The 288,358-nt window shown below is 48.5% G+C and overlaps 3 protein-coding genes across 8 annotated transcripts in view; 1 reads left to right on the top strand and 2 right to left on the bottom strand.

The window, feature by feature from the left end:
• Positions 1-53,234, bottom strand: part of r3hdm2 (R3H domain containing 2) — a 325,172-nt gene extending 271,938 nt beyond the window's left edge. For 3 of the 4 annotated variants that reach the window (XM_072494029.1, XM_072494034.1, XM_072494030.1), the window contains exon 1: positions 52,884-53,232. The gene's annotated coding sequence lies outside the window, so the exon portion shown is untranslated. Of the gene's footprint in view, positions 1-52,883 lie in introns of all 4 variants that reach the window. The other variant, XM_072494033.1, reaches the window with a different exon arrangement.
• Positions 53,235-69,467: 16,233 nt separating this feature from the next.
• On the top strand, positions 69,468-128,500 carry LOC140405506 (zinc finger protein GLI1-like). The gene is made up of 10 exons (XM_072494028.1): positions 69,468-69,957; positions 94,890-95,090; positions 99,426-99,612; positions 102,751-102,849; positions 105,522-105,662; positions 107,391-107,540; positions 107,643-107,807; positions 111,651-111,923; positions 123,709-124,024; positions 125,686-128,500. The coding sequence occupies exons 2-10, from the start codon at positions 94,915-94,917 to the stop codon at positions 127,917-127,919; spliced, it is 3,741 nt and encodes a 1,246-aa protein (XP_072350129.1). The 5' UTR covers positions 69,468-69,957; positions 94,890-94,914; the 3' UTR covers positions 127,920-128,500.
• An 18,699-nt stretch (positions 128,501-147,199) lies between these two features.
• Positions 147,200-269,676, bottom strand: tfcp2 (transcription factor CP2). 3 transcript variants are annotated; one of them, XM_072494024.1, is made up of 17 exons: positions 269,410-269,676; positions 237,910-238,061; positions 237,569-237,645; positions 235,778-235,883; positions 224,176-224,282; positions 218,477-218,629; positions 211,892-212,002; positions 211,361-211,449; positions 211,227-211,275; positions 195,018-195,050; positions 194,811-194,876; positions 194,203-194,296; positions 188,858-188,948; positions 181,339-181,448; positions 166,705-166,847; positions 150,641-150,692; positions 147,200-149,604 (listed from the first exon to the last, which is right to left on the bottom strand). In XM_072494024.1, the coding sequence occupies exons 1-17, from the start codon at positions 269,529-269,531 to the stop codon at positions 149,567-149,569; spliced, it is 1,593 nt and encodes a 530-aa protein (XP_072350125.1). In that variant the 5' UTR covers positions 269,532-269,676; the 3' UTR covers positions 147,200-149,566. The 3 variants fall into 3 exon arrangements, with proteins under 3 accessions (XP_072350125.1, XP_072350128.1, XP_072350127.1); XM_072494027.1 differs by having other exon boundaries at positions 269,496-269,669; XM_072494026.1 differs by lacking the exon at positions 195,018-195,050 and having other exon boundaries at positions 269,410-269,675.
• Positions 269,677-288,358: the final 18,682 nt, after the last annotated feature.

Genomic DNA, 288,358 nt, shown 5'->3' with positions numbered 1-288,358 from the left:
ATGACGGTGTCCAGGATGAGGTGCTTCTTTCGGGGGTGGAGGATATGTGTGGGCGGGGGGGGGGGCAGCAAACCCTGTACACATATCTTCGGAGTATCCGAGGTTCAGGGGGTTTTGGAAGGGATTTTCGGCTGTCATGTCAAAGATTCTGGGGGTAGAGATAGCTCCGAGTCCGGAGGTGGCGCTATTTGGAGTGCTGGAGGATCCGGGATAACAGGTGGGGGGGGGGGGGGGGAAGAGAGAGAGACGACGACTCAAGTGCGCCAGTCGAGAAGCAGATGAAGGGTTCACCTCGAGGTGGAAGCTGTTCATCGACTTCTTTAAGGGGTATTGAGTCCCCAGTTTGGGGGGGGGGGGGGGGGGGGGGGGGGGGGGGGTTCTGTTGTCTTATTTTTGTTTTGGGTGGGGGACGAAAAGTTGGAAAGGGAGGCGAGTGTCGGGGTGGCAGTGAGCTGAGTGGGGATGCTGGTTGGGGAGGTGCAGGGAGGGAGGGGTTGGTTACCTGTCGCGGCTGGCTTTTGTATTTTTGTGATTATGTATATATTTAAAATGTCTTCAATAAAATGTTTTCTAAAAAAAGTGAGACAGAATATTTTTATGCAACATCCTCCACAGAGAAACTGACTTTAAAACAATCAGGGTATAATTAAATACACTAGTAATGGACAGCGGGAGGAACATTTAAGTAAAAAAGATACAAAATTTGGACTGGGAGAGTTAAGGGCTCAGGAGCAACCATTAAGGTAAAGTTGCCACGGTCCCAGATGGCCATTGACTGCTTTCCCCTTTGAAGGGGAGAGCTGACTGCTGGTGATTTAACCCAAGGATCACCACACCTCAGGCGAGGGGCAAGGTTGAGAAGGTGGGACCTTCATGAAATACCTTACCAACAATACCTTCTTAAGGACTATCCACAAGATAGGGGGAAAGGGCGAGCTGAAAAATATCTGAAGCTCATGATTTATTGATGATACACTAAGCTATAGTTTCTGAACACGCTAATATGATTTTCTTAACCCCTATCAGTATCTTTTGCCTGAATTGTATGTACTTACATCTGCTAACCGTTTAGAATAAGCAGCACTCCTACAAAAATGGGACATCACTGAGTAAGTGAGGTGGTCTACAAGTTGGGAGTGCCTCATCTGCTCGCAATATTTAGGTTAGGAAGAGACTAAATACGAGAAGTCAATAATATATTCCTGTCAAATATATTCATTAGTTGCCGATTAGTATAATGCTTAATTCGGAAATGTATCAATTTGAATATTGCTCACAATTTAAAAGTGTGATTTGGTTCAGCTTTAATTAACTATAGGCGTTTAATATTCGGTGGCAAGGTAGAAGAAGCTAATATGTTTGATGAATATTATGAGGATGGCACTACTGCAGTGCTTGCAAATAATGCACAAAGATCTAACTTGCTGGAATACAGAATATAATTAATAGTCACTTGGGTAAAAATGGATTAATTAACAAAAGCCAGCAGATATTTAACAGCAAATGTTTAATTTGCTTGCTATTTTTGTTGAAGTAACAAGAGAACTGACAAGGGTAATGCAGTAAAAACAGAAAATGTTGGAAAAAACTCAGCAGTTCAGGCAACATCTGTGGAGATAGAAGCAGAGTTAATGTTTCAATTCTGTATGACTCTTCTTCAAAGCAGGAAATGTAGTTAATGTGGACATCCAAAAGGCATCTGATAAAGTGTCACATAATATACTGGAGTGTAAGTTCTTAGCTCATTGAATAAAGGGGGCAGTGGCAACACGGGGGGAAAAATGGATTAAGTGATAAGGAGAGCAATGGTGAAAGATTCTTTGGACTATGAAAGTAGAAAATTGTGTATTATATTTTATATTTGTTGCAGTAATGTTATTAAAAACCCTGGTTTAAGATATATACCAGCAGTATGTCTGCTAAAGCTGTGATTAAGGGGCTGTAAAAGTGAGATAATCATTGGTTTTAACCATTTACTTGTTTACAGATAGATGGTTAATGGAACATTGTTTTGATTTTGGAGGAGCCCTGAGATTTATGAGAGATGGTGCTTAGTCCGGGATAAACAGGTCATGGCGCATATGAATGGGAAGAGACCGAAGAATGCCTTATGATGTAACAAAGGGGTGGAGTCAGATCTGTCTGTAGTTTTGCGGTTTGGAAGTAACTGTGAGGAGGATATTGATAAGACTTCAAGAACATAAACAGGTTGGTGGAATGGGCAGGCACAAGGCCGATGAAATTTAATTCCGAGAGGTATGAAGTGATTTGTTTTGGTAGGAAGAACGAGTAGAGACAATATCAAATAAAAGATACAATTCTGAAGGGTGTGCAGATGCAGAAGGACCTGAGGCTCGATGTGCCGTAGCTTCTGAATGTGGCACGGCAGGCTGGCAGAACAGTTAATAAAGCGCAAGGGATCTTGGTCTTTAGAAATAGGGGCAGAGAGTACAAAAGCAAAGAAGTTCTGTGAAACCTCTATAAACACTGGTTTGACATTAGTCTCAGTCTGGACACCATACTCTAGAATGTGATGGGTTTAGAGAGTGCAGAAAAGATGCAGGAGAATGGTTCCAGAGATGAGGAACTTCAGTGTGAGGATAGGCTGGAAAAGCTGGGGCTGCTTTTCTTGAAGAGAAGGTTGAGAGGAGATTTGATAGAGGTATTGAAAATCATGTGAGGTCTGGACAGAATACATAGGGAGAGAACATTCCCATTGGTGGAAGGGTCAAGAACCGAAGGACACAGATTTGAAGTGATTGGAAAACAAGCAACAGTATCAGGAGGAAAAAATCTTTTTACACAGCAAGTGGTTAGGACCTGGAATGCACCACCCGAGAATGTGACGGAGGCAGGTTCAACTGCAACTTTCTTTATGTGCATTAAGCATTCTATGATTCTATGGTATTAAGTTTGGTCAGAACATTCCACCGCTGCCTGGATCATTTAGCAAAGCTTAAAGAGACATAAGATAATAAGAAATTGTGTTATGGACTGCTCAACCTTTTAAGATGGTTATGCTTTAAACTGTCGCTTTTAATTTAACGTAAAACAGAATGCCCTGGATTGCAGGATGGTGTAAAGTTGTACTGAACTCAAAGGCAGTGTGTTGCCTTCCTGGTGCCAGGGTGAAGGATGTCTTGGAGAGGCTGCAGGGAATTTTGAAGAGGGAGGGTGAACAGCCAGTGGTTGTGGTACATACCACTTTCAATGACATAGGTTTTCAAAAAAAAGGATGAGCTCCTACAAGGGTAGGCGGTGGTGTAGTGGTATTGTCACTGGACTAGTAAAACAGCCCAGAGTAATTATCTGGGTTCCCAGGTTCAAATCCTGCCACTGCAGATGGTGAAATTTGAATTCAATAAAAATCTGGAATGAAGTCCAATGAGGAGCATAAAACCATTGCCGATTGTCGTCAAAACCCATCTGGTTCACTAATGTCCTTTAGGGAAGGAAACCTGCTGTCTTTAGCTGGTCTGGCCTACATGAGACTCCAGATCCACAGCAATGTGGTTGACTCTTAACTGCCCCTCAAGGGCAATTAGGGATGGGCAATAAATGCTGGCACAGCCTGCGACGTCCACATCCCATGAACAAATAATTTTTTTAAATAGAGTTGGGATCCAAATTAAAAAGCAGGACCTCAAAAAGGTCATCTCAGGATTACTACCAGTGCCACATGCTAGCGAGAGTAAAAAGAACAGGATATACCAGATGAACATATAAATCAAGGATGGAAAACAAATGGGGCCAGCATGCAAAATAAAACGAAGATTACTAATAAGGTCAAAAAGTCTAAAAGCTTTGTCTTAATCCAGGGACAGTAAAGACAAATGTAGGTCAGAAGCCAGGGAAATTATAATGGGGAACAAAGAAATGTATCCCGGGATGTAGATTATCAGACCCTGAGGATGTATCAGCTTTCAGTCCCATTAATTCCTCCAGTGCTGTTTTTTTTAGTAATACTAACTCCTTTTATAATTTCTCCTTCTCACTCGACCCATGGTTCCCAAGACTTCCTGGAAAGTTATTTACGTCTTCCTCCATGAAGAGTTGTTTAATTGTTCTGCCATTTCCTTGTTCTCCAATATCAATTCTCCCATTTTGGACTGTAAGGAACCTAGTCCTTAGTCTTCACTAATCTTTTTCTTTTCATACAGTCTGTTTTTATGTTCCTTGCAAGCTTCCTCTCATATTTTTCCCCTCTTTTTGTACAGATCCCCTCAAGGCGAACTTGATTTTTTCCATACCCAGAAAACTTGACATGTCCGAAAGCCATAGTTCGGTCTTCGGGGGTTTTGAGTCCCTCTATGCCAGCAGTATTCGCCGCCGGGCTATCAGGGAAGCAAAGGCCAGAACATCTGCCTCTTTCTCCCCCTGGACTCCCGGGTCTTCCGAAACCCCAAACGTTGCCACCCCTGGACTCATCACCACCCTGGTTTTCAGCACCCAAGACATGAACCCTGCAAATCCCTCCCAGTACCCCCTAAGCTTAGGGCATGCCCAAAACATGTGAACATGGTTCGCTGGTCCTCCCGCGCATCTAGAGCACTTGTCCTCTACCCCCAAAGAATTTGCTCATCTGAGCTACCGTCATGTGGGCCCGGTGAACAACCTTAAACTGAATCAGGCCGAGCCTGGCACATGTTGCGGTTGAGTTTACCCTACTCAGGGCTTCCGCGCACAGTCCGTCCTCCATCTCCCCGCCAAGCTCCTCCTCCCATTTGAGTTTCAGTTCCCCGTCTGGGACTCTTCTCCCTTCATGAGCACCTGTAAATATCTGAGACTCTACCCTCTCCTCCTTCTCCTCTAGAGACTATTCTGTCCTGGATCCCTATTGGCAGGAGGCGTGGGAAGGATGGGACCTGTCTGCGTACAAAGTCCCGCACCTGTAAGTACCTAAAGTCATTTCCCCTTTCCAGCCCAGCTTTCTCCTCCAACTCCCCCAAACTCGCAAAGCTCCCCTCCAGGAACATATCGCCCACCCTCCTCACCCCCGCCCGCCGCCATGCTCGAAACCCTCCATCCATGTTCCCGGGGGCGAATCGAAGGTTATCACATATTGGAGCCCAGACAGACGCACCCCCCCCCCCCCCCCCTACATGCCTCCTCCACTGGCCCCATATCCGCAGGGCCGCCCCCACTACCGGGCTGGTGGAGTACCTGGCCGGCGCAAGCGTTAGGGGAGCCGTGACCAGGGCTGCCAAACTGGTGCCCCTGCACGAAGCCGCCTCCACCCGCTCCCAGATAGACCCCGTACCCACCATCCACTTCCTTATCATGGCTATGTTAGCCGCCCAGTAGTATATTTTTCCCCTCTTAATCAATCGCTTGGTCCTCCTTTGCTGAATTCTGAACTGCGCCCAATTGTCAGGCCTGCTACTTTTTCTAGCAACCCTTTGTGCACAGGGCATACCTGGGTGATTTCCCACATTGCAGGGTAGATGCCAGTGTTGTAGCTGGACTGGAACAGCTTGGCTAGGGGTGCGTCAAGTTCTGGAGCACACGTCTTCAGCGCAGGGCTGGTTTAACTCAGTGGGCTAGACAGCTGCGATGCAGCACAAGGCCAGCAGCATGGGTTCAATTCCCGTACCAGCTGAGAATTCTGAATTCTCCCTCTGTGTACCCAAACAGGCGCCGGAATGTGGCGACTAGGGGATTTTCACAGTAACTTCATTGCAGTGTTAGTGTAAGCCTACCTGTGACAATAAAGGTTATTTATTCTTTTTATTTTATTTACTATTGCCGGGATATTGTGAGGGCCCACAGCCTTTGCAGTATCCAGTGCCTTCAGCCGTTTCTTGACATCACTCTCTCCCAACTGTATACCACTGTGCTGCCAGCTATGATGGGTCTCTCCTGCCAATGGGACACAGAGCATACCCAGGGACAGTGGTGACTGGGATATTATCTCTAAGGTATGATTCCCCGAGTGTCACCATGTCAGGCTGTTGCTTGACTCGTCTGAGAAACAGCTCTCCTAATTTTGGCACCAGCCAAAATAGCTAGAACTGAAAATCAGTTGACATCGGAGGTCAGGGAGACGTGGATGATAATGTAAGAATTCACCTCTCCAGTTTCAAGGTCAGCAGTGATCACTTGCCAATTCTGTTGCAGGAGAATAATCACAGACTGAAGTAGTTCTAAGAGAGTGGCCGTTTCATCACAAATGTGAAATAATTTTAACAATTCACACTTGATATTTTTGACATCTTGCTATATGAACAGTGTTGTAGCCAAGAGCATAACATATTCAGATACAGAAGCGACCCAGAAAATTGTTTGCTTCTGAGGCACCATAGTAAGCACAACAGTAAATTCATTGCAGTGTTAATGTAAGCCTACTTGTGACAATAAAGATTATTTAAAAATAAGTGAATTCAGCTCAGTGCTGGAGATCAAAGGAAATCTGGACACGGACAGCAGTGTGCAGTACCAGTATAGTACTGAGGGAGTGCTGCACTGCAGAGGTGCTGTCCTTCGGATCAGGCAGGAAACCAAGACCCCATTTGTGTTCTCAAGCACAGGTACAAGATACCGGGGAACTACTTTGAGAAAGAGAACTGAACTGACCTCCAGTGCCCCGGCCAATATCACCCTCTCAATCCAGATGACAGAAATAGATTATCTGATTATCACATTGCTGTGCACAAACTGGTTACCATGTTTCCTACATTACATTACTACATTTCAAAAGACCTCACTGGATTTAAAGTAATTTGAGACAGTTTTTAGGCAAGGTGCTACATAAATGCAAGTCTTTCTTTTAGCCAGACAAAATAGTCTGATCAAAAGTTTAATTAGGTTCGCTGTGTCAAAAGAAACCTTGCAATATTCTCCAGGACCGGAGCACATGAAAGGTGAGACCCTGTCCAGTATTGGTCTCCTTACTCAAGGGAGGAAATACTTGCCTTCAAGGACTCCATAGGATACATGGCAAAGGAACAGGCCATTCAGGGCTTTCAGTCTATACTGGTATTAATTCTGCACAGAAGCCTCCTTCCATTGTCCTCAACTACGTTGGAACTATTACGGGCCACGGTTTAGAGAACCCCAAAGTGTATCATGGAGTTCACCTGACCCACAACTTTTAATAGATTGTGGTTATGGGGAGCACACGGGCCCACTCTACAGGTGTGATGCAACAGAGATCTACAGTACTTTCAAAACAAAACAATTTTTATTATATAAATCCAGTTAACATTTTATAAACACACAGTAAACATCTCAGCAACTATCAACTCAAATACTTCCCCAAAGAATACAGTACTCTATAAATAACCCTTAATCTTTCCCAGCAACATCCATAAGACAAATACCCTCTTCAACACACAGACATCAGATTTAAATTCTCGACTGAGAGCAGTTATCATTTTTAAATTAGCAAGTGATCTGAAGACATTCTTTTCATGCAGAGAGAGATCAAAATTACACCTTGATTGGCTGGATGCAGCTCCAACTCTGAAAACGAAACTAAAACGCACAGCTCAAAAACGAAAGTAAAAGCAGACAGACAACCCAGCTCCACCCACACAATCACTGCAGCTATTTGATAAACACCCATTTCTTAAAGGTACGTCCACTACAGCTATTTAATAAACACCCATTTCTTAAAAGGTACTCTCACATTACAGAACCCTCTATTCCAATCTCACTTATACTTATCTAGTTTCCTCTTAAATTCATCTACACTATTCACTTCCACCCCTCCGTGGGAGTGAGTTCCACATTCTCACCAGGTCCTTCCTGTTTATTCGCTTATTTCCCCTTTCTTTTCTTTTAGCTGTCACGTTTCTGATCCATGAATGATTATTGGATATGTCACTGTAAGGCAAGAAGCCCATCTCTTAAACTCGAGCAGGAAGGCTCTGCTGGTTTAAACCAGAGATTGCAGACTGGCTGGTATCAGTGACAGAGAGGTGGGTTGGGACTTGGTTTGATTGATCAGCAATCATAGAATTTACAGTGTAGAAGGAGGCCATTCGGGGGCAGATAGTATTGAAGAAGCAGGCGGGCTGCTGAAGAACTTGGACAGGCTAAGAGAGTGGCAGATGGAATACAATGTGGAAAAGTGTGAGGTTATGCATTTTAGAAGGAGAAATGGAGGCATAGACTATTTTCTAAATGGGGAAATGCTTAGGAAATCAGAAGCACAAAGGGACTTGGGAGTCCTTGTTCACGATTCTCTTAAGGTTAACATGCAGGAAGGGAAATGCAATGTCAGCATTCATGTCGAGAGGGTTAGAATACAAGACCAGGGATGTACTTCTGAGGCTGTATAAGGCTCTGGTCAGACCCCATTTGGAGTATTGTGAGCAGTTTTGGGCCCCGTATCTAAGGAAGGATGTGCCGGCCTTGGAAAGGGTCCAGAGGAGGTTCACAAGAATGATCCCTGGAATGACCTGGAATGAAGAGCTTGTCATATGGGGAACGGTTGAGGACTCTGGGTCTGTACTCGTTGGAGTTTAGAAGGATGAGGGGGGGGATCTTATTGAAACTTACAGGATACTGCGAGGCCTGGATAGAGTGGACGTGGAGAGGATGTTTCCACTTGTAGGAAAAACTAGAACCAGAGGACACCATCTCAGGCTAAAGGGACGATCCTTTAAAACAGAGATGAGGAGGAATTTCTTCAGCCAGAGGGTGGTGAATCTGTGGAATTCTTTGCCGCAGAAGGCTGTGGAGGCCAAATCACTGAGTGTCTTTAAGACAGAAATAGATAGGTTTCTGATCAACAAGGGGATCAGGTGTTATGGGGAGAAGGCAGGAGAATGGGGATGAGAAAATATCAGCCATGATTGAATGGTGGAGCAGACTCGATGGGCCGGGTGGCCTAATTCTGCTCCTATGTCTTATGGTCTTATGGCCCATCGAGTCTGCAACGACCCTTGGTTAGAGCACCCTACTTAAGCCCACGCCTCCACTCTATCCCAGCATCCCTTTTGGACACGAAGGGGCAATTTCGCATGGCCAATCCACCTAACCTGCACGTCTTTGGACTGTGGCAGGAAACCGGGGCACCCGGAGGAAGCCCACGCAGACACGGGGAGAACGCGCAAACTCCACACAGATAGTGACCGGAGGCTGGACCCTGGAGCTGTGAGGCAGCAGTGCTAACCACTGTGTCAGCCCTAATTGACTTGGCTGGTGGCCAATGAATTGGCCCAAAAGGCTGTGCTCTGCCCAGTAACAGGTGGTGATTGGATATCATTCCACTGGAATGTTTTTCAGAGTCCCGAGGTTCCAGCTTGGTTTCAGTTTTGATTCTGGCAGCCTGGAGAAGAGATCTACCTAACTCTCTCTGGGGCCGACTCTCTCCAGAAAGCCTCTGGGTGCTCCCTCCTGAGACTACAGATGCCTGAAGACAAACCACGAACTGAAAGCAAGGTTTGATGCGAAATAAGGAGCCACTCCAGGAAAAGCCGTGAGCAATATAACTCTCTCCAGAAAGCTGTTAAAAGTTGTGAGCACTGCATTCTTGAAACCACAGGTGCCTGATTGAATTTGCAGTAAAAGCCTTGAACTGAAGGCCGGGTTTGAAGCAAACCTGCTTAAAATAAAACACCATCTGAAGCAGGCTCTTATCTTTCAACTTCCATCCTTATTATTTTTTAACCTCTTCCCCCCCACCCCCGCTGTTTATCCGTCTTGTGTGTGGGTAGAAGTTAGGGGCCATATATGCCGGGTTTTTGTCATCGCCCCCTTTTCCTCAACTGATGTAGCCAAACCCATAACAATCTTAAAGAACACAGGGGCTACTCAAACTCTCTTACTGGAGAAGGATTTGATTTTCTCTCCAGAGAACTCAATGAAAGCTTGAGGTATTAGTGAAGAATGGAATCGGTGGAGGTTGTATCCCAATTCCATTATATAAAGTACAATTGGAGTGTGATTTAGTGTCAGGCCCAGTAGTTGTCGGAGTGGTTAAGGAATGCCCAGTGGAAGGAGTTGACTTACTTTTGGGGAATGATTTGGCACGATTAAAGACTATAGCTTCGTCCATTATTACAGAGAGTCCAAGGGAAGTACCGCAGATAGCAAATGAGATAGCAACGGTGGGGCATGTGGGATTTAGGAAAGGTCATTGGGCATTAAATGATTGAAAGAAAGAAATGTTTGAACACATTGATCACATATCAAGTGACAGCGAACCAGATTCTGAGAATTCTAAGACTGAAAGAGGAGTCCGAATTTAATAGTAATGACAGTGATGACGATTCAGACGAGAGTCCGGAATCCGATTTTGGTTCTGATTATGAAGTAATGATAAACAGCTGTTACTGAACTGACCTGTCACTAACAAACGGCCAGTAATTCTGCAAAAGCTAGGTACGAGGACAGCAAATCGGAAGAAGAAAGTGACTTGACTTTTCTAAAAGTAATTTGTTCTAGCCTCTTGCAGTAAACCCATTGCCATCCACTTCAGGTGCAAATATTTCCCAGAGCATGCCTGCTTTGATGGAAAGTATTCATGATGGCATGGCATCAGTTAGTCATAACAAGGACAGTAAGGACTGTGAAGTGATACCCACATCCGTTTAAAGGTCCACAGTGCCCCTTCAAGGAAATAGCAAAGGAGGTGAAGTAATCAGTAATCAAATCCTTTAAAACATTATGGGGAAGATGGATAGAGAACCACGCAGTGAATCTGCCACCGCATCGGTTCCTAACCAGAACGTTCAGAGGGTCAATAATGTGTTACCCTCTGATTCTGAAAGGAAAGAGGAAGAGTTGAAACGTGGAAAGCACAAATCGTTTCAGTCCATACTATTAAATGGAGATAAGAGCTGTGATCATGAAGCCTCTGATGAGGGGGTAAACATGTAAAAAAAGAATGGTGCATCTACAGCTAATCAACTCTGTGCAGATTGAACCCTCAGCTTTACTTGCCACTGAAGGTACCTATGTGAAGAAATCAATGTCCCCACCTAGCGACTCAGCTGTACATAAGAGATCAAACAGCTTTGTATCAAGAAGAGCAGCTTGTTCTCCGGATATCTCAACCAGATTCGGCAAATACACAAATATCCCAGGTCATTCCTTCAATTGTCGTCACCTTTCTTGACATAGCAAAAAGCAATGCATCTGTAGCAGAGTGCTTTAGGTTGGAGGATGCCATATAAAATATTATAAAGCACAGCCATGACTCCATTGGGGACACTCTTGCCTCAGAGCCATAAAGTTGTAGGTTCAAGTCCCACTCAGTGACCTAAGCACATAATCTGGCCTGGCATTTCAGTGCAGTACATAGGGCGTGCTGCACAGTTGGAAGCCCATTTTCCAGCTGAAATATTGAACCAAATTCCCATCTGCCCTCTCGGGTAGATCATTGCAGAAGGGCAGGGGAGTTCTTGCCCATATCCTAATTCAATATTTATCCTTGCACCAACATCACTTCAGATGATATGGTCACTGCTGTTCATGGGACATTACTATGCTCTGCTTCATATATTGCAATTACTACATCTCAAAACTATTTATTGAGCCGTCTTGAGGTCATGAAAGGCATATATGCAAATGAGAGTTCTCCTTCACTCAACTTCGAAGGTTGCCTGAAGATTCCTCCCAATGTGGTGACAATTCGCCCTTCATTCTCAAAACATCATGAAATGGTCGTTAAGGATATCATGTCAAAATAGGAGAATAGTACTCGAATAAAAAATGCTCTTTTACTACATGTTTACGGAATACAATCTTGTCAAACAGAAAATTATTCTCGAGTACCCAATGGTAGGAGCTGATTCCATATAAACATACTTTGCTCAATCAATTCACAGAATCGAAATGTACCAAATCACATCCTAAGCATTTTCAAGCCAAGCAGATAGTAATAGAAACACATTCTGTATCACAGGGGTGCAACTGATGATATTTCCATACTCTTTTCCCCTCCTCCCACCCCTCAAGATGTAGGCCCAAGAACAAACGTCTGGATTAAGGGAGTGCTTTCGGAAAAGTAAATGAAGACAATTCAGAACCACAGAATAATACAGTGTAGAAGAGGGCAGCACGGTGGCACAGTGGTTAGCATTGCTGCCTACGGCGCTGAGGTCCCGGGTTCGATCCCGGCTCTGGGTCACTGTCCGTGTGGAGTTTGCACGTTCTCCCCGTGTCTGCGTGGGTTTCACCTCCACAACCCAAAAATGTGCAGGGTAGGTGGATTGGCCACGCTAAATTACCCTTTAATTGGAAAAACTAATTGGGCACTCTAAATTTCTTTTTAAAAATACAGTGTAGAAGAGGCCCTTCTGCCCATCGAGTCTGCACTGACACATGAAAAACACCTGAGCTGCCTTCCTAACCCCATTTGCCAGCACTTGGTCCATAGCCTTGAATGTTAAGACGGGCCAAGTGCCCATCCAGGTACTTTGTAAAGGATGTGAGGCAACCCGCCCCTACCCCCCTCCCAGGCCGTGCGTTCCATTGGGTGAAAAAAAAAGTTTTTCCTCAAGTCCCCCCAAACCTCCTGCCCCTCACCTTGAACTTGTTTCCCCCTCGTAACGGACCTTTCAACTAAGGGGAACAGCTGCTCCCTACCCACCCTGTCCATGCCCCACATAATCTTGTCCACCTCGATCAGGCCGCCCCTCAGTCTTCTCTGCTCCAGAGAAAACAGCCCAAGCCTGTCCAACCTCGCTTCATAACTGAAATGTTCCACCCCAGGCAACATCCTGGTGAATCTCCTCTGCCCCCCCTCCAGTGCAATCACATCCTTCCTATAATGTGGCGACCAGAATTGCACACAGTACTCCAGCTGTGGCCTCACCAATGAAATGAAAATCGCTCGTCACAAGTAGGCTTCAAATGAAGTTACTGTGAAAAGCCCCTAGTCGCCATATTCCAGCGCCTGTTCAGGGAGGCTGGTACGGGAATTGAACCGTGCTGCTGGCCTGCCTTGGTCTGCTTTCAAAGCCAGCTCTTTAGCCCTGTGCTAAACCAGCCTATACAACTCCAACACAACCTCCCTGCTTTTGTAATCTATGCCTCGATTGATAAAGGCAAGTGTCCCATATGCCTTTTTCACCTCCCTATTAACCTGCCCTCCCGCCTTCAGAGATCTCTGGACAAACACACCAAGGTCCCTTTGTTCCTCGGAACTTCCCAGTGTCAGGCCGTTCATTGAGTACTTCCTTTCAAAGAGAACTACTGCCCTCCAGCACTTAATGTCTTCTTCTATAGTATTTCTTCAAAAGGAGCTTCATTTCATTTCAATTTATGTCAACCAACCATTGTACACATTTTGCAAAATATTTATTTTAAAAACTCAGATCCTGGACCCCTTAATCGTGCAGGATTGCTTGATGAAGGCACGTCAGCAAAGGTAGAACAATAAAAATTAGAAACGTGCAAGAGACCTGAATTGGAGATCTCAGAGTTGTAGGGCTTGAGGAGGTTACAGCGACAGGATGAGAACAGCAGAAGCACTATGCAGCATTGGAAAAGCTTGAAGAATTGTAAAAACTGTAGTTGTATTAGTCACAAACACAGATTTTCAGCAAAACCTCTAAAGCTATTGATATTAAGAGTAGGTGCTAATGAATGCAGTAGTCTTTTTTAATAACATTAGAGGTTTCATGTGCTTTGTAAATAAAACTACTGGTGTAATCTAGTAGTATCACATCAATAATACAAATTTCCCCTTCTTCACAATTTGTTCAGTTAAGTTTCAGAAATAGGAATGGCGAGGGAAATTGTAATTACATCTCAGCCAAGATGGGCTGGGGCCGTTACAAATCGGCCTTTGGTGTCCTTAGCTTGGTAAATAAGGAATCAAAAGGAGAGAAATCAGTCAGAGTTCCTGTTTCTGATGCTGTAACCTCCTCTGGGAAAAAGGCACAAGTGAACATTGGGTAGAGACTTATTGCCAAAGAGTCAGAAAACCAGTTTGAGAGTTAAAACAGGCACTGGAACAGCACTCACTACTGCGTTGCACGTCTTTAGTGGAATTCAGGAGGCGAGTTTCTGTCTCAAGAGACAGAAAGGGACCAACTTGCTTCAGCACGACAAGACCACTCACTGCCTTTGAACAGAAAATAGAAGGGAAGGCAGGCAGATCCACACACAGATGATGTCACGTTCTAAGCAGTCCCGAAGTGACCTCCCAAATGATCTCTTTAGGATTTATAACCTATAGTGTGTGTTCAGGTGAATGTATTGTGATTAATAACTGGCAGGTCAGCTGGATTTCATCTTGAAGAATGAATCATGAAGGAGTGCCTCCGGAGTACTGACAGTGGAGTACTGGTTAGTCATCCACCCTGCCAATTTGTTTGACATAGCCTGGAAATATCCCAGTGCCACCCTCAATTCAAGACCATTCTGCCCTGTGCCCCTTAAAAAAGGGTGGGTAGTCCACCCCAACGCCTGTTACCACTGTCAACTACCATAAGGGAGCCTACTGCAGGATACTGTGATTACCCACATATAGCCAGCTTCCTTACCTACAAGGAAGTTAGTAAACACATCAGCCTCCCCGAACAGGCGCCGGAATGTGGCGACGAGGGGCTTTTCACAGTAACTTCATTTGAAGCCTACTTGTGACAATAAGCGATTTTCATTTCATTTCACTCTCATTTTTACACCACGGTGCCAGCTTTTTATTTGCAGATGTTTGAAACCTGATTTGAAATTCAAATTCACAATTCGCAAAGTGCAACCTGCATGCTTCGCATTATTTTGGCAGACCAATAGTTTCCCAGCACGGTATCATAACTGCTACACAACCGTAATGCACAAGACCGGAAACAAGGTCATTTTCTATCGCCCATTTGAAAGCTGTTGTTTCCCAAAGGCTTTTCTAAGTTTGATTTCCAGCTTCAAAATGTGGGAGAAGACAAAAAGTGGACCCCACCAAACTCAGTTGAATTCAAAATCGTCTTTTGTTTGGAAACTCATTGAAATTCAAGGAAAAATGACAATGGACTGAAAAATGGCACAGTTAAGTCAAATGACAACAGATACTCTATGGTCCTTTTAACATTTCTGGAAGGTGTATCCTCACACTGAGACCAAGAGACATAGGTTACATGTACAGAGCATCATCACACCATACTTTAGTATAGGTAGTGCAAATCATCCATCTTATATACGTGGTTGATTCTCTACCAGGAGAACATAAAGCAGGGAAATTCAGGGTGAACACAATGGATTTGTGTATCCGACGGTTACAAAGGCAAGTCACTTTGAAAACATGTGGCTTTTGAGACCAATCATGGACTGACTGGACTTACTAGAAGCTAACCGGCTACACCCACAAACTGTGCACAGATTTGAACTATCCAGACGCTCTTCGCAAACTAAATGCAGGGTCTCCGCTTTGTGCACAGATATTTTATCGGAACAAAGCCAGTGGGCTCGTGGCGCAACGGCAGCGCGTCTGATTCCAGATCAAACGACACCTGCCCGTGACCCACCCACAGGTTGAGACCTTCAGTTTGAAAAACCCTGATGTAGAGCACTGCAAGAATGAGACCCAGCTTAATGGGTCTCATGGGCAGCACGGTGGCACAGTGGTTAGCACTGCTGCCTCTCCGTGCCAATCCCGGCTTGGGTGACTGTCTGTGTGGAGTTTGGACGTTCTCCTAGTGTCTGCGTGGGTTTCCTCCGGGTGCTCCGGTTTTCTCCCACAGTCCAAAGACGTGCAGGTTAGGTGGATTGGTCATGATAAATTGCCCTTAGTGTCCAGCGATGTGCAAGTTAGGTTATGGGGTTACGGGGATCAGGCGGGGAAGTGGATATGGGTGGAATGCTCTTTCGAAGGGCTGGGGTATACTCGATGGGCCAAATGGCCCCCTTCGGATTCTATCATTCTAAATGATTGCGTGTTCAAATCACATCCAAAGCTGTACAGGTTAGGTGGATTGGCCATGCTAAATGGGGCTGGTTTAGCACAGGGTTAAATCGCTGGCTTTGAAAGCAGACCAAGGCAGGCCAGCAGCACGGTTCAATTCCTGTACCAGCCTCCCCAAACAGGCGCCGGAATGTGGCGACTAGGGGCTTTTCACAGTAACTTCATTGAAGCCTACTTGTGACAATAAGCGATTTATTTCATTTCATTTCATTTCATTTCAATTGCCCCTTAGTGTCCAAAGATGTGCGGGTTAGGTGGATTGGCCATGTTAAATTGTCCCTTAGTGTCCAAAGATGTGCGGGTTAGGTGGATTGGCCATGTTAAATTGTCCCTTAGTGTCCAAAGATGTGCGGGTTAGGTGGATTGGCCATGATAAATTGTCCCTTAGTGTCCAAAGATGTGCAGGTTAGGTGGATTGGCCATGTTAAATTGTCCCTTAGTGTCCAAAGATGTACAGGTTAGGTGGATTGGCCATGATAAATTGTCCCTTAGTGTCCAAAGATGTGCAGGTTAGGTGGATTGGCCATGATAAATTGTCCCTTAGTGTCCAAAGATGTGCAGGTTAGGCGGATTGGCCATGATAAATTGTCCCTTAGTGTCCAAAGATGTGCAGGTTAGGTGGATTGGCCATGTTAAATTGTCCCTTAGTGTCCAAAGATGTACAGGTTAGGTGGATTGGCCATGATAAATTGTCCCTTAGTGTCCAAAGATGTGCAGGTTAGGTGGATTGGCCATGATAAATTGTCCCTTAGTGTCCAAAGATGTGCAGGTTAGGTGGATTGGCCATGTTAAATTGTCCCTTAGTGTCCAAAGATGTACAGGTTAGGTGGATTGGCCATGATAAATTGTCCCTTAGTGTCCAAAGATGTGCAGGTTAGGTGGATTGGCCATGTTAAATTGTCCCTTAGTGTCCAAAGATGTGCAGGTTAGGTGGATTGGCCATGTTAAATTGTCCCTTAGTGTCCAAAGATGTGCAGGTTAGGTGGATTGGCCATGTTAAATTGTCCCTTAGTGTCCAAAGATGTGCGGGTTAGGTGGATTGGCCATGATAAATTGTCCCTTAGTGTCCAAAGATGTGCGGGTTAGGTGGATTGACCATGATAAATTGTCCCTTAGTGTGCAAAAGGTTAGGTGGGTTACGGGGATAGGGTGGAGGTGTGGGCTTAAGTAGGGTGCTTTTTCCAAGGGCTGGTGCAGACTCGATGGGCCGAATGGCTTCCTTCTGCACTGTAAATTCTATGATCAGGCTCACAGAGTTTTCTCCCAGCTCTGGTCCCAGGATCTTAAATCTGGACAAAGTTCATTGTGTGGGGGGGGGGGGGGGTGTGAGCGAAATTACGATTTCAAAAGCACGATGCAAATAATTTGATCGGAACGTCGGCAGTACATGTGCAGCAAGCAATGCGTGATGGCACAGATGCACCATGCACACATTGTTGCACATAATTATAGGTAGAACAAAAGGGAAGAGATGCTCGGTAAACATGGGTGAAAAAAATCAATTTTCACTGAACCAACATGTGAACAAAGCAGAAGAATTTGTGACAAAACAAGACAAAATCAGTAAGAAAAAAAAAACATTTTACTGATTACGTAAAGCTCAGTTTCAAGACTGTCACATAGCATGGCAACAGAAGAATCGACACAGATTTCCAAGTTACATAAACAGGAAGAGGCATCGCAATGACAGGCACTTGACAAAACACTAGGTATCGAGGAAAGGCCAAGTAACTGATTGCTTTAAATTGAAGAACGCTGCTGTACAGCAAACGGAAGCTGCTATTTTTTAAGGTTGATATACTAACCACTTCCTTGGATAAACCACCTGAATAGCCTGAGGTCGTGTGAACATCCTGAACTTCTCATTTGAGGAATTGTCTCAGTACTCTCTGAAACCCAACACTGCTGGACCTACTCTTCAGAGGCATTCCTGAAATAGTCTTGAAGCTCCACAACACATTAGAAAAGCTTGCAGCAACCCTCACCTGTCCACCAGAAATAGATCAACCATCAAAGGGTTGTTGCAAAGCAAAATGGCATGCATCGGGCTAATGATGTACACCTACCTCCCCCTTGAGCCCAAGACATGAACTGCTGCCTGTATTTGATCTTTGAAGAGAGAGGTAATGGTAGACTGCAAAAGAGATTGTAGGCTGCTCTAGTAACTGTCTATCGAGCAGGCTCATTCCCATGCAATAATAATCAGCCCCTTCCTGGATAAATTGCCACTTAGTTTAGCATACCCATCCATGATAACCAAATCCAAGCTCTGCACATTGTTTTAACTGATACCCATTTCACAGAAACTGAAACTTGCCTCCTTTTATTCAAATCACAGAAAAACACATTTCTGCTCGAGTAAATTCGAAGTAACTGATTCACTGGTCTTCACAAATGTAACAAGGAAGATGCAACAGACTTGGGCTCAATCCTGCATCATAACGTATTTCTGCATTGTATCTTTCCATATGGACTTTGTTTCAGAGTAAGGAGTTTGATTTAAAATACATCTGCCGAACAATCATGAGTAAGGTTTCAAAGTTGCAGGAGTGTACCGGCAGGCAGGAAGGTGGTTTAAAGTGTGTCTTCTTCAATGCCAGGAGCATCCGGAATAAGGTGGGTGAACTTGCGGCATGGGTTGGTACCTGGGACTTCGATGTTGTGGCCATTTCGGAGACATGGATAGAGTTGAGACAGGAATGGTTGTTGCAGGTGCCGGGGTTTAGATATTTCAGTATGCTCAGGGAAGGTGGTAAAAGAGGGGGAGGGGTGGCATTGTTAGTCAAGGGCAGTATTACGGTGGCAGAAAGGACGTTTGATGAGGACTCGTCTACTGAGGTAAGTATGGGCTGAGGTTAGAAACAGGAAAGGAGAGGTCACCCTGTTAGGGGTTTTCTATAGGCCTCCGAAAAGTTCCAGAGATGTAGAGGAAAGGATTGCAAAGATGATTCTGGATAGGAGCGAAAGCAACAGGGTAGTTGTTATGGGAAACTTTAACTTTCCAAATATTGACTGGAAACGCTATAGTTCGAGTACTTTAGATGGGTCCGTTTTTGTCCAATGTGTGCAGGAGGGTTTCCTGATACGGTATGTAGATAGGCCGACGAGAGGCCATATTGGATTTGGTACTGGGTAATGAACCAAGACAGGTGTTAGATTTGGAGGTAGGTGAGCACTTTGGTGACAGTGACCACAATTCCATTACGTTTACTTTAGTGATGGAAAGGGATAGGTATATACCGCAGGGCAAGAGTTATATCTGGGGGAAAGGCAATTATGATGCGATGAGGCAAGACTTAGGATGCATCGGATGGAGAGGAAAACTGCAGGGGATGGGCACAATGGAAATGTGGAGCTTGTTCAAGGAACAGCTACTGCGTGTCCTTGATAAGTATGTACCTGTCAGGCAGGGAGGAAGTAGTCGAGCAAGGGAACCGTGGTTTACTAAAGCAGCCGAAACACTTGTCAAGAGGAAGAAGGAGGCGTATGTAAAGATGAGACATGAAGGTTCAGTTAGGGTGCTCGAGAGTTACAAGTTAGCTAGGAAGGACCTAAAGAGAGAGCTAAGAAGAGCCAGGAGGGGACATGAGACGTCTTTGGCAGGTAGGATCAAGGATAACCCAAAAGCTATGTCAGGAATAAACAAATGGCGAGGGTAAGAGTAGGGCCAGTCAAGGACAGTAGTGGGAAGTTGTGCGTGGAGTCCGAGGAGATAGGAGAGGTGCTAAATGAATATTTTTCATCAGTATTCACACAGGAAAAAGACAACGTTGTCGAGGAAAATACTGAGATTCAGGCTACTAGACTAGAAGGGCTTGAGGTTCATAAGGAGGAGGTGTTAGCAATTCTGGAAAGTGTGAAAATAGATAAGTCCCCTGGGCCGGATGGGATTTATCCTTGGATTCTCTGGGAAGCTAGGGAGGAGATTTCTGAGCCTGTGGCCTTGATCTTTAAGTCATCTTTGTCTACAGGAATAGTGCCAGAAGACTGGAGGATAGAAATGTGGTCCCCTTGTTCAAGAAGGGGAGTAGAGACAACCCCGGTAACTATAGACCAGTGAGCCTTACTTCTGTTGTGGGCAAAATCTTGGAAAGGTTTATAAGAGATAGGATGTATAATCATCTGGAAAGGAATAATTTGATTAGAGATAGTCAACACGGTATTGTGAAGGGTAGGTCGTGCCTCACAAATCTTATTGAGTTCTTTGAGAAGGTGACCAAACAGGTGGATGAGGGTAAAGCAGTTGATGTGGTGTATATGGATTTCAGCAAAGCGTTTGATAAGGTTCCCCACGGTAGGCTACTGCAGAAAATACGGAGGCATGGGATTCAGGGTGATTTAGCAGTTTGGATCAGAAATTGGCTGGCTGGAAGAAGACAAAGGGTGGTGGTTGATGGGAAATGTTCAGACTGGAGTCCAGTTACTAGTGGACTAGTTTTGGGGCCACTGCGGTTTGTCATTTTTATAAATGACCTGGAGGAGGGCGTAGAAGGAATGGGTGAGTAAATTTGCAGATGACACTAAAGTCGGTGGAGTTGTGGACAGTGCGGAAGGATGTTACAAGTTACAGAGGGACATAGATAAGCTGCAGCGCTGGGCTGAGAGGTGGCAAATGGAGTTTAATGCAGAAAAGTGTGAGGTGATTCATTTTGGAAGGAATAACAGGAAGACAGAGTACTGGGCTAATGGATTGGATTGGATTTGTTTATTGTCACGTGTACCGAGGTACAGTGAAAAGTATTTTTCTGCGAGCAGCCCAACAGATCATTAAGTACATGAGAAGAAAAGGGAATAAAAGAAAATACATAACAGGGCAACACAACATATACAATGTAACTACATAAGCACTGGCATCGGATGAAGCATACAGGGTGTCGTGTTAATGAAATCAGTCCATAAGAGGGTCATTTAGGAGTCTGGTGACAGTGGGGAAGAAGCTGCTTTTGAGTCTGTTCGTGCCTGTTCTCAGACTTCTGTATCTCCTGCCCGAAGGAAGAAGTTGCAAGAGTGAGTAAGCCGGGTGGGAGGGATCTTTGATTATACTGCCCGCTTTCCCCAGGCAGTGGGAGGTGTAGATGGAGTCAATGGATGGGAGGCAGGTTTGGGTGATGGACTGGGCGGTGTTCACGACTCTCTGAAGTTTCTTGCGGTCCTGGGCCGAGCAGTTGCCATACCAGGCTGTGATGCAGCCCGATAGGATGCTTTCTATGGTGCATCTGTAAAAGTTGGTAAGAGTCAATGTGGACATGCCGAATTTCCTTAGTTTCCTGAGGAAGTATAGGCGCTGTTGTGCTTTCTTGGTGGTAGCGTCGACGTGGGTGGACCAGGACAGATTTTTGGAGATGTGCACCCCTAGGAATTTGAAACTGCTAACCATCTCCACCTCGGCCCCATTGATGCTGACAGGGGTGTGTACAGTACTTTGCTTCCTGAAGTCAATTACCAGCTCTTTAGTTTTGCTGGCATTGAGGGAGAGATTGTTGTCGCTACACCACTCCACTAGGTTCTCTATCTCCTGCCTGTATTCGGACTCATCGTTATTCGAGATCCGGCCCACTATGGTCGTATCGTCAGCAAACTTGTAGATGGAGTTGGAACCAAGTTTTGCCACGCAGTCGTGTGTGTACAGGGAGTAGAGTAGGGGGTTAAGTACGCAGCCTTGCGGGGCCCCGGTGTTGAGTACGATTGTGGAGGAGGTGTTGTTGTTCATTCTTGCTGATTGTGGTCTGTTGGTCAGAAAATCGAGGATCCAGTTGCAGAGTGGGGAGCCAAGTCCTAGGTTTTGGAGCTTTGATATGAGCTTGGCTGGGATTATGGTGTTGAAGGCGGAGCTGTAGTCAATATATAGGAGTCTAATGTAGGAGTCCTTGTTTTCGAGATGCCCTAGGGATGAGTGTAGGGCCAGGGAAATGGTGTCTGATGTGGACCGGTTGCAGCGGTATGCGAATTGCAGTGGATCAAGGCGTTCTGGGAGTATGGAGGTGATGCGCTTCATGATCAACCTCTCGTAGCACTTCATTACAACTGAAGTCAGGGCCACTGGTCGGTAGTCATTGAGGCACGTTGCCTGGTTCTTCTTTGGTATGATGGTGGTCTTCTTGAAGCAGGTGGGGACCTCGGAGTGGAGTAGGGACAGGTTAAAGATGCCCGTGAATACCTCTGCCAGCTGGTCCGCGCAGGCTCTGAGTGCACGACCAGGGATCCCGGCTGGGCCCGTCGCCTTCCGAGGGTTCACTTTCAGGAAGGCCAATCTGACTTTGGAAGCTGTGATGGTGGGTATGGGTGAATTATGTGCTGCTGGGGCACTCGCCAGCGGATTGTTGGTTACCTGCTCGAACCGAGCATAGAATGCATAGAGTTCATCGGGGAGGGGTGCGCTGCTGGGATACTGTTCGGCTTCGCTTTGTAGCCCGTTCTGTTGTTTAGTCCTTGCCACAACCGCCGAGAGTCTGACTGTGACTCTAGCGTGGTTTGATATTCTCTCTTGGCATTCTGGATGGCTTTGCGGAGGTCGTACCTGGATTCCTTGTGTAGGTCAGAGTCGTCTGCCTTGAACGCCTCAGATCTGTCCTTCAGTAGGGAGTCAATCTCGCGATTGAGCCATGGTTTCCGGTTGGGGAACGCACGTACTGCTTTCTTTGGCACGCAGTCGTTCACACATTTGCTGATGAAGTCTGTGACGGTGGTGGCATACTCATTTAAGTTGGTCGCTGAGTTCTTAAATATGGACTAAAGATTCTTGGCAGTGTGGATGAGCAGAGAGATCTCGGTGTCCATGTACATAGATCCCTGAAAGTTGCCACCCAGGTTGAGAGGGTTGTTAAGAAGGCGTACGGTGTGTTAGCTTTCATTGGTAGAGGGATTGAGTTCCGGAGCCATGAGGTCATGTTGCAGCTGTACAAAACTCTGGTGCGGCCGCATTTGGAGTATTGCGTGCAATTCTGGTCGCCGCATTATAGGAAGGATGTGGAAGCATTGGAAAGGGTGCAGAGGAGATTTACCAGAATGTTGCCTGGTATGGAGGGAAGATCTTATGAGGAAAGGCTGAGGGACTTGAGGCTGTTTCGTTAGAGAGAAGGTTAAGAGGTGACTTAATTGAGGCATACAAGATGATCAGAGGATTGGATAGGGTGGACAGTGAGAGCCTTTTTCCTCGGATGGTGATGTCTAGCACGAGGGGACATAGCTTTAAATTGAGGGGAGATAGATATAGGACAGATGTCAGAGGTAGGTTCTTTACTCAGAGAGTAGTAAGGGCGTAGAATGCCCTGCCTGCAACAGTAGTGGACTCGCCAACACTAAGGGCATTCAAATGGTCATTGGATAGACATATGAACGATAAGGGAATAGTGTAGATGGGCTTTAGAGTGGTTTCACAGGTTGGCACAACGTCGAGGGCCGAAGGGCCTGTACTGCGCTGTAATGTTCTATGTTCTATGTTGTGTTGGTGTCCATGTGTAAAGAACACACACTGTCTGGAGCTATGATATGATATTTTAGAGGAGGTCAATCTGCCCGTTATCATCAACAGTAAATAGATCCTTTCCAACCCCAAATTGTTTGGCCAAATGCCCCAGACCCATGAATGTATATTATAGGCAGGCTTGCCTTTCAGACGAGACAAAATCACAATCTAATAGGGGATATCTCAGATTAACACGTGACACAACACCGGACAAGACTTGTTTTGGGATGGGGGCGGGCTTCTTACAAAGAAGCGGGCGGGCCTTTATTGACAGTGAGCGCTATATCTGAGCAGCAGATCTCAGCCGTTCAGTTTGCTCAGCTTAGCTATATTTTCCACATCAGGGTGGAGAGAATGAACTCTGGAGGAGGGGGGGCAGCAAGTGCGTTCTATACAATAATCAGAGAATGTCTGAACAAATGGCCTGAGAGTGTGGTGCTTTGCCACTTATTGCAGGGGTTAGCACAGACTGTGGACTGACTTCTGAGGCAAAAGCCAGCAGTGCAAGGGCAATTGTTATTCCCAAGGAACATCATTTCTGTTCAGTTCACACTTTAAGTCATGGAATTGTCTCTAACCTACAATTTGCCATGAAGATGGAGAGAATATTGAGCGAAGGAACATGTTGGAGCAGATGGTCAAGGAAGCCATTATGCACATTGGAAGTGAATTCGAATCAGATACAAATGACCACATTTGGTACATGAATTGTTTGACTGGCAAAGTTATTGACAGCATTTGTGCTGTTTGAGTATGTTCCAATAACCCGGTTGCATCTACCTGGTCTTACTGGATGAATTACTGACATATCTTTCTCTCGGTCAAATCTTTTTGCTCGTATCATTTCTTCAAAACTAGTAACACCCTCAATTCGATTTTTAGGAGACATTAATTCTTGGAGGGGACAACATCACGTACATCTTCAGAAGGTTCAGGCATCCAGAAACATTTGAAAAATCTCATGTTTAATAATCGAATCATAACATTCCATAAGTCGCTGAAGCTCTCATGCAGACGAGTCAAATTAGACTGACTGAACAGGCTGCAGACATCAGCAAATTCACCCATCTTTTGCCATAAATTAGAAAAGTTATTGCATGTGCCTTGTGTAAGCAGCAAACCAGTATCAGGATGGCTTAGTTAGGCCCCATTTAGAATACTGTGAGCAATTTTGGGCCCCACACCTCAGGAAGGACATACTGGCACTGGAGCGGGTCCAGCGGAGATTCACATGGATGATCCCAGGAATGGTAGGCCTAACATACGATGAACGTCTGAGGATCCTGGGATTAGATTCATTGGAGTTTAGGAGGTTGAGGGGAGATCTAATAGAAACTTACAAGATAATGAATGGCTTAGATAGGGTGGATGTAGGGAAGTTGTTTCCATTAGCGGGGAGACTAGGACCCAGGGGCATAGCCTTAGAATAAAAGGGAGTCACTTTAGAACAGAGATGAGGAGAAATTTCTTCAGCCAGAGAGTGGTGGGTCTGTGGAATTCATTGCTTTTTTGTGCTGGGAAAGGCGTTGATCCCGAAGGTGAGGGGAACGGAGTATACGGCTATAGCCATTTCGGATCACGCTCCACACTGGGTAGACTTGGAGATAGGGGAGGAAACAGGAGGGCGCCCACCCTGGAGAATGGACATGGGACTAATGGCAGATGAGGGGGTGTGTCTAAGGGTGAGGGGGTGCATTGAAAAGTACTTGGAACTCAATGATAATGGGGAGGTCCAGGTGGGAGTGGTCTGGGAGGCGTTGAAGGCGGTGGTTAGAGGGGAGCTGATATCAATAAGGGCACATAAAGGGAAGCAGGAGAGTAAGGAACGGGAGCGGTTGCTGCAAGAACTTTTGAGGGTGGACAGACAATATGCGGAAGCACCGGAGGAGGGACTGTACAGGGAAAGGCAAAGGCTACATGTAGAATTTGACTTGCTGACTACGGGCACTGCAGAGGCACAATGGAGGAAGGCACAGGGTGTACAGTACGAATATGGGGAGAAGGCGAGCAGGTTGCTGGCACACCAATTGAGGAAAAGGGGAGCAGCGAGGGAAATAGGGGGAGTGAGGGATGAGGAAGGAGAGATGGAGCGGAGAGAGTGAATGGAGTGTTCAAGACATTTTATAAAAAATTATATGAAGCTCAACCCCCGGATGGGAGGGAGAGAATGATGGGCTTCTTGGATCGGCTGGAATTTCCCAAGGTGGAAGAGCAGGAAAGGGTGGGACTGGGAGCACAGATCGAGGTAGAAGAAGTGGTGAAAGGAATTAGGAGCATGCAGGCGGGAAAGGCCCCGGGACCGGATGGATTCCCAGTCGAATTCTATAGAAAATATGTGGACTTGCTCACCCCGGTATTGACGAGGACCTTTAATGAGGCAAAGGAAAGGGGACAACTGCCCCCGACTATGTCTGAAGCAACGATATCGCTTCTCTTAAAGAAGGAAAAGGACCCGCTACAATGCGGGTCCTATAGACCTATTTCCCTCCTAAATGTAGATGCCAAGATCCTGGCCAAGGTAATGGCAATGAGAATAGAGGAATGTGTCCCGGGGGTGGTCCACGAGGACCAAACTGGGTTTGTGAAGGGGAGACAGCTGAACACGAATATACGGAGGCTGTTAGGGGTAATGATGATGGCCCCACCAGAGGGGGAAACTGAGATAGTAGTGGCGATGGATGCCGAGAAAGCATTTGATAGAGTGGAGTGGGATTATTTGTGGGAGGTGTTGAGGAGATTTGGTTTTGGAGAGGGGTATGTTAGATGGGTGCAGCTGTTGTATAGGGGCCCGATGGCGAGCGTGGTCACGAATGGATGGGGATCTGCATATTTTCGGCTCCATAGAGGGACAAGGCAGGGATGCCCTCTGTCCCCATTATTGTTTGCACTGGCGATTGAGCCCCTGGCGATAGCGTTGAGGGGTTCCAAGAAGTGGAGGGGAGTACTTAGAGGAGGAGAAGAACACCGGGTATCTTTGTATGCGGACGATTTGCTACTATACGTGGCAGACCCGGCGGAGGGGATGCCAGAAATAATGCGGATACTTGGGGAGTTTGGGGATTTTTCAGGGTATAAATTGAACATGGGGAAAAGTGAGTTGTTTGTGGTGCATCCAGGGGAGCAGAGTAGAGAAATAGAGGACCTACCGTTGAGGAAGGTAACAGGGGACTTTCGTTACCTGGGGATCCAGATAGCCAAGAATTGGGGCACATTGCACAGGTTAAATTTAACGCGGTTGGTGGAACAAATGGAGGAGGATTTTAAGAGATGGGATATGGTATCCCTGTCACTGGCAGGGAGGGTGCAGGCGGTTAAGATGGTGGTCCTCCCGAGATTCCTCTTTGTGTTTCAGTGCCTCCCGGTGGTGATCACGAAGGCTTTTTTTAAAAAAGGATTGAAAAGAGCATCATGGGTTTTGTGTGGGCCGGGAAGACCCCGAGAGCGAGGAAGGGATTCTTACAGCGTCGCAGGGATAGGGGGGGGACTGGCACTACCGAGCCTAAGTGAGTATTATTGGGCCGCTAATATTTCAATGGTGAGTAAGTGGATGGGAGAGGAGGAGGGAGCGGCGTGGAAGAGATTAGAGAGGGCGTCCTGTAGGGGGACTAGCCTACAGGCTATGGTGACAGCCCCACTGCCGTTCTCACCGAGGAACTACACCACAAGCCCGGTGGTGGTGGCTACGCTGAAGATTTGGGGACAGTGGAGACGGCATAGGGGAAAGACTGGAGCCTTGGGGAGGTCCCCGATAAGAAACAACCATCGGTTTGCCCCGGGGGGAATGGATGGGGGATATGGAATGTGGCAAAGAGCAGGAATAACGCAACTGAAAGATCTGTTTGTGGATGGGAAGTTCGCGAGTCTGGGAGCGCTGACCGAGAAATATGGGTTGCCCCAAGGGAATGCATTCAGGTATATGCAACTGAGGGCTTTTGCGAGGCAACAGGTGAGGGAATTCCCGCAGCTCCCGACACAAGAGGTGCAGGACAGAGTGATCTCAAAGACATAGGTGGGGGATGGTAAGGTGTCAGATATATATAGGGAAATGAGGGACGAAGGGGAGACTATGGTAGATGAACTAAAAGGGAAATGGGAAGAAGAGCTGGGGGAGGAGATCGAGGAGGGGCTGTGGGCAGATGCCCTAAGCAGGGTAAACTCGTCGTCCTCGTGTGCCAGGCTAAGCCTGATTCAGTTTAAGGTATTACACAGGGCGCATATGACTGGAGCACGGCTCAGTAAATTTTTTGGGGTGGAGGATAGCTGTGCGAGGTGCTCGAGAAGCCCAGCGAATCATACCCATATGTTTTGGTCATGCCCGGCACTACAGGGGTTTTGGATGGGGGTGACAAAGGTGCTTTCAAAAGTAGTGGGGGTCCGGGTCGAACCAAGCTGGGGGTTGGCTATATTTGGGGTTGCACAAGAGCCGGGAGTGCAGGAGGCGAGAGAGGCCGATGTTTTGGCCTTTGCGTCCCTAGTAGCCCGGCGCAGGATATTGTTAATGTGGAAAGAAGCCAGGCCCCCGGGGGTGGAGACCTGGATAAATGACATGGCAGGGTTTATAAAGCTAGAGCGGATTAAGTTCGTTCTAAGGGGGTCGGCTCAAGGGTTCACCAGGCGGTGGCGACCGTTCGTCGAATACCTCGCAGAAAGATAGAGGGAATGGAAAAAAGAAGGCAGCAGCAGCAGCCCAGGATCGGGGGGGGGGGGGGGGGGGGGGGAGGAACCAGAAGGACTCTCAGGGTTGTTAATATATACTGTATAATATGTATAGGTCGTTGCGACAGATAATTATATATTGGACTGTTAAATTATATTTTTGGAGAGTGTTACTTGTGATAAGGCAGTTGCCAATTAGGGCTAGTTTTCATTTTTGTTATTTATTATTTATTCATTTTTTGTTTATAAAATAGGTCATTGTTATTTGTGTTGTTATAATATTGTGTAAAGGATGCACAATGTACTGTGTTGGTTGACCAAAAATTTTCAATAAAATATTTATTAAAAAAAAAGAATACACCTTGGTTAGGTTCCTCAAGACAAGATGGCAGAGTGAGAATTCCTCACAGGCCCTTAATTTTGATGATTTGCACATGAACAACCCGTCCAATTGACAGTTCCTTCCAAATGAAATTTTCAGCACCACATCCAATCCAGACAATGAGGCAGCCTTGTTCAGAAAATGGGCAAAGATGACATTCAGCATGCCTTTTATGAACCAACGTCTCTTGAACGATGACACCAAAGCTATGGCCATGGTCTTGGGAAGTTTATTTTACAAATCGCCACTAAATTAGTTCACCTTGGTCAAACTGGTTATATCTGTAGAAGGCACTAACTTAATGTTTGCAATTTTTATGACATACAATTTGAAACATGACCATGGTGTAGCATTCCTGAGTGGAGCAGATAACTTTGGGCTGATGGTTCGAAAAGCATTCCAGCGCTGGTGGGGATGAGGGGGGATTACTCACGTCTGGGTCTGTTGGAAACGAATTGTAAAGGCTGATCACTGTGATTCCATTCTTGTGATCACCAGTACAGGAGAAGGTGAATTAGTTAAACCTTGGTCTTTCTCATCACCTCACATTACCCATGTCCTTATTTGTTAATGATACAGGAAAGGCATTTGACACAACAAAGTCGCAATTCCTTCAGGGAGGGTTTTGACAATATCTTCACTTTGCTAGCTGGAGCACAATGCAAAATCTTTCCAAACACAAATACCATGTCTCAAAATTTCTAATCTTGTAGCTCCCTTTCCACATATGATGGTTTGTGGTGGAATATATGAGCAACAATCTATATACGAGATTGAATGGATCACAGGGTTTTTACATTTGGAAATATCGGCAAAAGCAAAGGGCCAGAAGTGCAAGACATTAAGTTTGAAAAGAGAAGGAAAGACAAGATCAATCAGGAAGAGACATGGCTCACCCCTGCCTCACTGGACTGTGCCATACAACCCGACAGCTTCTCAATACACCGGCTGGACCGCACGGCGTCATCAGGCAAAGCAAAGGGTGGCGGGATTTGCCTCTCTCATCAATTCTCCCTGGTGCTCGGACGTGACGACCCTGGCGACCTACTGCTCCCCGGACCTGGAATACCTGACCGTGAAGTGCTGCCCATACTACCTTCCATGTAAGTTCACTTCTGCCACCATCACGGCAATCTACATCCCACCCCAGCGGAAATGATGAATGATAAATTATACACCACTATAAATAACCGTGAAACAGAACTCCCAGGGGCCTTTTTCATCGTGGCCGGGGACTTCAACTGGGCCAACCTCAAGAGTGTACTGCCAAAATTTCATCAACACATCTCCTGTCCCACCAGGAGCCCCAACATCCTTGACCACCGCCACACAAAAATTAACGGCGCCTCCCGATCCATCCCTGGACCGCATTTCGGAAAATCCGACTACAAGACGGTTCTCCTTCTCCCGGCATACAAGCAGAAACTTAAGCGGGAGAATCCAGTTAAGAGGGTCATGCAGTGCTAGTCCGAGGCAATAGGAGACCTCCTACGCGACTGCTTGGAGTCAGTGAACTGATCCATATTGAACAACTCAACGACCAACCTAAACAAGTATGCCACCACCGTCACAGACTTCATCAGTACATGTGTAGAATATTGCGTGCCAACGAATGTTGCAAGTATGTTCCCCAACCGGAAACTAGGGTTTAATTGGGAGACTCACTCCCCACTGAAGGCCAGGTCTGAGGTGTTCAAGACAGGTGACCCTGATCTACACAAGGTATCTAGGTATGACCTCCACAAAGCCATCAGGTATGCCAAGAGACAATACCAGACTAAACTAGAGTCACAAACAACACGGACTCTGTCGGTTGTGACAAAGCTTGAACAACGTAACGGGCTACAAAGCAAAGCCGAATAGAATCTCCGGCAGCAACGCACCCCTCCCCAATGAACTCAATTCAGTCTATGCTTGCTTCGAGCAGGAAACCAACAAACTGGTGTCAACTACCCCAGCAGCCTCGGACACACCCATATCTACCATCACAGTCAGATCGACCTTCTCGAAAGTGAACCCTCAGAAAGCAATGAGTCATAGAACATACAGTGCAGGAGGCCATTCGGCCCATCGAGTCTGCACTGACCCACTTAAGCCCTCACTTCCACCCTATCCCCGTAACCCAATAACCTCTCCTAACCGTTTTGGTCACTAAGGGCAATTTATCATGGCCAGTCCACCTAACCTGCACGTCTTTGGACTGTGGGAGGAAACCAGTGCACCCGGAGGAAAACCACGCAGACACGGGGAGAACGTGCAGACTCCACACAGACAGTGACCCAGCGGGGAATCGAACCTGGGACCCTGGCGCTGTGAAGCTACAGTGCTATCCACTTGTGCTACCGTGCTGTCCTGATGGGAGTCCCCGGTCGTGCACTCAGATCATGCACGGACCAACTGGCAAGTGTGTTCACAGACATCTTCAACCTCTCCCTACTCCGTTCCCAGCTGTGAACTTGTTATACCTGCATCATACCAGTGCCAAATAAGAACCGGGCAACATGCCTCAACGACTATCATCCAGTGGCCTTGACATCTATCATTATGAAGTGCTTCGAGAGGTTGGTCCTGAGACACATCAACTCCATACTCCCAGAATGCCTTGATCCACTGCAATTCGCATACCACAACCGGTCCACAGCAGACGTCATCTACACTCATCCCTGGAGCATCTCGACAGCAAGGACTCCTATGTCAGACTCCTATTTATTGACTACAGCTCCACCTTCAACACCATAATCCCAGCCAAGCTCAGATCAAAGCACCAAAATCTAGGACTTGGCTCCTCTCTCTGCAACGCGATCATCGACTTTCTGACCCACAGACCACAATCAGTAAGGATAAACAAAAACACCTCCTCCATGATAGTCCCCCATACCGGGCCCCTGCAAGGCTGCGTACTTAGTCCCCTACTACACTCCCTATACACACACACGACTGCGTGGCAAAATCTGGCTCCAACTCCATCTACAAGTTTGTTGACGACACGACCATAGTGGGTCGGTTCTCGAATAACGATGAGTCCAAATACAGGAGGGAGATAGAGAACCTAGTGGAGTGAAGTAACGACAACAACCTCTTCCTCAATGTCAGCAAAACTAAAGAGTTAGACATTGACTTCAGGAAGTAAAGTATTGTACACACCCCTGTCAGCATCAACGGGGCCGAGGTGGAGATGGTTGACAGCTTCAAATTCCTAGGTGTGCACATCACCAACAATCTGTCCTGGTCCACCCACGTCAACACTACCACCAAGAAAGCACAACAGCGCCTATACTTCCTCAGGAAACTAAGGAAATTCAGCATGTCCGCATTGACTCTTACCAACATTTACAGATGCACCATAGAAAGCATCCTACCTGGCTGCATCACAGCCTGGTATGGCAACTGCTTGGCCCAAGACCGTAAGAAACTACAGAGAATCATGAACACAGCCCAGTCCATCACTCAAACCCACCTCCCATCCATTGACTCCATCTACACCTCCCGCTGCCTTGGGAAAGCGGGCAGTATAATCAAAGACCCCTCCTGCCCAGGTTATTCACTCTTCCAACTTCTTCCTTCGGGCAGGAGATACAAAAGTCTGAGAACACGCACAAACAGACTCAAAAACAGCTTCTTCCCCACTGTCACCAGACTCCTAAACAACCCTCTTATGGACGAATCTGATCGCTCCACACATCTTCTCTACTGTGTAGTACTACACTCCTGTATGCTTCACCCGATGTCTGTGCCTATGTATTTACATTGTGTATTTATCGTATGTCCTATATATTTTCATATATGGAACGATCTGTCTGGACTGCACGCAGAATAATACCTCGGTATCGTGACAATAAATCAAATCCAAATGATTTGAAGCTTGTAGATTATAGAAGAAGCAAAAGACTGAAAGCAGCAAATTGGGAGCACAAGTGACATGCAAACTGCATCCCTCGTGTCCAGCCACAATGTGTGCGTACAAAAACTTTGTGCTTAAGTTAAGGACGTTCGTATGACACCCTGCTGACTGAATACTTCATTCAATTCACTCACTTGGGAATCTGTGAACTTGTACCTGTTCCAAAGGCTGCCTCATACTCCTCGAATCGTGTTCAGTCAGTTGACAATTTGACATGCTTCCTGCAAAAGGCTCAGTGCCGGCATCCAGTCTGTTAACATGCATGGTGGCATTTCCATACCAACTCACTCAGGTACACATGGCCTGTCACCTGATCTACATCCAATATCTACATTGACTATGTAGGGAGGGTGAACTCTGCATTTCATTGATTCTGGAGGCCTATGGTTTGGAATAAAATGCAACATGTGCTAATCATTCACAGCTCAGTGCAGACAGTAGGTATATTTTGACACCCAAATTCGATATTCCTCATTTAACCTGCTCCAAGAATCTTGGTAGTTTTGGCACAATCTTGTGTTTATTTCTTTCTCTCTCTCTCTCCCACCCCACCCCAGGCTTTTATTGGTATCGTCAATACTGGGTATTTGGCAATTGTTGCTGGTACACAATGTTTATTTGTCATGGACTGCAGAGTCGTAGCTTTCTGAACTCTATTTTTACTTACATTTATAGAGCACCTTTAACATCGCAAGACGTGAAAAAGCGATTCACAGCGATGTTACAAGACAAAATTTGACAACGAGCGACATGAGCTATTAGGAAAGGCCACCATTTAACATACATTTAAGAGGAAGAGAAGGTTGAGAAGCAGAGGTTTAAGGAGTAAATTTCAGAGTTTGGGATCTAGACAACTGAAGGTATAATCACGAATGGAGAAAAATCGGAATCATAGATTTTACAGTGCTGAAGGAGGCCATTCGGCCCATCGAGTACGCACAGGCCCCTGGAAAGAGCACCCCACCCAAGCCCACACCTCCACCCTACCCTGTAACCCAGCAATCCAACTTAAACGTTTTGGACACGAAGGGCAATTTAGCATGGCAATCCACCTCACCTTCACATCTTTGGACTGTAGGAATGAAAATCGCTTGTCACAAGTAGGCTTCAAATGAAGTTACTGTGAAAAGCCCCTAGTCGCCACATTCCGGCGCCTGTTCGGGGAGGCTGGTACGGGAAACCGGAGCACCCGGAGGAAACCCACGCAGACACGGGGAGGATGTGCAGACTCCGCACAGACAGTGACCCAAGCCGGGAATCGAACCTAGGACCCTGGAGCTGTGAAGCAACTGTGCTGACCACTATGCTGCCCAATGAATGAGACCTCCGTTAGAGGAAAGCAGAGTTCTCAAAGTGTGTGGGGCTGTGGAGGAGGTTATTTAGATAGGGAGGGGCAAGGCCATGGAGGGAAGTGCTAATTTTAAAATTAAGGTGTTATTAAGTGGGGGGGTAGTGGAAGATGGGAGGCCAGCTGTCAACTTCTCTTATAATTCATGGTACGGTAAATATTTAAAGACAATCTGAAACACAGTGGAGACAATTAAGTGATAAAAGCTGGTAACTGGTTAATGTGCAACTGCACTAGCTTCAATCTTGACTTTGATTCAGGAATGTGGAACATCTACATTTCATATGCATCTCATCACGGTACTAGAACCAAATCAAAAAACTCAGCTGACAGCAAACATTTTACTGAAATGTAAGATTCTATCACAGCACCGTTTCTCATCAGAGTAACAACCCCATTTTTACGAAGAAATTGACATACTCAAAGGAAGAGAGGAAATCCAATTTTCAACTATTTGGGAAGTTTATAATCGATTGCAGTACGGTAGTATTGTGGATAGCACAATTGCTTCACAGCTCCAGGGTCCCAGGTTCGATTCCGGCTTGGGTCACTGTCTGTGCGGAGTCTGCACGTCCTCCCCGTGTGTGCGTGGGTTTCCTCCGGGTGCCGGTTTCCTCCCACAGTCTAAAGATGTGCAGGCTAGGTGGATTGGCCATGATAAATTGTCCCTTAGTGTCCAAAGATGTGCAGGTTAGGTGGATTGGCCATGATAAATTGCCCTTAGTGTTGGGTGGAGTTACTGGGTTATGGGGATAGGGTGGAGGTGTTGACCTTGGGTAGGGTGCTCTTTCCAAGAGCCGGTGCAGACTCGATGGGCCGAATGGCCTCCTTCTGCACTGTAAATTCTATGATAATCTATGATTGGAAGATGGCACCACCCGAACAGAATTGGTATAGCAAGAGTATTTTAAAATTAAAATAAAAGCTGGCATCGAGACAGCGCTTTGAACTACTGCCAGACATCTCAAAGATTGTTACAGCCAATGAGGTGAAAACAGAAAATGCTGAAAATACTCAACAAGTCAAGCAGCATCTGTGGAGAGAAGCAAACCCACCGCTTCAGGTCACAGACCTTTTGTCAGAACTGACATTTGGCAAAGGTTTATCAGCCTCAAAGATTTAAACTCTGTTTCTCTCTCCACATGCTGCCTGACCTGCAGAGTATTTCCAGCATTTTCTGCAATCGACTGAGATTTCCAGCATCCACGGTATTTTACTTTTGTTACGACCAATTAAGTACTTTTTGAAGTGTAGCATTGTAGGAAATGTAATGTCGTTGTTATAACGCAGAAAACATAGCAACAGAAGTGATGCACAGTAATCTCCCACAAACGGGCAATGTGATAATGACTAAGTTTTTGAGATGTTGAATAAGTGATAAATATTGGCCTGAACACCAGGAATAAATCTACTCTTCATCAAAATCGTGCTGTGGGCTCTTTTACATCACCAGAGGAGGCAGGTAGGGCCTCAGTCCCATCCAAAAGACGGCACCGCCAACAATAAAGTGTTCCCTCAGTAATGCGCTGGAATGTCAGTCTTCACTTTTGTGCTCAGGCCCTGGAGTGGGACTTGAACCTGGAATCCTGTGATTAAAGGACCAGAGTGCCACCCACTAGAGCCAACAGTGATAGCAATACCCAAATGTAATAATGACATGTATGTGGCAGTGATCACATGATTGTAACTTGAGGACTTCTGAGTGGCACAGTGGTTAGCACTGCTGCCCCTAAAAGAGTTGGTGCTGCACTGGCCGAAAGGGAATGGGACACAGAAGAGGTGGTCGGGGCGGGGGTCTCCCGGCTGGGGGACTGGAGGGTGAGGGCGGCTCGGACACGGGACTGGCCCAGAAAAGGAGATGGATAGTCGGGGGGGGGGGGCACTTAAAGAGACCGAAGGCAGACGTGGTCATGCTCCAAGAGACACATCTGAAGGTGGCGGACCAGGTTAGGTTAAGAAGGGGATGGGTAGGACAGGTTTTCCATTCGGAGCTGGACGCGAAGAATAGAGGGGTGGCAAGATTGGTGGGGAAGCGGGTGTCATTTGAGGCCAAGAATATCGTAGTGGATAATGGAGGGCGATATGTGATGGTGAGTGGTAAGTTGCAGGGGACGTGGGTGGTGTTGGTAAATGTATACGCCCCGAACTGGGATGACGCTGTATTTATGAAGCGCATGTTGGGGCGCATTCCGGACCTGGAGGTAGGAGGCCTGATAATGGGTGGGGACTTCAATACGGTGTTGGACCCAGCACTGGACCGCTCCAGAGCGAGGACTGGAAAGAGGCCGGCGGCAGCCAGGGTGCTTAGGGGGTTCATGGATCAGATGGGGGGAGTGGACCCATGGAGGTTTGCCAGGCCGCAGGCCAGGGAATTTTCTTTTTTCTCCCACGTGCACAAAGCCTACTCCCGGATAGATTTTTTTGTCCTGGGCAGAGCGCTCATCCCGAAAGTGGAGGGAACGGAGTATTCGGCTATAGCCGTTTCGGATCACGCCCCGCACTGGGTGGAACTGGAGCTGGGAGAGGAGAGGGACCAACACCCGCTGTGGCGGCTGGATGTGGGACTGTTGGCAGATGAGGTGGTGTGTGGGAAGGTGAGGGGGTGCATCGAAAGGTACTTGGAGGCCAACTACAACAGGGAGGTGTGGGTGGGGGTGGTATGGGAGGCGCTGAAGGCGGTGATCAGGGGAGAGCTAATCTCCATCAGGGCTCATAGGGAGAAGACAGAGAGCATGGAAAGGGAGAGGTTAGTGGGGGAGATTTTAAGAGTGGACAGGAGATACGCAGAGGCCCCTGAGGAGGGATTACTTGGGGAAAGACGACGTCTCCAGACGGAGTTTGATCTGTTGACCACAGGGAAGGCAGAGGCACAGTGGAGGAAGGCACAGGGGGCGACCTACGAGTGTGGGGAAAAGGCGAGTCGGATGCTGGCACACCAGCTCCGTAAGAGGATGGCAGCGAGGGAAATAGGAGGAGTCAAGGATGGAAGGGGAGCCACGGTGTGGAGTGCGATGAAAATAAACGAGGTATTCAAGGCCTTCTATGAGGAGCTGTACAGATCCCAGCCCCCAGCGGGGGAAGAGGGGATGAGACGATTCCTAGACCAACTGAGATTCCCAAGGGTGGAGGAGCAAGAGGTGGCTGGTTTGGGGGCACCAATTGGGTTGGAGGAGCTGAGCAAGGGTTTGGGGAGCATGCAGGCGGGGAAGGCCCCGGGACCGGACGGGTTCCCGGTGGAGTTCTACAGGAAGTACGTAGACCTGTTGGCCCCGCTACTAGTGAGGACCTTTAATGAGGCAAGAGAGGAAGGGGCCCTGCCCCCGACAATGTCGGAGGCGACGATTTCTTTGATCCTAAAGCGGGACAAGGACCCACTGCAATGTGGATCGCACAGGCCGATCTCGCTCCTCAACGTGGATGCTAAGTTGCTGGCAAAAGTGCTGGCTACGAGGATCGAGGACTGTGTCCTGGGGGTGATCCACGAGGACCAGACGGGATTTGTAAAGGGCAGGCAACTAAACACCAATGTGCGGCGGCTCTTAAACATGATAATGATGCCATCGGAGGAGGGAGAGGCGGAGATAGTGGCAGCTATGGACGCGGAGAAGGCCTTTGACCGAGTAGAGTGGGAGTACCTCTGGGAAGTGCTGCGTAGGTTTGGGTTCGGGGGAGGGTTTATCAGTTGGGTTAAGCTCCTTTACAGAGCCCTGGTGGCGAGTGTGGTGACGAACCGACGGAGGTCGGAGTACTTTCGGATGTACCGAGGGACGAGGCAGGGGTGCCCCTTGTCCCCCCTGTTGTTTGCATTGGCGATCGAACCCTTGGCCATGTCATTGAGGGAGTCTAGGAAATGGAGGGGGGTGGTCCGAGGGGGAGAAGAGCACCGGGTGTCGCTTTATGCGGATGACCTGTTGCTGTATATGGCGGATCCAGTGGAGGGGATGGTGGAGGTCATGCAGACTCTAAGGGAGTTTGGGGATTTTTCGGGCTATAAGCTCAATGTAGGGAAGAGTGAGCTTTTTGTAGTACAGGCAGGGGACGAAGAAAGGGGGATAGGGGATCTACCGCTGAGGAGGGCGGAGGGGAGCTTTCGGTACCTGGGGATCCAGATAGCCAGGAGTTGGGGGGGCCCTACATGAACTGAATCTGATGAGGTTGGTGGAGCAGATGGAGGAGGACTTCAAAAGATGGGACATGTTACCGCTCTCGCTAGCGGGTAGAGTGCAGTCGGTCAAAATGGTGGTCCTTCCGAGGTTTCTTTTTGTGTTTCAGTGCCTTCCCATCGTGATCACCAAGGCCTTTTTTAAGAGAGTAGGTAGGAGTATTATGGGGTTTGTGTGGGCGAATAGGACCCCGAGGGTAAGGAGAGGGTTTCTGGAACGCAGTAGGGACAGAGGAGGGTTGGCGCTGCCGAACCTAGAGAGCTACTACTGGGCAGCAAACGTGGCGATGATCCGTAAGTGGGTGATGGAGGGAGAGGGGGCGGCATGGAAGAGGGTGGAGATGGCGTCCTGTAAAGGAACGAGCCTGGGGGCGCTGCTGACGGCACCGCTGCCGCTCTCATAAGAACATAAGAACTAGGAACAGGAGTAGGCCATCTGGCCCCTCGAGCCCGCTCCGTCATTCAATGAGATCATAGCTGATCTTTGTGGACTCAGCTCCACTCTCCGGCCCGTACACCATATCCCCGAATCCCTTTATTCTTTAGAAAGGTATCTATTTTTTTCTTAAAAACGTTTAAAGAAGGAGCCTCAACGGCTTCACTGGGCAAGGAATTCCAGAGATTCACAACCCTTTGGGTGAAGAATTTCCTCCTAAACTCGTTCCTAAATCTACTTCCCCTTATTTTGAGGCTATGCCCCCTAGTTCTGCTTTCCCCGACCAGTGGAAACAACCTGCCCGCATCTATCCTCTCTATTCCCTTCATAATTTTATATGGTTCAATAATATCCCCCCGCATCTTTCTAAACTCCAATGAGTACAGTCCCAGTCTACTCAACCTCTCGTTATAATCTAATCCCCTCAACTCTGGAATCAACCTAGTGAATCTCCTCTGCAATATGTCAATATGCCAATATGTCCTTTCTCAGGTAAGGAGACCAAAACTGAACACAATACTCCAGATGTGGCCTCACCAACACCTTATACAATTGCAGCATAACCTCCCTAGTTTTGAACTCCATCCCTCTAGCAACGAAAGACAAAACTCGATTAGCCTTCTTAATCACCTGTTGCACCTGCACACCAACTTTTTGCGACTCGTGCACCAGCACACCCAGGTCCCTCTGCACAGCAGCATGTTTTAACATCTTACCGTTTAAATAATAATCCATTCTGCTGTTATTCCTCCCAAAATGGATAGCCTCACACTTGGCAACATTGAATTCCATCTGCCAGACCCTACCCCATTCACCTAACCTATCCAAATCCTTCTGCAGACTTCCGGTATCCTCTGCACTTTTTGCTTTACCACTCATCTTAGTGTCGTCTGCAAACTTTGCCACATTGCACTTGGTCCCCAACTCCAAATCATCTATGTAAATTGTGAACAACTGCGGGCCCAACACTGATCCTTGAGGGACCCCACTAGTTACAGGTTGCCAACCAGAGAAACACCCATTTATCCCCACTCTCTGCTTTCTGTTAGTTAACCAATCGCCGTCAAAGTATACCACGAGCCCGGTGGTGGTGGCAACGCTAAGGATCTGGGGCCAGTGGAGACGGCACAGGGGTGCAATGGGAGCCTCGGTGTGGTCCCCGATCAGGGGTAACCACCGGTTTGTCCCGGGGAGGATGGACGGGGGGGGGGGGTTCAGAGCTGGCATCGGGCGGGGATTAGAAGAATGGGGGACCTGTTCATTGATGGGACGTTTGCGAGCCTAGGGGCACTGGAGGAGAAGTTTGAGATACCCCCGGGAAATGCTTTTAGATATATGCAGGTGAGGGCGTTTGTGAGGCAGCAGGTGAGGGAGTTCCCGTTGCTCCCGGCACAGGAAATTCAAGACAGGGTGATCTCGGGTGTATGGGTCGGGGAGGGTAAGGTGTCGGCAATATACCAGGAGATGAAAGAAGAGGGGGAAGCATTGGTAGAGGAGCTGAAGGGTAAATGGGAGGAGGAGCTGGGGGAGGAGATCGAGGAGGGGTTATGGGCTGATGCCCTAGGTAGGGTTAATTCCTCCTCATGTGCCAGGCTCAGCCTGATACAATTTAAGGTAGTTCACAGAGCGCACGTGATGGGGGCGAGGTTGAGTAGGTTCTTTGGGGTAGAGGACAGATGTGGAAGGTGCTCAGGGAGCCCGGCGAACCATGTCCATATGTTTTGGTCATGCCCGGCACTGGAGGGGTTCTGGAGAGGAGTGGCGGGAGCAATATCTCAGGTGGTGAAAGTCCGGGTCAAGCCAAGCTGGGGGCTAGCAATATTTGGAGTAGTGGACGAGCCGGGAGTGCAGGAGGCGAAAGAGGCCGGCATTCTGGCCTTTGCATCCCTAGTAGCCCGGCGAAGGATCTTGCTAATGTGGAAGGAGGCGAAGCCCCCCAGCGAGGAGGCCTGGACAAACGACATGGCTGGGTTCATTAAGCTGGAGAGGATAAAGTTCGCCTTGAGAGGGTCTGCGCAGGGGTTCTACAGGCGGTGGCAACCGTTCCTAGACTATCTCGCGGAGCGTTAGAGGAAGGTCGGTCAGCAGCAGCAGCAACCCGGGGGGGGGGGGGGGGGGGGGGGGGCGTCCTGTGAGAGAGGGGGGGGGAAAAGGGGGGCTTGCCGGGGGGGGTTGAGCAAGAGAAAACATGAAGGATTTGGGAAACTGGCACGTGCGGGAGAGAGCCAGTGTACAAAGCTATGTAACATATTGTTTGATCATGTATATATCTTGCTATGTGCGATTTCTTGCTATTTTGTTACGAGGGCGGGGGGGGGGGTGGGTTATTGTTTGTAAGGGTGAAAAATTGTGTTAAAAAACTTTAATAAATATATATTTTTTTAAAAAGCACTGCTGCCTCTCGGCACCAGGGACCCGGGTTCGATTTCAACCTTGGGTGACTGTCAGTGTCAGGCAGCACTGTAACACAGTGGTTAACACTGTGGCTTCACAGCTCCAGGGTCCTAGGTTCAATTCCGAGCTTGGGTCGCTGTCTGTGCGGAGTCTGCACGGTCTCCTGGCATGGGCTTCCTCCGAGTGCTCCAGTTTCCTCTCACAGTCCAAAGTTGTGCAGATTAGATGGACTGGCCATGATCAATATGCAAGGTTACAGGGATAGGGCAGGGGAGTGGGCCTGGGTAGGGTGCTCTTTCAGAGGGTCGGTGCAGACCTGATGGGCCGAATGACCTCCTGCTGCACTTTGGGATTCTATGGTCTATGAAACCACAGAATTCTCAGCATATCATTTGTTGGACAGCGTTCAGTTCCCATGCTATTGCAGGAGACTTAATCTAATACAAGATTCGCAATGAGCATTTCTTTATCATTAGCACAACAAATCAATAATAAAGTCCATCCTTTAACACCCAGGCTAACAAAGAACAGCAGGGGGCATCTGCTTTGATAGACTTCTCAAACAAAATTCAATTTGGGAGCCAGGACGCAGGACAGCCCATCTCTTCAGAGTCAGATTTTTCCCCAATATCGCACAGAACACCAACTTGATGTGTTTTTATTGACGACATTGAAGTACTGTGGCTCATAAAACATCCAAACTCCAGTTATTCCCCTCCAACCACTGAGTACATATAAAAAGATTGCAAGTCTGTATAATGCTTGCATTTTGGGGCTCAAAATAAAGGAGCTGGCAGGAAAAATAATCATCGTACATCCAACGTTACCAATAAAAACACACAAGAGCATAGACAGCTCTGCTGAGATAAAGACAGCACCTTCCAAACCTGCCACAGCATCATGACTCCTTCGGCAGCGTGCTCCAAACCTACGACCTCTACCATCTAGAAGGACAAGAGCAGCAGATACCTGGGAACCCCACCACCTGGAGGTTCCCCTCCCAAGTCACTCACCATCCTGACTGGGAAATATATCGGCCGTTCCTTCACTGTCGCTGGGGCAACATCCTGCAACTCCCTCCCTAACAGCACGGTGGGTGTACATCACGTGCACTGCAGCGGTTCAAGAAAGTAACTCAACACCACCTTCGCAAGGGGCAATTAGGGATAACAATAAATGCTGGTCTAACCAGCCATGCCTCCATCACATGAAAGAATTAAAAACTGTCCAATCAAATACTCCCAGGACAGTCCAGCATGGAGTTAGATACAGAGTAAAGCTCCCTCCAAATATTTTGGTTTATTAACACTTCAACAGTTACATATCAAAAACAGTCGCAAGATAGAATATCTTCAGTACACACACACACACATATAACCACCCCCGCCCCGAATGTCAGCCCCACACCGGCAGAAGAGGAGCTCCAGCGAGCAACGCAGACCACCGACAAGGGGCACGTCAACACAGGGCACAGTACGAGAGAGAGAGTAGAAAGTACCCCCCCTCTCCCACAAAGGGGCCACAATGCAGCTCAAAACAATGAACCATGAAATAGGCCACCGGCTAAAAGCCAGCCTCTAGCCAATTTAGTCCCTCACAGCACGTGGATAGTCTGTCAACATCAAAACAATGCATCAACATATAGAAACAGTATAGTCAGAGATAACAGAAACCAGTAGCATGTCAAAAACATCTACTAATACAGAAAACCACCTATATGTACACAATCACCCCCTGTTTCCCCCCCGCCCCCCGCGAAGGGGATCCCAGTTAAATCCAAAACAACAGTTCCAGGCCGCTAGCCAGAAAGCCGGCAAACGGCTACTTCGTTCATCATTCCTCCCCCACCCCGGCCCGGTTGCCGTAGCCTCACATCGGAGGAAAGGCTCCCTCCGCAAGGAGCACAGACCCTAGAAAGATACACACCAGGGCGTGGCAGAGGGCAGGGGGACCTTCCTTCACGGAACCATGGTAACCTGCCCAACCGGCAAGGGACCATTTGTAAGCAGAGCAGTTTAACAACATGGACAGAGACAATAGTAACAAAGCAAACACAAAAGTCCAAAAAGTCAGTCCTAGTGCAACAAAACAGTGTCCGACACAAAACGCGCTGACACCCGGTACAGCTTGACAAGTTCACCAATAATCCAGAAAATGGCCACCCGGTGGCATGGCAACATCTAGGGGAAAACCCCAGATAGTCTCTCCAAAACAGACAAAAATCAGTAGAAAGGTACCAAAATCCCAAAGTCTACTTCAACAGTCCAAGGGGCCAACTCCCGGAGCCTCCAGGAGCAGCTGCAGGCCACCATCAATTCACCTCGAGCTGCAGGCGGCGGGGCACGATCTTTAGCAAAACAGCGCCAAGTAAGCCTTCCATCCTTGGCCCGAATCCGACCCCGGTCTGCCATTCCCAGCAACATATCCGCTCCAGTTCTCCTCCTTCCTCTCTCTCCTCTTCCTCCATGCAGCTCAATGCTAGAAACAGGAGCAGCAACAGAGAGAGAGAGAGAGAGAGAGAGAGAGTGAAAACTCCCTCTGCACTGCCCCCATCAAACACTCCCAAGACAGATACAGCACGGGGTTAGATACAGAGTAAAGCTCCCTCTACACTGTCCCCATCAAACACTCCCAGGACAGGTACAGCACGGGGTTAGATACAGAGTAAAGCTCCCTCTACACTGCCCCCATCAAACACTCCCAGGACAGGTGCAGCACGGGATTAGATACAGAGTAAAGCTCCCTCTACACTGTCCCCATCAAACACTCCCTGGACAGGTACAGCAGGGGGTTAGATACAGAGTAAAGCTCTCTCTACACTGTCCCCATCAAACACTCCCAGGACAGGTACAGCACGGGGTTAGATACAGAGTAAAGCTCTCTCTACACTGTCCCCATCAAACACTCCCAGGACAGGTACAGCACGGGGTTAGATACAGAGTAAAGCTCCCTCGACACTGTCCCACATCAAACACTCCCAGGACAGGTACAGCACGGGGTTAGATACAGAGTAAAGCTCCCTCTACACTGTCCCCATCAAACACTCCGAGGACAGGTACAGCACGGGGTTAGATACAGAGTAAAGCTCCCTCTACACTGTCCCACGTCAAACACTCCCAAGACAGGTACAGCACGGGGTTAGATACAGAGTAAAGCTCGCTCTACACTGTCCCCATCAAACACTCCCAGGACAGGTAGAGCACGGGGTTAGATACAGAGTAAAGCTCCCTATTCACTGTCCCACATCAAACACTCCCAGGACAGGTACAGCACGGGGTTAGATACAGAGTAAAGCTCCCTCTACACTGTCCCCATCAAACACTCCCAAGACAGATACAGCACGGGGTTAGATACAGAGTAAAGCTCCCTCTACACTGTCCCACATCAAACACTCCCAGGACAGGTACAGCACGGAGTTAGATACAGAGTAAAGCTCCCTCTACACTGTCCCCATCAAACACTCCCAGGACAGGTACAGCACGGGGTGAGATACAGAGTAAAGCTCCCTCTACACTGTCCCCATCAAAGACACCCAGGACAGGTACAGCACGGGATTAGATACAGAGTAAAGCTCCCTCTACACTGTCCCCATCAAACACTCCCAGGACAGGTCGAGCACGGGGTTAGATACAGAGTAAAGCTCCCTCGACACTGTCCCCATCAAAGACACCCAGGACAGGTACAGCACGGGATTAGATACAGAGTAAAGCTCCCTCTACACTGCCCCCATCAAACACTCCCAGGACAGTCCAGCATGGAGTTAGATACAGAGTAAAGCTCCCTCTACACTGCTCCCTTCGAACACTCCCAGGGCAGGTACAGCAGGGGTTAGATAGAATAAAGCTCCGTCTACACTGTCCCCATCAAACACTCCCAGGACAGGTACACAACGAGGTTAGATACAGAGTAAAGCTCCCTCTACACTGTCCCCTTCAAACACTCCCAGGGCAGGTACAACACGGGCTGAGAGACAGAGTAAAGCTCCCTCTACACTGTCCCCATCAAACACTCCCAGGACAGGTACAGCACGGGGTTAGATACAGAGTAAAGCTCCCTCTACACTGTCCCATCAAACACTCCCAGGACAGGTTCAGCACGGAGTTAGATACGGAGTAAAGCTCCCTCTACACTGTCCCCATCAAACACTCCTAGGACAGGTACAGCACAGGGTTAGATACAGAGTAAAGCTCCCTCTACACTGTCCCCATCAAACACTCCCAGGACAGGTACAGCACAGGGTTAGATACAGAGTAAAGCTCCCTCGACACTGCCCCATCAAACACTCCCAGGACAGGTACAGCACGGGGTTAGATACAGAGTAAAGCTCCCTCTACACAGTCCCCATCAAACACTCCCAGGACAGGGACAGCACGGGGTTAGATACAGAGTAAAGCTCCCTCTACACTGCCCCCATCAAACACTCCCAGGACAGGTACAGCACGGGGTTAGATACAGAGTAAAGCTCCCTCTACACTGTCCCACATCAAACACTCCCAGGATAGGTACAGCACGGAGTTAGATACAGAGTAAAGCTCCCTCTACACTGTCCCCATCAAACACTCCCAAGACAGATACAGCACGGGGTTAGATACAGAGTAAAGCTCCCTCTACACTGTCCCACATCAAACACTCCCAGGACAGGTACAGCACGGGGTTAGATACAGAGTAAAGCTCCCTCTACACTGTCCCACATCAAACACTCCCAGGACAGGTACAGCACGGAGTTAGATACAGAGTAAAGCTCCCTCTACACTGTCCCCATCAAACACTCCCAGGACAGGTAGAGCACGGGGTTAGATACAGAGTAAAGCTCCCTCGACACTGTCCCCATCAAAGACACCCAGGACAGGTACAGCACGGGATTAGATACAGAGTAAAGCTCCCTCTACACTGCCCCCAATCAAACACTCCCAGGATAGTCCAGCATGGAGTTAGATACAGAGTAAAGCTCCCTCTACACTGCTCCCTTCAAACACTCCCAGGGCAGGTACAGCAGGGGTTAGATAGAATAAAGCTCCGTCCACACTGTCTCCATCAAACACTCCCAGTGCAGGTACAGCAGCGGTTAGATAAAGTAAAGCTCCGTTTACACTGTCCCCATCAAACACTCCCAGGACAGGTACACAACGAGGTTAGATACAGAGTAAAGCTCCCTCTACACTGCCCCATCAAACACTCCCAGGACAGGTACAGCACGGGGTTAGATACAGAGTAAAGCTCCCTCTACACAGTCCCCATCAAACACTCCCAGTGCAGGTACAGCAGCGGTTAGATAAAGTAAAGCTCCCTCTACACTGTCCCCTTCAAACACTCCCAGGGCAGGTACAACACGGGCTGAGAGACAGAGTAAAGCTCCCTCTACACTGTCCCCATCAAACACTCCCAGGACAGGTACAGCACGGGGTTAGATACAGAGTAAAGCTCCCTCTACACTGTCCCCATCAAACACTCCCAGGACAGGTACAGCATGGGGTTAGATACAGAGTAAAGCTCCCTCCATACTGTCCCCATCAAACACTCCCAGGACAGGTACAGCACAGGGTGAGATACAGAGTAAAGCTCCCTCTACACTGCCCCATCAAACACTCCCAGGACAGGTACAGCACGGGGTTAGATACAGAGTAAAGCTCCCTCTACACAGTCCCCATCAAACACTCCCAGGACAGGTACAGCACGGGGTTAGATACAGAGTAAAGCTCCCTCTACACTGCCCCATCAAACACTCCCAGGACAGGTACAGCACGGGGTTAGATACAGAGTAAAGCTCCCTCTACACAGTCCCCATCAAACACTCCCAGGACAGGTACAGCACGGCGTTAGATACAGAGTAAAGCTCCCTCTACACTGCCCCCATCAAACACTCCCAGGACAGGTACAGCACGGGGTTAGATACAGAATAAAGCTCCCTCTACACAGTCCCCATCAAACACTCCCAGGACAGGGACAGGACGGGGTTAGATACAGAGTAAAGCTCCCTCTACACTGTCCCCATCAAACACTCCCAGGACAGGTACAGCACGGGGTTAGATACAGAATAAAGCTCCCTCTACACAGTCCCCATCAAACACTCCCAGGACAGGGACAGGACGGGGTTAGATACAGAGTAAAGCTCCCTCTACACTGTCCCCATCAAACACTCCCAGGACAGGTACAGCACGGGTTAGATACAGAGTAAAGCTCCCTCTACACTGCCCCCATCAAACACTCCCAGGACAGGTACAGCACGGGGTTAGATACAGAATAAAGCTCCCTCTACACAGTCCCCATCAAACACTCCCAGGACAGGGACAGGACGGGGTTAGATACAGAGTAAAGCTCCCTCTACACTGTCCCCATCAAACACTCCCAGGACAGATACAGCACGGGTTAGATACAGAGTAAAGCTCCCTCTACACTGTCCCCATCAAACACTCCCAGGACAGGTACAGCACGGAGTTAGATACAGAGTAAAGCTCCCTCTACACTGCCCCCATCAAACACTCCCAGGACAGGGACAGGACTGGTCAGATTCAATAGAGCACTGCTACTGCAATAAGGCAAATTTCCCATTTTCTACACCAGTGATCCTGTGAATTGGAAATAAACTGCCAATTTACTAAATGATGACCAATTAAGTGTTTGTGCCCACTGTAAAGTGGGTGGAAACAACCTAAATTCGTTTCACACAAGATGCCTACTGCTGCCTCTTTGAATTTATTTGTGAGTCACTCACCCGCCTATAGTAAATCTGCACACGGCTTTGTCTAATTGTAAAAGAAAATGAAGCTCTGGTTTTGCATTGTAGTAGTCACCCAGACGAGTGAGCCTAAACAGCATTGGTGGAAAATGAGGTCAAAAGTCATCAAGTTCCGATGACATGAAGCATACTCAGAAGGAACAGGCTGGCAATGAGCAATACGTCAATCAAAATTGCAAAGAGAAACCTTTCCTTCTCAGATTCTGACTGACATACTGTACATTTCCAACATTTTCAGGTGTTCATAGAAAGGCTAGTTTCCTTTTGCTAATTTGGCAAAATACACAAGAAAATTAACTGGCAAATATCTTCCATCAAACCTTTACAATATTAACCAGTATAATTGTTGACCTTCAACATCTCCATTCAGCACCCCTTCCCCACCCCCTCCCCCTTCCCCGCCCAATAATTCTTCGCAAAATACGTGAAGTCTTTGGTCCTTGGCTGCCCAGTAATTACAGTCACCAGGTTTGTAAATGTAAGCACAATTACTGTTCATTTATAACAAGAACTGTCATGAAATATGCAGCAACTACAACTGGTTAACTATTAACTAATACCTAACTCCCACTTTAACACGCCCCCCACCCTCGACACCCTCTCCAGACACCTGTCAGCAGTGAAGGTTTCCCATTCATTGACTCCGATCTTGGTCAACTAGAAGTCTTGCTTCTTGTACCAGAGACATGGGTGGCCTGTTGATCTGTTCTGACAGCAAGCTTGTCATGGGGCATGTCTTTGTTGATGCTGCCATCATCCATTCAGTTCACATGACCAAGCAGACGGCGTTACCACTGATTGAAGAGGGAAACCATACTGGGGACCCCTGCACACTTGGTGTGCTTCCACATTCAACACTCTTTTGTGTCAGGCGATTCCCAATGTTCACCTGAGGAAGTGGAGGTGGAAATTATGCAGCCGCTTTTCTTGGCTTACATAAGTTGTCCAGGCCTCACGCCTGTAAAGGAGGGTGCTCAGGACACAAGCCAGATGCATACGGAGCTCTAACTTTCAGTTGGTCCACACTCGACCTCTCAACTTTGGCCTGACAGCTGCAGCCTTAACAATCCTGCTGCTGATTTTAGCAAGAAGGGACAAATTGCTGGTATCTGTTGATCCAAGGTATGTGAACTAATTTAATGGGAGAAAAATTGGGAAACTCTTCTGACTTCAGACGGCAATCTGACCCAAGAGATCACAGTAATCCAATGGCAGACCCCCTCATGGCCGAGCTACCTTTGACATAGTTACGTTGCTCACTCTCAGAAACTCAGCTAGCTCCTATGTGAATGCTTGTAGCAAACCTACACTCACTGCACTTGCTGGCAAGTGAGCACCCCCCACCCCGGATTAATTCTGGATCAACTGAGCATTGCAGGCCCAACAAAACTACTGACAAAATGGACTTAGCTCTTTTTCTTCATACCGCACATGCACAGCACAAGCATCTCACACCCTATTTACCCAAGCCCATTGATCAAAATGACTGAACCTGCCACAGCTAACCAACATGGTTCAAATCTTCCAGCAACAAGCATGTTATCGTGAAACCAAACTGACTCTTTCTCCAGTCTTCCTCCCCCCCACCTCCAAATTACAAGTGTCACCAGTTTGTCATTGGACAACACATGTAAGGCTGAATGGACAGCCAACAGGAATTATTTCCACACATGACAACTCATCAGGAAACAGGCAGCTTCAAGAAGACCCATCATTTTATCAGCACAACTAGAGATGGGCATGAAATGCAATCTTACCAATATTGCATAACTCCCACAAACCACATTTTAAAAAATCCTGACCATAGCATGGTCAAACACCATACTCCATCGTAAAGTATCTCCACAGGCAGGAAACGTCAGCAGCCACTACACGCTCTTCTGACCAATTTAAGGAGGCTCAAAGGCCTGGATAAATGAGCACATTCAGGCACAGCCTGCCTCAGTAGTTCTTATCCAAATGCTCTGATTTCTCATCAGTTTCTTGATGAACGATTGGCTTGTGCATGGTGGGCGGGCTGATGAAGACATGCCAGTTGTCATAATTTCGCTGATTCAATATAATGCACCAGGAACTTTAACAATTACTTCACCCTGTTTAAGAAAGATTTTGACAACAAGACCTACTCCCCCTCCAAAATACTCAGCCAGTATTGGCCGTAACAAACATCCTCGCAATCATTGCTCCTCTTGCACAAATCGCATTTCACAGTTTGATCTTGGAGCCAGTACATAGAGCTGGAGGAAGCCCTTTTGGTGTATAGCTGGACCATCAAACCATGCAACGGCCAAAGCTTTCAGCCACTAAAACTCAAGGGAATCAGTACCCTTGGGCGCAGCAAAGCCATTTGCATCTCGGGGCACTCGCATTTGAGGTGATTGAGAATGCTAATCCTCGCAATCTACATTTACTGAAATACCAAACCATTAAAAAAAGGTCCTCTGATTCTTTCAAGTGCCTGTTATGGACACTCCAAGGCAACCCCTTATGATGTCATTCAGCAAGTGTTTAAACCAACTTTGATAATTCAACCATCACTGAAAGAGTATAAACAGCATTTAACCATTATTCACCATGCGACTTGTGGGATCTTTGTGAGCAATGCTGCATTTTTCGAAATTACATCCATGACTGTACTTCAAAACTACTTCATTAGTTGTCATGAGTTTCTGTATCTCCAGAGGGTGTTCTACAAATGCAATCTTTTTTCCCAATGAGCACAGCCCGGCGCCCAAAACTCTGGAGAACAGTCACTTGAGCGAGGACACACATCCATTCATAGACACGTAGAGATAGAGGTGAAGATGAAAGGGAAGAGTACATATGACAAATGTCAGGTAGAAAATACACGAGAGAATCAGGAAGAATCTCTAAGGACCAGAGAGGAAGTGAAAAACAATTAATAGGAAAAGCAAGTAGGGAGCATGAAAAGAGACTGGCAACTAACATAAAAGGGAACCCCAAGGTCTTCGAGAAGCATTTAAGTAAAGGGGAGAAAAAGAGTGGGGTTAATTAGGGATAAAAAAGGGCACTTGCACATTGAGGCAGAAATATTACACAAGTACTTTGCATCTGTCTTTACAAATGAAGATTCTACCCAGGTTGAGGTGAGAGGGTGACTGGTACACTCAAACAACTTACAATTGGGATTTACAATTGTAAATTTATACTTGGTGTTCGGAAGGCTATCTTTATTTAAAATTGAGAAGTTACCAGGACCAGATGAGATGCATCCAAGGGTACTGAGAGGCGAGAGAGTGGAAATTGTAGAGGCACTGGTGATAATCTTCCACTCTTCCTTAAACATTGGAGTGAAGTCAGAGAACTGGAGAACTGAATGTTACACATTTGTTCAAAAATGAGGGCAAGGATAAAACCGGCAACTACAGACCCATCAGTTTGGTTGTAGTGCAGAAACCTCTGGAAACTATAATTCGGGACAAAAGTATTAGTTACTTCAATAGATGCAGGCTAATTCAGGAATGCCAGCATGGGATCATTCAGGGGAAAATCATGTTTTTGAGGAGGTAACAGAGAAGGTTGACAAGGGCAATGCTGTTGGTGTGGTGTATGTAGAATTTCAAAAGGTACTTGATACAGTGCCACACAACAGACTTGAGCAAAATTGTAGCTCATGGAATAAAAGGGAATTTAGGGACTTGGCTGAGTGACAGGAAACAGAGTAGTGATAAATAGTTGCTTTTCAGATTGGAGGAATGTTTGACGTGGAGCTCCCCAAGAGTTAGTGTTGGGAGCCTTGCTCTATATTAATGACCTAGACTGAGCACGATTTCAAAATTTGCAGATGATACAAAGATTGGAAACATCAACGGTGATGAGGATAGTCTTGAACTTCAAAAGGACATACACATATTGGTGGATTGGGCAGACAAGTGGCAGATGACGTTCAATGCAGAGAAGTGTGAGGGGATACATTTTGATGGGAATAATGTGGGGACCATGGTGCGTCTCATTCTGGGCAGCACACTTGAAGAAGGATGTGAAGACATGGAGAGAGGACGGAAGAGATTCATGAGAATTATTCCAAGGATAAAGAACTGTAGTCATGAGGATAGATTGGAGAGGTTGGGACTGTGTTCCTCGGAGAAAAGAAGGCTGAGAGGAGACTTGACAGAGATGTTAAAAATCATGACGGGGGCTGGACAGAGTAGACAGGGACAAACTGTTCCCCCTCGTAAAAGAATCAAGACCCAGTAAGCACAGATTGAAAATAATTGGCAAAAGGAGTAAAAGTGATGTGAGGAAAAGGTTTTTCACCGAAAGGGTGAGCACAGTAAGAAGTCTTACAATACCAGGTTAAGCAACAACACCCAAAGGGTGGCAGAGGCAGGTTTGATCGAGGTATTGAAAAGGGAATTGGATTTCTATCAGCATGGTGGCAAAGTGGTTAGCACTGCTGCCTCACAGCACCAGGGACCTGGGTTCAACTCCAACCTTGGGTGACTGTCTGTGTGGAGTTTGCACGTTCGGCCCGTGTGTACGTGGGTTTCCTCCGGGTGCTCCGGGGTTTCCTCCCACAGTCCAAAGATGTGTGGGTTACGTGAATTGGCCATGATAAATTGCCCCTTAGTGTCCAGGGATGTGCAGGTTAGATTACAGGAGTCAGACGTGGTGGGCGGGTGAGTGGACCTAGGTAGAGTATTTGGAGGGTCAGTGCAGACTCAATGGCCTCCTTCGGCACTATAGGAATGTTATGATAATCATTCTAGGGGCTTTTCACAGTAACTTAATTGAAGCCTACTCGTGACAATAAGCTATTATTATGATGGTACGATTCGGTGATCAAGGGACTAAAAATACCAAGGCGCCTGTAGCTCAGACACAACGATAACAGAGTTGTTAACCAATCAATTATCCTTCCAAGGAAAAACTTTGGCTTCAGACTCGCTGAAGGTGTGACTGGGCAGAAGCGAGGTCGCGTTTCAGACAGGCACGGAGGAAGGAGCAGCGCTCCGAAAGCTAGTGATTCCAAACAAGCCTGTTGGGACTTCAACCTGGTGTTGTAAGACTTCGGACTGGGTTTCAGACGGGCGTTCGGAACCTCCTGGGGATAGAGTGATCCACAGTAAGAGATGAGTACCAGGCGGTGCTGCTAGGTTGAGGACACCCCCCCCCCCCCCCCTGCCAAACCCCCTCTCAAACTCAACCTGGTGTTCAGACACATGGAGCCAATGTGTTCAAACACATTGATGTTCTGTGGGGGGGCCTGTCAAGTAGTCTGTCCATTCCTGTCTTGTAAGAAGTCTTACAACATCAGGTTAAAGTCCAACAGGTTTGTTTCAATCACTAGCTTTCGGAGCACTGCTCCTTCCTCAGGTGAACGAAGAGGTCTGTCATTCCTGTCTTGTAACATGAAACAAGCATGTGGAAGAGTGGTTTAACCTTCCGGAAAAAGTCAGCACCTCATGGAAGGACATGGTGCTCCAACTTGACTGCACTGTTTGCTGAGGAGCATGGCCCAAAGTGGTGTGAGCATCCCGCCCCCCCCGCCCAGCCTGCTGAAGGCCTCCCAGCCTCTATCCCCACACTCACCCTCACACTGGCGCTTCAGGCCGCCGCCGCCTCACAAACCTCGGCGCTCGCACCACAAACCGTCCGTTACCGAGTCCCCCCCCCCCTCAAAAAAAACACATTTAGAAAAAAAAACAACCAAAAAGGCTGGAGCTGTCCAGGAGAGAGGGATGGGGGGGGGGGGAGGAGGGGGAAAAGAGAGAGAGAGAGAGAGAGAAGGAGGGGAGAGGGAGGAGGAGGAAGAGAGGGGGAAAGGGAAGAGAACACAATTAAAGAGGGGGGGGAGAAAAATGAGAAAGAAAGCAAACGGCGGAGAAAATTAAAAAAAAAAGAGAAAAGAAAGAAAATAATCTGGCCGCCTTCGGCGCCTGCGTGTCACGTCACGCTTTCCTGCCCACTCTGTGACGTCAGCGAGGTGCTCCGCGCTTGTGACGTCACCGCTTTCTGCGTGGAGCCCCTGCCAAGCCGCGCTGCTGTGCGGGACACCCCGAGCCCGACTCTGCCCGAGTCTCCCCGAGCCCGAGCTTCACCAGCGACCGCGCCAGGACTGCCTCCTTCATCCACAGGGCTGTGCGGCACAGATCTCACAACACCCAGTGGTCAGAGTTCCACTTCAAGTCGATGTTCCCGGTGTTTATTCAGAACGTGCAGGTTAAATTCAACAATGCCTATGGCATGGAGAGATGGTCATTGGCACTTGTGTGGCACAAATAAGAGCAATCGAATCCCGACAATGCAGAACGAGGCCCATCATGTATGCACTGGCCCTCTGAAAGAGCACCCCACCCACTCACCTGGCCTATCCCAAATACCCTCTAACTTAACCTACACTAAGGGACAATTTATCCTGGCCAATCCACCTAACCTGCACATCTTTGGACACTAAGGGGCAATTTATCCTGGCCAATCCACCTAACCTGCACATCTTTGGACACTAAGGGGCAATTTAGCACGGCCAATCCACCTAACCTGCACATCTTTGGACACTAAGGGACAATTTAACATGGCCAATCCACCTAACCTGTACATCTTTGGACACTAAGGGACAATTTATCCTGGCCAATCCACCTAACCTGCACATCTTTGGACACTAAGGGACAATTTAACATGGCCAATCCACCTAACCTGCACATCTTTGGACACTAAGGGACAATTTAGCATGGCCAATCCACCTAACCTGCACATCTTTGGACACTAAGTGACAATTTAACATGGCCAATCCACCTAACCTGCACATCTTTGGACACTAAGGGACAATTTATCGTGGCCAATCCACCTAACCTGCACATCTTTGGACACTAAGTGACAATTTATCATGGCCAATCCACCTAACCTGCACAGCTTTGGACACTAAGGGACAATTTAACACGGCCAATCCATCTAACCTGTACATCTTTGGACACTAAGGGACAATTTAACATGGCCAATCCACCTAACCTGCACAGCTTTGGACACTAAGGGACAATTTAACATGGCCAATCCACCTAACCTGTACATCTTTGAACAATAAGGGACAATTTAGCATGGCCAATCCACCTAACCTGCACATCTTTGGACACTAAGGGACAATTTAACATGGCCAATCCACCTAACCTGCACAGCTTTGGACACTAAGGGACAATTTAACATGGCCAATCCGCCTAACCTGCACATCTTTGGACACTAAGGGACAATTTAACATGGCCAATCCACCTAACCTGTACATCTTTGGACACTAAGGGACAATTTAACATGGCCAATCCACCTAACCTGCACATCTTTGGACACTAAGGACAATTTAACATGGCCAATCCACCTAACCTGCACATCTTTGGACACTAAGGGACAATTTAACACGGCCAATCCACCTAACCTACACATCTTTGGACACTAAGGTACAATTTAGCACGGCCAATTCACCTAACCTGCACATCTTTGGACACTAAGGGACAATTTAACATGGCCAATCCACCTAACCTGCACATCTTTGGACACTAAGGGACAATTTAACACGGCCAATCCACCTAACCTGCACATCTTTGGACACTAAGGGACAATTTATCATGGCGAATCCACCTAACCTGCACATCTTTGGACACTAAGGGACAATTTAACACGGCCAATCCACCTAACCTGTACATCTTTGGACACTAAGGGACAATTTAACGTGGCCAATCCACCTAACCTGCACATCTTTGGACACTAAGGGAGAATTTATCACGGCCAATCCACCTAACCTGCACATCTTTGCACACTAAGGGGCAATTTAACCTGGCCAATCCACCTAACCTGCACATCTTTGGACACAAAGGGACAATTTATCATGGCCAATCCACCTGACATGCACATCTTTGGACACTAAGGGACAATTTAGCATGGCCAATCCACCTAACCTGCACATCTTTGGACACTAAGGGACAATTTAACACGGCCAATCCACCTAACCTGTACATCTTTGGACACTAAGGGACAATTTAACATGGCCAATCCACCTAACCTGTACATCTTTGGACACTAAGGGACAATTTAACATGGCCAATCCACCTAACCTGCACACCTTTGGACACTAAGGGACAATTTAACATGGCCAATCCACCTAACCTGCGCATCTGGAGCACCCGGAGGAAGCCGACGCAGACACCGGGAGAACGTGCAAACTCCACACAGGCAGCCAACCAAGGCCGGAATTGAACCCGGCTCCCGGCTGCGATGCAGCAGTGCTAACCACTGTGCCACCATGCTGCCCCAAGAAATGTTACTTGTCAGCTCAAGCCTGGATATTGTCCAGGTCTTGCTGCATTTGGACATAGGATCTGAGGAGTTGTGAATGATGCTGAACATTGTGCAGTCACCTGACCATAACTGTCCATGAGAAATAAGAACAGGAGTAGACCTTTCGGCCCCTCGAGCCTGCTCCACCATTCAATTGGATCATGGCTGATCTGACATTCCTCACGTCCACTTTCATCAGTGAACAGCCCCACTTCTGACCTTATGATGGAGGGAAGGTCATTGATGAAGCAGCTGAAGATGGTTGGGCCGAGGACACGACCCTGAGGAACTCCTGCAGTGATGTCCTGGAGCTGAGATGATTGACCTCCAACCACCACAATCCTCTTCCTTTGTGCCGGGTATGACTCCAACCAGCGGAGAGTTTTCCCCGATTCCCATTGACTCCAGTTTATTGTTGGTCCAGTGTGGGTGTGACAGGAACATGTCAGTGAATGGCCATTATATTATTGTCGGTCCTGTGTGTGTGTGAGACAGGAACATGTCAGTGAATGGCCATTATATTATTGTTGGTCCCGTGTGTGTGTGTGACAGGAACATGTCAGTGAATGGCCATTATATTATTGTTGGTCCTGTGTGTGTGTGACAGGAACATGTCAGTGAATGGCCATTATATTATTGTTGGTCCCGTGTGTGTGTGTGTGACAGGAACATGTCAGTGAATGGCCATTATATTATTGTTGGTCCTGTGTGTGTGTGTGTGACAGGAACATGTCAGTGAATGGCCATTATATTATTGTTGGTCCTGTGTGTGTGTGAGACAGGAACATGTCAGTGAATGGCCATTATATTATTGTTGGTCCCGTGTGTGTGTGTGACAGGAACATGTCAGTGAATGGCCATTATATTATTGTTGGTCCTGTGTGTGTGTGACAGGAACATGTCAGTGAATGGCCATTATATTATTGTTGGTCCCGTGTGTGTGTGTGTGACAGGAACATGTCAGTGAATGGCCATTATATTATTGTTGGTCCTGTGTGTGTGTGACAGGAACATGTCAGTGAATGGCCATTATATTATTGTTGGTCCCGTGTGTGTGTGTGTGACAGGAACATGTCAGTGAATGGCCATTATATTATTGTTGGTCCAGTGTGTGTGTGACAGGAACATGTCAGTGAATGGCCATTATATTATTGTCGGTCCAGTGTGTGTGTGTGACAGGAACATGTCAGTGAATGGCCATTATATTATTGTTGGTCCTGTGTGTGTGTGACAGGAACATGTCAGTGAATGGCCATTATATTATTGTTGGTCCCGTGTGTGTGTGTGACAGGAACATGTCAGTGAATGGCCATTATATTATTGTTGGTCCAGTGTGTGTGTGTGACAGGAACATGTCAGTGAATGGCCATTATATTATTGTTGGTCCTGTGTGTGTGTGACAGGAACATGTCAGTGAATGGCCATTATATTATTGTTGGTCCCGTGTGTGTGTGTGACAGGAACATGTCAGTGAATGGCCATTATATTATTGTTGGTCCCGTGTGTGTGTGTGACAGGAACATGTCAGTGAATGGCCATTATATTATTGTCGGTCCAGTGTGTGTGTGTGACAGGAACATGTCAGTGAATGGCCATTATATTATTGTTGGTCCCGTGTGTGTGTGTGACAGGAACATGTCAGTGAATGGCCATTATATTATTGTCGGTCCAGTGTGTGTGTGTGACAGGAACATGTCAGTGAATGGCCATTATGTTATTGTTGGTCCAGTGTGTGTGTGTGTGACAGGAACATGTCAGTGGATGGTCATTATATTATTGTTGGTCCAGTGTGTGTGTGACAGGAACATGTCAGTGAATGGCCATTATATTATTGTTGGTCCAGTGTGTGTGTGACAGGAACATGTCAGTGAATGGCCATTATGTTATTGTCGGTCCAGTGTGTGTGTGTGTGACAGGAACATGTCAGTGAATGGCCATTATATTATTGTCGGTCCAGTGTGTGTGTGTGTGACAGGAACATGTCAGTGAATGGCCATTATGTTATTGTCGGTCCAGTGTGTGTGTGACAGGAACATGTCAGTGAATGGCCATTATATTATTGTTGGTCCAGTGTGTGTGTGACAGGAACATGTCAATGAATGGCCAAATATTGACTGGAAACGCTATAGTTCGAGTACTTTAGATCGGTCTGTTTTTGTCAAATGTGTGCAGGAGGGTTTCCTGACAGTATGTAGATAGGCCAACGAGAGGCGAGGCCATATTGGATTTGGTACTGGGTAATGAACCAGGACAGGTGTTAGATTTGGAAGTAGGTGAGCATTTTGGTGATAGTGACCACAATTCGATCACGTTTACTTTAGTGATGGTAAGGGAAAAGGTATATACCGCAGGACAAGAGTTATATCTGGGGGAAAGGCAATTATGATGCGATGAGGCAAGACTTAGGATGCATCGGATGGAGAGGAAAACTGCAGGGGATGGGCACAATGGAAATGTGGAGCTTGTTCAAGGAACAGCTACTGCATGTCCTTGATAAGTATGTACCTGTCAGGCAGGGAGGAAGTGGTTGAGCGAGGGAACCGTGGTTTACTAAAGCAGTCGAAACATCTGTCAAGAGGAAGAAGGAGGCTTATGTAAAGATGAGACATGAAGAGAGTTACAAGTTAGCTAGGAAGGACCTAAAGAGAGAGTTAAGAAGAGCCAGGAGGGGACATGAGAAGTCTTTGGCAGGTAGGATCAAGGATAACCCTAAAGCTTTCTATAGATATGTCAGGAATAAAAGAATGACTAGGGTAAGAATAGGGCCAGTCAAGGACAGTAGTGGGAAGTTGTGCGTGGAGTCCGAGGAGATAGGAGAGGTGCTAAATGAATATTTTTCGTCAGTATTCACACAGGAAAAAGACAATGTTGTCGAGGAGAATACTGAGATTCAGGCTACTAGACTAGAAGGGCTTGATGTTCATAAGGAGGAGGTGTTAGCAATTGTGGAAAGGGTGAAAATAGATAAGTCTCCTGGGCCGTATGGGATTAACCTAGGATTCTCTGGGAAGCTAGGGAGGCGATTGCTGAGCCTTTGGCTTTGATCTTTAAGTCATCTTAGTCTACAGGAATAGTGCCAGAAGACTGGAGGATAGCAAATGTTGGCTCCTTGTTCAAGAAGGGGAGTAGAGACAACCCCGGTAACTATAGACCAGTGAGCCTTACTTCTGTTGTGGGCAAAGTCTTGGAAAGGTTTATAAGAGATAGGATGTATAATCATCTGGAAAGGAATAATTTGATTAGAGATAGTCAACACGGTATTGTGAAGGGTAGGTCGTGCCTCACAAACCTTATTGAGTTCTTTGAGAAAGTGACCAAACAGGTGGATGAGGGTAAAGCAGTTGATGTGGTGGATATGGATTTCAGTAAAGCGTTTGATAAGGTTCCCCACGGTAGGCTATTGCAGAAAATACGGAGGCTGGGGATTCAGGGTGATTTAGCAGTTTGGGTCAGAAATTAGCTAGCTGGAAGTCTTACAACACCAGGTTAAAGTCCAACAGGTTTGTTTCGATGTCACTAGCTTTCGGAGCGCTGCTCCTTCCTCAGGTGAATGAAGAGGTCTGTTCCAGAAACATATATATAGACAAATTCAAAGATGCCAAACAATGCTTGGAATGCGAGCATTAGCAGGTGATTAAATCTTTACAGATCCAGAGATGGGGTAACCCCAGGTTAAAGAGGTGTGAATTGTACCAAGCCAGGACAGTTGGTAGGATTTCGCAGGCCAGATGGTGGGGGATGAATGTAATGCAACATGAATCCCAGGTCCCGGTTGAGGCCGCACTCATGTGTGCGGAACCTGGCTATAAGTTTCTGCTCGGCGATTCTGCGTTGTCGCGGGTCCTGAAGGCCGCCTTGGAGAACGCTTACCCGGAGATCAGAGGCTGAATGCCCTTGACTGCTGAAGTGTTCCCTGACTGGAAGGGAACATTCCTGCCTGGTGATTGTTGCGCGATGTCCGTTCATTCGTTGTCGCAGCGTCTGCATGGTCTCGCCAATGTACCACGCTTCGGGACATCCTTTCCTGCAGCGTATGAGGTAGACAACGTTGGCCGAGTCGCACGAGTATGTACCGCGTACCTGGTGGGTGATGTTCTCACGTGTAATAGTGGTATCCATGTCGATGATCTGGCACGTCTTGCAGAGATTGCCATGACAGGGTTGTGTGGTGTCGTGGTCACTGTTCTGAAGACTGGGTAGTTTGCTGCAAACAATGGTTCGTTTGAGGTTGCGCGGTTGTTTGAAGGCAAGTAGTGGGGGTGTGGGGATGACCTTGGCAAGATGTTCATCGTCATCAATGACGTGTTGAAGGCTGTGAAGAAGATGACGTAGTTTCTCCGCTCCGGGGAAGTACTGGACGACGAAGGGTATTCTGTCGGTTGTGTCCCATGTTTGTCTTCTGAGGAGGTCGGTCCGGTTTTTCGCTGTGGCGCGTTGGAACTGTCGATCGATGAGTCGAGTGCCATATCCCGTTCGTACAAGGGCATCTTTCAACGTCTGTAGATGTCTGTTACGCTCCTCCTCGTCTGAGCAGATCCTGTGTATACGGAGCGCTTGTCCATAGGGGATGGCTTCTTTAATGTGTTTAGGGTGGAAGCTGGAGAAGTGGAGCATCATGAGGTTATCCGTGGGTTTGCGGTAAAGCGAAGTGCTGAGGTGACCGTCCTTGATGGAGACGAGTGTGTCCAAGAATGCAACTGATTTTGGAGAGTCGTCCATGGTGAGTCTGATGGTTGGATGGAACTTATTAATGTCATCGTGTAGTCGTTTCAGTGATTCTTCGCCGTGGGTCCAAAGGAAAAAAATGTCATCGATGTATCTGGTGTATAACATCGGTTGAAGGTCCTGTGCGGTGAGTAGGTCCTGTTCAAACTTGTGCATGAAGATGTTGGCGTATTGGGGTGCGAATTTGGTCCCCATGGCTGTTCCGTGCGTCTGGATGAAGAACTTGTTGTCGAAGGTGAAGACGTTGTGATCCAGAATGAAGCGGATGAGTTGCAGAATTGCGTCTGGAGATTGGCAGTTGTCGGTGTTGAGTACTGAGGCTGTTGCAGCAATGCCGTCGTCATGGGGGATGCTGGTGTAGAGTGCCGAGACGTCCATTGTGACGAGGAATGTTCCTGGTTCAACTGGTCCATGGGTGCTGAGTTTCTGTAGGAAGTCCGTCGTGTCGCGACAGAAGCTGGGCGTACCTTGTACGATGGGTTTCAAGATGCCGTGGGTCCAAAGGAAAAAAATGTCATCGATGTATCTGGTGTATAACGTCGGTTGAAGGTCCTGTGCGGTGAGTAGGTCCTGTTCAAACTTGTGCATGAAGATGTTGGCGTATTGGGGTGCGAATTTGGTCCCCATGACTGTTCCGTGTGTCTGGATGAAGAACTTGTTGTCGAAGGTGAAGACGTCTTGTTGTATGTTATTGTCGGTCCAGTGTGTGTGTGACAGGAACATGTCAGTGAATGGTCATTATATTATTGTTGGTCCAGTGTGGGTGTGACAGGAACATGTCAGTGAATGGCCATTATATTATTGTTGGTCCTGTGTGTGTGTGACAGGAACATGTCAGTGAATGGCCATTATATTATTGTTGGTCCAGTGTGGGTGTGACAGGAACATGTCAGTGAATGGCCATTATATTATTGTTGGTCCAGTGTGTGTGTGACAGGAACATGTCAGTGAATGGCCATTATATTATTGTCGGTCCAGTGTGTGTGTGACAGGAACATGTCAGTGAATGGCCATTATATTATTGTTGGTCCCGTGTGTGTGTGTGAGACAGGAACATGTCAGTGAATGGCCATTATATTATTGTTGGTCCAGTGTGTGTGTGTGACAGGAACATGTCAGTGAATGGCCATTATATTATTGTTGGTCCCGTGTGTGTATGTGACAGGAACATGTCAGTGAATGGCCATTATATTATTGTTGGTCCTGTGTGTGTGTGAGACAGGAACATGTCAGTGAATGGCCATTATATTATTGTTGGTCCAGTGTGTGTGTGTGACAGGAACATGTCAGTGAATGGCCATTATATTATTGTCGGTCCAGTGTGTGTGTGACAGGAACATGTCAGTGAATGGCCATTATATTATTGTTGGTCCCGTGTGTGTGTGTGAGACAGGAACATGTCAGTGAATGGCCATTATATTATTGTTGGTCCCGTGTGTGTGTGACAGGAACATGTCAGTGAATGGCCATTATATTATTGTTGGTCCAGTGTGTCTGTGACAGGAACATGTCAGTGAATGGCCATTATATTATTGTTGGTCCTGTGTGTGTGTGACAGGGACATGTCAGTGAATGGCCATTATATTATTGTTGGTCCAGTGTGTGTGTGTGACAGGAACATGTCAGTGAATGGCCATTATATTATTGTTGGTCCAGTGTGTGTGTGTGACAGGAACATGTCAGTGAATGGCCATTATATTATTGTTGGTCCAGTGTGTGTGTGTGTGACAGGAACATGTCAGTGAATGGCCATTATATTATTGTTGGTCCTGTGTGTGTGTGACAGGGACATGTCAGTGAATGGCCATTATATTATTGTTGGTCCCGTGTGTGTGTGTGACAGGAACATGTTGGTTTATTAATTTTTTTCTTCATTGTTTATTTATTTATTTAAATTTTGGGGGGGGGAAATTGAAATTGTTGAAGTTAACCAAAGGTTTAAGACATGGCAGGAGATCTCAGGCCCGTGTCATGCTCCTCGTGTGCGATGTGGGAGCTTAGGGACACGTCCACTGTCCCTGGCTCCTTCGCGTGCATGAAGTGTGTCCAGTTGCATCTCCTGTTAGACCGCTTGACGGCTCTGGAGCTGCGGATGGACTCACTTTGGAGCATCCGCGATGCTGAGGACATCGTGGATAGCACGTTTAGCGAGTTGGTCACACCGCAGGTGAAAGGTACTGAGGGAGATAGAAAACGGGTGACCAAAAGACAGAGCAAGAGTAGGAAGGCAGTGCAGGTGTCCTCTGCGGTCATCTCCCTGCAAAACAGATATACCGCTTTGGATACTGTTGAGGGAGATGGCTCACCAGGGGAAGGCAGCAGCAGCCAGGTTCATGGCACCGTGGCTGGCTCTGCTGCGCAGCTGGGCAGGAAGAAGAATGGCAGGGCTATAGTGATAGGGGACTCAATTGTAAGGGGAATAGACAGGCGGTTCTGCAGACGCAATCGAGACTCCAGGATGGTATGTTGCCTCCCTGGTGCAAGGGTCAAGGATGTCTCGGAGCGGCTGCAGGACATTCTGGGGGGGGGAGGGTGAACAGCCAGCTGTCGTGGTGCACATAGGCACCAACGATATAGGTAGAAAACGGGACGAGGTCCTACAAGCTGAATTTAGGGAGCTAGGAGTTAAACTAAAAAGTAGGACCTCAAAGGTAGTAATCTCAGGATTGCTACCAGTGCCACGAGCTAGTCAGAGTAGGAATGTCAGGATAGAGAGGATGAATACGTGGCTCGAGAGATGATGCAAGAGGGAGGGATTCAAATTCCTGGGACATTGGAACCGGTTCTGGGGGAGGTGGGACCAGTACAAACCGGACGGTCTGCACCTGGGCAGGACTGGAACTGATGTCCGAGGGGGGGTGTTTGCTAGAGCTGTTGGGGAGAGTTTAAACTAATGTGGCAGGGGGATGGGAACCGATGCAGGAAGTTGGAAGGTAGTAAAACAGGGACAGAAATAAAAGGCAGTAAGGGGGAAAGTGTAAGGCAGAGAAGCCATAGTCAAAAATCAAAAAGGGCGACAGTACAAGGTACAGTGACTGAGGGGAGCTCAGTGAATAGGACCAGGAATACTAAAAGAAATAAAACGGGAAGTGAAAACATTAATGGTAAGCGACGCGGCAGGTTGTTACAGGAAGATATGGGTTCGACGGCAAGGAAAATTAGGAGAAAGGTTAAGAGGAAATATAACTTGGGAGAGGTTACTGATCGAGGTGTTAAGATTAAGAACAGAGGTAAAAAAGCCAACATAAGTGTACTTTACCTGAATGCTCGTAGTATTCGGAATAAGGAAAATGAGTTGATGGCGCAAATCATCGTGAATGACTATGATTTAGTGGCCATTACTGAAACATGGTTAAAGGATGGTCACGACTGGGAGTTAAATATCCGAGGGTATCAAACTTTTCGGAAGGACAGAGTGGATGGTAAGGGAGGTGGTGTAGCTCTGTTATTTAAGGATGACATCCGGGCAACAGAAAGGGATGACATCGGTGCTATGGAGGATAAGGTTGAATCCATTTGGGTGGAAATCAGGAATAGTAAGGCGAAAAAGTCACTGATAGGAGTAATCTATAGGCCACCAAATAGTAACATTATGGTGGGGCAGGCAATAAACAAAGAAATAACAGATGCATGTAGAAATGGTACAGCAGTTATCATGGGGGATTTTAATCTACATGTTGATTGGTTTAACCAGGTCGGTCAAGGCAGCCTTGAGGAGGAGTTTATAGAATGTATCCGCGATAGTTTCCTCGAACAGTATGTAATGGAACCTACGAGGGAACAAGCGGTCCTAGATCTGGTCCTGTGTAATGAGACAGGATTGATTCAGGATCTCATAGTTAGGGATCCTCTCGGAAGGAGCGATCACAATATGGTGGAATTTAAAATACAGATGGAGGGTGAGAAGGTAAAATCAAGCACTAGTGTTTTGTGCTTAAACAAAGGAGATTACAATGGGATGAGAGAAGAACTAGCTAAGGTAGACTGGGAGCAAAGACTTTATGGTGAAACAGTTGCGGAACAGTGGAGAACCTTCCAAGTGATTTTTCACAGTGCCCAGCAAAGGTTTATACCAACAAAAAGGAAGGACGGTAAAAAGAGGGAAAATCGACCGTGGATATCTAAGGAAATAAGGGAGAGTATCAAATTGAAGGAAAAAACATACAAAGTAGCAAAGATCAGTGGGAGACTAGAGGACTGGGAAATCTTTAGGGGGCAACAAAAAGCTACTAAAAAAGCTATAAAGAAGAGTAAGATAGATTATGAGAGTAAACTTGCTCAGAATATAAAAACAGATAGTAAAAGTTTCTACAAATACATGAAACAAAAAAGAGTTGCTAAGGTAAATATTGGTCCTTTAGAGGATGAGAAGGGAGATTTAATAATGGGAGATGAGGAAATGGCTGAGGAACTGCACAGGTTTTTTGGGTGGTCTTCACAGTGGAAGACACAAATAACATGCCAGTGACTGATGGAAATGAGGCTATGACAGGTGAGGACCTTGAGAGGATTGATATCACCAAGGAGGTAGTGATGGGCAAGCTAATGGGGCTAAAGGTAGACAAGTCTCCTGGCCCTGATGGAATGCATCCCAGAATGCTAAAAGAGATGGCTAGGGAAATTGCAAATGCACTAGTGATAATTTACCAAAATTTACTAGACTCTGGGGTGGTCCCGGCGGATTGGAAATTAGCAAACGTGACACCACTGTTTAAAAAAGGGGGTAGGCAGAAAGTGGGTAATTATAGGCCAGTGAGCTTAACTTCGGTAGTAGGGAAGATGCTGGAATCTATCATCAAGGAAGAAATAGCGAGGCATCTGGATGGAAATTGTCCCATTGGACAGACGCAGCATGGGTTCATAAAGGGCAGGTCGTGCCTAACTAATTTAGTGGAATTTTTTGAGGACATTAACAGTGCGGTAGATAACCGGGAGCCAATGGATGTGGTATATCTGGATTTCCAGAAAGCCTTTGACAAGGTGCCACACAAAAGGTTGTTGCATAAGATAAAGATGCATGGCATTAAGGGGAAAGTAGTAGCATGGATAGAGGATTGGTTAATTAATAGAAAGCAAAGAGTGGGGATTAATGGGTGTTTCTCTGGTTGGCAATCAGTAGCTAGTGGTGTCCCTCAGGGATCAGTGTTGGGCCCACAACTGTTCACAATTTACATAGATGATTTGGAGTTGGGGACCAAGGGCAATGTGTCCAAGTTTGCAGACGACACTAAGATAAGTGGTAAAGCAAAAAGTGCAGAGGATACTGGAAGTCTGCAGAGGGATTTGGATCGGCTAAGTGAATGGGCTAGGGTCTGGCAGATGGAATACAATGTTGACAAATGTGACGTTATCCATTTTGGTAGGAATAACAGCAAAAGGGATTATTATTTAAATGATAAAATATTAAAACATGCTGCTGTGCAGAGAGACCTGGGTGTGCTAGTGCATGAGTCGCAGAAAGTTGGTTTTCAGGTGCAACAGGTGATTAAGAAGGCAAATGGAATTTTGTCCTTCATTGCTAGAAGGATGGAGTTTAAGACTAGGGAGGTTATGCTGCAATTGTATAAGGTGTTAGTGAGGCCACACCTGGAGTATTGTGTTCAGTTTTGGTCTCCTTACTTGAGAAAGGACGTACTGGCACTGGAGGGTGTGCAGAGGAGATTCACTAGGTTAATCCCAGAGCTGAAGGGGTTGGATTACGAGGAGAGGTTGAGTAGACTGGGACTGTACTCGTTGGAATTTAGAAGGATGAGGGGGGATCTTATAGAAACATATAAGATTATGAAGGGAATAGATAGGATAGATGCGGGCAGGTTGTTTCCACTGGCGGGTGAAAGCAGAACTAGGGGGCATAGCCTCAAAATAAGGGGAAGTAGATTTAGGACTGAGTTTAGGAGGAACTTCTTCAACCAAAGGGTTGTGAATCTATGGAATTCCTTGCCCAGTGAAGCAGTTGAGGCTCCTTCATTAAATGTTTTTAAGATAAAGATCGATAGTTTTTTGAAGAATAAAGGGATTAAGGGTTATGGTGTTCGGGCCGGAAAGTGGAGCTGAGTCCACAAAAGATCAGCCATGATCTCATTGAATGGTGGAGCAGGCTCGAGGGGCCAGATGGCCTACTCCTGCCCCTAGTTCTTATGTTCTTATGTTCTTATGTCAGTGAATGGCCATTATATTATCGTTGGTCCCGTGTGTGTATGTGACAGGAACATGTCAGTGAATGGCCATTATATTATTGTTGGTCCTGTGTGTGTGTGACAGGAACATGTCAGTGAATGGCCATTATATTATTGTTGGTCCAGTGTGGGTGTGACAGGAACATGTCAGTGAATGGCCATTATATTATCGTTGGTCCCGTGTGTGTGTGACAGGAACATGTCAGTGAATGGCCATTATATTATTGTTGGTCCTGTGTGTGTGTGACAGGAACATGTCAGTGAATGGCCATTATATTATTGTTGGTCCAGTGTGGGTGTGACAGGAACATGTCAGTGAATGGCCATTATATTATTGTTGGTCCTGTGTGTGTGTGACAGGAACATGTCAGTGAATGGCCATTATATTATTGTTGGTCCAGTGTGGGTGTGACAGGAACATGTCAGTGAATGGCCATTATATTATTGTTGGTCCTGTGTGTGTGTGACAGGAACATGTCAGTGAATGGCCATTATATTATTGTTGGTCCAGTGTGTGTGTGACAGGAACTTGTCAGTGAATGGTCATTATATTATTGTCGGTCCAGTGTGTGTGTGACAGGAACATGTCAGTGAATGGCCATTATATTATTGTTGGTCCAGTGTGGGTGTGACAGGAACATGTCAGTGAATGGCCATTATATTATTGTTGGTCCAGTGTGGCTGTGACAGGAACATGTCAGTGAATGGCCATTATATTATTGTTGGTCCAGTGTGGGTGTGACAGGAACATGTCAGTGAATGGCCATTATATTATTGTTGGTCCAGTGTGGGTGTGACAGGAACATGTCAGTGAATGGCCATTATATTATTGTTGGTCCAGTGTGTGTGTGTGACAGGAACATGTCAGTGAATGGCCATTATATTATTGTTGGTCCTGTGTGTGTGTGTGTGACAGGAACATGTCAGTGAATGGCCATTATATTATTGTTGGTCCAGTGTGTGTGTGACAGGAACATGTCAGTGAATGGCCATTATATTATTGTTGGTCCAGTGTGTGTGTGACAGGAACATGTCAGTGAATGGCCATTATATTATTGTTGGTCCTGTGTGTGTGTGTGACAGGAACATGTCAGTGAATGGCCATTATATTATTGTTGGTCCAGTGTGTGTGTGTGACAGGAACATGTCAGTGAATGGCCATTATATTATTGTTGGTCCAGTGTGTGTGTGACAGGAACATGTCAGTGAATGGCCATTATATTATTGTTGGTCCAGTGTGTGTGTGACAGGAACATGTCAGTGAATGGCCATTATATTATTGTTGGTCCTGTGTGTGTGTGTGACAGGAACATGTCAGTGAATGGCCATTATATTATTGTTGGTCCAGTGTGGGTGTGACAGGAACATGTCAGTGAATGGCCATTATATTATTGTTGGTCCTGTGTTTGTGTGTGTATGACAGGAACATGTCAGTGAATGGCCATTATATTATTGTTGGTCCAGTGTGGGTGTGACAGGAACATGTCAGTGAATGGCCATTATATTATTGTTGGTCCTGTGTGTGTGTGACAGGAACATGTCAGTGAATGGCCATTATATTATTGTTGGTCCAGTGTGTGTGTGTGACAGGAACATGTCAGTGAATGGCCATTATATTATTGTTGGTCCAGTGTGGGTGTGACAGGAACATGTCAGTGAATGGCCATTATATTATTGTTGGTCCTGTGTGTGTGTGACAGGAACATGTCAGTGAATGGCCATTATATTATTGTTGGTCCTGTGTGTGTGTGACAGGAACATGTCAGTGAATGGCCATTATATTATTGTTGGTCCAGTGTGTGTGTGACAGGAACATGTCAGTGAATGGCCATTATATTATTGTTGGTCCAGTGTGTGTGTGTGACAGGAACATGTCAGTGAATGGCCATTATATTATTGTTGGTCCAGTGTGTGTGTGTGACAGGAACATGTCAGTAAATGGCCATTATATTATTGTCGGTCCAGTGTGTGTGTGACAGGAACATGTCAGTGAATGGCCATTATATTATTGTTGGTCCTGTGTGTGTGTGACAGGAACATGTCAGTGAATGGCCATTATATTATTGTTGGTCCAGTGTGTGTGTGTGACAGGAACATGTCAGTGAATGGCCATTATATTATTGTTGGTCCAGTGTGGGTGTGACAGGAACATGTCAGTGAATGGCCATTATATTATTGTTGGTCCTGTGTGTGTGTGTGACAGGAACATGTCAGTGAATGGCCATTATATTATTGTTGGTCCAGTGTGGGTGTGACAGGAACATGTCAGTGAATGGCCATTATATTATTGTTGGTCCAGTGTGTGTGTGACAGGGACGTGTCAGTGAATGGCCATTATATTATTGTTGGTCCCGTGTGTGTGTGTGTGTGACAGGAACATGTCAGTGAATGGCCATTATATTATTGTTGGTCCAGTGTGTGTGTGACAGGAACATGTCAGTGAATGGCCGTTATATTATTGTTGGTCCTGTGTGTGTGTGTGACAGGAACATGTCAGTGAATGGCCATTATATTATTCCACTGTTGGGATTGGACTGTAATGTGCTGAGATCTTTGAAAGCTCATTTAAGGTGAGCAAGGAAAGTTCCCAAACATGATGTGTATATGATGTGGAGATGCCGGCGTTGGACTGGTGTGAGCACAGTAAGACTCTGTGTAGTGTCATGAAAACAGCTGGAAAAGGCAACCTTTCACCCTGTGAGGCTTAAGGAGTGAATTATTGCCGACATATTCATGATTATTTCAGACATGTCGCAGGTATACCTCACACAGCTTCCCAGTGTTCCGTGAGCTTTTCCTTCGACTGTCAGAACCTGTGCTGCGGAGGCTGTTGTGTGTTTGGCGAGGATTCTGTCAGATTCCAGTCCAGATTTTGGTAGTGCTCCTGGGAAAAACTGGAGAGCAGAGACTCTCTGAGGGCTCTTGTATCACAGCCATGGGGATGAGAGCACAGATGTAGTTTCGACTTCAAAAGAGGCAAATTACTTTTACAAAAGTTGCAAAACTTTCTGATGCTTGCTTTTTCTTCCACAAAGAAAAGTTTAGATGTCTCTGTTGAGTTTTTTGGGGGGAAGAGGGAAGAGACTGAGTGATTTTCGAAAAAGGAAGAAAACTGAAGGGATTATTAAGATAATCAAGCTCTTAACTTCCGACACCAGGGTGGTCCAAGAGCAGACGGAGAATGAATATGTATAACAGCAGGCTTTAATAGTTGCCTGGAACACTTCATATTCCTCCACTCTGGCAGAAGAGATTTTCATTTTGAAATGATCTGTTCCAACTTTACATTGAGAATTGTCTGATTATTTTGAGTGGATTTATTGCTGAGGCTGCGTTCTGACTTGTTTCGACCCTCTGGAACATATTTGGGAGAGAATTCAGTGTATCAAACCAGGTGACTCTACTGTACCCACTCTTTTGAATCGTTCCAGTCCTTGGACAAGGTATTTAAAAGATTTTCTCTCTCTCTATTCCGTCACCGCAGAGGTTATGGAACGCAGAACATTTTATTTATTATTTTTAGGGAAATTCCTTAACTTTTTTCCTGGAAGCTCCTGCAGAATTGTGCAACAGATTTTCGTTTTTCATTTCTGCAAAGGTCCTTTCTGGTTGTCTTTATGAAGTCACCCAATTCAGGATTGTTTTTTTCTCTAAAAAAAAATAACAGGCTGATTATTTTTGACTGCTGTTGATAAAGTTGTCATTTTAATCCCCCCCCACAGCAAAGTTGAGGCCAATCGCTTCAGAGTTGAAAGTCACTGAGCGGGTAAGGGAAATGCAGTAAGATTGGGATGTCAAAGCTTTGCAGGGAATTGGAAAGGACATGAATTTAATGTTTATCAATTGAAAGAGGGAGAGGCATTGTTCAGGGCCTATTGCACCTTGAAATCTGAACAACTGTTTAAACCCAATGCCACCCAGACTGATGTGCTCGGGGTTTATATTCAGAAAGCAGCGAGGCAGGGAGTGGGTGGGTTCATCAAATATCTGTTATTAATCCGCATTCGAATGTGTGTGTCCAGATATGTGTACCTCCTATATCTTCACACTCCCCCCTGTCTCCCCCACACCCCCTCTGTCTCCCCCACACACTCCCCCCTGTCTCCCCCACACTCCCCCCTGTCTCCCCTCACACTCTCCCCTGTCTCCCCCACACTCCCCCCTGTCTCCCCCACACTCCCCCCTGTCTCCCCTCACACTCTCCCCTGTCTCCCTCCACACTCCCCCCCCGTCTCCCCCACAAACTCCCCCCCCGTCTCCCCCACAAACTCCCCCCCCCCCGTCTCAACCACAAACTCCCCCCGTCTCCCCCACACTCCCCCCGTCTCCCCCACACTCCCCCCGTCTCCCCCACACTCCCCCCGTCTCCCCCACACTCCCCCCGTCTCCCCCACACTCCCCCCGTCTCCCCCACACTCCCCCCGTCTCCCCCACACTCCCCCGTCTCCCCCACACTCCCCCCGTCTCCCCCACACTACCCCGTCTCCCCTCACACTCCCCCCTGTCTCCCCCCACACTCTCCCCCGTCTCCCCCACACTCCCCCCTGTCTCCCCTCACACTCTCCCCTGTCCCCATCCACACTCTCCCCTGTCTCCCCCACACCCCCTCTGTCTCCCCCACACCCCCTCTGTCTCCCCCACACACTCCCCTGTCTCCCCCACACTCTCCCCTGTCCCCATCCACACTCTCCCCTGTCTCCCCCACACACCCTCTGTCTCCCCCACACACTCCCCCCTGTCTCCCCCACAAACTCCCCCCTGTCTCCCCCACACTCCCCCCTGTCTCCCCTCACACTCTCCCCTGTCTCCCTCCACACTCTCCCCTGTCTCCCTCCACACTCCCCCCCCGTCTCCCCCACAAACTCCCCGTCTCCCCCACACTCCCCCCATCTCCCCTCCACTCCCCCCATCTCCCCTCACACTCCCCCCTGTCTCCCCCACACTCCCCCCGTCTCCCCTCACACTCCCCCCTGTCTCCCCCCACACTCTCCCCTGTCCCCATCCACACCCCCTCCTGTCTCCCCCAACCCCCTCCTGTCTCCCCCACACACTCCCCTGTCTCCCCCACACTCTCCCCTGTCCCCATCCACACTCTCCCATGTCCCCATCCACACTCTCCCCTGTCCCCACCCACACTCTCCCCTGTCCCCATCCACACTCTCCCCTGTCCCCATCCACACTCTCCCCTGTCTCCCTCCACACTCTCCCCTGTCTCCCTTCACACTCTCCCCTGTTTCCCCCCACACTCTCCCCTGTCTCCCCTCACACTCTCCCCTGTTTCCCCCCACACTCTCCCCTGTCTCCCCCCACACTCTCCCCTGTCTCCCCCCACACTCTTCACCTGTCTCCCCCCACACTCTTCCCCTGTCTCCCCCCACACTCTCCCCTGTCGCCCCCCACACTCTCCCCTGTCTCCCCCACACTCTCCCCTGTCTCCCCCACACTCCCCCTGTATCCCCCACACTCCCCCTGTCTCCCCCACACACCCCCTGTCTCCCCAACACTCTCCCCTGTCCCCATCCACACTCTCCCCTGTCCCCATCCACACTCTCCCCTGTCTCCCCAACACACCCCGTTTTCCCCAAACTCCCCCTGTCTCCCCCTGTCTCCCCCACACTCCCCCTGTCTCCCCCACACTTCCCCTGTCTCCCCCACACTCCCCCTGTCTCCCCCACACTCTCCCCGTCTCCCCCACACTCTCCCCGTCTCCCCCACACTCCCCCCGTCTCCTCCACACTCCCCCCGTCTCCCCCACACTCCCCCCGTCTCCCCCACACTCCCCCCGTCTCCCCCACACTACCCCGTCTCCCCTCACACTCCCCCCTGTCTCCCCCACACTCTCCCCTGTCTCCCCCCACACTCTCCCCTGTCTCCCCCACACTCCCCCCTGTCTCCCCTCACACTCTCCCCTGTCCCCATCCACACTCTCCCCTGTCTCCCCCACACCCCCTCTGTCTCCCCCACACACTCCCCTGTCTCCCCCACACTCTCCCCTGTCCCCATCCACACTCTCCCCTGTCTCCCCCACACACCCTCTGTCTCCCCCACACACTCCCCCCTGTCTCCCCCACAAACTCCCCCCTGTCTCCCCCACACTCCCCCCTGTCTCCCCTCACACTCTCCCCTGTCTCCCTCCACACTCTCCCCTGTCTCCCTCCACACTCCCCCCCGTCTCCCCCACAAACTCCCCGTCTCCCCCACACTCCCCCCATCTCCCCTCCACTCCCCCCATCTCCCCTCACACTCCCCCCTGTCTCCCCCACACTCCCCCGGTCTCCCCTCACACTCCCCCCTGTCTCCCCCCACACTCTCCCCTGTCTCCCCCACACTCCACCCTGTCTCCCCTCACACTCTCCCCTGTCCCCATCCACACCCCCTCCTGTCTCCCCCACACCCCCTCCTGTCTCCCCCACACACTCCCCTGTCTCCCCCACACTCTCCCCTGTCCCCATCCACACTCTCCCCTGTCCCCATCCACACTCTCCCCTGTCTCCCTCCACACTCCCCCCCGTCTCCCCCACAAACTCCCCGTCTCCCCCACACTCCCCCCATCTCCCCTCCACTCCCCCCATCTCCCCTCACACTCCCCCCTGTCTCCCCCACACTCCCCCCGTCTCCCCTCACACTCCCCCCTGTCTCCCCCCACACTCTCCCCTGTCTCCCCCACACTCCACCCTGTCTCCCCTCACACTCTCCCCTGTCCCCATCCACACCCCCTCCTGTCTCCCCCACACCCCCTCCTGTCTCCCCCACACACTCCCCTGTCTCCCCCACACTCTCCCCTGTCCCCATCCACACTCTCCCCTGTCCCCATCCACACTCTCCCCTGTCCCCACCCACACTCTCCCCTGTCCCCATCCACACTCTCCCCTGTCCCCATCCACACTCTCCCCTGTCTCCCTCCACACTCTCCCCTGTCTCCCTTCACACTCTCCCCTGTTTCCCCCCACACTCTCCCCTGTCTCCCCTCACACTCTCCCCGTTTCCCCCCACACTCTCCCCTGTCTCCCCCCACACTCTCCCCTGTCTCCCCCCACACTCTTCCCCTGTCTCCCCCCACACTCTTCCCCTGTCTCCCCCCACACTCTTCCCCTGTCTCCCCCCACACTCTCCCCTGTCGCCCCCCACACTCTCCCCTGTCTCCCCCACACTCTCCCCTGTCTCCCCCACACTCCCCCTGTATCCCCCACACTCCCCCTGTCTCCCCCACACACCCCCTGTCTCCCCAACACTCTCCCCTGTCCCCATCCACACTCTCCCCTGTCCCCATCCACACTCTCCCCTGTCTCCCCAACACACCCCGTTTTCCCCAAACTCCCCCTGTCTCCCCCTGTCTCCCCCACACTCCCCCTGTCTCCCCCACACTTCCCCTGTCTCCCCCACACTCCCCCTGTCTCCCCCACACTCCCCCCGTCTCCCCCACACTCCCCCCGTCTCCCCCTCACTCTCCCCTGTCCCCCCACGCTCTCCCTGTCTCCCCCATGTTCTCCCTGTCTCCCCCCACGCTCTCCCTGTCTCCCCCCATGTTCTCCCCTGTCTCCCCCACACTCTCCCTTTCTCCCCCACACTCCCCCACATTCTTCCTGTCTCCCCCACACTCTTCCTGTCTCCCCCACACTCTCCCCCGTTTCCCTCACACTCCCCCTGTCTCCCCCATACTCCCCCTGTCTCCCCCATACGCCCCCTGTCTCCCCCATACTGCCCCTGTCTCCCCCATACTCCCCCTGTCTCCCCCACAATCCCCCCATCTCCCCCATGTTCTCCCCTGTCTTCCCCACGCTCTCCCCTCTCTCTCCCCACACTCTCCCCTGTCTCCCCCACACTCCCCCCGTCTCCCCCACAATCCCCCCATCTCCCCCATGTTCTCCCCTGTCTTCCCCACGCTCTCCCCTCTCTCTCCCCACACTCTCCCCTGTCTCCCCCACACTCCCCCCGTCTCCCCCACACTCCCCCCGTCTCCCCCACACTCCCCCCGTCTCCCCCACACTCCCCCCGTCTCCCCCACACTCCCCCCGTCTCCCCCACACTCCCCCCGTCTCCCCCACACTCCCCCCGTCTCCCCCACACTCCCCCCGTCTCCCCCACACTCCCCCCGTCTCCCCCACACTCCCCCCGTCTCCCCCACACTCCCCCCGTCTCCCCCACACTACCCCGTCTCCCCTCACACTCCCCCCTGTCTCCCCCCACACTCTCCCCTGTCTCCCCCCACACTCTCCCCTGTCTCCCCCACACTCCCCCCTGTCTCCCCTCACACTCTCCCCTGTCCCCATCCACACTCTCCCCTGTCTCCCCCACACCCCCTCTGTCTCCCCCACACACTCCCCTGTCTCCCCCACACTCTCCCCTGTCCCCATCCACACTCTCCCCTGTCTCCCCCACACACCCTCTGTCTCCCCCACACACTCCCCCCTGTCTCCCCCACAAACTCCCCCCTGTCTCCCCCACACTCCCCCCTGTCTCCCCTCACACTCTCCCCTGTCTCCCTCCACACTCTCCCCTGTCTCCCTCCACACTCCCCCCCGTCTCCCCCACAAACTCCCCGTCTCCCCCACACTCCCCCCATCTCCCCTCCACTCCCCCCATCTCCCCTCACACTCCCCCCTGTCTCCCCCACACTCCCCCCGTCTCCCCTCACACTCCCCCCTGTCTCCCCCCACACTCTCCCCTGTCTCCCCCACACTCCACCCTGTCTCCCCTCACACTCTCCCCTGTCCCCATCCACACCCCCTCCTGTCTCCCCCACACCCCCTCCTGTCTCCCCCACACACTCCCCTGTCTCCCCCACACTCTCCCCTGTCCCCATCCACACTCTCCCCTGTCCCCATCCACACTCTCCCCTGTCCCCACCCACACTCTCCCCTGTCCCCATCCACACTCTCCCCTGTCCCCATCCACACTCTCCCCTGTCTCCCTCCACACTCTCCCCTGTCTCCCTTCACACTCTCCCCTGTTTCCCCCCACATTCTCCCCTGTCTCCCCTCACACTCTCCCCTGTTTCCCCCCACACTCTCCCCTGTCTCCCCCCACACTCTCCCCTGTCTCCCCCCACACTCTTCCCCTGTCTCCCCCCACACTCTTCCCCTGTCTCCCCCCACACTCTCCCCTGTCGCCCCCCACACTCTCCCCTGTCTCCCCCACACTCTCCCCTGTCTCCCCCACACTCCCCCTGTATCCCCCACACTCCCCCTGTCTCCCCCACACACCCCCTGTCTCCCCAACACTCTCCCCTGTCCCCATCCACACTCTCCCCTGTCCCCATCCACACTCTCCCCTGTCTCCCCAATACACCCCGTTTTCCCCAAACTCCCCCTGTCTCCCCCTGTCTCCCCCACACTCCCCCTGTCTCCCCCACACTTCCCCTGTCTCCCCCACACTCCCCCTGTCTCCCCCACACTTCCCCTGTCTCCCCCACACTCCCCCTGTCTCCCCCACACTCCCCCCGTCTCCCCCACACTCCCCCCGTCTCCCCCTCACTCTCCCCTGTCCCCCCACGCACTCCCTGTCTCCCCCATGTTCTCCCTGTCTCCCCCCACGCTCTCCCTGTCTCCCCCCATGTTCTCCCCTGTCTCCCCCACACTCTCCCTTTCTCCCCCACACTCCCCCACATTCTTCCTGTCTCCCCCACACTCTTCCTGTCTCCCCCACACTCTCCCCCGTTTCCCTCACACTCCCCCTGTCTCCCCCATACTCCCCCTGTCTCCCCCATACTCCCCCTGTCTCCCCCATACTCCCCCTGTCTCCCCCATACTCCCCCTGTCTCCCCCATACACCCCCTGTCTCCCCCATACTCCCCCTGTCTCCCCCATACTCCCCCACAATCCCCCCATCTCCCCCATGTTCTCCCCTGTCTTCCCCACGCTCTCCCCTCTCTCTCCCCACACTCTCCCCTGTCTCCCCCACACTCCCCCTGTCTCCCCCGCTCTCCCCTGTCTCCCCCCACGTTCTCCCCTGTCACCCCCACACTCTCCCCCAGACTCTCCCCTGAGGGAGTGCTGCACTGTCAGAGGGTCAGTACTGAGGGAGTGCCACACTGTCAGAGGGTCAGTACTGAGGGAGTGCCGCACTGTCAGAGGGTCAGTACTGAGGGTGTGCCGCACTGTCAGAGGGTCAGTACTGAGGGAGTGCTGCACTGTCAGAGGGTCAGTACTGAGGGAGTGCCGCACTGTCAGAGGGTCAGTACTGAGGGAGTGCTGCACTGTCAGAGGGTCAGTACTGAGGGAGCGCTGCACTGTCAGAGAGTCAGTACTGAGGGAGTGCAGCACTGTCAGAGGGTCAGTACTGAGGGAGTGCCGCACTGTCAGAGAGTCAGTACTGAGGGAGTTCTGCACTGTCAGAAGGTCAGTAGTGAGGGAGTGCCGCACTGTCAGAGGGTCAGTACTGAGGGAGTGCTGCACTGTTCGAGGGTCAGTACTGAGGGAGTGCTGCACTGTCAGATGGTCAGTACTGAGGGAGTGCCGCACTGTCAGAGGGTCAGTACTGAGGGAGTGCTGCACTGTTCGAGGGTCAGTACTGAGGGAGTGCCGCACTGTCAGAGGGTCAGTACTGAGGGAGTGCTGCACTGTTCGAGGGTCAGTACTGAGGGAGTGCTGCACTGTTCGAGGGTCAGTACTGAGGGAGTGCCGCACTGTCAGAGGGTCAGTACTGAGGGAGTGCTGCACTGTTCGAGGGTCAGTACTGAGGGAGTGCCGCACTGTCAGAGGGTCAGTATTGTGCGCAGTTCTGGTCTCCTAGTTTGAGGAGGGACATTCTTGCTATTGAGGGTTGTGGTAGTACCAGGTATTGCGGTACCTGAGAGGTGGATGACCATTGGTTAGACCTACGAGTCTACTATTGGCTGATGTACATAGCTCCGCCCTGAGAGGCGGAGTATAAGAACCGGTGCCGTCCCAGCAGCTTTTACTTTCTGTATCGAAGCTGCTGGAGAAGAGTTCTAGCAGATTAAAGCCTTCAGTTATGAATCTTTGTCTTGAGAGTAATTGATTGCGCATCTTTTTAATCTGCTACAACTTCAGTTGAAAGGATGGATCTCTGTATCAAACTGGAGTGCCTCCAGCTCAGCCCCCACGCGGACAATTCTGCTGCTATTTTCAAACATTGGCTGGCGTGCTTTAAGGGCTACCTCGACACGGCCGCCGACACCCCCACGGAAAGACAAAAGATGCATCTCCTACGCTCACGGGTCAGCCCTGGGATCTAGCCTCTGATCGAGGAGGCGGCGAATTATGCTGCCGCGATCGAGCTGCTAGAAGGACATTATATCCGCCCTGTGAACCAGGTCTACGCTCGTCACCTGCTGGCGACTAGGAGGCAAAGCCCCGAGGAAACGTTGGAAGACTTCTACCGGGCGCTGCTGGTGCTGGGCCGAAACTGTGGCTGCCCGCCAGTTTCGGGGAACGAGTACACGGAACTTTTGATCAGGGCTGCTTTCGTGGCAGGTATGACCTCCCCCCGATATCCGCGAAGGCTCCTAGAAATGGACACTCTGTGACTTGCAGAGACACGGGCCCTGGCAGGGTCCATGGACGTTGCCTCTAAAAACACGCTGTCCTTTGCTCCCGATCACGCGGCGCCCCCCTGGGCTGCGTGGCACCCCATAGCGGCAGCCCCTCAGATCTTCCCCCTGACCCCGCAAGCCTGCGCGGCGAGATGGCCCGCTAACGCCGCCGGACACCGCTGTTTCTTCTGCGGGCAGGCGAATCATCCCCACCCGCGCTGCTCGGCCGCACCGCCACCTGCAGAGGTTGCGGCAAGAAAGGCCACTATGTGGGGGTCTGCCAGGCCCGCGCCATGGCCGCGGTCTCCGACTATCGGCAACCCCCCTTTCAGGCCCCGACCGCCCAACGCTCACTGCCACCCCCCTATCCTAAGGCCACGTGCGACCCGCGGGCGCGGCCATTTTGCCCCCCGGCCACCACGCTGGACGGGTGGGCGCCGCCATTTTGTCCCTCGCCGCCGCCATCTTCTTCATCCCCGGCCACCATGGGTGACGCCATCTTGGATGGGGCCCCAGGCCCCCATCACAGCTGACTACAAGCTGCCCGACCAGAACTCTCCATTACTTCAGCTGGCCTCGGTGACTCTGGACCAGAGATGGCCCCGGATGCTTGTGAAAGTCACAACGACTGTCTCCATCAACGGCCACGAGACGTCGTGCCTGATTGACTCTGGGAGCACGGAAAGCTTTGTTCACCCTGACCCTTTGTGCGCCATCGACGAGTCCCTCCCCTTCCAGGTCGAGAGCGATGCGTCCGACGTAGCTCTGGCGGCCACCCTCAACCAAGCGGACAGACCTGTGGCCTTCTTCTCTCGTACTCTCCACGCTTCCGAAATCCGCCACTCCTCGGTCGAAAAGGAGGCCCAGGCCATAGTAGAAGCTGTGCAACGTTGGAGGCATTACCTGGCCGGCAGGAGATTCACTCTCCTCGCGGACCAACGGTCGGTGGCCTTCATGTTCGATAATGCACAGCGGGGCAAGATTAAAAACGACAAGATCTTGCGGTGGAGGATTGAACTCTCCACCTACAATTACGACATCTTGTACCGTCCGGGGAAGCTGAACGAGCCTCCTGATGCCCTGTCCCGCGGCACATGTGCCACCGCACAAGTGGACTGCCTCCAAGCCCTCCACGAGGACCTCTGCCACCCGGGGGTCACTCGTTTTCTTCATTTTATGAAGACCCGCAATCTGCCCTACTCCATCGAGGAGGTCAGGACAGCCACCAGGGACTGCCAAATCTGCGCGGAGTGCAAACCGCACTTCTACCGGCCAGAGACGGCGCACCTGATAAAGGCTTCCCGTCCCTTTGAACGCCTCAGCATGGACTTCAAAGGCCTCCACCGACCGCAACACGTACTTCCTGAACGTGATTGACGAGTACTCCCGGTTCCCATTCGCCATCCCCTGCCCCGACATGACCACAACCACCGTCATCAAGGCACTCCATAGCATCTTTGCACTGTTTGGGTTCCCCGCGTACATTCACAGTGATAGGGGGTCCTCCTTTATGAGCGACGAACTGCGTCAATTCCTGCTCAGCAAGGGCATCGCCTCGAGCAGGACGACCAGTTACAACCCCCGGGGAAACGGGCAGGTAGAGAGGGAGAACGGAACGGTCTGGAAGACCGTCCTGCTGGCCCAACGGTCCAGGAATCTCCCAGTCTCCCGCTGGCAGGAAGTCCTCCCGGTGGCCCTCCACTCCATCCGGTCACTGCTCTGTACAAGCACGAATCAGACATCTCACGAACGTCTCCTTGTTTTCCCCAGGAAGTCCTCCTCCGGGACCTGGCGAGCGACACGCGGACCCATCCTACTTCGGAAACATGTGAGGGCGCACAAGTCGGACCCGTTGGTCGAGAGGGTCCACCTGCTGCATGCCAACACCCAGTACGCCTACATAGCGTTCCCTGACGGCCGCCAAGACACAGTCTGCCTTCGGGATCTGGCGCCCGCCGGAACCCCACGCGCACCCGCAACATTGCCCCCACCCCCACCCTCCCCACAGCACCTAACTGGAGGGTCAGTACTCCCGCCGCTCCTGCTTAGGCCCGGACACACACCGACGTCCCCTACAGGCGCCTTCCCCCCTGTCCAACTTTTGCCCCAACAGCGCCGCCTAGGGGTGACGAAGCTGCCTGGGAGGACGGCATCACGCTCCCGGAGTCGCAACCGCCGGGACTCCCATCAGAATCACCGCCAAAGCCTAGACGCTCCAGAAGGACGACCAGGCCACCCGATCGACTGATTGCTGCACTATGAACACTTTGTTATTACCCTCGGCATCACGGTACCTCCATACCTGGTCATACCATGCGAAAGGCGACTATTAACGCTGGCCATCCCCCCGCCGGGCTCTTTTTTAACAGGGGGTGAATGTGGTAGTACCAGGTATTGCGGTACCTGAGAGGTGGATGACCATTGGTTAGACCCAGGAGTCTACCATTGGCTGATGTACATAGCTCCGCCCTGAGAGGCGGAGTATAAGAACCGGTGCCGTCCCAGCAGCCTTCACTTTCTGTATCGAAGCTGCTGGGGAAGAGTTCTAGCAGATTAAAACCTTCAGTTATGAATCTTTGTCTTGAGAGTAATTGATTGCGCATCAAGGGTGTCCAGCGAAGGTTCACCAGACTAATTCCCGGGATGGCAGGAATGACATTTTTGCGATAGTCTGTTCCTAGCTGCCTGTTGTTGAGTCTCGAGGTACGCACACACTTTCTATTGTCCTTAGTTGCCTGTTTTGCGCCTGTAAAGCGGACATGGAGTGCAATTTTATGGGTCCATTAGCCATAGGCGCTATTCCCGTAATGGCTGTTAGCCAAACACAGTATACCTGCCAATGAGATTTTCGCTCGCGCTCTCCCCGTGTCATCCCTTTTGACGCAATCAGGATCACGGCAGGAAGAAACCTGATTTGCATGAATTGGAAATCATTACCATGTATCTAGCGAGATTAATGTCGCATCTTCAACCCTCATTGAATCTTCCCACTCACAGGCGTGACGTGTGCAGGCCAAAGATGTGCAGGTTAGGTGGATTGGCCATGCTAAATTGCCCTTAGTGTCCAAAAGGTTAGGTGGGGTTACAGGGATAGGGGGGAGGTGTGGGCTTGGGTTGGGTGCTCTTTCCAAGGGCCGGTGCTGACTTGTTCAGCCGAATGGCCTCCTTCTGCACTGTGAATTCTGTGATTCTATGACATCACGGTGGTGTAGGTCCCTCCTGCTTTTTAAAAATGGCAACAGGGCGCCATGACCTCCGAGGGCGAGGGTGAAGGTGGGCACCACTGTCTCTACTGAGCACCAGGGAGCCCAAGGGGACAGCCCGCTGGCGACCTCCAGAGGAAGGGGCAGAGAGCGTAGGGACTCCAGGGGGGAAGGATCCTCAACCTCTGGAACAGCTGTCCAGGAGGCTTAAGTGTTGAAGCGTGACAGCAATGAGATCGCGGGACGATGCAGCTGAAGTACGAACGGTGCCGATGCCTGAAGCATTTGACTCTGGCCATTTGGGATGAGTGAGAATGGAACCCTCCTGTCAGAACGCACATTGTTAGAGAACCTAAGGGCGGGGAAACACAGACAGCAGGTCAAAGGTGAGTCTGACTGGATGAGGGTATTGACCACGGCCAGTCCTGCTCTGGAGATGGGAGAGACCGGAGTTGTGAGTGAGCGGTTAGCTCTGGCTGAGGTCTGGGACTGGCTGCGTCCAGGTCTGGAAGGCTAATGGGTCAGGGGAGGAAATGATGGTCAATGGCTGCAACACCAACTTGACTTTCGCTTCACAAGGGAGACTGCGGCACCTGTGCCGCCTCCTTGCGGACATGGCGCCATGAGGCGGTGGAGCACACCCGCTCCCTGTGGCAGTCAATGCCTACTCCACAGGGTCCCTCCGGAGATCCACGGGTGACCTTTCTGGCCTTTCCTCCATGGTTCCAGCAATTGGCTGAGGGGCCCCCTCCCTAAATCTAGGAGCTGGTTTCCTCGCTGCCAACCTCCCAGCTTGAATGAGAGTAAGTGCTCTGGAGCCATTTCAATGCACTTCATTGAAGTGCTCAGATTAGTCCCGGGGTGGGCGAATCAGATGCTTCGGGCCCCAGGCTGAATCCAAGCCCGCTCAGGAGAATCCAGGGCAGGACAGAGCAGTGCTAGTGTTTGCTCTGTACAGAGCTACAAGACCTCTGGTTAACAGCCTACAAAGAAGATACTACCTCAGGAACACAGCAGTATAAAGATGATTTCTTGAGGTATGGTTTTGTCAATTGTGCTCATGCAAATCAGGATGCAAAGCCCATCTGTGTTACATGCAGGGAAGTACTGGCAAATGAAAGAAGTTTCCGCTTATGAAAGAGAAGTGGTGGGTGAAGAATTCCTTTTGAGGTTGAGACCCCAGAGTCAGTTATTAACTTACAGCTGACTCTAAATGGAAAGACTACGCTGCTGTATCTGACCTGTGATAGCACATCAAAAACATGACAAAGCCCATGTGGCTGTCAGCATTCTAGAATAACATCTCCCAGGAGTATCCAGTGCTGAGTAAAACGAGCATTTTGTTGCTTTTGCACTTCACAATGGCCTACTTTTCATAAAGATGAAGACAGCACATCTGGCTAAAGTCGTCCCCTGATATGCGCGTTGCCTTGATGGGATTTGAACCCTCGCCCACTGAGATTTGGGCCTCGGGATTACTATTCCAGCCAAACCACCAGATTATGGTGATGGGAAGCGTTATATGGGCTGGATGAGGTTACAGAGATACAGAGGATTGTAGGGACTGGAGGAGGTTACAGAGATAGGGAGGGGGTGTGGGGGCTGGAGGAGGTTACAGAGAAAGAGAGGATTGTAGGGACTGGAGGAGGTTACAGAGATAGGGAGGGGTGTAGGGGCTGGAGGAGGTTACAGAGATACAGAGGGAGTGTAGCAGATGGAAGAGGTTGCAGAGATAGGGAGCGTTGTAGGGAGTGGAGGAGGTTACAGAAATAGGGAGGGTTGTAGAGGCTGGAGGACGTTACAGAGATACAGAGGGAGTGTAGCAGATGGAAGAGGTTGCAGAGATAGGGAGCGTTGTAGGGAGTGGAGGAGGTTACAGAAATAGGGAGGGGTGTCGGGGCTGGAGGAGGTTACAGAGATAGGGAGGGTCGTAGGGGCTGGAGGAGGTTACAGAGATAGGGAGGGTTGTAGGGGCTGGAGGAGGTTACAGTGTTAGGGAGGGTTGTAGGAGCTGGAGGAGGTTACAGAGATAGGGAGGGATGGAGGGGCTGGAGGAGGTTATAGAGATAGGGAGGGGTGTAGAACTGGAGGAAGTTACAGAGACAGAGCGCGGTGTAGGGGCTGGAGGTTTCTGAGATAGTGAGGGTTGTGGGGGCTGGAGGAGGTTACAGAGATAGAGAGGGATGTAGGGGCTGGAGGTAGAACATAGAACACAGAAAAATACAGCACAGAACAGGCCGTTCGGCTCACGATGTTGTGCCGAACCTTTGTCCTAGATTAATCATAGATTATCATTGAATTTACAGTGCAGAAGGAGGCCATTCGGCCCATTGAGTCTGCACCGGCTCCCGGAAAGAGCACCCCACCCATAGTCAACGTGGGCAAGTGCGAGGTCTTGCACTTTGGAAAAAAGAATAGAGGCATGGACTATTTTCTAAACGGTGACAAAATTCATAATGCTGAAGTGCAAAGGGACTTGGGAGTCCTAGTCCAGGATTCTCTAAAGGTAAACTTGCAGGTTGAGTCCGTAATTAAGAAAGCAAATGCAATGTTGTCATTCATCTCAAGAGGCTTGGAATATAAAAGCAGGGATGTACTTCTGAAGCTTTATAAAGCATTGGTTAGGCCCCATTTAGAATACTGTGAGCACTTTTGGGCCCCACACCTCAGGAAGGACATACTGGCACTGGAGCGGGTCCAGCGGAGATTCACACGGGTGATCCCAGGAATGGTAGGCCTAACATACGATGAACGTCTGAGGATCCTGGGATTATATTCATTGGAGTTTAGGAGGTTGAGGGGAGATCTAATAGAAACTTACAAGATAATGAATGGCTTAGATAGGGTGGATGTAGGGAAGTTGTTTCCATTAGCAGGGGAGACTAGGACCCGGGGGCACAGCCTTAAAATAAAAGGGAGTCACTTTAGAACAGAGATGAGGAGAAATTTCTTCAGCCAGAGAGTGGTGGGTCTGTGGAATTCATTGCCACAGAGGGCGGTGGAGGCCGGGACGTTGAGTGTCTTTAAGACAGAAGTTGATAAATTCTTGATTTCTCGAGGAATTAAGGGCTATGGAGAGAGAGCGGGTAAATGGAGTTGAAATCAGCCATGATTGAATGGCGGAGTGGACTCGATGGGCCGAATGGCCTTACTTCCGCTCCTATGTCTTATGGTCTTATGGTCTAACACCTCCACCCAACACTAAGGGCAATTTTGGACACTAAGGGCAATTTATCATGGCCAATCCACCTAACCTGCACATCTTTGGACTGTGGGATGAAACCGGAGCACCCGGAGGAAACCCACGCAGACACGGGGAGGATGTGCAGACTCCGCACAGACAGTGACCCAAGCCGGAATCGAACCTGGGACCCTGGAGCTGTGAAGCAATTGTGCTATCCACAATGCTACCGTGCTGCCCTTAAGAACAAATAAATCTACACTATATCATTTTACCGTAATCCATGTACCTATCCAATAGCTGCTTGAAGGTCCCTAATGTTTCCGACTCAACTACTTCCACAGGCAGTGCATTCCATGCCCCCACTACTCTCTGGGTAAAGAACCTACCTCTGATATCCCTCCTATATCTTCCACCTTTCACCTTAAATTTATGTCCCCTTGTAATGGTTTGTTCCACCCGGGGAAAAAAGTCTCTGACTGTCTACTCTATCTATTCCCCTGATCATCTTATAAACCTCTATCAAGTCGCCCCTCATCCTTCTCCGCTCTAATGAGAAAAGGCCTAGCACCCTCAACCTTTCCTCGTAAGACCTACTCTCCATTCCAGGCAACATCCTGGTAAATCTCCTTTTCCAAAGCTTCCACATCCTTCCTAAAATGAGGCGACCAGAACTGTACACAGTACTCCAAATGTGACATTACCAAAGTTTTGTACAGCTGCATCATCACCTCACGGCTCTTAAATCCAATCCCTCTGTTAATGAACGCTAGCACACCATAGGCCTTCTTTACAGCTCTATCCACTTGAGTGGCAACTTTCAAAGATGTATGAACATAGACCCCAAGATCTCTCTGCTCCTCCACATTGCCAAGAACTCTACCGTTAACCCTGTATTCCGCATTCATATTTGTCCTTCCAAAATGGACAACCTCACACTTTTCAGGGTTAAACTCCATCTGCCACTTCTCAGCCCAGCTCTGCATTCTATCTATGTCTCTTTGCAGCCGACAACAGCCCTCCTCACTATCCACAACTCCACCAATCTTCGTATCATCTGCAAATTTACTGACCCACCCTTCAACTCCCTCATCCAAGTCATTAATGAAAATCACAAACAGCAGAGGACCCAGGACTGATCCCTGCGGTACGCCACTGGTAGCTGGGATCCAGGCTGAATATTTGCCATCTACCACCACTCTCTGACTTCTATCGGTTAGCCAGTTCGTTATCCAACTGGCCAAACTTCCCACTATCCTATGCCTCCTTACTTTCTGCAGACGTCTACCATGGGAAACCTTATCAAATGCCTTACTAAAATCCATGTACACTACCTCCACTGCTTTACCTTCATCCACATGCTTGGTCACCTCCTCAAAGAATTCAATAAGACTTGTAAGGCAAGACCTACCCCTCACAAATCCGTGCTGACTATCCCTAATCAAGCAGTGTCTTTCCAGATGCTCAGAAATCCTATCCTTCAGTACCCTTTCCATGACTTTGCCTACCACCGAAGTAAGACTAACTGGCCTGCAATTCCCAGGGTTATCCCTAGTCCTTTTTTTGAACAGGGGCACGACATTCGCCACTCTCCAATCCCCTGGTACCATCCCTGTTGACAGTGAGGACGAAAAGATCATTGCCAACGGCTCTGCAATTTCATCTCTTGCTTCCCATAGAATCCTTGGATATATCCCGTCAGGCCCCGGGGACTTGTCTATCCTCAAGTTTTTCAAAATGCCCAACACATCTTCCTTCCTAACAAGTATTTCCTCAAGCTTACCAGTCTGTTTCACACTGTCCTCTCCAGCAATATGGCCCCTCTAATTTGTAAATACAGAAGAAAAGTACTCGTTCAAGACCTCTCCTATCTCTTCAGACTCCATACACAATCTCCCACTACTGTCCTTGATCGGACCTACCCTCGCTCTAGTCATTCTCATATTTCTCACATATGTGTAAAAGGCCTTGGGGTTTTCCTTGATCCTACCCGCCAAAGATTGTTCATGCCCTCTCTTAGCTCTCCTAATCCCTTTCTTCAGTTCCCTCCTGGCTATCTTGTATCCCTCCAACGCCCTGTCTGGACCTTGTTTCCTCAGCCTTACACAAGTCTCCTTTTTCCTCTTAACAAGACATTCAACCTCTCTTGTCAACCATGGTTCCCTCACTTGACCATCTCTTCCCTGCCTGACAGGGACATACATATCAAGGACACGTAGTACCTGTTCCTTGAACAAGTTCCACATTTCACTTGTGTCCTTCACTGACAGCCTATGTTCCCAACTTATGCACTTCAATTCTTGTCTGACAACATTGTATTTACCCTTCCCCCAATTGTAAACCTTGCCCTGTTGCACGCACCTATCCCTCTCCATTACTAAAGTGAAAGTCACAGAATTGTGGTCACTATCTCCAAAATGCTCCCCCACTAACAAATCTATCACTTGCCCTGGTTCATTACCAAGTACTAAATCCAATATTGCCCCTCCTCTGGTCGGACAATCTACATACTGTGTTAGAAAAGCTTCCTGGACACACTGCACAAACACCATCCCATCCAAACTATTTGATCTAAAGAATTTCCACTCAATGTTTGGGAAGTTAAAGTCACCCATGACTACTACCCTGTGGCTTCTGCACCTTTCCAAAATCTGTTTCCCAATCTGTTCCTCCACATCTCTGCTACTATTGGGGGGCCTATAGAAAACTCCTAACAAGGTGACTGCTCCTTTCCTATTTCTGACTTCAACCCATACTGCCTCAATAGGCTGACACTCCTCGAACTGCCTTTCTGCAGCTGTTATACTATCTCTAATTAACAATGCCACCCCCCTCCACCTCTTTTACCACCCTCCCTAATCTTATTGAAACATCTATAACCAGGGACCTCCAACAACCATTTCTGCCCCTCTTCTATCCAAGTTTCCGTGATGGCCATCACATCGTAGTCCCAAGTACCGAGCCATGCCTTAAGTTCACCCACCTTATTCCTGATGCTTCTTGCGTTGAAGTATACACACTTCAACCCATCTCCGTGCCTGCAAGTACTCTCCTTTGTCAGTGTTCCCTTCCCCACTGCCTCATTACATGCTTTGGCGTCCTGAATATCGGCTACCTTAGTTGCTGGACTACAAATCCGGTTCCCATTCCCCTGCCAAATTAGTTTAAACCCTCCCGAAGAGTACTAGAAAACCTCCCTCCCAGGATATTGGTGCCCCTCTGGTTCAGATGCAACCCGTCCTGCTTGTACAGGTCCCACCTTCCCCAGAATGCGCTCCAATTATCCAAATACCTGAAGCCCTCCCTCCTACACCATTCCTGCAGCCACGTGTTCAGCTGCACTCTCTCCCTATTCCTAGCCTCGCTATCACGTGGCACCGGCAACAAACCAGAGATGACAACTCTGTCTGTCCTGGCTTTTAACTTCCAGCCTAACTCCCTAAACTCATTTATTACCTCCACACCCCTTTTCCTACCTACGTCGTTGGTACCAATGTGCACCACGACCTCTGGCTGCTCCCCCTCCCCCTTAAGGATCCTGAAGACATGATCCGAGACATCCCTGGCCCTGGCACCCGGGAGGCAACATACCTTCCGGGAGTCTCGCTCGCGACCACAGAATCTCCTATCTATTCCCCTAACCATTGAATCTCCTACTACTATTGCTTTTCTATTCCCCCCCCCTTCCCTTCTGAGCCCCAGAGCCAGACTCAGGGCCAGAGATCTGGCCGCTAGGGCCTTCCCCCGGTAGGTCATTTCCACCCCCCCCCCAACAGCATCCAAAACGGTATACTTGTTTTGAAGGGGAACGGCCACGAGGGATCCCTGCACTGTCTGCCTGTTTGTTTTTTTCCCCCTGACTGTAACCCAGCTATTCTTGTCCTGTACCTTGGGTGTGGTTACCTCCCTGTAACTCTTCTCTATAAGCCCCTCTGCCTCCCGGATGATCCGAAGTTCATCCAGCTTCAGCTCCAGTTCCCTAACACGGTCTTTGAGGAGCTGGAGTTGGGTGCACTTCCCGCAGGTATAGTCAGCGGGGACACCGGTGGTATCCCTCACCACCCACATCCTACAGGAGGAGCATGCAACTGGCCTAGCCTCCATCCCCTCTTACCTTACAGAATATAGCTGCCCTGTGGAATAACTAGATCTCCGCCCTCCAACTCTGCTCCCAGTCAGCTGCACTCTCTGTAAACTCCTGGCTCTCTTCTCACTCTTTGCGGAAATGTAGGAAACAAAATGAAAGGAGCACCTTACTCCCTCCTCACCTAACTCCCTCAGTCACCAAGCTCTTACTATAGCACTCAAATGCGCCAAATTCAGCACTCCCTCAGTCACCAAACTCTCACCATAGCACTCAAATGCACCAAATTCAGCACTCCCTCAGTCACCAAACTCTCACTATAGCACTCAAATGCACCAAATTCAGCACTCCCTCAGTCACCAAACTCTCACTATCGCACTCAAATGCACCAAATTCAGCACTCCCTCAGTCACCAAACTCTCACTATAGCACTCAAATGCACCAAATTCAGCACTCCCTCAGTCACCAAACTCTCACTATAGCACTCAAATGCACCAAATTCAGCACTCCCTCAGTCACCAAACTCTCACTATAGCACTCAAATGCACCAAATTCAGCACTCCGTGCAAACAAAGTCTGCACTGTAGGGGATCACTTTTATACTGTGAATCTAGCCTCTGAAAACTGGCCTAATCCAATTAACTAATTAACAAGCTCCAGCTGCAAGTGCCTACAAGTAGAACCTTTGTTTAAAGCTGATTGAAAATTCACCTTCTTCTAAACCAAACAGCAACTTTTAAGTTAATTAACTAAATAAAAGAAAGACTAGACTTTAGATAAAAATGAAGCCTTATACTCCCTCAGTCACCAAACTCTCACTATAGCACTCAAATGCACCAAATTCAGCATTCAGTGCAAACTAATTCAGCACTCAGTGTAGTTACAGAGATAGGGAGGGTTGTAGGGGCTGGAGGAAGTTACAGAGATAGGGAGGGTTGTAGGGGCTTGAGGAGGTTACAGAGATAGAGAGGGGGGTGTAGGGGCTGGGGGAGTTTACAGAGATAGGGAGGGGGTGAAGGGGCTGGAGGAGGTTACAGAGATAGGGAGGGTTGTGGGGGCTTGAGGTTACAGTGTTAGGGAGGGTTGCAGGGGCTAGAGGAGGTTACAGAGATAGGAAGGGGGTGTGAGGACTGGAGGAGGTTACAGAGATAGGGATGGTTGTAGGGGCTGGAGGAGGTTACAGAGATGGGGAGGGGGTGTAGGGACTGGAGGAGGTTACAGATTTAGGGAGGGGGTATAGGGGCTGGATAAGGTTACAGAGATAGGGAGGGTTGTGGGGGCTGGAGGAGGTTATAGAGATAGGGAGGGTTGTGAGGGCTGGAGGAGTTTACAGAGGTAGGGAGGTGGTGTAGGGTCTGGATGAGTTTACAGAGATAGGGGGTGGTAGGGGCTGGAGGAGGTTACAGAGATAGGGGGGTGTCGGGGCTGGAGGAGGTTACAGAGATAGGGGGGTGTCGGGGCTAGAGGAGGTTACAGAGATAGGGAGGGTTGTAGGGGCTGGAGGAGACTACAGAGATAGGGGGTGTAGGGGCTGGAGGAGGTTACAGAGATAGGGGGGTTGTAGGGGCTGGAGGAGGTTACAGAGATAGGGGGTGTAGGGGCTGGAGGAGGTTACAGAGATAGGGAGAGTTGTAGGGACTGGAGGAGGTCACAGAGATAGGGAGGGGTGTAGGGGACTGGAGGAGGTTACAGAGATAGGGAGGGGTGTAGGGGCTCAAGGAGGTTACAGAGATAGGGAGGGGGTGTGGGGGCTGGAGGAGGTTACAGAGATAGGGGGGTGTAGGGGCTGGAGGAGGTTACAGAGATAGGGAGAGTTGTAGGGACTGGAGGAGGTCACAGAGATAGGGAGGGGTGTAGGGGACTGGAGGAGGTTACAGAGATAGGGAGGGGTGTAGGGGCTCGAGGAGGTTACAGAGTTGGGAGGGGGTGTGGGGGCTGGAGGAGGTTACAGAGATAGGGAGGGGTGTAGGGGCTGGAGGAGGTTACAGAGATAGGGAGAGTTGTAGGGACTGGAGGAGGTCACAGAGATAGGGAGGGGTGTAGGGGACTGGAGGAGGTTACAGAGATAGGGAGGGGTGTAGGGGCTCGAGGGGGTTACAGAGATAGGGAGGGTTGTGAGGGCTGGAGGAGTTTACAGAGGTAGGGAGGTGGTGTAGGGTCTGGATGAGTTTACAGAGATAGGGGGTGGTAGGGGCTGGAGGAGGTTACAGAGATAGGGGGTGTCGGGGCTGGAGGAGGTTACAGAGATAGGGAGGGTTGTAGGGGCTGGAGGAGACTACAGAGATAGGGGGGTGTAGGGGCTGGAGGAGGTTACAGAGATAGGGGGGTTGTAGGGGCTGGAGGAGGTTACAGAGATAGGGGGGTGTAGGGGCTGGAGGAGGTTACAGAGATAGGGAGAGTTGTAGGGACTGGAGGAGGTCACAGAGATAGGGAGGGGTGTAGGGGACTGGAGGAGGTTACAGAGATAGGGAGGGGTGTAGGGGCTCGAGGAGGTTACAGAGATAGGGAGGGGGTGTGGGGGCTGGAGGAGGTTACAGAGATAGGGGGGTGTAGGGGCTGGAGGAGGTTACAGAGATAGGGAGAGTTGTAGGGACTGGAGGAGGTCACAGAGATAGGGAGGGGTGTAGGGGACTGGAGGAGGTTACAGAGATAGGGAGGGGTGTAGGGGCTCGAGGAGGTTACAGAGATAGGGAGGGGGTGTGGGGGCTGGAGGAGGTTACAGAGATAGGGAGGGGTGTAGGGGCTGGAGGAGGTTACAGAGATAGGGAGAGTTGTAGGGACTGGAGGAGGTCACAGAGATAGGGAGGGGTGTAGGGGACTGGAGGAGGTTACAGAGATAGGGAGGGGTGTAGGGGCTCGAGGGGGTTACAGAGATAGGGAGGGGGTGTGGGGGCTGGAGGAGGTTACAGAGATAGGGAGGGGTGTAGGGGCTCGAGGAGGTTACAGAGATAGGGAGGGGGTGTGGAGGCTGGAGGAGGTTACAGAGATAGGGAGGGGTGTAGGGGCTGGAGGAGGTTACAGAGATAGGGAGGGGTGTAGGGGCTGGAGGGGGTTACAGAGATAGGGGGTGTAGGGGCTGGAGGAGGTTACAGAGATAGGGAGGGGGTGTAGGGGCTGGAGGGGGTTACAGAGATAGGGGGTGTAGGGGGCTGGAGGAGGTTACAGAGATAGGGAGGGGTGTAGGGGCTGGAGGAGGTTACAGAGATAGGGAGGGGTGTAGGGGCTGGAGGGGGTTACAGAGATAGGGGGTGTAGGGGGACTGGAGGAGGTTACAGAGATAGGGAGGGGGTGTAGGGGGACTGGAGGAGGTTACAGAGATAGGGGGTGTAGAGGCTGGAGGAGGTTACAGAGATAGGGAGGGGGTGTATGGGAGGCGTGATTGGAAAAGGAATATAAGAAGGTGACGGGGAGCTTGTGCGTGAATGAAAACAGGAGAACAGAACTGTCTGCAAGTTGAGAGCCAAGTGTGAATGTTTGGGATGGTGTGGAGTTTGGGGAAGATGGGTGAGCAGGCATGACTGCATTTGGAGATTATCATAGAATTCACAGTGCAGAAGGAGGCCATTCGGCCCATCGAGTCTGCACCGGCCCTTGGAAAGAGCACCCTACCCAAGGTCCACACCTCCACCCTATCCCCATAACCCAGTAACCCCACCCAACACTAAGGGCAATTTTGGACACTAAGGGCAATTTATCATGGCCAATCCACCTAACCTGCACATCGGGAATGGCGATCGGATGGAGACTGGCTCCCGATGCTGAAATCGGGGCAGGCGCCTGTTTGGCGGCGGGTCGCAATGCTCCGGCCCCTCCAAATCGGCGTCATCAAGACGCGCGGATCGCGCATTTGCAACCTGTTGGAATGTCATTAGTGGGCCCACCCGCGATGCTCCGCCTCCGATGGGCCGAGTTCCCAACGGCGTGGGTCCCGTGTGGTTTCAGCGGTCGTAAGCCTGGCGTGGCGGCTGCGGGGAGACAGAGTGGACGTGCCAGCGGGGGGGGCGCAGTCCAGCATGGCCGGCGCCATCGGTGGGGGGGGGGGGGGGTTGCGTTACGCGCGGCTGCAGCTTCCCAGCCCATGTCCAGCACGGACCTGACGATTCTCCAGCCGTTTTCCACACGTTCTGTGGGTGTTTCACATACGGTGCCAGCCCCTCACCAGTAGCGGAATCGGTCAGGGTCGGGCGCGCGGCCGATCGGGGGCACTATCTTTAGGGTCCAGCTCCACGGTCTGAGTCCGCCATGGAGCACGGTGCGGTCGCTGGAGGCCACCGCCGTGCGCATGCGTGGCCTCCAACCCGGAAGTGCGGGGCCCGTATTTGCAGCAAAAGCTGCTAGTTTTACGCTGGTTCACTGCTCGCCCCCTGCAGGGCGAGGAATATGGGGCCTTTTCACGCGGGTTTTTACGATGGCGCGAGGACATAGTCCCAATAAGAGAGAATCCAGCCCACTGTTCCTGAAGTCAGAAGCCCGTGGCTCACTGCGCTCTGTGAGTTTACAGTTTCTCACGGAAGCCGAGTTCGCTTTGACATCCAGGCAATGCACTTTCCAACTCTTTGTTTTAAGATGAGGAGCTGTGAAGAGGGATTTGCATTCCTGATTCACAGCAGGGCGTTGAGAGGGAGGGTGAAAGGGATAATTGTAAATCACTTTCTCATTCAGATTTGACATTGCTCTAAACACCACAGGTCGGTGCTGAAGAGGAGGATCACCTTTCACCCAGTCACGCTGCCAGTTACGCTGCCAGCCACGCTGCCAGTCACGCTGCCAGTCACGCTGCCAGCCACGCTGCCAGTCACGCTGCCAGCCACGCTGCCAGCCATGCTGCCAGTCACGCTGCCAGTCACACTGCCAGTCACGCTGCCAGTCACGCTGCCAGCCACGCTGCCAGTCACGCTACCAGTCACACTGCCAGTCACACTGCCAGTCACGCTGCCAGTCACACTGCCAGTCACGCTGCCAGTCACGCTGCCAGCCACGCTGCCAGCCACGCTGCCAGTCACGCTACCAGTCACACTGCCAGTCACACTGCCAGTCACGCTGCCAGTCACGCTGCCAGTCACGCTGCCAGTCACGCTGCCAGTCACACTGCCAGTCACGCTGCCAGCCACGCTGCCAGTCACGCTGCCAGTCACGCTGCCAGTCACACTGCCAGTCACACTGCCAGTCACGCTGCCAGTCACGCTGCCAGCCACACTGCCAGTCACACTGCCAGTCACACTGCCAGTCACGCTGCCAGCCACGCTGCCAGCCACGCTGCCAGTCACGCTGCCAGCCACGCTGCCAGCCACGCTGCCAGTCACGCTGCCAGTCACGCTGCCAGTCACGCTGCCAGTCACGCTGCCAGTCACGCTGCCAGTCACGCTGCCAGTCACGCTGCCAGTCACGCTGCCAGTCACGCTGCCAGTCACGCTGCCAGCCACGCTGCCAGCCACGCTGCCAGCCACGCTGCCAGCCACGCTGCCAGTCACGCTGCCAGCCACGCTGCCAGTCACGCTGCCAGCCACGCTGCCAGCCACGCTGCCAGCCACGCTGCCAGTCACGCTGCCAGTCACGCTGCCAGTCACGCTGCCAGTCACGCTGCCAGCCACGCTGCCAGTCACGCTGCCAGCCACGCTGCCAGTCACGCTGCCAGTCACGCTGCCAGTCACGCTGCCAGTCACGCTGCCAGTCACGCTGCCAGTCACGCTGCCAGCCACGCTGCCAGTCACGCTGCCAGTCACGCTGCCAGCCACGCTGCCAGCCACGCTGCCAGTCACGCTGCCAGTCACGCTGCCAGCCACGCTGCCAGTCACGCTGCCAGTCACGCTGCCAGCCACGCTGCCAGTCACGCTGCCAGTCACGCTGCCAGCCACGCTGCCAGCCACGCTGCCAGCCACGCTGCCAGCCACGCTGCCAGTCACGCTGCCAGTCACGCTGCCAGTCACGCCAGTCACGCTGCCAAGTTGACCCCCTTGTGCGTGTTTAGGTTTTGATTCTGAAGAACCACAGTGATCTCCTTCAGCCTGTTCTACCTGTTCTTTGTCACAACTGAGAGTAGGTCCACATCTAGAATTTCCCTCTTTTCATTTCTGTTCAACTGTGACGTGAGAGAAAGCTTTTCCACACAGCGAGGGGTTGGGGTCTGGAATGTGCTGCCTGGAAGTGTGGCGGAGGCAGCTTCAATCGAGGCATTAGAATGATTATTAGAATAGAAACAACGTGGAGGATACGGGGGAAAGGCAGGGGAATGGCAATAAGTCACGGTGCTCGTTTGGAGAGCTGGCGCAGAGAGGATGGGCCGAATGGCCTCCTTGTGCCCGGTAACAATTGCGCGATTGTGTGAAATGTCCATGTTCTTTGCTGTGATGACGTTGTTTAGTTCTGACAAGGATTGTTCTGATGTTGTGTGTTGGAATTTCCCCACAAATCAGTTGCAGATTCACGACCCCTCGGAACATGGTGAAGATGAGTAAGAAGTGCAGCACGTCCCGCTCACCCCGCTCTGACACCAGTATCAATCTACACACCATGATCGGGACGTTGTCTCAGTCGCTGCTCCCCTTCATCAGTAGCTCACAGTGCGGCTCAGTAACAAAGGCCTCATTTGGACATTTATCCACCACAGGTATCAGGTGAGCCATTTATAAAAAATACACATCCTCCAGTTCCACACATCTCTCACTAGGTCCAAATTCAAAAATCTTTAAGAATGGGGAAAGGACAATATGCACACTCAATTGAAATCAATCTCAAAAATCAAGGGATAGAAAAGGCATGTAAAAAAGGCAATATTACAATAATCACGGGGGACTTCAATATGCAGGTGGACTGGGAAAATCAGGTTGGTCGTGGATCCCAAGAAATGGAATTTGTGGAATGTCTGAGAGATGTTTTTTTGGAGCAGCTTGTGACAGAGCCTACTAGGGAACAGGCAATTCTGGATTTGGTGATGTGTAATGAGGCAGACTTGATTAGAGAACTTAAGGTGAAGGAACCCTTAGGGAGCAGTGACCACAATATGATAGAATTTACCCTGCAGTTTGAGAGGCAGAAGCTGCAATCAGATGTAACGGGATTACAATTCAATAAGGGTAACTACAAAGACATGAGGGAGGAGCTGGCCAGAGTTGATTGGAAAAGGAGCCTAGCAGGGAAGACAGTGGAACAGCAATGGCAGGAGTTTTGGGGGTTATTAGGGAGGCACAACAGAAATTCATCCCAAGGAGGAGGAAACGTGCTAAGGGGAGGACAAGGCATCCATGGCTGACGAGGGAGCATAAAGGCTAAAGAAAAAGCAGACAAAGTGGCGAGTATTAGTGGGAAGCCAGAGGATTGGGAAGCCTTTAAAAGTGAGCAGAGGACAACTAAAAAAGCAATAAGGGGGGAGGAGATGAAGTATGAGTGCAAGCTAGCTAGTAATATAAATGAAGACAGGAAGAGATTTTTTCAATATATAAAAGGTAAGAGAGAGGCAAGAATAGACATTGGACCCCTGGAAAATGTGGCTGGAGAGTAATAATAGGAAACAAAGAAATGGCAGAGGAACTGAATAGTTACTTTGCACCAGTCTTCACGGTGGAAGACACCAGTGGGATGCCAGAGCTCCAGGAGAACCAGGGGGCAGAGGTGAGCGCAGTGACCATTACTAAGGAGAAGGTTCTGGGGAAACCGAAAGGTCGGAAGTTGGATAAATCACCTGACTCAAACTCCATCTCAATCAATCGAAATGTATGTTTGGACAGTCATCATGAAGATTTCTCGGAGATGGGCGTGATTCTCCGCTATCCGGCGGGACGGGCCATACCGGCGCCGAGGAGTGGCGTGAACCACTCTGGCATCGGGCCGCCCGGAAGGTGCGGAATGCCCCACACCTTCAGGGGCTGGGCCTGCACCGGAGTGCCTTGGCGCTACGCCAACCGGTGCCGAAGGGCCTCCGCCGGCCGGCACGAGATGGTGCACGCGCGGGAGCGCCAGCGTGTGCTGGCGTCATCCCAGCGCATGCGCAGGAGGGTTCTTCTCTGCGCCGGCCATGGCGGAGCTTGACAGCAGCCGACGCGGAGGGAAAGAGTGCCCCCATGGCACAGGCCAGCCCACGGATCGGTGGGCCCCGATCGCGGGCCAGGCCACCGTGGGGGCAGATCCCCCCGCGCCCCCCTCCTCGGGACTCTGCAGGCCACCCGTAGAGCCAGGTCCCGCCGGTACGGACCTGGTTTGCTTTACGCCGGCGGGATCGGCCGAAAATGGGCGGCCGCTCGACCCATCGCGGACCGGAGAGTAGCCGGGGGGGCCGCTGTCAGCGGCCACCGACCAGCGCAGTGGGATTCCCGCCCCCACCAAAACCCCGGCGGAGAATCCGGTAGCCGGCGGCGGGGCAGGATTCACGCTGCCCCCTGGCGATTCTCCGGCCCGGTGGGGGGTCGGAGAATCCCGCCCATCATTTTGCAGCAAGGTGTAAAGCCTGATGATAAAATTGCAGCAAATCAGAACATGAAGATACCAGAAGACAAGAAAGCTGTTCTCATATTTTTAGGCTTCTTCAATTTTCTTGGCATCTCCAACTTGTCAGCAAGAACAACAGCATTGAGAAACCTCATTAGAAAGTCTCCACCTTTCGAATGGACGGACAACCATCAGAAAGAGTGGCAAGATTTGAAAACTCAACTCATGACAGCACCCACACTCACTTTCCTGATCCGAAAAAAGCAACGAAGATGTCCACTGATGCAAGTCAGGATGGGATAGACGCAGTTCTCTTACAAAGAGATGACAATTCGTATTGGGTTCCTGTAGCATATGCTACACACCTGGGAAAGATTTAATTATTGCAGACACTTTATCACGATCCATCACAACTGACAATCAACCATTTGAATTTATACGTGATGTCGAAGCTCAGGCTCAACTCTGTGCAATGAACCTTCCTGCATCAGATAAAAAGTTGAATTTGATCAAGTCAGAAAGAAAAGAGGACGCTACACTTCAAAGGGTCATGCACCATCTTCAACTTGGGTGGGCGAAGGTTGATGTCCTCAGTACAGAAGAATTCAATCTGATTTGACGATCGTAGATGGCCTACTTTTGAGACTTGACCGAATTGTTATTCCACAATATCTTCATTCCAACATACTTGAACAGATCCATGAGGGACGCCTTGGGATAGAAAAATGTAAACGATGAGCACGGCAGGCAGTCTACTGGCCGGGAATTAATAGGGACATGACTGACATGATCATTACTTGCGAAACATGTCAAAAACACCAACCTGCGCCTTGCAAGGAGACTTGCCTACAACAACACAAATTAGTTACTTGCTCCTTGGGCCAAAGTAGGAATTGAACCAATTTCATTCGACTGGTCAAGAATACCTCTTAATAATGGATTATTACTCCAATTATCCAGAAGTAATTAAACTTCCGGATTTGACTACAAAATCAGTAGTGAAAGCATGTAAGGAAACCTTCTCAAGGCATGGAATACCAGACACTGTCATGTCGGAGAATGGTCCATGCTTTGACAATTTTGAATGGACAGAATTTTCACAGCAATATAACTTCACGCATGTGACATCCAATCCCCACTACCCTTAGTCCAACGGTAAGATAGAGAAGGGTGTTCACATTGTCCAACAGTTGATCAGTAAAGCTTTTGATTCAATGTCGGATATCCATCTCGCATTGTTATCTTCTAGAGCTACACCACTATCTTAAGGACTCTCGCCGGCTCAAATGTTATTTAGTCGGGATCTCAGGACTACCTTACCATCAATTAGACTGCAGAATCCAGACCACTTGCTGAAGATGATGGAAGAACAACGTTGACGTCAACAGTCATACTACAACAGACACGCATCTCAATTGGAACCACTCACAACGGATAACCTAGTAAGAATCAAAGTTCCAGATGGAGGATGGTCTGCTCCAGCTACAATCATTAAGAAACCAGCTCCATGCTCCTACATAGTAAAATCCGCGGAAGGCACGATTCTTCGACAAAACAGACATGCTTTGCAAACAATTCGATTTCACCAGCAAATCTTTCCAGATTTAAACTTCACAGTCAGTTTTTTGTGACAGTTTACTGCATACCAGAAATTTGGACAACATGCACAAAACAGTGAAAACATCACTTTCAACACCTCGTCAGCTAAGAGCGACAAGACGACGTCGGAAAACAAACAGACTGAACTTGTAATATATCAATTGTTGTGTGTAGTCATTACTCCAGTTTTGTTTGTACAGATATGCATCTCATGACTTGTTATAGAATTATACAATTTTCTTTGAAACTCAGAAAATATGTTTTAAAAAGGGGGGGATGTAGTGATCTCTATATCTGCTTGTATGTAAAGGGTTAACAACTGTATCATGGTGCTAGACAACCACTAGATGGCAGCACCAGATCCATGTATATAAACTGAACTCTGAGGATCTTCCCGTCTCTTCGTATCAGGAGTGACGAGATAGCAGAGTGTTAGAGAGATGTAGCTTAGTTGGCATGTGTAGTTAAACATTATTTATACTTCTTCTTATTTACTTAATCATCAGTTATAGTTGTAGAAGAGTGAACAAACTAATTGATTATTTATTCATTAAATGTTATTTGCTTAATTTGAAGATTGATAGTTTCATTGAACTATAACCATCAGACCATTCTGGAAGTGAGCAAAAGAGTAACAATGTATTACAATCACGTAATATAACAAAAGTGTGAGTGTGGAGAGAGTGTGAGTGTGGAGAGAGTGTGAGTGTGGAGAGAGTGTGAGTGGGTGTGAGAGAGAGAGATTGTGTGTGTGTGTGTGAGAGAGAGACTGGTCAGATTGAGGGGACATTGTCCAGTATTTACAATGAGGAGGAATGATGATGAGTGAAGAGAGGGGAGGAGCAGTGTGAGCCAATTAACTGCCATGTTATCCACTTAGCTGAGGATGTGTTTGTAACTGTTATATTGGAACTGATTTCTAATTCCAGCCCAACCTCTATAACAGCCGCCTCGAAACATCAACAGTTGCCCATTCACCCAAAGGGCCTAGCAACTACACCTGAGCAGAGCCAGGCCCTCAGCCATCTCTCACTATCTACCAGTTACTGGCAGCAGCCCAGTCGAAGCATCCTGCTGGCACATTCACATTCACACAAGAGCTCCAAGTCTTTCCAGGTACGTAAGGAATGAAGAAAGGCTGCGTCGCAGCAGGATTGAAGAGAAAAGTAAGATGTCGTGCTTCAGTTATATAGCGGATTGGTCACACAACATCTGGAATAGTGTGTCCAGATTTGGTCTCCTTATTTAAGGAAAGTGTTGGAGGCGGTTCAGAGGAGGTCGATTAGATTGATGCCGAGACTGAGGAAAGGTTAGACTGGAGTTTCGAAGAGTGAGGGGTGATTTGATTGACCCTGAAAAGCATTGACAAGGTGGAGGTGGAAAGAATATTTCCTCTTGTGGTGAGTCCAGAAGATTAGGGGGTCACCCGTTTATAACAGAGATGAAAATTCTGATTCTGAGGGTTGTGTGACTTTGGAACTCTCTGCTTCGGAAGGGGCTGGAAGCAGAGTCATAGAATAGTTCTAAAGCAGAAGTACTTTGATTCTTGTTAGATAAGGGGGAAAAAAGGTGATGGGGATAGATGGGAATGTGGAAATGAAGGCTCGAGAGGCCGAATGGCCTACTGCTGCTCCTATTTAACACCTTCCCATCCTCCGCCATGTCCTACTTCCAGTTCCACCGCCTCCCCCCCCCCCCCCCACCCCCTTAATTGACCCCCCTTTCATGCTGGCCCTGTCTTCACAGAATATTACAGTGCAGACGAGGCCCCTCGGCCCATCAAGTCTACACTGACACATGACACCTAATCCCACCAGCACCTAACCCCATTGGCCAGCACTTGGTCCATAGCCTTGAATGTTAAGACGGGCCAAGTGCTCATCCAGGTACTTTTTAAAGGATGTGAGGCAACCCGCCCCTACCCCCCTCCCAGGCCGTGCGTTCCAGACCGTCACCACCCTCTGGGTAGAAATCCCCCCTAAACCTCCTATCCCTGACTTGTGTTCAAGGGCAGCACTGTAGCATAGTGGTTAGCACAATTGCTTCACAGCTCCAGGGTCCCAGGTTCGATTCCCGGCTTGGGTCAGTCTGTGCGGAGTCTGCACGTTCTCCCCGTGTGTGCGTGGGTTTCCTCCGGGTGCTCCGGTTTCCTCCCACAGTCCAAAGATGTGCAGGTTAGGTGGATTGGCCGTGATAAATTGTCCCTTAGTGTCCAAAGATGTGCAGGTTAGGTGGGTTGGCCATGATAAATTGCCCCTTAGTGTCCAAAGATGTGCAGGTTAGGTGGATTGGCCATGTTAAATTGTCCCTTAGTGTCCAAAGATGTGCAGGTTAGGTGGATTGGCCATGTTAAATTGCCCCTTAGTGTCCAAAGATGTACAGGTTAGGTGGATTGGCCATGATAAATTGTCCCTTAGTGTCCAAAGATGTGCAGGTTAGGTGGATTGGCCATGTTAAATTGTCCCTTTGTGTCCAAAGATGTACAGGTTAGGTGGATTGGCCATGCTAAATTGTCCCTTAGTGTCCAAAGATGTACAGGTTAGGTGGATTGGCCATGATAAATTGTCCCTTAGTGTCCAAAGGTGTGCAGGTTAGGTGGATTGGCCATGATAAATTGCCCTTAGTGTCCAAAGATGTGCAGGTTAGGTGGATTGGCCATGATAAATTGTCCCTTAGTGTCCAAAGATGTGCAGGTTAGGTGGATTGGCCATGATAAATTGTCCATTAGTGTCCAAAGATGTGCAGGTTAGGTGGATTGGCCATGATAAATTGTCCCTTAGTGTCCAAAGATGTGCAGGTTAGGTGGATTGGCCATGATAAATTGTCCCTTAGTGTCCAAAGATGTGCAGGTTAGGTGGATTGGCCATGATAAATTGACCTTAGTGTCCAAAATTGCGCTTAGTGTTGGGTGGGGTTACTGGGTAATGGGGATAGGGTGGAGGTGTGCAGTTGGGTAGGGTGCCCTTTCCAAGAGCCGGCGCAGACTCGGGTCGAATGGCCTCCTTCTGCACTGTAAATTCTATGTGCCCCTCGTAACGACCCTTCAACTAAGGGGAACAGCTGCCCCCTACCCACCCTGTCCATGCCCCACATAATCTTGTCCACCTCGATCAGGCCACCCCTCAGACTTCTCTGCTCCAGAGAAAACAGCCCAAGCCTGTCCAACCTCTCTTCATAACTGAAATGTTCCACCCCAGGCAACATCCTGGTGAATCTCCTCTGCCCCCCCTCCAGTGCAATCACATCCTTCCTATAATGTGGCGACCAGAATTGCACACAGTACTCCAGCTGTGGCCTCACCAAAGTTCTGTACAACTCCAACACAACCTCCCTGCTTTTGTAATCTATGCCTCGATTGATAAAGGCAAGTGTCCCATTTGCCTTTTCACCTCCCTATTAACCTGCCCTTCTGCCTTCAGAGATCTCTGGACAAACACACCAAGGTCCCTTTGTTCCTCGGAACTTCCCAGTGTCAGGCCGTTCATTGAGTACTTCCTTGTCACATTACTCCTTCCAAAGTGTAACACCTCACACTTTCCAGGGTTAAATTCCATCAGACACCTTTCTGCCCATTTGACCATCCCGTCTGTATCTTCCTGTAACCCGAGACACTCACCCTCACTGCTGCTGCACAGTTTTCTTATGGCGCTCGATAGGAGTGTTGTTCTGGACAGACCCCCGAGAAGGCAGAAGCAGCATCTCCAGGCCTCAAAACCATGGAAGTGGCGAAGCTCACCAGCTGTACATCAACGACCAGACATTCTGAATTCTCACTGGCGCCGAACTTGATTTGGAGGGGTAAACTGAAGTGTGTCTCAGTTTTGTTCATCTGGAACATTCCAAGAAAACAATTCCGACAGTTCATCCCAACTTTGGGAAACTGATTTCTGGACCTCAATTTCCCCGGCCCACCATGATTCCCGCTGTTGGCGTGAGCAGACGATTCCACCTCGAGAGTCATTACCGCAAGAAGGAGACCATTCAGCCCATCAAGCCCATTTCTATGTATAGTAATCAACTCAGTCCCATTTCCCCACTCTATGCTCCTTAACACTGCTAGTCTATTTCCTTCAAGTAAATTATTGGTCATCTCCGCTTCCATCACCTTCGTTGCCTTGTTAATGTATGTTCAGACACATCACTCTCAGATGTGCTGCCTTTGGAAGGATGAATGTCTGGTCACCCAGCAGGTAGAAAACTGAGACTTTAGATGCAGGACTACCTCTAACATCTCATTTCGATGCTTGAATACAGATGAAAACAGAATCAGTAGTCAGCAGGTCATTGGATCCACGCTATGGCAAATGTCGAGGAGAGAGATCGGAGGAAGATGTGTCCAGTTCAGGTGCACAGGTAAGTGATTATCTGTGTCTTCATTTCATTCAGTCATCTCTTCAAAATACTCACTTATTTTGGATGGGGTTCGAAAGGTATTGGCTGTCCTCTCCCGAGAGACAATTCATCGTCTAGGCATGGTGGCACAGTGGTTAACACTGCTGCTTCACTGTTCCAGGGACCCAGGTTCGATTCTGTTCTTGTGTGACTATCTGTGTGGCGTTTGCACGTTCTCCCCGTGTCTGCGTGGGTTTCCTCCCACAGTCCGAAGATGTGCAGGTTAGGTGGATTGGCCATGCTAAATTGTCCCTTAGTGTCCAAAGATGTGTAGGTTAGGTGGATTGGCCATGATAAATTGTCCCTTAGTGTCCAAAGATGTACAGGTTAGGTGGATTGGCCATGCTAAATTGTCCCTCAGTGTCCAAAGATGTGTAGGTTAGGTGGATTGGCCATGATAAATTGTCCCTTAGTGTCCAAAGATGTACAGGTTAGGTGGATTGGCCATGCTAAATTGTCCCTTAGTGTCCAAAGATGTGTAGGTTAGGTGGATTGGCCATGATAAATTGCCCCTTAGTGTCCAAAGATGTACAGGTTAGGTGGATTGGCCATGCTAAATTGTCCCTTAGTGTCCAAAGATGTGTAGGTTAGGTGGATTGGCCATAATAAGTTGCCCCTTAGTGTCCAAAGATGTGCAGGTTAGGTGGATTGACCATGATAAATTGTCCCTCAGTGTCCAAAGATGTGCAGGTTAGGTGGACTGGCCATGATAAATTGCCCCTTAGTGTCCAAAAATGTGCAAGTTAGGTGGATTGGCCATGATAAATTGTACCTTAGTGTCCAAAGATGTACAGGTTAGGTGGATTGGCCGTGTTAAATTGTCCCTTAGTGTCCAAAGATGTGCAGGTAAGGTGGATTGGCCGTGTTAAATTGTACCTTAGTGTCCAAAGGTGTGCAGGTTAGGTAGATTGGCCATGATAAATTATCCCTTAGTGTCCAAAGATGTGCAGGTTAGGTGGATTGGCCATGATAAATTGTCCCTTAGTGTCCAAAGATGTACAGGTTAGGTGGATTGGCCATGATAAATTGTCCCTTAGTGTCCAAAGATGTGCAGGTTAGGTGGATTGGCCATGATAAATTGTCCTGTAGTGTCCAAAGATGTGCAGGTTAGGTGGATTGGCCATGATAAATTGTCCTTTAGTGTCCAAAGATGTGCAGGTTAGGTGGATTGGCCATGTTAAATTGTCCCTTAGTATCCAAAGATGTGCAGGTTAGATGGATTGGCCATGTTAAATTGTCCCTTAGTGTCCAAAGATGTGCAGGTTAGGTGGATTGGCCGTGATAAATTGTCCCTTAGTGTCCAAAGATGTACAGGTTAGGTGGATTGGCCGTGTTAAATTGTCCCTTAGTGTCCAGGGATGTGCAGGTTAGGTGGGTTGTGGGGATCGGGTGGGGGAGTGGGCCTGGGTAGGGTGCTCTTTCAGAGGGTCGGTGCACCTCGATGGGCCAAATGGCCCCCTGCATTGTGGGGATTCTAAGGATTCAGAGACAAACCCTTTAGTTTTGACTTTTTACTATTTTTGTAACTAGCATTATCTGCTGGGGCACTCTTAGGTTTATACACTCTGTCCCTCCCTGCTACACTCTGATCATCATTTCCCTTATTCTGATCTGGTCTCTTTATCTTCTCCATTTAGCTCATGACACCTTCCTTCACTTGAACCCTCTCCCTCCACCATTTAGTTTAAAGCCTCGTCTACAGCCCTAGTTATACGGTTCGCCACGACCTTAGTCCCAGCACAGTTCAGCTGACGGCCACCCCAGTGGAACAGCTCCCTCTTTCCCCAGTACTGGTGCTAGTGCCCCTTGAATCAAACTCCATCTCTCCTTCAGATACACAGTCATCTCGGGGAGCTGGAGAAGGAGTTGGTGCTTAAAGGCCTTTGGAAAGCAGGTGTTACTATCTAAGTCACACTCTACTTTCATATAACCCATTCACTCCCACCCTATCTAAAAGCTGACAGCCACTAGCACCTGACCGTAGAGGCTTTTTGTCTCAAGGCCCTTCATAGGCCCCATTCCCAATCACTGTACCTCCAGCACCTCCAACCTGATAGAACAGAAGAGGAGAGAGAGGCAAAAAGAAGTAACTGAGAGAGGGAAATAGAAGGGAGAGAGAGACAGATAGAGAAAATGGACGGAGAAGATAAGAAAATGACGGGAGGAACCAAAGATAATAGAGAGAAAGTTATAGATAGAAGCAGAAAAGCAGAGAGGTAAGAGAGTGCATCCACTGGATTACAATGGATTACTGTGGCAGCACGGTAGCATAGTGATTAGCACAATTGCTTCACAGCTCCAAGGTCCCAGGTTCGATTCCCCGTTGGGTCACTGTCTGTGCGGAGTCTGCACGTTCTCCCCGTGTCTGCGTGGGTTTCCTCCGGGTGCTCCGGTTTCCTCCCACAGTCCAAAGATGTGCAGGTTAGGTGGATTGGCCAGGCTAAATTGCCCTTAGTGTCCAAAATTGCCCTTAGTGTTGGGTGGGGTTACTGGGTTATGGGGATACGGTGAAGGTGTGGACTTGGGTAGGGTGCTCTTTCCAAGAGCCGGTGCAGACTCGATGGGCCGAATGGCCTCCTTCTGCACTGTAAATTCTATGACATCTGTACTCATTCAGTAATCATTTGGAACAGGATTATTTATTGGGAATGATGAACGGAAGAGCTGACAGAGATAAGGATGATGGGAAACAGGAACCAGAGTGCGTCTATGAAACTAACTGTCACTGGGGAGGTTGCAGTAAAGAGTTCGATACGCAAGATCAACTTGTGCAAGTGAGTAACTGGAGAAATATATTGGAGCATCATTGAAATCTGAAAGTTTCAGTGAATTTCTGAGTGAGTTAAGGGTTCATTCTGGAACCTCGATGATGTAAAGATTAATCTCCCTGATACTTCGGAAAATCACAGTACCATTCAAAAAACATTTCTTTTTTTAATTCCCTCTGAACATTTTTGATCACTGTCTCGTCATCCAATCAGATAACGGCAAACTTGTTGACTTTACACTTGGCATCCTGAAGATGACAATGTCAGGGGGCGTGAGGGGGGGGGGGGGGGGAGCGGGGCCAGCGGGTCACCTGATGACATCTTCAGGTTTACAGCCAGTCAGAGTTGGTAACTCTGGATTGAACTGGTCACTTTAAGCCAAATGCACTTCAGGTTGCAAAGTGTGTCGAAGCTGGTTTTGCCTTGACATCTCTCATATTAAAGGAAGGTACTATGGGACGAAGTTGAGAAACCATTGTACTATTGTTTTTAATTAATTTGTGGGCATTGTTAACAATACTCTATCTTTAGGTGTCCTGGGTAATCGTAAGGCCTGATATTGAACTTGCTGCAACAAGGAGAGTGTGATTAATGTAGAAATTGTTATTTATATTTTATATCCTGTTGTAGGAATGTTTTTGAAATCTCTGGTTTAAAATACATACAGGCAGTCTCAGCTAAAGCTGTAATTAAGGAGTCAAAAAAAGGTGGTCAGAATTCATTCAAACCACTTACTTGATTACAGATAAAAGGCTAATGGGATATTGTTTTGATTGCTGGCAATTCCCTGAGGTGTAAATAATTAATTAGGGAGTGGGGTTTAGTCTGATCAAAGCAGGCCATGTGACATCTCAGTGGGATACAGATGATGTAATTAATGGGAGGAGCCAGGTCTGTCTGTCGTTTTGCAGTTTTCCATAGGTTTTGAGTCTGACAAGACAGAAGGATTTTAAATTGAACAACAGTTTTGCCAAATTCTGTTAGGTTGAGCAAAGTGTACTGGTTCTGTTCCTGCTCCTGAAAGGGTCTCTGTAACCAGTTTGCTAACATTATTTGTAAGTGGCATTTGAACTGCATTGAGTTGTTTAAATGGAGTTAGTAGCAGGAGTAGATAGTATGTTGCAAGTTTTTTCCTTTTGTTAAAGCTATTTCTTTGATGTTAATGCAGGTAATTCTGTGTGAAAGTTTGATTTAACATAAAAGATACCTATTGGTCAGAGTCATCACTCCTGGGGTGAAATAGCCTTCCCTCTCAGTTTTGCAAATTGGACCAAATATTGGGGTCTTGTCTCGTATCCTGATAAATGTTGGGTCTGGTCCAGTATCCTGATAAATGTTGGGTCTGGTCCGGGATCCCAACAAATGTTGGAATCTGGTCCGGGATCCTAACAAATGTTGGGGTCTGGTCTGGTAGCCTAACGAAAGTTGGGATCTGCTCCGGGATTCTAACAAATGTTGGGGTCTGGTCCGGGATCCTAACAAATGTTGGGATCTGGTCCGGGATCCTAACAAATGTTGGGATCTGGTCTGGGAGCCTAACAAATGTTGGGATCTGGTCGGATATCCTAAGAAATGTTGGGATCTGGTCCGGGATCCTAACAAATGTTGGGGTCTGGTTGGATATTCTAAGAAATGTTGGGATCTGGTCTGGGATCGTAACAAATGTTGGAATCTGGTTGGATATCCAAAGAAATGTCGGGACCTGAACTCTTTTAGACTTTCTCTCATTTACAGCACATTAACAATGAGCACATTCATGGGGAAAAGAAGGAATTTGTCTGTCATTGGAAAGAATGTTCAAGGGAGCAGAGAGCATTCAAGGCCCAGTACATGCTGGTGGTTCACATGAGACGACACACAGGAGAGAAACCACACCGGTGTACAGTAAGTCCCAGCTGCTAGCGATGGATTTGTCTGATGACAAGTTCATTTGTAAAATGCACCATGACAATCTTTGCGTTTGTGTGTGTGTGTGTACATTTCCAGTTTGAAACTTGCAATAAGGCCTATTCCAGGCTGGAGAATCTGAAAACCCACCTGCGATCCCACACAGGAGAGAAACCATACATCTGTGAGCATGAAGGCTGCAACAAAGCATTCTCCAACGCTTCAGATCGTGCAAAACATCAGAACAGGACCCATTCCAATGAGGTAAAGAGCCTCCCATTTAATCCAGTTAGTCATGTGTCTCCAAACACTCCAGTATACTGTATGTACCTCCACCGCCCTGTGTCAAATATTAAACAGGGACGGGGTAGCATTGATAGAGCAGGCAGTTAGCATGGGCAGACAAGGTATGAAGGATTATAGGGTAGAGCAATTGGAATAACATGGCCAAGGTAAAGAGCACAGTAAGAAGTCTTACAACACCAGGTTAAAGTCCAACAGGTTTGTTTCGATGTCACTAGCTTTCGGAGCGCAGCTCCTTTCTCGGGTGAAGAGGTATGTTCCAGAAACATATATATATATATAGACAAAGACAAAGATGCAAGACAATGCTTTGAATGCCAGCATTTGAAGGTAATTAAGTCTTTACAGATCCAGTAAAAAGGGGGAACCCCAGGGTAAAGAGGTATGAATTGTCTCAAGCCAGGATAGTTGGGAGGATTTCGCAGGCCAGATGGTGGGGAGTGAATGGAATGCAACATGAATCCAAGGTCCTGGTTGAGGCTGTACTCGTGTGCGGAACCTGGCTTCCCCACACCCATTCAGCCTCGAAACGTTGATCTTCCCCTCAGCCTCAAACATTGAACTTCCCCACACCCCCCTCAGCCTCGAAACGTTGATCTTCCCCTCAGCCTCAAACATTGAACTTCCCCACACCCCCCTCAGCCTCGAAACGTTGATCTTCCCCTCAGCCTCAAACATTGAACTTCCCCACACCCCCCTCAGCCTCGAAACGTTGATCTTCCCCTCAGCCTCGAAACGTTGACCTTCACCACACCATTTCTGAAGTCAGAAATAGGAAAGGAGCAGTCACCTTGTTAGGAGTTTTCTATAGGCCCCCCAATAGTAGCAGAGATGTGGAGGAACAGATTGGGAAACAGATTTTGGAAAGGTGCAGAAGCCACAGGGTAGTAGTCATGGGCGACTTTAACTTCCCAAATATTGAGTGGAAACTCTTTAGATCAAATAGTTTGGATGGGGTGGTGTTTGTGCAGTGTGTCCAGGAAGCTTTTCTAACACAGTATGTAGATTGTCCGACCAGAGGAGGGGCAATATTGGATTTAGTACTTGGTAATGAACCAGGGCAAGTGATAGATTTGTTAGTGGGGGAGCATTTTGGAGATAGTGACCACAATTCTGTGACATTCACTTTAGTAATGGAGAGGGATAGGTACGTGCAACAGGGCAAGGTTTACAATTGGGGGAAGGGTAAATACGATGTTGTCAGACAAGAATTGAAGTGCATAAGTTGGGAACATAGGCTGGCAGGGAAGGACACAAGTGAAATGTGGAACTTGTTCAAGGAACAGGTGCTACGTGTCCTTGATATGTATGTCCCTGTCAGGCAGGGAAGAGATGGTCGAGTGAGGGAACCATGGTTGACAAGAGAGGTTGAATGTCTTGTTAAGAGGAAAAAGGAGACTTATGTAAGGCTGAGGAAACAAGGTGCAGACAGGGCATTGGAGGGATACAAGATAGCCAGGAGGGAACTGAAGAAAGGGATTAGGAGAGCTAAGAGAGGGCATGAACAATCTTTGGCGGGTAGGATCAAGGAAAACCCCAAGGCCTTTTACACATATGTGAGAAATATGAGAATGACTAGAGCAAGGGTAGGTCCGATCAAGGACAGTAGCGGGAGATTGTGTATTGAGTCTGAAGAGATAGGAGAGGTCTTGAACGAGTACTTTTCTTCTGTATTTACAAATGAGAGGGGCCATATTGTTGGAGAGGACAGTGTGAAACAGATTGGTAAGCTCGAGGAAATACTTGTTAGGAAGGAAGATGTGTTGGGCATTTTGAAAAACTTGAGGATAGACAAGTCCCCCGGGCCTGACGGGATATATCCAAGGATTCTATGGGAAGCAAGAGATGAAATTGCAGAGCTGTTGGCAATGATCTTTTCGTCCTCACTGTCAACAGGGGTGGTACCAGGGGATTGGAGAGTGGCGAATGTCGTGCCCCTGTTCAAAAAAGGGAATAGGGATAACCCTGGGAATTACAGGCCAGTTAGTCTTACTTCGGTGGTAGGCAAAGTCACGGAAAGGGTACTGAAGGATAGGATTTCTGAGCATCTGGAAAGACACTGCTTGATTAGGGATAGTCAGCACGGATTTGTGAGGGGTAGGTCTTGCCTTACAAGTCTTATTGAATTCTTTGAGGAGGTGACCAAGCATGTGGATGAAGGTAAAGCAGTGGATGTAGTGTACATGGATTTTAGTAAGGCATTTGATAAGGTTCCCCATGGTAGGCTTATGCAGAAAGTAAGGAGGCATGGGATAGTGGGAAATTTGGCCAGTTGGATAACGAACTGGCTAACCGATAGAAGTCAGAGAGTGGTGGTGGATGGCAAATATTCAGCCTGGATCCCAGTTACCAGTGGAGTACCGCAGGGATCAGTTCTGGGTCCTCTGCTGTTTGTGATTTTCATTAATGACTTGGATGAGGGAGTTGAAGGGTGGGTCAGTAAATTTGCAGACGATACGAAGATTGGTGGAGTTGTGGATAGTAAGGAGGGCTGTTGTCGGCTGCAAAGAGACATAGATAGGATGCAGAGCTGGGCTGAGAAGTGGCAGATGGAGTTTAACCCTGAAAAGTGTGAGGTTGTCCATTTTGGGAAGGACAAATATGAATGCAGAATACAGGGCTAACGGTAGAGTTCTTGGCAATGTTGAGGAGCAGAGAGATCTTGGGGTCTATGTTCATACATCTTTGAAAGTTGCCACTCAAGTGGATAGAGCTGTGAAGAAGGCCTATGGTGTGCTCGCGTTCATTAACAGAGGGATTGAATTTAAGAGCCGTGAGGTGATGATGCAGCTGTACAAAACTTTGGTAAAGCCACATTTGGAGTACTGTGTACAGTTCTGGTCGCCTCATTTTAGGAAGGATGTGGAAGCTTTGGAAAAGGTGCAAAGAAGATTTACCAGGATGTTGCCTGGAATGGAGAGTAGGTCTTACGAGGAAAGGTTGAGGGTGCTAGGCCTTTTCTCATTAGAACGGAGAAGGATGAGGGGCGACTTGATAGAGGTTTATAAGATGATCAGGGGAATAGATAGAGTAGACAGTCAGAGACTTTTTCCCCGGGTGGAACAAACCATTACAAGGGGACATAAATTTAAGGTGAAAGATATAGGAGGGATATCAGAGGTAGGTTCTTTACCCAGAGAGTAGTGGGGGCATGGAATGCACTGCCTGTGGAAGTAGTTGAGTCGGAAACATTAGGGACCTTCAAGCAGCTATTGGATAGGTACATGGATTAAGGTAAAATGATATAGTGTAGATTTATTTGTTCTTAAGGGCAGCACGGTAGCATTGTGGATAGCACAATTGCTTCACAGCTCCAGGGTCCCAGGTTCGATTCCGGCTTGGGTCACTGTCTGTGCTGGAGTCTGCACGTCCTCCCCGTGGGTTTCCTCCGGGTGCTCCGGTTTCCTCCCACAGTCCAAAGATGTGCAGGTTAGGTGAATTGGCCAATGATAAATTGCCCTTAATGTCCAGAATTGCCCTTGGTGTTGGGTGGAGGTTTTGAGTTTGGGTAGGGTGCTCTTTCCAAGAGCCGGTGCAGACTCAAAGGGCCGAATGGCCTCCTTCTGCACTGTAAATTCAATGATAATCTATGATTAATCTAGGACAAAGGTTCGGCACATCGTGGGCCGAAGGGCCTGTTCTGTGCTGTATTTTCTATGTTCTACCCCCCTCAGCCTCGAAACGTTGACCTTCCCCACACCCCCCTCAGCCTCGAAACGTTGACCTTCCCCACACCCCCCTCAGCCTCAAAACGTTGACCTTTCCCTGATTGAAAGCTAATCACATTGTTCATTCGTTTGACAGAAACCATATCTTTGTAAGATTCCGTGCTGTACAAAACGATACACTGACCCCAGCTCGTTAAGAAAACATGTCAAGACTGTTCACGGTCCTGAGGCACACGTAACCAAAAAGCAACGTGGAGACAGCAATGTGAGGGCTTCCTCAACACAAGACGGAATGAGGCCTTTGATGGGACGAGATGGAGACATTCACCGTGAACAAGGGGATAACGCTGGCAATGAGAAGATGGAATACTTTGTGCAGGGCAGATTAATGGAGACCGACACTGCCTGGGTAAGGAAATTGGCCGATTCGTGCATCAGCCTCATGGGTAAATTCCTGACTGCAAGCTCAGGTTCTTTTTTTTTGAAAATCTTTTTATTGGCTTTTCTCATATTTATAAACAGTGATTGTGTATATAATTACATTTTTCTTGCCCGCGCTAATTTACTTTATTTTACAAAGAGGTTTATTTTGTCCTTCATTTAACTGACTCTATGTACATTTCAGTGCCCTCTGGATCGGTCTATGATATCCCCTCTTCCTCCTCTCTCTCTCTCTCTCCCCCCCCCCCCCCCCCCCCCCATTGGTTTCAGCATCCTTCCTCTTCTCTTGTGGTTTCCCCACCTTCCTTCCGTGTCTCTCCGTCCGTCGTCCCCCCCCAAACTCCGGGTTGCGCAGTCCTTTGGTCCTCATCTATCTTTTTTCTCCCCTTAACTTACTCCCCGTTGCTGGCCACGAACAGGTTTTGGAACAGGCCGACGAACTGCCCCCAAGTATCCAGGAAGCCTCCTCCAACCTTCGGGTGGCGTACTTAATCTTCTCCAGGTGGAGAAATTCCAAAAGGTCAGCAAGCTCTTCTGCAGCTTTGGGCGGTGCTGCCGATCACCAGCCGAGCAGGTTTCTCCGGCGTGCGATTAGGGAAGCAAAAGCAAGGGCATTGGCCCCCTTCCCCATGTGTAACTCTGGCTGCTCCGATACCCCGAAGATTGCCACTATTGGGCATGGCTTCACCCTCACCCCCACAACCTTGGACATTGCCTCGGAGAAGGCTGTCCAGAACCCAGCAAGCTTGGGGCAAGCCCTGAACATGTGGGTGTGGTTGGCCGGGCCCCTCTGGCACCGCTCACATTTGTCCTCCACCTCCGGGAAGAACCTGCTCATTCGGGTTCTGGTCAGGTGCGCTCTGTGCATCACTTTGAGCTGCATTAGGCTTAGCCTTGCGCAGGAGGAGGTGGAGTTCACCCTGCTCAGTGCTTCGCTCCAGAGTCCCCATTCTACCTCTTGTTAAGTAATGGGTTAAGAGACATTCCAATTAAATGTCTCATTTATGTTAAGTATCCAATAATTGACACTGATATGTAAAGAAGCTTCAGGTGTGGCCTTTGGAGCATGTGAGATGTGGCAGGTCCGGGAGGCTTCCAGCGTCCTGGATGGCTTCATCTGCAGAAAGTGCACCCAACTGCAGCTCCTCACAGACCGCATGGTTCGGTTGGAGCAGCAATTGGATGCACTTAGGAGCATGCAGGTGGCGGAAAGCGTCATAGATCGCAGTTATGTAAGTGTGGTCACACCCAAGGTGCAGGCAGAGAAATGGGTGACCACCAGAAAGGGCAGGCAGTCAGTGCAGGAATCCCCTGTGGTTGTCCCCCTCTCGAACAGATATACCCCTTTGGATACTGTCGGGGGGGATAGCCTATCAGGGGAAAACAGCAGCAGCCAGAGCAGTGGCACCACGGCTGGCTCTGATGTTCAGAAGGGAGGGTCAAAGCGCAGAAGAGTAATAGTTATAGGGGACTCTATAGTCAGGGGAACAGATAGGCGCTTCTGTGGACGTGAAAGAGACTCCAGGATGGTATGTTGCCTCCCTGGTGCCAGGGTCCAGGATGTCTCCGAACGGGTAGAGGGAATCCTGAAGGGGGAGGGCAAACAGGTAGAGGTCGTTGTACATATTGGTACTAACGACATAGGCAGGAAGAGGCATGAGGTCCTGCAGCAGGAGTTCAGGGAGCTAGGCAGAAAGTTAAAAGACAGGACCTCGAGGGTTGTAATCTCGGGATTACTCCCTGTGCCACGTGCCAGTGAGGCTAGAAATAGGAAGATAGAGCAGACAAACACGTGGCTAAACAGCTGGTGTAGGAGGGAGGGTTTCGGTTATCTGGACCACTGGGAGCTCTTCCGGGGCAGGTGTGACCTGTATAAGATGGACGGGTTGCATCTAAACCGGAGAGGCATAAATATCCTGGCCGCGAGATTTGCTAGTGTCACACGGGAGGGTTTAAACTAGTATGGCAGGGGGGTGGGCACGGGAGCAATAGGTCAGAAGGTGAGAGCGTTGAGGGAGAACTAGGGAATATGGACAGTGTGGCTCTGAGGCAGAGCAGACGGGGAGAAGTTGCTGAACACAGCGGGTCTGGTGGCCTGAAGTGCATATGTTTTAATGCAAGGAGCATTACGGGTAAGGCAGATGAACTTAGAGCTTGGATTACTACTTGGAACTATGATGTTGTTGCCATTACAGAGACCTGGTTGAGGGAAGGGCAGGATTGGCAGCTAAACGTTCCAGGATTTAGATGTTTCAGGCGGGATAGAGGGGGATGTAAAAGGGGAGGCGGAGTTGCGCTACTTGTTCAGGAGAGTATCACAGCTATACAGCGAGAGGACACCTCAGAGGGCAGTGAGGCTATATGGGTAGAGATCAGGAATAAGAAGGGTGCAGTCACAATGTTGGGGGTATACTACAGGCCTCCCAACAGCCAGCGGGAGATAGAGGAGCAGATAGGTAGACAGATTTTGGAAAAGAGTAAAAACAACAGGGTTGTGGTGATGGGAGACTTCAACTTCCCCAATATTGACTGGGACTCACTTAGTGCCAGGGGCTTAGACGGGGCAGAGTTTGTAAGGAGCATCCAGGAGGGCTTCTTAAAACAATATGTAAACAGTCCAACTAGGGAAGAGGCGGTACTGGACCTGGTATTGGGGAATGAGCCCGGCCAGGTGGTAGATGTTTCAGTAGGGGAGCATTTCGGTAACAGTGACCACAATTCAGTAAGTTTTAAAGTACTGGTGGACAAGGATAAGAGTGGTCCGAGGATGAATGTGCTAAATTGGGGGAAGGCTAATTATAACAATATTAGGCGGGAACTGAAGAGCATAGATTGGGGGCGGATGTTTGAGGGCAAATCAACATCTGACATGTGGGAGGCTTTCAAGTGTCAGTTGATAGGAATACAGGACAGGCATGTTCCTGTGAGGAAGAAAGACAAATACGGCAATTTTCGGGAACCTTGGATGACGAATGATATTGTAGGCCTCGTCAAAAAGAAAAAGGAGGCATTTGTCAGGGCTAAAAGGCTGGGAACAGACGAAGCCTGTGTGGCATATAAGGAAAGTAGGAAGGAACTTAAGCAGGGAGTCAGGAGGGCTAGAAGGGGTCACGAAAAGTCATTGGCAAATAGGGTTAAGGAAAATCCCAAGGCTTTTTACACGTACATAAAAAGCAAGAGGGTAGCCAGGGAAAGGGTTGGCCCACTGAAGGACAGGGAAGGGAATCTATGTGTGGAGCCAGAGGAAATGGGCGAGGTACTAAATGAATACTTTGCATCAGTATTCACCAAAGAGAAGGAATTGGTAGATGTTGAGTCTGGAGAAGGGGGTGTAGATAGCCTGGGTCACATTGTGATCCAAAAAGACGAGGTGTTGGGTGTCTTAAAAAATATTAAGGTAGATAAGTCCCCAGGGCCGGATGGGATCTACCCCAGAATACTGAAGGAGGCTGGAGAGGAAATTGCTGAGGCCTTGACAGAAATCTTTGGATCCTCGCTGTCTTCAGGGGATGTCCCGGAGGACTGGAGAATAGCCAATGTTGTTCCTCTGTTTAAGAAGGGTGGCAGGGATAATCCCGGGAACTACAGGCCGGTGAGCCTTACTTCAGTGGTAGGGAAATTACTGGAGAGAATTATTCGAGACAGGATCTACTCCCATTTGGAAGCAAATGGACGTATTAGTGAGAGGCAGCACGGTTTTGTGAAGGGGAGGTCGTGTCTCACTAACTTGATAGAGTTTTTCGAGGAGGTCACTAAGATGATTGATGCAGGTAGGGCAGTAGATGTTGTCTATATGGACTTCAGTAAGGCCTTTGACAAGGTCCCTCATGGTAGACTAGTACAAAAGGTGAAGTCACACGGGATCAGGGGTGAACTGGCAAGGTGGATACAGAACTGGCTAGGCCATAGAAGGCAGAGGGTAGCAATGGAGGGATGCTTTTCTAATTGGAGGGCTGTGACCAGTGGTGTTCCACAGGGATCAGTGCTGGGACCTTTGCTCTTTGTAGTATATATAAATGATTTGGAGGAAAATGTAACTGGTCTGATTAGTAAGTTTGCAGACGACACAAAGGTTGGTGGAATTGCGGATAGCGATGAGGACTGTCTGAGGATACAGCAGGATTTAGATTGTCTGGAGACTTGGGCGGAGAGATGGCAGATGGAGTTTAACCTGGACAAATGTGAGGTAATGCATTTTGGAAGGGCTAATGCAGGTAGGGAATATACAGTGAATGGTAGAACCCTCAAGAGTATTGAAAGTCAAAGAGATCTAGGAGTACAGGTCCACAGATCACTGAAAGGGGCTACACAGGTGGAGAAGGTAGTCAAGAAGGCATACGGCATGCTTGCCTTCATTGGCCGGGGCATTGAGTATAAGAATTGGCAAGTCATGTTGCAGCTGTATAGAACCTTAGTTAGGCCACACTTGGAGTATAGTGTTCAATTCTGGTCGCCACACTACCAGAAGGATGTGGAGGCTTTAGAGAGGGTGCAGAAGAGATTTACCAGAATGTTGCCTGGTATGGAGGGCATAAGCTATGAGGAGCGATTGAATAAACTCGGTTTGTTCTCACTGGAACGAAGGAGGTTGAGGGGCGACCTGATAGAGGTATACAAAATTATGAGGGGCATAGACAGAGTGGATAGTCAGAGGCTTTTCCCCAGGGTAGAGGGGTCAATTACTAGGGGGCATAGGTTTAAGGTGAGAGGGGCAAAGTTTAGAGTAGATGTACGAGGCAAGTTTTTTACGCAGAGGGTAGTGGGTGCCTGGAACTCACTACCGGAGGAGGTAGTGGAGGCAGGGACGATAGGGACATTTAAGGGGCATCTTGACAAATATATGAATAGGATGGGAATAGAAGGATACGGACCCAGGAAGTGTAGAAGATTGTAGTTTAGTCGGGCAGTATGGTCGGCACGGGCTTGGAGGGCCGAAGGGCCTGTTCCTGTGCTGTACATTTCTTTGTTCTTTGTTCTTTGTATGTGATGTGATGATAAATAAAGGTGTTTGTGAGAAGGAGCAGAACTCGTCCAGTGGTGTTCGGGCTCTGTCCAGTAGCTGTCCATATATTTTCCCACTTCTCGTTGCTTGTGCCTATCAGGTCCCCTCGTAGTGTGGTTTCTGGGGCCCCGGGGTACCCTATTGTCTCTTTGCAGAGGAAGCGTTTTATTTGGAGGTGTCTCAATTCCTGTCCTTTGGCTAGCATCCACTTCCTCGTCAGTTCGTCCAGTGTCGCCAGTCTGTGCCCAACATAGAAGTCCCCGACCGTCATTGTGCCCTCGTCCCACATCCATCTTTTGAAGGTGGTATCTACCATGGCTGGGGGAATCTGTGATTGCCGCAGATGTGGGCCATTTTAATTATCCTGAAGTGTTGTCTGAGCTGGGTCCACATTCTCAGCGTTGCCGCTACCACTGGGCTGTTGTGTATCTTGTTGAGGAGGATGGGAGTGCTGCTGTGGCCAGGGCCCGGAGGGTCGTTCCTTTACAGGATGCCTCCTCCATTTGTACCCAATCTGTGTCGGGTTCTTGTACCCATCCCCTCACTTTTTCTGCCGTTGCTGCCCAGTGGTAGTATTGTAGGCTCGGTAAAGCCAAGCCCCCTTTGACATTTCCTCTTTGCAGTGTAAGAATTTCACGGATTCTTACCCCCTCCACCCCCACACAAACGGCATGATTAGACTGTTTACATTTTGGAAAAAGACCTTGGGAATGAAGATCCGTATGGATCTAAACAGGAAGAGGAACCTTGGCAGTATGGTCATCTTGATCATCTGTCCTCTCCCCACCAGGGAGGGGGAGGGAGAGGGGGTCATTATGACATTCAGCAGCCGCCTGATGTTCGCTGTGAGCTGCCTACTCTTGACAAAGCCCGTTTAGTCCTCTGCGACCACCTCTGGTACACAGCCCTCCAACCTTTTGGCCAGGACCGTTGCCAGTATTTTCGCATCCACGTTCAGCAGTGAAATGGGCCTGTATGATCCACATTCCGTCAGGTATCAGGGAAATTGTGGCCTGCGCTAGCATGGTGCCCCTTGCCAGTGAGTCCGCGAATATGTCCCTTAAGTGTGGGGCCAGGACTGGTGCACATGTTTTGTAGAAGTCCGCCGGGCACCTGTCGAGTCCCGGTGCCTCCCCTGCCTGCATGGAGCTGATGCTCTCCATGATTTCTCCCAGATCTATGGGTGCTTCCAGCTCCCCCCCTTCTGTCTTCCCCCACAACTGGTAGTTCCAGTCCGTCTCTGAACTGTTTCATCCCTGCGCCCCCGTTGGGGTGCTCGGAGGTGTACAGTCCCCAGTAGGTCTCGACTGCCCGATTGACCTCCTTTGGTTCTGTTACCAGTCTGCCTCTGCTCTCCTTTACCTGCGCTATTTCCCTTGTGGCTGCCTGCTTTCTCAGCTGGTGAGCCAATAGGCGGCCAGCCTTGTCTCCGTGTTCGTAGAAGGTCCCCCGTGTCTGGCAGAGTTGGTACACTGCTTTCCTAGTGGATAGCAGGTTAAAGTCCATTTGCAGCTTTTTCCTCTCCGCCAGCAGCTCTACAGTCGGGGCCACAGAGTATTTTCTGTCGACTTCCAGGATGGAGTCCACCAGTTGTTGCCTGGCCACCCTCTCTCTGCTTTCTTTGTAGGCTATGATCTCTCCTCTGATCACGACCTTCAGTGCCTCCCAGAACGTGGAGGGTGAGACCTCCCCGTTTTGGTTGTTACTAACGTAGTCGCCTATGGCCCGTGATGTTTTTGGACTGAAGGCCTCGTCGGCCAGGAGGTCTGTGTGCAGCCTCCACGTGGGGCGCTGGGACCAGCCTGTCTCCAACCTCACATCCATATAGTGTGGAGCGTGGTCAGAGATAACGATCGCGGAGTACTCCGTTCCCGTGATCCCTGGAAGCACCGATTTCCCCACTGCAAAGAAGTCGATACGGGTGTATACCTTGTGTACTTGTGAGAAGTATGAAAATTCCTTCTCTCCCGGGTGCAGGAACCTCCATGGGTCCACCACCCCCATCTGCTCCATAAATGCTCCTAGTTCCCTAGCCATGCCAGTCTTTTCCCTGCTCTGGGGTTTGATCGGTCGGTCAGTGGGTCCTGTACACAGTTGCAGTTGCCCCCCATAATCAGTCGGTGTGTGTGTGTCAAGGTCGGGGATTTCCGCCATGGTCTTCTTTATGAATTCTGTGTCGTCCCAGTTGGGAGCGTACACATTTACCAGTATGACCGGTGCCCCTTCCAGGACACCGCTGATCATGACGTACTGTCCCCCTTGGTCCATAATGGTCTTGGTTTCCGTAAACCTCGTCCTTTTGCTAATTAATATTGCTACCCCCATAGCCGCCGTCCTGCAGCATGAATCCTACGTCTGTCCCACCCATCCCTTCCTTACCAGCAGTCGGTCCTTCTCCCTCAGGTGCATCTCTTGTAGATAAAGATTATGTCTGCCTTTAGGCTTCTTAGGTAGGCGAAGATGCTGAATCTTTTCACTGGGCCGTTGAGTCCCCTTACGTTCCAGGTAACAATCCTGGTAGGGGGTTTCTGACCCCCCCCCCCCCAGTCCTGTGGGATCACCCATACGTACCTGGTGGACGCGCCCCTGCACTCCGGGGTTTCCCTTTGCTAGGGGGCTGTCCAAAATGGCCAGGGTCGCCACTCTCCCATGGGGTCAGGCCCCAGTGTTCCGGGGTTTCCCTTTGTCCAGGGGGCACCCAGTGTGGCCACCAGCTATGTGTACGCTACATGGGTGCGTCCTTCCACTCTGGGGTCTCCCTTCGCCCTGATGCCCACCCGAGTGGCTGTTTGCGGTGCCATCTTGGTTCCTCGCCCTGCTCCATGCCCGCCGAGGCCCATGTCTGTGCTGCTTCACTATCTCACCCTTCTCTTTTGTTCTGCGCTCTCCCCCCGACTCTTCTTCCCAGTCCCCGTTCCTCTGTCCCCCCACTGTGTTTTCCCCCCCTTCTGCCCCCCCCCCCCCTGTGCCAGGCGCTTCCTCTTTCCTGAGAGGGGCTGGCCCTCCTCGCTAGTATGGTGGCCCTCCTCCCAGTATTCGCCCAGTTCTGGCCGTTTAACCTTCCTCCAACTGGCCCCCCAGTCTCGCTCTCCTGTCTGCTTTTCTCACCCGAATGTCTCTCGCTCAACTTCGCCCCCCCCCCCCCCCAATTGCATTGAGAGGAGACAAGCCCTGAAACGAGGCCGCACAGTCCCACACAAGACATAAAACACGTGCACAGTTCATAATCCTGTTGTCCTTGTTTGCGGTCTATCCTCCGCTCTATGTTCCGGTTTTCCTTTTCTTTTCCATCCCCGTGTCTTTCATTGCGGTTGCGTCTGTTCCTCCCCCAGTTTGTTCGCTCTAACGGACTCATCAGCCTCCGCTGGGGTGTTTAAATACAGCTCTTTCCCCTCGAATATTACTCAGAGTTTGGCTGGGAATAACATCCCAAATTTCACCTTGCTTTTGTGTAGTGCTGATTTCGCCTTGTTGAATTCAGCCCTTTTTTTGGCCAGGTCCACCCCAATGTCCTGATACACCCTTCTGGTCTTCCCTTCCCACGTGCTCGGTCTCATTTGCCGGGCCCACTTTAGGATTTTCTCCCGGTCTTGGAACCGGTGCAGCCTTGCAATAATCGCTCTGGGCTGGCCCGGCTTTGGGCTTGGGTCGGAGCGACCCGTGCGCCCTGTCTATTTCTGGGGGGTTTGGGAATACCTCCTTTCCCACTCACTTGCCCTTCATTTGGGTGATGTAGCCCGTTGGGTCTCTGCCCTCTATCCCCTCTGGCAGACCCACTATTTTAATGTTCTGCCGTCTGGACCAATTTTCCTGGTCCTCCACTTTCCCTCTTGGGCTCCCCTGGGATGTTACTGACCTTTTCACCTCGGCTTCTAGGGCTATCCACCCTGTTGCTCTGGTCCGAGGCGGCCCTCTCCAACTCCAGAATCATTTTTTCCTGTGTCTCCACTTTCCTTTCCAGGCCTTCGATGGTCAGCTGCATTTTGTGCATCGTCTTTGCTAGCATTGCGTGGAGCTTCGACCAGAGCGCCTCCTTTATGCTGGTCGCTGCGTCCTGCTCACGCTCCGCTGTTTGGTCCGCCATCCTTTTCCCTTTCAGGCTTGCCTGAACCTCTGTCTCGTCTTGTGGGGTCGCCTGCCTGCGCGTCCGCTGCTGTTTGCGTCTCGCTGTCCCTTCGCCTTGTTGTTTTTCTTTCGTTCAGCCATCTGTCTCTCTTTCTCTCTTTCCCCGCTGTTCTTTACCCTGAGGTTGCTCTCCCTTCCCCCGCTCTCGCTGGCTCTCTGGTCTGCCTCCGGCTTCAGGTTTTATTTGATTTGTCGGTCCGGTTTTGTTTTGTTTATTTTATGTTTTGTGGTTAGTTCCCTTCCTTTTCTTTTCTTTCCCATTCTCTCTCTCTCTCACCGGGTCAGGGGGATTGGGCCGGGAGTCGTCCTCGGTGTGGCCACTCGCCTCGTGGTCCCCACCGGATGCGCCCTCAAATGCTTTTGAATCTCTGGCTCCTCCCGCACTTTTTAAGTCTCCGGTTCCTCAGCCGCTTTTAAAACTCCGGCTCCTCCCCTAATTTATTATTATTTTTTTTTTAATTTCTCCGGCTCCTCTCGCACACTTTTTCCCCCTCCCCCGGGCCTCAGCTTACCCTCGGACCGGTCCCTTGCGGCTTTTTTCTTCCTGCTCGTACCTTCGGGGAGTGCTGTTTTAATGTCTGAGTTCTCTCTTTTTAAAAAAAACAAAAATACCCCCGGGACTTTACAAAAAAAACTAAAAGTTCAGTCCTTTAGCGGGAGCTGCCCCGTGCATGTCTTCCCCCTACCCAAGCTCAGGTCCTGTACACTATCTGCATCGCATGTGAGTGACATAGAAAATAGAAGCAGGAGGAGGCCATTCAGCCCTCCGAACCTGCTCCACAATTCATTATCATGGCTGATCATCAAGTTCAATACTCTTTGACCCCACCTTCCCCCCCATATCCCTCGATCCCTTTAGCCCCAAGAGCTGTATCTAATTCCTTCTTGAAATTACACAATGTTTTGGCCTCAACTACTGTCTGTGGGAGTGAATTCCACAGATTCACCGCTCTCTGGGTGAAGAAATTTCTCCTCACCTCAGTCCTAAAAGGTTTAGCCCTTATCCTCAAACTATGACCCCTAGTTCTGGACTCCCCCACCATCAGGAACATTCTTTCTGAATCTACCCTGTCTAATCCTGTTAGAATTTTATATGGTTCATTGAGATCCCCTCTCACTCTTCTCAACTCCAACGAATATAATCCTAACCAATTGTCTCTCATGAAAATGAAATGAAAATTGCTTATTGTCACAAGTAGGCTTCAATGAAGCCCCTAGTCACCACATTCCTGCGCCTGTTCGGGTAGGCTGTTACGGGAATTGAACTGTGCTGCTGGCCTGCCTTAAAAGCCAGCTCTTTAGCCCAGTGTGCTAAATCAGCCCCATGAAACCAAAGGGCATGTAGTTGGGGGCCTCCAATCTCCTTGGAGACCCCCACAAGTGCCAGTCCGTCTGGTTCCCGTTTGTGGAGACCAGTACGAAACGACACTCGCCCGAGGTTGCCTGGGCCATATGACAGTCCCACCATCCCAGGAATCAGCCTGGTAAACCTTTGCTGCATTCCCTCCATAGCAAGAACATCCTTCCTCAGATAAGGAGATCAAAACTACACACAATACTCCAGGTGTGGCCTTACCAATGCCCTAAACAATTGTAGTAAAACATCTCTATTCCTATACTCAAATCCTCTCGCTATGAAGGCCAACCTATCATCTGCTCTTCTTTGAAATAGTGCAATGGGATCTTTAGCATCCACCCAAGCAGGCTTGGGCGCTCCTCAGGTGGTACAGTGGTTGGCACTGCTGCCTCACAGCTCCAGGGACCTGGGTTCAATTCCAACCTTGGGTGACTGTGTCGAATTTGCACGTTCTCTCCGTGTCTGCGTGGGTTTCGTCCGGGTGCTCCGGTTTCCTCCCACAGTCCAAAGATGTACATGTTAGGTGGATTGGCCATGTTAAATTGTCCCTTGGTGTCCAAAGATGTGCAGGTTAGATGGATTGGCCATGTTAAATTGTCCCTTAGTGTCCAAAGATGCGCAGGTTAGGTGGATTGGCCATGTTAAATTGTCCCTTAGTGTCCAAAGATGTGCAGGTTAGGTGGATTGGCCATGTTAAATTGTCCCTTAGTGTCCAAAGATGCGCAGGTTAGGTGGATTGGCCATGATAAATTGTCCCTTAGTGTCCAAAGATGTGCAGGTTAGGTGGATTGGCCATGTTAAATTGTCCATTAGTGTCCAAAGATGTGCAGGTTAGGTGGATTGGCCATGTTAAATTGTCCATTAGTGTCCAAAGATGTGCAGGTTAGGTGGATTGGCCATGTTAAATTGTCCCTTAGTGTCCAAAGATGTGCAGGTTAGGTGGATTGGCCGTGTTCAATTGTCCCTTAGTGTCCAAAGGTGTACAGGTTACATGGGGTTATGGGGATAGGGTGCTCTTTCAGAGGGTCGGTGCAGACTCGATGGGCTGAATGACCTCCTTCTGCACTGTAAATTCTATGGAATGGCATCCTGGGTGATGCTCTCCAACCCCACCAACAAGAGGCTGCCATTGGTTGTGGTTGGAGAAGGCAGTGAGTGACGGAAGTGTTCCATTCAGAGTGTTGTGTGGTTGTGGAAATGTAAACTTGGCACAGATGATGAGATGGAGCAAATGGCGAATTAAAGCAGCACCTTTTTGTTGCTGTTTAGAAGTTCCAGGCCAGCCCCAGTGGCCAATCGCCTAGCAGTAGTGAATGTTCAGTCCAGGCAAACACCAACAATGACAGTGGGGTTAAGATGAACACACATGGTGGCAGCAGCTTTGACAATCTGACAAACATTGAAGATATTGCCTCTGTGGATTCGAGACTTCATCCCGGAATTGTGGAGTCGAGACTTCATCCTGGGATACCGGATGTAGGGCTGTGGAAGAATGTCCCAGCTCTCCAGCAGCTGGACAGTTTGAAGATCAGAAAGTGCACACCACCATCACAAGCACTGAAACTTCCTTCAATCCAAGGAAACGGTGAGAAAATGTACCAGAGCTGCCAGGGCCAATGAAATCAATGCTTCTGTGACTGCTGTACCGTGGCGGCAAGCTTGCTCGGGAAGGTTCGCTGCTGGACTGCCAATCAGAACTCCCCACCATTCAAAGCAGCAAATTCCAACTCTCCCAACGACACGGTGCAAAGTCCTGACCATAACACCCTCCAAGGTGTAACTCCCTCACTCACTCACTCCGCTCCCCTCACACACAGTTACTCCCCTCACTCTCACACTCAGTCACTCCCCTCACACACTCACTCCCCTCACACACACTCTGTCACTCCCCTCACACACACTCTGTCACTCCCCTCACACACACTCAGTCACTCCCCTCACACACACTCAGTCACTCCCCTCACTCCCACTCAGTTACTCACTAGTCACTCCCCTCACTCTCAGTCACTCCCCTCACTCACAATCACTCCCCTCACTCAGTCACTCCCTCACTCACGAGTCACTCCCCTCACTCACACTCAGTCACTCCCCTCACTCACATACTGAGTCACTCCCTCACAGTCACTCCCCTCACTCCCTCCCCTCACTCACACACTCAGTCACTCCCCTCACTCTCACTCAGTCACTCTCCTCACTCAGTCACTCCCCTCACTCAGTCACTCCCCTCACTCAGTCACTCCCCTCACACACTCAGTCCCTCCCCTCACCCTCGCCCAGTCCCTCCCCTCACCCTCGCCCAGTCCCTCCCCTCACCCAGTCCCTCCCCTCCCCCTCACTCAGTTACTCCCACACAGTCACTCCCCTCACTCAGTCACTCCCTCAGTCCCTCCCCTCGCCCTCACTCAGTCCCTCCCCTCACTCTCGCCCAGTCCCTCCCCTCACCCTCGCCCAGTCCCTCCCCTCACCCTCGCCCAGTCCCTCCCCTCACCCTCGCCCAGTCCCTCCCCTCACCCTCGCCCAGTCCCTCCCCTCACTCTCACTCAGTCACTCCCTCACTCAGTTACTCCCTCAGTCCCTCCCCTCGCCCAGTCCCTCCCCTCACTCTCACTCAGTCCCTCCCCTCACCCTCACCCAGTCCCTCCCCTCACCCTCACCCAGTCCCTCCCCTCACCCTCACCCAGTCCCTCCCCTCACCCTCCCTCAGTCCCTCCCCTCACCCTCCCTCAGTCCCTCCCCTCGCCCTCGCCCAGTCCCTCGCCCTCCCCTCGCCCAGTCCCTCGCCCTCCCCTCGCCCAGTCCCTCCCCTCGCCCTCACCTTCGCCCAGTCCCTCCCCTCCCCTCGCTCAGTCCCTCCCCTCCCCTCCCCCAGTCCCTCCCCTCCCCTCACTCAGTCCCTCCCCTCCCCTCCCCTCACTCAGTCCCTCCCCTCCCCTCACTCAGTCCCTCCCCTCCCCTCACTCAGTCCCTCAGTCCCCTCGCTCAGTCCCTCAGTCCCCTCGCTCAGTCCCTCCCCTCCCCTCACTCAGTCCCTCCCCTCCCCTCACTCAGTCCCCTCACTCCCACTCAGTTACTCCCCTCTCTCCCACTCAGTCACTCCCCTCACTCACACACTCAGTCACTCCCGTCACGTCAATTTGAATGAGGAAATTTGCAGCAAATGACAATCAGTTGTGTTTGGAGTTATTTTGTTCGTAATATTGTGATTTGGACAGGAATGGTGTGAACTCTCTTCTCTTCTGATTGTAGGTTGTACTGGAGAATTCCCCATGTCTGGTATGTCGGTTGCACACGGCCAGTTGGAGGTTTGGTGTGAAGCTGGGGCAGTGAGGAACGGGCTGACTGGCGGGTCTGACAGCAGCAGCCGCACTGTCAGCTCAACCTGCACTCGCAATCCCAGATCAGCCGCCATTCTGCAGCAGTCCAGTCAGCGGCGCAGCGGAATGTCCTTTGCAGCTGCAGCCTCGGAGTGCAGCTGTCCAGGTCCCTCGCAGAGCTGCAGTCAGATAGGTCAGTGTGCCGGGCCTCCGAGCCTCCCTTACCTCTCAGCAGCCCAGCTGTGCCGACCCAGAGACAAATATACAGCGGGGATCAACAGCGGCACCTCGGCACCGACAGTAACTGTGGAACAGCCGAGCGGGAACGCCAGGCCGTCCCGCCTGCCCCAACGCCGCGGCCCTGCCTTCCCGCCTCTGCCGGGTGGCGATGGAGCCAATCACATCGCTGCTCTCAACAGGAGGCGAGGCGGTGAGCCTGCACGTGGGTGCGCCACTGACCAATCGGTGCCGTGGTTTCACAGCGTCAGCAGCATCGCCAACGCCACACGGCCAATCAGGCTGCAGCAAGCTGGAACCCCGCAGTCAAACCTCCGCACGTGCATCTACCCACCCACACCTGCAGTAATTACCGAAAACATCTGCATGGAAACTGTCACCATGGAAACAGCCAATGAAGACAGTGTGGGCTTGTCTGATGACGTGACGTTGCGTACTGACCACCAGGAACTTTTCAACGGTCAAGCAGCTCACGGTCACATGGACATACATCTCTATGGCGACGCCAATAGAAATTCAGGAGCCGCACAGATCAAGGCTGTCCAAGAGGACAGCAATGTATCACAACAGCATTGCAATGGTGATCACCTGATTGAAGTCCAAAGGCAGCTATGTGCTAATGAAGACAATATTCCCATTCAGTGGAATGAAGGGAGTTCCGGAAGCATGGATATTACTGCCATTGACATTCCCATCCAGCAAAGCCCATCACACCTCAGTCAGGGCCTTAAACACGTTCCTCAGGGTCTGAAAACTTCCCATCAGCCATTTAGCCAACATCAGGGGGACATGAATCCGGAGAATGTCTTGACCAACCGCCAGAGAGCTCATTCTGTCCGTCAACAGCCATGTCAACCTCAGCACCAGTTCTACCAATCAGCGCCAGTGCTGCATCCAATGGCAGCCCAGCAACCTTTCAGCCAATCCAAACACATGTCCCCCAGTCCACATGGATTGAACTGTGACCCCTGGGTTACCAGAGACAGCTTTCAGCAGTGCAGCTTCAATGCAAACATGGACGTGGGCATGCTCAGCTCCCCACTGAGCAAAGACAGCTGGGCAAGGGAGCTCACACCAATGATGCAAGTCAAAGAGATGATGGTGAGGAACTACATCCAATCACAGCAGGCCCTAGTGTGCAGTCAAAGGCGCAATAATGAAACCCCAATGGTAATTAATTCTAACAGCACAGAAACTGGTCTAGCCTCTCCTAACAGCTTCAGAACACAAAGTCAGCCGTACATGACCCAAAGTTGTATGAACTGCCAAAGTCAAATAAACGTATCAACACCATCTTCTCAGGAAGGTCAAATCCAACCAAAGACTTCACCAAGTCCAGATGGTCAAGCCTTCAATCCCAGCATGGTACCTCACCCTCCTCCAACACGAAAGCTTCCAAAGAGACACAACAGTCGTGCACTTCAGCAAGAGTACCCACTGGGCCCAGGCCACACCAGCCTTCATCACAAACAAGAGAGGCGGATAAATCCTCCATGTCACGCAGAAGGTGCACCCCAAACACACGGCGCCATTCACCAACAACAACTGCTCAGTATGGGTCCCATGAAACAGGCCGCAACCATTTACCCAGCAACCAATCAAATTTCTCATTGCATCAACTCTTTCGATCTTGAACAAACTCAGATCAATTTTGAAGAGATTTTAGATGATGGGGAGTATTTATCGTTGATGCCAAATATTGTACCAAATATTGTCCGAACGCACACGGTTGTTCCAGTTCACTGCAATCCCCTCACATTGCAAACAGGAATGTCTAATATGGCAATAGGGGACATGGATTCCACTTTGACAGGATTGTCAGCGGCAAAGCAAGTTTCTCAATCCAGCAACAGAATCAGATGGCCATTAGAGTACCAATTAAATGGGAGCCTTGAACATTTTGGTGTGGGGCTTGTGCCCAGACCATGAGAAAGTCCAGTTATGCGCAGCTGATATTCCTGAGGGGATTCAGGAACACTGGAATCAGGAACAAATACATTTTCAGATCCTACAGACAAGAGACAGACAAAGAGAGTTTATTTTGGCCAGCTTTTTTATAATTAAAAAACCCAGCTATTTTTCAAATTAAGATGTGGGAACAATTATAACATCACCTTCCAGGTCAGAAGCTGAATGGGTAATTGGGCAAAATGAGTGAGATGGATCCATTAAAAAAAATGTCCCCAGAAAACAAATCTTCAGTCTAACAATCAAGGAGAATTGCCGGCTTCAGATCGGAATGAAAACTCAGCAACACCTCTGCAACTGATTGCCTTTCAAACAATAACGAGCTGGTCGTAACCCCCAACATAAAAACAGACAAATAATGAAGTTGAAGGTGGCCTCACGGCTCATCCATTTGCTCAATTAGATCACAGCTTGTTTGTCACGGGTCAATAACTTAAATTAATTTGCTTGCAAGGTTTATTAATACGAAAATGAAGTTGAACAAGTAAAATGCCAGCATTGTCATCAGGATTATTTAACATTGTGTCAAACAAACCAAAGAACAAATGTTACATTAACCAAAATAATTTTGCCTTCTGACAATACACGGTGTCTGCCATTATTATCTGATCAATATGGTCCTGCCTCTACAGTGACAGACCCGTCCTCACTGTAACCCAGTGTTATACAGTGACAGACCCATCCCCACTGTAACCCAGTGTTATACAGTGACAGACCCATCCCCACTGTAACAGTGTTATAGAGTGACAGACTGTCCCCACTGTAACCCAGTGTTATAGAGTGACAGACCCGTCCCCACTGTACCCCAGTGTTATACAGTGACAGACCCGTCCCCACTGTACCCCAGTGTTATACAGTGACAGACCCATCCCCACTGTAACCCAGTGTTCTACAGTGACAGACCCGTCCCCACTGTACCCCAGTGTTATACAGTGACAGACCCATCCCCACTGTACCCCAGTGTTATACAGTGACAGACCCGTCCCCACTGTACCCCAGTGTTATACAGTGACAGACCCATCCCCACTGTAACCCAGTGTTCTACAGTGACAGACCCGTCCCCACTGTACCCCAGTGTTATACAGTGACAGACCCATCCCCACTGTAACCCAGTGTTATACAGTGACAGACCCATCCCCACTGTAACCCAGTGTTATACAGTGACAGACCCATCCCCACTGTAACCCAGTGTTTATAGTGACAGACCCATCCCCACTGTAACCCAGTGTGAAACAGTGACAGACCCATCCCCACTGTAACCGTGTTCTACAGTGACAGACCCATCCCCACTGTAACCCAGTGTTATACAGTGACAGACCCGTCCCCACTGTACCCCAGTGTTATACAGTGACAGACCCGTCCCCACTGTATCCCAGTGTTATACAGTGACAGACCCATCCCCACTGTAACCGTGTTCTACAGTGACAGACCCATCCCCACTGTAACCCAGTGTTATAGTGACAGACCCGTCCCCACTGTAACCCAGTGTGAAACAGTGACAGACCCGTCCCCACTATAACCGTGTTATACAGTGACAGACCCATCCCCACTGTAACCCAGTGTTATAGTGACAGACCCGTCCCCACTGTAACCCAGTGTTTATACAGTGACAGACCCATCCCCACTGTAACCCAGTGTGAAACAGTGACAGACCCGTCCCCACTGTAACCCAGTGTTATACAGTGACAGACACGTCCCCACTGTAACCGTGTTATACAGTGACAGACCCATCCCCACTGTAACCCAGTGTTATACAGTGACAGACCCATCCCCACTGTACCCCAGTGTTATACAGTGACAGACCCATCCCCACTGTACCCCAGTGTTATACAGTGACAGACCCGTCCCCACTGTACCCCAGTGTTATACAGTGACAGACCCATCCCCACTGTAACCCAGTGTTCTACAGTGACAGACCCGTCCCCACTGTACCCCAGTGTTATACAGTGACAGACCCATCCCCACTGTAACCCAGTGTTATACAGTGACAGACCCATCCCCACTGTAACCCAGTGTTATACAGTGACAGACCCATCCCCACTGTAACCCAGTGTTTATAGTGACAGACCCATCCCCACTGTAACCCAGTGTGAAACAGTGACAGACCCATCCCCACTGTAACCGTGTTCTACAGTGACAGACCCATCCCCACTGTAACCCAGTGTTATACAGTGACAGACCCGTCCCCACTGTACCCCAGTGTTATACAGTGACAGACCTATCCCCACTGTAACCGTGTTCTACAGTGACAGACCCATCCCCACTGTAACCCAGTGTTATAGTGACAGACCCGTCCCCACTGTAACCCAGTGTGAAACAGTGACAGACCCGTCCCCACTATAACCGTGTTATACAGTGACAGACCCATCCCCACTGTAACCCAGTGTTATAGTGACAGACCCGTCCCCACTGTAACCCAGTGTTTATACAGTGACAGACCCATCCCCACTGTAACCCAGTGTGAAACAGTGACAGACCCGTCCCCACTGTAACCCAGTGTTATACAGTGACAGACACGTCCCCACTGTAACCGTGTTATACAGTGACAGACCCATCCCCACTGTAACCCAGTGTTATACAGTGACAGACCCATCCCCACTGTAACCGTGTTCTACAGTGACAGACCCATCCCCACTGTAACCCAGTGTTATACAGTGACAGACCCATCCCCACTGTAGCCCAGTGTTATACAGTGACAGACCCATCCCCACTGTAACCCAGTGTGAAACAGTGACAGACCCATCCCCACTGTAACCCAGTGTTATACAGTGACAGAACCATCCCCACTGTAACCCAGTGTGAAACAGTGACAGACCCGTCCCCACTGTAACCGTGTTCTACAGTGACAGACCCATCCCCACTGTAACCCAGTGTTATACAGTGACAGACCCATCCCCACTGTAACCCAGTGTTTATAGTGACAGACCCATCCCCACTGTAACCCAGTGTGAAACAGTGACAGACCCATCCCCACTGTAACCGTGTTCTACAGTGACAGACCCATCCCCACTGTAACCCAGTGTTATACAGTGACAGACCCGTCCCCACTGTACCCCAGTGTTATACAGTGACAGACCCGTCCCCACTGTATCCCAGTGTTATACAGTGACAGACCCATCCCCACTGTAACCGTGTTCTACAGTGACAGACCCATCCCCACTGTAACCCAGTGTTATAGTGACAGACCCGTCCCCACTGTAACCCAGTGTGAAACAGTGACAGACCCGTCCCCACTATAACCGTGTTATACAGTGACAGACCCATCCCCACTGTAACCCAGTGTTATAGTGACAGACCCGTCCCCACTGTAACCCAGTGTTTATACAGTGACAGACCCATCCCCACTGTAACCCAGTGTGAAACAGTGACAGACCCGTCCCCACTGTAACCCAGTGTTATACAGTGACAGACACGTCCCCACTGTAACCGTGTTATACAGTGACAGACCCATCCCCACTGTAACCCAGTGTTATACAGTGACAGACCCATCCCCACTGTACCCCAGTGTTATACAGTGACAGACCCATCCCCACTGTACCCCAGTGTTATACAGTGACAGACCCGTCCCCACTGTACCCCAGTGTTATACAGTGACAGACCCATCCCCACTGTAACCCAGTGTTCTACAGTGACAGACCCGTCCCCACTGTACCCCAGTGTTATACAGTGACAGACCCATCCCCACTGTAACCCAGTGTTATACAGTGACAGACCCATCCCCACTGTAACCCAGTGTTATACAGTGACAGACCCATCCCCACTGTAACCCAGTGTTTATAGTGACAGACCCATCCCCACTGTAACCCAGTGTGAAACAGTGACAGACCCATCCCCACTGTAACCGTGTTCTACAGTGACAGACCCATCCCCACTGTAACCCAGTGTTATACAGTGACAGACCCGTCCCCACTGTACCCCAGTGTTATACAGTGACAGACCTATCCCCACTGTAACCGTGTTCTACAGTGACAGACCCATCCCCACTGTAACCCAGTGTTATAGTGACAGACCCGTCCCCACTGTAACCCAGTGTGAAACAGTGACAGACCCGTCCCCACTATAACCGTGTTATACAGTGACAGACCCATCCCCACTGTAACCCAGTGTTATAGTGACAGACCCGTCCCCACTGTAACCCAGTGTTTATACAGTGACAGACCCATCCCCACTGTAACCCAGTGTGAAACAGTGACAGACCCGTCCCCACTGTAACCCAGTGTTATACAGTGACAGACACGTCCCCACTGTAACCGTGTTATACAGTGACAGACCCATCCCCACTGTAACCCAGTGTTATACAGTGACAGACCCATCCCCACTGTAACCGTGTTCTACAGTGACAGACCCATCCCCACTGTAACCCAGTGTTATACAGTGACAGACCCATCCCCACTGTAGCCCAGTGTTATACAGTGACAGACCCATCCCCACTGTAACCCAGTGTGAAACAGTGACAGACCCATCCCCACTGTAACCCAGTGTTATACAGTGACAGAACCATCCCCACTGTAACCCAGTGTGAAACAGTGACAGACCCGTCCCCACTGTAACCGTGTTCTACAGTGACAGACCCATCCCCACTGTAACCCAGTGTTATACAGTGACAGACCCATCCCCACTGTAACCGTGTTCTACAGTGACAGACCCATCCCCACTGTAACCCAGTGTTTATAGTGACAGACCCGTCCCCACTGTAACCCAGTGTTTATACAGTGACAGACCCATCCCCACTGTAACCCAGTGTTATACAGTGACAGACCCATCCCCACTGTAACCGTGTTCTACAGTGACAGACCCGTCCCCACTGTAACCCAGTGTTATACAGTGACAGACCCATCCCCACTGTAACCCAGTGTTATACAGTGACAGACCCATCCCCACTGTAACCGTGTTATACAGTGACAGACCCATCCCCACTGTAACCCAGTGTTATACAGTGACAGACCCATCCCCACTGTACCCCAGTGTTATACAGTGACAGACCCGTCCCCACTGTAACCCAGTGTGAAACAGTGACAGACCCGTCCCCACTGTAACCGTGTTATACAGTGACAGACCCATCCCCACTGTAACCCAGTGTTATAGTGACAGACCCGTCCCCACTGTAACCCAGTGTTTATACAGTGACAGACCCGTCCCCACTGTAACCCAGTGTTATAGTGACAGACCCATCCCCACTGTAACCCAGTGTTATAGTGACAGACCCGTCCCCACTGTAACCCAGTGTTATAGTGACAGACCCGTCCCCACTGTAACCGTGTTCTACAGTGACAGACCCATCCCCACTGTAACCCAGTGTTATACAGTGACAGACCCATCCCCACTGTAACCCAGTGTTTATAGTGACAGACCCGTCCCCACTGTAACCCAGTGTTATACAGTGACAGACCCATCCCCACTGTAACCCAGTGTTATACAGTGACAGACACGTCCCCACTGTAACCCAGTGTTTATAGTGACAGACCCATCCCCACTGTAACCGTGTTCTACAGTGACAGACCCGTCCCCACTGTAACCGTGTTATACAGTGACAGACCCATCCCCACTGTAACCCAGTGTTATACAGTGACAGACCCATCCCCACTGTAACCCAGTGTTATACAGTGACAGACCCATCCCTACTGTAACCCAGTGTTTATACAGTGACAGACCCATCCCCACTGTAACCCAGTGTTAAACAGTGACAGACCCATCCCCACTGTAACCCAGTGTTACACAGTGACAGACCCGTCCCCACTGTAACCGTGTTATACAGTGACAGACCCGTCCCCACCAGTACTGTACCGCAGTGTTATACAGTGACAGACCCGTCCCCACCAGTACTGTACCCCAGTGTTATACAGTGACAGACCCGTCCCCACCAGTACTGTAACCCAGTGTTATACAGTGACAGACCCGTCCCCACTGTAACCCAGTGTTATACAGTGACAGACCCGTCCCCACTGTAACCGTGTTATAGTGACAGACCCGTCCCCACTGTGACCCAGTGTTATACAGTGACAGACCCATCCCCACTGTAACCCAGTGTTTATACAGTGACAGACCCATCCCCACTGTAACCCAGTGTTATACTGACACACCCGTCCCCACTGTAACCGTGTTATACAGTGACAGACCCATCCCCACTGTAACCCAGTGTTTATACAGTGACAGACCCATCCCCACTGTAACCCAGTGTTATAGTGACACACCCGTCCCCACTGTAACCGTGTTATACAGTGACAGACCCATCCCCACTGTAACCCAGTGTTATACAGTGAGACCTGTCCCCACTGTAACCCAGTGTTATACAGTGACAGACCCGTCCCCACTGTAACCCAGTGTTATACAGTGACAGACCCATCCCCACTGTAACCCAGTGTTTATACAGTGACAGACCCATCCCCACTGTAACCCAGTGTTTATACAGTGACAGACCCATCCCCACTGTAACCCAGTGTTATAGTGACACACCCGTCCCCACTGTAGCCCAGTGTTATACAGTGACAGACCCATCCCCACTGTAACCCAGTGTTGTACAGTGACAGACCCGTCCCCACTGTAACCCAGTGGCATACAGTGACAGACCCGTCCCCACTGTAACACCGTGTTATACAGTGACAGACCCATCCCCACCAGTACTGTACCCCAGTGTTATACAGCGACAGACCCGACCCCACCAGTACTGTACCCCAGTGTTATACAGGGACAGACCCGTCCCCACCAGTACTGTACTCCAGTGTTATAGTGACAGACCCATCCCCACCAGTACTGTACCCGTGTTATACAGTGACAGACCCATCCCCACTGTAACCGTGTTATACAGTGACAGACCCGTCCCCACTGTAACTGTTATACAGTGACAGACCCATCCCCACTGTAACCCAGTGTTATACAGTGACAGACCCGTCCCCACTGTACCCCAGTGTTATCCAGTGACAGACCCATCCACACTGTAACCGTGTTATACAGCGACTGACCCGTCCCCACCAGTACTGTACCCCAGTGTTGTACAGTGACAGACACATCGCCACCAGTACGGTACCCGTGTTATACAGTGACAGACCCATCTCCACTGTAACCTAGTGTTAGACAGTGACAGACCCATCCCCACTGTAACCCAGTGTTATACAGTGACAGACTCATCCCCACTGTAACCCAGTGTTATAGTGACAGACCCGTCCCCACTGTAACCCAGTGTTATACAGTGATACCCATCCCCACTGTAACCCAGTGTTATACAGTGACAGCCCCATCCCCAGTGTTATACAGTGACAGACCCATCCCCACTGTAACCCAGTGTTTATACAGTGACAGACCCATCCCCACTGTAACCCAGTGTTATAGTGACACACCCGTCCCCACTGTAGCCCAGTGTTATACAGTGACAGACCCATCCCCACTGTAACCCAGTGTTGTACAGTGACAGACCCGTCCCCACTGTAACCCAGTGGCATACAGTGACAGACCCGTCCCCACTGTAACACCGTGTTATACAGTGACAGACCCATCTGTCCCACAGGGGGTTGGATAGGGTGGACAGTGAGAGCCTTCTCCCGCGGATGGATATGGCTGGCACGAGGGGACATAACTTTAAACTGAGGGGTAATAGATATAGGACAGAGGTCAGAGGTAGGTTCTTTACGCAAAGAGTAGTGAGGCCGTGGAATGCCCTACCTGCTACAGTAGTGAACTCGCCAACATTGAGGGCATTTAAAAGTTTATTGGATAAACATATGGATGATAATGGCATAGTGTAGGTTAGATGGCTTTTGTTTCGGTGCAACATCGTGGGCCGAAGGGCCTGTACTGCGCTGTATTGTTCTATGTTCTATGTTCTATTATACAGTGACAGACCCATCCCCACCAGTACTGTACTCCAGTGTTATAGTGACAGACCCATCCCCACCAGTACTGTACCCGTGTTATACAGTGACAGACCCATCCCCACTGTAACCGTGTTATACAGTGACAGACTCGTCCCCACTGTAACTGTTATACAGTGACAGACCCATCCCCACTGTAACCCAGTGTTATACAGTGACAGACCCGTCCCCACTGTACCCCAGTGTTATCCAGTGACAGACCCATCCACACTGTAACCGTGTTATACAGCGACTGACCCGTCCCCACCAGTACTGTACCCCAGTGTTGTACAGTGACAGACACATCGCCACCAGTACGGTACCCGTGTTAGACAGTGACAGACCCATCCCCACTGTAACCCAGTGTTATACAGTGACAGACTCATCCCCACTGTAACCCAGTGTTATAGTGACAGACCCGTCCCCACTGTAACCCAGTGTTATACAGTGAGACCCATCCCCACTGTAACCCAGTGTTATACAGTGACAGCCCCATCCTCAGTGTTATACAGTGACAGACCCGTTCCCACTGTAACCCAGTGTTATACAGTGACAGACCCATCCCCACTGTAACCCAGTGTTATACAGTGACAGACCCATCCCCACTGTAACCCAGTGTTATACAGTGAGACCCATCCCCACTGTAACCCAGTGTTATACAGTGAAACCCATCCCCACTGTAACCCAGTGTTATACAGTGACAGCCCCATCCCCAGTGTTATACAGTGACAGACCCGTTCCCACTGTAACCCAGTGTTATACAGTGACAGACCCATCCCCACTGTAACCCAGTGTTATACAGTGACAGACCCATCCCCACTGTAACCCAGTGTTATACAGTGACAGACCCATCCCCCCTGTAACCCCGTGTTATACAGTGACAGACCCGTCCCCACTGTAACCCAGTGTTATACAGTGACAGACCCATCCCCACTGTAACCCAGTGTTATACAGTGACAGACCCGTCCCCACTGTAACACCATGTTATACAGTGACAGACCCATCCCCACCAGTACTGTACCCCAGTGTTATACAGTGACTGACCCATCCCCACTGTAACCGTGTTATACAGCGACAGACCCGTCCCCACCAGTACTGTACCCCAGTGTTATACAGTGACAGACCCATCCCCACTGTAACCTAGTGTTAGACAGTGACAGACCCATCCCCACTGTAACCCAGTGTTATACAGTGACAGACTCATCCCCACTGTAACCCAGTGTTTATACAGTGACAGACCCATCCCCACTGTAACCCAGTGTTATACAGTGACAGACCCATCCCCACTGTAACCCAGTGTTATACAGTGACAGACCCATCCCCACTGTAACCCAGTGTTATAGTGACAGACCCATCCCCACTGTAACCCAGTGTTATACAGTGACAGACCCATCCCCACTGTAACCCAGTGTTATACAGTGACAGACCCATCCCCACCAGTACTGTAACCCAGTGTTATAGTGACCGACCCATCCCCACTGTTATACAGTGACAGACCCATCCCCACCAGTACTGTAACCCAGTGTTATACAGTGACAGACCCATCCCCACTGTTGTTGTTGTTACACTATGCCACTATGTTCTCTATCTCCCTCCTGTATTCTGACTCATCGTTGTTCGAGATGCGACCCACTACAGTCACGTCATAGCAAACGTGTAGATGGAGTTGGAGCCAAATTTTGCCATGCAGTCGTGTATCGGGAGTGGAGTATGATGTGGGAGTATGGAGTAGATGTGTCTCAGGACCAGCCTCTTGATAGATGTCAAGGCCACCGGAAGTTGAAATTCTCGCTCATCCTTCTCCCTCTCTGCCATTGCTAACTTCTCCATTTCAAACTCCCTTTGAAAACCTCTTTTTCCCTTTCCTGCATCTCGAGTTCAGGTCTTTTCATTTCTACTTTTTTTCCTTTTTGGACATTTCTCAATTTCTATTTGTAAATGAAATTTAGCTAATTCAATGCCTCATTTATTGGAGAACTCAATCTATCGGACACCTCACCTACATTGACATCCTGCATTTCAAATTCAAGTTTTGACATTTCTAGTTGTATTTCACTTTGAAATACTTGGTGTGCCTGACAACTCTTGTACATTTAAATGTGTTGCTATTTCTTTAACTACAGTGGGCAGCACGGTATCACAAGTGTTTAGCACTGTAGCTTCACAGCGCTAGGTTCAGGTTCGATTCCCCGCTGGGTCACTGTCTGCACGTTTTCCCCGTGTCTGCATGGGTTCCTCCGGGTGCTCCGGTTTCCTCCCACAGTCCAAAGACCTGCAGGTTAGGTGGATTGGACATGCTAAAATTGCCATTAGTGTCCAAAAAATAAAAATAAAAGGTTAGGAGGGGTTATTGGGCTACGGGGATAGGGTGGAAGTGAGGGCTTAAGTAGGTTCTATGTTCTAAGTACCTCAGCCTTCTTAATTCCTGTCGGTGATCCTAATTGTAACACACTCGCCCATTCCATCAATTTAGTTTGAGGTATACTTTACAAATCTTACACGGTTATATTGTCTACTCTTAAACAAGTCTTAGCCAGTGCAAGAGCCTTATTTTAAATCACTTACCTCCTCACTTGGTTCCATACTTTCCTCACTCCCATTACGTATAAAATGTCACAAATTCCCAACACCCAAGGAATTATGCATTTTAAAATCGAACCAAGTGCCCCCCCCAATGTATCTTATGAACCATGCTGATGTTAAATGCAAGGGTATCCCAAACTCCAGAAGGGTATCGTGGTTCATGGTGGTGTGTTTTCTCTCTGGTATATTGTGAGGAATGGTGCACAACGCAGTGAGGAACAGACCCGTTGTTGTGTGAACAATTAATAAAGAATATTTATTAACTTAAAAGAAAGACAAACACACAAGAGGGGCTATAATAGACTGTGATACTGAAATAGATTGATGACCAGACACACATTTTACATGAAACTATTCATTAATCCCCAACTATCTATGTTTACCTGAACTTTGACACACCCCATTTCCCCAAACAACGTCTAATTTTAAGTAACTCCCATGAGGTAAATTCAGCAAATAATTACCACAAGCACGTTAAGGTGGCCATGTCTGGGAAACAGTCTTCATGTTCACTGAAGGCGGAAAATGACTGCTCTTTCGGGAGACCAAATCTGCAACTTAATGCAGTTCTGATGTTAGCGGTCTCTCTCGGCCCGAGTGAGGGTTCTACTGATTCTTTCCCTTTGATGTTATGACACATAAAAAGCCTACTCCACATGGTGAATATGTGCCAATATCACTCCACTTCAAAGTCACCAACCCGATAATTCCATTGTTTTCTCAAGTCACACATTGTTTTCCACTGATAGGCAAAATTGCATCTCATCATTTACCCAGACGTCTGCCTCTAATGAACACCGTTTCACTTTTCATAATTTTCTCCAATTCGTAACAGAACATTCCAGACCCGAACCACTTGCTGTGTGAATCTGTCTCCACCACACTCACAGACAGTACATTCCAGATCCTAACCACTCGCTGTGTGAATCTGTCTCCACCACACTCACAGACAGAACATTCCAGATCCTAACCAGTCGCTGTGTGAATCTCTCTCACTCTCAGACAGTACATTCCAGATCCTAACCACTCGCTGTGTGAATCTGTCTCCACCACACTCACAGACAGAACATTCCAGATCCTAACCAGTCGCTGTGTGAATCTCTCTCACTCTCAGACAGTACATTCCAGATCCTAACCACTCGCTGTGTGGATCTGTCTCCACCACACTCACAGACAGAACATTCCGGATCCTAACCACTCGCTGTGTGAATCTGTCTCCACCACACTCACAGACAGAACATTCCAGATCCTAACCACTCGCTGTGTGAATCTGTCTCCACCACACTCACAGGCAGAACATTCCAGATCCTAACCAGTCGCTGTGTGAATCTCTCTCACTCTCAGACAGTACATTCCAGATCCTAACCACTCGCTGTGTGAATCTGTCTCCACCACACTCACAGACAGTGCATTCCAGATCCTAACCACTCGCTGTGTGAATCTGTCTCCACCACACTCACAGACAGAACATTCCAGATCCTAACCACTCGCTGTGTGAATCTGTCTCCACCACACTCACAGACAGTACATTCCAGATCCTAACCACTCGCTGTGTGAATCTGTCTCCACCACACTCACAGACAGAACATTCCAGATCCTAACCACTCGCTGTGTGAATCGGTCTCCACCACACTCACAGACAGTACATTCCAGATCCTAACCACTCGCTGTGTGAATCTGTCTCCACCACACTCACAGACAGTACATTCCAGATCCTAACCACTCGCTGTGTGAATCTGTCTCCACCACACTCACAGACAGTACATTCCAGATCCTAACCACTCGCTGTGTGAATCTGTCTCCACCACACTCACAGACAGTACATTCCGGATCCTAACCACGCGCTGTGTGAATCTGTCTCCACCACAATCTCAGACAGTGCATTCCAGATCCTAACCACTCGCTGTGTGAATCTGTCTCCACCACACTCACAGACAGTACATTCCAGATCCTAACCACTCGCTGTGTGAATCTGTCTCTCTCACTCTCAGACAGAACATTCCAGATCCTAACCACTCGCTGTGTGAATCTGTCTCCACCACGCTCAGACAGTACATTCCAGATCCAAACCACTCGCTGTGTGAATCTGTCTCCACCACACTCACAGACAGTACATTCCGGATCCTAACCACTCGCTGTGTGAATCTGTCTCTCTCACTCTCAGACAGAACATTCCAGATCCTAACCACTCGCTGTGTGAATAGGTCTCCACCACGCTCAGACAGTACATTCCAGATCCAAACCACTCGCTGTGTGAATCTGTCTCCACCACACTCACAAACAGAACATTCCAGATCCTAACCACTCGCTGTGTGAATCTGTCTCCACCACACTCACAGACAGTACATTCCAGATCCTAACCACTTGCTGTGTGAATCTGTCTCCACCACACTCACAGACAGTACATCAGTACATTCCAGATCCTAACCACTCGCTGTGTGAATCTGCCTCCACCACACTCACAGACAGTACATTCCAGATCCTAACCACTCGCTGTGTGAATCTGTCTCCACCACACTCACAGACAGTGCATTCCAGATCCTAACCACTCGCTGTGTGAATCTGTCTCCACCACACTCACAGACAGAACATTCCAGATCCTAACCAGTCGCTGTGTGAATCTGCCTCTCTCTCTCTCAGACAGTACATTCCAGATCCTAACCACTCGCTGTGTGAATCTGTCTCCACCACACTCACAGACAGTACATTCCAGATCCTAACCACTCGCTGTGTGAATCTGCCTCCACCACACTCACAGACAGTACATTCCAGATCCTAACCACTTGCTGTGTGAATCTGTCTCCACCACACTCACAGACAGAACATTCCAGATCCTAACCACTCGCTGTGTGAATCTGTCTCCACCACACTCACAGACAGTACATTCCAGATCCTAACCACTCGCTGTGTGAATCTGTCTCCACCACACTCACACACAGTACATTCCAGATCCTAACCACTCGCTGTGTGAATCTGTCTCCACCACACTCTCACTCACATGCCAGCACTCATACTGCCCTCCATGGCCGAGTGCCCTGGCCACAAAGGCCATCAGCTACCCACCTCCTGTGCTGCACGTGTTGCAACTGCCTAACGTCTCCCCACCGCACCCCAGGGGAAGGTGGCACATAACCACAGAGGGAACCACCGGACCTGCGGCCCCTGACGGTCACGAGCATCTGGCACTGGACCAGGTGGACAAGAGGGGGCAGTTACCAAGGCAGAGGTTGGCATCAGGCAGCCAGGTGAGCAGATTTGTGGTGCTCCACGGCACGATGTCCCCCCCACTACTCCAGGACCCCACACCACCCAACCCAAAATCCAATTATCTATCATGTCTTGTGATCTTGCAGGGTCACCTGGCAATGAGGCAGACCCTTTTGATATACCCTGCCCTCGACCCCACCCCCAAACAGATTCTCGCAAAGAGGTGCCATATAGCAAGCCAATCCCCCCACCCTCCCACTCCCCCCCCCCCCCCCACTGCCAGCCTCCACCCCCCCACTTCCCATTCCCCCCAAATGCCAGCCTGAGACACCCAGGGACGGCATTGACTTCCTGTCACAGCTGTCACCAACACCATCCCAGAGACACTCCCCTCGGTTGGACGTGATCCTGAAAAGGCTCCTGGGCATTACCTGGTGCACACCATACACATGCTCCGGTACATCAGGTGGAGGTAGGTACCCCCGAGGGGGCGGAGAGTTGGAGGGCAGGCCGATCCCAGGGACTCGCTGCCGTCCAGACAGGTCTCAGGCTTCAGGAAAGGACAGACCCATCTGTAGTGGAGTTGCAGACACAGAGCCAGGAACTATATGAGGAGTTGTCTGCAACCATCCAGCGCCTGCAGGTGCAATTGGGACTCCAACTGCCTGCAGGGGCAGGAGGTGGTGCCATGTGTGTCACATATGCCAACAACGAACAGGTGGCATCAGCAGTAGAGGTCTTGGGGGTGGAGGTATTGACTATGGGTCAGGATGTCCAAGACCTGGGGGACTGTGTTTTGGGCCCTGCGGGCGGTGGCCGAGACACAGGACAGGGCGGTCCTCTCACAGGTAGCTATGTACCAGGGTCACCTGGACAATGCAGCACCACTCCAGAGCTTGGCCCAGTCACAGCGGGTTATGGCTGCGAGCTATGGTTGATCTGAGCCAGTCCCAGAGGGAGGTGGCCCAGTCCCGGTGTTCCATGGCCTCGGGCATGGAGACCCTGGTCGAGACAAGAGCGGGCCTCCAGGACTGGCAACGCCAAGGAGTATCCCGGGGGCTACCGGGCACCAAGGGAGAAGGTGGCAATGGCCTATGCCAGTGACTCCAGCAGGGCAGGCGCTAGAACACCACAGTGCCTCAGACTCCCCCTCCTCCTGTCCCTGGCACATCTGGTGGGGAGTGGGCAGAACAGGGCAGCACCACACCACCTGGGACACCTGTGTGACTGTCGCTCCAGCGGACAGCTGCCAAAGGGGACTCGAGTCAAAGGGCGGGAAACGCCGGGTGTGGTTCCTGGGGATCCACCTGGATGTGGTGTTAGGGCCCCAAGGCCAGAAAAGTAGACACCAGTTAAATTGGCACGGCTGCAACACCGATAGTGTTAGGGGCTAGGGCACAAACGGTTATAGAGATGCTCAACTGTCATGTTCAAGATAAACACCTGTGCACAGAAGTCCCAACCTGCCTCGGTGCTCTGTCAGCAACGTGAGGAATGGGCTGGGCTGGCTGCAGAGGAGGTGGGGAAAGAGATGGACAGAGCCAGAGTCATTAGGGACATTTAAGCGACTCTTGGACAGGCACATGGACAGCAGTGAATTGAAGGGGTGTAGGTTAGGTCGATCTTAGACCAGGATAAATGGTCGGCACAACATCGTGGGCCGAAGGGCTTGTACTGTGCTGTTCTATGTTGGAGGTTGAGCAGAGGCAGGGGCTGGGGCCTCGAGGTTGGATGTCGCACATTGCCCCAGTGCCCTGCCTCTCAACCCCCCCCCCCCCAACCCCCATGGTTCAGTGGGATCGTGTGATGGAATGGCCAGCTCGCATGCAGGGATTACCCAGGTGGATGGTGGAAAGTGCTACCGTGGATAGGAGTCAGACATTGTGCGATGTGGAGCACCAGAGCTCATCGCAAAGCGGGTTGTCATCATCCTCCATCCCATAGACCAGACTCGCTGTTCCTGCCAACCCAGGGCCCCCAGCCCATAGTGAGGCAGGTAGGAATCACAGATGGGGTTGCGGGGGTGACATGGGACGTTCATGCCATCAGCCAGGCTCCCAGCCGGTGAAGCTGGAGGCGATTAGAGGGTCCCGTGTTTGCCGGCCCATTAGATCATAGAATTTACAGTGCAGGAGGTCATGTGGCCCATCAAGTCCGCACCAGTCCTTGGAAAGAGCACCCCATTTATTTCCACACTTCCATCCTATCCCCGTAACGCCACCTAACCTTTTCGGTCACTAAGGGCAATTTATCATGGCCAATCCACCTAACCGGCACATCTTTGGACTGTGGGAGGAAACAGGAGCACCCGGAGGAAACCCACGCAGACACGGGGAGAACGTGCAGACTCCGCACAGTGACCCAAGCCGGGAATCGAACCTGGGACCCTGGAGCTGTGAGGCAACAGTGCTAGCCACTGTGCTACCGTTGTGGATCCTCCTGTGCTTGCCCGGGCCCCATGCGCAGCCCATCCTCATCGGACGAGGCCTGGCATTCAGCCTCCTCCTCCAGCACGTTGCCCCTCTGCTGTGCAACGTTGTGGAGGACGCAGCAGGCCACCAGGATGCGGGCAACCCTCCTGTTGTCTACTGGAGGGCCCTTCCAGAGCGGTCCAGGCACCTGAACGCATCTTCACGATGCCGATACACCGCTCGATCACACTCCTGGTCGCTGCATGGGCGTCGTTGTTGCAGGTCTCTGCGTCAGTCTGTGGCCTCTGAATGGGCGTCATCAGCCAATAACCACAGCGGCTAACACCTGTCATCCAGGAGCCAACCCCACACCCGGCACTGCGTCTCAGGTGTCGGGAACCGTCAAATTGTGCCAGGATGAAGGTGGCACGCACACTGCCCAGCTATCGGGCACAGATATGCATCTCATGGTCACACACCAGCTGCACGTTCATTCAGTGGAACCCCTTTCGGTTTGTGAAGACCGGCCTATCATGGGCCGGTACTCGCAGGGCGATATGCACCCTGGTCACCCCGGCGATAGCAGCGAATTCTGCTGCCTGGGCATCCTGATGGGCTTGGTCCACATTGAATTTGATATATTGTGCTGACTGGGCAGACAGGGCCTCCGTCTGAGAGATCCCCGAAAGGTCCCCACTCGGCACCTAGAGGGACCCCGTGGTGTAAAGGTTAAGGGCGACCGTCACCTTGACGGCCACCGGGAGCAGGTACGCTCCTCCATACCCGTGGTTCAAGATGGGCCATGACCCGGCATACCAGATTCTCCGATGGCATGCCCGGTCTGGCAGGTCCTCGAATGACAGGCGCTTCCGGTGCACACTGATGTGGTGCCTCCTTCCCACCTCCTCCTCACCTCACCGCTGGATCCTGTTCCTCTGGGGCATGGTCCTCCTCGAGCAGCTCCAGCTCGTAGAGCCTCAGTGCATCCCCCTGGACTGCGGCGACTGGGATGAAGGCCACCATTCCTGGTTGGATTTCGAAGTTGTCTGCAGGGGGTGAAAGGCTGACATGGTACACCCGGCCCAACCAGGTCCAATGGGCTACACGGTGGCCCCGACCTGCACTGGAGCCCCTGCACGTCACTCTCCCCCATCCCCACACCTGTCCGTTCCCCTGGCACTCTGCCCTCTGGCAATGGCAGTCTGTGCCTGGACACCCTGATCCCACGGCCAATCCCCCGATTTCACCCCCCCCCCCCCCCCACTACTCCAACCGTCGCACCCCCCCCCCCCAGCCAGCCATACCAGTGGCATGGCCGGCAGCCCACGGTCACGCCTCTGGGGACATGTCGTACCATCGTACCTTCTCTCTGTCCCTCATCAGCCACGACGCCCGTTTCCCGATTGAAACCTGCCATCAGTAATTCGTCCTGGCGGAGGCGGAGCATCACAGAGGTCCCGGAGAATACCGGGTCAGGCCTGTTAATGATATGCCAAAGACATTTACTGAACATGTGGCATAGAACGCATTGACGCCGCTGTTGAGGCACTCGGAGCATGGCGTTCCGTCGGGCGCCGGCACTGGCCCCGGTTTCCAGCTCGCGCGCAATTGTCCACTCAATCGCAAATCCCGGCGTTGCTGGACGGAGAATCTGCCCTGTATGTTTCACCATCACAACCTGGCTCTCATATTAATGTATAACGCTGTTTCAATTACTCCCCAAGGATGAGCTAGGCCCCTCAATTTACATACAAACTAGCTGCAACATTCAGGTTCTGCATTTGCATCATGAAGACATAGAATCTCAAAATATTTCCATTGCTGGGGTGAAGTTGAATCCACTGTAATGAACTGATTTCATCCCGTATTTTGCAATGCACGGCTTATACAATATAGGTTATATTGATATGTACTATTGCTTCATTTGATAGGTGCCTACCTCTGAGCACCTGCATGTGGGCAGCATGGTAGCATAGTGGTTAGCAGTTGCTTCACAGCTCCAGGGTTCCAGGCTAGATTCAAGGCCCATAAGGAACTCCAGCGTATTTCTTACAGGAGTCAAGTAAGGTAGGACTTGAGATGCGAACATACGCAAGTCGATGATGGAAATACAAAAAAAATCACCTCTTAGAGAAACACAACTTACATTTTTGTACACTATTTCGATGAGCTGGAATTCAGTTCAAACGATTGAACCCAAATTTCACTTTGAAGTGAAAGTGGGGAGAAGGAACTCAATATAGACCATCATCCTAATGTAAATTGGCTTGGTGCACACATAGAATTTACAGTGCAGAAGGAGGCGATTCGGCCCATCGAGTCTGCACCGGCCCTTGGAAAGAGCACCCTGCTTAAGCCCACACCTCCCCCCTATCCCCGTAACCCCACCTAACCTTTTTGGACACTAGGGGCAATTTAGCACGGCCAATCCACCTAACCTGCACATCTTTGGACTGTGGGAGGAATCCAGAGCACCCGGAGGAAACGCACACAAATGCATCTCTGGTCATCACCATGAGCTAGTTGAGATCTTCGCGACACAAGTTACTGGGGCCAAATGCCATCCCAACAGGAGAAGCATCCCATGGACAGAAACAACCAACATATGAAGTGACAACTTTAGCAGTATGATGGGTCCGAAATGCTCATTTTGTGCATTGGTCCATTCCTTTGGTTTGGTATAATGTTGACGGTAGACAATGTGCAGCGACCACAGCTTATAGCTCAAGTGGAAGCCTCAAACGTTTTTTGTTTTTTTTATTAGCACGCAGTACCTGTAAAAAACAGCCCTAATGTGTCTCAGATAAATGCAAGGAGCCATTCGGTACTTGATGTGAAGTTGGGCGTTTAGGTTCCCTGTTCACACAGAATAAAGGGCACCAGAACACATTTCCCACATCAAAACTTCAAATGAATTTAAACAAATAAAGCAGTAAATGAAATAGGATTCAGCTGCTCCTGGCGCATACACACCTGCTTTTCACTTCTCCTTTGTACTTGTTTTTCGACCGTCTCAAAAGTTTCATTTTTAGAAACCAAATAAAAAGGATATTCTTGAATTTTATTATATGTCCACGGGGCATAAATGACACAAAACTGGCTCTTGAATAATGGTACAAATTAAACAGCTTGAAGGGAATGTCCTTGTTTACTCAATTTCAAGACAGACCCCGGACGACAAACCAGAGACGAGCAGAAAATTTAAATCACCATTTACTATTAGTTCAGTATATATTGAAGTGTACATTTTGTGGATTATATGTTTAAAAAAAGATGTTACAGGTAGTGACGGGCAACATGTCACCTATCACAACATTAAGTTGTACAATACATGAACAAGCTTTGCCATTACTTCCGTGCCAGCTTTATTACACTTTTTGTAATCCATTTGCATAGGAAAAGTATTCTTAAAAATTGTCACAACATATATTTTTGTGACATTATTACATGAAGTGTCACATTAATAATTAAAAAAAAGACATAAGCCATCACCAGACTGCTTTCCCCCCACATTTCTCTCTGGACTTTTTAACATGTTAAAGAGCTCCAATTAAATCTGCCAGCCCAAACACGCTGCTGTGTAGGTACTGAAAGGCATTGTCTCAAATCATTCATTCTACATTGTAACTGGTCTAAGATCCTCGCGAGTTCAATCCACAACATAAACAAAGATATCTTTGAGACAATCTGCCACACCCCACATAGCTAGAGGCAAAACTATGTTTTGGAAAAATAAAATGAACAGTTTGAAGGTTCGATTAAATAAAAAGAATTACTTGCAAATGAATTGAAGTGTGGAACTGGAGACAGTCCAACTCCACTAAACTAAACTGGTTCCCTCATTAGGCACTCCCTCAAGTCCCTGCATTTGCTTTACTCCACAAGTGGGGAGATCAGATCAGTGAGAAGCCTCACTGCCGCCCTCTAGGGCCCTTCAGCATTTTTGTTTCTGACCCATTTCCTTAAGTTACTTTTAAAACTCCAGTTGGCTTTCTCACAGACGTGGAAAACATTTGACTGACCTCAACATGTGTATAGTCAGATGTTTGTACCCAATATTCTCCGATCCGAAATGACTCGAGTGGCCATATGTCACTGAATTTACTTTCTAAAACAGTTTAAGGAGATTATCTAGCAGTTGAGCAGCTCTGCTTAGGGGTAAGGAATGTCAAACATTCTTTTCCTGAAGATGGTTTCATTGTTAATTCCACTCCTTCTAATATACTGGGATCGCACAATTGTAGGTCTTTTCCTCTGCAAGGAGTTTCACCGGGTGCTAGCATGGTTCCTCCAAGTTGTCATCATAATTCAGCACTCGTCCAATTGAATCCTCCATCTGGACTGGAGACCACATATTACGAATCTTAGTGTTGGAAATGCAGAGTAAAAATATTTCCACATCTGGCAAAGCCCTCCAGAAGACCGCAGATTTCCCACTTTAAATGCTTCACTGGATAGATTAGGTCTGTGCATCTGACAGAGGCTTCTAGACTGTTAGAACCAAATGCAAGATAGGCTGACACTTCACTTGAGTTATGATAGGAGCACCTAATTTATGGGCCAACTAGACTCAAGTGTTCAAATTAAAAAGTTCAGAGTACAATGATATGCAAGTTTCAATATCGCTGGCATCATCGAGAACCGCTCTGATTTTACATAACTTAGAAGTCGTTTTAAACTGTTTTACGCGTTTATTGCTTTCTCAGTTCTCTTCAATTTTCACTTGGCAGGGTAGGATTATACAGAGCACTTTCATCTCAGGTGATCACCAATCTTGCTCCATAACTGATCAACTAGAACCACATATATAGCAAGACAGGCCAGACACAGAACCTGTGGAAATGCACAATTGGCTGGAGAGTCACAGCCTCCCAAGTATCGTCCGAGTAAATAAATAAGTGATGATCGTAGTCAGTTATTCCAGTCAAAGCAATGTACCCAAAGAGGATTTCAATCATAGCAGAGTTGCATAAAGGCTTTGACCAATCACTAACTATGGACTGAAAGATTGAGGATGATCCAAAATGTGCAGGACAGGACTATACGTCTAAGTACCTCAAGTGGAACTCTTGAGCAGGCTGAACCAGATAAAATGCATATCTGAACTAGCTTCCATCTCATGGCACTAAAAATGGCGCAGAATAAAGTGATGTAAAATCAAGAATGAAGAACAACCGGTAGATGTGTTGAGCGGAGTCCATTCATCCCTCCAATCAAGAACAGCAGTGAATACACTTTAACACATGGTCATAAGGAGCAATTTTCTATCATAGGACAACAGAAAATTCAATTTCTTACAGAAACACATGCTCGCATATTTTCTTCTTTCCTCTATATACTCCCTTGCCTTCAATTGCCAGTGAGAATTTGCTTCAACAAGCGTTAGTCACTTGTGTCGGGCTGCTGAGCATGTGTACAATCCCATTGTGATTCTTTCTGCCAACCAAGAGAAGCAGCTACGGCCTTGGTGTTTTTTTTAAGGGGCTGTAAATATCTTTCTCCCGAGAGTAGGAACCACAAGTTAGGGGTAAAGTCATTCACTGAAGACATGATCCATGGAAACTCACTTGAGGATTATGTGGTAACTGTCACTGCCCTCAGCTGTAATGGGGGAAAAAAATGAAAAAAAATTAGCTCAATCCATTCCTCTCCCAAAACACTGGATTTATAATTCCCCTTTTCCTGAGGGAAACCATTTTCAGATGAACAAGGAACAATATAAAATTGCAACGGGATCGTAAAACTATTTTACTCCTCAAATGGGATGCTTCAGAAATGTCAGTACACACAAACATAATTCACAGAACGGTCACTGGTACTGCAGGACATTTGGGGCCAAGGGGAATAACAGGAATCGGCAGATTAAGGGCTGTGCCAGTTTCTGAACAAGTCATTGATGGAAATTGTTGGGAGCTACTAACAAACAATTAGCCAAGATATCTCTCTACATATTTGGATTGATATAAAGATCCTGTTATTGAGGAAAGAAAAAGGTGGCTTACAATTTTCGAATAGTTGACAACTTCAGTATGGTAGCATAACAGCTATGGTTGGACAAGCAATCCAGAGACCCTGGATTAATGCTCTGTAGAGAAGCTCAAATCCTACCACAGCAGCTAGGGGATGTCAATTCAGTTGCCAGTCTAATGATGACCGTGAAACCACTGGATTGTCATAAAACCCATCTGGTTCACCAATGTCCTTTAGGGAAGGAAATCTGACATTCTTACCTGGTCTAATCTATTGCGACTCCAGACCCACAGCAATGTGGGGGACTCGCAACGGCCCAGCAAACCACTCAGTTGTATTTGAGTAAACCAACTCACAAATCACCTTCTCGGGGGAAATTAGGATTGGCCAATACATGTTTGGCCTTACAAGAGGTGCCTGAAACCTATGATTGGAAATTACCAATATCCTCTGCCGACAATTATTTTATTATTCAAGAAACTATGGACAACTGTAAAAACAATTTAAGTCCAAGGCGAGTGAAGCAGCTCAGACAAGCCAGTCCCAGAATGTGCTCAGGAGAATTGGCTCTTGATTTAATGATTAATCAAATTATATTGCACCATCTTACAAAGCTCAGGAGTGCTAAACAAGTTGAAGTAGTAAAGGTCTTCAGTGCTGAGGTTACCTTTTAATGTGTCTAAAACAAAACAAGATTCATCCTGGAAGTTTTGGATCATCTGAAAAACAAAACAAATGATAGAGTACAAACCACACAGATTTTCCTTTGACAAAATTATATGAACAAGGAGAGATTACGCACCTGATACATGGAACGCACATGACCAAACGAACTGCATCCTCCAAATCAGCCCAGCTTGATGGGTTTTGTGAAAGCATACATCAGCACAATGCAAATTCATTTTGACCAAAAGCTAATCAAGGGAACACAGAAGACCATTCGGTCTTTCATGCCTGCTGCACCATTCAATAAGATCACAGCTGATCTGCTTGCGGTCTCCACTTCCCAGTTCTGTCCCCCATAATCCTGTCCTGGACTCCCGTGCCGGTCGGTTAGAAATCTAGCCAACTCTTGCCTTGAATAAACGCACTGACCTCGCCTCCACTGCTGTCTGTGAGGAAGAGAATTCTACACACCTGCGACCCTCTGGGAGAAGACGTTTCCCCTCAGCTCGCTCTTAAAAGGGAATCCTCTTATTTTTAAACTGCGTGCCCTAGTTTTAGTCACCTCAACAAGAGGAAACCACCCTGTCAAGTCAGAATCACAGATCACACAGTGCAGAAGAGGCCCTTCTGTCCATCGACTCTGAAACGACACATGAAAAACACCTGAGCTGTCTACCTAATCCCATTGGCCAGCACTTGACACATAGCCTTGAATGTTAAGACGTGTCAAGTACTCAAGCAGGAACTTCTTAAAAGGATGCGAGGCAACCCACCTCTACCAGGCAGTGCTTTCCAGGCCTTCACCACCCTCTGGGTAAAAAGGTTTTTCCTCAAATCCCCCCCAAACCTCCCACCCCTCACCTAGAACTTGTGTCCCCCTCGTAACTGACCCTTCAACTAAGAGGAACAGCTGCTCCCTATCCGATACTCTCAATCTTGTACACCTCGATCAGATACTCAATCTTGTACACCTCGATCAGATACTCTCATAATCCTGTACACCGCGATCCGATACTCTTATAATCCTGTACACCTCGATCAGATACTCATAATCCTGTACATCTCGATCAGATACTCTCAATCTTGTACACCGTGATCCGATACTCTCAATCTTGTACACCTTGATCAGATACTCTCATAATCCTGTACACCGCGATCCGATACTCTCATAATCCTGTACACCTCGAGCAGATACTCTCATAATCCTGTACACCTCGATCAGATACTCTCATAATCCTGTACACCTCGATCAGATACTCTCAATCTTGTACACCGTGATCCGATACTCAATCTTGTACACCTCGATCAGATACTCAATCTTGCACACCTCGATCAGATACTCTCAATCCTGTACACCGCGATCCGATACTCTCATAATCCTGTACACCTCGATCAGATACTCTCAATCTTGTACACCTCGATCCGATACTCTCATAATCTTGTTCACCTCTATCAGATACTCTCATAATCTTGTACACCTCGATCAGATACTCTCATAATCTTGTACACCTCGATCAGATACTCTCATAATCCTGCACACTGCGATCAGATACTCTCATAATCTTGTACACCGCGATCAGATACTCTCATAATCTTGTACACCGCGATCAGATACTCTCATAATCTTGTACACCTCGATCAGATACTCTCATAATCTTGTACACCGCGATCAGATACTCTCAATCTTGTAGGTTTCAACCTTTCTTCATAAGATAACCACCTCATCCCAGGAAATAGTCAAATAAACCTTATATGAACTGCTTCAAACATAATTATGCCCTTTTTCAAATAAAGGAGTCCAAAACTGTACATAGTATTCCAGAAGATCCAGCAGAGGGCAGTAGAGCGGAGTTGCTGATTGGCTGTTGCGAGGGAAATTTGCATACGTGCATTGTGGTCACCGTAACTTGAAGGTGCACCTGTGCAAGATACCCTGACTGTTCACGTGAAGGCAAGCATCCAGCAGAGGGCAGTAGAGCGGAGTTGCTGATTGGCTGTTGCGAGGGAAATTTGCATACGCGCATTGTGGTCACCGTAACCTGAAGGTGTACCTGTGCAAGAGACCCTAGCAGTTCAAGTGAAGGCAAACATCCAGCAGAGGGCAGTAGAGCGGAGTTGCTGATTGGCTGTTGCGAGGGAAATTTGCATACGTGCATTGTGGTCACCGTAACTTAAAGGTGGTTTGTGGAGGAACTGTTGTCAAGTGACACTCAAATGCGAAACACTCTTCAGTGTTTCCCTCCCTACCCCCTTCTCTAACCAAAAAAACCCCAACCGCTGTAAGGATCCCAGCCGAGAGGAAGGCTCGAGGGCAGGTAGAAGTAGAAAGAAGTTGAGCCGTGATGTCACAGCCTGCAAGTAAGTGACTAACTGATGACTGGTAAGTAGTTTTTCTTTTCCCTGAGGTGTCATCGTGCGGGGCGCAGTGGTTGCTGAGTGAGTGCTTGCTGAGAAGGAGAGTAAATGTTTTTAAAACTTACTGTAGGGAGTTTCCAGCTGAATCCAGTCGGAGTGAGGACAGAGTGACTGCTGGGTACGTAGTAAAGATTTAAATTGTTTGCGCAGGCCCATAACAGCTGATTGCTGTTCTCGTGTGGGGCGCAGTGGTTGCTAGTTAAGTGTTTTATTTTTACCTGTATTTAAGTTGGGCAGTTTCTAAACCCGAGACACTACACTTGTAGTGTCCCCCACCCTTCCACCTCCTTTAACCTAAGGGGTAGAGTGAATAACAGGTAAGCTCTTTCTTTCTTTTTCTTTTTTTTATCTCGAGCGGATGGCAGGGAAGGTAGTGCAATGTTCCTCCTGCAGAATATTGGAGGTGAGGGACGCCGTCAGTGTCCCTGCTGATTTCATCTGTGGGAAGTGCACCCATCTCCAGCTCCTCAGAAACCGCGTTCGGGAACTGGAGCTGGATGAACTTCGGATCATTCAGGAGGCAGAGGTGGTCATAGATAGAAGCTTCAGGGATGTAGTTACTCCAAAGAATAAAGATAGATGGGTGACGGCGAGAGGGGCTGGGAGGAAGCAGTCAGTACGGGGATCCCCTGTGGTCGTTCCCCTTAGTAACAAGTACACAGAAGGTTGAGAATAGTGAGGTCATGAGTAAGGTTTCAAAGTTGCAGGAGTGTACCGGCAGGCAGGAAGGTGGTTTAAAGTGTGTCTTCTTCAATGCCAGGAGCATCCGGAATAAGGTGGGTGAACTTGCGGCATGGGTTGGTACCTGGGACTTCGATGTTGTGGCCATTTCGGAGACATGGATAGAGTTGGGACAGGAATGGTTGTTGCAGGTGCCGGGGTTTAGATATTTCAGTAAGCTCAGGGAAGGTGGTAAAAGAGGGGGAGGGGTGGCATTGTTAGTCAAGGACAGTATTACGGTGGCAGAAAGGACGTTTGATGAGGATTCGTCTACTCAGGTAGTATGGGCTGAGGTTGGAAACAGGAAAGGAGAGGTCACCCTGTTAGGGGTTTTCTATAGGCCTCCGAAAAGTTCCAGAGGTGTAGAGGAAAGGATTGCAAAGATGATTCTGGATAGGAGCGAAAGCAACAGGGTAGTTGTTATGGGGGACTTTAACTTTCCAAATATTGACTGGAAACGCTATAGTTCGAGTACTTTAGATGGGTCGGATTTTGTCCAATGTGTGCAGGAGGGTTTCATGATACAGTATGTAGATGGGCCAACGAGAGGAGAGGCCATATTGGAATTGGTACTGGGTAATGAACCAGGACAGGTGTTAGATTTGGAGGTAGGTGAGCACTTTGGTGATAGTGACCACAATTCTATTACGTTTACTTTAGTGATGGAAAGGGATAGGTATATACCGCAGGGCAAGAATTATATCTGGGGGAAAGGCAATTATGATGCGATGAGGCAAGACTTAGGATTCATCGGATGGAGAGGAAAACTGCAGGGGATGGGCACAATGGAAATGTGGAGCTTGTTCAAGGAACAGCTACTGCATGTCCTTGATAAGTATGTACCTGTCAGACAGGGAGGAAGTGTTCGAGCGAGGGAACCGTGGTTTACGAAAGCAGTCGAAACATATGTCAAGAGGAAGGAGGCGGCTTATGTAAAGATGAGACATGAAGGTTCAGTTAGGGCGCTCGAGAGTTACAAGTTAGCTAGGAAGGACCTAAAGAGAGAGCTAAGAAGAGCTAGGAGGGGACATGAGAAGTCTTTGGCAGGTAGGGTCAAGGATAACCCTAAAGCTTTCTATAGATATGTCAGGAATAAACGAATGACTAGGGTAAGAGTAGGGCCAGTCAAGGGCAGTCGTGGGAAGTTGTGCGTGGAGTCCGAAGAGATAGGAGAGGTGCTAAATTAATATTTTTCGTCAGTATTCACACAGGAAAAAGACAATGTTGTCGAGGAGAATACTGAGATTCAGGCTACTAGACTAGAAGGGCTTGAGGTTCATAAGGAGGAGGTGTTAGCAATTCTGGAAAGTGTGAAAATAGATAAGTCCCCTGGGCCGGATGGGATTTATCCTAGGATTCTCTGGGAAGCTAAGGAGGAGATTGCTGAGCCTTTGGCTTTGATCTTTAAGTCATCTTTGTCTACAGGAATAGTGCCAGAAGACTGGAGGATAGCAAATGTTGTCCCCTTGTTCAAGAAGGAGAGTAGAGACAACCCCGGTAACTATAGACCAGTGAGCCTTACTTCTGTTGTGGGCAAAGTCTTGGAAAGGTTTTTAAGAGATAGGGTGTATAATCATCTGGAAAGGAATAATTTGATTAGAGATAGTCAACACGGTTTCTGAAGTGTAGGTCGTGCCTCACAAACCTTAGAGTTCTTTGAGAAAGTGCCCAAACAGGTGGATGAGGGTAAAGCAGTTGATGTGGTGTATGTGGATTTCAGTAAAGCGTTTGCTAAGGTTCCTCACGGTAGGCTACTGCAGAATATACGGAGGCATGGGATTCAGGGTGATTTAGCAGTTTGGATCAGAAATTGGCTAGCTGGAAGAAGACAAAGGGTGGTAGTTGATGGGAAATGTTCAGACTGGAGTCCAGTTACTAGTGGTGTACCACAAGGATCCGTTTTGGGGCCACTGCGGTTTGTCATTTGTTTAAATGACTTGGAGATGGGCGTAGAAGGATGGGTGAGTAAATTTGCAGATGCCACTAAAGTCGGTGGAGTTGTGGACAGTGCGGAAGGATGTTACAAGTTACAGAGGGACATAGATAAGCTGCAGCGCTGGGCTGAGAGGTGGCAAATGGAGTTTAATGCAGAAAAGTGTGAGGTGATTCATTTTGGAAGGAATAACAGGAAGACAGAGTACTGGGCTAATGGTAAGATTCTTGGTAGTGTGGATGAGCAGAGATATCTCGGTGTCCATGTACATAGATCCCTGAAAGTTGCCACCCAGGTTGAGAGGGTTAAGAAGGCGTACGGTGTGTTAGCTTTTATTGGAAGAGGGATTGAGTTTTGGAGCCATGAGGTCATGTTGCAGCTGTACAAAACTCTGGTGCAGCCGCATTTGGAGTATTGCGTGCAATTCTGGTCGCTGCATTAGAGGAAGGATGTGGAAGCATTGGAAAGGGTGCAGAGGAGATTTACCAGAATGTTGCCTGGTATGGAGGGAAGATCTTATGAGGAAAGGCTGAGGGACTTGAGGCTGTTTTCGTTAGAGAGAAGAAGGTTAATAGGTGACTTAATTGAGGCATACAAGATGATCAGAGGATTAGATAGGGTGGACAGTGAGAGCCTTCTTCCTCGGATGGTGATGTCTAGCACGAGGGGACACAGCTTTAAATTGAGGGGAGATAGATATAAGACAAATGTCAGAGGTAGGTTCTTTACTCAGAGAGTAGCAAGGGCGTGGAATGCCGTGCCTGCAACAGTAGTGGATCGCCAACACCAAGGGCATTCAAATGGTCATTGGATAGACATATGGACGATAAGGGAATAGTGTAGATGGGCTTTAGAGTGATTTCACAGGTCGGCGCAACATCGAGGGCCGAAGGGCCTGTACTGTGCTGTAATGTTCTATGTTCTAGATGTAGTCTCACCAAGGCCGTGTAAAGCTACAGTAAAACATCCTTACTTTTATATCCCATTCCCCTTGCAATAAACAACTGCATCCCATTCGCCTTCCTAATCACTTGCTGTTAACTTTTGTTGATACATGTACTGGCACACCAAGATCCCTCTATACCAGAGTTCTGTAATCTCTCTCCATTGAATCTCTCATGAAATTATATTCTGCTTTTCTATTCTTCCTGCCAAATGAACCACTTCACATTTTCCCACGTTACTGCTTGCATCCCTTTGAAAACTCTCCCCCTCTTGACAACTTACTTTCCAACCGATCCTGATGCCATCGGCAGTTGAGCTACCGTGCATTTGGTCCTGTCATCCGAACCATTGATGTAGATCGGAAACAGTTGAGAACTAGAAGTAACCATTAATCCTTCCATGAATCATATTACTATATTGAGCCTTCAAGAATAAGATGGTGAATGCAAAGATTTCACATCCTCCACAGATTGTAGCATATCAAAGCATCCATTTAGGAGGCGGAGCTCTCTCTCTGCCTCGAGACCAATCCGGTTGATCTGCCAAAAGTGCCGTATACGCAGTTTAAGTGCAAATAGCAACATTCAGTGCACGAGCATAGCGACAGTGATGTATGTGCACGTTATCAATTTGAATGCGATGGAGATACAGTCTGTCTGGGAAACATCTTATGGATAGAACAAATGGCATAATCTATTCAAAGCAGGACAAATCCAATCTGGCTAATTGCCACCTGATCAGTCCACTCTCAATCAATCACCATCAGTAAAATTGTTATATCTCAGAGTTAGCTTCAAAGAGAAACGGTGTGGAGATCCCCACACTCTGGATTCTTGCAAACACGATTTGCGGTTAAGAGGTGTTGTCATACAATCCAAGATGGAGAGCTGAAAACCTGTGCAAAACACTCTGCTCATGTCACACTTCACCAGCAGGGATATATTCTTTGACACATAACAGAAATGATGGAAGAAGTCTTCAACAATGTGACCAAGCAGCACGGACGCTCAGTTTGGGTTCCGCCAGGGTCACTCAGCTCCTGACCTCATTACAGCCTTGGTTCAAACATGGACAAAAGTGCTGAATGCCAGGGGTGAGGTGAGAGTGACTGCCCTCGACATCAAGGCAGCATTTGACCGAGTGTGGCATCCAGGAGCCCGAGCTAAACTGGAGTCAGTGGGAATCAGGGGGAAAACTCTCCGCTGGTCGGAGTCATACCCGGCACAAAGGAAGATGGTTGTGGTGGTTGGAGGTCAATCATCTCAGCTCCAGGACATCACTGCAGGAGTTCCTCAGGGTCGTGTCCTCAGCCCAACCATCTTCAGCTGCTTCATCAATGACCTCCCTTCCATCATAAGGTCAGAAGTGGGAATGTTTGCAGATGACTGCACAATGTTCAGCACCATTCGCGACTCCTCAGATACTGAAGCAGTTCATGTCCAAAAATATCCAGGCTTCGGCCGATTGGTAATTAAAATTTGTGCCACATAAGTGTCAGGCAATGACCATCTCCAATAAGAGGAAATCTAATACTCACCCTTGATATTCAATGGCGTTACCATCACTGAATCCCCACTATCGACATCCTGAGAGTTACCATTAATCCGAAACTGGACTAGCCATATAAATACTGTGGCTACCAGGACAGGTCAAAGGCTAGGAATCCTGTGGTGAGTAACTCATCACCTGACGCCGCCCCCCCCCCCCCCCCCCCCGGGACGAGGATACAATTGGCGACGAGGATACAACTGGACTAAGGTTGGAGAACGTTTTAAGAAATAAATGTGGACTTCCGGTTGCAGCTATGCGGTGCTAAGCCGCACGATTCGGCAGCTCCCGCGATTACGGACTTTCGGGCTCGCTAGAGGAGCCCCAACGGAGTTTTTTTTTGCAGACGACCCGTGGGGAAGAGGAGAGAGGGGTCCCCTACTGACTTTTATGGACCGGACCCGAAGTGCAACGGCCAGAAAAGCGGCATTGGAGCAGCGGGAGAAGCGAGGGGAAAAAAGCAAAATGGCGGCGGCCGGGGACAAAGATGCAGGAATTCATCAAGCGCTGCTTCGAGGAGCTGCTGGCGCCTATGCTGGCGGTAATTGAAGGACTAGGGATAACCCAGAAGGCCCACGAGGTGAAGATCCAGGAGGTCCAGAAAAGAGTGAGTGAGAATGAGGACGAGCTCTTGGGCCTGGCGGTAAAAGTGGAGCGGCACGAGATGCTACACAAGAAGTGGGCGGGAAGACTCGAAGACCTGGAGAACAGGTCGAGGAGAAATAATCTGAGGATCCTGGGTCTCCCAGAAGTGGAAGGGGCTGATGCCGCGGCATACGTGGGCACGATGATCGGGCGATGATGGGCATGGAGGCCCCGTCGAGGTCGCTGGAGCTGAACGGGGCGCACCGGGTGCTGGCGAGGAAGCCCCAGGCAAACGAGCCGCCAAGGGCGATGGTGGTGAGATTTCACCGGTTTACGGACAGAGTGAGGGTCCTGAAATGGGCCAAGAAGGAGCGGAGCAGCAAGTGGGACAATGCTGAGATCCGAATATACCCGGACTGGAGCACGGAGGTTGCCAAGCAGAGAGCGGGTTTCAACCGGGCCAAAGCGGTGCTGCATCGGAAAGGAGTGAAATTTGGAATGCTGCAGCCAGCGCGACTGTGGGTAACAGACAAGGACCAACATTACTACTTCGAAACGCCTGAAGAGGCATGGACCTTTATACAAGCTGAAAAGTTGGACTCTAACTGAGGCTTTGAGGGTGGGGGGTGTTTGAGGGTTGAAGTATGATGGTTGTTGTATATAGGGGGTCAATCACGCGCAGGAAATGTTATATGGGCTGGGGGAGAGAGACTAGGCCACGACAGGAGCCGTGCCAGAGGGGGCGGGGCAGGCTTTGGAAAGCGCGGGGGGTTTCCCGCGTGCGGGAAGATAGGCGGGAAGGGGAACGAAGGATTGATTGGGAGACTCCCACACCGGGGGGGGGGGGGGGGGGGGGGGGGGGGGGGGGGTCAAAGGGACGGCGGGGGAAGCCGGGTCAGGTGTCAGCTGACTTACGGGAGTGACATGGGGGGAGCAAAAAAGCTAGACAGGGGTCTAGCGGAGGGGAGGAGAGGGGGAGGAGAGGGGGGGGGTAAGGGGGAAAGGGGGGGGGGGGGGTTGCTGCTGCACTGGCCGAAAGGGAATGGGACACAGAAGAGGTGGTCGGGACGGAGGTCCCCCGGGTGGGGGACTGGAGGGCGAGGGAGACGCGGACACGGGACTGGCCCAGAAAAGGAGATGGCTAGTCGGCCGGGGGGGGGGGGGGGGGGGGGGGGGGGGGGGGGGCCTCCAATCCGGCTGATAACATGGAACGCGAGGGGCCTGAACGGGCCGGTCAAGAGGGCTCGTGTGTTCGCGCACTTGAAGGGACTGAAGGCAGACGTGGCTATGCTCCAAGAGACACACCTGAAGGTGGGGGACCAGGTTAGGTTAAGAAGGGGATGGGTAGGACAGGTATTTCACTCGGGACTGGACGCGAAAAATAGAGGGGTGACAATTTTGGTGGGAAAGCATGTGTCATTTGAGGCCAAGACTATCGTAGTGGATAATGGAGGGAGATATGTGATGGTGAGCGGTAGGTTGCAAGGGACGCGAGTGGTGTTGGTAAATGTATACGCCCCGAACTGGGATGATGCCGGATTCATGAAGCGTGTGTTGGGGCGCATCCCGGACCTGGAGGTAGGAGGCCTGATAATGGGAGGGGACTTCAATACAGTGCTGGACCCAGCACTGGACCGCTCCAGATCAAGGACGGGAAGGAGGCCGGCGGCGGCCAAGGTACTTAGGGGGTTTATGGATCAGATGGGGGGAGTGGACCCATGGCGGTTTGCAAGGCCGCAGGCCAGGGAATTTTCTTTCTTTTCCCATGTACACAAAGCCTACTCCCGGATAGATTTCTTTGTTCTGGGCAGGGTGCTCATCCCGAGGGTGGAGGGGACGGAGTATTCGGCCATAGCCATTTCGGACCACGCCCCGCACTGGGTGGAAATGGGGCTGGGAGAGGATAGGGACCAACACCCGCTGTGGCGGCTGGATGTGGGACTGCTGGCAGGTGAGGTGGTGTGTGGGAAGGTGAGGGGGTGTATTGAAAGGTACTTGGAGGCCAACGACAATGGGGAGGTGCGGGTGGGGTTGGTATGGGAGGCACTGAAGGCGGTGATCAGGGGAGAGCTAATCTCCATCAGGGCTCATAGGGAGAAGACAGAGGGCATGGGAAAGGAGAGGTTAGTGGGGGAGATTTTTTTGAGAGTGGACAGGAGATACGCAGAGGCCCCGGAGGAAAGATTACTTGGGGAAAGACGACGGCTCCAGACGGAGTTTGACCGGTTGACCACGGGGAAGGCGGAGGCACAGTGGAGGAAGGCGCAGGGGGCGACCTACGAGTACGGGGAAAGGGCTAGTCGGATGCTGGCACACCAGCTCCGTAAGAGGACGGCAGTGAGGGAAATAGGGGGAATCAAAGATGGAAGGGGAGCCACGGTTCGGAGTGTAACGAAAATAAACAAAGTATTCAAGGCCTTTTATGAAGAGCTGTACAGATCCCAGCCCCCCCCCGGGGGGGGGGGGGGGGGGGGGGAACGCGGAAAAGGCCTTTGACCGAGTAGAGTGGGAGTACCTCTGGGAGGTGTTGTCGTGATCACCAAGGGCTTTTTCAAGAGAGTAGGTAGGAGTATTATGGGGTTTGTGTGGGCGAATAAGACCCCGAGGGTAAGGAGAGGGTTCCTGGAACGCAGCAGGGACCGAGGAGAGTTGCCGCTGCCAAACCTAGGGAGCTACTACTGGGCAGCAAATGTGGCGATGATCCACAAGTGGGTTATGGAGGGAGAAGGGGCGGCATGGAAGAGGATTTCATAGAATTTCATAGAATTTACAGTGCAGAAGGAGGCCATTCGGCCCATCAAGCCTGCACCGGCTCTTGGAAAGAGCACCTTACCCAAGGTCAACACCGCCACCCTATCCCCATAACCCAGTAACCCCACCCGACACTAAGGGCAATTTTGAACACTAAGGTCAATTTATCATGGCCAATCCACCTAACCTGCACATCATTGGACTGTGGGAGGAAACCGGAGCACCCGGAGGAAACCCACGCAGACACGGGGAGGATGTGCAGACTCCGCACAGACAGTGACCCAAGCCGGAATTGAACCTGGGACCCTGGAGCTGTGAAGCAATTGTGCTATCCACAAGGCTACCGTGCTGGTGGCCTTGGGAGATGGAGATGGCATCCTGTAAAGGAACGAGCTTGGGGGCGTTGGTGACGGCACCGCTGCCGTTCTCGCCAGCAAAGTATACCACGAGCCCGGTGGTGGCGGCAACGTTAAGGATCTGGGGTCAGTGGAGACGGCACAGGGGTACAGTGAGAGCCTCGGTGTGGTCCCCGATCAGGGGTAACCACCGGTTTGTCCCGGGGAAGATGGACGGGGGGTTTCCAGGGCTGGCATCGGGCGGGAATTAGAAGAATGGGGGACCTGTTCATTGACGGGACATATGCGAGCCTAGGGGCACTGGAGGAGAAGTTTGAGCTACCCCCGGGAAATGCATTTTGATATATGCAGGTGAGGGCTTTTGTGAGGCGACAGGTCAGGGAATTCCCGTTGCTCCTAGCACAAGAAATTCAAGATAGGGTGATCTCAGGTGTATGGGTCGGGGAGGGCAAGGTGTCGGCAATACACCAGGAGATGAAAGAAGAGGGGGAAGTGCTAGCAGAAGAGCTGAAGGGTAAATGGGAGGAGGGGCTGGGGGAGGAGATCGAGGAAGATTTGTGGGCTGATGCCCTGGGTAGGGTAATTCCTCCTCCTCATGTGCCAGGCTCAGCCCGATACAATTTAAGGTGGTTCACAGAGCGCACTTGACGGGGGCGAGGTTGAGTAGGTTCTTTGGGGGCGAGGACAGATGTGGAAGGTGTTCAGGGAGTCCGGCGAACCATGTCCATATGTTTTGGTCATGGCCGGCACTGGAGGGGTTCTGGAGAGGAGTGGCGGGAGCAATATCTCAGGTGGTGAAAGTCCGGGTCAAGCCAAGCTGGGGGCTAGCACTATTTGGAGTAGTGGACGAACTGGGAGTGCAGGAGGCGAAAGAGGCCGGCATTCTGGCCTTTGCGTCCCTAGTAGCCCGGCGAAGGATCTTGCTAATGTGGAAGGAGGCGAAGCCCCCCAGCGTGGAGGCCTGGATAAATGACATGGCTGGGTTCATAAAGCTGGAGAGGATTAAGTTTGCCTTGAGAGGGATCTGCGCAGGGGTTCTACAGGAGGTGGCAACCATTCCTAGACTATCTCACGGAGCGTTAGAGGAAGGTCGGTCAGCAGCAGCAGCAACCCTGGGGGGTGGGGGGGGAGAAATGGGGGATTGCTTGGGGGGGGGGGGGGGGGGGGGGGTGGGATGGAGGAGCAGGAGATAACATGAAGGGTGGGGGAAACTGGCACGTGCGGGAGAGAGCCAGTGTATACAGTTATGTAAATATACCATTTTGCCATGTATACATCTTGCTCAGTGCAATTTCTTGTTATTTTGTTACGGGGGGGGGGGGGGGCTATTGTTCGTCAGGGGAAAAAATTGTGTTGGTAAAAAACTTTAATAAATATATATATTTTTTAATAAATAAATAAATGTGCCTTTGTTCGAAGATTGGATGTGTTCGGCGCAGGCTTAGAGTATTGGACACAGCACCTCAGTGGCCCCGATGAACATAGCTGTGCAAGTTAATTACATATGGAACTCAAGACAGGAGCTGCGGTTTCAATTATTGGGAAGCAGACCTTTGACAGTATAAAGATAGGGTTACAGCAGTTAGATCTGCGAGACACCGAGGCACTATTAGCGACGTATATCGGCAAACCATTAGCTATTGATAGAACCACAATTACCCCGGTGGTTTACGACCAACAGTCGTTGCGACTGCTGTTGATCATAGTCAAGGGACACAGTCCCAAGCCTGCTAGGCCGTGATTGGCTTAAAAACTCACACCTGGACTGGCAGCAAATAGGATTCGGGGCCCATACAGAGTAATTGGAAAATACCCTTCCAACCTGAACTGGGGAAAATAAAAGGGGCCATGGCAGGAATTCAGGTCGATTCAGACGCACCACAAAAGGTACTTCAAGGCTCGCCTTGGGTAGCGACGGTTGAGGCTGAACTCAAAGGCCTTGGAATCATTAGACTGCTTGTCGATTGAGTACTAGGACCACTAGTGCCACCCAAACTGCATAAGATGGTCAACAGGGCCTCCCGGTTGGATCGTTATCCGATGCCCTGCATCGAGGGTCTTTCCGCAAAATTGGCCAGTGGACACATTTACGAAGCCCGATGAGCCATGCATACTTTCAGTTAGAATCGGACCTGCCTCCCAGAAATATGTCACTATAAACACCATAGAGGCTATACGGGTACACCAGACTACCCTTTGGAGTGTTGGCCTGTGCCATATTCCAGAGGGTAATGGAAAACATGGAGGTTTGCTGTGAGTGGCAGTGTATCTGGATGATGTGTTAGTCACAGGGGAAACAGAGCATTTAAGTAATAAAAGCAAATTACTGCGGATGCTGGAATCTGAAACCAAAGAGTAAATGCTGGAAAATCTCAGCAGGTCTGGCAGCTTCTGTAGGGAGAGAAAAGAGCTAACGGTTCGAGTCCAGATGACCCTTTGTCTAAGCTTTTAAGCAATTCGGATGAGGCTCTCCTTCGTTTCTCAGAGACAGACCTTGGTCTGCGGAGAGAAAAATGTGCATTCCATGCGTTATTGGGTTATGGGGATAGGGTGGAAGTGAGGGCTTAAGTGGGTCGGTGCAAACTCGATGGACCGAAAGGCCTCCTGCACTGTATGTTCTATGTATCTATATACCCAAACAGGCGCCTGAATGTGGCGATTAGGGGCCTTTCACAGTAACTCCATTGCAGTGCTAATGTAAGCCTACTTGTGATAATAAAGATTATATTAGCGTGGAGGGACCCGGAGCCCCCGAAATTGGGGGTATGGGTTAGCGACATGGCTGGGTTTCTCAGGCTTGAGAAAATTAAGTTTGCCCTGAGAGGATCAATGTTAGAGTTCGTCCGGAGGTGGCAGCCGTTTATCGACTTCTTTGGGTAAACTAAACTAAACTTACAGCAGATACAATGGGGGGGGGGGGGGGGGGGAGAAAGAGTTACTTTAAGTTTAAGCGGGATCAGCGAGGAGACAGAGGGACTGGAGAATTGTGTGTATAAGTCATGTTGGCTGAGTATGGTTGTTGGTTGGAGGGGGGGTGCTATGTCCTGAACTATGTTTACATTTGTATTTGTTATGAAATTCTAAATGCCTTAATAAAATGTTTGTTTGTTTTTTAAAAAAGGTCAGACCAAATATGCCAATCGACACAGGTTTGATCATCAACAGCAGGCACAACGCGTCTTCAATGTGTGAAGGGCGCATTAACTTGCAAAATTGATTGATTAATAAAGACCGTACCGTGGACATCCTCCAAATAACTCACAATGGAGGACACCAGCTTATGATCCTCAATGAGCCAGATTTAATTAGCTGATGGAATAATGAAATAATGTGAACATGAACCTGAACAGAACTAGTGTCAGAGATGCTGGAGATACACCATAATAGAGGACAGCAAAGGATTGAACTAACTGTCCGGACAACCATTAAACCGCGCCCCCCCCCCCCCCCCCCCCCCAACTATACAGCACCTTTCGTGATCACCACACATCTCCAACACTTTGCAAAAGTGTATTCACTGCTGTAGGCCCCACAGCGGCCAAATTATCTCCCAAGAAAGGAGATCACAAACTAACAATTTCCGCTCCAAAATCAGGATCATCAAATGGAATGTCTTGGATGCAACAGCAAACCTCTCAACCATAAGGAAACTCTTTCGAGCAGGTACTGGAAACCCCACCTCGACCCGGTCAGAGAACCACCGTTCGTGAAGCCGACAAGCAGGCCAACCACGATCATTTTTGCTGCGACTCAAGTGTATCATCTTGATGACTAAGAAAACTTGCAAATAAATTTTCATGTCCTTGGAGGAAGGATTATCCAGCCTTAAGCAAGAATGTGAACTGGTGTCATCTCGGGAGACCAACAGATCCGCCTCCTTGAATCTACAACTGTTGAATATTTCTTCAATTATTTCTGATAGATCATCCATTCATGGGGGTGAATTGTGGGACTTTCCCAACTAACTACTGAACATAGAGTATCAAACTTGTGATTCAGGCAGCAATGGGCAGCACGGTAGCACAAGTGATTAGCACTGTGGCTTCACAGCGCCAGGGTCCCAGGTTCGATTCCCCGCTGGGTCACTGTCTGTGCGGAGTTTGCATGTTCTCCCCGTGTCCGCGTGGGTTTCCTCCGGGTGCTCCGGTTTCCTCCCACAGTCCAAAGACGTGCAGGTTAGGTGGATTGGCCATGATAAATTACCCGTAGTGTCCATAAGGGTTGGGAGGGGTTATTGGGTTGCAGGGATAAGGTGGAAGTGAGGGATTAATGTGGGTCGGTGCAGACTCGATGGGCCGAATGGCCTCCTTCTGCACTGTATGTTCTATGTAATTGAATCTCATCAAAACATCTCCAAGGAGTATTCCCTTGTTGGTTGAAGTGCGATTAGGGGCTTTTCACAGTAACTTCATTGAAGCCTACTTGTGACAATAAGCGATTATTATTATTACTGCCTGCATAACAATGTGTTCCTACCGGCTATAAATGCTTTATATGTGGCTTGATTGTCCTCAGTTCTGAAGCCAGCTAGATTGTTCTGTTGCTCACCTGCCCAGATTGTATGATATTGGGGCCATGCTGGTGTCGTAGCTTTCTAAGTAATACCCATCCTGAGGGTGACCATGTAGACAAGCTCGATAATCCCCAAACTGATCCTCCTCCACTTCTCAACATTAGAAAATCATATATACTCCAGGCACATGGCTTTCCAAGATCAAAATCAAGCTCAAGTTACATTCTTACGGTATGTGAAGGAATAAGCATTGGGCAGTTATCAATATTATTTTCATCGTAACTCCATTCGATATTTACCTCATCACTCACAAGCACATGAATACCCGTAGGTCCCTGTTTGTAGATCTGATGGATTTGACGAGGAGAAATATTGAAAAGTTGAGCAATTTTTTCAGTCATTTCAATTGCTGTTAATTCTTCAAAATAAATTGCGTGGTACACTGAAACAGGAGACAACACTAATTAAGGGTTGCAGTTTTAAATTGACCTTTTTGCTACTAACTTCAATATTCATCTTTTCTCATTTATATTTAATCACAACAGATGCAGTAAATAACGTAAATCACCAAAGACAGCATTGATAATTTCCCAGCAGCCATGTAATGTTACAGCCTGTGGACCATTCTCTTTGCGTATACCTCATTGATAAGAAAGATTTGGGAATGTATCCTCAAATTTTTCAGCTGCTCCCGCAAAAAAAAAAAAAAAAAAAACATTTTTACCAATTTGAGACTTGAGAATATAAATATGGAGATTTCAAAATTATATTGAGTCCCCAGCCCTTGACACCTGTAGAAGCAGAGAATTAACCTGTTCCCCAGTCAACCCAGTACAGCCTTCCAGAACTGAGCAACCTTTTGCGTCATCAGAATTAAGGTTTGGAACATATCAACCAAAATTCAGATGTAACCACAAAACTGCAAGAAAACAACATCATTATCTAAACAACAAATCCAGAATATCCATCCTACCCACCAGCTTCAATTTCACATGCCCCAAAAAATGCATGAAACAAAACAAAAACATGAACATATTGCACGATTATAATGCTTTCACTGAAGCCTTTTCTTCAAGAATTTGGACAGTTGAGAGGCGGATGATGATTGGCTATGCGATTACAGGTGGATGATCTGAAAACGTGTAACAGTCGTCCATTCATTACTCCATGGGCAGAGGTCAGAAAACGGGGCACGTGACCGCGAGCCTGATTTTCAAAAAATTGCAGCAATACATGTTTTACGTCAAATCTCCAACTCCAAGACTTTGCTGATCGTCATCCGTCTGAATGTGTGCTTTCCGGCAATGCTACAATTTTGCTCTTTTGCAATTCAAATGACATTTTGCGTCAACTATTAGTGGGTTTGATTGGGGAATTGGCCAGTTAGGACTTTTTCTTGGCAATATTACCAGGCCCATTGCTGCTGGCAATTACATCACAGGTGTGGAGGATGGCTGCTCCAAATAGGCTATACAAGATTTATACGAATGACTTCCGGGTGCGGCGATGACCAGCTGAGTCGCACGTTTCGGCAGCTCTCGGTGAAACGGACTTTTGGGCTCTTGATAGGAGCCCCAACGGCAATTTTGACGGCTAAAAACACTGTGCGGTAAACCAGAAGGGAATCCCCCCTGGATACGGATGAAAAAAGGAGGAGAAAGTGGCCGGATTGCAGTGGATCCTTTAGAACAGCGGCAAGGAAGGCAAGCATAAACCAAGATGGCGTCGGAAGGTGGCAGTTTAACATGGGGCCCTGAACAACAAGAGTTCTTGAAATGCTGTGTGGAAGAGCTCAAAAAGGAAATGAAGAAAGAGCTGTTGGCCCCGATACTACAGGCGATCGAAGGGCTAAAGGAGGAACAAAAGACCCAGGAGCGGGAGCTTCGGGTCGTGAAGGCAAAGGCAGCCGAGAATGAGGACGACATACAGGGCCTGGTGGTGAAGACGGAGACGCATGAGGCACATCAGAAACGATGTGTGGAAAGGTTGGAGGCACTGGAGAACAACCTGAGGATTCTTGGTCTTCCTGAAGGTGCGGAGGGAGCGGACGTCGGGGCATATGTGAGCACGATGCTGCACTCGTTAATGGGAGCGGAGGCCCCGGCGGGTCCGTTGGAGGTGGAGGATGCATACCGAGTGATGGCGCGAGGACCGAGAGCAGGAGAAATTCCCAGAGCCATAGTGGTGAGATTCCTCCGTTTTAAGGATAGAGAAATGGTCCTTAGATGGGCGAAGAAAACTCGGAGCAGTAAATGGGAGAACGCGGTGATCCGCGTTTATCAAGACTGGTGTGCGGAGGTGGCGAGAAGGAGGGCGAGCTTTAATCGGGCCAAGGCGGTGCTTCATAAAAAGAAGATAAAATTTGGAATGCTGCAACCGGCAAGACTGTGGGTCACATATCGAGGGAGGCACCACTACTTTGAGACGGCGGATGAAGCGTGGACTTTTATTGTGGAAGAAAAACTGGAATGAGCGGGTTATTAAAAAGAACGTTTGAACAAAGTGGTGGGGCGAATGTGGGGGGCGAAGAGGGGGGTTAAAAAGGGGGGAAAGAGGAGTTTTATGTACTAATCCTGCGATGTGGTAACTTTTCTCTCTTCCACAGGTGGTGATGGGGGGAGGAGGGGAGGTGGAGGAGATGGGGCGTTGGCCATTGGGGGCGGGGCCAAGGGAGAAGCGCGCGGGCTTGGTTCCCGCGCTATGATAATCATGGCGGGAATAGAGAAGCAGGAAGGAGGGGGCGTCGCACGGTGCAAGCCGAGGTCACGGGGGGAAGCCGAGGTCGGCCAGAGTTTGCTGACTTCTGGGAGCAACATGGGGGGAGTAATTACGCTAGCGGGGGATCTAGCGGGGGGGGGTGGGAGGGGGGAATTACTGGGTTGCTGCTGCTGGGGGGAGGGGGGAGCTGGTATGGGAGGGGATGGGCGGGGGGGCACCGCCTGGGGGAGATACAGCTGCGTGGGAACCGGGTGAGGAGCTGGAAAAAGGGGATGGCTAATCGACGGGGGGAGGGGGGGGGGGGGGGGGGGTGGTAGGAAGCCCCCCAACCCGGCTGATCACGTGGAATGTGAGAGGGCTGAACGGGCCGATAAAGAGGGCACGGGTACTCGCACACCTTAAGAAACTTAAGGCAGATGTGGTTATGTTACAGGAAACGCACCTGAAACTGATAGACCAGGTTAGGCTACGCAAAGGATGGGTGGGGCAGGTGTTCCATTCGGGGTTAGATGCGAAAAACAGGGGGGTGGCTATATTAGTGGGGAAGCGGGTAATGTTCGAGGCAAAGACTATAGTGGCGGATAACGGGGGCAGATACGTGATGGTGAGTGGCAAACTACAGGGGGAGACGGTGGTTTTGGTAAACGTATATGCCCCGAACTGGGATGATGCCAATTTTATGAGGCGGATGCTAGGACGCATTCCGGACCTAGAGATGGGAAAGCTGATAATGGGGGGAGATTTTAATACGGTGTTGGAACCAGGGCTGGATAGGTCGAAGTCCAGGACTGGAAGGAGGCCGGCAGCAGCCAAGGTACTTAAAGATTTTATGGAGCAGATGGGAGGTGTAGACCAGTGGAGAGTTAGCAGACCTAGGAGTAAGGAGTTCTCGTTTTTCTCCTATGTCCATAAAGTCTACTCGCGAATAGACTTTTTTGTGCTGGGAAGGGCGTTGATCCCGAAGGCGAGGGGAACGGAGTATACGGCTATAGCCATTTCGGATCACGCTCCACACTGGGTGGACTTGGAGATAGGGGAGGAAACAGGAGGGCGCCCACCCTGGAGAATGGACATGGGACTAATGGCAGATGAGGGGGTGTGTCTAAGGGTGAGGGGGTGCATTGAAAAGTACTTGGAACTCAATGATAATGGGGAGGTCCAGGTGGGAGTGGTCTGGGAGGCGCTGAAGGCGGTGGTCAGAGGGGTGCTGATATCAATAAGGGCACATAAAGGGAAGCAGGAGAGTAAGGAACGGGAGCGGTTGCTGCAAGAACTTTTGAGGGTGGACAGACAATATGCGGAAGCACCGGAGGAGGGACTGTACAGGGAAAGGCAAAGGCTACATGTAGAATTTGACTTGCTGACTACGGGCACTGCAGAGGCACAATGGAGGAAGGCACAGGGTGTACAGTACGAATATGGGGAGAAGGCGAGCAGGTTGCTGGCACACCAATTGAGGAAAAGGGGAGCAGCGAGGGAAATAGGGGGAGTGAGGGATGAGGAAGGAGAGATGGAGCGGGGAGCGGAGAGAGTGAATGGAGTGTTCAAGACATTTTATAAAAAATTATATGAAGCTCAACCCCCGGATGGGAGGGAGAGAATGATGGGCTTCTTGGATCGGCTGGAATTTCCCAAGGTGGAAGAGCAGGAAAGGGTGGGACTGGGAGCACAGATCGAGGTAGAAGAAGTGGTGAAAGGAATTAGGAGCATGCAGGCGGGAAAGGCCCCGGGACCGGATGGATTCCCAGTCGAATTCTATAGAAAATATGTGGACTTGCTCGCCCCGGTATTGACGAGGACCTTTAATGAGGCAAAGGAAAGGGGACAACTGCCCCCGACTATGTCTGAAGCAACGATATCGCTTCTCTTAAAGAAGGAAAAGGACCCGCTACAATGCGGGTCCTATAGCCCTATTTCCCTCCTAAATGTAGATGCCAAGATCCTGGCCAAGGTAATGGCAATGAGAATAGAGGAATGTGTCCGGGGGTGGTCCATGAGGACCAAACTGGGTTTGTGAAGGGGAGACAGCTGAACACGAATATACGGAGGCTGTTAGGGGTAATGATGATGGCCCCACCAGAGGGGGAAACGGAGATAGTAGTGGCGATGGATGCCGAGAAAGCATTTGATAGAGTGGAGTGGGATTATTTGTGGGAGGTGTTGAGGAGATTTGGTTTTGGAGAGGGGTATGTTAGATGGGTGCAGCTGTTGTATAGGGCCCCGATGGCGAGCGTGGTCACGAATGGACGGGGATCTGCATATTTTCGGCTCCATAGAGGGACAAGGCAGGGATGCCCTCTGTCCCCATTATTGTTTGCACTGGCGATTGAGCCCCTGGCGATAGCGTTGAGGGGTTCCAAGAAGTGGAGGGGAGTACTTAGAGGAGGAGAAGAACACCGGGTATCTTTGTATGCGGACGATTTGCTACTATACGTGGCAGACGCGGCGGAGGGGATGCCAGAAATAATGCGGGTACTTGGGGAGTTTGGGGATTTTTCAGGGTATAAGTTGAACATGGGGAAAAGTGAGTTGTTTGTGGTGCATCCAGGGGAGCAGAGTAGAGAAATAGAGGACCTACCGTTGAGGAAGGTAACAAGGGACTTTCGTTACCTGGGGATCCAGATAGCCAAGAATTGGGGCACATTGCATAGGTTAAATTTAACACGGTTGGTGGAACAAATGGAGGAGGATTTCAAGAGATGGGATATGGTATCCCTGTCACTGGCAGGGAGGGTGCAGGCGGTTAAGATGGTGGTCCTCCCGAGATTCCTCTTTGTGTTTCAGTGCCTCCCGGTGGTGATCACGAAGGCTTTTTTTAAAAAGGATTGAAAAGAGCATCATGGGTTTTGTGTGGGCCGGGAAGACCCCGAGAGTGAGGAAGGGATTCTTACAGCGTAGCAGGGATAGGGGGGGGCTGGCACTACCGAGCCTAAGTGAGTATTATTGGGCCGCTAATATTTCAATGGCGAGTAAGTGGATGGGAGAGGAGGAGGGAGCGGCGTGGAAGAGATTAGAGAGGGCGTCCTGTAGGGGGACTAGCCTACAGGCTATGGTGACAGCCCCATTGCCGTTCTCACCGAGGAACTACACCACAAGCCCGGTGGTGGTGGCTACACTGAAGATTTGGGGACAGTGGAGACGGCATAGGGGAAAGACTGGAGCCTTGGGGGGGGTCCCCGATAAGAAACAACCATAGGTTTGCCCCGGGGGGAATGGATGGGGGATATGGAATGTGGCAAAGAGCAGGAATAACGCAACTGAAAGATCTGTTTGTGGATGGGAAGTTCGCGAGTCTGGGAGCGCTGACCGAGAAATATGGGTTGCCCCAAGGGAATGCATTCAGGTATATGCAACTGAGGGCTTTTGCGAGGCAACAGGTGAGGGAATTCCCGCAGCTCCCGACACAAGAGGTGCAGGACAGAGTGATCTCAAAGACATGGGTGGGGGATGGTAAGGTGTCAGATATATATATATAGGGAAATGAGGGACGAAGGGGAGACTATGGTAGATGAACTAAAAGGGAAATGGGAAGAAGAGCTGGGGGAGGAGATCGAGGAGGGGCTGTGGGCAGATGCCCTAAGCAGGGTAAACTCGTCGTCCTCGTGTGCCAGGCTAAGCCTGATTCAGTTTAAGGTATTACACAGGGCGCATATGACTGGAGCACGGCTCAGTAAATTTTTGGGGGTGGAGGATATGTGTGCGAGGTGCTCGAGAAGCTCAGCGAATCATACCCATATGTTTTGGTCATGCCCGGCACTACAGGGGTTTTGGATGGGGGTGACAAAGGTGCTTTCAAAAGTAGTGGGGGTCCGGGTCGAACCAAGCTGGGGGTTGGCTATATTTGGGGTTGCACAAGAGCCGGGAGTGCAGGAGGCAAGAGAGGCCGATGTTTTGGCCTTTGTGTCCCTAGTAGCCCGGCGCAGGATATTGTTAATGTGGAAAGAAGCCAAGCCCCCGGGGGTGGAGACCTGGATAAATGACATGGCAGGGTTTATAAAGCTAGAGCGGATTAAGTTTGTTCTAAGGGGGTCGGCTCAAGGGTTCACCAGGCGGTGGCAACCGTTCGTCGAATACCTCGCAGAAAGATAGATGGAATGGAAAAAAGGCAGCAGCAGCAGCCCGGGATCGGGGGGGGGGGGGAGGGAGGAACCAGAAGGACTCTCAGGGTTGTTAATATATACTGTATAATATGTATAGGTTGTTGCGACAGATAATTATATATTGGACTGTTAAATTATATTTTTGGAGAGTGTTACTTGTGATAAGGCAGTTGCCAATTAGGGTTAGTTTTCATTTTTGTTATTTATTATTTATTCACTTTCTGTTTATAAAATAGGTCATTGTTATTTGTGTTGTTATAATATTGTGTAAAGGATGCACAATGTACTGTGTTGGTTGACCAAAAATTTTCAATAAAATATTTATTAAAAAAAAGATTTATACGAATAGGAGTCCATAGGGGGCGATAACACTGGATGAATTTGTACTTCCGTAGCAGCTACATTTAAAGACCACGGTACAAAGGTCAGGGGTGACTTCCTCTCCACCCATTTCTTCTTCAGACTATTTTTCCAGAGAGGTCTGTCAGAGCAGGAACACTTATTACAGAATGCAAACACACAACATTGAAATAGAGATTACTACAACACCTGTTCTTCATCCCATCAGGTCCTTTCAATCAACAATATATTTCCAAAGTCTGGATTGTGCGCGACCTGGAGGGGAACTTGCAGGGGGTGTCATTCCCACGTGTCTGCGGTCATGGGTTTGGAAGGTGCTGCCTGAGGAGCCTTGGTGAGTTCCTGCTGTGAATCTTGTAGATGGGACATACGGCTGCCACTGGTGGTGGACAGAGTGGATGTTGAAGGTGGTGGATGGGATGCCAATCAAACGGGGCTTTGTCTTGGATGGTGTTGAACTTCTGGGCAATTTTCCACATTGGCTGCCAGGCTTGTAGCTATACTGGCTGAGGGTGGGACACACCCTCGGCCAGAGCAGAAATAGTCAATCGCCAGAATATTGTCAGGGCCCATAGCCTTTGCAGTAACCAGTACCATCAGCCGTTTCTTGATATCACCTGGAGTGAATCGTATTGGCTGAAGACTGACATCTGTGATGCTGGGGACCTCCGGAGGAGATTGAGATGGATCATCCACTCGGCACTTCTGGCTGAAGATTGTTGCAAATGCTTCAGCCTCGTCTTTTGCACAGATGTGCTGGGCTCCTCCATCATTGAGGACGGGGATATTGTGCAGCCTCCTCCTCCAGTGAGTTGTTTAATTGTCCACCACCATTCACAGCTGGATGTGGCAGGACTGCAGAGCTTAGATCACTTGCTGCTTAGAACTACTTGATTGGCCCACAGTGCAGTTGGGACTTATGCTCTACATTGGCTATGCAGTGGTCACTCCTACCAATACTGTCATGGATAGTTAGATCTGCGGCAGGCAGGTTGTTGAGGATGAGGTTGAGTATGATTTTCCCTCTTGTTGGCTCCTTCCCTACCTGCCACAGACCCAGTCTAGCAGCTAAGTCCTTTAGAACTCGGCCAGCCCAGGTCACGAGTGGCACTACCGAACCACTCTTGCTGATGGGTAAGTCCCCTCGAGTACATGCAGCACCCTTGCCGCCCTCAGCGCTTCCTGCAGGGGTGTAGGTACATCAAGTCAGTCAAAAAGTTCATAGAATGTTTGGTCGTATGGAACTTACAACAACTTTATACATTAGGAGAAGGAAGTGCTGATTTCTTGGTAAGTGGACTATGGTTGGTAGAGACATTGCCAAGGAGAATGCACCAGTTGATGGTGACTGACAGTTAACTGCTGAGCATTGTTTGAAATTTAAACCAGGCAGCTTGACTCTAAGATGGCCAGTGGGGCTCACAGTGTAGCACATTTGCATGGACTGGAAACTACGTATATTACGACACAGGGCCCTGTCCTTTGCAGACAGAAAGAACATATACACACATTGTGCCTGCCTGTTTCAGCTAAACAAAATAAGTGAGCCATGTAGTGGTTCATTCCTCAGGGCAATACCTAGACTACAGAATTCTGCAGAAGAGTCATATGGACTTGAAATGTTAACTCTGTTACACTCTCCGCAGATGCTGCCAGACCTGCTCATCCAGCGCTTCCTGCTTTTTAGTTCAGATTTCCAGCATCTGCACTATTTTGCTTTGATATCGGTGAAGGCAAGTGTTCGTTGGGGTAGTAAAAGCAAAAGTATGGAGGGCACGTTTGATTCAAGAGGGCTGACATACTAATCTGGTCATAAAAAATATGTGAAGCCGAGTATTGGAAGAAGCAAAATAAGCCTGTAGTAGCAATTATATGGTTGCAATGCCCTGCCAAAGAATACGACCCCCAAGCAGGGGAAGCTCATGACAAGCAGCTAGTTTCCAAAACAAACTGGAAAAGGTTCGAGCTCAATGCGATGAGGAAAAACAGTTCAAGAAAATTTGTGAACTAAAAAGGATCAAACTTTCTTCGGTGAGCATCAAAATAACGTCAAATTAATTTCTTAAAACAGCCAGAGGACTTTACCCAATGGAAATGTGAGCTCCTTATGGAAGAGGGGGCAAAATGAATTCTGCATCTTCCAAATGGTCAGATCAGGAAAAAGAATTTACAATTAAAGAACAAAAATACCCTGAATATAGTCATTACAGCACAGAAAAGGCCCTTCGGCCCATCACATCTGCACCAGTCAAAAACAACCACCTAACTATTCTAATCCCATTTCCCAGCACTTGCCCCGTAGCCGTGTCTGCCCTGGCATCACAAGTGCACATCTAAATACTTTTGAAATGTTATGAGGGTGTGGTAACCCGACAGGGCCTAATTTTGAGCCTGATTGAATTGGATATCCTAAATTAAAGAATTGAACATTTTAAATTAAACTCCAGTCCAAACCTCAGGCAGGGAATTCGGACTTAAGACACAATACACAACCCACAGTCCAACTGCCAGAAACATGTCCGGAACACACCCGTCAATCACCCATCAGGAGATCATCGCATCCTACTGCTATGCATTGGTCTACTGTCAATGGCCGTTACCTTGTATGGCATCAGGTTATGTGCAAGCAACACCACAAGAGATGGACACCTGGGGGGAGGGAGGGAGGGGGAGGGGGGGGGGGGGGGGCAGGCAGTGTCCTGTCAAGCAGACAGTGGGTGTTGGGACCCCCTCCTGAGACCTCATTGGCCGGAGGCCAGAAGCCAGAGAAGTTTCTGGAAAGGCGGGGAGGGAAGGGGATAAAGGTAGATGCCCAAGAAACAGCAGCAGCTAAGACTCCATGCAGAGGCAATCGAGACATCTGACAAGAGATGGAAGGAAGCAGCGAGTGAGGCCACCTTCGCAACGATGAACCTGAGAGACTCAGAGAATCGGATCCACGGCTCACCCAAAGCCATCGTTACGGGTAGTAGAATCTTCAGTCGGTGTTATTGGGTTAATTCAAGGGTAAAAATAGTTGTTAAATAAAGTTGGTTTGATTTTATACTTGTGTTGTCCTTTGTCCTCCTCGTTAATAAAGACATCAGGGTAAAACTTTTCATTAAAATACTGTTTGAAGTATCTGAATTAAGCAGAAAAACAAGGATCTCTGCCTCCACCACCCTTTCAGGCAGCGAGTTCCAAACTCCCACCATCCTCTGGGTGAAAAGGTTTTTCCTCACATCCCCTCTAAACCTCCTGCCCCTCACCTTAAATCTCTGCCCCCTGGTCATTGACCCCTCCACCAAGGAGAAGAGTTTCTTCCTGTCTACTCTATCTATGCCCCTCATAATTTTATACATCTCAATCCTGTCCCCCCTCGGTCTCCTCTGCTCCAAAGAAAACAACCCCAGTCTATCCAATCTCTCTTCATAACTAAAACTCTCCAGCCCAGGCAGCATCCTGGTAAATCTCCTCTGCACCCTTTCCAGTGCTATCACATCCCTCCTATAATGTGGATTCCAGAACTGCACACAATACTCTCGCTGTGGCCTAACCAACATTTTATACAGTTCCAGCATAACCTCTTTGCTCTTCAACTCAATTCCTCAGAAGGCAAGTATACCACAGGCCTTCTTAACCACTGCATCCACCTGCCCTGCTACCTTAAGGGACCAGTGTACATGCACACCAAGGTCCCTCTGATTCTCGGTGCTTCCCAGGCCGTTCATCAGATATTACCTTACCTGGTGTGCCCTGCCCACACCCGTCCAGATTTAATTCCATTTGCCACTGATCAACCCATCTGACCAGCCCGTCAATATCCTCCTGTAATCGAAGGCTGTCATCCTCACTATTTACCACCCCACCAATTTTATCATCTGCAAACTTACTGATCAACCCTCCTACATTCATATCTAAATAATTTATATAAACCACAAACAGCAAGGGCCCCAACACCGATCCCTGTGGGACCCCACTGGACATGGGCTTCCAGTCAGAAAAACACCCCTCAACCATCAGCCCCTTTCCTGCCACTCAGACAATTCTGGATCCAAATTGCCTAATTTCCTTGGATCCCATGCTCTCTTACCTCTGCTATCAGTCTCCCGTGTGGCACCTTATCAAAATCCTTGCTGGTGTCCAAGTAGACTACGTCAAATGCATTTCCCTCATCTACTCATCTGGTCACCTCTTTGAAAAACTCAATTAAGTTGGTCAGACATGACCTCCCCTTAACAAAACCATGCTGACTGTTCCTGATTAATCCCTACCTCTTGCAGATTAATTCTCAGTCTCAGAATTGCTTCCAATAGTTTCCCCACTACTGAGGTCAGACTGACTGACTGTAGTTTCCTGGTTTATCCCTTCCTCCCTTCTTGAATAATGGAACCACATTGACTATCCTCCACTCCTCTGGCACCCCTCCTGTGGCCAGAGAGGAATTGAAAATTATTGCCAGCGCCCCTGCTATTTCCTCCCATGCCTCACTCAGCAGCCTGGGATACATTTCATCTGGCCCTGGAGATTTGTCTACCTTTAATCCTGCCAGACCACTCAGAACCTCCTCTCTGTCTATGTTAATCTCTTTAATTTCCTCACAGTCCTTCTCCCCAATTTCATTTAGAACCCTACATTAAGTATTCATTTAGAACCCAACCTACATCATTCAGCTCCACACATTAACCACTGTGGTCCTTAATGGGCCCTACTCTTTCCCTAGTTATCCTTTTGCCCTTAATGTACTTGTAAAACAACTTAGGAATTTTCTTTATTTTACCTGCCAGTATCCTTTCATGTCCTGTTTTTGCTCTCCTAATTTCCTTTTTAAGTTCCCTCTAAAGAAGATAAGACAGATTTAGTTGCTGCGGAGAACAATTGAGATGTTTGGTTGGCCGAAACTTTAATATACAAGACTTTGACATTATAAAGCATACAGGTATGGAAGGAAATGGGGATCGGGAGTTATGGGGATCGGGAGTTATCAACGGAGCAGAATAGTTCACAGTTTGTTTTACAAAGTGAAAGCTCTGAAACTAGAATTAGTGATAGTCTGGTGGCCAGCTTCCAGTAAGTGAGACTGAGAATATTGACTTGGGTTTCAGTTCATAGTTCCAATACCAAGGGGCCAGATGAACCATCAGCAATCAGCAATGCTGATCTTGACCAGATTAATGAGGCCAAATAAATAAATCTTTAGGCCCCACATCACACCAATGTTGTCCTGGGGCTCAGATATTACACCATCTTATGCAGATTTTGAAAAGCAATGTAAGGAATATGAAGAACATCTTAAAGAGGAAGATGATTTACGCCCATTTGGAAGCATCATCATGGCCGATGCCAGGTGGATTGGCCAGTTTTATTATGTCTTCTCTGTATCAATTTGACACAACTGAGTGACTTGCTAGGCTATTTCAGAAAGCAGTTAAGAGCCAAACATATTGCTCTGGGTCTGGAGTCACACATAGCAGACTAAGGAAGGGTAGCAGATTCCTCTCCTAAAGGGCATTAGAGAACAAGCTTAGGGCAGCATGTGATGCAGTGGTTAGCACTGCAGCCTACGCCGCCCAGGACCCGGGTTCGAATCCCGGCTCTGGGTCACTGACCGTGTGGCGTTTGCACATTCTCTCAGTGTCTGCGTGGGTCTCACGCCCACAACCCAAAGATGTGCAGGGTAGGTGGATTGGTCACCTAACTGGAAAAAAAACAAATTGGGTACTCTATATTTTTTTTTTTTAAATTACAGAACAAGCTAGATTTTCTTTTAAAATGGCAATCCAAGAGTTTCATTGTCACCGCTACTGAGCCGAGCATTTTATTCCAGATTTATTAATTCCACTGTCATGGGTTTGATTTATTGTCACGTGTTCCGAGGTACAGTGAAAAGTATTATTCTGCGTACAGTCTAGACAGATCATTCCATACATGAAAAACATAGGACATAGGATAAAGAAAGAATGTAAATACATAGACACAGACATCGGGCAAAGCATACAGTGTAGTACTACTAAGTAGAGAAGATGTGTGAAGAGATCAGATCAGTACATAAGAGGGTCATTCAGGCGCCTGGTGACAGTGGGGAAGAAGCTGTTTTTGAGTCTCTTCGTGTGTGTTCTAAGACTTTTGTATCTCCTGCCCGATGGAAGAAGTTGGAAGAGTGAGGAAGCCGGGTGGGAGGGATCTTTGATTATGCTGCCCGCTTTCCCCAGGCAGCGGGAGGTGTAGATGGAGTCAATGGATGGGAGGTGGGTTTGTGTGATGGACTGGGCGGTGTTCACGACTCTCTGAAGTTTCTTGCGGTCCTGGGCCGAGCAGTTGCCATACCAGGCTGTGGTGCAGCCAGATAGGATGCTTTCTATGGTCCATCGTTGGTAAAGAGTCAATGTGGACATGCCAAATTTCCTAACGTTTCCCAAGTAAAGGCCCTGTTGAGATTTCTTGGTGGTAGCGTCGCCGTGGGTGGACCAGGACAGATTTTTGGAGATGTGCACCCCTAGGAATTTGAAACTGTTAACCATCTCCACCTCGGCCCCGTTGATGCTGACAGGGGTGTGTACAGTACTTTGCTTCCTGAAGTCAATGTCCAGCTCTTTAGTTTTGTTGACATGGAGGAAGAGATTGTTGTCGCTACACCACTCCACTAGGTTCTCTATCTCCCTCCTGTACTCTGACTCACCATGGGGGTGGTTTGAGCCCGATGTTAGGGTATTAATTCGCCCGAGACTCTGGATTACTAGTCCAGATAGAGAAAGGAATGTTGGCAATGGCATGGGGAGAACTTCCTGATCTGCACCTGCAAAGGCAGATGGGTCCTCAGTTTTATGAGGACTTTAGCACAACAATGCCACAAATCCCCTGTGTTGCACTCGAGTGTCAGCCTAAATTGTGTTAAACTCTGAAGTGCAGCCTTATAGAACATTTGAACTCATTCTCAAGACTGCTACAAAGTGAAACAACAATACATTAGTCTTCAACACAAACACTTTGAAGATTCTTTGTGGTGTGTTCAGTTCATGGAACGTGTACCATTCAACACCAGCAAATCACCTCCACCACAGGCTTGGCTAGGGAAACAATGACAGTCGCCTCATGATGGTACAGATCATATCACTAACAGTCCTGCATTTGCCAAATGCAGTCTCTGTCCCTGCAGTATTCCAGTTAGCTGTTAGATTGCATTGTTGGATTAACTCACACCAACAGTTTGAAATGACGATTCAGTGCTGCTTCCTATTAGTAGCAAAATCATTGTTGGAAAAGAGCTGAGAATTGACATGGCAAATCAATGAGTGAGCCGAGCCTTCCATAGAATCCCTGCAGTGTAGGAGGTGGCCATTCGGCCCATCGAGTCTGCACCGACCCTCCGAAAGAGCACCCCACCTGGGCCTGCACCCCCACCCTATTCCCATAACCCAACCTAACCTTTGGATACCAAGAGGCAATTTATCATGGCCAGTCCACCTAACCTGCACATCGTTGGACTGTGGGAGGAAACCGGAGCACCCGGAGGAAACCCATGCAGGCACGGGGAGAACGTGCAGACTCCGCACCGTCACCGAAGGTCGAATCGAACCCGGGTCCCTGGCGCGGAAAGGCAGCAGCGCTAACCACTGTGCTACCCTCATCTTTGGACGAAGTATAAGCATGCACATTACATGAGAATATGCAAGAAAGGAGGGATTAATTTTTCCCATTTCTAACAAACTACTGGATAAGACACCACAAAGGACAGCAAATTAAATTGATTGCAGTGAAGTGCACTGATTTACTTACCATAGAAAGAACTGCTCACAGAATCACCATTTTCGTGTTTCTGCTGTTGCTGCTCTCGAACCTGCTGCAATTCCTGACAAACGTAAATGGTTAGTCTTGGTCGAACCATCCTAAATGTAGAGTGGAAAAGTATGATAAACTAAAAAAAAACATTCACAACAGAAAACATGAAAACTTTGCAGAGCACTTGTTTAATTAAGCATGTCGATTGCTAAATTACTCATCACAAGATCTAAACCCAAACCAAGAGTGATTATTCAAATTCGAACAGAATAGCAGCCTTGAGCTTGTCCCACTATTCAACGAGATCATGGTTGATCCGCATCTAAACTCCATCGGCCCACCTTGGTCCCCAACTCAAATACACTGACCACCAGAAACCTGGCATTCTTACTTTGGGAATTTTGAATTGCCCCCCCCCCCCCCAGTCTCAACAGATATTTTAGACAGGGTGGGGCAGTGACGAGAGAGTGGAGAAGTAAAGTTCCACATTTCCACTACCCTTTCGGAGTAATTGCTGACATTATTCAGAGTAGCCTAACTTTACTTGTATGTCTCTTCTTCTCGACTCTCCCACCACAGGAGCAGAAGTAGGTCATTCAGCCCATCGAGTCTGCCTCGCCATTCAATGATATCATGACTGGTCTGATAAGATAATCCTCAACTAGGGCAGCACGGTGGTGCAGTGGGATAGCCCTGCTGCCTCACGGCGCTGAGGTCCCAGGTTCGATCCTGGGTCACTGTCAGTGTGGAGTTTGCACATTCTCCCCTTGTCTGCGTGGGTTTCACCCCCACAACCCAAAGATGTGCAGGCTCGGTGGATTGGCCACGCTAAATTGCCCCTTAATTGGAAAAAATGAATTGGGTACTCTAAATTTATAATTAAAAAAAGATAATCCTCAACTCCACTTTCCCACCTTTTCCCCATAACCCTCAATATTCCCTCGCTGATGACAAATCTGCCTGTCTCAGCCTTGAAAATACAAGCCTCTGCGGTAAAGAATTCCACAGATTCACTACCCTCCGAGAGAAGAAATTCCTCCTCAGCTCTATCTTAAATGGGTGGCACGGTAGCACAGTGGTTAGCACTGTTGCCTCACAGCAGCAGGGACCCAGGTTCAATTCCGGCCTTGGGTGTGTGTGGAGTTTGCACGTTCGCCCCGTGTGTGCGTGGGTTTCCTCCGGGTGCTCCGGTTTCCTCCCACAGTCCAAAGATGTGCAAGTTAGGTGGATTGGTCATGGTAACTTAACCCTTAACTGTCCAAAAGGGGTTACTGGGTTATGCGGAGAGGATGGAGGAGTGGGCATAAATAGGGTGCTCTTTCCAAGGGCTGTTGCGGACTGGATGGACCGAATGGCCTCCTTCTGCATTGTGGGAATATTATTCGCTGACCCCCTTACTGAGAATATGCCCTCTGGTCCTAGACTCTCCCACAAGAGTAAACATTCTCTACCCTGTCAAATCCAATGAAAATTGCTTATTGTCACAAGTAGGCTTCAAATGAAGTTACTGTGAAAAGCCCCTAGTCGCCACATTCCAGCGCCTGTTCGGGGAGGCTGGTACGGGAATTGAACCGTGCTGCTGGCCTGCTTTAAACGCCAGTGATTTAGCCCAGTGTGCCAAACCAATGAAGAGTGCCTTCCAATCTCTCTTCATAACTAAAACTCTCCAGCCCAGGCAACATCCTGGTAAATCTCCTCTGCACCCTTTCCAGTGCTATCACATCCCTCCTATAATGTGGATTCCAGAACTGCACACAATACTCTCGCTGTGGCCTAACCAATGTTTAAGACAGTTCCAGCATAACCTCCCTGCTGTGAAATGTAAATGAATTGGAAGCAGTTCAGGGAACGTTTACTGGACTAATAGTTGGAATGTCAGATTGTCTTCAGAGGATAGGTGAGACAGGCTAGGCTGGTATCCGCTGGAGTTGGAGCTTAGAAGAGCAAGAGGTGACTTGATTGAAATAAGATCCTGAGGGGTACTGACAGGGTGGATTGGGTGTGGGAAGATGTTTCCTCTTGTTGGAGAATCTAGAACTAGGGTTCACTGTTTAAAAAGGGGGTTGATCATTTAAAAGGGAGATGAGGAAGTTCTCTCTCCTAGGGCCACGAGTCTTTGGAATTCGCCAAAAGGTGGTTGAGACAGAATCTTCGATTATCTTTAGGGCAGAAGTACAGGCAATTCACTGTTTCATTTGGAAGGAGTGTTTAGGACTTTGGACAGTGAAGAGAGAGGAGGCAAAGGGGCAAGTATTACATCTTCAATGCTTCCATGGGAACGGGACAAGGTGTTGGGGGGTGATGGAGTAGAAGACCGGGGTGCCAGTGTGAGAACAGTCCCTCTGGAATGCTGACATGGGAGGGGAGGCAAAGAGGCGTTTGGTGGTGGCATCACACTGGAGATGTAATTCTGAACCTAGCCTTGGGGAACGAAGATGGGCAAGTGGGTGAAGTGACAGTCGGTAACCATATCAGGGATAGTGACCACAATTCAGTATTAGCATGGAAACGGACAGAGATAAAGCAGCAGTAAAAAGTTTGAACTGGAGAAAGGCAGATTTTGTAGAAATGAGAAGGGACTTGGTGGACTAGCCGCCACTGCTAGAGGATAAATCTGTGGAAAACCAGTGGGCAGCACTGAAAGGAGAGATTCTAAATGCACAAAGTAGGCACGTCCCCTCCAAAAATAAGAGTGGTACTGCCAAATCCAGACCCTCCTGGTTGTCTAGAGCAATACAGGGAAAGATCACACAGGAAAAGAAAGTGTGTGATAGGCATAAAGAACTAAGCACTGCAGATAGTCTAGACAAGTGTAGAAAGTGCAGCGACAAAGTCAAAGAATAAATACGGAGATCAAAGAGGGGGCATGAGAAAAGATTAGCAAGTAAAGTTAAAGAAAACCCAAAGATCTTTCACCAATATATTAATAGTAAAATGTTAGTTAAGGAAAAGGTGGGACCTATCAGAGATGAAGTGGGGAACTTGTGTGTGGATGCAGCGGCTGTGGGAAGGGTTTTAAATGAATATTTTGTCTGTGTCTACAAAGGAAATGGATGTTGGAGATATAGTTGTCCAGGAGGATCACCGTGAGATACTGGATGGGATAATCATAAAGAGAGAGGACGTACTCGAGGGACTGAAATCCTTGAAAGTTGATAAGTCGCCAGGGCCAGATGGATTGTTTCCGAGGATGCAGAAGGAGGTCAGGGAGGAGATAGCAGATGCTCGGAGGATGATTTTCCAATCCTCACTTGATACAGGGGAGGTACCGGAGGACTGGAGAAATGCAAACGTGGTTCCATTGTTTAAAAAGGGATCAAAGGAAATGCCGAACAATTATAGGCCAGTTACTCTTATGTTGGTGAAGTTAGTAGAATCAATCCAGAGAAATAGGATTAACTGTCACATAGAAAGGCATGGACTAGTCCGGGATAGTCAACATGGATTTGTTAACGGCCTCACAAATTTGATTGAATTCTTTGAGAAAGCGACAAGAAGGGTTGATGAAGGTGGTAGGTAGTGCGGTGGATGTGGTGTATGCGGATTTTAGCAAGGCACTTGGCAAAGTCCTACATGGCAGATTGGTCAAGAAAGTGAAAGCCTATGGAATACAGGGCAATGTGGCGAACTGGATAAAAAGTTGGCTTAGTAATAGGAAACAAAGGGTAATGGTCGATGGCTGCCTTTGTGATTGGAAAGTTATTTCAAGTGGTGTTGCACAGGGCCCGATGTTGGGACCCTTACTGTTTCTGTTATATAGTAACGATTTGGACTTGACCGTGGGGAGCAAGATTGGGAAATTTGAAGACGACACAAACATTGGCCGAGTGGTGGACAGTTTGAGGATAGCTATAACCTTCAAAACAATATAGATGGATTAGTGGAGTGAGCGATAAAGTGGCAGATGTAATTTACCACAGAGAAGTGTGAGGTTATGCATTTAGGGAGGTCAAACAGTTATAGAGAGTACACAATAAATGGGAATATACCAAGAGAGGTAGATGAAGTGAGAGATCTTGGGAGTACAGGTACATAGGTCCCTAAAGGTAGCAGTTCAAAGAGTCGCGGTTGTTAAGAAAGCATATGGAATGCTCTCCATATGGGGGGGGGGGGGAAAAAGAGATTGGATAGGTTGGGGTTATTTTCCTTGGAACGAAGAAGGCTGAGGGGTGACATGGTTGAGGTGTACAAAATTATGAGTGGAAGAGAGAGTGGGCAGGCTAAAATTGTTTCCCTTGGTGGAAAATACTAGAACCAGGGGACACAGATTCAAGTGACAGAAGGTATAGAGGGGACATGAGGAAGAACCTTTTTACGCAGAGGGCAGTGGGAGTCTGGAATTCGCTGCCCGAGTTGGTGGTGGAGGCAGAGACCCTAAATCTTTTAAACAGTACCTGGATCTGCACCTTAGAACATAGAACATTACAGCGCAGTACAGGCCCTTCGGCCCTCAATGTTGCGCCGACCTGTGAAACCATTCTAAAGCCCATCTACACTATTTCCTTATCATCCATATGTCTATCCAATGACCATTTGAATGTCTTTAGTGTTGGCGAGTCCACTACTGTTGCAGGCAGGGCATTCTACGCCCTTACTACTCTCTGAGTAAAGAACCTACCTCGGACATCTGTCCTATACCTATCTCCCCTCAATTTAAAGCTATGTCCCCTCGTGCTAGACATCACCATCCGAGGAAAAAGGCTCTAACTGTCCACCCTATCCAATCCTCTGATCATCTTGTATGCCTCAATGAAGTCACCTCTTAACCTTCTTCTCTCTAATGAAAACAGCCTCAAGTCCCTCAGCCTTTCCTCATAAGATCTTCCCTCCATACCAGGCAACATTCTGGTAAATCTACTCTGCACCCTTTCCAATGCTTCCACATCCTTCCTCTAATGCGGCGACCAGAATTGCACGCAATACTCCAAATGCGGCCGCACCAGAGTTTTGTACAGCTGCAACATGACCTCATGGCTTCGAAACTCAATCCCGCTACCAATAAAAGCTAACACATCGTACGCCTTAACAACCCTCTCAACCTGGGTGGCAACTTTCAGGAATCTATGTACATGGACACCGAGATCTCTCTGCTCAACCACACTGCCAAGAATCTTACCATTAGCCCAGTACTCTGTCTTCCTGTTATTCCTTCCAAAATGAATCACCTCACACTTTTCTGCATTAAACTCCATTTGCCACCTCTCAGCCCAGCGCTACAGCTTATCTATGACCCTCTGTAACTTGTAACATCCTTCCGCACTGTCCACAACGCCACCGACTTTAGTGTCATCTGCAAATTTACTCACCCATCCTTCTACGCCCTCCTCCAGGTCATTTATAAAAATGACAAACAGCAGTGGCCCCAAAACAGATCCTTGTGGTACACCACTAGTAACTGGACTCCAGTCTGAACATTTCCCATCAACCACCACCCTTTGTCTTCTTCCAGCTAGCCAATTTCCGATCCAAACTGCTAAATCACCCTGAATCCCATGCCTCTGTATTTTCTGCAGTAGCCTACCGTAGGGAACCTTATCAAACGCTTTACTGAAATCCATATACACCACATCAACTGCTTTGCCCTCATCCACCTGTTTGGTCACCTTCTCAAAGAACTCAATAAGGTTTGTGAGGCACGACCTACCCTTCACAAAACCGTGTTGACTATCTCTAATCAAATGATTCCTTTCCCGATGATTATACATCCTATCTCTTATAAACCTTTCCAAGATTTTGCCCACAACAGAAGTAAGGCTCACTGGTCTATAGTTACCGGGGTTGTCTCTACTCCCCTTCTTGAACAAGAGGACAACATTTGCTATCCTCCAGTCTTCTGGAACTATTCCTGTAGACAAAGATGACTTAAAGATCAAAGCCAAAGGCTCAGCAATCTCCTCCCTAGCTTCCCAGAGAATCCTAGGATAAATCCCATCCGGACCTGGGGACCTATCTATTTTCACCCTTTCCACAATTGCTAACACCTCCTCCTTATGAACCTCAAGCCCTTCTAGTCTAGTAGCCTGAATCTCAGTATTCTCCTCGACAACGTTGTCTTTTTCCGGTGTGAATACTGACGAAAAATATTCATTTAGCACCTCTTCTATCTCCTCGGACTCCACGCACAACTTCCCACTACTGTCCTTGACTGGCCCTAGTCATTCATTTATTCCTGACATATCTATAGAAAGCTTTAGGGTTATCCTTGATCCTACCTGCCAAAGACTTCTCATGTCCCCTCCTGGCTCTTCTTAGCTCTCTCTTTAGGTCCTTCCTAGCTAACTTGTAACTCTCGAGCGCCCTAACTGAACCTTCATGTCTCATCTTTACATAAGCCTCCTTCGTCCCCTTGACAAGTGTTTCGACTGCTTTAGTAAACCACGGTTCCCTTGCTAGACCACTTCCTCCCTGCCTGACAGGTACATACGTATCAAGGACACGCAGTAACTGTTCCTTGAACAAGCTCCACATTTCCATTGTGCCCATCCCTGCAGTTTTCCTCTCCATCCGATGCATCCTAAGTCTTGCCTCATCGCATCACAATTGCCTTTCCCCCAGATATAACTCTTGCCCTGCGGTATATACCTATCCCTTTCCATCACTAAAGTAAACGTAATGGAATTGTGGTCACTATCACCAAAGTGCTCACCTACCTCCAAATCTAACACCTGTCTTGGTTCATTACCCAGTACCAAATCCAATATGGCCTCTCGTCGGCCTATCTACATACCGTATCAGGAAACCCTCCTGCACACATTGGACAAAAACGGACCCATCTAAAGTACTCTAACTACAGCGTTTCCTTAAGTGCTGTAAGATACAGGGCTGTGGAGCGGGTGCAAGGTCGGATTAGGGGCTGGCATGGACAAGATGTAACTTTTCTATGATAATGGCAGAGGATGATCCTTTGAATGTGGAAGCTGGTGAGGCAGAAAGTGACAAAAGGTTTGGGAGGAAGGGGATGGGGTGAGGGCAGACATGCAGGAAACGTGGCGGACATGGTTGAGGGCCCTGTCAACAGCAAAGGGGGGGCGGAGAATTGCCGGCGGAGTGGAAAAAATGAAGATACATCAGAAGCGATGGTATGGAAGCTTGCATCATCCAACAGATGTGATAGAGATGGAGAAACTGGGAGAATGGAATGCAATTGAATCAGAAACCCTAGTGCTATTCGGCCCATCGAGTCTGCACCAACCCTTTAAAAGACCACCCTACCTAGGCCCAATCGCCCGTCCTGTGCAGCCACACCCTAAAGGGCAATTTAGCATGGCCAATCCACCAGAGAGAATTTCTGGTCACCGGGCCGGCTCGGCCGGAGAATCCTGCCCAAAGCCTTGTCCAGATAGGGGAGACAGCATACAAATTTCTTCAATTAAATATTCTTAGATTATTCCCCTCTCCTCCATGCGTGCCTGCCTCGTCCCACCCTCTCAACCCACAGCTTTACATGAATGTTGAAGCTGTTTGAGAATATAAATGCCAAGTAAAATACTGAAACTGAAGAGCAAGGCATACTTACCTTCCTTTCAGAGCATTAAACAGTCTTATTCCATCTGCAGGACCACAGATTTGGATCACGTCATCCCTGGTCAGCTTTAACAGATCTCCACCTGTGGATGGAGGCAATAGGAGTTTCTAAACTTCCTGGTGGTGTAGTAAAATGGAGAAAAGTACACAGGACTACAGGCCCCATGAAGCAGCAGAGGTGCACTGCCACAATAGTTTGGACATTAATTGAATGTGCGGAATAATAATTATTTTGTTTTAAAAAATATTTTTATTGGGATTTTTAACATTTAGTAACAGGATTTACACACAAGAGACAGTGCCATTGGTAAAAACACAAAATAATTAATCAAGCAACAGCAACTTCATAAACACTGCACAACAGGTTGTCACTTTTCCTGTGACCCAGGTTCCCGTGCTCCCATTATCTTATTTACATCGGTATTTACAATCGATGCCAGAACTCTTTACTGTCTTTATATTGACATTCATTTTGATGGGGATGGGAGGGACCCCATTGAGTTTGAGGGAGGTTAGGATGGTCCGCCCCCTCAGTTTTCCATGTGTGGGAAGGGACTGCGCCCCTTTGGCGAATGGCTTCCTCCCAGTCTCTCATCTGCTGTACGCGAGATCCCTTTCATCCTAGCAATATCCCCCTCCCCTACTCCCAAGAGCTTTGTGAACTGCTTCCATGTGTCGTGGAATTTCTCCTCAGACCCTTTAATCGAGGATTTTATCTTCTCTAGTCTCAGGAACTCGGCCAGGTCTGAGAGCCACTCCCAAGGCCCTGGGGATGGCGCTGCCAACTTCCAACTGAGCAGAAGTCTCCACCTGGCAATCAGTGAGGCCAGGGAGTCCACCCCTCTTCCCTGTCTGGAGTTCTGGATGCTTTGACATCCTGAAGAATGCCACAGATGGGCACAGCTCCATCTCGAACCCCACAACCTTGGACACGGCCTTAAGGCCGTCCAGAACTCCCGGAGTCTGGGGCAGGACCTGAACATGTGGGTGTGGTTGGCCGGGCCCCCCTGACACAGCTCCACCTCCGGGAAGAACCCGCTCATATGCGTCTTGGTAAGGTGTGCTCTGTTCACCACCTTGAGCTGCAGCAGGCTTAGCCCCGGCGCAGGAGGTGGTGGAGTTGATCCAGAGTCCTCCCCCATCTCCATTTCCATCTAGTCTCGTCCAGTGGGATCTTGACCTTTTCTATGAGTCGTCCGTAAATATCACAAGGAATAATTATTTCACCGTCATGATACAGAATTAACAGGGCAGCACGGTAGCGCAGTGGTTAGCCCTGCTGCCTCATGGCGCCGAGGTCCCAGGTTCGATCCCGGCTCTGGGTCACTGTCCGTGTGGAGTTTGCACATTCTCCCTGTGTTTGCGTGGGTTTCGCCCCCACAACACAAAGATGTGCAGGGTAGGTGGATTGGCCACGCTAAATTGCCCCTTAATTGGAAAAAATGAATTGGGTACACTAAATTTTAAAAAGAAATGATACAGAATTAACATTCTCAGTTACATTACCGCTTTAAAAAAATTCTCATCGAAATATATAAATTCTATTCCTCAGAGTGCGCATAATAATAATTAGTGCTACTTAATGCTTTAATACCAGTTTGAGGCTAGACTTGCCCTGAACATACAGTACATGCACAAAATCCAAAAAGATGATTGATAAGATGACAACTAGCTGGTCTAGTGTTTGCGAACTACTCAACCTGGCTGTAACAACTTCCACCCTATCCCCCAGCAACAACCTCCACTCTATCCACCAGCAGCCATGTAACCTTGCTGGAGAGGCCAGAAAAGGATTTCTGTTAAAAGATCTAAACAATTCAACAGGGCGGCACGGTGGCGCAGTGGGTTAGCCCTGCTGCCTCACGGCGCCGAGGTCCCAGGTTCGATCCCGGCTCGGGGTCACTGTCCGTGTGGAGTTTGCACATTCTCCCAGTGTTTGTGTGGGTCTCACCCCCACAACCCAAAGATGCGCAGGGTCGGTGGATTGGGCATGCTAAATTGCCCCTTAATTCGGAGAAACGAATTGGGTATTTTTTTTTCTTTTTTTAATAAGATCGAACCAATTCAGGGGAAAACAAATCCGACATATTCCTCTACGATTCCAGACGGTGAAATGAAGATTAAATTCTAGGAAATACAAATGACCACAAGGTACATCACCGAACGCCCAATACAGCCAGACGCGAGTGACTGCAATATTACAATTTGAAACTCAAAAATGATCCATTCCAAGCTGGAATTGAAACTGAATTCAACTCGAATAGTTCAAAAATGATTTTAGGTCCAAAGAATGAGTTTGCCGCGACCATCCTTCCAGTTGAACAAGATCCCAAAGATGTACAGCAACCTCACAAAGTTTAGTTAGCAGCCCCGAAGACATTTAGTTAGCAGCCCCGAAGACAAAGGATCAGAGAAAGAGAGAACTGTACACATTATTCACATTTCATTGAGAAAAGGAGAAGGGAGAGAAAAGAATAAAAACCAATAGGACTTCAGGTATGTGATATGATCAGACTGGCAAAAACCCAGAAAAGGCTTTTATAGCACCTCACATTCTCAGGACATTGCAAAGTACTTCACAGTAAGTGAGCGAATTCTGAAGTGCAGTTATCATTGCTATACAGCCCAATGCAGCAGCCAATTTGCGCGCACACCAAATTAATTGAAGAAACGCTTTTTGGTGGCGTTGGTTTAAGCCGGGAATGTTGGCCAGGAGATATGTTCTTACAAGTGTCACAGTACATTTCACACACAGCTGAACAGGCAGATACAGCCTTAGCCTGACACCGCTTCTAAACAACTGCGGGACCCAGGACGAGATCAAAAGGTCAGTCTCGATCATGTATTCATGCCCCAGAGTAGGATTTATACCAGACCCAAATTGCTCAATTTATTTCAAATCACATTTCAAAAATAGGTGAATCACATGCACAAAAAGATAATTACTGGGGGCTTTTCGAAACCCACCATCTATCACCAGCGGCTCAGGTAACACTGCAAACTGGAGGGCGGTCCTTGGCACAGAGGATCGTTAAATGGGTGAACCTGCATCAAACACCGTGCCTTGTAACACCCTCAGGTGAACCAATGGCGTATTATTGAAGTGCAATTATTATGCAAGCAAATGCGACAGCCTGTTTGCGCACAGCAAGTGTTGAAAACGGCAATTAAACAAGCACGGTAATTGTGTTTTGGTGGTGTTTGTTGATGAGCGAATGTTAACCAGGACACTGGGAACAATTTCCTCATCTTCAAATAGTGCCCTGGAATCTTTCATGCCCACCTGAGCTGGCAGTCAAGGCATCATTTAATATCTCACTTGAAATGCAGCACATGAGAAGATACGCTTTCACACTACACTGAAGTGGCAGTCCTTGATTGGTGCTTGAATCCACAATGCGCCGACTTCGGATGGCGTGCTTATAATAGGGTAAAAGCTGACCCAAAATGCTTGAAGCAGCTCCACGGGAACTTAATTTTTAAAATATAGATAGATCACTTGCGCAGCAGACACAAGACTTCTAACCAGTTCGCAGCTTCCTAGCCTCCCACTTCCCTCAACCCCAGGGAGCTCTGCCAAAACACTGGAAACCTTTGGAGTTTCCTGGCACAGATGGAACAAAGAACTGGATTTAATTTGCGCCTAGATCACAAATTCAGCAGATCCAACTAAGTATTTTGAAGTGTAATTGCTGTTACATAGACAAACAATTAATTTGCGCACATTTGCAACAGCAAAATACCACAAAACAAATTTAAAATGTTTTTTGATAGCGTTGGTTGAAGATACAGTCTTGGATAGGAAAGTGGACAACTTGGTTGTCTTCTTCCAATACCAGGGAAATGAAGTGATGCTGTTCACCTGAACAGACAGAAGCTTCTGACATTCCAGACATTGCAACATTCCCTCGCTACTCCACAGAAATATCCAGGGAGACTTTTGTTCAAGTAACAGGACATAACCCAGAGCCTTCCAAATCAGAGGAAAATGTAAGTCAAACTGAGCCAAGTTAACAGGATCGTGGGCAGCCAGATGAGTCCACAGCAGATTGTGGCTATTGGTTTTGCTCCAGTTTCTCGGTTAGATTTCCAACATTTGACATGGAAGGTACGCATGTGCAGGCTCTTCAGCCCAACTAGTCACATTTATACACTTCACCAGTTTCCTCATCCCTTTAACATAACCTATTGCTTTTCTGTCAGGTGTTCCTACAGCTCCCCTTTCAAGAATCAATGCTATTTGCCCAAACTACTCTACTTGGTAGCAAATCCTACCTTTTACCCACTCTTGGGTGAAGAAGTTTCTCCGAGCATCATGGAATATAAAACAGAAGGCAGCCACTTAGTCCATACTTCAGAAGAGCATTTAGTCCCACTTCCCTGAAATGGCTTCATTAGTGAGCATCTTATATTTATGGCCCCACGTTTTGGACTATGTCTAACTGATCAAACACCCATATCTTTTTCATAATTTTGCAGGCAAGTCCTCTCTTTCTAGATCATAAAGTCCCTATTTTTTCTGATAACGGGTAGATGCTCAGTTCTGATATCATCCATGTCAATCTGCTTTGCCCCTTTTCCAGGGCCCGGTATCCTTTTGACAATATAAAAAGCAGTGCTGCACACAGTAATACAAATGTGGCCTAACCAAGGTTCGATACTTTTGCTGATTTTGCCATTTTTCGAATATGGTCATCACATTTCTCCAATCTGTGAGAACTTACAACTGTTCCTCTTGCATATTTCAATTTTGTTCACTTGTGTTTCGCACTTTCCCCAAAGAAATCACTCGTCCAAATTATCTGAGCTTGTCCCCAACCCAGAGGTTTCAATTCCCCCTTTTCATGCTACAAAGCAAATCTTCTCTCAAACCTCTCAATTCCCTGTCCCCATCTAAATCATTTCAAGAAAGAATATGGTATTAGCTGTTACATCTCTCTCTCCTGTTATTTTCAATCTGGGTGGTATATCGTGCAACAAGGTGGTGCTAAGGCAGGTCAACAAGTGTGCTTTCTCCACTTTGGACCTCAGTCTCACTCAGCATCTCTATCATAGTCCACGTCCCACACCAGCCACTCCTGAAATCTCACTAAAGACTTCCAATTCAATTTACAAGATCATAACCTTGTGTTGTGGGTACGATGCTACTGGACACGGAACAGAGGCTTTAAACATTGTTCCCCGAGGATCACAAGTGTTCAAAGACTTAATTCTTCAGGCCCAACTGAAGGTAAAGCTCGGTCCTGTAGATGGAAGGAATGAGCTGCGACCCATTCCAGCACCCCAGGTAATCGTGACAAATATTTTCATCCAAATAAGTTAATAAGCAAAAGGTACCAGAGAAGTTTGCGAAGAGCCTGCAGTATGGAGAAAATCGATTTCTGTGCAACCACTGTTGAGCGTCCTGAGGTGTGGCTGTTGGCAACAGATTCTGCAAAAATAAAGTTGCATGTCTTAGACATGAGCCCTGAAATGTACACACAGATACAATGACCCAAGAGTACATTAGGAGCTGGCTAAGATAAGTGCAAACTCCACTGCAGTTGATTAATCCCACGCACCAATGGGCGTCAGCGCCTTTCCTCAGTTCTAAGTAGAGATAGTTCGTGGACTATCCAACTAGGGAAACATGACCGTCCATGGAAAGCATGTCATATCACTGCATTAACTATTTCAGCCCAAATAATATTTGGCAAGGAAAAGGACTGGAATTCTTGGCCACAAGGATAAAGTTGGTATTTAAATTTATCTGAATTTAACTTCAACATCAATAGCCATAATTTGGAAGTTCTTTCCGGTCACATCGAAGTTTTTGTTAAATTGCTCAAAATCATGCAGAGTTAAAGATTTGGCTCTAACATCAGAGCAGTCTTTGTGGGCTTTTAACAGAAACATGCCTCTCAAAATAGAGTGTGTGTTGGCACCTTGACAACAAAAGCCCCTACCTGATTTTCGGAGACGGGAGACACGGACAGTTCCCGACAAGCCCATTTTCGAAAGGATCCCAGTGTCTGATAAGAAAAAGTTACTTGTGAACTTCTGCAAAAATCTAAAAGTGATTTTCACTTTGGATGCATGTACACACGCAGAGTTTCCACTGCATACGAACAGAAAGAAAGCAAAAAAAATCTGACGAGACAAAAATCACTTACCAAATCTAGTGAAAATCCAATAGAATTATTGAGCTGAAATCGTACACAAGCATGAAGAAGAGGTCAAACGGGAATTTTCAGAAAGAATCCAATAGCCATCAAGAAGTTGATTACGTTTATGCAAATTTAGATTTCAATTGTTATTGAGGTGAGAAATTAAATGTTAGTGGACAAATGGATGGATAACAGTTCAATAATTCTCCCTCCTCCCACAAGCAGGATAACAATCATTGGTTTAGTGAATATTTTCTGCTGTACCCATACAAAAGGGAAATACAAGTCTCGGGATTAGGACCGCATTGAAAACATTGATATAGCACCTTGCACGTCCTTTAGACGTTTGAAAGCACTTCATGGCCAATGAATTACTTCTGAAATGTAGATAGGCGAATGCAGCAGTCATTTTGCGCTCAACAAGATACCACAAGCAGCAAGTTAATAAATGTTCAACCTGTTTTGATGGCATTGCTCGAGGATAAATAAATGTTAGCCATGACACCAGGCGGAGAACTTCCTGCTCTTCAAATAGTGCCAGAGTACTTTTACATCCGTTTTTCAGGGAGATGGAGGTTCAGTTTAATCTCAGCCTATATTATGTACTCCTGAGTTGTGGAATGGGGCTTTTACAGTTTGAGGTAAGAATGCTACCACTGAAAGAACCAGGCAAGTATTAGAGGGGAAGGATACTTATAACTGGTCCTATACCACGTGTTCCCAAGCAAATTTTAAAAGCCAGTACAAAGTGCTTTGATAACCATTGTAAAGCAATCAATGTACACCTTACAGTGGAAAAAAAAAACTACTTTTACTTCTAGAACCTGATTACATCTCAGTGCTTTTCCGTGAAGGTCGCAGCTGTTTTGCGCACAAGAGGTCACAAACAACAAATAACCAGGAAACCCCCCAGGTTCTTCTTCCAACAAAACCGGAGGCTTTTCAAACTCATTTAAAAAGGCAGACAAGGGTTGGTTTAGCAGCTCATCTGGCATATGTTGCACCACTCTCTTGGCAATCAGCCGAGATGGTTTGCCCAATGTCCTAAAGTGAGGCTTAAACCCACAATCCATTGATTTAGTGGAGTAAACGGAGATTATGCTTCAGCCCTTCATCTTCTGGCGAGTAGGCAAAGACTCCAGCATAGATTTTAAAATACTAATCTTACCCTACTGTACTGTATTTCAATATCTGGGGGAAAAAAGGCATTGAAGCTTTTCATATGGATTAGGTGGATTGGCCATGATAAATTGCCCTTAGTGTCCAAAATTGCCCTTAGTGTTGGGTGGGGTTACTGGGTTATGGGGATAGGGTGGTGGTGTTGACCTTGGGTAGGGTGCTCTTTCCAATAGCTGGTGCAGACTCGATAGGCCGAATGGCCTCCTTCTGCACTGTAAATTCTATATTGCACTCATCAGGACACTTCACAAGAATGCCAATATGGGGAAAAACAATTTAGACTGTACGAGAAGAGCGTGCTGATTGGTTGGCATGTAGACTCTGATCAGTAGAGGTGTTGCCATGGAGAATGTACTAGACGACTGACAGTTAACTTCCAAGCATTGTTTGAAATTTAAACCAGGCAGTTTGATCCTGAATTGTCAAGACATTGCCCTGAGGAATGAGTCAGTTAACGTCCATCGCTTATTATGTTCAGCTGAAACAGGCGCAATGTGTGCGCATATTCTATTATCTGTGAAGGGCAGGGCCCTGTGTATTAATACATGTAGCTTCCAGTACACATTAATGTACCATGCTAACGTTGGACACGATGTATTGAGTTTTGAAAGGACAGGCTGGTTGGGTATGTTGCAACAGTGGCTGGGACATGCTGTTTGATACAATTCACCCGTCTTTGGAACATACAGTCAACATACCTAGCATCTCACTGGCACTGAAATTCAGACAACACATTTTATGATGGGCAGAACATCTATTTGGTTTGATGGCAGCATCCTGTCAGTGGCCAATACTGCAATACCGTGCTGCTACTGAGATACCTTGTCCTTCCAGAGGAGTCAGAGGTAGACGGGACACTTTTCAGGGCCGACCTGTTTGAGTTTGTGTGATACACAGAGTGAAACAATCTGTCAGGGTAGCCATTATCACACAGGATGCCTCAATGCACCCTACTTTAGCATCAAGCCAACATTAGAGGTGATTCGGCGATTGGGCAACATTTGCGAAACAATTCGCAGTGTGCTAAGAATTACGCTGACAACTGTCGGCGATCCCTCAAGAAGATGACCTCAATCCGGTTCGTGCGAAATGTAGCCATGTGAAACGGTCCGCAGCCTTCTCCTCCCAGGCAGTGGTATTAATGCCGCCGTGCTTTTGGGCGGCCCTGAGCCTTTTCCTTTGACCGCCTTTAGAGCATTGGGGAGCTGGGAGAATAGAACCTGCCGAGGGAGGCAGTTTCTGGGCATCCCAATGCAATGGCCCATCCATCGGAGTTCGTTCCGCAGGAGCAGGGTTTCCATGCTGGAAGATGCAGATCTCCAGGATTCAATCAGTCGGGCTCGCAGTGTGCTGCTTTGGTGTGGACTGGACATTACATATATTAGTACACAGGGCCCGGTTCTTCACAGACAGAAAGAACACGTACACAAATTTTGTCTGTTTCAGCTAAAAGAAATGTGATTGATTTCTCAGGGCAATGCCGTGACCAATCACGATCAAACTGCTTGGTTTAAATTTCAAACAATGCTGGGCAGTTAACAGATACATTCACCATGGCAGCACCTCAACCAGTGTCTACTTGCCATCGAATCAGCACTCTTCTCATACAGAATAAATAAATGGTTTTAGAACATGGAACACAGTGCAGGAGGCCATTCGGCCCATCGAGTCTGCACACACCCTAGCCCCGTAATGCACTCCACCCTAGCCCCGTAATGCACTCCACCCTAGCCCCGTAATGCACTCCACCCTAGCCCCGTAACCCAATAACCCCGCCTAACCTTTTTGGTCACTAAGGGCAATTTATCATGGCCAATCCACCTAACCTGCACGTCTTTAGACTGTGGGAGGAAACTGGAGCACCCGGAGGAAACCCACGCACACACGGGGAGGACGTGCAGACTCCGCACAGACAGTGACCCAGCGGGGAATCAAACCTGGGACCCTGGCGCTGTGAAGCCACAGTGCTATCCACTTGTGCTACCGTTCTGCCCACGTTTTCGCCTTGTATCGGTATTCTTGAGAATTGTCCTGATGAGTGCAAGACAGAAAGCTTCAACATGACTCTTTTTTTCCCCCCACAAATACTTTTTCTGTACCATCAAACAACTAATTGTACCATTTTTACAGTATATTCCAGGACCATTGCATAGTCATGTAACCGAGCAGACCAAATTAGAAGGCTTTCTCTGGTTAGAGTGCTAAAGTTCCCAAACCAAGCCACTAAGAAAGTGCCACAGGTAGTTTCGTTCTACAAAGAGCTACATCCCACTTACACAAGTCCAAAGCCAAGGCTAAAGCTGCCAGAGTGAGCATGAACATGCTCCTGTTTAACATGCTAAAACCTTAAGTTTACCAGCACAGAGCACGAGCCTGCTTTCCACTGCTTGTCCAACCAACCAGGATTACCCTATAGTTACATCATCAGTTGTCACTTTAGCCCAACACTCACCCTCACGTTGCCCTGGTGGAGAGGCTTGAACGTTCCTTTGATCCCAAGCACAGTGCAGTTGGGAGTCTTAAACTCCTGGCAGGGTCAGCCATGACGGTAAGGTTGGAGAGGAGGAACCAGACAAAGAGCAATCCAAAACAAGTCCTCAACGGCGGATCAGATGGCAGATACCCGAATGATATCAACGGCTACAATGGCGGGTGAAAGCTGCAGCAGTAGGGACATCTCCAGTCGAGGTTCCCTTGCCACTGGAACTAGACCTACCCTGTCAAGGATCGTGTGTCTGCAGATGTGCAACAGCATACCAACGTTATAAGATATCTTCCACCAAACGTCTACCTAGAGGAAATCAGCATCCCCCCCCTCCCAGCCACACAGACAAGTCCTGTAGCGATCGGAGAGAAGTGACTGGGTAGGTCAGAGAGCTCTGAAGTCCCTAGTTTCAGACCAGCACATAGGAGGCGGAGTTTGATTCAGTCGTTTTGCTCTTGGAACAGGGACAAGAGATCGATCGGCAGCTTTCTTCACAACTGAGCAGCTCTCTCTCCAGGACCCGCACTCACCCCACATGGGGAAGGGCTAGAAAAGGCGCTGTAAGAATAGTCTGTTCTATCCCCAACCTGGCTGGAAAACCACATCCAGCAGCTCATCTACCCACGGTCAGAAAATCAAAAATCAGAACCTGCAATGTACAAACCCTCCTGGATAACGAGCAAAACAATCGACCGGAACGGAGAACTGTCTTTGTTGCTTATGAGCTCAGGCACTTCAACGGTGACGTTGCTGCCCTGCGAGAGACCCAAAGAGCAGACAAAGGGCAGCTAAGGGAAGATGGCGGTGGTTACACCTTTGGAGAGGGAAAACCGGAGAATCATGGAATTGGATTCGCCATCAAGAGTGAACTTGTCAACAACCCTTGATGCCAATAATGAGTCCAAAGAAGATTTCTACTCCACCCCGGCCAATGAAGGCAAGCATGCCGTATGCCTTCTTGACTACCTTCTCCGTGTTGCCCCTTTCAGTGACCTGTGGACCTGTACACCAAGATCTCTCTGACTGTCAATACCCTTGAGGGGCTGTACCATTCACTGTATATTCCCTACCTGCATTAGACCTTCCAAAATGCATTACCTCACATTTGTCCGGATTAAACTCCATCTGCCATCTCTCTGCCCAAGTCTCCAAACAATCTAAATCCTGCTGTATCCTCCGACAGTCCTCATCGCTATCCGCAATTCCACCAACCTTTGTGTCGTCTGCAAACTTACTAATCAGACCAGTTACATTTTCCTCCAAATCATTCATATATACTACGAACAGCAAAGGTCCCAGCACTGAGCCCTGCGGAACACCACTAGTCACAGACCTCCAATTAGAAAAGCACCCTTCCATTGCTACTCTTTGCCTTCTATGACCTAGCCAGTTCTGTATCGATCTTGCCAGCTCACCTCTGAACCTGTGTGACTTCACCTTTTGTACCAGTCTACCATGAGGGGCCTTGTCAAAGGCCATACTGAAGTCCATATAGACAACATCTACTGCCCTACCTGCATCAGTCATCTTTGTGACCTCTTCGAAAAACTCTATCAAGTTAGTGAGACACGACCTCCCCTTCACAAAACCATGCTGCCTCTCGCTAATACGTCCACTTGCTTCCAAATGGGAGTAGATCCTGTCTCGAAGAATTCTCTCCAGTAATTTCCCTACCACTGAAGTAAGGCTCACCGGCCTGTAGTTCCCTGGACAGTAGATTAACATGTCACAAGAGAATGCTGGAATCCATTATTAAGGAGTAGCAGCAAGAGTTAGAGAATCATAATAATCAGGCAGAGTCAATATGGTTTTATGAAATTGTGCTTAATAAATTTATTAGAATTCTTTGAGCATATGATCAGCAGGGTGGATAAAGGGGAACCAGTAGATGTAGTGTATATGGTTTGCAAAAAGGCACAAGATGCCTATGGTTACTATGCCATTCAAGAGTTTGTGGTGTTGGGGGTAATAGATTAACATGGATAGAGGACTGGCTAACTAAAAAAACAGAACAGAATAAATGGGTGTTTTTCATGCTGGCCAACTAGCTCGTGGAATGCCACAGGGATCAGTGCTGGGACCTCAACTACCTATAATCGATGACTGAGAGGAAGGGACAAAGTGTCAAATTTGCTGCTAATGCAAAGATAGCCAGCAAAGTACATTGTGAGGAGGCTACAAAGAGCCTGCAAAAGGACTTTGCATTCTGCAAGAGGTAGGGTTAAGGTTTTTTATATTCGTTCATGGGACGTGGGCATCACCAGCTGTGCCAGCATTTATTGCCCATCCCTAATTGCCCTTGAGGAGGAAGTGAAGAGTCAACCACATTGCTGTGGGTCTGGAGTCACATGTAGGCCAGACTACGGGTAAGGACGGCAGATTTCCTTTCCTAAAGGACGTTAGTGAACCAGGTGGGTTTTTACGACAATCAACAATGGTTTCATGGTCGTCATTAGACTTTTAATTCCGGATTTTTATTGAATTCAAATTTCACCATCTGCAGTGGCGGAATTTGAACCCGGGTCCCCAGAGCATTCTGGGTTTCTGGTTTACTAGTCCAGTGACAATAACACTATGCCACCACTTCCCCTTATTGAAGTGATTGAAGTTAAAATTGTCATTGGAAGTATAATGTGGGAAATGTGACATTGTCAACTTTGGTGGGAAGAATTGAAAAATAGAACATGTTTTGAATGGAGAGACACAGCAGAATGCTGTGCTACAGAGAAATTGATGTTTTCTCATGGATGAATCACAAAAGGTTAGCGTGCGGGCAGGTCCTCGCTTTAAGTTGTTCTGTTAACACCATTTTGTTTTAAAGTCGTTTATCCTTTAGGACATATTTTCCGGTTTATGTTAAATTTTTTGTTTTTGCTAAATTGTCATCGTGCTCAATGTTTAACACTGATCCGACATCATGTTCTGGAAGCTGATTGGCACCATATGAGGTGTTTGTTTGCATTCGAGGGAACGTCAATTTCTTTTCTTAAATGCGACCAATTCCAAATATCGAAACTTTTTTTTTTTTGCAAGCAAAACATTAAAGCCGGTGTTGCTCATTTCTGTGAACAGGCTCATTTCATGAATCTAAGCTGATTTCCATTTTGGAGCTCTGGGTATGCTATGGGTGAGGCACAGAAGCTATTTTGAAGTCTGAGGGAGAGGCATTTGCTACTGCCAGACACAAAATTGCTTTCCTGGTGTCAAAGCTAGTCTGATTGAAAAAAGAAAGGGTGCAAGGTACTGACCCTTGAAGAGGCGGACTTTGCAATTGTCTGCTTAATTTGAGCCCAAGTGCTGCCCCTGTTCAAGTCTGCAGCAGGTGAGGCAGAAGCACCAGCAGTGTCTTCAAAATATCCTCCACAAGAAAGGCAGCACAACAGCAAGCTCTCTACCCAATCCAACATGCTCAGCATCAAGGTACTAAATCGCTCAAAGCCACCTCCACTAAAGCACTGCGGTGACCTCAAAGGATCCATAAAGGGGTCAAACATCTCCACCTCAAACATCTATCGGGGCTGGTTCAGCACAGGGCTAAATAGCTGGCTTTGAAAGCAGACCCATGCAGGCCAGCAGCACGGTTCAATTCCCGTACCAGCCTCCCCGAACAGGCGCCGGAATGTGACGACTAGGGGCTTTTCACAGTAACTTCATTTAAAGCCTACTTGGAACAATAAGCGATTTTCATTTCATTTTTTCGTTTCACCAACTCATGGTTCAGTTGGGAAGACGCTGAACAGACTTTGATGGAAACATGCAGCCAAGGCAGTGGAGTGTGGGCAAAAAGCAACTCATGTAAAATGCCAACTGTGGGCAAATGCATTTGGACTCAGAGCCTGAAGCTTTCACATTGGACTTATCAGCTGCCTTCGAGCCTGCTCCGCAATTCATTATGATCATGGCTGATCATCAAGTTCAATACTCTTTGACCCCACCTTCCGCCCATATCCCTTGATCCCTTTAGCCCCAAGTGCTGTATCTAATTTCTTCTTGAAATCACACAATGTTTTGGCCTCAACTACTTTCTGTGGGAGTGAATTCCACAGATTCACCGCTCTCTGGGTGAAGATCTTTCTCCTCACCTCAGTCCTAAAAGGTTTAGCCCTTATCCTCAAACTATGACCCCTAGTTCTGGACTCCCCACCATCGGGAACTTTCTTTCTGAATCTACCCTGTCTAATCCGGTTAGAATTTTGTCAGTTTCTATGAGATCCCCTCTTACTCTTCTCAACTCCAATGAATATAATCCTAACTGATTTAGTCTCCCCTCATATGACAGTCCCACCATCCCAGGAATCAGCCTGGTAAACCTTTGCTGCTCTCCCTCCATAGCAAGAACATCCTTCCTCAGATAAGGACACTAAAACTGTGCCCAATACTCCAGGTGTGGCCTCACCAATGCCCTAAACAATTGCAGTAAAACATCCCTATTCCTGTACTCAAATCCTCTCACTATGAAGGCCAACATCCCATTTGCCTTCTTTACTGCCTGCTGTACCTGCGCGCTTACTTTCAGCAACTGATGTCATGGGAGTGTCCCTTTAAGAAAGGTTTTTATCTTATCACATGGCTTAGACCATAAGACATAGGAGCGGAAGCAAGGCCATTCGGCCCATCGAGTCCACTCCACCATTCAATCATGGCTGATTTCAACTTCATTTACCCGCTCTCTCTCCATAGCCCTTAATTCCTCGAGAAATCAAGAATTTATCAACTTCTGTCTTAAAGACACTCAACGTCCTGGCCTCCACCGCCCTCTGTGGCAATGAATTCCACAGACCCACCACTCTCTGGCTGAAGAAATTTCTCCTCATCTCTGTTCTAAAGTGACTCCCTTTTATTCTAAGGCTGTGCCCCCGGGTCCTAGTCTCCCCTGCTAATGGAAACAACTTCCCTACATCCACCCTATCTAAGCCATTCATTATCTTGTAAGTTTCTATTAGATCTCCCCTCAACCTCCTAAACTCCAATGAATATAATCCCAGGATCCTCAGACGTTCATCGTATGTTAGGCCTACCATTCCTGGGATCATCAGTGTGAATCTCCACTGGACCCGCTCCAGTGCCAGTATGTCCTTCCTGAGGTGTGGGGCCCAAAATTGCTCACAGTATTCTAAATGGGGCCTAACTAATGCTTTATAAAGCTTCAGCAGTACATCCCTGCTTTTATATTCCAAGCCTCTTGAGATGAATGACAACATTGCTTCAGTGATGTCATTGTGTGGGTGGAGCTGAGTTGTGGCCCTGAGTTTTACTTTCGCTTTGAGTTTGGACTGGGTTTGAACTGCACAGGTTGAAAGAAGTGTTTCTCTGTCTTCCTTTTAAAAGCTGTTTCCAGACGGCTTGATAACGTAAAAGAGATAATTGCTTTCTGGAAGGAATTCAAATCTGCTGTTTGAAAAGGAGAACAGAGTATCAATAACAAGTCTTATACCAGTGAGAATGCAGTGTGCTGAGCCACACCTTTGAAAAGGGGTTTCTGGTTTTAATTGAATTTTGTTATTGAATTGGAACAGTTAAGGAGGAATTCATTAAGGGTTATACATAGATTACTGTAGCTGTGTGGGGTCTTTATGTTTATAGTTGATAAAAATTCTTACTGTGTTTATAAAAATGTTAACTAAATTCATAGAATAAAGCTTGTTTTTTGATTGAAAGCGCCGAAGGCCTCCTTTGAATAACACCTGAAAGGCAGGCTCTTGTGCTCATCGTAACCAAAATCAATAAGCAGTTGTAGGTCAGGTGAACTCCATAATATACTTTGGAGTTTTCTAAACCCTGGCCCATAACACTGAGGACACCAAGGTCTCGCTGAGTATCCACCTCTCTCAATTTATAGCATAAATTTGAAATTTGAGGAAATTTCAGAAGTATGCCAGAGGTTTCCAACCCTCCTTCGATACAGGGATGGTGCTAGAGAACTGGAGAACTGTAAATGTTGCATCCTTGTTCAAAAAAAGGGGTGAAAGGAGAAGCCCAGCAACGACACACCACTCCATTTAACATCTGGGATAGGAAAAACTTGAAAACAAATTTTGTCCCAAATAATGGGCGGGATTTACCAAGCAATCCGCTGCGGGATTTTCGACAGTGCAGGCGGCCCGCCAGAACAGGATTTCCCGTTGACTGCACCCCTCGTTGCCAGGAATGTGCGCCGGCGAGACGGGAATATCCCGCCGGTGTGGACAGTCGGTAAATTCCGCTCAATAAATCACTTGGACAAACGTGGATTAACAGCATGATTGGTTTAAAAATAAATCAGCTAGCCTGGAGTTTGTTTTGATGAGGTAGCAGACGGTTAATGAGAGTATTGCTGCTGATGTACATGGAATTGAGAGGGGGGGGGGGGGGGGGGGGGGGGGGGGGGAAGAGAAGGAAGAGAACGGGACCTGTACAGACCCAATGGGTTTGCATCTAGAGAGAGGTGTGATCAATACCTTTGCAGGCCATTTTACTACTGCTATTGGATGGGCAGGGGTGTGGGAGCTAGAAGGTCATATCAGAGAGGAACAGCAAGGTGTACAGAATACTGGGAGAGATAGACAGCACTAGAATAAGGAAGTTGATAGGTGGGGCTAGAGTAAGGGAAACAGCAATAGAGTTTAAATCCGGGTTACTGAATATCTATGTGAACGCACGGAGTATTGGAAATAAAATTGGTGAGGCATGGCCTTCTGGGAATATGATGTGACTTTAATGAGACATACGGAAGGCAGGACTAGGTGTCAAATACCTCGAAATACGAGGTGTTCAGGAAGACCCCTGCTCTTTCTGATACATATTAATGACCTAGACCGTGGTACACAGGACACAATTTCTGAACGGTACGAATCTTGGAAATACGGTGGACCGAGGACGCTAAGGACTTGGGTTGGTGGAATGGACAGACAGGTGGCAGGTGAAATTTAATTTAGAACAGTATGATTACTTTTGGTCGGAAAAATGAGTCGAGATGATGTACAATTCTAAGAGGGTGCAGGAGCAGGGACCCGAGTGTACACGTGTGTATAAATCACTGAAGGTGAGAGAACAGGTTATCAGTATGATTAATAAGCCATGCAGTGCACTGGGTTTTATAAATTAGGGTAGTGTGTGCAAAAGCAAGGTAGTTTTGATAAACCTACATAAAAACACTGGTCTGGCCTCAATTAGTGTTATGTCTCGCTCTAGGCGATACACTTTAGGAAGGATATGGTGGCATGAGAGATTTGAAAAGAGAAGCTCGAGCAATCAAATTAGTGAGCACTGTGGCTTCACAGCTCCAGGGTCCCAAGTTCGATTCCTGGCTCGGGTCACTGTCTGTGCGGAGTCTGCACGGGTTTCCTCCGGGTGCTCTGGTTTCCTACCAGTCCAACGGTGTGCAGGTTCGGTGGATTGGCTGAATTGCCCCTTAAGTGTCCAAAAAAAGGTTGGGTGGGGTTGCTGGGTTACGGGGAGAGGGTGGAAGCATGGGCTTATATAGGGTGCTCTTTCCCAGGGCCGGCGCAGACTTGATGGGCTGAATGGCCTCCTTCTGCACTGTTGATTCTATGAAACTGGTCAGAGTGGAGAGGGAGAAACTTCCAGTTGGTGAAAAGGTCGAGAGTCAGAGGACACAGAATTACAGTAATTGGAAAAAGAAACAACATGAGGAAATTATTTTTTTAATGTAATGACTGGTTAGGATCTGAACGCACTGCCTGTGTGCGCGGTGTCAACATTGTCAATCGTGGCAGTCAAACAGGAATTGCATAGTTATCTGAAAAGGAAACATTTGCAGAGCTGCAGGCAAAATGTGGGATGGGGCACTGGGTGAATTACTCTTGCAAAGAGCCAACAGGACAGGCCAAATGGCTTCTTGTGTTGTAACCATTCTATAAACTATTCATTTTGGTAGAAAGAATGAGGGGCAATTTAACCGATGGTGTAGGAACAGCAGAGCCTCTGGGTATATGCGCACAAATCATTGAAAGTAGCATGGCTATTTGAGAAAGCAATGAACCGCGCACACTGGGGTCTGGGCTTTCTTGATAGAGCACAAAAGCAAGGAAGGTATGCTGCAACCCGTCTCAAACACTGGGGCAACCTCAACTGCAGTTGACATCAGTTCTGGGCAGTGCACCTCTGGAAAGATGAGAAAGTATCAGAGAAGGTGCAGAAAGAATTCACGAGAACGGCTGCAGAGACGAGGAACATCAGTGAAGAGGCAAAACTATTTGCATTGGTGAAAGGTTCAACAACCAGATTAAGGTGAACGTAAAAACAAAACTAGAAACAGATCAGGAGGCCCTTCCACGTCTGTTCCACCATTCAATCTGCTCAAAGCTGATCCTTTATCTCAACACCATCATCCTTCTCTCTCCCCATACCCCTTTTGAATACAGAAATCTTATTTCCTCCTTCAATACATCCAGTGGCTTGGCCTGCACAGCCTTCTGTGGTCGACACTTCCACAGGCTCACGACCCTCTGAGTGAAGAGGTTTCGCCTCATCTCCGTCCTAAATGGCCTACCCTGTATCCCGAGACTGTGCCCCGTGTTCAAGACCCCTCCAACCAGAGGAGACAACATCCCCGAACCCAGTCGGTCCAGCGCTGTTAGAATTTTGTACGTTTCAATGAGATATCTTCTCATTCTTCTAAACTCAGTGAATACAAGCCCAGTAGATTCAGTCTCCCCTCCTCGACAATTCTGCCATCGCAGGGATCAGTTCGGAGTGGGAGTCAGCCATTTGACCCCTCGAACCTGCTCCGTCATTCAACAAGGTTGTGGCTGATCTGATTGTGACCATAGCTTCATTTTCCTGCCTGTCCCCCATAACCCTCAACTCCCTTGTAGATCAGAAATCGGTCTAACTCCACCTTGAATTCAATGAACCAAACTCTTCTGCTTGCTGGGGGAGAGAATTCCAAACAATCTGCTCATGGCTGATCCTTTACATTGGCAAAGAAACAATGAAGACATGATCAACTCATTTTTTTAATGTAATGACTGGTTAGGATCTGGAATGCACCGCCTGTGTGCGCGGTGTCAACAGTGTCAATCGTGGCAGCCAAACAGGAATTGGATCATTATCTGAAAAGGAAACATTTTTGCAGGACTATAGGCAAATGGTGGGAGGGGCACTGGGTACTGCAAAGTCTACAGGACCAGACAATATTCCGGCAACAGACGTGTGCTCCTAGCCAAGCTGTCCCAGTACAGCTACAGCACTGGCATCTACCCGGCAATGTGGGAAATTACCCAGATGTGTCCTGTACAAAAAACAGGACAAATTCAACCCAGTCAATGACTGCCCCATCGGTCTACGCTCCATCACCAGCAAAGTGATGGAAGGAGTCATCAACAGTGCTATGAAGCGGCACTTACTCAGCAATAACCTGCTCACTGAACCTCAGTTTGGGTTCCGCCAGGGTCACTCAGCTCCTGACCTCATTACAGCCTTGGTTCAAACATCAACAAAAGAGCTGAATGCCAGAGGTGAGGTGGGAGTGACTGCCCTCGACATCAAGGCAGCATTTGACCAAGTGTGGCATCAAGGAGCCCGAGCTAAACTGGAGCCAATGGGAATCGGGGAAAATTCTCCGCTGGTCGGAGTCATACCCGGCACAAAGGAAGATGGTTGTGGTGGTTGGAGGTCAATCATCTCAGCTCCAGGACATCACTGCAGGAGTTCCTCAGGGTAGTGTCCTCGGCCCAACCATCTTCAGCTGCTTCATTAATGACCTTCCTTCCATCAGAAGGTCAGAAGTGGGGATGTTTACTGATCATTGCACAATGTTCAGATACCAAAGCAGTCAAGGCTATGAGCCAAGTGCTGGTAAATGGAATTGGATAGGTAGGTCAGGTGTTTTTCATGAGTGGGTGCAGAGTCAATGGGCCGAAGCACCTCTTCTGCACTATGAGATTCTGTGATGCCCAAATGCACCGAAACTTGGACAATATCCAGGCTTGGGCTGACAAGTAGCAAGTAACATTCATGCCAGGCAATGACCATCTCCACAAGAGAGAATCTAACCATCGCCCCTTGACATTCAATGGCATTACCATCACTGAATCCCCCACAATCAACATCCTGGCTGAACTGGACCAGCCATATTAATACTATGGCTACAAGGGCAGGTCAGAGGCTGGGAATTCTGTGGTGAGTAACTCACCCCCCGACTCCCCAAGCCTGGTCTCCACCTAAAAGGTACAAGTCAGGAGTGTGACCCTGGATGAGTGCAGCACCAACAATACTCAAGAAGCTCAACACCATCCAGGACAAAGAAGCCCGCTTGACAAGACACCCCCCTTCCATAAACATTCACTCCCTTCAGCACTGTCAAACATCTACAAGATGCACGGCAGTAACTCGCCAAGGCTCCTTAGGCAGTACCTTCCAAACCCATGACCACTATTGTTTAGAAGGACAAGAGCAGCAGATACCTGGGAACCCCACCACCTGGAGGCTCCCCTCCAAGTCACTCACGATCCTGGCTTGGAAATATATCGGCCGTTCCTTCACTGTCACTGGGTCAAAATCCTGGAACTCCCTCCCTAACAGCACTGTGGGTGTACCTACACCACAGGGACTGCAGCGGTTCAACACCACCTTCTCAAGAGGTCATTAGGAATGGGCAATAAATGCTGGTCTCGCTCACATCACAAAAATATATTCAGTCCTCAATCCCCAGAAGACAGTGAGCTCTTATTCTGTGCAAGCCTTTTGGAAATCCAAATATACTGCATTTACTGTTCCCCCTTTATCCACTCGTAGTTGTTAAATCAAAGAACTCATCAAACTCATGATGTTTGATTGCATTATGGCTATCTAAATATCTGCTAGGACTCATTTCATAACAGATTCCAGCATTCTCCCAGTGACAGATAGCTAACGGGCCGCTCCAGTTTTGTTTCCCTCCTTTCTTAAATAGACATTGGTGGAAAACATTTGGAATTTTCCAGGCTGCTGGGTCCTTTCCAGAATCTACCGAATTTTGGACGATCAGAACAAAGGCATTCTCTATCTCTGCAACCACCTCTTTTAAGGCTCTAAGATGGAGGCCATCATGTCCAGGGGACATGTCAGCCTTTAGTCCAGATAGTATACCTTGCACCTTTTCTCTCCAGTGATCGTGACTGTTTCAAGCTCCTCTCTCACTTCTTTCCCCATTCGTTTTCTACTATTCTTGGGATGCTTTGTGTCTTCTACTGTGAAGACAGATACAAAATACTTGTTCAAAACCTTGGACATTTCCTCGTTTCCTATTATTAATTCCACAGTTGCATCTTTTACTTTAGCTATTACTCTTCCTTTTTATATACTTGTGGAAGCTCTTACTGTCATTTGTTAGTTTACACTCATTTCCAATTTTTTTTTTTCTTAAATGGTTTTTTTTCTTAAATGCTGGCTTCTAAAATGTTCCTGATCTTTGGGCCTACCACTTTGTAATTTTCAATTTGTAGACATTCCTAGTTCACCCTCCTCCGAGACTCTCTCTCGATATTGTTGTGAGTAATGAAATATCTCCTTCAATGTCTGCCATTGCTCATCTACCATCGTAACTTTTAACCGTCCACTTTAGCCAACTTTGTCTTAATACCTCAGTTATTTCCTTTATTTAAGTTTAAGACACTAGTTTCAAACCCAAATTTCTCACCCTCAAACTGAATGTCAAATTCTACCAAGTTTTGATCACTCCTACCTAGAACATAGAACATACAGTGCAGAAGGAGGCCATTCGGTCCACCTGACTTCCACCCTCACTTCCACCTTATCCCCGTAACCCAATAACATCTCCTAACCTTTTTTGGCCAATCCACCTAACCTGCACGTCTTTGGACTGTGGGAGGAAACCGGAGGACCTGGAGGAAACCCACGCAGACACGGGGAGAACATGCAGACTCCGCACAGACAGTGACTCAGCGGGGAATCGAACCTGGGACCCTGGCACTGTGAAGCCACAGTGCTATCCACTTGTGCTACCATGCTGCCCTTAGGGGATCCTATACTACGAGTTCTTTTATTAATCCTGCCTTTTACACATTACCAGGTCTAAAATAGCCCGTTCTCTGCTTCGATCCGGAATGTATTGTTTGAAGAAACTGATCCAAACACACTCCATGAACCCATCCTACAGGTTGCTTTGACCAATTTGACTCGTCCAATCTATAAGATAAAAACACTGACGATTATTGCAGTAGCTTTCTTACAAGCCCCATTATTTCTCGATTTGCACTCAGTCTTTCAGGATACCCGTAAACTACTCCCACACCTTTCCTTTGCTACCACTTGGCTCCACCAAAACTGATTCTACATCTTGATCTTCCGAGTCGAGATCATTTCTCGCTACTGTGCTAATTCCAGAAATAACTTTAAAAAGGGAGCTGGCCAAGTATTTAAATTGAGGAACTTACAGGGTTTTAGACAAAAAGCAAGGATGTGGAAATAAACACAACTGCTCTTTAGCAGAGCCACTACAGCCCTCCTCTGCTCTGCTGTAAGTTTCTCTGATTCAGCAGACACAATATCCTTATGCTACTGTATTGACCAGGATAGATTTGGGAATAATGCTGGAAAAAGCCACTTACATCAGTGGTCGCAGGAACTGGGTCAGGCTGATGATGAGGCGATCCATTTCTGAAATTAGATCAACAATTTCGATTAAGAAAAAGCCGTTAAATTATGCAAATGGTGGGAACAAGGTAGCAATGATAAGACCCACCCTTCAGCAATAGTGAAGCTGCCCTGCGAACTGCTAAATCCAGGAGATGCCGTATTGTTAACATAGGAGATGTCTGGCCAGGGGGAACACTGGGCGGGGGGGGAAAAAGTCAGTTAGACACTTGGAAATCAGAATGTGATGACAACTTCTCCAAATTATGCATAACTACCCAAAGTGGAATAGAGATCCCTTCTGGTTGCTACACAGCTATCCCAGTCTATTCTCCACTGACATTTACACATTTTTAATCACACTAACCCCATAGCTACTTCATTGCAGTTTATGAATAAATACGGTAAATTACTTCAAGAATAATTGGAGGAATACATTCCACATCATTCAGCCTCCCCAAATGAGCCGAAACAGAAACTAAAATAAAGTACAAATAAGCCAATTGGGCTTCTTTCCGCTTTTCCGACATTCAAATTTAATAGTTTATATCAAAATATTCCGTATGCTTACCAAAATCTAGAGCAGACTTGAGAAAACAAGTGTCAGATGTCAAACGTTTGTCCGAGAGTGCAGTCTTACCTCGGTGAGAATAGTTGTATCATAAGAAGGTTGATACTTTTCCTTCTCCTGAGGAGTTCGTTTTTCCATCTTTTCCCTATCAGTTTTCTGTTTTCGATCAGCACCTTTTGGCTGCAAACAAATCACATGCAATAATAAAACAGCCAGCACAAGAGAGAACGCACAATGTGGTCACCCACAGCCTATAATACAAACACAAAGAGTCAGCGAAAATAGTACTTTCCCACTTTCGAATGTGGAGTTGGGAAGAACCGCAGACCTCATTTCCCAACAGTACAATTGCTATTCTATCAGCATTATGTCCATTTTGCTTGAAATAGAGACCAAACTAAATTAGGAAGCATCCATAGTTAAGTACAAAGTGAATCAAATGCATTGAAGAGAGAATGTGTCAATACAGAGCAAAGAAATTACTTCGCATCATTTAAAAGTTTACGAATGCCCCAAATTCACAGAATATACAACCCGGTTGTGGGGGGTGAACTGGAAACCAACACAGTGGAGTGCTTGGAAGTAGGGTAGACGGTAGCATCTCTGGCACATGTGCAGGCAGTTCATGGGACTCTTAAGGCACACTCAATATTAAACATATTCTCTAAGCCATGGAGCAATAGTGGGTACCACAATATTTGATCAATCTCAGCTAAATCTGTATATCTTGAAAATCTTACTGGTGGGAGGGTGCAATTACAGCATGACAATGAGACATTGGAGTTTCCAATAAAACTGCAATCATTGACATTGAAAAAGTAAAATTGAAACATTTACAACAGAGAATCCCTATCTCGTTCAGAGAATCCCTATCTCGTTCAGTGAACAATTGGTTGTCATGATTCTGGTTTCTATCTACTCAGTAGTACTGTGGCAGTTCCTCTGTCTGTCTCCGAGCAGGTTTTTAATACTCATACCTAGGAAGTTCCTCCATTCTGCTTCCAGTCTCTGCAAGTTGTACATTTTTGGAACCATGTTTAGAATGTTTTTTTAAAAAAAAATATATCTACATTTGTCTCTTTCAACTTTTCCCTTTTCAGTTTTTATTAGAGCTCCAAACTTCACCTTATCCCTACTTTCAAGTAGCATGGGAAACAGCATTGGATATTTACTGACATACAGAAACTCGAGGTGGCAACACCTTTAACCCCCTTCAGGAGGGTGTTTCTACCTTTAAACAATGTTACAAAAACTCCCATTACGTTTGCACTCGCTCCACAGGTGATACTAAATCCTCTCAGCCTCTTACAGATCAGGGGCTGGTTTAGCACAGGGCTAAATCGCTGGCTTTGAAAGCAGACCGAGGCAGGCCAGCAGCACGGTTCAATTCCCGTACCGGCCTCCCCGAACAGGCGCCGGAATGTGGCGACTAGGGGCTTTTCACAGTAACTTCATTTGAAGCCTACTTGTGACAATAAGCGATTTTCATTTCATTTCATCAGTTAAAAAGATATCCCACTTCCTTTGCTATTTCGATTGCCACAAGATGCATCTCATTTGGTGCTAAGCACCAGGTTCAAAGTCCTGACAAAGCAAAGCAGCTACTGCATCAGGGAAACAATTAAATCTCATTTTAAACCTCATTATCGGAGGGTAAATGTGACTTATGTTATTGTAAGCTATAAAACCAGTGTACCATAACAGTCTGGCTTCAGCCTTAAAAACAAGATTGCTATGAAGAATTATTAATAGTTCAGTGGCTATCTTTGGATCTGTGCCAGATACTGAGCACAATAAGAATTTTTGGTTCAACAAGTGTGTCAGGATACAACAAAAGGCCAGGACAGTAATTGCCTTTCTCCTCTTTCTGGATTCCTCATTACATGCATCTCTTACTTAATTTTCATTAAATAGGTCCTGAGAACTACACAGCGCTCAGATTTGACAACAGCATGTAACAAGAAGCCAGGAGCATTGATCTGAGCAGTGCAGTTATGCTTTTACATCAGAATTGGCAACTGTTGCTGAAAAGAAGATGAGCAAACAATTTAAAATGGTGCACTTTTATTCATATCTGTTCTGCTAACAAGTCATAACAATTAGACGCAGAGATTTTTTATTCTGTAGGTGCCGTTTTGAAAATACTGCATAAGAAATTGGTTCCCAGACATTTCTGTACTTCTGCAGCAGGTTCACGGTCACGGACTTTAGAAACTACAGCACTCTACTCTCAAATTACCGGTGGCTGCCCATATCCCGAGGATACCGGGGACAAGCTATCACACCAGTTTGTGGTTTCTATTTTATTGTGAGAAGGTGTCTGCACTGAAGTCAGGGGCAAAAAATTAAAACCCCTTTTGGAGTTTACGCCAACACACAAGATTACATTCACACAGTTGACAGCAGTTCGACAAACATTTTCCAGAAGATTTTGGCTATTAAACTACGAGCCAAACACTTTTTTTAGGCAACAGGTTAGATTTTCTCCATACATATTCCAGTAAAATGACTACAAACATCCACTGTTGCTACAGGGGTAGTATTGCAAAGGCTTCTCCCTCTCTCATTCGATACTGAAAAAATAAAACTTATATCAAACCCTTGTAGACATTGTGTCTTCTGGGGTGGCTGCTTTCTTCACGCATGCTCATGGCCACACCTCCTACACACCGTTCAATCTCTGTCTTTCCCCTTTCATCTTTAAATCTATTGGGTTTTACATCCCTTTGGAAGCTCTCTTCCCCAGAATATACAGGTCTTTCATATTATTTTATGGTTACTACTTTTGGGTGAAAATAAACCTCATACTTGGCTTTATTCATTTGCAACTTTGTCAATTCTACATTTTTCTTTTGCAATACAAAAGGAAATTGCCTGGTAACTTACCTCGTACATCGCCTCGAAACCTTGCCCCTCGCACCTTAAACCTATGCCCCCCAGTAATTCACCTACGAGGTGACCAAGCCTACGAGGAAATTGCCTGGAAGTTGCCTGGTATGGAGGGCATTAGCTATGAGGAGCGGTTGAATAAACTTGGTTTGTTCTCACTGGAACGACGGAGATTGAGGGGCGACCTGATAGAGGTCTACAAAATTATGAGGGGCACAGACAGAATGGTAGTCACCCATGCAAGTTGAGAATTGGCCAAATGTGGTCGCTGCTTTCCCTATGTCTGTATCAAGGGGCAGATGGTCTGCCACTGTGCATTCAAGGTAGCAGAGTTCCAGCGGGGTGTTACCTAGTGTGATCAGGGGCAGGGATGTAACACCCAGGCCCATGGCTCCAGTTACCTTGATTACTAGTCAGGAGATCAAGTTCGTCTACGAGTCTTTGTAGAGGAGTTTCTCTTTGGGAGTAACTAGCACAGCATTAGAGCAAAAGGAGTTAAGGAGCAAAGTACTCACCAACAGATGTAAACAGATGGCCCACTGGTTGAACACTGTAGTGAGCTGTACATCTCCCAGCCAGTGTTTGAATCTTTCTTGCAGCTTCTCATCACGGTCGCGTTAAACATAGAACCTTTAACACTGAAAAGGGCTATTGGTTGTTTAACATAGACACTAGCTAGTGTAGAATTCCAGCTGAACTGCTCAAAAAGGTAAAGACCCCACCACTGCCACGTCACCATAGCCTCCTCCTCCGTCAGGTACAAGATTGGTTCCACAGGACATGCATGATCCAAATCAGCACATTATTAAAAAAAAGGTGACAGAAGAGATTGCAACAACGACATTGGCATCACACTGTTTGCAGTCACTGGGAAAGCCTCTGCTAGGGTTAGGCTAAAAAGACCCTGGCCGGAATTCTGCGCTTGATGCGATTCACTTTTCATAAAATCCCTAGTGCAATTAATCCCAAGGGACAATTTATCATGGTCATTCCACCTAACCTGTACATCTTTGGGCAGTAAGGGGCATTGTAACAGCCAATCCACCTAAGCTGCATATCTTTGTACTGTAAGGGACAATGGCCAATCCACCTAACTTGTATATCTTTGGACACTAAGGGACAATTTATCATGGTCAATCTACCTAACCAGCACATCTTTGGACACTAAAGGACAATTTATCCTGCCCAATTCACCTAACTTGCACATCTTTGGACTGTGGGAGGAAACCGGAGCCCCCGGAGGAAACCCACGCAGACACGGGGAGAAACTGCAAACTCCACACAGAGACCCAAGGCCAGAATTGAACCTGGGTCCCTGGTGCTGTAAGACAGCAGTGCTAACTCCTGTACCACCGCGCCAGCAGCACACCTCCGCCCGCGGGTTTCTTGGAGGTGTGGGGTGGTTTCAATGGGAAATCCCATTGACAAACAGCGGGAAGATAGAATCCCACCACCAGCGAACAGCATGCCACCGGGAAACACACGGCTGGGGAACCTTAGAATCCAGCCGCCCATTTACTTATAGACCAAGTGTATTCATAAGCACAATGTATTTTTTGTGTTGGCCGATGTTCAGTGGGTATGACCTTCTCCATATGCCTCCCATAGGAGAAGTGTAGGGAACAGGATATACCTTCTTCCCGTACTTTTGTAAATCTCACTTTAGCTTTTGACACTGAGCAGGACAGGACTCTACAAGAATTTGGAGAAAATTGGCTGTTCCCAAAGCTTCTCAGTCTCATATGCCCCTTCCGTGACACCATACACTGTACGGTTTGGTGGCACCTCTTCCAATAGTTTTAGGATGAGGGCGAAGTGAAAGAGGGCGGTGCCCTTGTCCTCATTTTGCTTGCGATTGTTTTCTCAATGCTCCTAGTCTTTGCCTTCCCTGCACACTGTGGAAGGCGATAACCGGCATATTAGGTCAGATGGAAAAGCCTACATCAGTCCCGACTGAAAGCAAAAATACAGCTGGCGATCTTAGTGCACCATTTTCTTTATATGGGAGGTGGCGCCAAGTTACTAATCAATGTCCCATGCTTTTTGAAGTGTTAAAAACCCTACAGACTAAATATTTCACAATATGACCACATTCCAAGAAATATACCAGCCTCCAAATCACAATGCATAATAATCACCTTTACTGTATAATCTTTCATTACAAAACTTGGCAAGTTTGATCTCCAATCCTCAGTGCCAGTCTTGATGTTTAGGAAGAATTTGATAGCTAATCAAGATCCTATATATCCTTTGAAACGTTTGCTAACTTGCTGTGGCCTTGAGGCCACAAGCTCATATAGAACAGAGAACAATACAGCACAGTACAGGCCCTTCAGCCCACGGTGTTGTGCCGACTATTCATCCTAATCCAAGATCAACCTAACCTACACCCCTTCAATTTACTGCCGTCCATGTGCCTGTCCAAGAGTCACTTAAATGTCCCGAATGACTCTGACTCCACCACCTCCGCAGCTCAGTTGAAGAAAAATACTTTGTTCAGGTTCTCGGAGGAATGAGGAAAATGCACATGTTAACTCAATGTTGCACTCATTCTAGTAAGACACAAGTTGGACTATATAAATATGCTTGTTTCTGTATACAAAGTTACATAAAACAAGACCAAAATTATGCAGCCCAAAGCAACAGTATGACAATGAGTCCTGCTGTGCTCTTCTGAAGACCAGGGTAAATGGTCAGAGTCTGCAGCTATCAAGTGCCATTTTTGGGAGCGATTCACAACTGGTGGTCCGGCAGTGGTAGCTTAACTCCCACTTATTATATTTTGTCAATAAAGTATTTGTTACATTTCCATTTTGGTTCGTCCGACAACTCATTGGGGCAAATGAAGGTTACAGAATAGTAGCAAGTCAGAGAGACCAGGAAGATGTTTCTGTTGTGCGGCCACTAAATGTCAAAAAACAAGAGGACAAGAGTAAGCTCTTCTGTAATGCCCTCAACAGCCAATCAGCCACAAGATACAATGTATAGAATGGGTAACCAAAGCAATGCATGAGAGCAATACTGGATCTTGTATGAGTCAGGACATTATAAACACTGTAAACAAGATGGCAGAAACCAGTTTCCAGCAATAGGTCAGTGCTTCTTGCCCCCATTTGTGAGCTCAGATTAATTTGCTGTCTTTCCTCCAAGTCCAAAGATGTTCTGGTTAGGTGGATTGGCCATGTTAAATTGTCCCTTAGTGTCCAAAGATGTGCAGGTTAGGTAGATTGGCCATGATAAATTGTCCCTTAGTGTCCAAAGATGTGCAGGTTAGGTAGATTGGCCATGATAAATTGTCCCTTAGGTGTCCAAAGATGTTCAGGTTAGGTGACTTGGCCAAGTTAAATTGCCCCTTAGTGTCCCTTTGGTTAGGTGGGGTCACTGGGTTACAGGGACAAGGGTGTAGTCACGGGTTTAAGTAAGGTGCTCTTTCCAAGGGCCGGTGCAGACTCAATGGGCTGAATGGCCTCCTTCTGCACTATAGGGATTTTATGATTCTAAGTTAATATCTAGCCACAAATAATTCTCGAGAAATGTTCAAATTTAGCGTGTTCTGGTATTAGGTGGCATACATCTGCTGCTTCAGAGTATGAATTACACAGCTCGTGAGATTTAGGTCAGCTTTAAGCTGCTAAATATATTATATCAATAAACATAGAAAATATAGTAGCTACCGATGAGGTATAAAGTCAAGGAATCAACCAACAGAATCACATTTCTGAAATAATGGTAATTCAAAATAGCAAAGCAGTCTTTTCTCCATACCTTGAACACTTTGATTTGGCAGCTGGCTGAATGAAGATGCTCTGTGTAATCACCATTTTCATTCTCTTTGAATGTATCAATTTGAATTCGGAAAGGCACACCTTTTTCTCCTCCATGTTTCCTCGTCGTGAATTCGGTACTAATACAATGCACCTACGGAAATAAGCAATTGCAGAATCAAGAGAAAACAGCATAGCAGAGGCACCAAATAATTGCAGCTTTTCCAAAGGAACTAGCAATTTAATATATTTCCTAATGTTGGAACAATCAAATGGTTTATCATGTGCTGGAAAAAGCTAATGCAGACAGTTATAATGATATTAGGAGATGTCGAATAACAAAGATTTATCTCAGTGCGAAAGAAAGGCTCTTTGAGAAGGATGCATACGCCATGGCTGAATAAGGAAGTTAAGGATTGTATCAAATTGAAAGAAAGATTCGGATTAGTGGTCGGTCAGATTTTAAGAACCAGCAAAGATTGACTAAAAAAGGGAGAAACAAGGAAATGGTGGCGGCATTGAGGTGGTATTTTATTGTAGTAAATACACTTGTTCTGAAGGAAAAGGAGGGCTGAATTCTCCGGTTCCCCAACCGCGTGGTTCTCAGCCATATGCCATGCACTATCTTCCCGCTGCTTGTCAATGGGATTTCCCATTGAAGCCTCCCCAAACTGCCAGGAAACCCGGGGGTGGGGGGGGGGGGGGGGGGGGGGGGGTGTGCTGCTGGCACAGTGGTTAGCACTGTTGCTTCACAGCGCCAGGATCCCAGGTCCGATTCCCCGCTGGGTCACTGTCTGTGCGGAGTCTGCACGTTCTCCCCGTGTTTCCGTGGGCTTCCTCCGGGTGCTCCAGTTTCCTCCCACAGTCCAAAGGTGTGCGGGGAAGGTGGATTGGCCATGTTAAATTGTCCTTTCGTATCTAAAGTCTAGGTGGGGTTCTGGTGATGGGGAGTGGGCCTAGGCAGGCTACTCTTTCAAAGGGTCACTGCAGACACGATGGGCCGAATGGTCTCCATCTGTACTGTCTGGATTCTTTGATTCAATGACCTCTGCTTTCTGCCACTAAACCAATTTTGGATACAATTTGCCAAATGGCCCTGAATTCCATGGGTTCTTACCTTTTGATCAGTCTCCTGTGCAGTACCTTGCCAAATGCCTGACTTAGGAGGAGACATTCAGAATCACAGAAATACAGAGTGCAGTCTGCACCAACTGAAATCCACTCTCCAATCCAAACTTTTTGTTTTTTGCAACTTATCTTTGTCCATAACAAGCTTAAATTGTACAATGTTGTCATCGCTATCACAAATAGAATCAGTTAGATTATATTCGCCAGAGTTGAGGAGGAAGGGGGGGGGGGGAAAAAGAGAGAGAGAGAGCGAGAGCGAATGAATCTCATAGAAACCTATACAACTCTAACAGGACTAGACAGTGTTATTGCATGTTCCTGATGGTGGGGGAGTTCAGAACCAGGGGTCACAGTGAGGATACGGGGGAGAACATTTAGGACAGAGATGAGGAGAAATTTCTTCACCCAGAGTGGTCGACCTGTGGGATTCATTACCACAGGAAGCAGTTGAGGCCAAAACATTATATGTTTTCAAGAAGCGGTTAGGATCTAGCACTTGGGGCGAAGGGGATCAAAGGATCTGGGGGAAAGCGGGAACAGGTTACGGAGTTGGATGATGAGCCATGATCATAATGAATGGTGGGGCAAGCTGGAAGGGCCGAATGGCCTCCTCCTGCTCCTATTCTCTATGTTGTTTTCGTGACTGGAAGCCAGTGTCCAGTAATGCACCTCAGGAATCAGTACTGGGTCCCTTACTGTTTGTAGTGTACATTCATGATCTGAACATGAAAGCAGGGGGTATGATCTCTAAGTTTGCAGATGATACGAGGAGGAAAGCCTTGGATTACAGAGAGATATGGATTGACTGGGTAAGGCTGGTCAGATGGGCAGTTTAGTGGCAAATGGAATTTGACCCTGAAAAGTGTACGGTGATGCATTTTGGGGGGGGGGGACAAGGGAATATACAATGAACAGTAGGACACTAGGAAGCACAGAGGACCAGAAAGACCTTGGGGTGAATGTCCATCGATCCCTGAAGGCAGCAGGACAGGTAGACAAAATGGTTAAGACGGCATAGAACAGGCCCTTCGGCCCACAATGTTGTGCCGACCATTTATCCTAATCTAAGATCAACCTAACCTACACCCCTTCAATTTACTGCTGTCCATCTCCCTACACCTTCCTCCAATCACCTTAAAATTATGTCCCCCTCGTGACAGCCATTTCCACCCTGGGGAAAAGTCTCTGGCTGTCCACTCTATCCATGCCTCTCATCACCTTGTACACCTCTATCAAGTCACCTCTCTTCCTTCTTCGCTCCAGTGAGAAAAGCCCTAGCTCCCTCAACCTTTCTTCATCAGACATGCCCTCCAGTCCAGGCAGCATCCTGGTAAATCTCCTCTGTACCCTCTCCAAAGCATCCACATCCTTCCTATAATGAGGCGACCAGAACTGGACACAATATTCCAAGTGTGGTCTGACTAGAGTTTTATAAAGCTGCAGCAAAACCTCGTGGCTCTTAAACTCAATCCCCCTGTTAATGAAACCACACACCTGCTTAACAACCCTATCAACCTGGGTGGCAACTTTGAGGGATCTATGTATGTGGACCCCAAGATCCCTCTGTTCCTCCACAATTCCAAGAATCCTGCCTTCAACCCTGTTTTCAGCATTCACCAGGATGTTGCCTGGGCTGGAGCGTTTCAGCAGAGGCGCTGGTTAGGCTGGGGTTGTTCTCCTTCGAGCAGAGAAGGCTTGGTGGAGGAAGACCACATCGGCCTTTAAACTTTCCAAATGTGTGAATACCCGAGACCGTTTAACCCTTGCACTTTCCACGTCACTGACCTCACCGGGGGTTTCTAGACCTCCTCCCCCTCTCTCCAATCAAGATCTGCCATCCCAATCGGACTCAACTCTCCCTACCTCCAACTCCCATCTTGTACAGACCACACCCAAAATAGCCTCCCCATCCATTCTCTCCTGCACCCAGCCACAAAGCCACCTGGGTCACCACATTAGCCTCTGCCTGCCCCATCCTCCAAACCCCTCTCTCCTTTGCCCCACCCCTTTCCTCTATCCAACTGCGACTCCCTCCATTCACAGGCAGTGGGATCGGCGATGATGATGCTCCACAAGCAGTGGGGTCGGCGATGACTATGCTCGACAGGCCTCCCAATAATTATGGGCCCAACCTGTCCATTCCCTTTGCAACAAACAAGAACATCCTGCTTGCCTTCCTAATCATTTGTTGCAGCTGTTAACATATTGCGATTTATGTACCAGGACATCGAGATCGTTCTGTAATCTCTCATTAAATTATATTCTGCTTTTCTATTCTTCCTGCCAAGTGAACAACTTTACTTTTTCTCACATTATACTCCAATCTGCCAATTTTTTGCCAATTCACTCTTCCCGTCTGTATCCTTTTGCAAACTCTGCCTCCTTGCCTTCCTATCTTGGTGTCGTCTACAAATTTAGCATCATGCATTTGGTCCCTTCATTGATACAGTAGTTGTGGGCCTGGCACTTATCACTGTGGCACACCACTAGTTAGTTTGTTAACGCCAAAAAATATCCATTTTACCTACTCTCTGCTTCCTGTTAGCTACCAAATGCTTTCTCCTTGTTAAAATGTTGCCCTCAACACCAGTAGCTCTTGGCTTATGTACCAATCTTTGATGTTGCACCTTATGAAATGCCTCTTGTGGGCAGCATGGTGGCGCAGTGGGTTAGCCCTGCTGCCTCACGGCGCCGAGTTCCCAGGTTCAATCCCGGCTCTGGGTCACTGTCAGCGTGGAGTTTGCACATTCTCCCAGTGTCTGCGTGGGTTTCACACCCACAACCCAAAGATGTGCAGGGTAGGTGGATTGGCCGCGCTAAATTGCCCCTTAATTGGAAAAAATGAATTGGGTACTCTAAAATTATTTTTTTTAAAGAAAAAAAGTAAAAATGAAATGCCTCGTGGGTGAATGCAGAACTAGGGTGGCATTGTTTTAAAATTAGGGGTCATTGCCGACGCGATGGGCCGAATGTCCTCTTTCTGCACTTTAGGTATTCTGTACAGGCAGCACGAGTGGGTAGCACTGTGGCTTCACAGCGCCGGGTTCGATTCCCTGCTGGGTCACTGTCAGTGTGGAGTCTGCACGTTCCCCCAGTTTCCTCCTGGTGCTCCGGTTTCCTCCCACAGTCCAAAGACGTGCAGGTTAGGTGGACTGACCATGCTAAATTGTCCCTTAGTGACCAGAAAGGTTAGGACGGGTTATTGGGTTATAGGGATAATGTGGAAGTGAGGGCTTAAGTGGGTCGGTGCAGACTCAATGGGCCGAATGGCCTCCTTCTGCACTGTATGGTGTATGTTCAAATATAGACGAGAGAGAAATTTGGGTGGAGTGATTGTTACGGGGTATGGTACAGAATACCTACAGTGCAGAAAGAGGACATTCGGCCCATCGCGTCGGCAACGACCTTCTGAAAGAGCCCCCATCCTACACCAATAACCCCACCTAACATATTAGACACTAAGGGGCAATTGACCATGGCCAATCCACCCAATCTGCATATCTTTGGACTGTGGGAGGAAACCGGAGCATCCAGAGGAAACCCACGCAGACATGGGGAGAAAGTGCAAACTCCAGCGTCACCCGAGGCCAGAATTGAACCCAGGACCCTGGAGCTGTGAGGCAGTAGTGCTAACAGCACCAGGGTCCCAGGTTCGATTCCCGGCGGCTTGGGTGACTGTGCGGAGTCTGTACGTTCTCCCCGTGTCTGCGTGGGTTTCCTCCAGGTGCTCCGGGTTCCTCCCACAAGTCCAGAAAGACATGCTGTTAGGTGAATTGGACATTCTGAATTCTCCCGGTGTACCCGAACAGGTGCCGGAATGTGGCGACTAGAGGATTTTCACAGGAACTTCATTGCAGTGTTAATGTAAGCCTACTTGTGACAATAAAGATTATTAACCACTATGCCACCGTGCTGCCAGAGGAGCGCCCAAGCTAAACTGGAGTCAGTGGGAATCAGGGGGGAAAGCTCTCCGCTGGTTGGAGTCGTACCCGGCACAAAGGAAGAGGATTGTGGTGGTTGGAGGTCAATCATCTCAATCCCAGGACATCACTGCAGGAGTTCCTCAGGGTAGTGTCCTCGGCCCAACCATCTTCAGCTGCTTCATCAATGACCTTCCCTCCATCATAAGGTCAGAAGTGGGGATGTTTGCGGATGACTGCACAATGTTCAGCACCATTCGCGACTCCTCAGATAATGAAGCAGTCCCTGTCCAAATGCAGCAAGACCTGGACAATATCCAGGCTTCGGCTGACAAGTGGCAAGTCATACCACTCAAGTGCCAGACAATGACCATCTCCAACAAGAGAGAATCAAACCATTGCCCCTTGACAATCACTGAAGCTATTACAATGCTTTAACTGCGTCTCTGGCCTTTTAAACCAGGATTCTTTTTAAAACACCTGACTGTAGCAGTCATTCAGACACAAACTCCGTTTTTTAACTCTTACTGCACCAAATACAATACATCTGAAATACCTACATCATCATCACACAAAATGGACGAGAGGAATACATGTTTACAATTAAATGATCAGGATGTACTAAACCCTGAATATTAAAGAGACATCATACCTGGATAAATACAGAGGTTCGCTTTGAAGGGTCCCAAAGAAACTCCACTGTGTTTAGTTGTGTTGGATTTGCTCTGGGGTCAACAATCCCGACTGATAAAGGGATATCTGGGGGAAAAAAGCAGGAATTATTATAGAATACTACAAATTCAAATTGAACCACTGCTCATCAGGATACTATCCCAAGTATTTTAATATGCATTTGGTGATACTGTCTCGTCGAAAAGCAGCAAATGTTGCATTCGTTGGTTCACCACCTGGTTATCTGGATCCACACCCTTGCTGAGTTTACAGATGGGGGCAACACTCCTCATCCATACCCAGTATCCCAACTATCCCCTATTTGTGTTCAAATGCTCACCACCCGTTTCCCTCAATGTAATCGACAATGTAATCATTAAGGGTTTATTATATCAATGTAATTGACAAGGCATTGACACATCTGTGCTGCGAGATTGTCCCCTCGCCCTTAGTTCTGCCTGTTCATTTGAATGCTTTCCAGAGAGTGAGAAAGTCATTCAACAAGGCAGATGCCTCAAAAAATTCAGAGAGCTCCAAAGACTGGGTCAGACTTCAGAGGTTTGTAAATATGCAAGTTTAGACATTAAGCAGAATACGACGGAGTAGCCTTCAGTCAGCAATCTTATTTGGAAATTGTTAACTAGCATAGCGATAAAACATGTTCGGGCATCACAGAAAGGTAACCCTACATCTGAAGAAACAAAGCAGTTAGAAAGCTTGATTGGACAGCTGAATTGACGATGCGCCCAGATGCCAATTTTGATGTGCTGGCACTAAGTGCCATTATGAAACACACTGCAACTCGGGATGTCTCACAGGCAAATAAAACATCCAAGTGTAATTGGGAGAAATGGTCACTCAGGTTTCCCCACCTTGGGAGGTAAAAAAGACAACCTATGAAATTAGTCCTTTATGGTGACACTTCTCATGCCAATCATCCGCATTAGAGTACAGTAGTTTTCACAATATTTTGGGTGGGTGAAAATGGAAAATGTTGTTCCTTGGCCTGGGAAGCAAAGAAAATAAAAAGAGTGGTTTAAAGTACTTTAGCTGCAGAAACACTGGCTCTGGTAGAAGCAATAAAAATGGGATTTTATTTATCGAATATTTTAGGGAAATTCTATACCGGCAGGGGTGGAGAATCTTATACAGATCATTCCCTATGGAATAACGTACGTTTGACAAAAAGTGCAACTTAGAGAAAGGTAAAAAATGGACCTTAATGTAAAAGAGATGCTAGAGAGAAAAATAAATCTCAAGAGATAAAATAGGTTGTGCACGACTTCCGGTGGCAACCATGGAGTGAGTGGTCACATTTGGTGCTTCCCGCTCGTGGCGGTTTTTTCAGACCTTTTCCCCGGTTAACGGGTGGATGTGAGGTGGAATATAGGTGCAAGAGAGAGTGGGTGGAAGAGATCGACCCTCTGGTCTATGGAACTGAGGGCCGGAAGTGGTCGAAGAAGACGGAATCAGTCGGTTGGAGCTAGTGCGGCGCCTGCAACGCACGTGGAGATGGTGGAGGGTGTTGCTAACTTTGGTTGGCTCTTAATTCGTTGCCAGTTGGGTCTTTACCGAATTTGCTGTTTCTATAACCTTTGCTCTAGAGTCGCCAGGTATCTTTATGATACCGCCATGAGGTTCAAGTTCAAGTACTGATCAATAACTCAACAGACCAATTAGTAAGATTCAAATCAAAACACATTTATTATACACAGTAAATCACTACACATGCATAAACTCTACTTTCTAGACTATTCTCGATCACTAAACTGGTCCACCAGGTCAGGGGAACAAATGGCCTTTCGTTCGATCTGAGTCTGCAGGATTCAAAAGCTGGTATGGACTGGTAGCTAGGAGCACCTATCTCGTAGCGTGTGTTGACTGGAGACTTACTTGGTTGATGCGGCAGCTTGGACAGGTCACTCTCCAGGGTTGATTCGAGTTGCTGAGTGACCCTGCCAAGAAGACCGATTTGAACTTGGGGACTCTACTTTATAGTCCCCAGGGGCTTCCCGCCCTTCGGGGCGGATCCCGTACCTGGTTCCAAGTGATTGGACTGCGTTCCGATTACTTGGATCGATTTCTCCAATGCTGGAGCGGTTCCCTGATCGCTGGGCGGTCCCTAGGTGTCCGTTGGCCTTCCTTTGTCTTGGCTCCTGCTGGTGCCGAGGAGTCTGGCTTGGCCTTATTCACCTTAAGTGTTTCAATTGTGCCCGGGGATTGCTCATTAATATGCAGGTGGCTGCTGGTTTCAGTGCTGTCTGGGCTTTTGCAAGTTCTAATACACAGGATTTCTGCACTTGCTAGTTTTTGCCTGTGTTGGCTGAATTTCCCTGTAGTCTTTGCGGTTCTCCACTTTAAGGCGGGAAGTGGCCAACCCAGGTGGCTACAAGGGGCAGGGAGCGGCCCTGCCGGCTCAGACGTCGACGGACCAGCTGGTAAGCTTCTTGAACGAGAAGTTCACCCAGCAGCGGAAAGTGTGTCTGGAGGACCTTGCCCGGGCGGTGCATTCGATCAAAGCGGTGGTCGATCACGTGGAAGTGAAGCTGGCGGCCCAGAGTCAGGCGATCCAGAAGATGGAGGTGGCGGCGAGGGAACACGTGGAGCAGTTTGCCTCAATGGCAGCGGTGGTCACATGGAACTTGCGAGGATTAAATGGGCCCAGTCAAGAGGGCAAGTCAAAAGGTCATGATGGAGTCAGAATACAGAGAAACAGCTAGGAAGCAGCAGGGGGTCTTATTTAGTTGGAGAAATTTCAACGTGGGATAATTTGCTTAAAAGGATAGTTTAAGGATAGCCCAGAGTAGGCTACGTCATCATGGAGATGGGTGGAGCTTAGGAAGGCTGATCTCAATTTGTGTGGGTGTTTGCTGAAAGTTTGGAGTTACGGTTTGGACCTTGTGTGGGTTACAGCTCACACAGAAGTTAGCCAAAATAAATTGCAGTTAGATGACCTGGAAGCAAAGTCAAACACTAACTTCATCACGGGCCACGTGGAAAGCAGTGAAGCTTAATTTCACATCAAATCTCATGAGGAACAGAGCAGGAAGATTGCTTCGTTTGAAACTAGTGGGAGAATGTACAGTGGGCCTCAGTGTCTTATTGCAAAGGAAAGTAAGCAAATTAGCTTGAAAATATTGCAACGTAACCAGAACAAGGAACTGAGGCCTCCGCTGTCAAGAGGTAGTAAATTAAAGTTATACTTGGGAACATCTAGGCCTGGGAAAACATAACTAGGAGCAGGAGTAGGCCATCTGGCCCCTCGAGCCTGCTCCACCATTGAATGAGATCATGGCTGACGTTTTGTGGATTCAGCTCCACTTTACTGTTCAACAACCTATCTTTGCCTCAAAAACATTCAACGAGGTAGCCTCAACTGCTTCTCTGGGCAGAGAATTCCACAGAAAACTCTCCAGGCACACTTATGGGTGGTCCTTACAGAAATAAATAACTTTATGACTGACGCACTTTATTGGAGAATTCTTGGGGAAGTAAGAAGCAATTCCAAGCGCATAACAAATATAGTTATAAACCATATTAAATTAATAAGACTTGCTTTATTTAATACATAATTTGTTTTGAGAAATATTGTAGCTTAGATCTATTGGTTAAAACAAGGTATTCAGAGTTATTTTTAAATGTTAATGATCCCCAACAAGATTGCAACAATTGATTAAGTATCTTGTGATATTGAAGAAAAAAAAAAAAAAACTTAGCTGAAGTTGAAAATCGGAAGTTTGGAGCTCAGGAACTCCAGTTCCCAATGGGCCTCAGATTCCTTCGCATGAGCCAGCCAGAGAACGGCCACACATGCGCAGCTCCATTCTTCGGGCTTTCTTCTTCACATGGGCAGAAGTAAAAAGAAGCAAAATGAAGTGAAACTGGAGGCCTGATAGTCTGGAACTGGAGGGGTTTCATGGAGCAGGACATGGGGAGGGGGATGCGGAGAGATCCCAAACTAAGGTGGAGGTTCCAAACAAGGGAGTGGAACAGAAAGAGGCCCCAGAAGATAGTCACGGGCATAGATTCGAAACCAATCCTGTGAACTGGGGTTGAGAGAAAGGAGCAGAGGAAAGCTGTGCGGAGTCTGCAGGTTCTCCCCGTGTCTGCGTGGGTTTCGTCCGGGTGCTCCGGTTTCCTCCCACAGTCCAAAGATGTGCAGGTTAGGTGAATTGGCCATGCTAAATTGCCCTTAGTGTCCAAAAACGGTTAGGTGGGTCATTGGGTTATGGGGATAGGGTGGAAGTGAGGGCTTAAGTGGGTTGATGCAGACTCGATGGGCCAAATGGCCTCCTTCTGCACTGTATGTTCTAAAAGGCTCCAGGTTGAAGAAAGAGCAGGAAGCAGACTTGGAACTGAAGTGGACTCAAGAGAAGCCCAGATGATCAGAGAGGGCAGCCAGGTGTCTTCATGCTGCAGGCCATAAGGGCAAAGGTATCCTTTGCAGCAGTTCTGCTTAGGACAGCCAAAGATCTGAAAGCGTGTTTGGGAGGCGAAGCGTCAAAGTGTACTCGGCAATTCAGGGGACAGGAATCTCGGAAGGTCAGAGAATCTTTTTTGAAACGTTCAGAGTGGCAGCGCCGTTTGGAGAGAATTCCAAGGGGAGTTCTTCAAATGTGGAGAAACCCTCACGAGCAGGACAGAGTTTCAGTGAGACCAATTGGTTCACAGTCAAACAAATATCTGGGTAGGTTGCGGAGATATCCATGGAATCTGCTTTAGTCACATCTGGCATTGCCCTGAGTGTGTCTGGTGCACCTGACCACAGGTTGCCAGGTGGTTCACAGATACTTACCGTGAATATTAGAGTACAAGATAGATGTGGTAAATTGACTTTTCGGGTAGTAACCTCAGCTGGGATTGTAATAAGATATCAACAGACCTCTGGGTCACTGGGTGAGGGAGGCAGCATACATTCCTGATGCTGCATTTTGTAATTAAACCAAGTATTAAATAAAAGATTTGCATCTGGTTTCCTACTTCACCACCAGGTTTCTGAGAGAATTAACACCAAACACCATTCAGCAACTCAGGGAAGCAGTCTACCTATTCTCAAACATTGCTCGCATATTTTTACAATCTTAGGATGAATTTGAATATGTCCTGGGATAACCTGACCTCAAACAATCCCTTCTAGGAGAGAGAGACAAGCCTCTGGATTAACACATACTGCACTCATGTGGATACTGCATTGACACACATATATTATGCACCATCGAACAAGCCGTCCAGTGGCAAACAGGAGGAAGATCATCATCCAGTAGAGGCGGCAGAAGAGGATTCTGGGAGATGTCAACTCAGTCACCTCGACTGTACTGTGGGAAGCCGAAGAACTGGTGTCAAGGAGCGGTTAAGCCCGAAACACTACATGAGTGTTTCCCTCCCTCCCTCCTCGAACCAAAAAAGGCACTGTGAGGAGGACGAGCAAGGGTAAAGAAGGAGATCACGGCCAGTTGATTCTGGGAGAAGTCAACTCAGTCACCTCGACCAGCAGGAAAGTGATTGTCTGGTGACTGGCAAGTAGTTTTTCTTTTCTTTTTTCTCTTGGCACTGTATTGTTGCTGTAAGTTAACTTAAGGGTTAAGTCATGGCAGGAGATCCCCGACCCGTGCCATGCTCCTCTTGTGCGATGTGGGAATTCAGGGACACGTCCACTGTCCCTGGCTCCTTCACGTACAGGAAGTGTGTCCAACTGCAGCTACTGTTAGACCGCTTGACGGCTCTGGAGCTGCGGATGGACTCACTTTTGAGCATGCCGAGAATGTCGCGGATAGCACGTTCAGTGTGTTGGTCACACCGCAGTTGAAGAGTACGGAGGGAGATAGGAAATGGGTGACCAAAAGACAAAGCAAGAGTAGGAAGGAAGTGCAGGGGTCTCCTGCGGTCATCTCCCTCCAAAACAGATATACCGTTTTGGATACTGTTGGAGGAGATGGCTCACCAGAGGAAGGTGGCAGCAGACAGGTTCATGGCACCGTGGCTGGCTCTGCTGCACAGGAGGGCAGGAAAAGGAGTGGCAGAGCGATAGTAATAGGGGACTCGATCGTAAGGGGAATAGACAGGGTGCAAGGGTGAAGGATGTCTCGGAGTGGCTGGAGGACATTTGGGAGGGGGAGGGTGAACAGCCAGCTGTCGTGATGCATAGAGGCACCAAAGATATCGGTAAAAAACATGACGTCCTAAAGCTGAATTTAGGGAGTTAGGAGCTAAACTAAAAATTAGGACCTCAAAGATAGTAATATCAGCATTGCTACCAGTGCCACGTGCTAGTCAATAGGAATGTCAGGATAGAGAAGATGACTACGTGGCTTGAGGGATGGTGCACAAGGGATTCAAATTCCTGGGACATTGGAACTGGTTCTGGGGGAGGTGGGACCAGTACAAACCGGACAGTCTGCACCTGGGCAGGACTGGAACCAATGTCCTAAGAGGAGTGTTTGCTAGCACTGTTGGGGAGGGTTTAAACTAATGTGGCAGGGGGGTGGGGAACCGATGCAGGACGTCGGAGGGAAGTAAAGTGGGGACATAAACAAAAGGCAGTAAGGGGAAAAGTGAACGGCAGAGAAACCAAAGTCAAAAATCAAAAAGGGCCACAGTACAGAGACTGTGGAGAATTCAGCAAAAGGATCCAGTAAGGCTAAGAGAAATAAAAGACAGAGTGCGTACCGGACAGATGGCCTGAGGAAGCAGGGCAGAGAGCAAGGGAAGTCTAGATTAAACTGCATTTATTTCAATGCAAGAGGCCTGAGGGGCAAGGCAGATTAACTCAGGGCATGGATGGGTACACGGGACTGGGATATTTTAGCTATGACTGAAACATGGCTAAAGGAGGGGGGAGGACTGGTGGCTCAATGTTCCAGGGTACAGATGCTATAGGAAAGGCAGAACAGGAGGTAAAAGGAGATGATGTTGAGTTTTTGATTAGGGAGAATATCACTGCAGTACAGAGAGTGGATATATCAGAGAGTGGATATATCAGAGGGTTGGCCCACTGAGTCGATATGGGTTGAACTGAAAAATAAGACGGGTGAGGTCACTTTGATAGGACTGTACTATAGGCCCCCAAATAGTCAGCGGGAAATCGAGAAGCAAATATGTAAGGAGATTACAGATAGCTGCCGGGCAAATAGGGCGGTGATAGTAGGGGACATTAACTGGGACAACCATAGCACTGGGGGTTTGGATGGAGAGAAATTTGTCGAATGTATTCAGGAAGAATTCTTCATTCAATATGTGGATGGCCCGACTAGCGAGGGGGCAAAACTTGACCTCCTCTTGGGGAATAAGGAAGGGCAGGGGACAGAAGTGTTAGTGAGGGATCACTTTGGGACCAGTGACCATAATTCCATTAGTTTTAAGATAGCTATGGAGAATGATAGTTCTGGCCAAAAGTTAAAGTTCTAAATTGGGGCAAGGCCAATTTTGAGTGTATGAGGCAGGAACTTTCAAAAGTTGATTGGGGGAGTCTGTTTACTGGCAAGGGGACAGCTGGTAAGTGGGAGGCTTTCAAAAAGGTGTTAATTAGGGTTCAGGGTGAGCACATTCCTGAGGAGGGAACCCTGGATAACTCGGGATATTGAGGCCATGGTCAAAAGGAAGCAGGCATATGACATGCATAGGCAGCTGGCATCAAATGGATCCCTTGAAGAGTAGAGCTTGTCGGAGTAGAATTAAGAGAGAAATCAGGAGGGCAAAAAGGGGACATGAGATTGCTTTGGCAGATACAGCAAAGGAACTTTTACCGATACATAAAGGGCAAAAGAGTGACGAGGGAGAGGATAGGGCCTCTTGAGGATCTACAAGGTCATCTATGCGCGATCCACAAGCGATAGGCGAGATCCTAAATGAATATTTCTCATCAGTATTTACTGCTGAAAAAGGCATGGATGTTAGGGAACTCGAGGAGATAAATAGTGATGTCTTGAGGAGTGTAAGTATTATAGAGAAGGAGGGGCTGGAAGTCTTAAAATGCATCAAGGTAGATAAATCCCCAGGACCCAATGAAATGTATCCCAGGACATTGTGGGAGGCTGGGGAGGAAATTGCGGGTCCCCGAGCGGAGGTATTTGAATCATCGACAGCCACAGGTGAGGTGCCAGAAGATTGGAGGGTAGCAAATGTTGTGCCCTTGTTTAAGAAGGGCTGCAGGGAAAATCCTGGGAACTACAGACCGGTTAGCCTAACGTCTGTGGTAGGTAAGTTGTCAGAAGGTATTCTGCGAGATGGGATCTACAGGCATTTCGAGAGGCAAGGGCTAATTAGGGACAGTCAGTATGGCTTTGTGAGTGGAAAATCATGTCTCACAAATTTGATTTGAGTTTTTTGAAGGAGTAACCAAGAAGGTAGATGAGGGCAGTGCAGCCATCATAGTCAACATGGACTTTAGCAAGGTACCGCATGGTAGGTTGTTGCAAAAGGTTAAATCTCACGGGATCCAGTGTGAGGTAGCCAATTGGATACAAAATTAGCTTGGCAACCGAAAACCAAAGGGTGGTTGTGGAGGGTTGTTTTTCAAACTGGAGGCCTGTGACCAGCGGTGCCCCTCAGGGATCAGTGCTGGGTCCACGGTTATTTGTTATATATATTAATGAATTGGAATTTAGGAGGCATGGTTATGAAGTTTGCAGATGACACCAAGATAGGTGGCATAGTGGACAGTTGACCAGTAGGGGCTGGTTGAGCACAGGGCTAAATCGCTGGCTTTTAAAGCAGACCCAGGCAGGCCAGCAGCACAGTTCAATTCCCGTATCAGCCTCCCCGAATAGGTGCCGGAATGTGGCAACGAGGGGCTTTTCACAGTGACTTCATTTGAAGCAGACTTGTGACAATAAGCGATTTTCATTTCATTTCAGTGAAGGTTATGTAACGGGTTTGAATCCTGGCCCTGGGTCACTGTCCGTGTGGAGTTTGCACATTCTCCCCATGTCTGTGTGGGTTTCACCTCCACGACCCAAAGGTGTGCAGGTTAGGTGGATTGGCCCTGCTAAATTGCCCCTTAATTGGAAAAAAAAACAATTGGGTACTCTTAAATTTATATTTAAAAAAAAGATTATATAAGATTGCAACAGGATCTTGACCAATTGGGCCAGTGGGCTGATGAATGGCAAACGGAAGTTTAATTTAGATAAATGTGAGGTGATGCATTTTTGGTAGATCGAATCGGGGCAGGACCTACTCAGTTAATGGTGGGGAGTTTAGCGAGTGTTATGGGCCAGGGTATAGAGAACTCCAAAGTATATCATGGAGATCACCTGACCCACGACTTTTACTAGATTGTGGTATGGGGAGCACACGGCCCACTCTACAGGTGTGGTGCAGCAGAAATGGAAAAGTATTTTTTTAAAGCAAAACAATGTTTATGCTATGAACTCAGTTAACCTTTTTAAAACATAGTGAACATCTTAGCAACCATCAATTCAAATACAACCCCCAAAGAATACAACACTAAGTAATCCTTAAACTTTCCTTTTAACATCCATAAGACAAAAATCTTTTTTACAGAAGCACGTCAGGTTTAAATTCTCTACTGAGAGCAGTTATCACTCTGAATTCACCAAATGATCTAGAGATAGTCTTTAGATGGCAGAGAGTCTGCACGTTCTCCCCGTGGGCTTCCTCTGGGTGCTCCGGTTTCCTCCCACAAGTCCCGAAAGACGTGCTGTTAGGTGTATTGGACATTCTGAATTATCCCTCAGTGTACCCGAACAGGCACTGGAATGTGGCAACCAGGGGCTTTTCATAGTAACTTCATTACAGTGTTAATGTAAGCTTACTTGTGACAATCAAGATTATTATTATAGAAAGGATATTATTAAACTCGAAGGTGCGCAGAAAAGATTTACTAGGATGCTACTGCGACTCATAAGCAGAGGCTGGATAGGCTGGGACTTTTTTGCCTGGAGCGTCAGAGGTTTAAGGGTGATCTTAGAGGTCTATAAAATAATGAGGAGGATAGAAAAGGTCAACATCTTTTCCCAAAGGTAGGAGGTCTAAAACAAGAGGGCATAGGTTTAAGGTGAGAGGGGAGAGATACAAAAGAGACCAGAGGGGAAATTTCTTTACAGAGAGGGTGGTGAGCATCTGGAACGAGCTGCCAGAGGCAGTGGTAGAGGCGGGTACAATTTTGTCCTTTAACAAACAGTTAGACAGTTACATGGGCAGGATGGGTATAGAGGTATATGGGCCAAATGCGGGCAAGTGGGACTAGCTTAGTGATAGAAACTGGGCGGCATGGACAAGCTGGGCCGAAGGGCCTGCATTCATGGTGTAAATATCTATGACTCTCAGGCACAATCACCACAAATGTTTCCATGATAGCAAATGATTTTTGTTAGGGGATAGTTCATAGAACATAGAACGATATAGCGCAGTACAGGCCCTTCGGCCCACGATGTTGCACCGAAACAAAAGCCATCTAACCTACACTATGCCATTATCATCCATATGTTTATCCAGTAAACTTTTAAATGCCCTCAATGTTGGCGAGTTCACTACTGTAGCAGGTAGGGCATTCCACGGCCTCACTACTCTTTGCGTAAAGAACCTACCTCTGACCTCTGTCCTATATCTATTACCCCTCAGTTTAAAGTTATGTCCCCTCGTGCCAGCCATATCCATCCGCAGGAGAAGGCTCTCACTGTCCACCCTATCCAACCCCCTGATCATTTTGTATGCCTCTATTAAGTCTCCTCTTAACCTTCTTCTCTCCAATGAAAACAACCTCAAGTCCCTCAGCCTTTCCTCATAAGATTTTCCCTCCATACCAGGCAACATCCTGGTAAATCTCCTCTGCACCCGCTCCAAAGCCTCCACGTCCTTCCTATAATGCGGTGACCAGAACTGTACGCAATACTCCAAATGCGGCCGTACCAGAATTCTGTACAGCTGCAACATGACCTCCTGACTCCGGAACTCAATCCCTCTACCAATAAAGGCCAACACTCCATAGGGCTTCTTCACAATCCTATCAACCTGGGTGGCAACTTTCAGGGATCTATGTACATGGACACCTAGATCCCTCTGCTCATCCACACTTCCAAGAGCTTTACCATTAGCCAAATATTCCGCATTCCTGTTGTTCCTTCCAAAGTGAATCACCTCACACTTCTCTACATTAAACTCCATTTGCCACCTCTCAGCCCAGCTCTGCAGCTTATCTATATCCCTCTGTAACCTGCCACATCCTTCCACACTATCGACAACACCACCGACTTTAGTATCGTCTGCAAATTTACTCACCCACCCTTCTGCGCCTTCCTCTAGGTCATTGATAAAAATGACAAACAGCAACGGCCCCAGAACAGATCCTTGTGGTACTCCACTTGTAACTGAACTCCATTCTGAACATTTCCCATCAACCACCATCTTTCAGCTAGCCAATTTCTGATCCACATCTCATTTGGTGTTAAAAGTCTTCCACAGGTTATCAAGACTATAATGAGCTCAGGGTCAGCATTTTTATAACCCTTCAAACTTTTATACATCACGTCAACCATTAGATTAAATGGCGACTTGGTCTGAAGTATACAAACCGATGCCCGCATGCATGGACCACGCTTAATTGACACATGCAATCAACGAACCTAAATCTAGGATCCTGTCCCCCGGACGGTTCCACCTCCATCCTTCCAACTGTTGGTGCTCAGTGTACTGTAGACGCCGGTCGTGAAATACCACTCGGATAATACTCTAGAGGAAAGAAAGACAAAACAGCGGCGTCAGAAATTATTACCTCAATTGCTCAGTTTACAATTAGATGTTAAAAAAAAGTAATAATGAGGCTATTTCAACAACATCATCACAATGAATTATATGTGCGCAGACTTATTTTTGAAGATTTGGAAACCATATTCCAAATGAACAAAAGAATGCTGCAAAAGCTAATATAGCAGAAATAATTAGACAGGTTAAATTTTCTTCCACTGTAAAAACTGTGTCTCGGCACTGTTCACAGGGTTAGTGCCTCCTTACGCACATCACCGTTAATATCTGCATTAGTTTTGAATCCGAGAAAATCTTCACTCAAACCCTACTGTTCAATGGAAGAGAGGAAAACAGTCACATTCCCAAGGACCTTTTGTATGGGGAGGTAGCCAGAGCGAGAGACAGAGTGAGGCACCTCAAGTTTTGTCTGAAAACATTTTCAACCTTCACCTTTAAACACCAGCCCTCTGCTATCATGTTATATTCCAGAAAGCCAGTTAGCGAAGGATAGAGCAGGACCTAATCCCTTGCCACTTGTATTTATTCGCAAGAGATACATATTACAACTTACACCCAACAACCCAAGTTTGTGTGTTTATGGGGTCACAAGTTAATCACCAATGCAGTTTATTAGCAGAGTTGTTTACCATCATATCAGCATTGCACTGGCTCTCTTAAATCTACCCCACAATGAAACCGTTTCAGAGCATGGAGACATAGAACCATTTCAAACAGCAGTCATAGAATTTACAGTGCAGTAGGAGGCCATTCGGCCCATTGAGTCTGCACCAGCCCTTACAAAGAGCACCCTACTCAAGCCCACGTATCTATCCTATCCCCGTAACCCCCCACTTAACCTTTTTGGACACCAAGGGCAATTTAGCATGGCCAATCTACCTAACCCGCACATCTTTGGACTGTGGGAGGAAACCGGAGCACCCGGAGGAAACCCACGCACACACGGGGAGGACGTGCAGACTCCGCACAGACAGTGACCCAGCGGGGAATCGAACCTGGGACCCTGGAGCTGTGAAGCAATTGTGCTAACCACTATGCTACCATGCTGCCCAGTAGCACAGTCATACAGTAAAAACTCAATGCTGGTTTATAAAAGCCTTTTCACTCAGTAGATGGAGGCTTGAAACTTTTATTTAACACTTTCAGGTGCCATTTTGCTCATTCCGCAGGCAACCTGATGCCTCACATTCAACAGAATGACACTCTGATACAGAGAATAAACATTAAAATCCATGTTCAGTAATACTGGGTTGATAATGCCTTTCCTTGCAGCCTTCCGGTTACAGATCCATTTTCAAACCTAATCTGGACAGGAAAATCAGATCCAACTTTCACAAAGTTTGCTACAGAAGTATATTTTTTGGAGGGGTGGCAGAGGTTCAAGGTGAAGAATTGTGTTAGCTTACCAACACAATTAAAACAGTGCTATTTTTCAGCTTTCAACAAAACTAAGAAATTGCTGTCTTCAGGGCTGCTGTCTCAAGTGATCTCTGCCAATACAACAAAGTTGGTGACAGGCTCAGGAAAGTAGACACGATGCATCGCAATTTGCTCATTTTCCCCTAAATAATAAAAACGGTATTCGTCCCTCGCAAAGTAGAGCTTGCAACAAACGCAGCTCCACTATTTGACGAACATTTTACTTTTCTCACCTTCACATATTTGCCATTGATTTCAGGCAACTCCCCAATTTTCCGATTATCAAGCATCCGAATTTCATAAGACTGCCCTGAAAACAGAACAAATCAGAACAAGGTCCAAAATTATCATTTGAATAAATCAAGAAAATAAAAGTTTCCTTTGGTTAAAAATGGAATATTGAAAAGACAGCAAGAAGCCCAAATCAAGGCGGCAGACGCTGAAGCTGCATTTGAAGCATTGCAGCCCAGGTGCCATCTCCACCACAGCACATTACACCATCCAGTTTTCAAAATGCGGAGGAACAACACTGGCCCAAGTCACACAAATCGAGCTATGCAATCCTAAACCTTACCTTGGTTAAGATATGTAAGTGTTTCATCATGGAGCTTCACAGCTGGAGAGGTAGCAGCACAAAGGACATACTGAAAGGGTAATAGTTTATTCTCGTTCTCTGGAGGCAAGTTGGACTCTTCCTGTTTGAAGATTGGCAGTGCGAGGACATCACTAAATTTAGAACAGAAGGAAATTGAAAATAGAACCATGCATTACATACACAACAGAACCTAGTTACAGTCAAGTACTCATATCAACATCAGGACCATCAACCGGTGGCCCATATTCTATGGATTTAAACATCAGAGGTTCCACTTTGAATTGAATTTGTCACGTGTTCCGAGGTACAGTGAAAAGTATTGTTCTGCATACAGTTCAGGCAGATCATTCCATACATGAAAAACATAGAACATACGATAAATACATAATGTAAATACACAATGTAAATACACAGACATCGGGTGAAGCATACAGAGTGCAGTGCTACCCAGTAGAGAAGATGTGCGGAGCGATCAGATCAGTACATAAGAGGGTCTTTAAGACAGAAATAGATTGGTTTTTGATCAATAAGGGGATCAGGGGTTATGGGGAGAAGGCAGGAGAATGGGGATGAGAAAAATATCAGCCATGATTGAATGGCGGAGCAGACTCGATGGGCCGAGTGGCCTAATTCTGCTCCTATGTCTTATGGTCATTCAGGAGTCTGGTAACAGCGGGGAAGAAGCCGTTTCTGAACCTGTTAGTACGTGTTCTCAGACTTTTGTATCTCCTGTCCGATGGATGAGTTGGAAGAGAGAATAACTCGAGTGGGAGGGGTCTTTGATTTTGCTGCCCGCTTTCCCAAGGCAGCGGGAGGTATAGACAGAGTCAATGGATGGGAGGCAGGTTCGCGTGATGGACTGGGCTGTGTTCACGACTCTGTACTTTCCTACGGTCTTGGGCCAAGCAGTTGCCATACCAGGCTGAGATGCAGCCTGATAGGATGCTTTCTATGGTACATCTGTAAAAGTTGGTAAGAGTCCATGTGGACATGCCAAGTTTCCTTAGTTTCCTGAGGAAGTATAGGCGCTGTTGTGCTTTCTTGGTGGTAGCGTCGACGTGGGTGGACCAGGACAGATTGTTGGTGATGTGCACACCTAGGAATTTGAAGCTGTTAACCATCTCCACCTCAGCATCGTTGATGCTGACAGGGGTGTGTACGATACTTTACTTCCTGCTTTTGTTTTGCTGGCATTCATAGAATCATACAACTTACAGTCCAGGAGGCCATTCGGCCCATGAAGTCTGCACCGGCCCTTGGAAAGAGCACCTTACCCAAGCCCACATCTCCACCCTATCCCCGGAACCCAAAAACCCCACCTAACCTTTTTGGACATCAAGGGCAATTTAGCATGGCCAATCCACCTAACCTGCACATCTTTGGACTGTGGGAGGAAATCGGAGCACCCGGAGAAAACCCACAGACACGGGAAGAATGTGCAGACTCCACACAGACAGTCACCCAAGGTTGGAATCGAACCTGGGACCCTGGAGCTGTGAAGCAATCATGCTAACCACTATGCTACCGTGCCACACAAAGGGCATTGTGGGGGAGACTGGTATCATTTCACCACGCCACTAGGTTCTCGATCTCTCTCCTGTAATCTGACTCATCACTGTTCGAGATCTGACCCACTACAGTCGTGCCATCAGCAAACCTGCAGATGGAGTTGGAGCAAAATTTTGCCACACAGTCATGTGCATAGAGGAGGCTAAGTACGCAGCCATGTGGGGCCACGGTATTGAGGACCATTGCGGAGGAGGTTTTGTTGTTTATTCTTACTGATTGTGGTCTATGGGTAAGAATGTCGAGGATCCAGTTGCAGAGGGAGGAGCCAAGTCCGAGATTTTGGAGTTTTGATATGAGCTTGGCTGGGATTATCGGCAAAATCCTAGTTTTAAACAGATTTCGGCTCATTTATTTGCATACTGAACATTAATCTTCCCAAAAAAAACTAAGCATCTTAGAATGGAATGTATTTTTAAAATGCAATTACATTTAACAACGGTAACTGGGCGTAGTGTGATTAATATACCCAAAATAGGTTTTTCACAAAAATAAGCAGGGTGCGAAGTTGGGATTTTTAAAAACTGATAATACCTTGAACAAAATACACAAGACAAGTCAATTGGTGTCCAGTATTATTTTTTTTAAATCTAATCTTTTCAAGTGTTCCCGAAGTGTCCTTGAACCTACTGAAAAAACAGCTTCATTTTAAGAGCCTCAGTAAAGTAGCACAATTAGCCAAAACTCTCCATGGGGACCGATTCAAGGCGAGGGGCTGGTCTGTTTTGTGCTCTGGCTGGTTTCTAATTAGCACAAACTATCCTGGAAATTCAGCAATCTTTGAACAATTGCACTGGGAAGGAGAAATAACGCAACGCAGCAGAAACCCCCAACCCCCTCTCCAGATTTGTACATACTGCAATCCACACAACTCTTGTGTTTCTGTTTAAGCACAGTACGAGTGAGCATGCTGACATATAGTGGAATTAAACATTGTGGCTCTTCAGTATACTTTGGTACGGTTACTACGTCTGGTTTCAGTGCTGCCTTGGTGAACTACAGTTGGTGCTTCAGTTCAATGAGGGAGTTTCTTTACAGCTCACCTTCCAACCAGACAAAATTGCAGCCAAGTTCTCCCAGTTTGAACTAACAAACATACAAGATGTCCCACCACTCCAGGAAGAATGCCCATTTGGAGGAGGGGGTAAGACACACGGCAGGAGAAACCTGAAGGAGCTTCACCTGATCTAGGAGTGTTAAATGCAGGCAGTGCACACTCAAAATAAACTAATATTTAACAGAAGATAAAACATTCACATTTTAGAGGGTTCTAATCTGATCCTAGCTTCCGTTCGAGTGTTTTCCCCCCCCCCCTCATCCTTATTTGTTAAAATCATTCCCTGATTTTTATGGTATCCTGGTCTTCCTATTCCCTACTCCGATATTTCTTCCTTCCCCAAAACAGGAGCAGCAGCAAGCTATTCCACTTTGGTGTGCAAGAAGCCACGGTCAATTCTGTTCCCCATGTCAACTTCCAGTGAGCATAAGAGTTGTCAAAATAAGATTGCTGGCAGACTGTTCTCATCCAAGGCCATAACTGAAGTTAACTGTAGCCTTGTTCCCCCCACAACGAGCTGACAAATTCATTATTTGACAAGTCCAAAATTCCATGTCTTTTTTTTTTTAAATATCAACCCGACCTGCTGACCATATCCTAATGATTTTTCTACGACATGTAATTGTCGCTGACTCCCATGCGACCGTTTGTCCCAGGCAAATGACACCAATTCCACCGTCTGAACATAGAACATAGAAAAATACAGCACAGAACAGGCCCTTCGGCCCACGATGTTGTGCCGAACCCTTGTCCTAGATTAATCATAGATGATCATTGAATTTACAGTGCAGAAGGAGGCCATTCGGCCCATTGAGTCTGCACCGGCTCTTGGAAAGAGCACCCCACCCAAGGTCAACACCTCCAGGCAATTTTGGACACGAAGGGCAATTTATCATGGCCAATCCACCTAACCTGCACATCTTTGGACTGTGGGGGGGGAAACCGGAGCACCCGGAGGAAACCCACGCAGACACTGGGAGGACGTGCAGACTCCGCACAGACAGTGACCCAAGCCGGAATCGAACCTGGGACCCTGGAGCTGTGAAGCAATTGTGCTATCCACAATGCTACCGTGCTGCCCTTAAGAACAAATAAATCTACACTATATAATTTTACCGTAATCCATGTACCTATCCAATAGCTGCTTGAAGGTCCCTAATGTTTCCGACTCAACTACTTCCACAGGCAGTGCATTCCATGCCCCCACTACTCTCTGGGTAAAGAACCTACCTCTGATATCCCCCCTATATCTTCCACCTTTCACCTTAAATTTATGTCCCCTTGTAATGGTTTGTTCCACCTGGGGAAAAAGTCTCTGACTGTCTACTCTATCTATTCCCCTGATCATCTTATAAACCTCTATCAAGTCGCCCCTCATCCTTCTCCGTTCTAATGAGAAAAGGCCTAGCACCCTCAACCTTTCCTTGTAAGACCTGCTCTCCATTCCAGGCAACATCCTGGTAAATCTTCTTTGCACCTTTTCCAAAGCTTCCACATCCTTCCTAAAATGAGGCGACCAGAACTGTACACAGTAATCCAAATGTGGCCTTACCAAAGTTTTGTACAGCTGCATCATCACCTCACGGCTCTTAAATTCAATCCCTCTGTTAATGAACGCGAGCACACCATAGGCCTTCTTCACAGCTCTAGCCACTCGAGTGGCAACTTTCAAAGATGTATGAACATAGACCCCAAGAACTCTCTGCTCCTCCACATTGCCAAGAACTCTACCGTTAACCCTGTATTCCGCATTCATATATGTCCTTCCAAAATGGACAACCTCACACTTTTCAGGGTTAAACTCCATCTGCCACTTCTCAGCCCAGCTCTGCATTCTATCTATGTCTCTTTGCAGCCGACAACAGCTCTCCTCACTATCCACAACTCCACCAATCTTCGTATCGTCTGCAAATTTACTAACCCACCCTTCAACTCCCTCATCCAAGTCATTAATGAAAATCACAAACAGCAGAGGCCCCAGGACTGATCCCTGCGGTATGCCACTGGTAGCTGGGATCCAGGCTGAATATTTGCCATCTACCACCACTCTCTGACTTCTGTCAGTTAGCCAGTTCGTTATCCAACTGGCCAAATTTCCCACTATCCCATGCCTCCTTACTTTCTGCATAAGCCTACCATGGGGAACCTTATCAAATGCACACTACATCCACTGCTTTACATTCATCCACATGCTTGGTCACCTCCTCAAAGAATTCAATAAGACTTGTAAGGCAAGACCTACCCCTCACAAATCCGTGCTGACTATTTCGAATCAAGCAGTGTCTTTCCAGATGCTCAGAAATCCTATCCTTCAGTACCCTTTCCATTACTTTGCCTAACTGGCCTGTAATTCCCAGGGTTCTCCCTAGTCCCTTTTTTGAACAGGGGCACGACATTCGCCACTCTCCAATCCCCTGGTACCACCCCTGTTGACAGTGAGGACGAAAAGATCATTGCCAACAGCTCTGCAATTTCATCTCTTGCTTCCCATAGAATCCTTGGATATATCCCGTCAGGCCCGGGGGACTTGTCTATCCTCAAGTTTTTCAAAATGCCCAACACACCTTCCTTCCTAACAAGTATTTCCTCGAGCTTACCAGTCTGTTTCACACTATCCTCTCCAACAATATGGCCCCTCTCATTTGTAAATACAGAAGAAAATACAGTTTGCTCCAATCTACAGACAAATGACACCAATTCCACAGTTTGTCCCAGGCAAATGACTCCCATGCGACCGTTTGTCCCAGGCAAATGACTCCCATGCGACCGTTTGTCCCAGGCAAATGACTCCCATGCGACCGTTTGCTTCAATCTACACTGGCAGTGGCTCCAAGGAAGCGTTTGAAAAACACTGCCCTAAAAGACAAACTGCTCCTGGGTAAACATTCACTGAAAAGAGATTTTGCATTCCCACCCTCCTCCAGCATTGAAACAGCTTGTTTGCTTGTCCCAGTATGAACACTTCCAGGAAAAGAGAGATGAGATCAGCACTTCTTTGTAGAACACAGAGGTAGCTGCAACTTCTATCCCCACTACAAACAGTGAACTAATTCACATTTCAGAAACCAGTAAAAGGCACAACCAACGTAGAAGAGGTGGTGGTGGGAGACAGGACAGATAGCCACATTACTGTTCAACTGGAACAAGCAGTTGGCACTACACAAGTCAATCATCGTTCCAGTGTGCTAGTCACTTGCTGCAGCTAGAAAGAATGCCCTATTGCAAGCAAAATATTTTCCGTGTTATTTTGGTCTCAAATACTTAGCACCCAATTACACGGCAAGCTGCAGCGAACAAGAATCACTCCGTAATTTCAATAGGCTTAATCATTTTCCAACTGGCTGTTTTTGCTTTGGGTGATTGCAGAAATCAGAGTAAAGCAGTACATTCTTTGGAGGATTGTTACATGTTTTTATCAGTGGTTCTGTGCATTGAAACCAAATTGATCGGTTCTGGAACAACAGGCCCATTTTAGGATGTTGTGAGCTCGTGGTCGGATAGCAGTCTTTTCTGCCTGATCCGATGACAGGCTAATTAATACAAACACAAGAATAGGCTCAGAGTCTCTGGTAATCCCTGTTTAAACCACGATGCCTTTCCACCTTTTAAAACTGAACATTTTTGTCACCTCTAGCTTCTATCAAAATTTTAAAACTGCTCCTCTATTCTATTTTGAAGAAGAGACAACTTTGAAATAAAAATATTCTTACATTAACATTAATGCAAATTGTTTGAAAAGGATATCGTCCCCTTATTAATAGGGAAAATATATTAAAGGTGCAGTATTATCTAATGCTTGCCCAGTAAACAATTGACAATATTTTTCCTTCAGTGCAAATAATCCTTCCACATACAGCAGTGTAAGTACATCGATTCGAAAACACAATGTCACTCCACAACTATCTAATTTGCTTACCACAAACACTGGGGCACAACATTGGCAGCACAGTGGTTAGCACTGCTGCATCACAGACCAGGATTCAATTCCAGCCTTGGGGAACTGTGTGGCGTTTGCACATTCTCCCAGTGTCTGCATGGGTTTCCTCCCACAGTTCAAAGATGTGCAGATTAGATGGATTGGCCATGATAAATTGCCCCTTAATGTCTAAAGATGTGAAGGTTAGGTGAGGTTGTGCAGGGGAGTGAGCCCAAGTAGGGTGCTCTTTCAGAAGGCCAGTGCAGACCTGATGGGCTGAATGGCCTCCTTCTGCACTGTAGGAATTCTATGATTCGACTAGAGTTTTCAGCCAGCAGGCACTAGCACGGCAATAAGTGCATGCTTCGCTGCTACAAGTCACTTTCTTTTGCCTCATTCTCTAGCTGATTATTTGACACAATTCATTCATCTGCTCTCAGCCAATACTTGTTTTTTTATACGACCGCCATTTTCTACAATACAACAGTGACCTTAGAAACCGCAAAGTGCTTTGGGGTGTCCCGAGGTCATGAAAGGCGCTTTATAAATGCAAGTTATTTTTAGTCAGCTATCAAACAAGATAGCAGAAAAGATGCAGAAACTTGGGGAAGGAGAAGCGGCGTGGAAAAGAAAGACATTTGGTATGAGAATAATCCTACAACGACCAATATTTTACCCTTCCATGTGCCTCGTGCAGGTTAGGTGGATAGGCCATGCTAAATTGTTCCTTAGTGTCCAAAGATGTGCAGGTTAGGTGGATTGGCCATGTTAAATTGTCCCTTAGTGACCAAAGATGTGCAGGTTAGGTGGATTGGCCATGTTAAATTGTCGCTTAGTGTCCAAAGATGTACAGGTTAGGTGGATTAGCCATGATAAATTGTCCCTTAGTGTCCAAAGATGTGCAGGTTAGGTGGATTGCCCATGTTAAATTGTCCCTTAGTGTCCAAAGATGTGCAGGATAGGTGGATTGGCCATGTTAAATTGTCCCTTAGTGTTCAGAGATATGCAAGTTAGGTGAATTGGTCATGCTAAATTGTCCCTTCGTGTCCAAAAATGGCATCCTTCTTCTCCACTGTAGGGATTCTATGAACACAATTTGGTTTTTCTTAGATTTAACTTCTGTTCAGTTACTCTTCTGCCCACCCTGTGCCAGACTTGGTATTTGAAATTACAAAACACATGGACACCATGAAAGTGAATATTGTGTTGGAGATGATGGGGGCACCAGTACAAACAGATGGTGCAGTGCAGTGATGGGCAAGCCAGGCTAGTGAGTGGGCCCACAAGTGGCCTTCCATCTCAGTAGGCCACAAGATTGAAATTTGTTCACTAACTGTGAGCCTTGAATAAGATTGAATACATTTATTACATACAGAATATTTCATAATGAGCTTAATCATCTGTCAATAGAACTATTAACTTCAAACAGTAAAAACAAAATATTTACGCTGGATTGGACGGGGAGCGCACAGACGCAGAGGGACCGCACGGTATTGACAGTATTTGTTGGATGATCATAATGAATAGAGGAGCAAGCTCGAAGGGCCAAACAGCCTACTCCAGCTCCTTTTTTCTATGTTTCCATGTTTCGATCACAGTCAACGTTGTGAGCATCTAGCACACACCTCACTTCACGTGTGAACCACCTCAGTCACACTGGTCGGGAAAAAAACACCAATGTAAATCAACGGAATGTAGAAACCTAGCTTATGGACAACAGTCAACAAAGTGTCTCGTGGGCCCCACTCACAGCCCTAATGGGCCGCATGTGGACTCCAAGCAGCAGGTTGCCCACCACTGGCCTAACAGGTGTGGGTAGTAAAGAACAGGATTCCAGGGGTGTGACTGGAGCGGTATTCTTTAGCAGCTCTACAATAAGGTGAATGCCTGAAAAATGAGGTAATCATGCCTGACAGAAAAGGAGTGGAAATCATTTTGAAATAAGTCAGTGAAGATTTATTTTTGCCAGAGAGAAGCTTGTGAAGGTGGTGGAGGGGGCGAGAGGGAAATGGGCAGGTGGATGGAATGAACAATTAATCATGAGCACAAAGAGTCTGATGCCCTATTCTTGCCTGGATTCATAAAAACAAAAACAAAAATGACAAAACTCCGACACTGATTACTTTCAAAAATGAAATTATCCATTTTGAAGTTCACAAACAAGTAACTATCAAGGGCAGCATGGTGGCGCAGTGGATAGCATTGCTGCCTCACGGCTGATATGCTGGTTTAGCACACTGGGCTAAATAGCTGGCTTTTAAAGCAGACCAGCAGCACGGTTCAATTCCCGCACCAGCCTCCCTGAACAGGCGCCGGAATGTGGCGACTAGGGGCTTTTCACAGTAACTTCATTTGAAGCCTACTTGTGACAATAAGCGATTTTCATTTAATTTTCGATCCCAGCTCTGGGTCACTGTCCGTGTGGAGTTTGCACATTCTCCCCGTGTCTGCGTGGGTTTCACCCCCACAACCCAAAGATGTGCAGGGTAGGTGGATAGGCCACGCTAAATTGCCCTTTAATTGGAAAAAATTAATTGGGTACTCTAAATACATTTTTTTTTAAAAACAAGTAACGATCAGCACAAGGATCTACTGAACAGGACTCAAAAAACACTCAAATTGTCACTCAAGAGGATGAACAGGGGTGTTAAGCAACAACTTCAGCCCACAAGAGCAAGAATGGGTTTCAAACACTCATTTCCCAGGCAGTGATGAATGGTGCACTTGGAGGAAAGCTGCTCCTCAAAATAGCCTTGAATCTGCCTGGAAGAAGAGATGGACTGATTTAGTGAGAACAAAAAACCCCATTGAGAAAATGCACCATCATGGATAGCTAAGGATGGTGTCATTTTAGAAATGAAAAAACAAAAAACAAAAACAGACAGGTAGGGGATTGTTACGACGGAGATGGGCGGAGTGCACGGTCTCTAGATCCACTGCTCCACAGGTCACACATTTAAATGATATTTCCAACCAACAATATGGCCAAATAAGTGCCTTACCTTTTAGTTTATTATATAACCAGACTTTTCAGGTAGAAAGCCAAAGTTTACCAGTATCAACTATGAAGGTATAATATTCTGAACATCCCAACTCCCACGTAACTGCAAAAAGGGATAGGATTTTTTTTTTTTTTTTTTTTATTAAATATTTTATTGAAGATTTTTGGTCAACCAACACAGCACATTGTGCATCCTTTACACAATATTATCACAACACAAATAACAATGACCTATTTTATAAACAAAAAATGAATAAATAATAAATAACAAAAATAAAAACTAGCCCTAATTGACAACTGCCTTGTCACAAGTAACACTCTCCAAAAATATAATTTAACAGTCCAATATATAATTATCTGTAGCAACGACCTATACATACTATACAGTATATATTAACAACCCTGAGAGTCCTTCTGGTTCCTCCTCCCCCTCCCCCGATCCTGGGCTGCTGCTGCTGCCTTCTTTTTCCCATTCCGTCTATCTTTCTGCGAGGTATTCGACGAACGGTTGCCACCGCCTGGTGAACCCTTGAGCCGACCCCCTTCGGACGAACTTAATCCGCTCTAGCTTTATAAACCCCGCCATGTCATTTATCCAGGTCTCCACCCCCGGGGGCTTGGCTTCTTTCCACATTAGCAATATCCTGCGCCAGGCTACTAGGGACGCAAAGGCCAAAACATCGGCCTCTCTCGCCTCCTGCACTCCCGGCTCTTGTGCAACCCCAAATATAGCCAACCCCCAGCTTGGTTCGACCCGGACTCCTACTACTTTTGAAAGCACCTTTGTCACCCCCATCCAAAACCCCTGTAGTGCCGGGCATGACCAAAACATATGGGTATGATTCGCTGGGCTTCTCGAGCACCTCGCACACCTATCCTCCACCCCAAAAAATTTACTGAGCCGTGCTCCAGTCATATGTGCCCTGTGTAATACCTTAAACTGAATCAGGCTTAGCCTGGCACACGAGGACGACGAGTTTACCCTGCTTAGGGCATCTGCCCACAGCCCCTCCTCGATCTCCTCCCCCAGCTCTTCTTCCCATTTCCCTTTTAGTTCATCTACCATAGTCTCCCCTTCGTCCCTCATTTCCCTATATATATCTGACACCTTACCATCCCCCACCCATGTCTTTGAGATCACTCTGTCCTGCACCTCTTGTGTCGGGAGCTGCGGGAATTCCCTCACCTGTTGCCTCGCAAAAGCCCTCAGTTGCATATACCTGAATGCATTCCCTTGGGGCAACCCATATTTCTCGGTCAGCGCTCCCAGACTCGCGAACTTCCCATCCACAAACAGATCTTTCAGTTGCGTTATTCCTGCTCTTTGCCACATTCCATATCCCCCATCCATTCCCCCCGGGGCAAACCTATGGTTGTTTCTTATCGGGGACCCCCCCAAGGCTCCAGTCTTTCCCCTATGCCGTCTCCACTGTCCCCAAATCTTCAGTGTAGCCACCACCACCGGGCTTGTGGTGTAGTTCCTCGGTGAGAACGGCAATGGGGCTGTCACCATAGTCTGTAGGCGAGTCCCCCTACAGGACGCCCTCTCTAATCTCTTCCACGCCGCTCCCTCCTCCTCTGCCATCCACTTACTCACCATTGGAATATTAGCGGCCCAATAATACTCACTTAGGCTCGGTAGTGCCAGCCCCCCCCCTATCCCTGCTACGCTGTAAGAATCCCTTCCTCACTCTCGGGGTCTTCCCGGCCCACACAAAACCCATGATGCTCTTTTCAATCCTTTTAAAAAAAGCCTTCGTGATCACCACCGGGAGGCACTGAAACACAAAGAGGAATCTCGGGAGGACCACCATCTTAACCGCCTGCACCCTCCCTGCCATTGACAGGGATACCATATCCCATCTCTTGAAATCCTCCTCCATCTGTTCCACCAACCGCGTTAAATTTAACCTATGCAATGTGCCCCAATTCTTAGCTATCTGGATCCCCAGGTAACGAAAGTCCCTTGTTACCTTCCTCAACGGTAGGTCCTCTATTTCTCTACTCTGCTCCCCTGGATGCACCACAAACAACTCACTTTTCCCCATGTTCAATTTATACCCTGAAAAATCCCCAAATATCCGCATTATTTCTGGCATCCCCTCCGCCGGGTCCGCCACGTATAGTAGCAAATCGTCCGCATACAAAGATACCCGGTGCTCTTCTCCTCCCCCAAGTACTCCCCTCCACTTCTTGGAACCCCTCAACGCTATCGCCAGGGGCCCAATCGCCAGTGCAAACAATAATGGGGACAGAGGGCATCCCTGCCTTGTCCCTCTATGGAGCCGAAAATATGCAGATCCCCGTCCATTCGTGACCACGCTCGCCACTGGGGCCCTATACAACAGCTGCACCCATCTAACATACCCCTCTCCAAAACCAAATCTCCTCAACACCTCCCACAAATAATCCCACTCCACTCTATCAAATGCTTTCTCGGCATCCATCGCCACTACTATCTCCGTTTCTCCCTCTGGTGGGGCCATCATCATTACCCCTAACAACCTCCGTATATTCGTGTTCAGCTGTCTCCCCTTCACAAACCCAGTTTGGTCCTCGTGGACCACCTCCGGGACACATTCCTCTATTCTCATTGCCATTACCTTGGCCAGGACCTTGGCATTTACATTTAGGAGGGAAATAGGTCTATAGGACCCGCATTGTTGCGGGTCCTTTTCCTTCTTTAAGAGAAGCGATATCGTTGCTTCAGACATAGTCGGGGGCAGTTGTCCCCTTTCCTTTGCCTCATTAAAGGTCCTCGTCAGTACCGGGGCGAGCAAGTCCACATATTTTCTATAGAATTCGACTGGGAATCCATCCGGTCCCGGGGCCTTTCCCGCCTGCATGCTCCTAATTCCTTTCACCACTTCTTCTACCTCGATCTGTGCTCCCAGTCCCACCCTTTCCTGCTCTTCCACCTTGGGAAATTCCAGCCGATCCAAGAAGCCCATCATTCTCTCCCTCCCATCCGGGGGTTGAGCTTCATATAATTTTTTATAAAATGTCTTGAACACTCCATTCACTCTCTCCGCTCCCCGCTCCATCTCTCCTTCCTCATCCCTCACTCCCCCTATTTCCCTCGCTGCTCCCCTTTTCCTCAATTGGTGTGCCAGCAACCTGCTCGCCTTCTCCCCATATTCGTACTGTACACCCTGTGCCTTCCTCCATTGTGCCTCTGCAGTGCCTGTAGTCAGCAAGTCAAATTCTACATGTAGCCTTTGCCTTTCCCTGTACAGTCCCTCCTCCGGTGCTTCCGCATATTGTCTGTCCACCCTCAAAAGTTCTTGCAGCAACCGCTCCAGTTCCTTACTCTCCTGCTTCCCTTTATGTGCCCTTATTGATATCAGCTCCCCTCTAACCACCGCCTTCAACGCCTCCCAGACCACTCCCACCTGGACCTCCCCATTATCATTGAGTTCCAAGTACTTTTCAATGCACCCCCTCACCCTTAGACACACCCCCTCATCTGCCATTAGTCCCATGTCCATTCTCCAGGGTGGGCGCCCTCCTGTTTCCTCCCCTATCTCCAAGTCCACCCAGTGTGGAGCGTGATCCGAAATGGCTATAGCCGTATACTCCGTTCCCCTCACCTTCGGGATCAATGCCCTACCCAGCACAAAAAAGTCTATTCGCGAGTAGACTTTATGGACATAGGAGAAAAACGAGAACTCCTTCCTCCTAGGTCTGCTAAATCTCCACGGGTCTACACCTCCCATCTGCTCCATAAAATCTTTAAGTACCTTGGCTGCTGCCGGCCTCCTTCCAGTCCTGGACTTCGACCTATCCAGCCCTGGTTCCAACACCGTATTAAAATCTCCCCCCATTATCAGCTTTCCCATCTCTAGGTCCGGAATGTGTCCTAGCATCCGCCTCATAAAATTGGCATCATCCCAGTTCGGGGCATATACGTTTACCAAAACCACCGTCTCCCCCTGTAGTTTGCCACTCACCATCACGTATCTGCCCCCGTTATCCGCCACTATAGTCTTTGCCTCGAACATTACCCGCTTCCCCACTAATATAGCCACCCCCCTGTTTTTCGCATCTAGCCCCGAATGGAACACCTGCCCCACCCATCCTTTGCGTAGCCTAACCTGGTCTATCAGTTTCAGGTGCGTTTCCTGTAACATAACCACATCTGCCTTAAGTTTCTTAAGGTGTGCAAGTACCCGTGCCCTCTTTATCGGCCCGTTCAGCCCTCTCACGTTCCACGTGATCAGCCGAGTTGGGGGGCTTCCTACCCCCCCCCCCCCCCTTGTCGATTAGCCATCACCTTTTTCCAGCTCCTCACCAGGTTCCCACGCAGCTGTATCTCCCCCAGGCGGTGCCCCCCCGCCCATCCTCTCCCATACCAGCTCCCCCCTCTCCCCAGCAGCAGCAACCCAGTAATTCCCCCCTCCCACCCCCCCCCGCTAGATCCCCCGCTAGCGTAATTACTCCCCATGTTGCTCCCAGAAGTCAGCAAACTCTGGCTGACCTCGGCTTCCCCCCGTGACCTCGGCTCGCACCGTGCGACGCCCCCTCCTTCCTGCTTCTCTATTCCCGCCATGATTATCATAGCGCGGGAACCAAGCCCGCGCTTCTCCCTTGGCCCCACCCCCAATGGCCAACGCCCCATCTCCTCCACCTCCCCTCCTCCCCCCATCACCACCTGTGGGAGAGAGAAAAGTTACCGCATCGCAGGATTAGTACATAAAACCCCTCTTTGCCCCCCACATTCGCCCCACCACTTTGTTTGAACGTTCTTTTTAATAACCCGCTCATTCCAGTTTTTCTTCCACAATAAAAGTCCACGCTTCATCCGCCGTCTCAAAGTAGTGGTGCCTCTCTCGATATGTGACCCACAGTCTTGCCGGTTGCAGCATTCCAAATTTTATCTTCTTTTTATGAAGCACCGCCTTGGCCCGATTAAAGCTCGCCCTCCTTCTCGCCACCTCCGCACTCCAGTCTTGATAAACGCGGATCACCGCGTTCTCCCATTTACTACTCCGAGTTTTCTTCGCCCATCTAAGGACCATTTCTCTATCCTTAAAACGGAGGAATCTCACCACTATGGCTCTGGGACTTTCTCCTGCTCTCGGTCCTCGCGCCATCACTCGGTATGCTCCCTCCACCTCCAACGGACCTGCCGGGGCCTCCGCTCCCATTAACGAGTGCAGCATCGTGCTCACATATGCCCCGACGTCCGCTCCCTCCACACCTTCAGGAAGACCAAGAATCCTCAGGTTGTTCCTCCTTGCGTTGTTTTCCAGTGCCTCCAACCTTTCCACACATCGTTTCTGATGTGCCTCCTGCGTCTCCGTCTTCACCACCAGGCCCTGTATATCGTCCTCATTCTCGGCTGCCTTTGCCTTCACGACCCGAAGCTCCCGCTCCTGGGTCTTTTGTTCCTCCTTTAGCCCTTCGATCGCCTGTAGTATCGGGGCCAACAGCTCTTTCTTCATTTCCTTTTTGAGCTCTTCCACACAGCATTTCAAGAACTCTTGTTGTTCAGGGCCCCATGTTAAACTGCCACCTTCCGACGCCATCTTGGTTTTTGCTTGCCTTCCTTGCCGCTGTTCTAAAGGATCCACTGCAATCTGGCCACTTCCCTCTCCTTTTTCCATCCGTATCCAGGGGGGATTCCCTTCTGGTTTACCGCACAGTGTTTTTAGCCGTCAAAATTGCCGTTGGGGCTCCTATCAAGAGCCCAAAAGTCAGTTTCACAGGGAGCTGCCGAAATGTGCGACTCAGCTGGTCATCGCCGCACCCGGAAGTCCGGGATAGGATTTTTAAAATTAATTTTTGGGATGCGGGCGTCGCTGGGTAGATCAGTATTTATTGTCCATCCCTAGTTGCCCTTGAGATGGTGGCGCTGAGCTGCATTCTTGAACTGCTGCAGTCCATGTAGTGTAGGTAGTGAGTTTCAGGATGTTGCCCCAGCGACAATGAAGGAACGGCCAATATATTTACAAATCAGGATGGTAAGTGAATTGGAGGGGAATCTCCAGGTGGTGGGGTTCCCAGGTATCCGCTGCTCTTGTCCTTCTAGATGGTAGAGGGTATGGGTGTGGAAGGTGCTGTCTAAGGAACCTTGGTGAGTTCCTGCAGTGCATCTTGTAGATGGTACACACAGCTGCCACTGTGCGTCGGTGGTGGAGAGATTGAACGTTTGTGGAATGGGTACCAATCAAGCGGGGCTGCTTTGTCCTGGATGGTGTTGAGCTTCTTGAGTGTTGTTGGAGCTGTGCTCATCCAGGCAAGTGGAGAGTAATCCATCACACTCCTGAGCGGGGATGCGGTGGTATTGTCGCTGGACTAGCAATCCAGAGACCAGATAATGATCTGTGGAGCTGGGTTTGAATCCCACCACGGCAGATGGGGAATTTAAACTCAATAAAATATATGGAATTAAAAGACCATGAAACCATTGTCGATTGTCTTAAAAACCCATCTAGTTCACTAATGTCCTTTAGGGAAGGAAATCTGCCGTCCTTACTCGGTCTGGCCTACATGCGACTCCAGACCCACAGCAATGTGGGTGACTCTTCGCTGCCCTCTGAAATAGCCTAGCGAGACACTCAGTTGTATTCAACTGCTACAAAAACACAAAAAAGGAATGAAACCGGACGGACCACCCGGCATCAAACCAGGCACCAGAAACGACAAAGGCAAACCCAGCCCTGCCGACGCTGCAATGTCCTCCTTACTAACATCTGGGGGCTTGTGCCAAAGTTGGGAGTGCTGTCTCACAGACTGGTCAAGCAACAGCCTGACATAGTCACACTCACAGAATCACACCTTACAGACAATGTGGCGGCATAGTGGTATACAGTCGGGAGGGAGTTACCTTGGGAGTCCTCAACATCGACTCTGGACCCCATGAAACCTCCTGCTGATTGCCACGTACCGGCCACCATCAGCTGATGAATCAGTAATCCTCCATGTTGAACACCACTTGGAGGAAGCACTGAGGGTGGCAAGGGTGCAGAATGTACTCTGGGTGGGATCAATGTCCATCACCAAGGGTGGTCAGTAGTACCACCACAGACCGAGCTGGCCGGGTACTAAAGGACATCCCTGCTAGACTGGGACTGCAACAGGTAGTGAGGGAATCAGGAAGAGGGAAAAACATACTTGACATCTTCCTCACCAACCTGCCTGCTGCAGATGTGTCCGTCCATGAGAGTATCGGTAGAAGTGACCACCGCATAGTCCTTGTAGAGATGAAGTCCCGTCTTCACATTGAGGAGGCCCTCCATCGTGTTGCGTGGCACGACCACCGTGTTAAATGGGATAGACTTCGAACAGATCCAGCAACTCAAGACTGGGCATCCACCAGGCGCTGTGGGCCATCAGCAGCAGCAGAATTGTATTCAACCACAGTCTGTAACCTCCTGGCCCAGCATATCACCCACTCTACCATTACCACCCAGCCAGGGGATCACCCCTGGTTCAATGCAGAGTGCAGGAGAGCATGGCAGGATCAACACCAGGCATACTGAAAAATGAGGTGTCACCCTGGTGAAGCTACAACTCAGAACTACTTGTGTGTCACCCAGCATGAGCAGCAAGTAATAGACAGAGCTAAGCAATTCCACAATGAACAGATCAGATCCAAGCTCTGCAGTCCTGCCACATCCAGCCGTGAATGGTGGTGGACAATTAAACAACTCACTGGAGGAGTCGTCTCCACAAATATCCCCATGGGGGAGTCCAGCGTGTACGTACAAAAGACAAGGCTGAAGCATTCGCAGCAATCTTCAGCCAGAAGTGCCGAGTGGATGATCTGTCTCGGTCTCCTCCGGATGTCCCCAGCATCACAGATGTCAGTCTTCAGCCAATACGATTCACCCCACATGATATCAAGAACCGGCTGAAAGCCCTGGATATCATAGATCATAGATTATCATAGAATTTACTGTGCAGAAGGAGGCCATTCAGCCCATCGAGTCTGCACCGGCTCTTGGAAAGAGCACCCTACTCAAGGTCAACACCTCCACCCTATCCCCACAACCCAGCAACCCCACCCTACACTAAGGGCAATTTTGGACACTAAGGGCAATTTATCATGGCCAATCCACCTAACCTGCATATCTTTGGACTGTGGGAGGAAACCGGAGCACCCGGAGGAAACCCACGCACACACGGGGAGGACGTGCAGACTCCGCACAGACAGTGACCCAAGCCGGAATCGAACCTGGGGCCCTGGAGCTGTGAAACAATTGTGCTATCCACAATGCTACCGTGCTGCCCGATACTACGAAGGCTATGGGACCTGATAATATCCCAGCAATAGTACTGTAGACTTGTGCTCCAGAACTTGCCGCACTCCTAGTCAAGCTGTTCCAGTACAGCTACAACACTGGCATCTAACCAGCAACGTGGAAAATTGCCCAGGTGTGTCCTATACCAGTGGTCTTCAATTTTTTTTCCGGGGACCCATTTTTACCAACCGGTCAACCTTCGCGACCCACGCCAGCCGACCTGAGCGACCCACCATTTTCTCTTATCTTGTTTGCTGCTGATAAAAATGGAGGAAATGGATTTGGGTCCCTTTGGCCCTCGTACATACTCCTCGAATGGAACCTGTTGGATGAAGGTGAAGCCTTCCGGTGTCGGAAAGTATGCAGTCTCCATCTGTCCAAAGTACTGCATTTTTTTCCGTAAACTTTTATTGAATAAACCCCCCCCCCCCCCCCCCCAAACTTGTAAAAAAACAAAACAAAATGAACCAAATAAATGAAAAAAAGAAAATTAAATGAATAAAATGAATTTTAAAAAATCAAACTTGTAAAACAAAAAGTTGCGACCGTTTTTTAAAAATAGCAGCCGCACTGCGAGTGCCCGCCCGATCATCAGCGCGCATGCGCATAGTTTTGCGCATGCGCGCCGATGATCATGCGCACATGCGTAATGCGGCCAAATTTTTGTTACATGTTCGCGGCCATTTTAAAGGCCGCTTGCAGCCGGCGTTATTAAAAGCCGGCTGCTGCGCGGGGATTTGCGCAATCAGGAGCACCGCGAAGGACGACTCCGCGACCCTCCCGACACCCACCCGTGCCCCAGAGTTTGAAGAACACAGTCCTATACACAAGAAACAGGACAAATCCAACGCAGCCAATAACTACCAGTCTGCTCTCCATCATCAGTAAAGTGATTGAAGGAGTCATCAACCTGCTCACTGATGCGCAGTTTGGGTTCCACCAGGCTCACTCAGCTCCCGACTTCATTACAGCCTTGGTTCAAATGTGGCCAAAAGAGGCGAGGTGAGAGTGACTGCCCTTGACACCAAGGCAGCATTTGACCGAATAAGTCATTAAGGAGCCCTAGCTAAACTGGAGTCAATGGGAATCAGGGGGGAAACTCTCCGCTGGTTGGAGTCATACCTGGCACAAAGGAAGATAGTTGTGGTGGTTGGAAGTTAATCATCACAGCTCCAGGACATCACTGCAGGAGTTCCTCAGGGTAGCGTCCGAGGCCCAACCACCCTAGTCCAGGCAATGACCACCTCCTACAAGAGAAGATCTAACCACTATCCCTTGACATTCAATGACATCACCATCGCTGAAACCCCATTATTAACATCTTGGGAGGGTTAGCATTGATCAGAAACTGAACTGGACCCAGCCATATTAATACCATGGCTACCAGGGCAGGTCAAAGGCTAAGAATCTTATGGCAAGAAGGTTTTATGACACAAGGTAATAAACTCATGGTGTCGTGGGTGAGATGGGAGCATGGACAGAGGCTTGGCTAAGTAACAGGAAAGTCAGGATAAACAGATCATTTTCAGTCCTCAGTGTGAGACCTGAACAACATGTGCTTGGTAAGAGAGAAGGCTGAACAGTTTCTGGTTTCGCTGTTCGAAACGTATCCTTGGCATCTCTTGGCAGAACATGGGTCAACAACTCTGAATCAATACACTCCAGGACCTCCATCAGCATACACTCACTGCTGAACACTCACTGCTAAACAAACGATGTCTGCACTGATCTGCCTTCCCATCGGATAGGTGACAGCCTACCAGACAGTGACTTGGCCACTGGATTACAACCTCCTGGGTGTCCATCCCTCTGCTATGAGGACACCTGCAAGCAAGATATTAAGATGGCAGACTGACACGAGCAACTGGGTGACAATTGCCGAAAGCCCGAACCCCTGGAGGCGGATTGTTTCAAGAGCATTTCAAAGACCTGGGTTCAAATCCAGCCTCGGGTGACTGTGTAAAGTTTGCACGTTCTCCCAGTGTCTGCGTGGGTTTCCTCCCACAGTCCAGAGATATACAGTGCAGGACGCCATTCGGCCTATCAGGCCTGCACTGACCCTTCATTTTCATTTTTAAAAGAGCGCCCTAGCTTGGCCCACACTCCCACCCACCCAGCCCTATCCCCCGTAATCCCAGAACGTAACCTAACAATTCCTTGGTACTGCAATTTAGCACGGTCAATCCACCAACTTGCACATCTTTGGACTGTGGGAGGAAACCGGAGCACCCGGAGGAAACCCACGCAGACACGGGGAGGATGTGCAGACTCCGCACAGACAGTGACCCAAGCCGGGAATCGAACCTGGGACCCTGGAGCTGTGAAGCAACTGCGCTAACCACTATGCTACTGTGCTGCCCCAAGGACTTTATAGCAGAACATTTAGAAAGCAGTGGCTGGATCAGTCAGAGTCAGCATGGATTTATGAAGGGAAAATCATGCTTGACAAATCTGTTGGAATTCTTTGCAGATGTAACCAGTACAACTGACAAGGGGGAGCCAGTCGATGTGGCATATTTGGACTTTCAGAAGGCGTTTGACAAAGTCCCAAAAGAGATTATTGTGCAAAATTTAAGCACATGGGATTGGGGGAAATGTATTAAGGTGGATAGAAAACGGATTGGCAGAGAGGAAACAAAGAGCAGGGATTAATGGGTCCTTTTCAAATTGGCAGGCAGTAACTAGTGGGGTACCACAGGGATCGGTGCTGGGACCCCAGCTATTCACAATATATATTAATGATTTGGATGAGGGAACAAAATGTAACATCTCAAAGTTTGCAGATGATACCAAGTTAGGTGGGGGGATGAATTGTGACGAGAATACAGGGATCCTGCAGCATGATCTGGACAGGTTGGGCAAGTGGGCAAATCAATGGCAGATTCAGTATAATTTGGATAAGTGTGAGGTTATTCACTTTGGAAGCAAAAACAGGAAGGCAGATTACTACCCGAATGGTTGTAAATTGGGAGAGGGGAGTGTGCAGTGGGACCTGGGTGTCCTTGTGCACCATTCGCTGAAGGTAAGCATGCAGGTGCAGCAGGCAGTAAAGAAGGCTAATGGTATGTTGGCCTTCATTGCGAGAGGTTTTAAGTATAGAAGCAGGGATGTGTTGCTGCAATGGTACAGGGCCTTGGTGAGGCCACACCTGGTGTATTGTGGGCAGTTTTGGTCTCCTTCTCTGAGGATGTTCTTGCTCTCGAGGGAGCGCAGCGACGGTTTACCAGACTGATTCCAGGGATGGCGGGACTGTCATACGAGGGGAGTATGACTCATGTTGGGATTGTTCTCGCTGGAGTTCAGAAGAATGAGTGGGGATCTCATAGAGACTTATAAAATTCTAACAGGACTGGACAGGGTAGATGCAGGGAAGATGTCACCAATGATAGATGTGTCCAGAACCAGGGGTCACAGTCTGATGATTCAGGGTAAACCATTTCAGACAAAGATAAGGAGACATTTCTTCACACAAAGAGTGGTGAGCCTGTGGAATTCATTACCACAGGAAGTAGTTGATGCTAAGACTTTGAATATATTCAAGAGGCTGGATATAGCACTTGGGGAGAATGGGATCAAAGGCTATGGGGAGAAAGCAGGATTCGGCTATTGAGTTGGATGAGTTATTGAGTTAGGCTATGGAGTTGGATTCCCGTACCAGCCTCCCCAAACAGGCGCCGGAATGTGGTGACTAGGGGCTTTTCACAGTAACTTCATTGAAGCCTACTCGTGACAATAAGCGATTTTCATTTCATTATCAGCCATGATCGAGATGAATGGCGGAGCAGGCTCGAAGGGCCAAAAGGCCTCCTCCTGCTCCTATCTTCTATGTATCTATGCAAGATGTTTCTGGGCTTCACCTCCAACCTCCCCAATTGAGGATATGCCCAGCCCTGGTTCCCAACTTTATTGCAAACACCAACAGGGACCAGTCCCCTGGGTACCCAGCTGCAGCCAGATTCTCTCTCTCTCACCTAACAGCGAGACACTGGGTCTGTCCAGGGTGAGCTGGGACCTCAGGCACTTTTATTTGCCATGGAGATCATGCCCCTTCCATTCTATTCTATTTCACTGCCTAGCCAGGTTTGGGGCGGTAGGCAAAGTCACCCTCAAAGTCACACAAATATCCCACGAACAACCAAATATTGAAAGATCATCCCAAACATATTATCTTACATTCTAGACTATGAAGGGCCCAAATAGGGCTGAACAACTGCAGGCTCATGCATCCCATCAAGAGTGGGACAGTGATGTAGCAGCAAGTGCGGGACAGGCTAAACTCCTCCAATCTCCGATTCTGTTGCTCACATGCTCATTGCTCCTCCAATCACAGCTCTGTTGGCTCCTCCAGACACCAAATTCAAGGCTGGAGGAACAAGTGCGTGAGAGTGGAATCAGTGATTGGAGATTAAGAAACCGTTCTCCTGGCTGTTGCTGCCACCACCACGGAGGCGACATCCATCTGTGCTGCCAATCGCTTTGACCAGCTGCTGGTCGATGATTCCGACCCACTTGGCATCCTCCAGGAGGCCAAGGACAACAGCAGGAGGAGGCAGCCAGAAACCCAGTGAACAAAGCCAGGAGCAGCTGCCTGTACTGAGAATGTCTTCATGGGCAAGATTCAGCGGAGAGAAGGTCCACCCCCTTTAAACGTTCTTGTGACGCTGTGGTGAGCAGCAAAATGGTGAAATGAGCTGAAATTCAGTTGGTCTGTTACTAATGTGCAAAACTGGCTTCTTATAGAATCATAGAAAAGGTACAGCACAGGAGGCCATTCAGCCCATCTTGTCCATGTCAGCCCCGAGGACACCCAGATGCCCTTAATCCCACTTCCCCCACCCAGTCCATAGCTCTGTAGCTTACAGCACTTAAGGTGCAGATCCAGGTGTTGTTTTTAAAAAGACTTTCGGGTGTTTGCAATAAAGTTGGGAGCCAGGGCTGGGCATACCCTCACACCAACTCGGGCAACGAATTCCAGACTCCCACTACCCTCTGCGTAAAAACGTTCTTCCTCGTGTCCCTAGTCCGGTTTCAGTCAAAATAGTTGGAATTTGATACGAACCTGATCCAAATTGGGAATTGTTTTAACAGTCCAAATTGGAGAAAAAACACCAAGGAATTAAGGAAGAATAGTATCCCAAATTCTCCCAAAAATAAAAAAGTAGCCCTTTACAAAACTCAGCAAGGCAGATATTTTTTTTTCGGAAAAAGTGGCCAATGAGAGGGCGATGGCCCCTTCCCCGACCCTTTAACACTGGCACGTCACCCCTTCCTGCAACACTGAAAATAGATTCTCAGCCCTGACAAACTGGCAATTAAACTGCATGTTGGTACCTCTGGCTATTCAGCTGCCTTCCCTTTCCGTTGTCGATGCTCTCTCGTTCTCTAAATCAGTCAATCCAGCTAAGACCTGCGGTTTTGGCCCTGGTCAAACGAATGAGCAGAGTCAGAAAATATTGGCATGCCATTTGTCTTTGACAAGATTTTTCTGGAGGTAGACATGAGCAGAGCTTACAATCAAGGCAGCTTAGGTGGATTGGCCATATCTTTATTAAAACAGAAAAAAATATTTACAAGGCCAAACGGTACAAACTTTTGTGTTGGAGAAACAGGGTACCCTCCCCTCAGTACCAATGTACGGAGGGGGGGGGGGGGGCGGGGGGATTCTGATTATTTAAAAAGTTCACAATACAGTTGTACAAAAAACAAATGGTACACACACTAAACCTTGCGCTGGAGATACCAGATACTCTCACTTCTGTACCAACAGAAGGGAAAGGGGGGGGGGGGAGAAAGAGGAGGGTGGTGGGGAGGGAGGGAGGTGTTGGTGGAGGGGCGGGGCAAATAGGACACTGCCTGAACTATCTACATAGGCAGAAAAATAAAAGAACCTTCAATTATGATGTGCCAGATTCCGGGAGTCCCCCAGAGGGGGTGAGGGGCAACACAGTGTCAGGCATGAGTGAGCCCCGCACCCCACTGCAGAGAGCCTCATGTGCACCCTCCACTCCCGACACTGGGTGCTGACAGTCATCGGGCAGTCGCCCTCCGAGTCCTAATCCTGCACCACAGAGTGCGGCGGGCGACACGGGCCCACAATTGCCCCTTAATTAATTTTTTTTTAAATAATGGAGTGTTCACACCAGTTAATTTGCATACACAAGATATTCTGCATCAATGTTGAAAGCACACTCCTAGCTTTCAAAGATGGCATAGTGCAACAAGATAGTTAGTACGCACATTTGCATCTCCCCTTGATATTATGGATCGAGAGAGATTCACTGGACAAGAAAAACTGTCTTGGTTAATGGAATTCCTTTCATAACAGTACAATACAAATGATAAATTATACAGATTAAACACTTTTGCACAGTTTGAGACCATTATCAAACTATCTTTTTCTCATTAAACAGGTAAATGAACAGGAGGGAGTCTTCATGTGCAGCTAGGAATACAACACAACAGCTGGCAAACAGAAATTGCTGGATTCTATTCAGTCAGGGCAAGTGACTCGAAGATAATTGGCCCAACACTATCTGCCACTCCATATAACAAGAGATCATTGACGAGCCACTGTTAAGACAGTGACTAAGTTCTAGTTTTTAATTGTACGAAATTAGAACCACAGACAATTTATGGCACAGAACGAGGCCATTCAGCCCATCGTGTCTGCGCCAGCCAAAACATAAAAACTAGCTGCCCATTCTAATCCCACCTCCCAGCACCTGGTCTGTAGTCCTGCAGGTTCCAATGCCTCAGGTGCAGATCCAAGGACCGTTCAAATGAGTGGAGTGTTTCCACCCGCAAACCAGGCAGCGTATTCCAAACACCCACCCCCTCTCGGTGAAAACGTCTTCCCTCATGTCCCACCAATTACCTTAAATCTCTACCTCCTGCTAATTGACCTCTTTGCTGGGGGAAAACAGAGAAACCCTACCTATTTTATCTCAGCCCCTTATAATCTTGGCCACCTCAATTGGGTCTCCCCTCGGCCTCCTGTTTGAAGGAAAACAACCCCCGCCTCTCCAATCTATCCTCATAGTTGCAATTTTCCAGCCCTGACAACACTTGTAAATCTCCTCTGCACTGTATCCAGAGCAATTCTGTCCTTCCTGTAATGTGTACAGTGTTGGTCACCACAAATCCCCACCTGCAGCCTAACCAGTGTTTTAGACAGTTCCATCATTACATCCCTGCTTTTCTGTTCAATCCCTCGCCCAATAAAGGAAAACATTCCATCTGCTTTCTTCACCACCTTGTCCACCTCTCCTGTCATCTTCAGGGACCTGTGGACATTTATTCCAAGGTCTCACTCTTCCTCAATCTTTCTCCATATCTTCCCGTTTATGGAGTATTCCCTTTGTTTGCCCTCTCCAAATGCATCACCCCACATGGATTGAATTCCATTTATTCCCTTTCCTCCCACTCAACCACTGATATCATTCCGGAGCTGACAGCTATCCTTTTCACTATGAACTACACGGCCATCTTTGTGTTGTCTGCAAATTCTCCAATCATTCCACCCACAGTTAAGTCTAAATCATTAATATATACAACAAACAGAAAGATGCTCAACACTGAGCCCCATGGAACATCAATGTAGCCACTTTCCATTTGCAAAAACATCCATCGACCCTTTGTTTCCGGTCACTGGGCCCATGTTGGATCCAACCTGCCACCTTCCCCTGTATCACACGAGATCTCACTTTTCTGACCAGTCTGCCATGTGGGACCTTGTCAAAGGCCTTACTGACATCCATGTAGGCAATATCCACTGCACTCCCCATATCAATCCTCCTTGTTACTTCCTCAAAACATTCTATTAAGTATCTAAGACACGACCTTCCCCTAACAAAACAATGTTGCCTAGAAACAATAGAATATCTACATTTCAGGGATATTCCAGGATTCCTCCCACTTTTGTATGAAAACAGCAAGTCAGCAGCCACGATAAGGTGGCAAGTGTCATGGAGCTGAGGAGGACCTGGGCAAGGGCTTTTCCAGCATCTGGCTATACTTGGCCTTTTCAGGTCCCAGCAGGAGAAGACCCAGGCTGCCTTTGTAATAACAATCTATATTAGTGTCACACCAGCGCCTGTTCGGGTACACAGAGGGAGAATTCAGAATGTCCAAATTACCCAACAGCACGTCTTTCGGGACTTGTGGGAGGAAACCCACGCAGACACGGGGAGAACGTGCAGACTCCGCACAGACAGTGACCCAAGCCGGGAATCGAACCTGGGACCCTGGAGCTGTGAAGCAACAGTGCTAACCACTGTGCTGCCTTGCTGCCCATTGGTTCCTTTGACACACAGTTTCCTTCAGCAGGTTCTGTCCATAGTTTCCTTGCAGTTATGCTCTCTCCCACCCCACTTCCAATCATTACTCCTATTATCAGATAGTTCCTGTCTTAAGGTAGTGGAAAATCAGGGATTGGGGTTTGCACTGTACAATGGCCAGCAACATAGCTTCCAGTAAAAAAAATTCCATAATCAAAAACTACCCTCAAAACACTCAAATTAGCAGTTAGTTTCCAAGCTTCTAATATCTATTAGAACAAATCCTTATGTTGAAAGTGATTTTAAAATTTGTGGAAAAAGCAGATGGCAGTATTACCAGATTTGGTACATGCTCAGTTAGCCCTTCTCTCCAATCACTTCCGTCTGAACACAATTAAAGTCAAAGCTTCAGCCAATAAACCTTTCAATGAAAGTATTAAAAGAAAGCTCAGCAAAGTGAATTACTGTGCAATATAAGTTTTAGTTTGGACGTTGGAAACTGCAGTTGCTGAAAAGATAGATTTCTTCCAAAATGCACCAAGTTTGTTGATTGGTGGCAAGAAGGTATGCAGCCTGTGATTGTAAATCCATCAATAAACATACAGCTCACAATTCACAGGTTTACATGCAGGAAGCGTGTATCATACAATACATTGATTTAGATGTGAAAATCCATTTCATTTAGTCAATCTTAACAGTAATTTTTCAGGGAGGGGAAAAAAGATTAATCAAAAATAGAAGGAAGAAGATTCTTTTATACTCTTCATTCTGTATATAGAGTACCAAAATGGTTCTTTATAGCACATGAACAATGAAAGATGCTTTTTGTTTATGATGGAAACTACTGACTGAATATAAAATATTTTGGGATTCAGACATTTGGGAACAGGGAGTTTTGTGGCACAGTGGGGAGCATCCCTGCCTGTGAGCCAGAGGCACTGGGTTAGATTCCCAGCCCAGGACTTAATGGCCAAGGAAGGTGTGTTCATATTGTGGCCAAAAAGGTCAAGTATCAACCTGCAAATCCTTCCAAACCCACTAGTGTCTGGTGGTAAAGAAGAGAGAGACTCCCGAGTCAGCCACGCTTGATGCAGTGTGGCATCCCTCAAGCTATAAGCCTCTGACAACAGACTAGCAACCCGTTCCAGGAACAGAAACTACTAGGTGCAGGAAGATCAACAGCAATAGCACTGGCAATGTGGAGAGTATATTAAATTAATTCTATATTAAATAGAATCTGCCTCCTCCCGTCCCCTTCTCCCCCACTCAAAACAGATAACCTGCTCTATTTACCACACTCAAGTACCTCCACTGTTACAATGGATGAATTGCACCATCAGTTTGGCTCTCAACAACCGAAAAACATGCAGTTAAGCATTATAGCCAAGTATCGGATGATCTGGAAGATCAAATCACACAAATTGTTGACCTTTCCCTGCTGAGAAAGAAGAACTGGTCTTGGACAGAGATTTATGGCATTTGCTTTCACACAAATGAATCTTTTCCAGACGGTTTCCTCACAGTTATACAGTCATGTCTAGTTTCTGTCACCATCAAAATATCACAGCCCTATTGGGAAGGCATCACGAACCAGTAATGGGACACATACGAAAGTAAACCATTTGGTACTATTTGCTTCACTACCACTTAGGCAAAATCAGCTATTCTTTTTTTTTTTAAAGTAAATTTAGGGTACCCAATTTATGTTATCCAATTAAGGGGCAATTTAGCGTGGCCAATCCATCTTTGGGCTGTGGGTGTGAGACCCACACAGACACAGGGAGAATGTGCAAACTCCACACAGACAGTGACCCGGGTCAGGATCAAACCCAGGTACTCGGCGCCGTGAGGCAGCAGTGCTAACCACTGCGCCACCGTGCCACCCGCGTAATCAGTTATTCTTTATATAGCCAAATAGAAGTAGTGACAGCTAACGGGTATCTTAAAATAGAAAGCAAACAATAAGATTAAGGATGTTAAATCAATATTTCCTTCATTTTTATACATCTGCACCATCACTGAGCGTTATTTCTTTCCAAATCATGCATTGCAGACTCCCCAGCAGTTTTTCTGTCTACAACATAATTCTCATTGCCAAGACAGGAAAGCAGTTTTTATTATTCATAGATCATGGAATTTACAGTGCAGAAGGAGGCCATTCGGCCTATCGAGTCTGCACTGGCCCTTGGAAAGATTGCCCTATCTAAGCCCACAGCTACACGCAATCTCTGTAAAGCAATAACCCCATCTAACATTTTTTGGACACTATGTAACCTTCACATCTTTGGACTGTGGGAGGAGCACCCGGAGGAACCCCACGCAGACACGCAGCAACTTTGTGGGCAGATTGTCAAAGATTCCTGCCTTTCATTGACATTAGGATGCTCGCGTCACAGGCTCTCACACATAGATCCGAAACTGGCAGCAACACCAGGGTAAAAAAATCTTTGGGGCTCAGTAAATCCAACACTCTGGGGCTGCTGCACAAGAGACTCAAAGTCGAGAGGCAGCTGCCAAAGCCAATATTTAAAATAAAGAGCTTTCGTCTCAACAGAGGCTCATTCACTCAGACAACTTCTGGTGTATGTAGTTTAATACACATTGAGGTGCCGCTATAAAAAGGCATTTTATAACTGCAGCACAGGAATCAATCTCCACGCAAATTAATTTTAATACATGACTAGAAAGCCTGAACTAACTTTTTCACAGAATAGTGAATTCCTGAAACAATGAGAATACAGAAGGAGTGAGGAAAGAAGTTAGATACAAAGACATTCATAACACTTGAGTTTAAACTGGCAAATGCATGATGAAAAAAAAATTGGGATTACACCCAACGTTCGATCTAATCACACCTACAATAAAGTGCACGCAGCTCCAAATAGCACAATAATAGAAATCAAAGCAAAATTCTGTGATGCTGAATATCTGAGATAGAAACAGAAATTGCTGGAAAAACTTAGGTCAGGCCTCATAATAATAATAATAATCTTTATTAGTTTCACATGTAGGTTTACATTAACACTGCAATGAAGTTACTGTGAAAAGCCCCTCGTCGCCACATTCCGGCGCCTGTTCGGGTAGAGGGAGAATTCAGAATGTCCAATCCACCTAACAGCACGTCTTTCGGGACTTGTGGGAGGAAACCGGAGCACCCGGAGGAAACCCACGCAGACACGGGGAGAACGTGCAGAATCCGCACAGACATTGACCCAAGCGGGAATCGAACTCAGGTCCCTGGTGCTGTGAAGCAACAGTGCTAACCACTGTGCTACCGTGCTGCCCACAGTGGAGAGAAACAGTCAACATTGAATCTGTATGAAGAAGCATATTGAAACATTAACTCTGTTACGCTCTCCACAGATGCTGCCAGATCTGCTGAGTTTATCCAGAAAGTTCCTGTTTTTATTATAGTAGGCTGGTTGAACTACTTCGCCAAATCTAGAACAGTGTAATGAGATTCAGAGACCAGATCTAGGTGAACAAGAGCATTCAATTCAAAATAAGTAGACAATTTGGACTTTGAAAAATGGAAACCCAAGCTATACATGAATAAATGAATTGATTAGATGACTTCACATGCTAAGACTCGTTTAGTTGGCGAATCAGCAGACTTAAATCCATTATCCTTGGGCCTAGCTTTATGGTCTGCACCAGGTTTCCAACACAATCTCCTCCGCCGCCCTCACCACAAGAATTCCTAATGGCTGAACAGTTGTCGGTTTTGGCACATTATTCAACCATGCAGTGACCACAGAATCGCTAGTGTATAAGACGGTCATTTGACCCATCGGGTCTGCACCGCAACCCCACCTAACCGACACATCTTCGGATACCAAGGGGAAATTTAGCACGGCCAATCCACCTAACCTGCACATCTTTGGACACTAAGGGACAATTTAGCACAGCCAATCCACCTAACCTATACATTTTTGGACACTATAACCTGCACATCTTTGGACACGAAGGGACAATTTAGCATGGCCAATCCACCTATCCTGTACATCTTTGGACACGAAGGGCAATTTATCATGGCCAACCCACCTAACCTGCACATCTTTGGACACTAAGGGACAATTTATCACGACCAACCCACCTAACCTGCACATCTTTGGACACTACGGGACAATTTAGCATGGCCAATCCACCTATCCTGTACATCTTTGGACACTAAGGGACAATTTATCATGGCCAATCCACCTAGCCTGCACATCTTTGGACACGAAGGGCAATTTATCATGGCCAACCCACCTAACCTGCACATCTTTGGACACTAAGGGACAATTTAACATGGCCAATCCACCTAGCCTGCACATCTCTGGACACTAAGGGCAATTTATCATGGCCAATCCACCTGACCTGCACATCTTTGGACACTAAGGGACAATTTAACATGGCCAATCCACCTCACCTGCACATCTTTGGACACTAAGGGACAATTTAACACAGCCAATCCACCTAACCTGCACATCTTTGGACACTAAGGGGCAATTTAACATGGCCAATCCACCTAACCTGCACATCTTTGGACACTAAGGGGCAATTTAACATGGCCAATCCACCTAACCTGCACATCTTTGGACACTAAGGGGCAATTTAACATGGCCAATCCACCTAACCTGCACATCTTTGGACACTAAGGGGCAATTTAACATGGCCAATCCACCTAACCTGCACATCTTTGGACACTAAGGGACAATTTAACACGGCCAATCCACCTAACCTGCACATCTTTGGACACTAAGGGACAATTTAACATGGCCAATCCACCTAACCTGCACATCTTTGGACACGAAGGGACAATTTAACATGGCCAGTCCACCTAACCTGTACATCTTTGGACACTAAGGGACAATTTAACATGGCCAATCCACCTAACCTGCACATCTTTGGACACTAAGGGACAATTTAACATGGCCAATCCACCTAACCTGTACATCTTTGGACACTAAGGGACAATTTAACATGGCCAATCCACCTAACCTGCACATCTTTGGACACTAAGGGGCAATTTAACACAGCCAATCCACCTAACCTGCTCATCTTTGGACACTAAGGGACAATTTAACATGGCCAATCCACCTAACCTGCACATCTTTGGACACTAAGGGACAATTTAACATGGCCAATCCACCTAACCTGTACATCTCTGGACTGTGTAAGGAAACCGGAGCACCCGGAGGAAACCCACGCAGACACGGGGAGAACGTGCAGACTCCGCACAGACAGTGACCCAAGCCGGGAATCGAACCCGGGTCCCTGGAGCTGTGAAGCCACAGTGCCACCCTATCAGAGCTAGTAAACACTGATAGGCCCTTCCCCAGGTTATCACTGGGATAGCTGACAAGCTGCACACGGGAGTGGATAGTGCACATGATATTTTGCCATCAATGTGGGAGTTATATAAAACCAGGTACCTCATGCTGTAGGCTCCTGCTCCTAATTCCTGGCCGATCCCAGACAGACTAGCATCGAAATCTTGCACCAAGCCAGATTCAATCACCTCATCCGGCATCGGCATCTTGAGCGCCCAAGCCATGGCCGCTGTCTCTGGCTGGGTGTGTGTGGAGGCCCGGGCCTGGCTGTGCGGCGGGAGGAGCAGCCGCACGGACTCAGCAGGAAGACCTCCTTCAGCGGAAGGGAAGCCGCTCACACCCCGCGCGCCATATCCAACCCATCAAAGATGGCGCCGCTGGCAGCTGGCCCACAGGCGCCTCCCACTGATTGGTGGCCGCGCCCATCAATCAAACCCCGCTCGCCAATCCGACTCCGGGGACCTGGCTTCTTTGTGACGTGCTTTCCAAACCCGCCTATCGCCGGCCGGGGGCGGGGCTTAGAACATGACGTGCGAGCGACAAATGGGATTGTTTTTTTTTAAATGTGTTTATTCTCCATTTTCACATTTCCTTCAAAATTTACACCCCACCCACAGACAGTAAATGGTAACAAATACAAAATCAATCCCCTTAACAATAACAACGGTCCCATCCTCCCACCACCCCAAACAACGGCCCACCTGCCAATATATGCATCCAATAAAACAAACCCTCCCACGGTGGAAACAGAAAACAAAGGAGAAAAAGAAAAAGGAGTCCGGGATCGCCCTTGGGCACCATTAACCTATAGAGTCCCGTCCCCCCCACACCACTCAACGCCCTCCAACCTCTGAAAGAGTACCGTACATGATACCCAACAGTTGTAAACACCTCCCCCCGCCCCAACTCCTCCCGTCCACTGCCTCTTGTAAAACTCCTCCCCCCAACCTCGGTTCCTTCCCCCCCAACTTTCCACCCCGGCTAGACCACTCGGACCCTGTTCTGCCAGGCTCCGATGGCCGCAGCCCCTCCCCCCACCTCACTCCCGTTCACTGGCCGGCTTAAACCGGCCAGCGTGGAGGCCCCCGCCCGGGCCCCTTTCCCCCTTGCCCGGCCCTAGGAAAGCCCAGAAATCCCCTTTTAGCACACAAACCCCGCATATCCACCTACACCCCAAAGAGCCCTCATTTCGAGTGAAAGTCCCGTCCCTTCCCTTGTCCAAATATATACAACATTGGCTCCTTTAGCCCATACACCCGCACACAGTGAAACAAAAAAGAAGTAAATACAATCCTGAGGTTACATCAGCACATGGCCATTTCTCAATTTCTCAGTTCTGCCACAGTCCTTCTGCCTTCGCAAACTCCTCCGCCGCTTCCGCCGTTCCAAAATAAAAGTCCTTGAGCTTGTCCTCAGCTTCGCTGGATATACAATGCCGCACTGCACCTTGCTAATGTACAGTGCCCTCTTCACCCGGTTGAAGGCAGCCCGCCTCCTCGCCAGCTCCACCGTAAAGTCCTGGTATCCAGCCCATGCACCACCCGCTTCTGCTTGGCCCAGCACAGGATCTTCTCCTTCGCACTGTACCTCCGGAAGCACAGAGTCACTACCCTTGGCGGCTCACTCGCCTTTGGTACAGGCTTCAACGACCGGTTAGCCCGATCCAGCTCATATCGGGAGGGATCCTCCCCCTCCCCCAATAGTTTCGCCAGCATCACGGCAAAATACTCAGTCGGCCTCGATCCTTCAACTCCTTCGGGCAGCCCCACAATCCTCAAATTATGTCGCCTGGATCTGTTTTCCAGGTCTTCCATTTTTCCTTGCAGATCCTTGTTAATCTCCATCACCTTCCGCATCTCCTTCCCCATCGAGGTAAGTTGATCACCGTGCTGCAATAATGTCTCCTCCACTACCTTCAGCGCCTCCCCTTGCTCTCGCACCTCCGCTACTGCGCTCGCCACCTCCGTCGTCACCGGGGAAATCGCCTCCTCCACCAGCACACTCAAAACCTCCTTCATCTCCTTCCTCATTGTCTCCAATGTATTTTGTAAACTGCCTTTCGAATTCCGCAGCCATCACCTTAGTTATTTCTTCAGTCGTAAGCAATGCGGCCTTCCCTGGTGCTCCAGCCTCCATTTTCCTTGGTGACCCCGTGGTGACCTTTCCACTCCCCGACGGACCTTCAGCTGTATTTTTGTACGGCCGTTTTTTTGCTCACCCTTGACATTTTTCTTCACTCTGCCTTCACTGTGCCTCCTCTGTGCCTTCTCCCTGCTTTTGCCGCCTCCGTGGACCCTGGGACCGGGCTTAAAGCCCCGAAAATGCCGTTCCCGAACGGGAGCCCTCCATTGTGCGGCCGCCTCCCGCCCGCCGTCACCGGAAGCGGGATTGTTTTTTTACAAACTCATCTCAACATTGAGGCGGATTTGGCGAATTTGAAGAACAAAAACAAACCGTTTCTCTTTCAACATTAACTGCTGCCTTTCCCAAGTGACCACTCTTCAGCTGTCAACCCCAAATAGCGAGTGCTGGGAGACTAAACAACCTCTATCTATCCTCACAAATAGGAAGGACAACACTGAGGCCTGGAGCTGGCAAATCAGGCAATCCCTGCAGTGCACAAGGGGGCCATTTAGCCCATCAAGTATGGACCAGCCCTCTGTACGAACCCCCACCAAGTCCCCCGTCCTGTCTCCGTAACCCTGTGCATCGATCAATCCACCTAACCTGCACATCTTTGGACTGTGGGAGGAAACCGGAGCACCCAGAGGAAACCCACGCACACATGGGGAGAACGTGCAAACTTCACACAGACACCCGAGGTCGGAAATAAACCCCGGTCCCTGGCAAGGTGAGGTGGCACTGCTAACCCCTGTGCCACCTCAATGATACCTCAAGTATCCCCAATAGATAAAGCATCCTCGCCACCCATTCAAAAAGACGTGATTGCTCCAGATGCAAAAACTGAAACTAAAAAACAGCATTGCTTTGCTGAAAAATCAATGCACATCTGTCGAAAACTATAATGGATAAACTGAGTAGAATGGTAATTGTCAAAGGTGTCTTTTTAAGATGAGGCATTAAACTGAGATCCTGTGTGAATGCCCAAGTATGCAGACAAGATCCTGTGGCCTGATTTGAATGTGAGCAAATTCATCTTATGATTGTTTACAGGATGTTGCTGTGCACAAATTAGCTGCCACATTTCCAGACAGCAAAAACAGTGACTATACTTCATTGGTGTTAAGTCTTGTGAAGGTGAACACTGCCCATATATATGCACAATTTTCCTGGAACCAAGGGAAACAACATGGGCCACAAAACTGTATACGTACTCCAGGCAGTGATGTGGAACTGCTGACATTCCTTCCAGGTCACATGGAGCAAACATTGACATTGGCATGGCTAAATGTTGAATTTTACAATATAAGTGACAAATTTCAAAATATATTTTCAAATCATTACGGCACAGGACATTAGGCCACATTTGGCCTACAAGCCTTTTCGCTAGCATCTAATAAGGTGGAAAATTGCCCGGGTATGTCCTGTCCACAAAGCACAAAACAAATCTAAACTGGCCAATTAAGTCAGTCTATCGTCAGCAAAGTCATAGAAGGTGCTGGTAGTGCTATCAAGCGGCACTTACTCAGCAATAACCTGCTCACAGACGCTCAGTTTGAGTTCTAACAGGGACACAGCTCCTGATCGTATCACAACCTGCATCCAAATATGGGCAAAAGAGCTGAACCAAGAGGTGAGGTGGGAGTAGTGTGGTACTGAAGGCAGGCTGAGGGGATGCACATGGACCAGGAACAGAAACTGCCTCATGAAACCCTGGCTGGAAGCTATACTGGCTGCAAAAGCACTTAAGTCAAAGCATAAACCTGTTATTGCGAAATGGACTTTGATTACCCACTCCAAATCTATGAATATGTAACAAACGTCCAGACACAGGTAATCAACTTTGCAGCAGGATGAAGAACAGACAAAAGAAGACATCAGACTCCTTAATGAGCTGATGGCTGGTCAGACAAGGAGAGTTTCAGAGGACAATGGGTTTTTATTAAACCACCATCGATAAACAGGAGTATCCTGTATTTGTCATTAACCAGTGGGGTCTGGCTAGGACAGTGACCAGTGGTATACACATGACTCAATCCAAGTTTCCCAGTATAAGAAAGAGCATCAAACAGATCTGGAGAGAGAAGCTGGGAGTTACCCAGACACAACCATCGCAAGAAGGGCCCTGATTTTCAAACCCAGAGAAGACATCCACATCGAGTGATCGAAGCCTGCCAGCCTCCTTTACTAAGTGTGGGTAAAACCCAAAGCTCAGCTGGGAGTCGGAGTCATATTTTCTTGAGTAATAGAATTGTGAATAAAATTGCGTTAACTGTGAACCTGTTTTGTCCTTTGTTCATCTCATAAATAAAGACACCTGGGTAAAACTCAGTAAGTAAACTGATCGAACGTATGAGAGGTTTTAAAGGTACAACAGTAGTTGCCCCTAAAAGCAAGGCAGGATTTCACTGAGCAAATTGGGAATCAGAAAACTCCACTGAGACTTCCGGGTGCGGCGATGACCAGCTAAGTCGCACGTTTCGGCAGCTCCCGGTGGAACGGACTTTTGGGCTCTTAATAAGAGCCCCAACGGCAATTTAAACGGCCAAAAACACTGTGCGGTAAACCAGAAGGGAATCCCCCTGGACACGCATGGATAAGGGAGAGGATAGTGGCCGGATTGCGGAGGATCCTCTGGAGCAGCGGCAAGGAAGGGAAGCTCAAAGCAAGATGGCGTCGGAAGGTGGCCGTTTGTTATGGGGCCCAGACCAACAAGAGTTCCTGCGGCGCTGTGTGGAAGAGCTGAAAAAGGAGTTGAAGAAGGAGCTGTTGGCCCCGATATTACAGGCGATTGAAGGGCTAAAGGAGGAGCAGAAGACCCAAGAGCAGGAGCTTCGGGTCGTGAAGGCAAAGGCTGCTGAAAATGAAGACGAAATACAGGGCCTGGTGGTGAAGACAGAAACGCACGAGGCACAGCACAAAAGGTGTGTGGAAAGGCTGGAAGTACTGGAGAATAATTCGAGGAGGAAGAATTTAAGAGTCCTGGGTCTTCCCGAAGGCGCAGAAGGGGCGGACGTCGGGACATATGTGAGCACGATGCTTCGCTCGCTAATGGGATCGGAGGCCCCGACGGGCCCTTTGGTGGTGAGGTTTCTCCGCTATCATGACAGAGAGATGGTCCTCAGATGGGCGAAGAAAACTCGGAGCTGTAGGTGGGAGAACGCGGTGATCCGCGTATACCAGGATTGGAGTGCGGAGGTGGCGAGAAGGAGGACAAGTTTTAATCGGGCTAAGGCGGTGCTTCACAAAAAGAAGATCCAGTTTGGAATGTTACAACCGGCGAGATTGTGGGTCACACACCAAGGGAAGCACCACTACTTTGAGACGGCAGAAGAGGCGTGGACATTCATTGTGGACGAGAAGCTGGAATAGTCTGGCGAGAGAAAGAGCTTCTGGGACAAAGTGGTGGGGTGATTATGTGGGGCGAGGGGAAAAAAGGGGGGGGGAATGATTTTTCAATTTGTTAATCTTGCGATCCTGTAACTTTTCTCTCTTCCCCATGTTTGGGGGGGGGGGGGTATGAGGAACTGTGGGCGCCGGTCATTAGGGGCGGGGCCGAGTGGGAAACGCGGGCTTTGTTCCCGCGCTATGGTAATTATGGCGGGAACAGGGACGCAGGAAGGAGGGGGCCTCGCACAGTGGGGGCCGAGGACAAGGGGGGAAGCCGAGGTCAGCCAGAGTTCGCTGACTTCTGGGAGCAACATGGGGGGTGCAACTACGCTAGAAAGGGATCTAGCGGAGGGGGGGGGGAGGGGGGGTTAACTGGGTTGCTGCTGCTAAGGAGAAGGGGGAGCTGGTATGGGGTGGGGTGGTCGAGGCGGGAGGGCACCATCGGGGGGATATACGGGTACGTGGGAACCGGGTGAGGAGCTGGGTTAAAAAAGGGGATGGCTAGTCGACAAGGGGGGGGGGTAAAGAGCCCCCCCACCCGGCTGATCACGTGGAACGTGAGAGGGCTGAACGGGCCGATTAAAAGGGCACGGGTACTCGCACACCTAAAGGCAGATTAAAGGCAGATGTGGTTATGTTGCAGGAGACGCATCTGAAAATGATAGACCAGGTCAGACTACGTAAAGGATGGGTGGGGCAGGTGTTTCATTCGGGTTTAGATGCGAAGAATAGAGGGGTGGCTATCTTAGTGGGAAACGGGTACTGTTTGAGGCAAAGACCATAGTGGCGGATAGTGGGAGTAGATATGTGATGGTGAGTTGCAGATTGCAAGGGGAGGCGGTGGTTCTGGTGAACGTATATGCCCCGAACTGGGATGATGCAAATTTTATGAGGCGTATGTTGGGACGTATCCCGGACCTGGAGGCGGGAAAGTTGGTAATGGGGGGAGACTTCAATACGGTGCTTGATCCAGGGCTGGACCGATCGAGGTCCAGGACCGGGAGGAGGCCGGCAGCGGCCAGGGTACTCAAGGACTTCATGGAGCAGATGGGAGGGGTAGACGCCTGGAGATTTAGTAGGCCTAGGAGTAAGGAGTTCTCATTTTTCTCCCATGTCCACAAAGTATACTCACGGATAGACTTTTTTGTCTTGGGAAGGGCACTGATTCTGAAGGTGACAGGGACGGAATATACGGCCATAGCTATTTCGGACCACGCTCCACACTGAGTAGACCTGGAGGTAGGAGAGGAAAAAGAACAGCACCCACTCTGGAGAATGGATATGGTCTTATTGGCGGATGAGGGGGTATGTTTAAGGGTGAGGGGGTGTATCGAAAGGTACTTGGAGCTTAATGACAATGGAAAGGTTCAGGTGGGAGTGGTCTGGGAGGCGTTGAAGGCGGTGGTTAGAGGGGAACTGATATCCATAAGGGCACATAAAGGGAAGCAAGAGGGTAAAGAAAGGGAGCGATTGCTGAAAGAACTTTTGAGGGTGGACAGGCAATATGCGGAGGCACCGGAGGAGGGACTGTACAGGGAAAGACAAAGGCTACATGTGGAATTTGACCTGCTGACCACGGGTAAGGCAGAGGCACAGTGGAGGAGGGCACAGGGTGTACAGTATGAGTATGGAGAGAAGGCGAGTCGGCTACTGGCCCACCAATTGAGGAAGAGGGGAGCAGCGAGGGAGATAGGGGGGGTGAGAGATGAGGAGGGAGAGATGGAACGGGGAGCGGAGAGAGTGAACGGGGTGTTCAAGACATTTTCTGAGAGGTTATATAAGGCTCAGCCCCCGGAAGGGAAGGAGGGAATGATGTGTTTCTTGGATCAGCTGGAATTCCCTAAGGTGGAGGAGCAGGAGAGGGCGGGACTGGGAGCACAGATTGAGATGGAGGAGGTGGTAAAAGGGATTGGGAGCATGCAGGCGGGGAAGGCCCCGGGACCGGACGGATTCCCGGTGGAATTTTATAGGAAGTATATGGACTTACTGGCCCTACTTTTGACGAGAACCTTTAATGAGGCTAAGGAAAGGGGGCAGCTGCCCACGACTATGTCGGAGGCAACGATATCGCTCCTTTTGAAGAAGGAAAAAGACCCGCTGCAGTGTGGGTCCTACAGGCCCATTTCCCTTTTAAATGTAGATGCTAAGCTCCTGGCCAAGGTGATGGCGACAAGGATAGAGGACTGTGTCCCGGGGGTGGTCCACGAGGATCAAACTGGGTTCGTTAAGGGGAGACAGCTGAACACGAACATACGGAGGTTGCTAGGGGTAATGATGATGCCCCCACCAGAGGGGGAGGCGGAGATAGTGATGGCGATGGACGCCGAGAAAGCATTCGACAGAGTGGAGTGGGATTATCTGTGGGAGGTGCTGAGGAGATTTGGTTTTGGAGAAGGGTATATCGGATGGGTACAGCTGCTGTATAGGGCCCCGGTGGCGAGTGTGGTCACGAACAGACAGAGGTCCGACTACTTCCGTCTTCATAGAGGGACGAGGCAGGGGGGTCCCCTGTCTCCGTTACTGTTTGCATTGGCGATTGAGCCCCTGGCCATAGCACTGAGGGGCTCCAGGAAGTGGAGGGGAGTACTCAGGGGAGGAGAAGAACACCGGGTATCCTTGTATGCAGATGATTTATTGCTGTATGTTGCGGACCCAGTGGAGGGGATGCCTGAGATAATGCAGACACTCAGGGAGTTTGGGGAATTTACGGGGTACAAATTGAATATTGGTAAGAGTGAGTTGTTTGTGGTGCATCCGGGGGAGCAGAGCAGGGGAATAGATGACTTACCGCTGAGGAAGGTAACAAGAGATTTCCGGTACTTAGGGATTCAGATAGCCAGGAGTTGGGGAACCTTACACCGGCTTAATTTAACAAGATTGGTGGAACAGATGGAGGAGGATTTTAAAAGATGGGACATGGTGCCCCTGTCACTGGTGGGTAGGGTGCAGGCGGTCAAAATGGTAGTCCTCCCGAGATTCCTTTTTGTGTTTCAGTGCCTCCCGGTGATGGTCACAAAGGCTTTTTTCAAGAGAATTGAGAAAAGTGTCATGAGTTTTGTGTGGGCCGGGAAGACCCCGAGAGTGAGGAGGCGGTTCTTGCAGCGTAGCAGGGATAGGGGGGGGGGGGCTGGCACTACCGAGCCTAGGTGAATACTACTGGGCCGCCAATATCTCAATGGTGTGTAAGTGGATGGGAGAAGGGGCGGGAGCGGCGTGGAAGAGATTGGAGATGGCGTCCTGCAAAGGAACCAGCCTACAAGCAATGGTGACGGCGCCGTTGCCGTTCTCCCCGAAGAAATACACCACAAGTCCAGTGGTGGTGGCAACACTAAAAATTTGGGGGCAGTGGAGACGACATAGGGGAAGGACGGGAGCCTCGGTGTGGTCCCCGATAAGAAATAACCATAGGTTTGTCCCGGGGAGAATGGATGGGGGATTTGGAGCATGGCAGAGAGCTGGGGTTGTGCATCTGAGAGATCTGTTCCTAGACGGGACGTTTGCGAGTCTGGTAGCGCTGACGGAAAAATATGGGTTGCACCAAGGGAATGCATTCAGGTATATGCAACTGAGGGCTTTTGCGAGGCAACAGGTGAGGGAATTCCCGCAGCTCCCGACGCAGGAGGTTCAGGATAGAGTGATCTCAGGGACATGGGTGGGGGATGGTAGGGTGTCGGATATATACAGGGAAATGAGGGATGAGGGGGAGATCATGGTGGATGAGCTGAAGGGGAAATGGGAAGAAGAGCTGGGGGAAGAGATTGAGGAGGGGCTGTGGGCTGATGCCCTACGTAGGGTAAACTCGTCGTCCTCGTGCGCCAGGCTAAGCCTGATACAATTCAAGGTGTTACACAGGGCGCATATGACTGGAGCACGGCTCAGTAAATTTTTCGGGGTAGAGGATAGGTGTGGGAGATGCTCGAGAAGCCCAGCAAACCACACCCACATGTTTTGGTCATGTCCGGCACTACAGGGGTTCTGGGTGGGGGTGGCAAAGGTGCTTTCGAAGGTGGTGGGGGGTCCGGGTCGAGCCAGGCTGGGGGTTGGCTATATTCGGGGTTGCAGAAGAGCCGGGAGTGCAGGAGGCGAAAGAGGCTGATGTCTTGGCCTTTGAACATAGAACATAGAAAATACAGCACAGAACAGGCCCTTCGGCCCACGATGTTGTGCCGAACCTTTGTCCTAGATTAATCATAGATTATCATTGAATTTACAGTGCAGAAGGAGGCCATTCGGCCCTTTGAGTCTGCACCGGCTCTTGGAAAGAGCACCCTACCCAAACTCAACAACTCCACCCAACACCAAGGGCAATTTGGACATTAAGGGCAATTTATCATTGGCCAATTCACCTAACCCGCACATCTTTGGACTGTGGGAGGAAACCGGAGCACCCGGAGGAAACCCACGCAGACACGGGGAGGACGTGCAGACTCCGCACAGACAGTGACCCAAGCCGGAATCGAACCTGGGACCCTGGAGCTGTGAAGCAATTGTGCTATCCACAATGCTACCGTGCTGCCCTTGAGAACAAATAAATCTACACTATATCATTTTACCGTAATCCATGTACCTATCCAATAGCTGCTTGAAGGTCCCTAATGTTTCCGACTCAACTACTTCCACAGGCAGTGCATTCCATGCCCCCACTACTCTCTGGGTAAAGAACCTACCTCTGATATCCCTCCTATATCTTCCACCTTTCACCTTAAATTTATGTCCCCTTGTAATGGTTTGTTCCACCCGGGGAAAAAGTCTCTGACTGTCTACTCTATCTATTCCCCTGATCATCTTATAAACCTCTATCAAGTCGCCCCTCATCCTTCTCCGTTCTAATGAGAAAAGGCCTAGCACCCTCAACCTTTCCTCGTAAGACCTACTCTCCATTCCAGGCAACATCCTGGTAAATCTTCTTTGCACCTTTTCCAAAGCTTCCACATCCTTCCTAAAATGAGGCGACCAAAACTGTACACAATACTCCAAATGTGGCCTTACCAAAGTTTTGTACAGCTGCATCATCACCTCACGGCTCTTAAATTCAATCCCTCTGTTAATGAACGCGAGCACACCATAGGCCTTCTTCACAGCTCTATCCACTTGAGTGGCAACTTTCAAAGATGTATGAACATAGACCCCAATATCTCTCTGCTCCTCCACATTGCCAAGAACTCTACCGTTAACCCTGTATTCCGCATTCATATTTGTCCTTCCAAAATGGACAACCTCACACTTTTCAGGGTTAAACTCCATCTGCCACTTCTCAGCCCAGCTCTGCATCCTATCGATGTCTCTTTGCAGCCGACAACAGCCCTCCTTACTATCCACAACTCCACCAATCTTCGTATCGTCTGCAAATTTACTGACCCACCCTTCAACTCCCTCATCCAAGTCATTAATGAAAATCACAAACAGCAGAGGACCCAGAACTGATCCCTGCGGTACGCCACTGGTAACTGGGATCCAGGCTGAATATTTGCCATCCACCACCACTCTCTGACTTCTATCGGTTAGCCAGTTTGTTATCCAACTGGCCAAATTTCCCACTATCCCATGCCTCCTTACTTTCTGCATAAGCCTACCATGGGGAACTTTATCAAATGCCTTACTAAAATCCATGTACACTACATCCACTGCTTCACCTTCATCCACATGCTTGGTCACCTCCTCAAAGAATTCAATAAGATTTGTAAGGCAAGACCTACCCCTCACAAATCCGTGCTGACTATCCCTAATCAAGCAGTGTCTTTCCAGATGCTCAGAAAAGATCATTGCCAACAGCTCTGCAATTTCATTTCTTGCTTCCCATAGAATCCTTGGATATATCCCGTCAGGCCCGGGGGACTTGTCTATCCTCCAGTTTTTCAAAATGCCCAACACATCTTCCTTCCTAACAAGTATTTCCTCAAGCTTACCAATCTGTTTCACACTGTCCTCTCCAACAATATCGCCCCTCTCATTTGTAAATACAGAAGAAAAGTACTCGTTCAAGACCTCTCCTATCTCTTCAGACTCAATACACAATCTCCCGCTACTGTCCTTGATCGGACCTACCCTCGCTCTAGTCATTCTCATATTTCTCACATATGTGTAAAAGGCCTTGGGGTTTTCCTTGATCCTACCCGCCAAAGATTGTTCATGCCCTCTCTTAGCTCTCCTAATCCCTTTCTTCAGTTCCCTCCTGGCTATCTTGTATCCCTCCAATGCCCTGTCTGCACCTTGTTTCCTCAGCCTTACATAAGTCACCTTTTTCCTCTTAACAAGACATTCAACCTCTCTTGTCAACCATGCGCCCCTAGTAGCCCGGCGAAGGATATTGCTCATGTGGAAGGAAGCCAAACCCCCGGGCGTGGAGACCTGGATAAACGACATGGCAGGGTTTATAAAACTAGAACGGATAAAGTTCGCACTAAGGGGTTCGGCTCAAGGGCTCACCAAGCGGTGGCAACCGTTCATTGACTACCTCACAGAACGATAAAGGAAATGGGAAGGTAATAGCAGCAACCCAGGGGGGAGGGGGGGGGTGGATCCTCAGGGGAGTTTTTGTATAGATATTTGTATTAGGCTATGTATATTGGATTGTTTGATTTTATTTTTGGAGAGTTATTATTTTTGATATGGCAGTTGCCATTTAGTTTATATATTATTTATTTATTTGTTAAAAACGGCCACTGTTATTTATACTGTTTTACTGTTGTAAAAAGGAAAACCTTTGTATTGTTTTGTTTGGCCAAAAAATTTGAATAAAATATATTTTTAAAAAAAGAAAACTCCACTGATAAGAGTCATACCTGGCTGTGATGAATGTCGAAAGAGCGAAAGAGGAGACGGGTGTTTGAAAGAGCGAGAGAAGAGACGGGTGTTTGAAAGAGCAAGAGAGAAGACGGGAGTCTGAAAGAGCAAGAGAGGAGACAGGAGTCTAAAAGCGCAACAAAGGAGACGGGAGTTTGAAAGAGCGAGAGAGGAGACGGGAGTTTGAAAGAGCGAGAGAGGAGACGGGAGTTTGAAAGAGCGAGAGAGGAGATGGGGGTTTGAAAGAGCGAGAGAGGAGACGGGAGTTTGAAAGGGTGAAAGAGGAGACGGGAGTTTGAGAGAGCGAAAGAGGAGACGGGAGTCTGGAAGAGCGAGAGAGGAGACGGGAGTTTGAAAGAGCGAGAGAGGAGACGGGAGTTTGAAAGAGCGAGAGGAGACTGGAGTTTGAAAGAGTGAGAGAGGAGATGGGAGTTTGAAAGGGTGAAAGAGGAGACGGGAGTTTGAGAGAGCGAGAGAGGAGACGGGAGTTTTAAAGAGCGAGAGAGGAGACGGGAGTTTGAAAGAGCGAGAGAGGAGATGGGAGTTTGAAAGAGCGAGAGGAGACTGGAGTTTGAAAGAGTGAGAGAGGAGATGGGAGTTTGAAAGGGTGAAAGAGGAGACGGGAGTTTGAGAGAGCGAGAGAGGAGACGGGAGTTTTAAAGAGCGAGAGAGGAGACGGGAGTTTGAAAGAGCAAGAGAGGAGATGGGAGTTTGAAAGGGTGAGAGAGGAGACGGGAGTTTGAGAGAGCGAGAGAGGAGACGGGAGTCTGGAAGAGCGAGAGAGGAGACGGGAGTTTGAAAGCGTGAGAGAGGAGATGGGAGTTTGAAAGAGCGAGAGAGGAGACGGGAGTTTGAAAGAGTGAGAGAGGAGACGGGAGTTTGAACGAGCGAGAGAGGAACTTCCGGTTGCGGCGATGCACTGCTAAGCCGCACGTTTCGGCAGCTCCCATTCTAACGGACTTTTGGGCTCTTTTCGGGACCCCCAACGGAAATGTTTTCAGACCAAGCCCAGTGTGGGGTGACAAAGGAAGATCCCGTGTGTGTATGGAAAGGACCAGTGGTAGTGGCCAGATTGCGAAGGATCCTTTGGAGCAGCGGCAGAGAAGAGAAGGGAGAAGCAAGATGGCGGCGGATGGAGCCCAGATGGTATGGGGCCCGGACCAGCAGGAATTTCTTAGACGATGTGTGGAGGAGCTCAAGAAAGAGGTGCTGGCGCCGATGTTACTGGCAATCGAGAGACTGAAGGAAACACAAAAGGTCCAGGCGATAGAGCTCCGTGGAGTGAAGGCAAAGGCAGCCGAGAATGAGGATGAGATACAGGGTCTGGTGGTAAAAACAGAGACACACGAGGCACAACACAAGAGGTGCATAGAAAGGCTGGAAGCCCTGGAGAACAGCTCCACGAGGAAAAACCTACGGATTCTAGGTCTCCCCGAAGGAGCAGAGGGAGCTGATGTTGCTTATGTGAGCACGATGCTCCATACGCTAATGGGAGCTGAGGCCCTAATGGGCCCCCTGGAGGTGGAAGGAGCGCACTGGGTCCTTGTGCGAAGATCAGAGGCTGGAGAACCACCAAGGGCGATAGTGGTGAGATTTCACCGCTTCACCGACAGAGAGGCTGTTTTGAGCTGGGCCAAGAAGGTACGGAGTAGCAAGTGGGAGAATGCGGTGATACGTGTGTATCAGGACTGGAGTGCGGAGGTGGCGAGAAGGAGGGAGAGCTTTAACCTGGCCAAGGCGGTGCTTCACAGGAAGAAAATAAAATTTGGGATGCTGCAGCCGGCGCGACTGTGGGTCACGCATCAGGGCAAGCACTACTACTTCGAGACGGTGGAGGAGGCATGGACATTCATCCAAGAAGAGAAACTGGACTAGATCTGAGAGTTCGATGTTGGGGGGGAAGCAACGAGGTGGTGGGACAGGAATGTAAAGTGGGGAAAGGGGAGGTTTATTATACAGCAAAGTTGGATGGGGAATTTCTCTCCCCCTGATGGGGGGACACGAAGAAATGTGGGCGCCGGTGGCAAAAAGGGACAGAGAGGGGAGGGGGAATGAGGGAACTGCGCCACAGGGGGCGGGGCCGATAGGAAAGCACGGGTTTTTTTCCCGCGCTATGGAGATGATGGCGGGAAGATAGGCGCAGGAAGGAAGAGAGCCCCACACGCAGGGAGGTCAAAGAGAGAACGGGGGAAGCCGGGGTCAGCTAGAGTTAGCTGACTTTCGGAAGCATTATGGGGGGAGTAACCATGCTAGAGGGGGATCTAGCGGGGGGGGGGCTAACTGGGTTGCTGCTGCTGAGTGCAAGGGGGAGCTGGCAAGAGAAGAGGTGGTCGGGACGGGAAGATGGGTGACAGATGGGTGCGCGGGACCTGGACGGGGGGATGGCCCAGAAAAGGGGATGGCTAGTCGGGGGGGGGGGGGGGGGGCGGGGGCAATCCGGCTGATCACGTGGAATGTGAGAGGCCTAAATGGGCCGATTAAGAGGGCCCGGGTGTTCGCGCACTTAAAGAGACTGAAGGCGGACGTAGTCATGCTCCAGGAGACGCACCTGAAGGTGGCGGATCAGGTTAGGTTAAGAAAAGGATGAGTGGAACAGGTATTCCACTCAGGGTTGGACGCGAAAAACAGGGGGGTGGCAATACTGGTGGGGAAATGTGTATCGTTCGAGGCTAAGAATATAGTGGTGGACACTGGGGGCAGATATGTGATGGCGAGTGGCAGACTGCAGGGAGAGGCGGTCGTGCTGGTGAATGTATATGCCCTGAACTGGGATGACGCGGGATTCATGAAGCGAATGCTGGGACGTATCCCGGACCTGGAGGTGGGAAGCTTGGTAATGGGGGGGGACTTCAACACTGTGCTGGATCCAGGGCTAGACCGGTCTAGATCCAGGACCGGGAGAAGGCCGGCAGCGGCCAAGGTGCTTAGGGGATTTATGGAACAAATGGGGGGAGTGGATCCGTGGAGATTCGCCAGGCTGTTGGCTAAAGAGTTTTCCTTTTTCTCCCATGTCCACAAGGTATATTCCCGAATAGTCTTCTTTGTTTTGAGTAGGGCACTGATTTCGAGGGTGGCAGGAACGGAGTATTCGGCCATCGCCGTTTCAGACCACGCCCCGCACTGGGTGGATCTGGAACTAGGAGAGGAGAGGGAGCAGCGCCCACTCTGGCAACTGGATGTGGGACTACTGGCGGATGAGGGGGGTCTGTGGAAGGGTGCGGGGGTGTATTGAGAGATACCTGGAGGTCAATGACGATGGTGAGGTCCAGGTGGGGGTAGTATGGGAAGCCCTGAAGGCGGTGGTTAGAGGAGAGCTGATCTCCATTAGAGCCCACAAGGAGAAACAAGAGGGCAAAGAAAGGGAGAGATTAGTGGGGGAGATTTTGAGGGTGAATAAAAGATATGCGGAGGCCCCAGACGAAGGACTATGTAGAGAAAGGCGAAGACTTCAGACGGAGTTTGACCTGCTGACCACAGGAAACGCAGAGGCACAGTGGAGGAAGGCACAGGGAATGCGATATGAGTATGGGGAAAAGGCGAGCCGGCTGCTGGCCCACCAACTTCGTAAGAGGATAGCGGCGAGGGAGATTGGTGGAGTTAGGGACGAAACGGGAAATATGGAACAGAGAGCAGGGAAGGTAAATGAGGTGTGTGGTAGTATGTATTTGGGGTCATGTGGGACTGGAAGCCCTAATGTCATTGGCTGACAGATCCCGGGTCCTGGTTGGCCGTTGACCTCTAGCTCCGCCCTGAAGGCGGAGTATAAGAAGCCGGAGTCCTCCCCCGCAGGCCAGTCTACTATCGAGCTGCGGGGGAACAGACACGCTTAATAAAGCCTCATCGACTTCACTCTATTCGTCCCACGGAGTCTTTGTGCGCTACAATTTATTAAGCGTGCCTAAAAAGGACTATGGAGCTCAGGATCATCCCGGAATGCCTGAGGATCAGCCCCCACGCAGTGAACGCGGCAGCAGCCTTCAAGCACTGGCAGACTTGTTTCGAGGCCTACCTCAGAACGGCCACCGGCCGGGTCATAGAAGACCAAAAACTACAGGTCCTGCACTCGAGGGTGAGCACGGAGATTTTCTCCCTCATCGAAGACGCGGAGGATTTCCAGACGGCGTTCGCAGCACTGAAAAGTCTCTATGTCCGCCCAGTTAACCAAATCTACGCTCGCTACCAGCTCGCGACGAGACGGCAAGGTCCCGGAGAATCGATGGACGAATTCTACGCCGCGCTGCTGATTTTGGGACGAGCCTGCAGCTGCTCTTCGGTGAACGCAAATGAACACACGGACATGTTAATGCGCGATGCTTTTGTGGCAGGTATGAATTCCTCCCAAATCCGCCAAAGACTTCTAGAAAGAGAGTCGCTAGGACTCTCAGAGGCCCGGGCCCTAGCAGCCTCCCTAGACGTGGCCGCGCGTAATACCCGCGCCTACGGCCCCGACCGCGCGGCAGCCCATTGGGCTCCGTACGTACCCGTCGCGACAAACCCACCCCCCCCCGGACACCCCACAGGCTTGCGCGGTCCAAACGCCAAGTCGCACCGGGGGCGCCCGCTGCTATTTCTGCGGCCAGGCGAAACACCCCCGGCAGCGCTGCCCGGCCCGCGCAGCAATCTGCAAGAGCTGCGGGAAAAAGGGCCATTTCGCGGTTGTGTGCCGGTCCCGCGAGGTCGCCACTTTCCCGGGAGAACAGGGAGCCCTGCAAGCCGTTTACGGGCCCCAACCTCCCCAGCGCCCCATGTACGACCCGCAGGCGCAGCCGCTCTGGGTCCCGACCACCGCGGTCCCGGGAGAACAGGGAGCCCTGCACGCCGCTTACGCTCCCCAACCCCCCCCCCCGCGCCCCATGTGTGACCCGCCGGCGCTACCACTTTGGGTCCCGACCACCGCTCTCCCCGGAGAAGAGGGAGTTCTGCGCGTCTCTAACGCCCCCCAAACCCCCCCCCCCCCGCGCCCCATGTCTGACCCGCCGGCGCTACCAACTTGGGTCCCGACCACCGCTGTCCCCAGAAATGAGGGAGCCCCGCGCGGTCCTAACGCTCCCAACCCCCACAGCGCCCCATGTGCGACCCGCAGACGCCGCCATTTTGGGTCCCGGCCACCACGAGGGGAGGAAGGGCGCCGCCATCTTGGACCACCCCAGACCTGTACGACGCGTGGGGGGGCGGCCATTTTGTCCACCCCCGCCGCCATCTTGTGACCCCCCAGCCATGTGCGATGTATGGGGGCAGCCATTTTGTTCATCCCCGACGCCATCTTGGACGGCAACAACGGACCCCACTCCACTACTACAACCACGTCTCGCTTCAATTACGCTCGATCAAGCTCGGCCCCGGACACTCCAGACGACGACGACAACGGTGCTAATAAACGGCCACGAGACACCATGCCTAGTCGACTCCGGGAGCACGGAGAGCTTTATCCACCCCGACACGGTAAGACGCTGTTCCTTGACCACCTATCCCAGCGCACAAAAGATTTCCCTAGCTGCAGGATCCCACTCCGTACAGATCCAGGGATTCTGCATAGTTACCCTAACGGTGCAGGGGAGGGAGTTCAAAAACTACAAACTACACGTCCTTCCCCAACTCTGCGCCCCCACTTTACTGGGATTAGATTTCCAGTGCAATCTACAGAGCCTTACGTTCAAATTCGGCGGCCCAATACCCCCACTCACTATCTGCGGCCTCGCAACCCTCAAGGTGCAACCCCGTCCTTGTTTGCGAACCTCACCCCGGATTGCAAATCGTCGCCACTAGGAGCAGACGGTACAGCGCCCAGGACCGGACCTTCATTCGGTCCGAAGTCCAGCGGCTACTAAAGGAAGGCATAATCCAGGCCAGCAATAGTCCCTGGAGAGCACAGGTGGTAGTAGTGAAGACAGGGGAGAAACAAAGGATGGTCATAGACTATAGCCAGACCATCAACAGGTACACACAACTAGACGCGTACCCTCTCCCCCGCATATCCGACATGGTCAATCGGATTGCCCAATATAAAGTCTTCTCCACCGTGGACCTCAAGTCCGCCTACCATCAGCTCCCCATCCGCTCAAGTGACCGCAAGTACACAGCCTTCGAGGCAGACGGGCGATTATACCATTTCCTAAGGGTCCCATTTGGCGTCACAAACGGGGTCTTGGTCTTCCAACGGGAGATGGACCGAATGGTTGATCAACATGGGTTGCGGGCCACGTTCCCGTATCTCGACAATGTAACCATCTGCGGCCACGACCAGCAGGACCACGACGCCAACCTCCAAAAATTCCTCCAGACCGCCAAAGCCTTGAACCTCACGTACAACGAGGACAAGTGCGTTTTTAGCACCAACCGGCTAGCCATTCTGGGCTACGTAGTGCGCAATGGGATAATAGGCCCCGACCCTGAACGTATGCGCGCCCTCATGGAATTTCCCCTCCCGCACTGCTCAAAAGCCCTGAAACGCTGCCTGGGGTTTTTTTCATACTACGCCCAGTGGGTCCCCCAGTACGCAGACAAGGCCCGCCCCCTAATACAGACCACGACCTTCCCTCTGTCGACAGAGGCTTGCCAGGCCTTCAGCCGCATCAAAGAGGATATCGCAAAGGCCACGATGCGCGCCATCGACGAGTCCCTCCCCTTCCAGGTAGAGAGCGACGCCTCCGACGTAGCTCTAGCGGCCACCCTTAACCAAGCGGGCAGACCCGTGGCCTTTTTCTCTCGAACCCTCCACGCTTCAGAAATCCGCCACTCCTCAGTGGAAAAGGAAGCC

Source organism: Scyliorhinus torazame, chromosome X (assembly GCF_047496885.1).
Source record: "Scyliorhinus torazame isolate Kashiwa2021f chromosome X, sScyTor2.1, whole genome shotgun sequence".
NCBI lineage: Eukaryota > Metazoa > Chordata > Chondrichthyes > Carcharhiniformes > Scyliorhinidae > Scyliorhinus > Scyliorhinus torazame.
Note: the sequence above shows the minus strand (reverse complement) of the source record. Positions and strands in the feature narration are given on the sequence as shown.

Bases quoted from the DNA above. Each gene is read 5' to 3' on its own strand.
- tfcp2 (XM_072494024.1), bottom strand. From the start codon at position 269,531: ATGGCTTGGGCGCTCAAGATGCCGATGCCGGATGAGGTGATTGAATCT. The intron at 237,646-237,909 runs GTAAGGTTTAGG...TTCTGTTTTCAG, and splicing joins ACTTACATATCTTAACCAAG to GGCAGTCTTATGAAATTCGG. The intron at 211,450-211,891 runs GTAAGACTGCAC...CCCCCCGCCCAG, and splicing joins ATACAACTATTCTCACCGAG to TGTTCCCCCTGGCCAGACAT.
- LOC140405506 (XM_072494028.1), top strand. From the start codon at position 94,915: ATGGTGAAGATGAGTAAGAAGTGCAGCACGTCCCGCTCACCCCGCTCT. The intron at 102,850-105,521 runs GTAAGTGATTAT...CATTTGGAACAG, and splicing joins TGTCCAGTTCAGGTGCACAG to GATTATTTATTGGGAATGAT. The intron at 105,663-107,390 runs GTGAGTAACTGG...TCTCATTTACAG, and splicing joins CGCAAGATCAACTTGTGCAA to CACATTAACAATGAGCACAT.